At 39.2% G+C, this 288,358-nt stretch overlaps 4 protein-coding genes and 1 long non-coding RNA gene across 9 annotated transcripts; 3 read left to right on the top strand and 2 right to left on the bottom strand.

Annotated features, from left to right (window-relative positions):
• Nucleotides 1–102,453: 102,453 nt before the first annotated feature.
• Nucleotides 102,454–134,809, bottom strand: LOC127620629 (MAM domain-containing protein 2-like). The gene is given in 15 exon segments (XM_052093817.1): nt 102,454–104,790; nt 105,247–105,331; nt 105,552–105,805; nt 105,928–105,951; nt 105,954–106,082; nt 116,202–116,298; nt 117,061–117,326; nt 117,788–117,934; nt 118,368–118,461; nt 120,537–120,793; nt 120,994–121,131; nt 125,999–126,083; nt 127,309–127,559; nt 134,269–134,388; nt 134,649–134,809. Coding segments are annotated over 15 exon segments (2,145 nt in total). The 5' UTR covers nt 134,785–134,809; the 3' UTR covers nt 102,454–104,728.
• A 12,235-nt stretch (nt 134,810–147,044) lies between these two features.
• LOC127628101 (protein prenyltransferase alpha subunit repeat-containing protein 1-like) lies at nt 147,045–163,479 on the top strand. Its single transcript, XM_052104788.1, has 7 exons — nt 147,045–147,139; nt 148,188–148,357; nt 148,499–148,565; nt 151,101–151,205; nt 152,415–152,649; nt 158,122–158,411; nt 159,265–163,479. The coding sequence occupies exons 1-7, from the start codon at nt 147,054–147,056 to the stop codon at nt 159,605–159,607; spliced, it is 1,296 nt and encodes a 431-aa protein (XP_051960748.1). The 5' UTR covers nt 147,045–147,053; the 3' UTR covers nt 159,608–163,479.
• A 1,266-nt stretch (nt 163,480–164,745) lies between these two features.
• On the top strand, nt 164,746–249,151 carry LOC127628507 (amyloid-beta A4 precursor protein-binding family A member 1-like). 3 transcript variants are annotated; one of them, XM_052105296.1, is made up of 14 exons: nt 164,746–164,844; nt 194,957–195,149; nt 219,532–221,217; nt 227,451–227,561; nt 228,982–229,021; nt 230,561–230,706; nt 235,969–236,001; nt 237,603–237,689; nt 237,993–238,178; nt 242,347–242,526; nt 244,625–244,837; nt 244,968–245,087; nt 245,223–245,363; nt 248,925–249,151. In XM_052105296.1, exons 3-14 carry the CDS (start codon nt 219,598–219,600, stop codon nt 248,994–248,996), a joined length of 2,949 nt encoding a protein of 982 aa, XP_051961256.1. In that variant the 5' UTR covers nt 164,746–164,844; nt 194,957–195,149; nt 219,532–219,597; the 3' UTR covers nt 248,997–249,151. The 3 variants fall into 3 exon arrangements, with proteins under 3 accessions (XP_051961256.1, XP_051961274.1, XP_051961265.1); XM_052105305.1 differs by lacking the exon at nt 164,746–164,844 and adding an exon at nt 165,613–165,675; XM_052105314.1 differs by lacking the exon at nt 235,969–236,001.
• Nucleotides 249,152–250,807: 1,656 nt separating this feature from the next.
• Nucleotides 250,808–275,302, bottom strand: fam189a2 (family with sequence similarity 189 member A2). Of its 3 annotated transcripts, none has more exons than XM_052103488.1 (11): nt 274,784–275,302; nt 270,857–270,913; nt 268,837–268,947; nt 266,335–266,454; nt 264,440–264,547; nt 264,138–264,271; nt 263,163–263,289; nt 262,517–262,604; nt 260,797–260,946; nt 258,792–259,105; nt 250,808–257,082 (listed from the first exon to the last, which is right to left on the bottom strand). In XM_052103488.1, exons 1-11 carry the CDS (start codon nt 275,084–275,086, stop codon nt 256,780–256,782), a joined length of 1,815 nt encoding a protein of 604 aa, XP_051959448.1. In that variant the 5' UTR covers nt 275,087–275,302; the 3' UTR covers nt 250,808–256,779. The 3 variants fall into 3 exon arrangements, with proteins under 3 accessions (XP_051959448.1, XP_051959457.1, XP_051959465.1); XM_052103497.1 differs by having other exon boundaries at nt 263,163–263,241; XM_052103505.1 differs by having other exon boundaries at nt 275,261–275,284.
• Nucleotides 274,885–284,811, top strand: LOC127627218 (uncharacterized). Its single transcript, XR_007968533.1, has 3 exons — nt 274,885–275,007; nt 284,458–284,541; nt 284,692–284,811. It is a non-coding gene; the product is annotated as an uncharacterized LOC127627218 (long non-coding RNA).
• Nucleotides 284,812–288,358: the final 3,547 nt, after the last annotated feature.

Below are 288,358 nucleotides of genomic sequence, written 5' to 3'. Positions count from 1 at the left end.
CTGAGCCTCTCAGGGCTCCGTCTCTCAAGTCTTCCAGGGCTCCTCCTCCTCTCAAGCCTTCCAGGGCTCCGTCTCTCGAGTCTTCCAGGGCTCCCCCTCCTCTCGAGCCTCCCAGGGCTCCGCCTCCCAGGGCTTCGCCTCTCAAGTCTCTCGAGCCTCCCATGGCTCCGCCCCTCAAATCACTCGAGCCTCCCAGGGCTCCGCTCCTCAAGTCACTCGAGTCTTCCAGAGCTCCGCCTCCAGAGCCTCTTGAGTCTTCCACGGCCTTTCTCCTCGAGCCTCCTACGGCTCCGCCTCCCGAGCCTCCTACGGCTCTGCTCCCAGAGACTCCAGAGGTTTCTAGGGCTCCGCCTCTCGAGCCTCCTACGGCTCCGCCTCCCGAGCCTCCTACGGCTCCACCTCCCGAGCCTCCCTACGGCTCTGCTCCCAGAGACTCCAGAGCTTTCTAGGGCTCCGCCTCTCGAGCCTCCTACGGCTCCGCCTCTCGGGCCTCCTACGGCTCCGCCTCCAGAGCCTCCTACGGCTCTGCTCCCAGAGACTCCAGAGCCTTCTAGAGCTCCGCCTCCCGAGCCTCCTGCGGCTCCGCCTCCCGAGCCTCCTACGGCTCTACCCCCAGAGACTACAGAGCCTGCTAGGTCTTCGCCTCAGAAACCTCCCACGGCGCCACCTCCCTTGGCTCCGCCTCCAGAGCCTTCCAGGTCTTCGCCCCAAAGCCTCCTTCGGCTCCACCTCCAGAGCCTTCCAGGCCTCCGCCTCTAGAGCCTCCCACGGCGCTACCGTCATTGGCTCCACCTCCTGAGCCTTCCAGGCCCCCGCCTCTAGAGCCTCCTACCGTGCCGCCTCCATCGGCTCCGCCGCCAGGGCCTTCCAGGTCTCCGCCTCTAGAGCCTTCTGCGGCACCACCTCCCTCTGCCCTGTCTCTTGGGCCCCCTATGGCGCCGCCTCCTGAGCCCCCCGAGCCTTCCTCGGCGCCGCCTCCTCAGTCTCTCAGTGCCCCGCCTGCCGAGTCTCCCACGGCTCCGCCTTCCAGGACTCCGTCTCCCAAGTCCTCCACGGCCCCGCCTTTCACGGCTCCGCCCCGAAACCCTTCCTCACTTGGTTCTGCCAGCTCCCCAGTAACCGTTCCTCTTCCCGGACTTCCTGACCCTCTTCCTGTCCTGTGGCCTTTTCCCTGGCCTCCTGACCCTCTTCCTGTCCTGTGGCCTCTTCCCTGGCCTCCTGACCCTGTCCGGTGGCCTCCTGACCCTGTCCTGGCCCTGTTGCCTCATCCCTGGCCTCCTGACCCTATTCCTGTCCCGTGGCCACCTCCCAGGTCTCCTAGTCTAGTCCCTGTCCTGTGGTCACCTTCCAGGCCCCGGACCCAGTCCCTGTCCTACAGTCGCCTTCCAGGCCCCCTGACCCTGTCTCTGCCCTATGGCTGCCCCCAGATCTCCCAGCCACCCGCCTTTCCGCTATGTTCCCCATGACCTTGCCTTGTACTGCCTAATTGGCCCCGTGGACTGTTTAATTTCCCTTTGTGCCCTCGTGGAACTTCTTATTGCCCCTCGTTGCCCCCTTGGACTGCCTGTCTGCCCCTCGTTGCCCTCTTGGACTTCCTGCCTACCCTCTGTGCCCCTTGGACTGCCCTCTCGTTCTTGTGCCCCCGGTCTGCCTGTCTGCCCCTGGTGCCCTCATTTTGTTTTTGGGTTTTTGTGGGTTTTCTGTCCTGGGTTTTTGTTCGTTGGGATCGTCTGGTATCCGATCCCTTGAGGGGGCTCTGTAACATTTACCTTGTCTCGTTTTGCCCTTACCTCTTCTTTGCCCATTTTGTCCCTTTTCGGTCTTCCGTAAGTTTTACTTTTGTCCCTTGTTTAGCTCCACAGTCCCCTTGTTAGCGTTCATGTTCTCTGTTATTAGTTTCACCACGTTTCGTTCCAATCACTAAATTATTAGTCTCACCTGCACTGTTCGTTTTCCCCTATATATACGCTGCCCTTTCCCTTCACTCTTGTTGATTATTGTTTAGTTTACCCCTTAGCTTTGCCAGCTCTAGTGTTCCCCTAGCTTTCCCTGTCTTTTCCTCTCGCTTGTTTCGTTTTGTCATACTCTGATTCCCGGCTTCGACCTTACGCTCCCTCGACTACTCTTCTCTGGATTTGCCCTTTTGTACTGTTGCCTGCTTTTTGAATAAAGCTGTTTTACCCCGACATTGTGACTGTCTCAACTTGTGTTCGTTACAGTAATATTAATTAACAAAATGTGCTTACTATAGGTTTAGGTTAAGGGTTTGGTTTAGGGTTAGTTGCTTGAAATGATGCATAATTTACTGTTATTATTATAGAAATTACATGCAATATGTGTAAAAAGGACACTGGAAAATAAAGTGTTACCCAATGAGGTTCCATTTGTTAACATTAGTTACCAATATTAGTTCATATAACATTACTAACATGAACTAACAATGTAGAGTTATTGTTATTGTTACGACTGTAGGTGAAGGCAGGCGAGGGCGAGGATCTATTTGCAGTGGTCTTTATTGCAACAAAAATGGAAACAGACAAAACAGGAACAAAGGAATTACCCGCAATGGGGAAAAGAAAGCAAAAACACGGAAGACACACGATGGGTTCACAGGTAGGATAAACATAGACGGAGAGCACGGAAACACGCATCCACAAACATTAACGATCGACAATGACTGAACAAAGAACCAGGGTTTAAATACTGAAAGGAACAAACAAGGGAATGAGGGACACCTGGGGAAACTATCAGGGAAGGAGAAACAATCAGGGGAACACCAATCATAAAAAGAAACTACAAAGGACTACAAAAACCAAACAGGAAACAGGAACTAAACTAAACTTCAACATAAAAGCACAAAAACAAAAGACAACAGTGAACATGACAGTTATATTTTTATTAGCTAGCATTAACAAAGATTAATAAATGTTGTAAAAAATATATTGTTTATTGTTAGTTCATGATACATAATGCGTTATAAATGTTAACAAATAGAAACTTTTTGTAAAGTGTTACCATGTAATTTACAGGTGGGATGGGTGGTACATGTCCCTATCACTTTTTGTGTTTGCCAAATTTGCTATTTGAAATAGTTTTCGTCAGGATTGTATCAGTGGCTTTGAGTGAAAATGGGTGGCGATATTCCCTAACCCTATAACCCTAACCTAACCCTAACCCCTAAACCTAAGGGTTATACTGAAAGCACCTCAATAAAACATATATTACATTATAACAAGATAATGTCTCAAACTTCATGTTGTGCCAGAATATTCTTCTGTTGGACTGTAAGCGATGGAGCTGGCCTTCGTTATCAGCCTTCTATTATTCAATTGTCCTTTACCAGCTGCCTCCATATGCCTGTGTTGGTGAGTGTGTCAGGAGACATGCAACTAAACCAGTTTATGTCTCATAGGGTACATACTGTAGATTATACTCATGGCTATGACTTACAGAAGTCACTGTCCTCTATCGATTGCCCTTTCGAAAGAAGGTTGTACACCAGGGTTATTTGGCAGGCCAATATTAAAGGAATAGTTCATCCATTATTTACTTACCCTCATGTGTTTCCAAACTAATCTGGCCTTCTTTCTTACATGCAACACAAAAGGAAGCTTTACCAAGTTTTGCTGGTGAACAGCAAAGCTATACTAGTCCTCCAGCTATACAGTATCAAGCACCATGCCGGAGCATGGAAACTCATCACGCACCAGTGTGTCTTGTGCCGCTTTTCTCCTGTTCTGTTGTGATGATGCACCACACGCAACAACAAACCCAGTGCGAGAGAGTCGTGAACAAATTATTATTTTGAACCGGGTCTTTTTCCATGAATCACCCAAAAAGAGAGTCACTTTCTCAGTGAATCAGCCATAGTGTCAGCGAGCTCACAACTGGGAGCGCAGACATTTCAAAATAAGAGTCCCATTTGTATTTCGGTCCTCTTTTAATTAAAAGTCCCGCAATATGCACCACTTTTTTTTTTTTTTTTGCCAATTATTGTTTGGTATTGGAGTAGCAAAATAAACTGCATCTGGGATTTCATTCAATTTGCAATCTTTAAGTCTCTGTGTCTGGTACTTCCGGTTACAGTAAAGAAAGACTAAGGTGATATTTTAAAACGATTTCATAGAGACAGCCATGTTCATCAGCCCCATATTACTGAGTCTGACCTTGAGATAATTAAGAATGCACCTGCATGTTCCCCTTATACACCGATAGGGATTGTAAGGAAAGTATGCTTTGACATTCAGCTATGTTTTGCACAGAGGTGGAGAGAAAAGCAAACCAGAACCTATCAAATGCACCTTTCACTGTCCAGCAAGACGATTAGAATTGTAATATGATGAACATCATCTAATATTGCTCCGCTGCTCAGCATGTCCTGCAAATTCCCACAACAGGGCTCCGCACATTCACGTGATTAATATGTATACACTGGTGGCACAAAAGTTTGGAATAATGTACAGATTTGCAGTTTCAGAAAGAAATTGGTACTTTAATTCAACAAAGTAGCATTCAACTGATCACAAAGTCTAGTCAGGACATTACTGTTGTAAAACGCACCATCACTATTTGAAAAAAGTCATTTTTGATCAAATCTAGACAGGCCCCATTTCCAGCAGCCATCACTCCAACACCTTATACTTGAGTAATCATGCTAAATTACTAATTTAGTACTATAAAATCACTTGCCATTATATAAAACACAGTTGAAAGCTATTTGGTTCATTAAATGAATATTAACTTTGTCTTTGTGTTTGCTTTTGAGTTGCCACAGTATGCAATAGACTGACATGTCTTAAGGTCAATATTAGGTCAAAAATGGCAATAAAAGGTAACAGTTTTCTCTGGAAACTCATCAGTCAATCATTTTTTTGAGGAACGAAGAATTTAATTGCTATACAATGCTTGAATTTGCCAAAAAACTGAAAATTTTATTCAAAGGTATAATCTACAGTCTTCAAAGACAAAGGACATGGCAGGTGGGGCCTCGCAGTGGGGCAGAGCCAGATGACTGAAGCGGTGCTGAGTCGTGAGACATCAAAACACTTACCTGACTCCTGGTGCATCGTCGTCCAGGTTTGAGAACCGTGCGAGGGTGCTCAGGGCACACCGGGGAGGGGGATCTGCTGCCGGGGCGCTGCACCTGCCAGAGAGGGAGAAAGGCCGGTGGTCGGGTGACAGCCGAACACACAGGTTATGGGACCGCAATGTTGCCATGGTCATTGCCTCGCAATGAGTATATGGCGCACCCACAAAAGATGTCTCAGCGTGGGCAGCACCCAGGCACGAAATACAGTGATCATGGCCATCAGAAGGCGAGAGGTATCGACCGCAACCAGGAATAACACACAACCGAAAGGCATCTTTAAAAAGACGGCGTCTTGAAAAAGATGTTCGATGTATGCCGCTCTTTGGGAATATATTCTCTTTTACGAGGAAAATGCTCTTTCAGAATATATTCTGTGCAGTGAAGGCAGAAAGCTGTAATGCGCTGTAAGGATCCAGCAGAGGTGAGGGATGGAAATCGCTTGCTCAGCTTGAACCATCGACCGTTTGGCTCGAAGAGAAAATCTAATGAGCGGTATGCACGTCCCTCCTTTTATACCTGTATGTCCGGGGAGGGCATGCAAATACCACTCGCCAATTCCCATTGGTCTCTTATCAAAGATCAGAGGTGTTTCCGGGCTGTCAAAAGTGACCCCTAGTGTCACTACATCGACACAACGTTGAGTGAATGACAGATAGGGAACACCACTTGCCTAATCACAATGTGGCTTGTGCAACACACATGATACCAGGCTTCAGTTGCACCATGCAGATGCATGTTTCAGATGAGAAACATAGTTCAGGCCTGTAAAACGCATAACGCAAAATGAATATTATTAAATAAGCTTTGACATCCTTAATTAACACTTTGACGGCTGCCAAAAAATTTTTATGTTGGAATGTGATGGAAAACATTTGAATTTCCCATCAATATATTTTAAATTCACTAAAACTATTTTCAGTTACCGCAGCCTCAGTTTTGATATAGTACATGAGTAGTGTTTCCATTTTGCACAGTTAAACTCTATCCAATCACAGTGGAGACACATTTGACAGCAATTCACTTCTGGGTCAGTTATTGTTTGTGTAGCGTCAAGTCATGTCTAGTCCATGCTACAGTGCCACTGTAATTAAACTGCACTTGGGTTATTCACATCATCATGGGAGTGGCTGAGGTGGAACTGTGCACTCTTACAATAACTGCCATGTCAAAGCCGTCCACTATCATGGCCGCCAAGCCAGGGTCCCACGTCATGGTCGCAGAGGTTGCACCACCTTCTGCCCTGAATCCTGAGTCTACTCCATGCCATATCACACCCAAACGTCAGTCTGGTCCATGCCATTTCACAGCCATGCCTCAGCCAGCTCCATGCCATGTCACAGCCACAGTCGTCCAGGTTGCAAGCCTCAGTGGCCAAATAATATCATGCTGCTATTCCTACCTCATCATGCCATGTTACCTTGTCTGTCACGTCAAGTGATCCTATCTTGGTCCTCAAAGACTCCTGCTCCATACTGGCCCTTCGAGTCTTCGGCTACTTTCCGGTTTCCCAGTTCTCCAGTTTCATCCCTCGAGCCTCTCATGGCCCCACCTTCCACTGGATCAGCCCTGGTCTCATGCTCCACACCCTGTCTCGCCAGGCCACGCCCCCACACCCTGTCTCGCAAGGCCCCGCCCCACACCCTGTCTCGCAAGTCCACGCCCCATGCCCTGTCTCGCCAGATCACGCCTGGAAGCATACTTTCCTTAGAAGACCTATCGGTGTATAAGGGGAAATTGCAGTTGCATTCTTGATTATCTCCATGTTGGACTCAGTAATATGGGGCTGATGAACAGGACTGTCTCTTCTGCTTTTTCCCCTGTTTTATAGTTGATGTAAAGACTGCATTGCATAACTTGATGCGATGGTTAATCACAGCTCTGACTCATCAGAGTCTCTCATGCATAGACTCTTGCAATGTCTGTATAATGTAACATTACAATGGAACTTTTTCTAGGGCTGCTGATTTAACATGTTAATTTAGCAAAATTAATTATATGTAAAATTGCCAATAAAACAATTTACACAATTTATCATGCCCCTGATATGTATGCAAATTAATCAAATCAATCAAATCAAATCACTTTATTGTCACACTACCATGTACACAAGTGCAACAGTAGGTGAAATTCTTGTGTGCAGTTCCGAGCAACATAGCAGTCATGACAGTGACTGAGACATATACCAATTACAATAAACAACATACTTACACAAAACAATTTACATATCAAATGTACACATACTTACACAAAACAATTTACAAATCAGATGTACACATACTTACACAACACAATAATTATATACAATGCAGAATATAGAACAGAATATACAATACAATACAATAAGTGGGAGTATATGAAATATATATGTGTATATATATATATATAGCAGTTGTATTGAGGAGAATATGTTGACAGTCCAGTGTGAGATTATAGATTAATAAAGTGCAGTGCTAATTATTGATCCTGATAGATCAAGAGTTCAACAGTCTGATTGCTTGGGGAAAAAGCTATCATGTAGTCGGCTGGTGCGGGTCCTGATGCTGCGATACCGCCTGCCTGATGGTAGCAGTGAGAACAGCCCATGACTTGGGTGACTGGAGTCTCTGATGATCCTCCGAGCTTTTTTCACACACCGCCTGGTGTATATGTCCTGGAGGGAGGGAAGCTCACCTCCGATGATGTTCCTGGCAGTTCGCACCACCCTTTGCAGGGCTTTGCAGTTGTACGCGGTGCTATTGCCGTACCAGGCGGTGATGCAGCCAGTCAGGATGCTCTCTACAGTGCTGGTGTAGAACCGTGTGAGGATGTGGTGGTTCATTCCAAATTATGTAATAAAACAATGTATTTTCCTACCATCAGAGCATTTATAAACTTTAAGTAAATGTAACTTGTGTTTTTATGAGCTGCTTCAGCAAGGGATAGTCGGTGCAGCTCTAGCAAGTTTTTAACATTTTCATACTACTTTTAACTTGACACATCATCCTAAAAACAGTTTTTATGATGCTGAAAGCCACTTCATCACCCCAAAAGTGATGAATACTGTAGACAAACAATTAAAAATAGCACAGACAGAACGGAACAGAAGATTGACAAACTCAGTCGCAAAATGTTTTGCTGTTAATAAATAAAACAAACAATATGTTGACTTCAAATGCAAATTTTTATATTGTCTAATCAATGTGATCCACAACAAATCTCAATTGCGTTTTGAAAAATAGAAAACACATACTTTAACAGTGCAATGGTGATCAGACCCCGCTCCCCACTACTTAGGTGATCCAAAAGAGGCCTAAAACCTGGGATTTATAGCATTCCAAACAAATGGCATTCGACATCAGAACACTCTTCATTTATCATACGTTCATTTCACACTCCCATCTTCAGAGGCCCATGCACTCTCTCCCTCCTCAAGCTCTCGACAATAACAGGGTAAAATTCACTCTGCATCAACTTCAATGTAAACCATCTAGTCCAGTTATCTGTCTGACAAACATAAACATTACTGGAGGCTTGCACGCACGTATAACTGCTTATTATGGCAGTTAATGCCCCTCTGTGATTTAAAAGCTGTTCTTGAAATTGAATGTTTAACTTTAGCCCATAAAACTGTGAGAATCAGCCCATGACTCACCTTTGCTGACTTGATGTGCAAATGTGTGTTTTGAATACTTTTGGTTTACATAGCTAAAACCACAAGCACATAACGAGATTTTTCAATACTAAAACTATTTCAGAGTTTTTTTTTTTTTGCATGTTTCAGAAAGATAGCTACAGCATATAGCAACACATGGTATGTTGTGTCTTGTATTTTTATTGCTGTGGTTTTGCCCCTGCAGTGATGGACTAAATAAAGGTTTGTTTTGTTCATATGTGTCGCTTAGGGGCAGTGTTATCGTGAGACATACAATATAGGCCCCATTTACACCTGGCATTAAAAGGCACTTTCAGTGATCAGATCACAGTCAGATAGCTCTTGACCACATTTAATGCAAGGTGTAAATCCACCTAAGACACATTGTGATTGGATTGAGATCAGATCACTTCCTCACTAAAAACAAATCTGGAGGTGGTCAGGGACGAATTCTAACCACATTCAAAGTAGGTGTAAATGCAAATGAACTGAAAAAAAAAACAACTTCAATTTTGTCAGATCAAGTAAATTTTAAAAGTTGATTGATCTATCTATAATGTAGAAAATGTTGAGATTACATAAATCAATCAATTAAGTCAACTTTTATACAATTTAAGTCAGAGCAACTTACATTTTAAGCAATGAGCACATACAATGTTAAGTTTGTTGGTGAAGGTAGGACTTACAGGTTTTTGAGCATGCTCAGTTTTTGAGTTTGATCACTGATGCTTGACTTTTAGATTAGATTAGATTCAACGTTATTGTCATTGTGCAGAGTACAAGTACAAAGACAACGAAATGCAGTTTGCGTCCAACCAGAAGTGCAAAAAAGCAGAAAAGTGCAATGTGATAATCAAGTATATAGGCAGGTGGTGCATAGGCAGGTACAGAAATATATTGCAGTGTTATAGTGCAGAATAAATATGGCTATGTAATATGAGCAGTGTATGAACAACATGTACAGATATGTGGAATGTAGTAGCAGTGACATTTGAAATAGTAGTAGAATAATATAGATATATGCAGTGTATTAATAATATAGATATATGCAGTGTATTAGTCAGTTGTCACCGGGATGCAGAGCTAGAGTTCAGTAGGGTGACAGCTGCAGGAAAGATGCTTCCTCTGAACCTGCTGTTACGGGTGCGGAGAGACCGGAAACGCCTGCCGGAGGAGAGTGGGGTGAACAGTCTGTGGTTGGGTGGGAACAGTCTTTGATGATGCTGCGCGCCTTACGCAAACATCGCTTATCCTGGATTGCCTCGATGGAGGGAGCGAGGAACCGGTGATGCATTGGGCAGTTTTCACCACCCTCTTCAGTGCTTTCCGGTCATGGGCAGAGCAGTTGCTGTACCAAACTGTGACACAGTTGGTGAGGATGCTCTCGATGGTGCAGCGGTAGAAGTTCGCCAGGATCTAATGAGACAGATCCTGGTGACAGGAGACACTTGACTTGTTAAGTTGGCACAACTCATTTGCCTCAAGTTGAGTAAACTCAAATGTTTTGCAGCTGGTTGCCTTAATTTAAGTTTACTCCATTTTTCAGTTTATGTAATAAGACTAATCAATTATACCGTTGTCAGGGTTTGAGTAGTGATGTGGCAAGAGAGAGGACCCAGATGCAGCTCTTTTAACGATAAACAAACTGAAGAAGATACAACTCAACAAAGAAGGTAAAAATAAATTCCACAAACAAGATCTGACAAAGCAGTAGAGAAACATTAAGACTAAATATACACCAGCACTGATAGTCTAAACAAGACACAGCTGAAAACAATGAGGAAGGGAACCAGGAAACCAGACATGAAGAATAATCATTTCAAAATAAGAGTCCGCTGAGAAAAACAATAATAATTTGACAACAGTATAATGATGTTATGCTTTCTATTTTTTCCTGATTTAATTAACAATGTCCCATGAATTATTCCACTGGATTGCAATATGTCATCTCTCTCCTCAAATCACCTCTTGCCTGTTTCTCCCTCTCTGTTTTCTAATCACAATGTGGCTTGTGCAGCACACATGATTCCAGGCTTCAGTTGCACCATGTAGATTCAAACAGCATTTTAATTTTCCATCAATATTTTTTAAATTCACTAAAACAATTTTCAGTTACTGCAGCCTCATTTCTGATATAGTACAGAAGTAGTGTTTCCATTTAGCACAGTTAAGTTCTCGATCCAATTACAGTGGAGTCGCATTTGACTGCAAGGTTTAAATGCAATCCAGCTAAAGAATATCCAGATACTATCTGGACATGAAAAACATATTAATGCCAGGGTGTAAAGGGGGCCTTAATGTAATATACCATAACAATAGACTGGCATGGAAAACTATTTATTTAAATAATGGTGTGAAAGTCTCCACCAATGATTGTACAGAAAAGCCACAATTATAATATATGTGGTCTAGTCACATTAGCCTGGTATATATATATATATATATATATATATATACAGCCAATTAGATTAGAGCTTACTTAAACAAAAAATCCTTTCCAATTTTGTGTGTCATTTGCATCAGTCGGTCAGCATCAGACAAGACTTGTTAGGCCTATGGTATGGATGTCATTATGTCTGTCTCTCCACATGGTCCATCACAGCTGGCATGGGGTCAAAAAGTGGTCAGGCAAACAGCAGGGGGTGAAGAGTCTTCAAAGGTGCACACAAGGCGAGATCATGCCAGAATGGGCTAGACACTAGAAAGCAGGTGAAAGACCAGACTATGTTGCTTTGCTTTTGGACTCCAGCTTTGAGCAACCCCACTAAGAACTGGGTAATGTCGATAGAGAGAGAGAGAGAGAGAGGTGAGAGAGAGAGAGAGAGAGAGAGAGACGAGAGAGAGAGAGAGAGAGAGAGAGAGAGAGAGAATAGCTCATAGAAAAACTCTGGGTGCAAGCAGGTCCTAAAGGAAATTAAAGCACTTAAAGGGGATATCTTTGTCAGTGTCAGGCAAAGTCCATGTCTATTTTTATCATTCACTGCTGTTGTGCATCAAGTGTAAGAAAGATTTGGGAATGTATAGGCCGACCTGAGCAGACTTGCTGAAAACAGTCCCTAAAACAAGACCAGTTTAAAACAGAAGCACAATTGAGTTTGAGTTTATTTCTCTTTCCCTTACCCTTTCTTTTCTTACACAATTTTGCTTCTTAAGTACATTTTTATTGTTTTAAGGATGTCTACTTTTAAGAAACCAGATATTTTCTTGATTATTAAGAACATATTGTTGTAGTGTTGAATGCTGAGTGTCAGTAAATTATGTAATTTATGTAAATAAATAAAAATATTTGTGTCAAGAAGAAAATGAATAAATTCATGTTTATTTGGGAAGATGTATGTAACAAGCTCAGTTTGCATGCAGAACATGTTTTCCTCATCATTCTGTTGTTTGTTTGCTCAGTATGTAGAAGTAGGACATCAGGCTCATTGAATATTTATGCTACTTAAATGTTTATAATTGACACCACTGGCATATTTCCTTAGGTAGAGCTCACACTCACAGCCTTTTTTTTTTTTCCAACTCCCACACCCACATTTTTGGATTAAAAAAAATGGAGCATCTGTAGCTTTGGGACAAAATTTTATTTTCCACTCTCCTCTCCTCTCTTTTTCCTTTTCTCTCCGCTGACAAAAGTAGTTTCAGGATGCATTAGTCCCTCTCTGCATCTGTCTTCCTCCGACAGTTTAAGAGTGAAAACAAAAGAAAGAATGAAAGAGAAGATGAGATAAGACAAGCCAAGAAGCAAGTGAAGTCACTCTTTTCTCTGTGCCTGCAGCTTTTAGTTAGAAAATCCTTTATTCCCCAAATTCTTACGTTATGCATTATGCATGAGCTGAACGCTTTCTGCAGACGCTTCTTGCCCCCTTTCACTTTTTTTCTGTATTTCGTTGCTCTTTCTGGCTCTTTGTATCTAACGTCCTTCTTTCTCGCTTACTCTCTCCCTTTGTGTCTTAGCACATATTGTCAACTGTCTTTCTCTGTGCGTCCCTGCTCTCTTACCCCCCTCTCTCTCTCTCCTGTCTCTCCCCCTCTCTTGTGTTGCCTTGTTGAAACACTAATGGCTTAGTACAAGCCATTTCCTCCCAAACGCTAACGTGATTACTCTGTTTTTGTACTCTGTTTCTGTATGACAAATTTGTTTATGGGAAGAAAAGGCGTAAGAGAGAGAAAAACAATCATCTAATGACCCCACTGAAAAGGCCTCCAGCACAAAAACGCTCTAAACATAAAGCTACATGCAACAAAAGTCAATCTGTGTAATTACACAGTTCTAGTCAAAGGCTTTGAACATTATGCACGTCATCTGAAACTAATGTGTCTCATACGTACATGAATACAAGTGAAGCTAAATATTAAACCAGTGATGTGGAAACTGCTGATGAGCTTCAGGAAAATACTCAGAACCAGAACCAGACAACAGAGTAATGGATTTAAAATGACCATTGCATTCTTAAAAGCTTACTTAATATCCCAAATCTTCTGAAGTGAACTCTAAATTGTATCTGCAAGTGTAGATAATGTTATACAAAAAAATGGTCTTACATTGCTGCTTTGTCTACTTCTTAAATCAATACATGGCAGCTTACAGTAAACAAGTAGTTCTCAACTGATTTTTCTATAAAATGTTATGTGGCAACCCAACACACTACTAAATGTGTTTCACTAGTTTGCCCGCTCGTCCAGCCATCAGCTTTTACTGGTAAACTGATTTGGCTTGGTGTCTCAGAAGGAGGGACTCGAGATCAAGACTTGACACACACCAAGGAATGGAGTAAGAAAGGTTAAAATACTGGAGAATAAGATGGTGTTGGGAAGGAGGCAGGATGCCAGAAGAATTGTCCAGGGACTACGGTATGTGGCTGCTTATATATGCTAATGATGTAATTGACAGGTCTGAATGATCGGTCTCATCCTGAACTTTCATTTAGAACATAATTATTGTATAAAATTAACTAACAAATCCTTAAAAATTTATTGAAGGGATAGTTCACCCAAATATGATCATTCTCATCATTTACTCACCCTTGTGCCATCTCAAACTTGTATGATGTTCTTTCTTCTGTGGAACACAAACCAAGATCTTTTGAAGTATAGCCTACGTGATGTGTTTTTCTAGATACAGTGCAAGTCAATGGAGTCCAATGCATGGGCAGAGTACATTTACATGCACAGAGCATGTGTACAGCACTCTGAGCATGTGTCAAGCATGAGAAAGTGTAATCGAATCATGATTGCACCAAATAGACTGCAGATGTCAATATTTATAGTGAAGTTACAGCACTGTGCAAAAGTTTTAGGCACTTGGAAAAAATGTTGCATAGTGAGGATGTCTTCTAAAAATAATGCCATAAATAGTTTTCATTTATCAATTAATGTCATGCAAAGTCCAGTAAGCATAAAAAAAAAAAGCTAAATCAAGATTTGGTGTGACCACCTTTGCCTTCAAAACATCACCAATTCTCCTAGGTACACTTGGACACCTAGGAGAAGTGGTTTTGACCTAGGAGAAGCTTGGTTTTTCTTGATTGTTGGCAGATAGAATGTTCCAAGCTTCTTGGAGAATTCACCACAGTTCTTCTATCTATTTTGGGTGACTCAATTGCTTCTGTCTCTTCTTGTAATCCCAGACTGACTCAATATTCAGTGGGGGCTCTAAGGGGACCATGCCATCTGTTGCAGGGCTTCATGTTCTTCTATTCTATTCTATTAGCAAAAGAATGTTTGGGAGTCTAAAATGTAAATTTCCTATTGACACACTAAAGATGAAAATATAAATAACCATCTTAAGACAATATTATTTGAAGCATGTCCTTTTTTGGGCTTGAAAATTTTGGAACCAAATTGTTGAAACACATCATATAGGATAGCCGTTTTGTTCTGCAGAAGACAGAAAGTCATATGTTTGGGTGAAATTTGATATAACATTATGATGAAAGAATTATACATTTTGGGTGAACTATTCCTTTGATAGTAACAGGGCCGGGGGGGCAATCAAATGCTTATGTATACAGTACTGCACTTGCAAATTAAGAACAAATATATTCAATTGAGGGAGCTCTAATGATTGTTTGAGGGTGCTTAGCCGGCGTTGTAGTCAAGTGCACTTTTAGCGAGATAAAGAGAGGATTCAGGTGTCTGGATCACAGTAGTAAGTAATGCTGTTCAGTGCCGGTGTTTTGCTGAAATCTGACTCCCTGCTAGATTTTTACTCCCCATTACCTGATTGGTCCCTATCCCTAAAGGCAACTCATACTTCTAACCATGACCATACTAGGGAGACACCAGCACTTTTTTACCAGGTGTAATTAATTCTTAGTGAATTCACCCTATTGTAATCCAGAACATATGCTTTGCATGAAAACAGCTTCTTCTCTCATTGTCTCCACAGGTATTGAAGCTCGAGTGTGGTAAATTAGCTTTATCAGCTTGGCCTGACAGTAGGCTAGCATTTCTCTTACTGTAACCACATTCACAGAAGAGATTCAGACTAGGTTGAATAGAAAGCTGGAAGCATTCAGAATATGTATTGAAATACTGCAGAGCCCCAGCGGTTTGAATGTTGTCTGAGATGTATTCAAATGGGATTTGCACTTTAATGAAGTGAATGGGGAGGAGGGAGGAGCAGTAGGAGCGAGAGCAGATAATGAAGGTCAGGTGTATGTGTGTGTGTGTGTTTGTGTGTGTGTGTGTGTGTGTGTGTGTGTGTGTGTGTGTGTGTGTGTAGAGAGAGAGAGAGAGAGAGAGAGAGAGAGAGAGAGAGAGAGAGAGAGAGAGTATTTATATCCAGAGAGGGCATGCCACAGAGACCCTTAAGAATATGCTTTTCAGGTAGCATCAGATGCCTATAAGGTGCATAAATCATATAATGCTAGTTTCCATTGGCATTGGGAGCAGTCAGAACTAACTAAGGCATAGTTCCAACTAGATTTTTACATTTTCCTTAAAAAATAAGAGTACTGCTTTCCCATGCATACTTTAACTCACTACCACAATAGGGTATTGAGGGTGGTTGCCAGAGCATTGCTATGCTGCTGCTAGGGTGCTATGAGTGGTTGCTTGGGCTCTATGACATTCTGGTCCCTACAAAGGGTTTAGGTCACCCTTCAGTATTAGTCTACAGTATTTGTTCCACCTCATACTGTATATAATCTCTTAGAAAAGTAATAGCAAAATTCCTCAACAAGCCACATTATTTCATATATCATTCATCTCAAATGGTAACACAAATGGTGTGGGACAAAGTGGGACTGAAGTGTAATACTTAAGCTTAGGGGTTTGTTTAAATCCCTAAACCTATGTATAAGCAATAGTAAAAGTGATAGTCACATTAGCAAGTACCACAAACAACCCAGCCACCACACCATTCCTTGTCAAGTGTATGCTTTATAAAATAAAAAGCGTCTTTCAAAATGTTCTTTGTGAACCTACATTTTGAAGGTGCCTTAATGGATAGTAAAGCGCTAGTAATCATTTATCCACAAACTTTGATGTGTGTTAGATCCCAATTTTGCCCTTATTATGCAGCAGTTAATTAGCTGTTCAGATTAGTTGCTTTAGGGCTTTTGGTACCTCCCAATATGCATTTGCTCTGTTCATTTACATATATATCAACATTGCAATACACCTTAAAAATTATTAATTCTGTTGAATAATAACAGACCATAATGCAATCTTGCATTAGCCTATGGATAAGAGGTACTGATAAAATAAGGTGCCCTTGTGTGTGTGTGTGTGTGTGTGTGTGAGCGTGTATTTAGCACTTTGTGGGGACCAAATGTCCCCATAAGGATAGTAAAACCTGAAATTTTTGACCTTGTGGGGACATTTTGTCGGTCCCCATGAGGAAAACAGCTTATAAATCATACTAAATTATGTTTTTTGAAAATGTAAAAATGCAGAAAGTTTTCTGTGAGGGTTAGGTTTAGGGGTAGGGTTAGGTTTAGGGGATAGAATATAAAGTTTGTACAGTATAAAAACCATTATGTCTATGGAAAGTCCCCATAAAACATGGAAACACAACGTGTGTGTGTGTGTGTGTGTGTGTGTGTGTGTGTGTGTGTGTGTGTGTGTGTGTGTGTGTGTGAGTGTGTATTTATCACTTTGTGGGGACCAAATGTCCCCATAAGGATAGTAAAACCCAAAATTTTTGACCTTGTGGGGACATTTTGTCGGTCCCCATGAGGAAAACAGCTTATAAATCATACTAAATTATGTTTTCTGAAAATGTAAAAATGCAGAAAGTTTTCTGTGAGGTTTAGGTTTAGGGGTAGGGTTAGGTTTAGGGGATAGAATATAAAGTTTGTACAGTATAAAAACCATTATGTCTATGGAAAGTCCCCATAAAACATGGAAACACAACATGTGTGTGTGTGTGTGTGTGTGTGTGTGTGTGTGAGCGGAAATGGTTTTATCCATTCTGTTATTGACACATTGATGAAGCGCTGATTATTTATTTATTTACTATAGTGTGAATAAGGTGGGGGGTGCCTAAGGTCTGATGTGTAGATTACTTGATACACCACAGGCAAATCTATGTTGACATTACCATATTCTAGCTGTGTTGTCATGTAATAAAGTCTTATTTATTGGTCTGAAATGTTAGGGTGACAATCCAACATGAAACCAGGAAGTGATTACTCTAAGGGTGTGTTCACACTTGTAGTTCGGTTCTCTTGGTTCTCTTGGTCCAGACCAAAAAAAGAAAATGATATATTTAGTCCAGGTTAGCATTTACATTGGGTTCTCCCTTTTTCTCCCAATTTGGAATGCCCAATTCCCAATGTCCTTTAAGTCCTTGTGGTGGTGTAGTGACTTGCCTCAATTGTTGATGTTGGTGTTGGAGGACGAATCCCAGCTGCCTCCGCATCTGAGACGTCAATCCATGCATTATATCACGTGGCTTGTTGAGCGCGTAACCGCGGAGGCATCAACGCTCAACTCACCACGTGCCACACCGGGAGCAAACCACATTAGAGTGCTCACGAGGAGGTTACTCCATGTGACTCTACCCTCCCCAGCAACCGGGACAATTTGGTTCCTTAGGAGACCTGGCTGGAGTCACTCAGCATGCTATGGGATTCGAACTAGCAAACTCCAGGGGTGGTAGCCAGCATCTTTACCACTGAGCTACCCAGGCCCCCACGCTAGCATTTTTAACACCGAACCTAAAGATACAAAACAAAAGGCATCAAGAAAAATTCACATTTCATGATGACAATTTATGATGTATATTTTGCGATGGAACTTGCCGAACATCCAAAACAATGCTGGCTGCTGGGCTAAATGTGCTTGTTGGATTTATATATGTATATATTATGGTATTTTTACAAGCTGAGGACAAATAAATAGCTAATAAAATGTGCAAAGGAGTCAAAACAGCGCCAGGAATTCCTCCGTTGCACACACAAATGAAGATATGCTGCAAGGGCGGCTGACGGCGGTTCTGACGCCTGTACTGAACTATAATGGGCAAACATAGCTCCTATGATGAGAAGAAACAGGTATGCTTGAGGTCAGTATTAGGCAAATTGCTTCCTGTTTTTGGTCCGTTTAGACGTTTTTGGAAGCGGAACGAGATCCACTATTCAGGGGGTCTCGGTCTGCTTATTTGGTGCAACAAGGTTTGGATGGTAGTGTTCACACATGTTCAAATTAAACTGCACTAACAGAGTTTGTTTTAATCAAACCAAACCTGCCAAGTGTGAACACGCTCTTAGATTACATTTTTAGTCCACTGATGGTAAGGTTTAGGGTTAGGGTTTGGGAGTAGAATAAAACATACATTCCTCTTCACTGTACTACATCATTTACAGCTAACACAACTCACACTGGATACTGGAGCTCACACATGCCCTTACGTTCAAAATCACTGTCCCATTTGGCCACTGGGGGCAGTGCTTTGAATTTTGGTAAGCAAAGGTTAAGCTCAAAAAATGCCAAACTACTGTTTCTAAATGTGAAATCATTCTGGACAATCACTGAAAATCAAAGTGGAATGTGCCAAAGAATGCACATTCATGTCTCTAAACCTACAATAATTATATTTATTAATATATTTCATTATATTAAAATATATCCTTATGAATCATTACAAAAAGATTTGTGGGTAGCTGATGCATAACATGAGCTTTTTTTATTTTAATTTTTTATCAGCAGGTTAAAATTTATATAAATATAGAAGGGAAACTGTATTTTTAAGTTGTTAGGTAACAATTTGTATTCACTGTTTGCCTACACTTGATCAACTTATATGATCCTGCAGTGTGACAGGGACATTTTTAACATGCAAATATTTCATGTAGTCTCTCATTTAATCTAGATCATTAAATTGAATGCGTAATAATTCTGAAAGAATTTCGTCATTAGCACAGTTGAAGGAAAAAGATTGCCAAACACTGAGCTAAATTATATAAAAGTAACAGCCTATATTAAAGGCAGTAGTCAATATATTTGCATTCCAAAGTGTTCTCTTCCGAAATGTGGATTATTTTACCTTACAACAGAAGCCCTCATGCAGGCTAACTGTCAAGAACAAATGCATCAGTTTTCAACATGCCAAGCCTCAGAACCACTACAGTCAAAAGCTTTAGAAGCACAATGAGGCTACTCCTGATGGATGTGTTTCTTTTTTATTGACACTGCATAGACCCATGAATCTGTAAGAGAGGTAATATTCACCCAGAGCACTGAGGGTAAGATGAGGCACAAGGTCAGTAGATCAAAGCAGCATTGGTGTCCAGAACAAAGGTCAATCTGGTTCAACAGCTGAGTCTCTTCTCTGTGAATCCCAATCAAGGACTTAGACAAGGCTGAAGGTCTGCTTCATCCTGTGCAGGTGTTTGAACAGCTGGCTGAGTCTGGACACTAGAGTGCTCTACAGGATGTCAAAGAAGAAGAAAACAACCATAAGCAACAAGCAGAGAGGTGCGGTGCAGGTAATGGACGAAAGAAGGCTGCAAAGATCCTCACACCTGCTTGTTACAGAAAGATTATGCTGGTCTAAGCAAAACATTATGGCGGGCCTCTGTTTTTGAAATACCTCAGAACAGCTTGAGGTAAATGGAATAATAACAAAGTCTATGAGGTACACCCATCAGACTAAGACCACAGAGCAACCAAGTTCTCCACACCAACCAAGAAATCTAGCTTTTTGCTATGAAAACATGATTTAACAACAGCATCTGGCTAAAACAGGATCTGCCTCTGAGCCCTGTGTATTGTGGTAAGGTTAATATGTTCCTTTGGATACCACTGGATATCCAAAAATACATTTTCGTAGCCTCTAATCCAGGGGTGTCAAATTCATTTTGGTTTGACTGGACCAAGCGACATTGCTTGGGGGCCGAAGTTTATATTTATAAATTATATATACTGTGTATGTGTGTGTATATATATATATATATATATATATATATATATATATATATATATATATAGATAGATAGATAGATAGATAGATAGATAGATAGATAGATAGATAGATAGATAGATAGATAGATATTCTTTAACTTTGTTTAAATAACTTTTAAAATTATGCATTAACATAATTAATTATCTTTAACAAAATCATATCATATATTATCATGTTTTATCAACTTTGTACACAAAACAGTTCAACATGACTAAGAGCAACTTGCAGAAAATCACATATTCATTAAGCCCCTCTGAGTAATTCAGAAAGTTCATTCACTGAAGGATTTGTCAAACTGATTCAAACGAGAACTCGTGTGTTGTTGAATCACTATTTTAGAAGTACCCTCTCATAAGAGTAATTTAGTCATGAATTGGACTAAACCAGTCACTGTGACTGTTGTTGAGAACAGCCAACGAACATTACAATGCAATAGACATGCACGCTGTTTTGGTGTCATTTCACGGTGCACACTTTTTTATGTCACCACATTCAATTCAGACTGCAAATTCAGACTGCTCATAACTTGGGTAAAATATCATTTCGGTGGAACAAAGGAAAATGGGAGCAGGAAAATACAAAGATGCTATTTTCATAGCTAACATTGGGGTAAAAGGAAAAAAAACATAATTTGCCCACATGCCACAGTGACTGTAAAATGCCCTATTTCACCAGCCAATTTGTTTTTATTACCAGCTCCTTTGGCTATTCATAAAGGTAAATAAAACACCACTTCTGAAGCTTTAGTGAATTATGATGACACATATGACAAGTCAATAATGTTGTTGCGTTTGCTTTGTATGGTTATGTATTCAGCCACAAATGTTTGGAATTAATACATTTTGCATTCACAATGTGTGTAAATGTGAACTGCTCCGTGGAAATCAAGCAAAGAAATCTTAGAGCACCTCCTGAGATGGTCTGCTCTTCAAAATATAATCAAGAGTGTTTCTTCAAACTCGTGTCTTTGTGTCTGACAGCATTTCTTGTCAAATGTAACTCCAAGACTTTTATATGTCGCCCGCCACAGAACTAACTCATCACTGCGCATAAAATATAAACATTTGGCAGGTTGGTGGGTGCTAATTTTAAACTCTGAACAAAAGGAAAAACCCACAATTTACTCATTTAAATAAGCAGAGGTTACATCAAAATACAGACACAATTATCTGAAGAGAATCAAGCAATAATATTTACAGGAAAAAGAGAGAACCGCTAACTCTTTGGCTGGAGATTTAGCCTCAATAAACCATCTAAAATCAAACATAAACGCCAAGACACTGAAACCTGCTTAAAATTAATAATAGTTCAATGGCATGGAAACAATGCAACAGTTATTACTTCTAATATTTATCCTTGGACCTGTCCATGTTGTCATTATTTCTGTGAGAGAAACTTCACTGTGGGAATGTGTGGCCATGAAACTTGTGTCACTCTCAGACATGTGTGCTGTTCGCTGATACACGTGACTCTGTGATTGCTGAATGTCCCGTGCGATTAAAAGAAATTCCACTAATCATGCAAACTATAACACAGCTACAGTACATGCAACACCACAAATTTAAATGTTTATCTGTTCTGCTGTTGCTAATAAAATAATAGTATGAATATATCTTAGCCAAGTTACAGGCTAAATCAACGTGAATGTTTTCACATATTACTATAATTTTTTCCACAAATCATCCCGCGGGCCAGAGAAGACTCCTTGGCGGGCCAGATCTGGTCATATGTTTGACACCCCTGCTATAATCCCTTAATTCGTTAGAGCAGATACCCCATAAATTTGCAATAGTCACACTGTCATTCGAATTTCAGTTACAATTATTAGGTACAAAGACAATTTGTTTTTCTTTTTATGCTTGAATAAAGTATTAATCAATGTTGAATTAGTAAGACCATTGTTGCTGAGGGACAGATGATGGAAAGATGAATTTAAAGATCAAATTTTCAGATAGAAATTTCATAGAAATATTTCAATGATGTAATGACAAGACTAAATATGTGACTGGGGTAGTGCGCAATAACCTGAATAGGCCTTTCAGACAACCCATTAGACTGCACTCCTGTTGTGAACCACTTTGGTACCAATGCATTCTGTCATTTTATTCCCCTACTATTCGTTTTGGCAAGGTCACAGAAGGGGCAGTTTGAAGAATGCCAAGGGACTTTACACTTCACATGGTCTCTATTAGAGTGGACTTATTTGTAATTTGTAGCGTGGGCAGCCAAAGAATTGATTTAGTGGGCACACATGGTGCTCTGCCGTGGCTGGGATACGTTTAAGTGTGAAATTATTCCAGATGACATACCTGGCTTCCACCGTATCTACAGTAACTGCCTTATAAGTGTTCATAGCCTTAAGTATGGAAGAGTGAGCTAGAAGTGGACAAAGGTAGGCCAAGTATGATTGTTCATGGTCCAATTGTCCCACTAGAGAATTTCCAGCAGGATAAAGAGAAGCAAATGTTATCATGTTCTAATCCTGCACCTCCAGAAGACTTTTTCAGCATGCTAAACATGAGAGCTTAGTATAACTCAATTTCCCGCCTGGTTTCATTCACCAAACACAGACGTTAATTATACATACAACATTTGGGAAAGCTTTTCCATTCCTTTAGCATTGAAAACCTATAACAGAATATTACAGCCATGTTGACAAATCTCCTTGCACATGACAGAAATTGAACAATGTTGGATTCAGAATTGCAGAGTAACCAACTAAAAGTAGTGACGCTCAGTAGCATGACAGTAGCTCAGCTGTTTTCATAAGGTTTTCCAGAAACAATTTTTCCCAACTTTTCCTACTACTGTACCCTAACTGAGATTCATTTATTAGAAAAACTAAGTCAGTTAGTCACTGCTTTAATTACATTCTAAATGACATAACCAGTCTTCTTTAAATACCAGAACAATAAGCTGATATTAGGATGTTGATATCAAAAGTGGGAAATCCACATCCACAGCTTTAGTCTGCTCTAGCCATAGCATATACACAGCCATCCCAGCCATGTGGGTGAAGGGTAAGGCTGGAGATGTGGGTTAGGTAGAGAGAACTAGAGAAGGAGAGATATTTTTATTTCTTCAGACTATGTGTAAAGATGGAAAGACCATCACAGAACTCAAGCCTGTCCATCCACATGTGTTTCCCATCTGTCCAGCCATGCAAAAGAAATCACTGCCTGCTTTCAACTCCTCACTTTTCTATGTGCAAAAGGGATCGTCCTGGAAATCACTAGAAACTTTGTCTGTTCAGACAGTGGAGCTGAAAAGGCAAATAAATAAATAAAATAAAATAGTAGACTGTAATGACATTTAAGGTGATAACATTTAAAGTAATATTCTAGGTTCAATACAAGTTAAGCTTAGTTAACAGCTTTTGTGGCCTAATGTTGATTATCTCTAAAAAATATAATTTTGACGTGTCCCTACTTTTCTTTAAAACAAAAACAAAAACCTACATTACTACGTTAAAATGGAAGTGAAGGGGGCCAGTCCATAAACATTGAAGCTGTTTCAAAAGTATAGCCACAAGACTTAAAAAATATGTTAACTGGATTTTAGTGTGATAAAATCACTTATTAACTGTTTCTGTGTAAAGTTATTTCCAATTTTACAACTTTGTTGCCATGATAACCTAATGCCTTAAACCAGGGCTCTTCAACAACTTTTTTGCGTGGGCCTGATTATCCAGATGAAAACTTGGCAGGGGCCAATTTTTTTTCCATATTCATCTTAGCTAGCACTTTAATTGCAAGTAATATGCTACTTAAAAAACACCCTTAATACTGTGGGTTTATTTATATTAAAATAGTCACATGCAGAGGTGGGTAGAGTAGCCAAAAACTGTACTCATGTAAAAGTACAATTACTTAAAAATGTATTACTCCAGTTGAAGTAAAAGTACTAATATAAATAATTACTTGAGTTAGAGTAAGTGTGGAGGGCATGGTCGAGCGCCCATCTGGGAAGAGAGAAAGCGATAAGGATGTCCACCTGAGATTGTTACTAATTATTGTTTATATGTGCACTGTGAGATTCGATAGAAATAGAAGACGGCTCAGTCCACAGAGGTGGGAGAGAGAGAGCTGCACGGAGCAATGTGTTCCAGAATGCGTTTTGTGTTGATGAAAAGTATTAATTAGTGTGTACCCACTGACATCTTTTGTGTTCCATACTGGGAGTTTAAAACTTAAACATTCTTAAAAGAGTTTCTCAGCTCTTTTGATCTATTCAATGCAATTGAATGGGTGCCGACATTTTAAAGCTCAAAAAATCACATAGGTCAGCATAAAAGTAATCCATAAGATGTCAGTAGTTAAAAACATATCTTCAGAAGTGATATGATAGGTGTTGGTGAGAAACAGATCAATATTTGTCATTTTGTGAATCACCAAAAACACAAGAATAAAAATGGGAAAGTGATCTGTTTCTCGTCCACAACTTTCACATCACTTCTGAAGATACTGATTTAACCACTGGAATCTTATGGATTACTTGTGTGCTGACTTGTTTTATTTTATGAGCTTAAAAATATTGGTACCCATTCATTTGCATTGTATGGACCAAATGAGCTGAGAAATTATTTTAAAAATATTCATTTGAGTTCAGCAGATGAAAGAAAGTCATAAACAATCTGTGATTGAATGAGGGTGAGTAAATGATGAGAGAATTTACATTTCTGGGTGAACTATTCCTTTAAGGGCTCTTGTCAGATCTGGATGAATTTGTCAATAAGAAGAGAGGTTTGGAAATGTTTCTAGTAATTATTACAGCGAAAGAGTGAAAATGTCCCACAAGGGAATTATACTGTATATAATGCTGAAATATAAACCAAAGCAAGATCATGCTTTATTAATGTCTACTTTTGCTATTTCATGGCTTTTAAAGTCCTGTGTGGATTCTTATTTCAGTGTAGTTACAGTTTTCAGTGTCGAAAGAATTTAGAACATTAGTTCTATACAGCAGTACCGCCACTCTCTAAATGCATAGAAGGCAGCCTGCGTAGGGCACAAACCTCAGTTGCGGAAAACTCGCTGTACATAATAAATTGCTCATACGAGCCCAGTTACAGAATCACCCTGAAAATGACCATCTCAGAAAAGCCTGAGTTAGCATTAGAGCCACAACTTACCTAACTTACCTAAGGCGTGCTGCCTTAAATTGGAGCTGCAATTTTAATCTTGAAATATCAGCTTGTCTTGGTGTTTCATCAATAATCTCTCAATAAATTACATATTAACTAAAATTAAACCCAGTAATGTAACGACAGAAACGCCGCCCATTGTAACGAAGTAAAAGTAAATTTTTAAATTACAAATTTACTTGTATGAGAGTAAAAAGTTTCCACTTTTAAACCAACTCTAAAAGTATTTTAGTTTTTTTCAAAAAAGTTACTCAAGTAAATGTAATGGAGTAAATGTGCAACATTACTACCCACCTCTGGTCACAGGGTATACTGTATTGAGTTGTCATGTTTTAAGGTCTGTCCATAAATTCCTTCATAAGAATTGGCTGTTAACTAACAAATTATTTTTGATCAACTTCACTTTGAAAAATAAAAACAAAACATAATAATAATTTTTACATTTTAGGGCTATTTTGTTTTTCTTTTACAAATGATGAAAAATTGAGGATGAGCATTTAGATCTGCTAAAGCAATATCAACCCACATGAAAACAATGGCCATATAGAAATGTCATGTTTACTTAAGAATACGTTTAAATGTAATTTTCTTTTTGGAAAAAAAAAGCTAAAATGTTCTTCCATTTTCTCTATAAAGTGTCATCCTATTCAGTGAGGGGAAAATTAGTCTTGCAGATAATCATAGGGAAAAGAAGAACAAACTGAGTTGATGCTGTTCATGATTGAATTGGCTGACTAACAGCTGTATGTAGAACCTAATATAATTAGGATATTTGCAGGATCAGTTCCACATTATCACTTTTTGACGAGACCTTGCACAGATGAGACACACCCGTTTAACACTTCAAGAATAGTGACTAAAAGCAAACTATTCAGTGCATTTATTTTGAACGTTCAGTTTGCATAATCAATTTATCTTTTGTTGGCTGAGATGTGCTGACTTTTTTGTAACAGCTGTGGTGATAATCTGTATATTTGACTGCACTCTACACAATTAAGCATAAAATGAATACATTTGATTAAAAAAGACACAATCGAATGCGCACCTAAATGGTGTTATCCATGTTTAGCAAGGCAGTGTAACTAAACTACTGCCAGAAAAGCTTAAACACACACTCAAGTCTGGACAATTGATGATGGCTGAACCCTGTTGTATGCGCCATTAGGCGTTGATAATAGTTCACTCAGTAATTCTAATCCAACTCACTTTTTGTCAAATTCTGCAACTATATCCTCACAGTCTGCGAGCTGTCCATTCTGTGGGTGGGCTGAAAAATAATCTAGCATTTGTACACAGCCTTGCACGTGCACAGGATGGGGGGTAGGGGCAGAGCGAGAGGGAAATTCATTAGAAAAGAAATGGCAAATCTAACTGATGCGAACTGTCTAAACTCCTGATTAAAGATCAGATGAATATAAACTAAAAAAGAAGGATTATGATAAATTGAGGGCTAGGAGCCATGCCAACATCGGCAAGGCTTTTCAGTGGTGGAGACATCTCAGAGAGGTAAAAGGCTTGAAGACGGTTGCAGAAGTTGCTCTTTTTCTTCTCGATAGGAGGGTAACATAAATTTTGCTATGTTTCACAGAACCCATATATGCTGTTGTTGTGATGTTAGATTAAGTAGCAGTCCAGACTGTCTGGAGCTAGTGTGCGTAAAACCGTCTCGTCTTCTCTGCAAGTTATCTTAGCAGCAGCAACTTACTGATGCTTCCAAAGGAGCACTGAAGGGAGGGGTGTGTTTTGGCAGTTGAGTTTGAATATCAACAGGAATTACTGAGTGCACCTTTAAGTCTTTCTAGCAAGTCAGTCCACAGTCGGCCATGTTTGGAACGCTCTAGGGAGGCTATTTCCAGTCATGAAAGTGAAGCTGCTATCTACTTGAATTGTGGAGTGGTGGTGGTGTAGTGGGCTAAAGCACTGAACTGATAAGCAGAAGGTTGTAGGCTCGATCCCCACAGTCACCACCATTGTGTCTTTGAGCAAGGTACTTAACTCCAGGTTGCTCTGGGGGATTGTCCCTGTAATAAGTGCACTGTAAGTTGCTTTGGATAAAAGCGTCTGCCAAATGCATAAATGGAAATGGATATGGATAATGGATATCTCCAAAACTGTTGGTAAAGATTACAATCAAAGAACAGATTTCAAATTAGCAGTAAAATCTGACAATACTGATATCATAAATTGTGCTTCTTTACCTCAGATTAAAGTAAAAAATGCAGATAATGTACAGATAATGTGCACATTTTAGAGTTGATTGATAGGCGATGTGTTATTGGCTTTTTACCTGTAAGGCGGGACTTCCTTTCTACATCGATGACCATTCCAATTTCTCCCATTCATTTTAATAGAAGTGGCCCATCTCTGCTAAATTTTATAAAAAATCAGTTGAAGGGCCAGAAAAAGATCAAATAATACAGTACATTAGTTTTAAAAGAAGAATTAATGTAAAGAGCTTTCTATGAAATTGTAACCAAAACATTTCTGCCTTTAAACCCACCAAAAATTAGCCCCATTCACTTACATGATAAGTGCCTCGCTATAACCTCCATTTCTTGCCAGGAGGGACAAGTCTAGAATTCTCATTGATGTTTTAATTAAATAATGTGGCTGATGAATAAAGGTGAAAAATTCATTCTGAGACTTCAAAATCCCATTTAAGACTCAGACTATAGGTGATTCATGATTCAGATCATGATGAGAAAATTGTCTAAATAGGCCTCAAATGGAAATCTGGGCAAATGCTCACTTAAAGAAAAATAATATTTTGGATAGACGTTCTTTCTTGGTGAGATTAAAGACTTTCCCTCAATTACATCAAGAATTCAACTGTAAGGTGCTCAGTCTACTTCTATTCAATACCAGCCACATCTCTCCAGGGAAGGCAGCTGAGGGAAAATTCACTTTAAATTCAAATTGGGTCATGGGATTCCCTGTTGTTATTGTGGCCACGGTGGGAATGAAGCTGAAATAGCTTTAAAATGGGAAATGAACTGGAGGGTTAAGATTAAATATTTTGTCAACCCCCAGCAAGTCATAAGAAAAAAGGGTCAACCCACTTGACAAACAATTATCCAGAGACTCGCAACATGCACATCAACAGAAAATTCCATCACCTCACCTCCATTCCATGTCAGAGCTGTGAATGATACAACAAAGCTTCACAAACTGAATACAAATGTGTGTAGATAATGCTCCATTCTATGCATACAATAATAAATCAGCTAATGGCTTGTAAGTCTCTTTGGATAAAATAGCAAATGTAAATTTATGACATGCAAGAAAGATCAGCTTAAATGTACAGGCTTGGAATGGGTAACAGAGTAATTTATTGGCGGCATTAAAGTAATATTTGTGTAGCTGTTGCTTTACAATTTTTATGCATCCTTTTACCAAATTATTAAGCAGTGAGTAGCAACATAGTTCAAAAGATTGTGGTACAAAAAGATGGAGATGCATTGATAGAGTGAGGCAATTAATATCTTAGAAACCTTCAAACTTACATGATATTTTACTGCAATGGTACTTTTGCAATTACCATATTGATAATTCTACTCATTCTAAAATTAGCTAAGTTAAAGAGCAAAAGAGTGGCAATAAGACAACTGGTCAAACAAACAAGTTTTATACTTACTGCCCATTTACAGTAGCACTTACAATGTCATGTTCTTTGTTAAAGCTTTCTTTTTCAGTAGTATTTTCTTACTTTCTCCTGTAGTGTAAAAAGTTGAAGAGCTGCATTTGTGATGCAAAACTGCTAAATAAATGCTGCAGAGAATTGTGCAGTGAACTTTTAAAATGCTACCCCAAAAGCACTCATTATAATAATAATAATAATAATAATAATAACAACAACAATAAAATAAACTAGTGTCTCTTTAATAAAACATGAATATAAATTTATTCCTGATACTGTCTGTACCAAATGTGAACAATGGAGTGGTCATGTCAGTTGGCATTGGCCAAAGCATATGGCCACAAATGCATGCAAGCCATGTACAGAATTTTAATGACTTTATGTTGGGAAATGTGTTGTTGTGTGTTTTGTATTTTACTGCAATTAAGAGTAATATTCAACCAAACAAGGGCACTTTCTTTTATTTTCAAACACAGTGCTCAAACATTGTGTATGTCTATATCAAGATTTAAGTTTGCCAATCAATGACTGGTTTACCGGTAATTCCAGACACATTTATTTTGTGTTCCAGATGGTAAACAATTATGCAGTGGAGAGCAATCTAAAGATTAAAAGATGCTCAAAACAAATGACCACATAACGTTGATCATCTCCTAACAAGCCCACATGTCAAGGTCTGGGTAGAGATGGTAAGTGAATAATAGTTCTCATAGTCAACATGTAGAATGCAGGAGAAATGGGCAAGATTAAAGACCTGAGCAACTTTGACAAGGTTCCAAATTGTTATGGCCAGATGACTGGGTCAGAGAATTTCTAAAACGGCAAGGCATATGTGGTGCTTCCGGTCAGCAGTAGTGAATACCTACTGACAGTGGTCCAAGGAGGGGCAAACCACAAACCGTCGACAGGGTGTTGGGCGCCCAAGAATCATTAATGCGAAGGCTATCCCATCTGGTCCAAACCGACAGCAGGCCTACTGTGGTACAAGTCACAGAAAATGTTAATGATGGTCACGGGAGGAATGTGTCAAAACACAGTGCATCATACCCTGCTGCATATGGGGCTTCATAGCAGCAGACCAGTCAGAGTGCCCAAGATGGCCCGTTGAAAGAGCCTACAATGGGCATGCGAGCATCGGAACTGGACCTTGGAGCAGTGAAAGAAGGTTGCTTGGTCCGATGAGTCCAGTTTTCTTTTAGATCGCATGGACGGCCATGTATGTGTGTGCCATTTACCTGGGAGATTGATGGCACCAGGATGCACTGTGGGAAGGGAGTGTGCTTTGTGGGGAGGGAGTGTGATGCTCTGGAAATGTTCTGCTGGGAATCCCAGGGTCTGGTCATTCATGTGGACATCATTTTTTTACATGTGTTGACATGTGCCACCTACCTAAGCACCATTGAAGACCAGGTACACCCCTTCATGGCAATTGTATTCCATGATGACAGTGGCCTCTTTCAACAGGATGAGCCCACACACATTGTTTGGGAATGGTTTGAGGAAAATGATGAAGAATTCAAAGTGTTTCCATGGCCTCCAAATTCCCCAGATCTCAATCCGATTGAGCATCTGTGGGATGTGCTGGATCAACAAGTCTGATCCACAGCAGCTCCACCTCACAATTTACAGGACTTGAAGGATCTATTGCTAATTTCTTGGTGCCAGATACAACAGGATATCTTCAGGGGTCTTGCAGAGTCCATGCCTTGGTGAGCCAGCACTGTTTTGGTGGCATGCTGAGGATCAACAGCATATTAGTCAGGTGGTCATAATGTTTTGGCTCATCCATGTACAGAGTTTACTGTTCAACCCAGAAGACAACATTTTCCCCTGAAAATCTGGCAGGCCAACAGATTGTCTCAAGATGATTCAAGTTACTGACTGCCTGAAGCCTTTTAACCATCAATGTGGGGGTTTGAGGTAGGCCCCAATAGAGCCAAAGCAAGTGTGCCTCTTTAATATGCCATTACATTTCAGGAGAAATATTTTGCCTTCTTTGAGAAGCAAAGCAGGGAGTATTTTCTCAGTTATACATATACTGTACATATTCATCTTACGTAAAACTCTCTAATTATGGAAAAATACTATAGCAAGGGCAATGACAATGAACAAAATAATAATAATAAAAATGCAGAATCACCACAGTTTAATACAGTGAAGTGCTCTGGAAACCTACAAAATATCTAAGGATGTTACAAAAAGATTTAGATAATAGTTCATTTTGGTGCACTAATTTGATTGAACAAGTAAATTGGACAAAACATGACTTATGTGCACAGCTTTCAACATTAAATTACAAATATTTGTTCCAAATTACAGTATTAAATTCTTTGTATTTAAACCAAAAGGCAGACAATATTTACACTTTAGCCGCCCTCCATTAAAATGACTGCCAACAATCACACGCGAAGATTTTCCAAAAGAGAAATATTACTCCAGAAGCTTTATTCTAATGGACCACTTGTTGAAGGTTCAAGTTATTTGTCTTGCCACAGCACAGGCCCAGTGATGCTTGACTACATTTGACCTAGTCAGCAGCTGGGGCTGCAGCACTCCTCATTAGTCAGCTATGTATTAGCTGACTATGTATTAGCTTTTGTCTCCTCTTTGTTAACTTCATGTTTTAAGATCTTAAAACCTCCCTTGTATACAGTCCAATTACTAGGACAATGTGCTGTTTTACCTCTAGAATAGAAGTGGACTTTAAGTGATGGAGAGGACAGAGTTGCTGCTTGTAACATGTATCAATGTGAATAAGCCATTGGGAGCTGAACACATATTCAAGTAGTCCACCAATATTTAATATCATGAAAATAATGTACAGTACATATTGAAATTGTTTTTATTTACTATGGATTATGATCTATTAATATTAATAATGAGAAATAACTTAAAGGTGCACTATTTTTTTATACTCATTCAAAATTTGAACTCATAAAGATATGAATTGTAATTTTGCAATATATGTAGGAAATCATGATCACTCACATTAAAATTAAGATACCAGTCATATCAGTAACCAGCCAAATACTACTCACTTAATCTCAGTAACTGTCCCATTATTTGACACTTTCACTCATTGATTAAAGTAATCATGTCTGAATGTGAATACTACATTTCTACAATGACATCTGAACCTGAAAACTATTGATTTTAAATGATGCTGCATCCAAGCCACTAGATGTCAGTGTCCAAGATGACACAAAGACAAAAGTTACGGAGTGCCCTTTAAAGGCGAAGTGTGTAATTTCTGGATCATTAGTATTACCAAAAGGAATTGCAATTTTTCTTTTCAAAGAGGTTTTCTGAACACTTTTCAATTCTGCCATTTGTGGGGAAAACAGATAGTCCTACCCTAAACCCAAGCCATTGGTTAAGCCAATGTTGTGTTTCGGGCTGAATTTTTTTTTTTTGATAGCACCACTTTGTTTACAATATTGTGTACTATGTAAGAACTAATAAAAAAACTGTTAGGTGAACAGTATAATGACAAGAACATGGGACTTCTGGGGTTGAGTTCCACTGTGACAGATGAACAGACAAAGGCTGCAAAAACGTATACATGAACAATTCTATATTTCAGTTACTTTTTGTTTTGACAACACTTCACAATAAGGTTCCATTTGTTAACATTAGTTAATGCATTAGGAATCATGAAGAAACAATTAACAATGTATTTTTTACATAATTTATTAATCTTTGTTAATGTTAGTTAATAAAAATACAATTGTTCATTGTTAGTTCATAGTGCATTAACTAATGTTAACGTATACAACTTTTTATTTTAAAAATGTATAAATATATGTTGAAATGAACATAAACTAAGATTAATTATTGCTTAAATTGAGCTCCCAAGTAGTCTCTGGCAGTGCACTGACATGAGCACAACTGCTACAGCAATGAATATACATAGATACTGTACCTATGAAACACTGACAGGCCAACTGCGCTCAAACGCACTCCAGACCGAAATACATCTGTTGGCACTGTCACACTATTCTAGTATACTGTATATTGGTCAACACACACTCATGGCAAATGTCAAAAAAACTACTTTTTGCCTGAACCACCAAAAAGTCACCATTGGTCTGTATGTTAAATTTCACTCTGATGCCGTGTTCAACTCATTTTGGAACATTCCATTACTTTACCAAAGGCACATGTTTTTAATTCAAGATTTTACAATGCAGTCATTATTTACTCATTGCTTTATCATTTAATTGTTATTTTGTGGGCCGTGAGACACAAAGAGAGTTTTTTAGATTTACAGATCAAAAAATTAGAAAAACACCATAAAAATTATCATAAAAGTAATCCTCTATTTGGACGCTATATTCCAGATCTTCTGATGCAGTATGATTGCTCTGTGTGAGGAACAGATCAAAATGTAAGCCCGTGACATCAGCAGGGGCGTTACTAGACAGGGGCGTTGCTACTGGGGCACAGGCCCCCGATTACTCATAATGCTTTTTTTTTTCCTGCTGCATGCAAGAAGTGTGCAACCCAATGCACTATACAAACTTTCCTTTCTTAACCCTCTGGGGTCGACGGAAGCGCTGGCGTGTCCTGCTGGATATTTTCATCATTCAGCGGAAACAACATTAAAATCTCCGTCATTTTTGGGCATACAGAGAAGTGTAAGACATCATTAGAGACTATAAAGGGTCTACTTTTATTTGTGTACACTCACAATAACAACAAAACCTAGTGCTTTTGTAAAATAAAGAAAATATAAACGGTGAGCTGTAAGTAGTCACTGGGTTTGTGAGCACATATCTGTAACACGTCACAAAAATTAACTGAAACTCTGCAAATACTTATCACACAAACATGAAACATATGTCTAAAGAAAGTGCTATTCATATGGTAATGTAATGAGGTGATCAATGCAAATGGTAAACGCCCCCGACTGTGCCTTAAAAACATCTAGTTCATTCACTTTTCTGCACGTTTGGAAGATTGCACGATACACAGGCGAGGAAACTCCTGGATAGTGACGAAGAGTTAACATTTTTCTCAGAAGAAGAGCGGGACTCTGATGAACGTTTGCATTTTGAAGAGAAACTTGATCCAGCCCAGGATACAATTTCGGATGTGTAAGTCATTTAGTTTTACTTACACATTAGTTGACATGCTATTTTATATAAACATGTACATATTTTACTAATGGGACTGTTTCCAGACTTGCCAGCCAGGATTCAGAGTATTGAAATTTGAAATATGTCCTAATAGACAAGTTTTAGTTACATTTTAAATGCTGTTTCAGCTAAAGCAGGTATTTAAATTGTATGCTGTATGATATAAATATGATATGTAATATGATATAAAAATAATATGAATGTTTAGGTTATATTTTATCTAGTGTTTATTAATTATTTATCTAGTGTTTATCTAGTGTCTTACACTTATACACCAAAAATGACGGAGATTTTAATGTTGTTGCCGCTGAATGATGAAAATATCCAGCAGGACACGCCAGCGCTTCCGTCGACCCCAGAGGGTTAAGAAAGGAAAGTTTGTATAGTGCATTGGGTTGCACACTTCTTGCATGCAGCAGGAAAAAAAAAGCATTATGAGTAATCGGGGGCCTGTGCCCCAGTAGCAACGCCCCTGTCTAGTAACGCCCCTGCTGATGTCACGGGCTTAAATTTTGATAATGCCTCATTATTTTGATGATGCCTCATTATCATCAGCAAAGCTTGAGCTTGCAAATATGTGTTCAGGTTAAATGAGTAAAATGCACTTTAAAGATGCCCATATTAGAAAATCTGCATATTATAATGATTTCTGAAGGATCATTTAACACTGAAGACTGCAGTAATGATGCTGAAAATTCAGCTTTGATTACAAATTGCATTTTACAATATATTCAAATAGAAAACTGTTCTTTTAAATTGTAAAAATAGTTCAAAATATCAGTGTTTTACTGTATTTTGGATCAAATAAATGCAGTCTTGGTGAGCATAAAGACTTCTTGTAAACGGTAGTGTAGGTCTAAAATTAAGTAAAGTCTTTATGTAAAGAACATGTATAGTCAGATTACTTCTTTTAACTTAAAATTTGATTTGGATCATTAAGTCTCCTCACATTCATTCTCTTTCTGTAATATTCCTAATTGATAGGCCCAGGGGAGGGGTCTTTTGTCTCCACAGATGTGAATTACAATCAATATTCATTACAGTTCACGCCTCCTCGCATATGACCTTTCTAACACTAAATGTGTCTTACAAAAGTTAAATTACTATATTGTTTTGTATGAATGAGTGATCAGGATGGTTTTCACATAATTTGTAGCAAAAACTCTAGGCTACAAGATCCAGTTCTCAAAAGTATTGTGGGCAAATGTTTAGTATGTGTTATATTGCCTTATTTCAATGACTTAAAATTTAGTTTTTTCAAAAACCACACATAAACATTATTTTCTCAAAAATACAAACATGTACACATATGTAGCTCACATATTATTGTTGCCCAGTTTGTGCTGAATACAGTGTTATCAGACTTTAGCCATTAATATGTTTTTAAGCAACTGAAAAAAGCACAAATGTCAAGACATGTCAAAATTTCTCCAGGACCAAAACACCCTCAGACCCCAGAGGGTTAACCCACTATTCCTACACTGCAACAAGTACTGGGAAAGGTAAACATTTAGAGATATTAATCTTTATGAAAATACTTATTTAAGTATCTACAACATACTGTACATGAACATTCTCAACATGTTTTACAGTATAAAATGCATACACTATATATGCAAATAACAAAACCGTAGAAAACGTTCTTGCACATTTGCATTCTTCTATATTACACATCAGGAAAACCTCAGTCAAGTAAGTCTGGAATTGCATTATCCAACGTCAGGCAAAACGGTCTCAGACGAAACATCTTTAGACAAAAAGGTAGTGTTGGTCGCTAGGCAGAGTTTGTTGCTAAACCAGCTGAGTTTGGTTGCTAGCTTGCGAAATTAGCTGAGCTATCTGTAACTTAAAAAGAAGCAGAAGTGTTTCTATAAATTAATAGCCTGCAAACATAATTGGTGTAAGTTTAAACTGACGTTTCAATCTCATTAAGTTTACTTGCAACAACTCAAAACAAGCCAAACTATAGTCCTTTTTAGTCGCTATGTAATTAGCACACAGCAGCCATAGTTATTGCCAACTGTTTAAGTAGTGTCCTAAACTAGCCCTAGCTAATTAAATGATTAATTTCATATCCAAAAGACTGATTCATTGTTATCATTCACAATCAACGTCAGTACTACAGAACAAAAAAATGTGTTTATTTTCTCTGCAATTCCATAGACTTGACAGAGGTTTTCCTGAGACTTGATGCTTTTCATCTGATGTCTGAAACCTGACTGAGGGTATTAGTTCATATGTAGGGTTATGTTCTACCTAAGTTTAATGGTGCAACGCTGAAATATTTAGTAGTGCATAAATTCTGACTTAGTGCCCATTTATTCCACAACTAGGCTAAGTTGTAATGTAACGTACGTATAGCTGATACAACCGGCCCCTGGACTTGTGTGTGTGGCTGTGTGCGCTGCAGTGGCTTTGGTTGTAGCAAGCGCACAGGCGCACACCGCACGGACCTGGATTTCTGTTAAACTGTGTTGCTTTTACAAGTGTTGATTGGGTGGGTTACTGCGTTGTATTTAGATAGATCCATTCCTATTTTCTGGGATTATCAATCTAAATAAATGCACTGACAAATAAAGTAAATTGTTAAAACTCAAACTTGAGATTTTACTGAGGCACAGCTGATATATACTAGGGCACGTGCTCCAATAAAAGAAGCAATATTTATGTTACCATTCTTGTCAGATTTTATTGCTGATTTAAAATAGGTCATTTGATCATAGTCTTGACCAACCGTTTTGGAGATTTCAGTCTTTCCCCCATTCAAGTAGATAGGAGCTATTTGTGTTTGTGTGTGTTTGTGTGTTTTGTCCATTGAAACTAGCAGGCAACTGAGTGGAGTGGACTGACTTGCCTTGAAATGGACTTTGAAAACACAAATAACATGCTAGAAGTAATATCAGACCTATTCGTCATGTCTCATAAAGAGCAAACAGCCATGTTTAGGCAAGTTTGACTCTGAATCAATATTCTCTGAATGTAGCTTTCTAGTTATACTTGCAAAGCAGGAGTTGTTGCCAGCAGGGATATAAGAAAAGAACAAACATATATATATATCTCGTAGCGCTTACTCCCTTGTGGAGGCCAGTTGCTGTCTGTAAACTCACCACTTGCAAAAGGTCAGAATTCATAGTAAACAACTCCCTCTGAATGCTGATAATAAGACTCACGGCCAATGATCTGCATTCCAAGAATATTTACACACAAACCACAAAAACAGCCCATTCTTCCCATTAAGCATGCAGCTTAAAATCTTCAGCTTAAATGTACAGCTCAGGGTGAAATATCTGTTCTGCCCTGATGGTGGGTAGTTTCAAGTCTTGTCAATCAAGCAAACAAGACAAAAATAATTGCCAGGATATTTCAGATTAATTGGGTTTAAACAAAATGAGTGTGTATCTTATAACGTGAGGTTTCATGTTTACAGTTTAATGCTCTTTATAAAATATATTGAATGACTGTGATTGTTAACACACTGTGCACACATCTACTCATTATTTAAACAATATTGAAGTTCCTTCCTTCTGAATGCTGGGCACTTGTTGGCAGTCTTTTCCTTCATTATCTGGTCCGATTGGTATTTATAAAATAATAAAAAATTGTCATTTTGCAAAGATATTTTGTAGAAAAATGTTTGCCTACTTATTTTAAACATTTTAACATGAGCCTTTTTAATATCTTAAGAATCTTAAGTTGATTGTGTCCAAACTTTTGACTGGTAGTGTATTTCAATATGATACCTAACACATTTTCCCACCTATTAAATTCTCTCACATACAATGGTCAGGGCAGAAGTAAAACACACTGTCCCTGGCAGGCACTTCCAGAGACCAATGATGGGCAGCAGACCATTTTGAAGTAAAGGCCCACCATTCCCTTACACCCTGGCAGTGCCAAGTCCACCATCTGGTGCATTCCTCTGATCCATTTAGGAGTACTCACGGCTGGGGAGAGAGCCCCTTTTCCTGGCCCCATGTCTCCCTTCTCCAGGCTCCAGGGCAACCATCAAGCTTTCAATCAGCCATCACAGAGATGGCATCCCCACCGGCTGCCTTTGAGACCACCTGGCAGCAGACATCACTGGAACACTGGATTTGCATAAAGCTGGAAAAACTATCAAAACCAGTGAGGATTTAAATGAAGATGTGATAACAAAGGAAAGAGTTTGTAAAGCACAGGTGATTTATTTTTTAGGTCACATTTTTGTCAAGTGAAATACAGCATTAAAAAAAATTAGTTGGTCACCTTGAATGCAAATTATAAGACACACTGAAAAAAGTGTAACCCGCAGTTGTTACCTTAAGGAGCGATTTCCACCTGACCTAAACCTTCAACATTTATTTTGTTAGTGTAACCTAATGTACTCAATTTTATTCAGTGATAAATATTAAAATATTGATATTAAAATCTGTGCGACACACTTTGCAAAAGGCGTGAGCATTGTCGATATGGCTTTGAGATATTAAATAAAATTCTTCTATCGAGCTCTTGTTAAATTTACATGTATATTTAGTTTTTTTCGCCGGAGCACCACCTGAGTCATCTCCTCCCATCTACCATTGATGTTCCCCTTCTGTCGCTCTCTCCACGTTGTGTCAGAGAAGCGACACTAGGGGTCTCTCTTGAGCGCCGATATTCACCTCTGAACTATGAAAAAAGGCCAATGAGAGTTGGCAACCAGTATTTGCATGTCCCGCCCCCGGACATACGGGTATTTAAGCGGCGCAAATACGGGAGTTCATTCAGGAAAATTTCTTCGGAGCCGATGGTCGTGTTTGCAGACTGCTGCGTTTTACACACCGAGTTCCTGCTATCCTCTGCTGCATGCTGTTGGATTCTACGGCGCACAACAGCGGCTTTCTCCTGTTTGCCGCTGTGCACTTCCTGCCCTGCGCATCGACAGTTGCAGATAAGAAAGATCTCTCACGAGTTCTTTCATTCATAAAAGAGTGATTTTATTTAAAAGAGTAATTTCCTCTAAAGAGCAAAAACACAGCGGCGTTGAGCGTCCTCTTAAGGGCGCGTCTTTATAAAGATGACTTTCTGCCCCGTGTTGTTCCTGGATCGCGGTAGAGTACTCTCCGCTTCCGGCGGCCACAGGCGTTGTCTCGTGTGTCTGGGCAGCGATCACACTGAGGCTGTGTTTGTGGATGGTTCATGTTCTCATTGCGAGAACATGACCATGACAACGTTAGCGATCGCGGCTTGCTTACAACCGTAAGCAGGCCACTCCAGCCGCCTCCCACGCGTCGCTCCTTCTTCCCACAGGATTGAGGGCGATCACGGCTGGCGATGGAGGCGATTCGGGGATGGCAGCGGGTGCAGCTCCGCTGGGTATGCCCCCTCGGACCACCAGCGCCCGGCACGCTCGTTGACTCCCGTCCCGCTCGAGGTGGCGGCGACTCGCCTCACAGCCAGTCTGCCTACCCTCTTGCGATGGAAGCAGATGAGTTCGCCGCGACATCGGAGGCGTGGGCTCTGATGCTGAGGGCTCCTCTGGGCTGCCGCCCGGGCTTGCACGCCCAGGAGGAGGCCAACGCACAGATGTCCGATATGCTTTCCGGGCAGCCAACAGCGTGGGTCTGGATTGGAACCCTCCATCCTCCCCACAGCCATCACGGCTGGGCGATTGGTTCTTGGGCGTTGAGCTGCTCACAGCCTCATCCCCGGTTCCTTTCTTCCCGGAGGTGCATGATGAGCTGGCGTCTTCGTGGAGAGCACCCCTCTCCACTCGTCGCACTGCCACCTGCTCATCCGCCCTCGCCACCCTCGGCGGCGAGCGCGCCATGGGTACACGGAGATCCCCAGGTGGATAGAGCTGTTGCGCTCCACTTATGTCTCGGAAGCACTACCACCTGGCGGGGCCACCCTGTACTCCCTTCCGGTCCTGTAGAGCAACATCCTCAGCTCACCGCGAGGCCTACAGCGCTACGGATCGCCGCTTCGCCCTGCATGCCATGGCTCTCCTGCAGGTCCACCAAGCCAAGGCGCTTCGCCAACATGCACGGGGTGGCCCTGATCCCAACTGCGCTGCAGGAACTGCGCTCAGCGACCGACCTCGCCCTGAGAGCGACGAAGGTCACAGCGCAGAACACTCGGGCAGGCGATGGCCACTCTGGTGGTCCAGGAGCGTCAGCAATGGCTGGACTTGGTTGAGATGCGTGAAGCTGACAAGACTTGCTTCCTCAACGCCCCTGTCTCCCAGTTCGGCCTCTTCGGCGACACCGTTGAGGACTTTGCCCAGCAGTTCTCCCTGGTGAAGAAGCAGGCGGAGGCCATTTCAGCACATCATGCCGCTCCGCAAGCTTGCCGCCACGGCCCAGGCCCCACCTGCTTCGCCGAGGCGTCCTCCCGTGACCAGAAGACCTTCTGCTCCACCCCAACCTGGGCCCAGCTCTCAGCCCGGTCGAGCAAACCGCAGGAAGCGTCGCCCCCTGCCTCACGGACCCCTTCGAGGACCGGAAGGCTCCCAAGCGTCCCTGAGACAGCGGACCCAGAGGACAAGAAGTTAGCTCCGAGGTGGTAAGACCACTCAGTCCCCGGTGGAGGGCGGGAGGAGAATCTTTTGTTTTTTATTTGCCGCACCCCTGGCGGGGGCTCGCGGTACCCAAATTCTCAATAAAAGAGCTATTTCCTTTACCTCTGGGTCACATGGCCCGCAAATGCCGTTCTCCACGGCACTGTGCTTTCAGGCCTCAACAGTCTCGGTGCCCAGGATGCGGTGCTGCCGCCCTCAGCCCCAGAGTCCAGAGGGCGCCAGCATCGAGACCTCCTCCTCAGTCACGAACCCGCCCCTGCGGGTGCATGGAACAAGGTAAGTGCTTTGAGTTTATTCTCAGCACCAGAGCCTCGGGACGCCACAGCGCCTCCCGACGCCGCGTTACCTGTTCCGCACCGCTCGCAAGCCCGCCCGGGTGCGTCCAAAATACACGTCCACTTGGTGCCCCTAGCACGGAGCTTAGAGGCATGGCTTTCACTGCCCAGCTCGTCCACGGTGGCTGCACGGACCATCCGACTTCGATTACGCAATTCAGTTTGCCAGGTCTCCGCCCCCTTCGTGGGCGTTCGTTCCTCCGCAGTGCACGGCAAACATGCCCACTCCCTGCGTGAGGAAATCGCCTCCCTTCTAATCAAGGACGCGATAGAGCCTGTCCCTCCGACCCGAAGCGAAGAAGGGTTTCTACAGCCCTTGCCGTTGTACCCAAGAAAGCGGCGGCATACGACCGATCTTGGACCTGCGAGTTTTCAATCGGACCTTGTCCAAACTCCCGTTCAAAATGCTTACCCAGAAACAAATTTTATCTGGCGTCCGGCATCTAGATTGGTTCGCAGCGGTAGACCTGAAGGATGCGTACTTCCACGTCTCAATTTGCCCTCGACATCGACCCTTTCTACGGTTTGCGTTCGACGGCCAGGCGTATCAGTACAAGGTCCTCCCCTTCGGACTGTCTCTGTCCCCTCGCGTCTTCACGAAGGTTGCAGAGGCGGCTCTTGCCCCGCTACGAGGAGCGGGCATATGCATACTCAATTACCTCGACGATTGGCTCATTTTGGCCTCCTCGCAGGAATTACTATGCGCACACAGAGACCAGGTGCTCGAGCACCTCGGCCGTTTGTGATGTGCCATTTCGCATGATGTGCCATTTCGCACATCATGCCGCTCCGCAAGCTTGCCGCCACGGCCCAGGCCCCACCTGCTCGCCGAGGGCGTCCTCCCGCGGCCAGAAGACCTTCTGCTCCACCCCAACCCCGGCGTCAAGCAAACTGCAGGAAGCGTACGCCCCCCTGCCTCACGGACCCCTTCGAGGACCCGGAAGGCTCCCAAGCGTCCCTGAGACAGCGGACCCAGAGGACAAGAAGTTAGCTCCGGAGGTGGTAAGACCACTCAGTACCCCGGTGGAGGGCCGGGAGGAGAATCTTTTGTTTTTTTATTTGCCGCACCCCCTGACGGGGGCTGCGGTACCCAAATTCTCAATAAAAGAGCTATTTCCTTTACCTCTGGGTCACATGGCCCGCAAATGCCGTTCTCACGGCACTGTGCTCTCAGGCCTCAACAGTCTCGGTGCCCAGGATGCAGTGCTGCCGCCCTCAGCCCCAGAGTCCAGAGGACGCCAGCATCAGACCTCCTCCTCAGTCACGAACCCGCCCCCTGCCGGGTGCATGGAACAAGGTAAGTGCTTTGAGTTTATTCTCAGCACCAGAGCCTCGGGACGCCACAGCGCCTCCCGACACCGCGTTACCTGTTCCGCACCGCTGCGAAGCCCCGCCGGGTACGTCCAAAATACACGTCCACTTGGTGCCCCTAGCACGGAGCTTAGAGGCATGGCTTTCACTGCCCAGCTCGTCACGGTGGCTGCACCGGACCATCCGACTCGGTTACGCAATTCAGTTTGCCAGGTCTCCGCCCCCCTTCGTGGGCGTTCGTTCCTCCACAGTGCACGGCAAACATGCCCACTCCCTGCGTGAGGAAATCGCCTCCCTTCTAATCAAGGACGCGATAGAGCCTGTCCCTCCGACCGAAACGAAGAAGGGTTTCTACAGCCCTTACTTCGTTGTACCCAAGAAAGGCGGCGGCATACGACCGATCTTGGACCTGCGAGTTTTCAATCGGACCTTGTCCAAACTCCCGTTCAAAATGCTTACCCAGAAACAAATTTTATCTGGCGTCTGGCATCTAGATTGGTTCGCAGCGGTAGACCTGAAGGATGCGTACTTCCACGTCTCAATTTGCCCTCGACATCGACCCTTTCTACGGTTCGCGTTCGACGGCCAGGCGTATCAGTACAAGGTCCTCCCCTTCGGACTGTCTCTGTCCCCTCGCGTCTTCACGAAGGTTGCAGAGGCGGCTCTTGCCCCGCTACGAGGAGCGGGCATATGCATACTCAATTACCTCGACGATTGGCTCATTTTGGCCTCCTCGCAGGAATTACTATGCGCACACAGAGACCAGGTGCTCGAGCACCTCGGCCGTTTAGGGTTTCAGGTCAACTGGGAAAAGAGCAAGCTCACTTTTCTCGGTTTGGAGTTAGACTCAGTCTCAATGACAGCACGTCTCTCCAACGAGCGTGCTCAGTCGCTTCTTTCGAACCAGGCACCGTGGTCCCTTTGAAACGTTTCCAACGGCTCCTGGGGCATATGGCATCCTCCGCGGCGGCCGCGCCACTGGGGTTGATGCATATGAGACCACTTCAGCATTGGCTCCAGACTTGAGTCCGAGACGAGCATGGTGCCACGGCACGCACGGCGTGGAAGTTACCCCTGCCTGCCGCCAAACCTTCAAACCCTGGACAGACCTCTGCTTTCTACGGGCAGGAGTACCCTTGCAGCAGGTGTCCCGTCACGTTCTGGTTACAACCGACGCCTCCAAATTGGGTTGGGGCGCCGTGTGCAACGGGCACGCAGCCGCAGGCCGGTGGAACCGAGGCCCGCTGCGCTGGCACATAAACTGCCTAGAGCTGCTGGCTGTTTTTCTTGCCCTGAAGAAATTTCTTCCGTTGATTCGTGGCAAGCACGGCCTAGTCAGGACAGACAGCACCACGGTGGTGGCCTACATAAACCGCCAAGGCGGAGTACGCTCCCTCCACATGTCACAGCTCGCCCGTCGTCTCCTCCTTTGGAGTCAGCAGCGACTGGGGTCACTGCGCGCCACTCACATCCCCGGCAACCTCAATGTGATAGCGGACGCGCTGTCAAGACAAAACTTGCCCGGCGGAGAGTGGAGGCTCCACCCCCCATCGGTCCAGCTGATTTGGGACAGGTTTGGCAAGGCCCAGGTAGACCTGTTTGCCTCCCAGGAAACCTCCCACTGTCCGCTCTGGTATGCCCTCACAGAGGCTCCCCTTGGGACAGATGCTCTGGCGCACAGCTGCAGGCTGCGCAAGTACGCTTTTCCCCCAGTGAGCCTTCTTGCACAGGTGCTATGCAAGGTCAGGGAGGACAAGGAGCAAGTCACTCTGGTGGCCCCCTATTGGTCCAACCGGTCGTGGTTTTCGGATCTCACGCTCCTCATGACAGCCCCTCCCTGGCAAATTCCCCTGAGGAAGGACCTTCTTTCTCAGGGACGGGGCACGCTCTGGCATCCGCATCCAGACCTCTGGAATCTCCACGTTTGGTCCCTGGACGGGACACGGAGGATCTAGCCAGCCTACCTTCGGCCGTCATAGACACTATTAACCAAGCCAGAGCCCCTTCGACCAGGCATCTTTACGCCCTGAAGTGGCGTCTGTTCCTGGACTGGTGTTCTTCCCGAGCTGAAGACCCGCAGATGTGCGCAGTTAGGTCAGTGCTCATGTTTCTTCAGGAGAGGCTGGAGAGGAGGCTGTCCCCCTCCACCCTCAAGGTGTATGTTGCCGCTATCGCGGCCCACCACGACACGGTAGACGGCAAGTCTCTTGGTAAGCACGACTTAATCGTCAGGTTCCTAAAAGGTGCCCGGAGGATGACTCCCTCCCGGCCTAACCTGTTTCCCTCCTGGGATCTCTCGGTCGTCCTTATGGGACTCCAGAGACCCCCCTTCGAGCCGCTTGACTCAGTTGGACTCAGGGCCCTCTCTCTCAAGACCGCCCTGCTGATCGCGCTCGCTTCCATCAAGAGGGTCGGGTTACACTTGTTAGCGATGCTTGCCTGGAGTTCGGTCCGGCGGACACTTTCGTGATCCTAAGACTGCGACCGGGCTACGTGCCCAAGGTTCCTACCACACCCTTCAGGGATCAGGTGGTGAACCTGCAAGCGCTGCCCCGGGAGGAGGCAGACCCAGCCCTTTCACTGCTGTGTCCAGTACGTGCCTTACATATTTACCTGGACCGCACACAGAGCACCAGACGCTCTGAGCAGCTCTTCGTCTGCTTTGGGGACAGCAGAAAGGGAATGCTGTCTCCAAGCAGAGACTCACCCACTGGGTTGGCGACGCCATTTCCCTGGCTTATCACACCCAGGCCGTGCCCCCCCCCTTTGCGGGTCCGAGCCCACTCCACCAGGAGTGTTGCGTCCTCATGGGCACTGGCTAGGGGCACTGCCCTAGCAGACATTTGTAGAGCAGCGGGCTGGGCAACACCTAACACTTTTGCGAGATTCTACAATCTCCGAGTTGAGTCAGTATCTTCCCGTGTTCTCTCAGGTACCGAGCCCGTAGAACTCGGTGGCACGTCCACGATCTGACCGGGTGAATCGCTTGCACCCAGCGCCCTTCCCCTAACCAGGGAAACAGTGCGCCTTCATTCCCAGGAGATCCCAGGTTTGGGACACTGGTTGACTCCTCCCTAGCCCTCGTGGGTCGCAGTTCTCGTGGAGGAACTTCGCCGACCGAAACCACTGCAGGTACCGCAAGCTACCCTGTACTGGTATAGGTGCCCCACAGGTAAGGCCTCCTGTTCGGACTCCCCCTGTGTGTAAAACCACGGTTCTGTCCCCTCACGAGTTGACTCCGTGTTTCCCTTAGGCAGTTACAGCTGCCTCGGTTGCCGTGCTGTATGCTTCCCCCTTCTGCGAGGCTGGATCTACCACCGCACTACTTTTCCGCATAAGACCTAAGTATAGGCCATGCAATGTATTTGCCACTCAAAATTTGCCTCCCCTCCCGGGTAGGTGTGGCCTCCGCAGGGTCTTCTCCGCCCTAATAAGGGCTAAGACCCCCTTCCCTCAATGCGTGTAAGGGCCCCGGCCGTAGTTGCTCTATGCGAGAAACATGGAGAGAAAAGAGGCCCAGCCAGGCTGGCCCGTTCCCATGTTGGCGGCCATCACCTTGTTCCCCCCTCCAGGGTAACAATAAGGAATCCTGATGGCTTAAATTGGGCATTGGGGAAGGGTACGTGCAGCCTGATACAGTTGGTTGTTCTGCACGTAGGAATACCTGCTCGCTCCTGTATCAGCAGATCACGTACACGGCTCAGCGCATGGCTCTTTTTAAGTGGACCCCTAGTGTCGCTTCTCTGACACAACGTGGAGAGAGCGACAGAAGAGAACGTCTAGGTTACGTATGTAACCTCCGTTCCCCGATGGAGGAGCGAGGCGTTGTGTCTCCCCTGCCACGTCGCTGAGCCGAGCCCCTGTTGTGGCCGGACCATTTCCGGCTCCTCAGAAAAATCCTGAATGAACTCCCGTATTTGCACCGCTTAAATACCCGTATGTCCGGGGGCGGGACATGCAAATACTGGTTGCCAACTCTCATTGGCCTTTTTTCATAGTTCAGAGGTGAATATCGGCGCTCAAGAGAGACCCCTAGTGTCGCTTCTCTGACACAACGTCTCGTTCCCTCCATCGGGGAACGGAGGTTACATACGTAACCTAGACATTTGATTCAACTTCCCACATCTACTACCTGCACAGATATCAACAGCGCAACTGGGTTGTAGGTTGCCAGGTTGAGGTCACAAATGGGTTGAAATGTGTATGATGTGTCGATTGTGTGAGTAGGATGCGTTTCATACAAGATCTGGCAACTGGACAACCTTGTAATAATATATTTATGTGATTATTCATATAATGATGTTTGGGCCATACAGATTACGGGAGTTTCCTGGTAGAATTAACAAAACGGGAGGGGGGGGGAGATTGGGGTGAAATACGGGAGACTCCCAGGAAAAACACGAGTGTTGACAGGTATGGTGCACATAAAAATGTGTCAAAAGCACAGGGTGGAATCTAAACCTGTTGCTTGTGGTGTTATTATTGTCATGTTCTCTGTTGTCTTTTGTTTTTGTGCTGTTATTTTGAAGTTTAGTTTAGTTCCAGTTTCCTGTTTGGTTTTTGTAGTCCTTTGTAGTTTCTTTTTATGATTGGTTTTCCCCTGATTAGTTCTCTTTCCCTGATTATTTCCCCAGGTGTTCCTTATTCCCTTGTCTGTTCCATTTGTGTATTTAAGCCCTTTAGTTTCCTTGTTTCCCTGGTTAGTTCTTGCATGTTTTTGATGCTCTGTGCCAGGTCTCCCTTGTTTTGCTTGTTTCTGAGTTTTTATTTATGTTTCTGAATAAACTGCTGCGCCTAGATCCTCATTCTCCGCCTGCTTCATCACAGTTATTGACACACCCACCTTTTTCATAGACATAAACCAGGTGTCATGGTAGTAGTGTAGACTACAGTTTAGTAAATTAAGAGTACCAAAAAAAGTGCAAAGTTTTTTTTCCCTTAACAAACAAGTTTATCTCAGGTCTTTCAGAGATTCATTACCATTAACCAGACTGTCCATGTGAGTGGGCATATAAAGGAAGTTATTTAGATTTGTCTCCGATTTCACTGCTCTTATGATCATGAAAATAATTCCAGATTTTGTATTAATATTTATCAGCATTGGGTCTTGAAAAACACACACCAGATAATCAAAAAAGCTTTTGAAATACTGAAAGCTGACATAGCTAAAACAGAACTGCAACATGCCAACCAAACAGAGAAACACAAAGAACAACAGTTCTAGTTCAAATGGAGCTAAGAGGCAATGAGGGAGAGGAAGATGAGTGACCTCTCAAGCCAGAGAGCAAATTGGGTTTGATATACGCCCCTGACATTCCCTAAACTAATAACCAGCCATGCCTGGCCCAGTAATTACAGTGATGCATGTTCCTGGGGATGAGTTTTGGTCCAGCTACTGCAGCAACAGAAATTTTCCTAAGTCAATAGCAAGCCCTACTTGCACTGATCACTTCCAGAAACAAGGGCCTCTGCTCGGCCATGCTTACTGCCAGTACCCAACACACTCTGCATCTTATTTCTAAATATTACACATTCACTGCAGTGCTTAAGAAAGCTGTCCTGCTCTCTCTAGCTGTGAAGATATACAACATTACACATTACGTCTATGGTAACATTTCAAAATTGCCAAAAGTGGAGAAACATGTTTTTCATCGTACAGTGACAATATTAAAGGTGAATAACACAGTGGATCATGCTTATATTATGACCCAGGATAATCAAATCCAACCCTTAGTGTCATTAAGCAGGAAACAGTCTTGTTGTTTCTGTCTTTTGAACTACCCATTAAACAAAGAGCAGAAGCTAAAAAGTATCCTTACAATATTACATATAACACAATGCATCGCAACTGATTGGTTGAGGTGAATATATTTTCATTAGAGATCTAAATGAAAAAAGGGCAAGAATCTGCTATTTCACTCACTAGAAGATGCTTTTTGAGAAAAATATTTAAATAAGTATATGTAGTTACAGTAAAAGATTGACAGGCTGAAATGCTTTAATAAAGTAAAATAGATAATTAAAGGAATAGTTCACCCAAAAATGACATTTCTGTAATTCTTACACCCTAATATTATTCCAAACCTTTCTTTCTTCCGTTTCTTTCTTCCGTTGAATTTTTAAAAAGTCAGAGTTTATTTGCCATATACAGAAAGTGAATAATGAACCTGATCTGTCAAGCTCAATAAAGGGGAACACACACACACACACACACACACACACACACACACACAAACACACACCATGAAACCACATCAAAAGTAATTTTAAATAGTTGCTTACAAGAATCACTGATGTGTGGTGTTAACAATGTATTTGATTAGAGTAAGATAACAACTGAGAATGAATAACAACTTACATTTTGTTCCATTCATCACACAAAGTGAATATATGGCTTCAGAAGACTTGGAATCTAGAGCATGAGTCGTATCGATTGTGTTTACTGTCGTTTTATGGTGTTTCTCTATTCTTTTGGAGCTTGACAGGCCGACGTCACTATTCCCTTTCGGGGACAAATAAACACTGTGAAGACATTTTCCTCCTTTTGTGTTCCACAGAAGAAAGAAAGTCATATGGGTTTGGAGCAACATTAGGGTGAGTAAAGTATGACAGAATTTTCCTATTTTGGGTGAAATATTCCTTTAAATTATGGACCATTGCAGAATGAGGACTGATATTGCTGCACTGGGCCTGTTAGTGTGTCAAGGCAATTTCATCAAAGCTCTCTTTTCACTTTTTAGATCCATTTGAAAAGTAGCTGGGCTTTTCTATTTCAAAGTTCCAAGTAATCAGTCATAAATTTGTCATGATCAAACAGAGGATCACAAAGATGATTGCCTATGGTCATCTGTTGTGTTTTATTCAACATCAATGAAGTCCGTTGTGTGATTACATTTACAAAAGGCACAAATACAGTGTCTGTGTGTCAGATAAGTGCTCACAGCCCATAAAAACACCAGTATGAGAATCACGCCACATAGACCAGGTCAAATTAAATTTTCACCCTCTCTGATATAAAATACAGAGTTATCATTATTTTTAGAAATATAAGAAAGTTCTCTGTCCCAGTTTCTTCTTCTAATTCAAATCAGTAATCTGGTGGTGGCAGTGTGTGACTTTAACAAGCTGCAACATTAATCTGATAGAATCCAGATGCAAAATAGATGAGAGTCCCAGCTGCAGTCATCCGAGAAAGCCACACACCAAATATGGCCTTGTACAGAGCAATATGAAACATATTTCCTTTAAATCCCCATGACAAGTCCAACAAACTGCTTTAATTAAGCAACAAAACTTGTTATGATACAATTTCTTCCATCAGATAAGGGCAAAGCAATTGGAAAATAACTTTGATGTTCTGATTAGAGAAAGACACTGGGAAAATAAAGTGGTTTGCTATGACTTAATATTTCCCTTTGGCTTGTTTATTTGCAAAATGGCACTAAACAAAATACTTTTGGCAGTATGGCAAAAAAGCTTGACAATACAGAAAAGTGCAAGAACCCTGTAGATTATGGAAGGTGCAGAGTGCCAATTAAAAAATATTTAAATAAATTATCAATCTATTAATTTGAAAATAATAACGTGATAAATGTATAACTGGACAAATAAATAGACACATTTAAATGTTTATTTAATTAATGTTTAAAAAAGTAATTATATTTAACAATTAAATTGTGCATTATTAAATCTTGTATTTAATTCATGTTTAAAATGAATGTCAGAAGTTAATGGTCACTTGTCGCTGCTGCAGTTAAATACAGAGTGCAATCCTGCCTAAAAGTCTACATTGGTACATGTCCATTAAGGGAACTGGTAACCATAATGCTGTCAACAGAACCAATCTATGGCGTCCCTTTAGGCTCTAAAATATGACTTTGCGTCAAGCACTCATCTCACTGAACGTGTCACTCAACATCTTGATTTTTAAAGTTTCTACCATTTACTCCATTAAATTCAAGATGCAGACGAGACATTGGCATGACACAAACATCACGTAAACCACGTGTGTCAGTGAAGCGTTTAGTCAGGTGTCACACGTCATTCATGTGTTGCAATGGAGTGATTTGTGTTCAATTTTGCTAACATGTATTGCAACACGATATCTAACATTGTTCAGTGAAGCGTCTTCCCTAATTACTTCCCTTCACTAACTCGTCTTAATGAACGTGCCATCTGCGTCTGCCATTTTTAAAGCACAACTATGGCTCCTGTTATCCCCCTATATTGTTATGAGTTTCCAACTTGTTAAAATAACATATACATATATACAAATAAAATAAGAATTTATTGCATCACACATGTTTGTTTATCTACTGCATGGCAAAATTAAATTGTTATATTGTCAGTATAATGCATAACTACAATGAGAAAAGGGATGATTAAATTTAAAAACTACCAAATATAACATAAATAAAACCTTAATAGCAAAATATAAATGTGATCAAAGATAGAAAATAAATCAAATTATTATCATTTATATTAAATCTACATACTAATTTGTTTTGCATAATATATTATTAAAATAAAAATACACTTAAAATTACAGTCATTTGGTTTGATGCAAGCAACTTTACTTAGGTTTACATGCATTTTATCCAAAAAAAAACGTACAAATGAGTAAAACAATATAAACAACCAAGATCTAAAAAGTGGGCACTGGCAGCTGCAAGGGAGCGACCTCCGTGGTCATAAACACAGGCAGTGACAGGGGAACGACCTCCGTGGTCATGAAGACAGGCAGTGACAGTGGAACGACCTCTTTGCCCGTGAACACAGGCAGTGACAGTGGAACAACCTCTGTGGCCGTGAACACAGACAGTGACAGTGGAACAACCTCTGTGGCTGTGAACACAGGCCGTGACAGGGGAACGACCTCCGTGGTCATGAACACAGGCAGTGACAGGTGAATGACCTCCGTGGTCATGAACACAGGCAGTGACAGAGTAATGTCCTCCGTGGTCGTGAACACAGGCAGTGACAGTGGAACAACCTCTGTGGCCGTGAACACAGGCCGTGACAGTGGAACAACCTCTGTGGCTGTGAACACAGGCAGTGACAGTGGAACAACCTCTGTGGCTGTGAACACAGACAGTGACAGTGGAACAACCTCTGTGGCTGTGAACAAAGGCAGTGACAGGGGAACAACCTCTGTGGCCGTGAACACAGGCAGTGACAGTGGAACGACCTCCGTGGCCGTGAACAAAGGCAGTGACAGTGGAACAACCTCCGTGGCCGTGAACACAGGCAGTGACAGTGGAACGACCTCCGTGGTCGTGAACACAGACAGTGACAGTGGAACAACCTCTGTGGCCGTGAACACAGGCCGTGACAGCGGAACAACCTCTGTGGCCGTGAACACAGACAGTGACAGTGGAACAACCTCTGTGGCTGTGAACACAGGCAGTGACAGCGGAACAACCTCTGTGGCCGTGAACACAGACAGTGACAGTGGAACGACCTCTGTGGCCGTGAACACAGGCAGTGACAGGGGAATGACCTCCATGGTTGTAAACACAGGCAGTGACAGGTGAATGACCTCCATGGTCATGAACACAGGCCGTGACAGGGGAACGACCTCTGTGGCCGTGAACACAGGCAGTGACAGAGGAACGACCTCCATGGTCGTGAACACAGGCCGTGACAGTGGAACGACCTCCGTGGCCGTGAACACAGGCAGTGACAGTGGAACAACCTCTGTGGCCGTGAACACAGGCAGTGACAGGGGAACGACCTCTGTGGCCGTGAACACAGGCAGTGACAGTGGAACAACCTCTGTGGCTGTGAACACAGGCAGTGACAGTGGAACAACCTCTGTGGCTGTGAACACAGGCAGTGACAGGGGAACGACCTCCGTGGCCGTGAACACAGGCAGTGACAGTGGAACGACCTCCGTGGCCGTGGACACAGGCAGTGACAGTGGAACAACCTCTGTGGCCGTGAACACAGGCAGTGACAGGGGAACGACCTCTGTGGCCGTGAACACAGGCAGTGACAGTGGAACAACCTCTGTGGCTGTGAACACAGGCAGTGACAGTGGAACATCCTCCGTGGCCGTGAACACAGGCAGTGACAGTGGAACGACCTCCATGGCCGTGAACACAGGCAGTGACAGTGGAACGACCTCCGTGGTCGTGAACACAGACAGTGACAGGGGAACATCCACTGTGGCTGTGAACACAGGTTATGTAGGACATTTATAACCTGATGAGACGGTGAAGCATTGGACTTGAAGGGAACTGTTTTGTATACTTATCATCTTATCTTATCTGGCCTTTGACATTGAAAATAAAGTGTACATTTTTGAAACAAGGGACTTTAATTACACCTATAAAAAGACCAAGAACAACAATAAATATTTTTATCTTAAAACATATGACTTGTTTGACATTCTTGGCTTTCTGTTTTTATCCCTGTCATGTTCTAATGTTATATTAACATTTTAGCCCCCAATAGCACCCATTAAGAAATTAAAGTAATAAATATTTTACTGGGCTGAAAAAATTATGAGCTATTTTACAGACTTTAGGTGTAGGTTCGTAATAACACATTAAATACATTTGTACAATATCAGCAACACACTTAATTCAGTCTGATTTTACAAGAACTAGAGTTATTATAGTTATCAATATGTTTAATGTGATATAGAACTATCTATTTCAACCATTTAATACACATCTTATAAAACAATCTTACAGTGAAGTACACACTTATAGCTCTATCAGATTTGGTGTCATTTCTTTTAAAAGTTTGTATTTTAATTTGTAACCCTATGTCTTATTAAACAATGTTTTTTTTTTTTTTTTTTACTACAAACAACATTTTAACACTTATGTTATGTCCCTTTATGTGTATGGCGATATTTTAACACTGAACATTCAGTACTTTTAATAAGGGCATTTTTGCAAACAGTTTCACTCGTGTGCTCATTTTGCTAGGAGCCCACAAGGTGGCGTTATTGCATTCATTTCTATTCCAGGAACATTGCAACAGTTTGTTTCCAGAAGTGAAAATTCCAATTAATTTATCTCATAGACAAATTGATTTTCAACAATAACTTATAAAACTTCAATGTCCGTTTAATCTATCCGTCTGCGTTATCTCAACTACATTGTTTAAAAATATATGGACTGTGCGGAATACATGGTAAACAACTACATTACCCATGAACATCAGAGAAATTGTCAAGGTGCAAGATGCAGATGTCATGTTCATTCAGAGGAGCTAGTGAAGCGATGTGAAGGCACATGCAGATGTAACTTTAAAGAGATGCAGTCCTTAAGTTCAGTGAGATGAGTGCATGATGCAAAGTCATAATTTTGACCCTAAAGGCTTGCCATACCGATCCGTGCCACTGACTGAAAGCATGCGGCTACCATGCTCGCGCCCCACCGCCGTGAGGTACCGAGCAGCTGAGGACCTCCGGGCTGCAGCGGCCGCAAGATCCTACCTGAACCGAACGCTTCTCTGTGCTGCCTGACCTTCCAGTTATTCATCTATTTTATATGACTTTACTCCATGACCGCTCTCTCTGCCATATTTGTGAACAAAACCCCATATACTGTACCTGAATCATTCACAGCCACTGGGATTCGATAAAACTTTACTAAACTGTTTCTATTCATGTAGCTTGATAAAGTGATACTGCTGTTCGCTTACACAACCAGACAAGTTTTATTTTTTATTATAATTAACGTTATACCTTTTAAGTGACATTACACACAATTCAATCAGTAAATGGGAAGAACGGGGGTAAAACACTTGCTGATTTTTTATCATTTTTATTCAGAAAATGTTTAGCCCAAACCTTTGACAGTTTACCTGAAACATCTATGACATGTTAGTTGCCATTAGGTGTCATTTAAATATAAAACACAGTCGAGTGTGATACAATTAAACTGTAAACGTTAAATCCACTGCACCAAGACTTCAATGCAAGAGATGAATGTGACAAAAGTAGCAATACTACACAAAGCACTTTAATGCCAATTTACAGTGTGTTTAATGTGGGTATACTGTATAGCTACTGTTACAGTCAATAAACATCTTTATGAGGATGTGCACAACACAAGATTAAGAAGCACAGACTTTATTTTCAACATTATAAATAATCATGTACACAGCAGGTAGATATTATACAGTGTTTTTAAATTACTATTCCAAAGAGAGCGTTTTAAATGCTTGACAACAAGTAAAACACAACAGTAGTTTAAAGGAAGTGCACCCAAAAATGAAAATCTGCTGATAATTTACTCACTCTCAAAACAGAATTTAAGATTTTTAGGATTTCATTTCAGGCCTCCTCCTTTAATGCAAGTGAATGTACTCCATTTTTTTGATGGTCCAAAATGCATATTTAGGCTGAATCAAAATAATCCACAGGACTCCAGTCGACAAATAAAGTTCTTCTGAACCCAAACGATTTATTATTTTTAGAAACAAAACAATACTTATGTACTTTTTAACTACAAATGTATGCTTCCGTACTCATGACGCAAGCTCATGAGAGGGATGACGTAAGCTCGTTGGTAAGGTCACGCATCACGTGGAGGATGCAGGAAGCCTATCATTGTTTACAAGAGAAACTTGCACACACCACAGACCAAGCACCGTTCGCAGACCAAAACAGTCTTAAACAATTTCAAGACAATATAATAATACTAATAGGCGTAATGAAAAAAAAATAAAAAATTACTGCAGTAAAATAAACATCCTTTGTCAGGGAGCAATGCCGTTGCGTTATCTACTTGTGCTTTTTCTTTAGCAGAAATAAGCTATATGACTGTCAGGAATTCAAGCCACACAAGTTGAAGTTAGTGAAACCAAGTGCGAGAGCTTTTACTGAGATTCACAGGATTTACACAGTGAGATCAATGGTACAGGTGATATCGAAGAAGAGAAGCTTCACAAACTGAAGAAGTGGTAACAGGCGAAATAGCAGGATAAGCACTCAAAATATATTGACAAAGATCAAGAGCAAATACAGACATGCAAATAAGCAGCATGGTCAAACTACAGTCCTTTGTGTGAGACTTAACAATGAAGTGGCGTGAAGATGAGTTATTTATGCAGGCAGTGATGAGCGAGTGAATTGGGTGGAGGCTGGGCTGGACTGGTAATCTGGCATACCGGGCAATTTCCCGATGGGCCGACACACTTTGGGGCCTATCAGGGGCGGACTGGGCATTGGGCGAACCGAGCGGGCCAGTGGGTCAGCCGCAAAATGTGCCGAATGGGCCAGTTGCCATGTAAAATCCCGGGCCGATTTATCACCTGAGTGCAGGTGTGGTGAACTAGAAATCGGGTGATGAGAAGACGAGCGCTGATGGAGTTGCAGAGACCGAGGGAGGTGTGACAATGACAAAATTTCCACACATACCTGAGTTAGCTGGAAAAACAGCACAGAAACAGCTGATGAATTTAGATATCGACCCTTTATTTCTTTCGATGGTCTGAAATCCTCAGGAGTAAAATGGATTATATTGATGCACCCTAAATATGCATCAAAATAATTATAATTAAATTGTGACAGGGCGGAGAGCGGTGCCGGGTCATGATTATACACACCAAATCCCTTATCAGGCTAATTAAGCATCCGAGAGGGATAAAGGCTGACGGTGGTGCGACGAGAGAGAGATTGTTTACGGACATGTCCGTCGTGTGTGTGTTTGTCTTTTGTTTAAGTTAGTCATTAAAATATTGTTTATATCGCCAGGCCGATTCTCGCCTCCTTTCCATTGAACTGCTTTACACTGGTGGAGGGATACGCCGTAGTAGAATTCTCGCCACTACCATCCACCCCAACGGAGCGGCCGCCCGCGAGGGGAGAAGGGGCTCCTAACCGACCGCCTGGAGCGGTCAGGGCCGCTGCCAGGGGCGGAGGAGTCCCCCACCGGCCGCTGAAATGCGGCGGGGTCTGAGACCGCCGACCGCAAGCGGGGAGGGGCTCGCTGCCGACTGCCTGGAACGGGAGAACCGCTGCCAGGGGCGGGGGAGACCCCTTCTGTTCCCCGAGAATGCAGCGGGGAGTTCCGTCTGCTGGGGCTGGAGGACTGCCTCCAATCCGCCCAGAGGGGCGTGGCTGTCATCCGTTAGAGGGTGGAGGAGTGGCCAAGGAACAAGCTATGGCGTATCAGCGAACTGGCGAGTAAGTGTTTTTTTTTCATCTCTCTCTCACTGCCGATCCGTGTTGGCCTTTTCCATCTCGTTTAAATTTTACAGTGTTTTTTTGGGGTGTACTACACTATTACAGGGCGTTTTCAAATCATTGAGATACCCTACTTTCATTGGATAGTTTAGAAATGCCCATCCTGGTTTGAATACAGCCACAGATTTGAAAACACCCACTACTGTACTTGCCAGCTGCTCTGTACCTCACGGTGGTGGAAGCGCGAGCATGAACGCCATGTGCTTTGGCAGTGGCATGGTTTAGTTCTGTTGACGACATCACGGTTACCATCTCCCATCCTGGAGACGTACCACCTTGCCTTATCGGGGAGGACCTCACTCGGCATTTAACTGCAGCAGCGACAAGTGACCATTAACTTCTGACGCGTTTCTTCTGTGCGAGCTTCATAGACCGTAAACCTCTATCAATAGCCATCCAATGACAGACCATCTTACATCTCTTTCCAGTGGGATGTGGGAGAGGGGGTGTGTCTTAAAACTGAGTCAAAAGTTAATTGGTTGCTCCCACGAGGATTTAAACTCGATTGTCAAATGGAAAAAGGAAAACCAAAGTAAAACGAAAAAGAAAAGCCATTGGCAAATGAACGAAGAAAAGCAACTGCCAAATGCTTTTTAAAACACAATTTAAAAGGTGCATTTAAAAATAAGTGCTATTTTATTGTTACATTTAATTACATTTTAAACATGAATTAAATACATGATTAATTAATTTAATTTAATTGTTAAATATAATTACATTTTTAAACATGAATTAAATAAATATTTAAATGTGTATTTATTTGTCCATTTATAAATTGGTTTATCCATGTTTTTATTGTCAAATGAATAGATTGATAATTCATTTTTTCAATCTTTTTTAATCAGCACTCTGCAGCTTCCATAGTAGATAGGGCCTACGGACCACAGATTTTATAGTTGAGGCTCCGATACAATCGAGGTTCTTCTTCGTTTTTGCTCCATGCTAAAAAGTCAGTCGACACAGTCGAGCAATGGTGTACTGTTTGCAATCTTTTGGACTAGAGGTTGACTGATGTATCGGCACGATTAATCGGCACGATAACAGATTTCAGTTTTTTCCTTTTGTGTCCGGTGCTGGAGTGGCTGGGAAGGATCCATTGTCGTTGTACAGTATGAGAGCGGCACTTAAACTGATACCGTGTGGTGTTTATTTTGAAATGTGAGACTACACTCTGCATGGAGCAGAACACTTCAGATTTGGATTTAAAACATCAACAGCGAAAAGGTATGTACACTACAGTACACATTGTCATATCATTAAGTAATTAATTTGTCGACAAGACTGAGAGTGTGCTAACATTAATGCTAACCTCAAGTGATTAGAAAAATGTGACAAAAATACAAATGTCCTCCCCATGTTGAAATGTCCCGATTTTTACCATCTTTTACCATCTATTTGCATTAGTTTATATCTAGCTGGTCATGTTTATGCATGAGTTAGCCAGCTAAGTTGCATATTTAAAGCTAGTGATGTGAGAAAGCAAATTAATATCTTCATGCATATAAACAAATCAGAACCGCATCTGATTTCAATTAAATATTTGTATCCTCACCGTTATACGATGACTTCAGATCGATCACATTCTTGCTCTAAAAAGGCTAGATACAGTGCAACAAATACAGTTTAACAGAAAGCTGTTACAAACAATATGCTTTTAAAGTTGCACTAGACTCTAAAAAACAAAGAAAAACGAAGACGTTCGTCTATCGCACGTTTACATAGAAAAACGAATGGATATATAGTTGCAAAAGCGTTCGGTGTGAACAGCCCCTTACAGTTGGTGGAGGTCTTTGGCAGTTGCATCTTGCTCTTTTATAAGCGTTTCTCAGATTAAGCATTGAGTTGTTTAAATTCTTTGTCAGGAAATATTTTCAACTTGGAAATGTGTGTCTTGAGATCCTTTCGTTCGGTTCCAGTCTGTTGTGTTCCATCTGTTTGAACAGCCCCTGGCCTGGGCTCATAGGGCTGCTGGTTGCACAAAAGTGTTTGTCTTTTCAGACATAGGCTATTTCTCAACACAACTTTGGTAAAGTATGGCAGGGTAAATTAAAGGTGGTAAAAAACAAGGATTATTTACTCTAGCCTTCACTGGAGGATATATATTGTGGATATGTATCTTTAATATAGCCTGTAATGTATTTTCAGTGTATTTTAAGATAAGTAATTTTGATATTTTAATGAGACGTAAGACAAGAGTAAGATGTTAGGCTCAAGAATACATTATAATATTCAGAATTTAAATAGTGGTCACCGTGGTTGAGATGCATAGTGTGTGGTGGAGCTATAGATAAGATGTAGCTCATATATGTTGACTATCGTTTGCCTTAATTAATTGATATCTCTTATCACTATGGAATAGCAGATGTGGTACATTTACCAGTAAAAAAAGTTTTTATTTTTTGCAATTTACCAGGTTTCATGTGTGAAAGTGGCTACTGACTATGATATCGTTTTTAAGTAGATATTTTACTGATTTACGATCAGAGAACAAAAGATCCTCACCTCATTTAATTCAGTAGACGGATCTCTTGCAAGCCATAATAGCATGTAGTCCAGAGTCGAAGATTTGTCCTCTCTTGAGTGATCAAGAATCTGTTTGTCATTCTTTATCTATCATCTTGCTTTTTATTTCAGCATTACCATCATTGTTTTGTTGAAGCAGGAATGATATAAAGCCCACCTCTGCCCCGGATAATAACACGTCACAATGATAGAACGTTCAGTTAAATAATAGGTAAGGTGTTATTACAAGCTCTATCATCTGCCTTCTCAGAAGGAATTTTGTACACCTATCAGGAAATAATGGGGTTGTTTTGAGAGATGGTGTTTTCCTACACAGGTGTCATCCTGTGCCAGTGTAGAGTACTTGTCTCATATGAGACAGGGCTCATTTCAGCTCCTTGTCCAGTGTTTCATTTTCTGTCTTCCATTTGCCACTCCAGCAAGACCACTCTGAAATCAAAAAGAACGAAGAGCGAGAGAGCTTTTGATCAATCATTTTCAAGCTTCAAGGAGGCTGCTTCTTACTCTGACTTTTTCATGTCTATGTAGCGGCTGTTAGCTTCATCTAAAGAACATCTGCCTTTGTCCCTCTTCTCCCCACAGTGAAGAGAATTTTGACTACACATCGCTTTGACAAGCACATATGGCTTACTGCAGGTTTTTGTCTAGAGATATGTGCCTTATTGCACTTCTGGTGTGGTTTCTTTTAATCACCATCAATGAGTGAGTTTGCAGTGTTATAGAAGTCAGATAAGAAAAGGAAATAATGAGTTAACATATTCACTATATGTGAGATTATCAAATGGGTTATGGCACTAGTGTTGCAAAAATTACATTGTTCAGTAGTTATCTGTTTTACTCTGTAGTCACTTGAAACATGTTCCAAATGATATGTAAATGATGGCAAGAATATTTGGTGGGTTTTCCATGTTTGCTATTGTATACTGTAAGGCATCTTTGTCATGCCATAGCTGGACAATTTGCATTTGGCAAGAAACCTTGAGGAGGGATGTGCTTATGAAAAATTATTACTACTACCTAATTATTACCTAATACTAATTATTACAAACTACCTTTGAGTAGGCTGAAATTGTCTACAATTTGGCTAATTCGAATGACTTCTGTGTCAATATGTTAAAGAAAATTGTGCCTTGATTAAGAATTTGCTCAAGAAATGTATAACACTGTGCTTAAAATGCTTAATTTAGAGATGTTCTCATTTGTTTCAACTAAATATTGCTTGAATATTGCTTGAAAAAATGTTTATTATTTATTTGATGAAGTACTTTGTCCTCCGGTCACATTAAATCTGCCAGTATACTTTTAGCGGAAATACACACGTGTGAACAAGTGTGATTTTGAATTAAATCTGGTCAAAAAGAAGGTGTTCTTGAGTTTGGTGCTGGAGTTTGGTGAGTTTGGAACTTTGTACCGGCTGTCAAACACCTTTATACTACCATTGGTTCATTTAATCGGTGGGTGCTCCACCTACTGTGACCCTAACATCTTTTTCTGGTTGAAAGAGAGAAAGAGAAAGGAGATAATAGTGTGATAAAGAAGATACCAATAATCTGTAATTAGCTGGATTAATGTCGTAATTTTCTTATCCGAAATATAGCTTCATTTGAAAATTACAGTTTGTGAAAATTTCAGTGTAAGGGGACACCCCAAGAGCTCTGGCTCAGTTTGAACATTGGAGGATCACTTTGGCTGTCAAGTCGATCTGATCACAAACTCATGTCGAAACGCACACCTCAGTTCTTGGAGATGCATGACAGATGTAAACAAACCTGGATGTTCGGGGTGCTGCCATTGATATTGCTGCTACTCTGTTCCGGGTAGCGAAAGAAACAGGCCGAGTGCATTTGGGTACGGTTTTGATTGGAAAGATGGAGACTACGACGCATGTTTGAGGCGAGTGGCGTTAAATGTTTTCTCCACTTTGAGCGCTTCTCGTTTTCTCCATTTCTCTAGTGTCACTCTCTAGTGACATGGCCACACATCATCGATTTCCATTGGCTGCTCATCATATGACTTCAGACTTGAGTCATGGAGAATCATATACTATGAGATTTCCTCCATAGTAGGCTCTAAAATATATATTTTTTAATTATTTGGAAACAAATGGGAAAATTTCACTATCTGTTCAGTTTGATCAACTTTTTTGACTCCAGAGTAACTGAATCATCTTTGTCTTACATAGTGCAACCTGACCTCGTACATGCTCAAACCATTAATCTAACGATCTTATGTTCACACATAGCATCGAAACTAAAATTTTTATGTAACGTTACAACTTCTCTTTCAGGGAAAAATCCAGTGTTCAATTTATCTGTATTTTTGAACATGTCATGTTAACACATGAAACTGAAAATTGTAGTTCATTTTTAGGAAAAGGCTTTGATAATAAAAGACCTCATGAAATCACTTGACAAGTACAATTTTCTTACCAGTGTTGACATATTTCTTACTGAAACAGGAACTTTGGGCAGGACATACAGTATGGAAGGACTCCCTTTTTATGTATAGCCAATAAGCTCTTGTTATGTCAAAGCTATGATTTGCTAGTCTGATGCAGGTAATAGAGGGAGGCAATTTAGCATTCACTAAAGATTTTTGCATTTAAATTTCATAACAAACTTTCATTAAATTGTGTAACCTTTGAGTTACCTTTAAGAAAAAAAAAGAAAAAAAAGATATTTTATATATAGATGTTTTATTATTAATTTAAAGATAACATTATTTAATTTGATGGAAATTTGTTATGCAACTGAAATGCGTAAATCTTTAAAATAAAATTAAATATATATTTTTTAAAGATCTAGAGAGCATGTGATTGTTCATGTATAGTGCATTTTGAATGTGTGTGTTAAAAATAAGTTTTGTTTACATTTAGGTGTTCTCTTGGAATTAGATGGCCTCAAAGCTAACACACATGGAGTAAACTCATGATAACTCCTATTTCAATTTCATTGGGTTTTTAAGACACATATGTCTGAAAGATAAATTCTTCTTTATTATTTTGCATAGTCAGTGAACATGGGGAAATGGGAACTGGGGTCAAACTTTTTTTGTGGGCTAAATTCAATTCAATCAAATTTAAACTCAGAGCTAAGTGCTATAATCCTGCTGATTATTGGACCAGCTGCAAAATAACAGGCACTTAGAGCTGGTGTAATTGCGGGGGATTACCTGCACCATATCACTTCTACTTATTACACTGATGTATGTAGCTGAAGCCCCCGTGAGGACCTGACATGGCCTGGAGATGCCGGTTGGATGGCAATGGTGTTTCTGAGCTGATTTGAGGCTAGTTTTCTTGTTTCATTCATAACAGCCACCATTACAATGGAGGAAAAGAAAACTGATCTCATAAGGGAGTCTAGGGAAGGCAGACCTGGATATTGTCATGCCTCTGACTTCTTTCACCACAGTTCCCTCAAAACAGCTGACACTGAGCAGGTGTTTTTGTCTCTGTGTGTAAGTCAGGTCCTAAAGCAAAGTGGGAAAAACACTGGATGAGTCGCACCTTAAACTTTGAATAAATGCATATGCTTAGGTCAATCTCAAGGTTTTTATAGAGCTAATTTCTTGCAATTATAATGTACAATTCTGAAACTGATGCAATGCAATAGATTTCTGAAATCAAATTATACTTTGCATTCTTTGATTTTAGTTTACTCTGTAAGGGTAGTGGCTTATTTTTCTCTTCTGGTTTACTAGAACTTTTACTTAGAAGAAGTAAATAAAAACTGCATTTGTATTCAGGTACGGCATTGCACAAACAGTACTAGTGGAGCATACATCAGTCCCTGCATGAGAAGATCAAGGGCTTTCTCCACATCCTGACAGCAGCAAAGCTACAGAATACTTTGCCTTCAGACAGCAAAACAACCTGGAAAAGAAACAATACGCATCTTTAATTAATACAGGCTGGATAGTGAATTGTAAGTAAACAAAAATTCTCCTGCAGTCACAAACAACAACAATTTCTGCAATGGTAGGGTTAATGCATTAATAAGTATGGCCCTGAAGACAGAAGCAAGTAACGGACACTTATTGATGGAAACAATGTCCAGTGGCGTCATTGGCTGTTGTGAAGTGCAGTTGTACGATATCATACAAATTAGCCAAATTTAGAAAGATCATATGAATACTTACGATTTCGCTGTGAGAGTGTGTAGCATGAACAAACAATGAACAATATATTTGGCACAGCATGTATTATTCTTTGTTAATGCTAGTTAATACACTCCAAAAAACATTGGGTTATTTATTTTACCCAATAGCTGGGTTAAACATATTGGGTCGTTCTGTTGGATTATTCGTAACGTTTATTGGGTTGTTTCTATAATAACGCACCCAGTTGGGTTAAAATTGGTCTTGCGAGGACATTTTAAATTTCAACGGTCGAACAGTGACACTGCCAACATAAGATACAGAGGTAAGTTAATAATATCATGTTATATGAACACTTTTCGTTTTCTTTATCAACATACAATAATAGCTGATTAATTAAATAATTAAATAATTTAAATATTGTCGTTTATACAGTGTAACATTAAAATACTTCAAAGCGGAAATATGAAACTAGAAAGTTATATCTGTAAGGCACAAAATTATATAATACACAAATTGGACTCAACGAGATATTGCACCAGGAACCTTTTTGACACAGAGTGTCATTTATTATTTTCCTAGTCAATGGCTGTGCCGATTACATTTATTAATATACTCATATTCTGTAACAGCCTAATGTAACGTTGTGTTTTGTTTTCATACACTTAATTTATGTAGCCCAGGCTAAAATGGGACCAACCGACGAGACGTGTGAAAGTTGTAAAATCTGCCGGAGTGTAATTATGCCAATTAAGAGTTTCACCAATGGGTAATTGTAACCCTGGTTGAATAAAGGAAGATAAGTTTAATTTATTTGCAAGTTATTAACATCTAATTTCCCTAATAAAGGTAATATAATGATGTGTAAAAGCGATTTAAGAAAAACAGTGGGCGATTTAAGAAAAGAAGTTATTATTAGTTGAATTTTGATTGACCAATGAGAACGCTTCAACATCATGCGCTGTGCGTGTAGACGCGCCTGCGTAACGAGAAAAAAAAAAGAGAGTTGAGCATAGAGGAGAGGAGACGTGAGTCGATCTTCGCAATAAAAGTTAAAAGTATATATTTGAAAGAAAAGTAGAAAAAACGTTAATCTAGTTCATTTCATACCGTGCAGTGTAAGGAGAAGCTGAGTGAGTGTTGAGTTGCATTTTACTCCGAGATTATAGTGAATCGTTTGGATATTCCTCGTTCACCAACGCCATTGCTGGCCATGCGGGCCTGTGAGACACGCCTGGGTGAAAGCAAAAGACGATTACTATAGAGGCCAGGGTTTTTTTGTTTTCTTTTTCTTTTTCTTCTTTGTATTTCTCTTTTGTCTTTGGTGCTGCAGATTGTGATGATCTGTGATATCCTGTGAGAAATTTCAAGTTTGATGGCGAGCCACCCGAATCTACTACAGTGAAAGAATCTACTACGGTGAAAGAATCTACTACGGTGAAAGGGCAACAACTCGTGGCGAAGAGGACAATATCCTTTCCTTCCTTCTCCAGTCTTGCTGTAGCGAGACAATTCAAATTTAGAGACTATTGAGTTTTTTTCTTTTCATCAAGATTGACAGAGACTGATAAGAAACTGATATGTGCTTTGAAAAGCATTGAACACTCGTGATGGTGTATGGTTATCCATAGCCAAAATGTATTGGTACATTTTTGATTAATATTGAGGTTCTTGTTCAATCAAACGATTGACAGTTGTGATATTTTGAGAAAAGAGTGTTTAAGAAAACACACCACTCCATTATTTATTATTTTATTTATTTATTTTATTTTGTCATTGCAATTATCTGTGTATGTTTTGGGGTAAAAGAAGAGTGCACTCTAGGGGAAATTTTCATGGTTGAACTGTGTATAATTGACTGACATAACCTTTTTTGATTCTATTTATTTTCATTGGAAACCAAATTACATACCAGTTCATATCTAACTTGTGTTGTCTGTTTCTCACCACAACCCGCTACCTCCTTTACGAACTTAAAAATCTTCTGCTAAATCTATCTGCACCCACAGCAATTCATTTAATTAATTGTTAAATTCTTAGACACCCGTTACATAAAGTTTGGCGAGCCAGCCAGGAGGTGGCGCTGTTGCTGAGAACTAACAGCTACACATTTACACAGGAACATTTTAGGGTTCTTTTCTTTTGCTCTCAAACAAGCGTCGATAATGGAGATTATTGAGGCTGAAGGGATTATTATCCCAAACGCAGTGATAGTCAGTGGTTTAACCAACACAGAGAGCGATGGCGAATTGTTTGATGCTCTAAAACGACACTGGTCGTTTGCCAAATCCGTGCGGATTGACGACAAAGAATCTGAGTTCTACCAAAACGTGATCATTGAGTACAACAGTAATCAAGCGTTGCAATCACTTGGACTAAAATTGCCGTATACTCACCAGCTGTCAACCGGTGCTATGTGCCATGTGAGAGCCTTAGCCAGTGTATTTACTCAGCAACTGGGTAGTAGCATAACAAAGTCCTACCTAGACCGTTTAAAAGAAATAGCGGAAATGAGCGGAAGCAACTTTGAGTCTATACTTAGTGAAATGCTGTCGCAAATGAGTGCTGACCTTCCACCAGAGCCCGCTGTTTCTGGTAGTACTGGTGAGAAAGCCTGTGAGAAACCCTATTGGGCATCTCCAGATGGGAATTTTGACCAAATTTGTAATCCACCGAGTCAGATAGATGATGTACCGTCCCAACCTACTCCTATCAATTTGATTGATCCGACCCTTCGCACGTCGTCCAAATTTCTCAACCCGCCTGAGGTCCAAAGACTAGTAGTTGAGCATGTTGTGCGGAGCAGTGAAGTGGTTGCTCAAGGGCAGGCACAGCCCAGGCTCAGGGTGTTTTCAGGAAAATTCCCCAGGCCTGGCAACGAGGTAGATTATGACATTTGGCGTGCTAGTGTCGAATTCATTCTGAAAGATCCTTCTTTGTCCAATTTGCATGCGTCTAGGCGAATACTAGATAGCCTTTTACCGCCCGCGGCAGATGTTACAAAGCATCTGGATCCCGAATCTCCTCCTTCCGCTTATCTACAGCTGTTGGATACCGCTTTCGGAGCTGTGGAGGATGGGGCTGAATTGTTAGCGAAATTCATGAACACGTTGCAAGATGCGGGTGAAAGGCCGTCTACTTACCTGTATAGGCTACAGTCAGCTTTAAGTGCAACTATCAAAAGAGACGGTATTATTCCAGCAGAGGCAGATAGGCATCTCTTAAAGCAGTTTTGCAGGGGCTGCTGGGATAATGACTTAATCGCCGAATTACAACTAGAGCAAAAGCGAAAAAATCCTCCTTCCTTTGCACAGCTTCTGCTTATGCTTCGTACGGAAGAGGATAAACACACTGCGAAAGCAACTCGAATGAAGCAACACCTTGGGTTTTCCAAGCAGAGAGCATTTATGCATTCTCAGAAAGCGTGGGTTTCTGCTGAATTAGAGCAAGACGAAGGTCCTAGAGTGAGCCCTCTTGAAACTGAAACACGTGAGTTAAAGAAGCAGATTGTCAAGCTTCAGAGTCAGTTAGCTAACCTTGCAGTCTGACCAAAACATCCCAAGAAAACTCTGTCACAAGAGGTAGTCAAAAAGCCTGCACCGCCTGGCCAAAGGAAGTCAGGGGCTGCTGTGAGTGTTGCTCCGGTCAACAAGAAGCCAACTGATAGACCTAGGCCGTGGTACTGTTTCACGTGTGGTGAGGATGGCCACATCGCATCGTCCTGTAGTTCTGAGCCAAATCCCGAGCTTGTCACTACTAAACGTAGGCTATTAAGGGAGAAACAGTTACAGTGGGAGTCACAAAATCTGTCCACTAGCTCTGATTTAAACTAGAGACAGTTCCTGTCGTGGGACATACAGGAACTGTGTCTAAGTCGAATGGTCCCATTGTAAATAAATCATGTCTTCAAGAAATGCCAAACTCTTAGGAGGCGGAGTGCAAACCTACCTAAGGGCTTAGTTGGTGCTAGATGTGTTGCTGAAGTCAGCATAGCTGGTAAGAAATGTCATTGTCTGCTCGACACTGGATCCCAGGTCACGACTGTGCCTAAGTCTTTTTATGAACAACACCTATCAGAGCACCCGATTAACCCTCTTGACGATATATTAGAAGTAGAAGGCGCAAATGGGTTGTCCGTTCCGTACGAGGGTTACGTAAAGGTAGAAATCACGTTCCCTGAAGAGTTTTTGGGTGTGACTATTGAAGTGGCCACGGTAGCTTTAGTTGTTCCAGATGTGAAGTCTCATGCTCAGCCGTTGATCTTAATAGGTACCAACACTCTTGACATCCTTTATGAGCAGCAGTTACAGGCAGAATCCCCGAAGCACCAGCCATCTCTATTTGGGTATAGAGTGGTTTTGAAAACCCTTGAAACAAGGCGAAAGCAGAACACAAGTGGCATTCCGGGTCATGTGAGATTAAGAGGCAACGTACCGGAGGTCATGTCCTCTGGTCAAACTGTCGTAGTGAAGGGCTCTGTTGCAGTAACAGGTGGGATAGATAAGTGTGTAGTGGTAGAACAACCGTCTGAATCCTCCTTGCCTGGTGGTGTGTTTGTGAAGCGCTGCTTACATACCCCTTCTAGTAGTCAGTCTGTCTGGTTGCCTGTGGTACTAAAAAACGAAACCGAGCATGATATAGCCATTCCCCCATGATGCATAATAGCAGAGCTGCATGCAGTTGAGTCCGTGCTTCCTCAGCCGAGTGTTCCACTGGTTAGTAAGCATTCACCTACTCAGGAATCCAATTTCGCCGTGAATTTTGGTGAGTCCCCATTGTCACAAGAATGGCGGGATCGCATCTCAGAAAAACTCAGAGAAATGTCTGATGTTTTCAGTCAGCACGATCTAGATTTTGGGCATACACAAAAAGTGAAACATCGTATACAACTTAACGATGAAACTCCCTTTAAACAGAGGGCGCGACCGATCCATCCGCAAGACCTGGAAGCCGTCCGCAAACATCTGCGCAATCTTCTTGCGAGTAACGTTATTCGAGAGTCGGAGTCATCCTTTTCTTCGCCTATCGTAGTAGTGCGGAAGAAAAATGGAGATGTACGGTTGTGCATAGACTATAGGAAGTTAAACCTACAAACCATTAAAGACGCATATGCATTACCCAATCTCGAGGAGACGTTTTCTGCCTTAACCGGATCAAAATGGTTTTCGGTACTCGACTTGAAATCTGGGTATTACCAGGACAAACCTAAAAGTTTGGAAGAAGCAGACAAACCTAAAACCGCCTTTGTCTGTCCCCTGGGGTTTTGGGAGTTTAATCGTATGCCTCAGGGGGTCACTAATGCCCCAAGTACTTTTCAGAGATTGATGGAGAAGTGTATGGAGGATATCAATCTCAGGGATGTACTTGTCTTCCTGGATGATCTGATCATATTTTCGGAAACTTTGGAAGAGCACGGGAAACGGCTGTTAAAAGTTATTTCTCGGCTCAGAGAGTATGGACTAAAACTAGCCCCTGAGAAATGTAAATTCTTTCAGACGTCCGTTCGCTATTTAGGGCACATTGTGTCTGAGCGGCGTTGAGACTGATCCGGAGAAAATACAAGCCTTAAAAACCTGGCCGAGTCCCAAAAACCTTAAGGAGTTAAGGTCGTTTTTGGGCTTTTCAGGCTATTACCGCCGGTTTATTAAGGATTACTCTAGGGTCGTGAAACCACTCACCAACTTGACCGTAGGGTATCCGCCGACTAGGAAAAGTGTTAAACGGAGTGAGAGTAAGGGTCCATACCATAACCCTAAAGAGTCGTTCGGAGACCGTTGGATGCCACTTTGTGAGGAAGCGTTTCGGTCTGTTATCGACAACCTAACTACTGCGCCTGTGTTGGGCTTTGCTAACCCTAAACTTACCTACTCCCTGCATACAGATGCCAGCACCAAGGGTTTAGGAGCAGCCCTGTATCAGGAACAGGAAGGGAGGATGCGAGTCATTGCATATGCAAGTAGAGGATTGTCCCGCAGTGAGTCCCATTACCCGGCGCATAAGCTTGAGTTTCTTGCCCTTAAATGGGCAGTAACTGAAAAGTTTAGGGATTATCTGTATGGTAGCCAATTCACCGTCGTTACAGACAGCAACCCTCTAACGTATATTCTAACCACGGCGAGACTAGATGCGACTAGCTACCGGTGGCTTGCTGCCCTTTCCACTTTTTCATTTAAATTACAGTACAGAGCAGGCAAGTTAAATGCTGATGCTGATGGTCTATCAAGGCGACCGCAGGAACAATTGCCTGAAAATCCTCTATCTCAAAAAGAGTACGAACGAATTCAACAGTTTATGCAGAATCATCTCACGGAAGCTGCATATTCTTGTGACACCGCAATTGATGTAGTTCAGGCTATATGTGAGAAGCATCTGGTCAGACAGCCAAAAGACGTTGGGTCTTGTGCTGCTTTTGTTGAATCTCTTGCACTTTACCCTGATGCTGTACCTGATAGTTACGAACAAGAAGGTGATTTAGAGGGGTTACCTGTTGTATCTTACCTGACAGAGAATCTCTGTGACGAGCAAAGGTCAGATCCAGTCATTCGGGAAGTAGTGTCTTTCTTAGGGTCGGGAGAAAAGCCTCCACCGACAGTCAGGAGGGAACTCCCAGATCTTCCTTTCTTTTTAAGAGAGTGGAACCGTCTTGTGTTAAAAGATGGGGTGCTTTATCGGAAGCGGCAGGTAGAGTAATTAGTTACTTACCAACTCGTGCTACCTGAGAAATTGAGGCCCCCTGTATTGAGCAGTTTGCATGACCGTATGGGCCATATGGGGGTAGAGAGAACTCTAGATTTGGTTAGGTCTCGTTTCTATTGGCCGAAGATGGCTGCGGAAGTGGAACAAAAGATCCGGACATGCGGTCGTTGTGTGAGGAGGAAATCATTGCATCAAAAACTGCACCACTGGTTAATATCCAAGCCACAAGACCTTTAGAGTTGGTCTGTATGGATTTTCTCTCATTAGAGCCAGACAAGAGTAATATGAGGGACATCTTGGTAATCACTGATTTCTTTACTAAATATGTTGTGGCAGTCCCACACCCAACCAAAAGGCAAGAACAGTGGCGAAATGTCTTTGGGACAATTTTGTTGTACACTATGGGTTCCCTGAGCGTCTTCACAGCGACCAGGGCCCAGATTTTGAATCACGTACCATAAAAGAGCTCTGTGAAATGGCAGGTATTAAGAAAACCCGAACAACCCCTTATCATCCCAGGGGAAATCCTGTCGAACGCTTCAATAGGACCTTGCTCAGTATGTTAGGTACCTTAGAAGAAAAAGATAAGGTTCGTTGGAAAGATTTTGTAAAACCTTTAGCTCATGCATACAATTGCACGAAACATGAGGTCACTGGGTTCACCCCTTACGAATTGATGTTTGGACGTCAACCCAGGTTACCAGTCGACCTTGCTTTTGGGTTGCCGTATCCAGATGGTCCGCGACAGTCTCATTCAGAGTATGTCAAGCATTTGAAAACCAATCTGAATGAGAGCTATTCGCTTGCGTCACTTGGTATGTCAAAAAGTGCAGAAAGAAACAAAGCTAGGTTTGACAAATCCGTAACTCAGTGTTCTATGGAGGTTGGTGATCGAGTTTTGGTAAGGAACGTTAGGTTACGTGGGAAGCATAAGTTAGCAGACAAGTGGGAGTCTGAGGTGTATGTTGTGGTGAGTCAGGCAGCTGAATTGCCAGTTTATACTGTTCGTCCAGAGAGAAAGGACTGCCCTCTGCGTACTCTTCACAGAGATCTGTTGCTCCCGTGTGGGTTTTTACTGTCTTCTGAAGATGAACCACCTAGTCTAAACAAACCCATCTCCAAACCTCAAACACAACAGAGTCCTAAGGTTCCGTTAATTGATGACACCTTCCTTTCTGATTCCGAAGAAGGAAATTTGTATTGCGAGTACAGTCATACTCCGATGAAAGAGACAGTATGTTTCTCTACGGTTCATGATATCGGTACGGTAAGTTTAATTTATTTGCAAGTTATTAACATCTAATTTTCCTAATAAAGGTAAAATAATGATGTGTAAAAGCGATTTAAGAAAAATAGTGGGCGATTTAAGAAAAGCAGTTATTATTAGTTGAATTTTGATTGACCAATGAGAACGCTTCAACATCCTGCGCTGTGCGTGTGGACGCGCCTGCGTAACGAGAAAAAAAAAAGAGAGTTGAGCATAGAGGAGAGGAGACGTGAGTCGATCTTCGCGATAAAAGTTAAAAGTATATATTTGAAAGAAAAGTAGAAAAAACGTTAATCTATTTCATTTCATACCGTGCAGTGTAAGGAGAAGCTGAGTGAGTGTTGAGTTTCATTTTACTCAGAGATTATAGTGAATCGTGTGGATATTCCTCGTTCACCGACGCCATTGCTGGCCATGCGGGCCTGTGAGACGCGCCTGGGTGAAAGCAAAAGACGATTACTATAGAGGCCAGGTTTTTTTTGTTTTCTTTTTCTTTTTCTTCTTTGTATTTCTATTTTGTCTTTGGTGCTGCAGATTGTGATGATCTGTGATATCCTGTGAGAAATTTCAAGTTTGATGGCGAGCCACCCGAATCTACTACAGTGAAAGAATCTACTACGGTGAAAGGGCAACAACTCGTGGCGAAGAGGACAATATCCTTTCCTTCCTTCTCCAGTCTTGCTGTAGCGAGACAATTCAAATTTAGAGACTATTGAGTTTTTTTCTTTTCATCAAGATTGACAGACGAATACAGAGACTGATAGGAAACTGATATGTGCTTTGAAAAGCATTGAACACTCGTGATGGTGTATGGCAGAGCCATATAAAGAGAGAGTTGCGACAACGGAAGTTCTAAATGCTTGATCGTCACGTGATTCACGTAGACTTCAGATAGTTCCAGGAAGTGCTTTTGCGGTCATTCCAAACTGTTAGAGTAGAGTGACAGAACTGCGATTTCGGGTAATTAGTAGTCAATAAATGCATTTATTTTATATATTTATGTAACACACCGACATATGTATGTAGCATGAGTATGTTGTTACAGCGATGTTGTTTTTACAGATCAAATCAGCTAATATTTGAGGATTAGTGTTCAGCTTACCGTTATTTGCCTCAACTTATTTCAGGCTAGGGTTTCTGTTGCCTTTTATGTTACCTCATGTTCATTGTTTTCACTAATCTCATGGTAACTAATGTCATATTTATGACTTTTCAGATAGTACAGAGACAGGCTGGTGACAGGTGATTTCCAGCTCGCACCGCACAATGGGTCAATGAACTATTAACTATTAGCAGCAGTTACGTAAATGTAAAATTTAGTGAAATGAAGCTTATTGTTTACAATTCTTACAATTCTATATATAGTAATATAATTATTTATGTATTATAAATATTATATATCTAATGTATAATTCTTACAATACTTATTCATATGCACAATATATTCAGCTTTAAAACAACTTAAGCATACTTGTATATAAACTGCCGTTCAAAAGTAATGAGGCTGAAAATTTAGCTTGGCATCACAGGAGTAAATTACATTTTAAAATACATTAAAATAGAAAACAGTTATTTTAAATTGTAATAATATATTAAGATATTACTTTTTTTGTATTTTTATTCAAATAAATGCAATAACTATTTACAGCAATTCATGAATACATTTCTAATAAATTAAATAGCATGCCAAGCATTTTGTATGTGTCCTTTTTTTCATGTTGTCATTGCATAGTCTTCACCATGGTTTGCTGTGCTGCATGGGGATGCTCCAATCAGCTCAGAGAAAGGTGTGCTGAATGTATGGCTTCCCCACTGACATGGAGAGGAGAAAAAAATGGTTGGCTCAAGTCAGCAGGAGCAATCTATATATAAATAAAAATTACAACAACAAAAAAATGTGTGAGGTATTTGCAAAGGTTTTACAATTAATAGGGTGTTCAGATTACTAACTTTATCCAGCTCCAATCCTTGCCTAATCTGTTAGTTATCCGATAACATCCCTTATCTCCTAATTTAATGAGTAATACTCAACTATAAGGTTTTAATTTACAAGTTATTTTTATTTAGATGTACTGATAATATACAGAATAAGATAATATTATTCTTTAAGCGTCTCACCTTTTAAAAGTGCGTGCATAAGCGGTTTGTTCTGATGCATCTCTACGGTGTTTGCTGCTACTTCCGGGAACTATTGAGAGGCTCCACGAGCCGCCATTGCTGTAAAAAAAACGTTCCATTGGAGTCAATGGAGTTGTCGCAACTCTCTCTTTATATGGCTCTGGTGTATGGTTATCCATAGCCAAAATGTATTGGTAAAGTTTTGATTAATATTGAGGTTCTTGTTCAATCAAACGATTGACAGTTGTGATATTTTGAGAAAAGAGTGTTTAAGAAAACACACCACTCCATTATTTATTATTTTATTTATTTATTTTATTTTGTCATTGCAATTATCTGTGTATGTTTTGGGGTAAAAGAAGAGTGCACTCTAGGGGAAATTTTCATGGTTGAACTGTGTATAATTGACTGACATAACCTTTTTTGATTCTATTTATTTTCATTGGAAACCAAATTACATACCAGTTCATATCTAACTTGTGTTGTCTGTTTCTCACCACAACTCGCTACCTCCTTTACGAACTTAAAAATCTTCTGCTAAATCTATCTGCACCCACAGCAATTCATTTAATTAATTGTTAAATTCTTAGACACCCGTTACATAAAGGACATAGCACAACCCGCAGAAGGTAAATAACTCTTTATGTATATATTTACTTCTTCATCAAGATGTCGTGTGTTAAAATGAGATGCTAATTGAGATATTAGTACATATTTCAATGTAGTAGCCAGCGTCGAATGTGTTAATATTGTCAGCTACTTTAAAGTTTAAACAAACTCGTACTGTACTTCACACAGCAAATGACTACAGCAGTGCATCACCTGTGAGATTATGAGAAGGCTGAAGAACCAGGAGTGACAAGACATCACCGTATGGTGGGGTACAGAATTGAACCCAGGGACAGGTAAGCAAACAGAGGCAAGACAGAGATTGGATTTGTTCTTACTCCATGCCATGTCACAGCCAAACTTCAGTCTGCTCCACGCCATGTTTCAGTCGAACCCCAGACTGCTCCATGCCATGTCACAAGCAAACCTCTGCTCAACGGTCCAGTCTGCCTCTGCTCCATGGTCCAGGCCCACCTCCATCCCTATGACTCCACCTTGGCTCCACCCCTCGAGCCTCTCATGCTCGCCCCCTGGTCCCCACCTTGATCCCATGCCCCACACCCTATCTCGCCACACACCACGCCTCAAGACACCCCCCCATCTCCCTACAGAACACTGGACTTTTGTCATGTTTATTCTGTATTTGTTCATGTGTTGGGGCATCGGGAGCCGCCCCTTAGAGGGGATATGTCATGCTTATTCTGTTGGTTCCTGTTTTTCGTGTCTTTTATTTTGAAAAGTTAGTCCTGTTCATGTCTTCAGGTTCTTCGTTTTGAAATTTGTTCACTTCCTTGTCTAGTCATGTGATTATCCTGTTCCCGCCATGTTTCATGTGTTTTTTCTCAATGGTTTCTTTGTTTCTTAGTCTTGTCTTGTTATTGGTTCATGTTTCATATTGTCTTGTAATATTGTTTTCAGTCTTGTATTTTCATTGGTGGTCTTGTTAACTTGTTACCCATGTCAATGTATTTTAGCCCTCATGTTTGCCATTGTTCTTTGTGGAGTATTGTTAATGTAACTTTGTTGTTATTTTGTTTAAGTCAAGCCAAACCAAGATTTAGTCAAGTCATGTTTTGTTTGTGTCAAGTCTAGTTTAGTCATTTTCATGTTTCCAGTTAGGGTTTGTGGATCTCACTTTTGTTTAATAAACTGCACTTGGGTTCGTCACTCCATCACCATCGTCCTTGCCAGCAAAATTACATCATTGACTACTTATTTATTACTTATTTATTTGTGGTGGTTTTTGTAAATTGAAACATGATTGTAAGTAACTTAATGATAAAAAGGAAGTGAATTGATAACACAATTGCAGCAATTTACTTAATTAATGAAAATGTTTGCAACTTTTAATTTAATGGAAATAAAGCTTTTTCAAGATATATGTAACTTGTGCATTATAATTTATTTATACAGCAATAATAATAATAATGCCAACAATAATAATAGTACCAATAATACTAGGATGGTTAAAGCAACATTTTGCTTTAAAAAAATAAAACCCCAACAAATTAGTTCTTTTATAGACCAATTTATTGGGTAAAACTTGCTACCCAATGCATTTTGTTAAAATAACCCAGCAATGGGTCGGTGCTATATCAACCCACCATTGGGCTATGTGTTGGGTCATTTTTATCCCAACTGATTTTAGTGAGTAAAAATACAATCGTTCATTGTTAGTTCATGTTAGTTAATAGTGCTTTAACTAATGTTAACATATACAACATTTGATTTAAAAAATGTATAACTATATGTTGAAATTAACAAAGATCTATAAATGCTGTATAAGCAAAACTTGAAATGGAAGAAGAAATTTGCAGGTACTCTCCTTGTTACTATTAAACTCTGAGACTGTTTTTGTTTGCATCATGTTTTTATTTAAAAATAAGTAAATAATCTTGGGGATTTTAAACTGAACTGGGGCCAAATTTTTATCACACAACACTTTTATTGTAACTAACTTATTAACGTGTAAATACAAAACCGTTAATAATGTGTTTATTAAAATAGTATTTAATTACATTAAAAGAGGTATTTAAATCAAATTTACAAGGTCTGGCCGTAAATTCCTTCCTAAGATCTGGCTGAAGAACAAATATAACCTTACACCCTCAACTAACAAATAGGTTTTGATTAGCTTTACTTTGAAAATAAATCATACAAAGTAGGGTTGTTTATGAAAATTAATGAATTAATATTTAGATATTTAAGTATATCTTTGTCAATATCAACACAAATGAGAGAACAATGGCAATATAATGTTGAAATGTATTTTTACACAAAATAAAGCCTAAAACTGAAAAAGAAAATTATGTCTGTTTTTCCTTTTTAAAATGTTTATTATCCTCCCATTCAATGAGGGCAAAATGTGCCTTCCTTAACCTGCACACATTAATTTACACAAAGGAGCCAGATACTTGTGCATATAATAATCATTAGAAATAGTAAACAAACTGATTTGATGATGTTAAGGATTGAGAATGATGTTGAACCAAACACTGTCATGACATATGCATAGGTAGTTTCATTGATAATTCACATATTTTTTTACGAGCATTACAGAAAAGAATGGATAATTAAAGCAAATTTTCTTTGAAATTTCGATTATCAACATAATTTTGCCTCTTGTGAGAAAATGTTGTGTATATGAGCTGATATTACTTCAGTAACAGCTTTTTTTTAAGTCTGTAGTTTTGACTCCCTAACACTGTTTGTGATGCAGACACACTAGCTTAGTTTAAGTCTAGACTAAAGGCTCATGTATTTAGCCAGGCATACACCTTATTTAACAATCAACTCACAATTAGGCTGCTTTAGTTAGGTCTGCCAGAACCAGAAACATCCATCATGATCTATAACTCTGCATAAAATGTAATGCCATCTATGCTAATATTATTCTATTTGTTTCCATGGATTCATATCCCGAGGTTACCAGAGCCGGCCAGATCCAGCTGCGTTCCTGCTTGGTGTCAGACTCCACTGCAATGCTGAGTTATGACGACAAACTACAGCCAGTGCCAACCAGACATCACTTCAGTCTTTTGACTTCAGAAGATGAAATGATGCCAACTCCAACTGTAAGACATCGGATACTTCATATGCCACTGCCTGAACCTTGGACTTCGGATGGACCTCACTGAACCTCATCGAAATGACCTGCCAGTTGAACTGTGATGCACCTCATTGATCTCTGCCTGTTTCACCTTTGTCTATTGATGGACTACACTCTTGAAATGGAATACATAGACTAAGGGTGTGTTCACACTTGTAGTTCAGTTCTCTTTGTTCTCTTGGTCCGAACAAAAAAGAAAATTATACATTTAGAACTGGTTCGCTTAGTGTTCACACTGGCATTTTTAACACCGAACCTAAAGATACAAAACAAAAGCCATAAGGATAAGCTCACAACCTGATTGGACAGCTTTTATGATGTATATTGTGGGACGGAACTTGCGAAACAATGCTGGTCGCTGGGCTAAATGCGCTTGTTGGATTTATATATGAATATATGATAGAACAAACAAAGCTGAGAACAAACAAAGAGCTAATAAAATGTGTAAAGGAGTCCAAACATTGCCAGGAATTCATCTGTTGCACACACAAATTAAGATATGCTGCAAGGATGGATGATGGTGGTTCCGACGCCTGTACTGAACTATAATGGGCAACATAGCTCCTATAGATGAGAAGAACCAGGTATGCTTGAGGTCAGTATTAGGTAAATTACTTCCTGTTATTGGTCCGTTTAGACATCCATGCTGCATTCATATATCAGTCTAACTGCACCAGAGTTCGTATGGAAGTGGACCGAAACTCACTATTCAGGGGGTCTCGCTCCACTTGTTTGGTGCGCACCAACGTTCGGATGGCAGCGTTCACACTTGTTCAAATGAACAGCACTAACAGAGCAATCACACCTGCCATGTGTGAACACACCCTAACATCTAATTGCCAACAAAAGCCTTCATCAGCCAAATATCAAGGACAATAAGCTATGTGATCTTCTGCAGTTAATCCAGGATGGACTTCAAAGACATTAGTCATTAATCTTACAGTTCATAAAAAAATCTTTGTTTAAACACTGGCCTTTAATGCTTGCTTAATTTACAAATTTATAACCATGACTTGCAATGCACATATATAACTAATATTGGCATTATATTCATGATGTTATTCAGAGGAGAACTGGCCCTCACAGTGATTCTGGTTTCTCCCAAGGTTATTTTCTCCATTAATCAACATCTTATGGAGTTTTGTGTTCTTTGCCTTCAGCTTGTTCACTGGGGTTTTAAATACAATTATTATTTAATTTATATACACAGTTTACAATCATATTTAATCAAACTACACAATGATCACTCTAAGACTTTATAGAGTTTACAGGTTCAATTTTTTTTATTTATTTTGTTAATGCATTATTTTCTGTAAAGCTGCTTTGAAATGATGTTGTTGAAAGGTGTTGTGAAAAGCGCTATAGGCCTACGAATAAATATGACTTGACGGCACCCAGCAACTAAGCAACTTGCATAAATACTTGAGTGAATAAGACGCGTTAAAATGTGCTCACACAAAAGTTGCTGGTTCATGTTTTGGGACAGACTAATGTCCAGACAACGGATCGCTTGACTAGCGCCGATGCGTTTGCATGTGTTTACAGTTGTTAAACTCACCGCTGAGTTTTGCGAGGAGAGCGTTCGGATGTTTACCGCGATTTTATCAAAATAATTTGGAAGGTCAGACATCAAATGACTGACTTACATTAAATACATTATATCGTACCGGAGACTCTGAGAAGTGGTGGTAGGCAAGAAAAACTGCCGGTACTCTGTAGACTAAATTAGAGAAGTGCAGGTAATGCGTCCCGCTTTAACTAATGTTAACCTTATTGTAAAGTGTTAACAAATATTTATGAAATATTTAATAATTTATTTATATAAGCGATTTAATATTCCATAAGTTTTTTGTTTGTTTGTTGTTGTTGTTGTCTTCAAATTTTCCAATCAAACATTTGCCTATAGATCTAATAGCCTTTTTTCCCCTCTGAAGTTAATTATATTATGAATTATAAAATACTAAATAAAACTAAAGGGGTATTTTCGTAAAAACATTATTTTATCCAAACTTCAAAAACTATAAAAGAATATTATAAAAATAAGAATAACTAATATATATATATATATATATATATATATATATATATATATATATATATATATATATATATATATATATATATATAATGAATAACAAAAAATACACATATGTTAAACCTTTCTTTATGAATTTTCAATTTGCCATTTTGAGAATTTTCTTTCAGGTATTGTTCAGTGTCTCAAGCTGACTGCTGAATGATATTGACAGCTGCTCAGCTAAGCTGTCCTCCAACTGAGACCCACCTGAAATGACATCAGGGGAACACAGTAATCCATGATTGTAGGGGATCAGTTATTCATGGAAATGTCTGTGCATTTGTCATTTGCAACAAGGTGGTCTCAATGAAAAAAAGTGTTCAGTCTTAAAAACACAAGCAGCACAGCAAGCTTTCAAATATCCGAAGGGGCCTATAGCAGCATCAACATATTACAAACCATTTGGCTGATGCTGGTTCATCGTTTAAGAAAAATAAATCAATGTATTTGGTTTGTTTAGAGGTAACTTTACTTGCTTAGCAAGGACAACATACTCATCTACCAAAAATAGTTTGCAGGACGTTTCTAAGCCCAGCATAGGCCTATAGCACAAAAACAAAAATGGGGAAAAATGAATAAACATTGGCTTGATTTCAATTTCCTATTTTAGAGTTTTCATTTGTATATATATATATATATATATATATATATATATATATATATATACATTGATTTACATTTTCTTTAACAAAATCAAGAATGATAGAAGTAACAAGGTTGATTTATACACACTGGAAGCATTTGCATCTGTTAACTTCATTTGAACTGTAAGGAGGGAGAAGCACCTCAGCTAAAGCATAACAGACAATCACATATTTGTTTTATTTGGTGCAACACATTGCAGATAATTATTTAATTTAGGTCTCAAAATGCATCTGATAAATATAGAATAAATAAGCCTAGAGCTCCAGAACTCTGTTAAATTTGTTTCACAAACCATGCTGCAATCCCAGGGAAGGCCAAGAGATGAGAAAGCAACACAGAAAGACACATTAGGGGTGGAGTCTGTTGGAGATAGTGATTAATGGTAATTTATGGGCTGAACATCCTGCAATGACTTCAGACCTCTGCCCTCTGCACTTCTCCTCTCAGCACCCATCCCCCAACCCCAATTCCAAACCTCAATCCCATTTTCAAGGGATTAATTGCCGATCAGGCCCACAAAGCTCAACATTTTTCAACATTGCCGCCAAAACAGAGATAATTTTGGAAGGACGCCCAGTCCTTTTCTTCTTATAGATTCCCTCCAAACAAAAAGATAAAACAGCTGAAAATGAGAGCACAAAGTGAGATGAATTATTTTCACAGACACATCTGGTCAGAGCTGAGCACGGCATGTGAGCTGTGGGAAAGACTGTTTCAGCTAATCCATGCAAAGTCACGGTGCTGTCAGAGAAAAAGTTGTGAGTCTGGTAGTGGGCCAGAATGGCAGACACAGCTGTCTTGGTCAACAACGGTTTTCCTGGTTTCGCTTGAAAAATACCTGACTCTAGAGTGGAGAAGTACTTACAAAGAGACTGGCATTAAGGTCTTTGCTAACTTCGGTGAACTGTCTTTTTCATAATAGGGGGCAAGAAAAAATACTGAGAGAGAATTGAGACAGAGATGTAGGAGTTATTCAGTGCCAAATGTCTAATATGTGGAGGAAAACACAATTTTTTGCAGAATCAAAATAAGAGACTTTTTTCTTTGTTTAATTTTTTTACCAAATATTTATTACACTCTTATAAACGCTATTAGGTTAACAAGACCCTCTTCTGTTTTATCAGTGTAGATACATAGGGGAGTCGGTGCAACATGATCACTAATTATATAATGAGAGAAATGGGAATATAAAACCATGAGAACACAAGGTCATGACTAATACAGCCTCAAGCCTTAACCTTGCTAGAAATAGATATCACGGGGTAACATCTCGAGGGAGAGTCTCTAAAATATTAGGAAAATGTCAAACAAATTACATGATTTAATTCATGATGAAAGTTGGCTGAGATTCATTGTTGAAAATTATAATAAAACATATAAAAATGAAAATATAATAATAATAACCATCATCATCATCACAATAATAATTAACATTATTATTATTATTGTTATTATAAAGATTAGACTAATGATGAGAGATGCAGTGAGTTAGGCATCCTGTCTGGCTTACATGAAAAGATGCTGCATCTGGCTTTCGAGAAATTATACTAAACTAACTTTTGTATAGTTTTGACTTGAACTAAATTTGAAAATGGACTGGAAACAAAAGGCCAATTTACTGTTATGGACAATCTAGGGGAAGAGTGCCATCTAGGCACCAAATGGCACAACAGCATGCATCAATCTAAAACATTGCTTGTTTAAAAAAAAAAAAAAATGTTAACAACTGAGGCATATCAAATACCACAGCCAATTACATGCTCTCATAGTCTTCATGCTCTCATAGATGTTTTGGACGCATTAAAAAAAAAATTAATACATAAATCACAAGGCCTGCTGTTAGAGATTACTTAAGGCTTGTTTTTTGGTTATCATTTGTCTCCTCACATTTCAATACTTGAACATTAATCCAGAAACACAATTTATTCTTTGTGTCACACATCATCTATGAAACAAACCAGTTTTTCAATAACTGCATTATATCCATTAAAGCTTCAAAACTGTACATCTCAGAAATGAAAAACTTGGAACAAGCACAGGTTAATGCTTTTGTGAGATTTAATGACAGTTTGGCCTGTATTGGATGTCTGTTCACCATTGGTAACATTTTTTACATTATGTTATAATCACAGACCGCGAACATTTGGGGATTTCTTTAATCATGTCTTCACAGTTGCTATCTGTTCTTATCTGTCAATTAAGGGGAGCTCAGAAGCCTTGGGTCTGTCGTCATTTGAGGCCACATCAATGAAGTGGAATGCACAGCTCAACGGTCCATTTCCGGCAGATGACACTGGGGGTGGGTATTATGGGCTGTTTGCTTTAGTGCTTTAAATCTCTGTGTTTTGCATTCAGTCGCAGTATGATGTAAACACAGAGAGGGTGTGCAATGATAAACATATCCGTGTAGCGTATGATCATCGAGTGAAAACGTTCCGCTCAATCTACCTCACAAACATAATGCAAAAAGTCAAACTTAATGAAGACTCATAAATATATCATATAATATAAACTCCACTTACAATGTGTGCTTAAAAGAATGATTGTCCTTTGTTTTTGTTTTCTGCAGCGCATTTTACGTAATGCTGCCAATCAAGAATGATATGCCGATAAATAACTCTCATTTGATTGTTTCTTATCTCTAGATTATTAATTTAGATCAATATCAATGCCTATAAAAACATGGATAAATGAACATTGTTGAAAGCAACTTTGTAGAAATTAACAGAGCCGAGTTGTTTAGACTGTCTGACTGACGGCCTATTATGCCAGGGTTGTTTCGGCTCATAAAACTCACCTGTGATTGGATGGATGACCTCTCAATCATCCCAAAGTAACAAAACACAAAGGATACAATATACAAATCCACCATTTGGACTCGATATGGGTTTAGCTTTAAAAACTGTGGGGGACCAAATTACCTTTTTGAAGAGTGTGCCCACCACGTCCCCCGAGGCTGCTACGCCCTTGAATGAAAGTGAATGGTGACTGAGGCATTCTTTCCAACATCTCCTTTTTGTGTTCCACAAAAGAAAAAAACATGATCACACTGGAAGTCAGCATGTTAAAAGAAAGTCATATTGGTTTGGAACAACATGAGGGTAAATTAATTTTCATTTTTGAGTGAACTATCTACTATTAAAACTACTTTAATAACCAATATGATGTAATGTGATCAAAGATATAGTGTTCGTAATATAGCAGTCTGGACTATACTCTATAGTATAAAAAAATTCACTAAAATTGATTCTTTAGTCGACTTGTGCAAATGCAAAAGCTCTGTAACTTGCACTGTACTAACGAGGCCAAGAGTCTGGGCCAACTTAAGTGGCCTGTCTCTCTTGCACACAGATGCAGGGAAAGAGATGTAATCAATACATTCCAGATGACAGGGGATTCAGGGGGCACTTCTCACCAGTGTGAACTCAAACATGAGTAAAATATCTTCTGCCTCATGTTTTTCTTTGTGTGCAGCAGAGAATCTTCAACAGACACTACAAACACTGATCTTTTTAGCATGACCACATTTAAACTAACTGACACCTAGTCCTTCAGACTCAATAGTTGAAAACAATAGTTCAAGAGGCTTGAGGTTTCACTCTTGTGGAGAGAGGGAATGTTAAGGGGAGGAGGCCCTGGTCAAAATCTGCCCTACTGCCCACTTAAGAAAAGTGAACATGAGCAGCCTTAATCCAAATAAAACGTTTTACAGACATGACACATCCAGTGCCAAAACAGCGTGCTTAATTAGTGGGCAAGTTCCGGTCTGATGGGCAGGGCCGTGACCTTCCTAGGCGAATAATGAGCCAGGCAATGTTTGGGGCCTCGAGCTGTGGCATCCACACAGAAGCGAGGTGCTGATTGCTGCTTTAGACGTGCTAAACTGACAGATTCATGTGACCGGACAGTGAACCATACACTTGGCACAGGGAAGCTGAAATATTTGCTGCTGTGTTGGGGTTGGTCAAAGCTCTTGTTTTGTGTCCTTTTGTTTCCACTTTGTGAAGCTAGATGAGATTGGTCAGCTTTCTCTTTGTCCTTGGGCAAGAGGAAAGCTTTTGAAAAACACAGAGCGGGGCCATAAAATCCTAGATGTTTTATCAGCATGGGTTAAGAGAAGCTATCTAAATTATATGTATGAAATCTGTGCGGCGGTATTTGTGAAGGAAGTTAAGTTCAAGTTTTTGCATGGTACACTATTTGTTTTTGATGTAAAATTAGGAGTTGCAAGTTCACAGAAAATTGGCAGAGAGAGAGAAAAAAGGGTGGAAATAATGAGATGAGGAAAAAAGAATAAACATTTCCATTATATGAGTCTGTCATATTGGCATGTTTTAGTTTCACACATTTGAATGAAAGTGTTAGGTAGATTCTATTATTTAATGACAACTAATAATTTATTTGGAACAGTTTAATAGTGACAAAGATACTCAAAGAAAAGATTAGGGAGGAAAATATCTTAGAATATCCATGCTAATTCATAGACAGAGGAGGGGCTTGAAGTGGGACTGTCCATATAAATCATGAAGGACTAGTTTATTCTACCTGGGAACCTGCTTCATCTGCCATATGAATAAAAAATGTCCTCATCATGGACTAACTCTCCTCCATACTTTAAAAAATCTGCTGTCCTTACATGGAATAGACCTAAGCCATGACAACTTTACCACCTAAAAACGTGTTTAGCAACACACAACTTAAAGAATATCAACACCAACAAAAGACAGTTATTACTGCAGGCTATATAACCTGCAGTGTAGAAACAACATACCTAACGAGTTTGGGCAATCACATTAAATACTACTCCACATGACGCCACGAAATATCGTGTGTTGCGATGTGGCAGAAGTGCCATCTGCTGGTAGTTCAATTTAATTGCATCCTCCTGGGCCTTCAGTACAATAGTGAACTGGTGCCTGTGCTGGTGCGTTTGCGTGTGTCAGTCAGCACCAGTAGTGGTTTACACCACCACGCAATTGCGTGGCGCCCCGGACGTCGGGAGGCCACCCGCCCAGGTAGGAAAGCTCTGCAAAAATGCATGAGGGATGACATGTTGTTCTAGGCACATGCACAAATATGCTGTTGTCAGCGCTCTTAGAGCGGTTTACTGGGTTCAGGTCAGTTTATCAAGTAGAAGTTCGGTGTGTAATTTATGAAAAAATATACAGGCCTTCCGAACTTGTTTCGCCCACATGTATTCACTCACAGTGATACGCGCGAACGGTTAAGACGGAGTTAAGAGCTGTTCACACTGAAATAGTTTTTGTGTGGTTCTGCTCTGTTTTCTATTGTTTTCCTATGTAAACACACGCCTGACGAACATCCTTGACAACAGCACCGCATCTCGCTGTTTTTTCAGTGTCTCACGCAGGACTGGCCCATTTTTAGACAATGTGTCAAGTTAAAAAGAACTTCAGGTCTCAAAAATGCATATCGAGACACCTGCATTCTGTTTCATTCGTTGCGCTGTGTCTAGATTGTTTTTAGCGCATGTGTCACAAATATTTAACGTGCTAAACAAGTTCAGGTTGCAAAGAGGGGACTGTTACAATGTTTAACATTATTCCAGATTGTTCTGCATCAAGCAAAGTTTCAGAGCTTGATAAAAAGCAATGTTTTTTCCTTCTGCTATAGTGTGCTGAGAGGCTGTTTACTCTTAGTTACAAATGTTGCCTACACTGCTTACATAAAAGCCTTTAGCAATATGGTGAACAATACACTGCAGCATTAGTATAAAGTAAAGTAAATAAGACTCACTTAATATAAGAATATATTACTATTTTGTACAACAAGTAATCAAAGTGATGATAATAATAATAATACTGTATCATGTCAAACTGGACAACACAAAATTATTATTGGGCTATAATATTAATATATACTGTAATAACGAAATTCCTAAATGTTACTGGGTGAAGTAGTTTTGTCTCCATTTTCACAAAAGAGGAGAAAAAAAGTGTTACGTAAAAATATATGTACGTAGGTAAACATTGCTTTTTTTATCACTGTATTGTGAAAAAAATTGAAATTATTTATCTTTACCTAGATTTGTATTTCCTTAAACATTTTGAATGTATTTGGCAAAAACAGCGGATAGGATGAATTTTAAATTATAATTAAATATTAGTGCTGCATGATTAATCATTTCGCAATCACAATCGCGATGTCAGCATGTGCGATTATATGACGGCAAATGCTGCGATTTTATTAAATAAATAAGTGCATGTGTGGACGTGACAGCCCATTCTCTCTGAGAGCTGTTTGCCCATTTTCTACACCGCCAATAAAGATGACCAGTCAGTCTCAGTTTAGGGAGTGACACGTGTGGTCATGCCATGTGAGTTTCCGGTGTTCAGCGTGGAAATCAGGTGAAGATGGACGCCGAGAGGACCGACACTGAACTGGTGGCCAGAAAAAATAACACAATCACGGCTTGGTGATATTTATTTCTGATGCTTGGCGTCTTTATTTCATCAATAATTAAAGTTAATATAATATGGGATTTAATATAATACATATTTAAAATACATGTTATGTAATTTTTAAGCAACATTTTTCAAAATGGGGTCGGTTGCTTGGGGCCTTAGAAAACATAAACCCATCCCTGTTCCTGATATCATCAATTGAAATACAACTAGTGAAAAAGCACATTTTATACACTGGCGCCCAAAAGTTTGGAATAATGTACAGATTTTGCTCTTATGGAAAGAAATTACTTCTTTTATTCACCAAAGTGGCATTCCACTGATCACAATGTATAATCATGACATTAATAACGTGAAAAATTACAAAAATGTCAGAACGTCTTAAACTACTTCAAAGTGTTCTCTTCAAAAAAATCCTCCACATGCAGCAATGACAGCTTTGCAGATCCTTGGCATTCTAGCTATCAGTTTGTCCTGATACTCAGGTGACATTTCACCCCACGCTTCCTGTAGCACTTGCCATAGATGCGACTGTCTTGTCGTGCATTTCTCACACACCTTACAGTCTATCTGATCCCACAAAAGCTCAATGGGGTTAAGATCCATAACACTCTTTTCCAATTATCTGTTGTCCAATGTCTGTTTCTTTGTCCAGTCTAACCTTTTCTTTTTGTTTTGCAACTCTTCCCATAAGGCCTGCACCCCTGAGTCTTCTCTTTACTGTTGTACATGAAACTGGTGTTGAGCGGGTAGATGAAGCTGTCAGCTGAGGATATGTGAGGTGTCTATTTCTCAAACTAGAGACTGATGTGCTTATCTTCTTGTTTAGTTTTACATCTGGCCTTCCACATCTCTTGCTGTCCTTGTTAGAGTCAGTTGTGCTTTGTCTTTGAAGACTGTAGTGTACACCTTTGTATGAAATCTTCAGTTTTTTGGCAATTTCAAGCAGTGCATAGCAATTCAATTCTTCATTCCTCAAAACAATGATTGACTGACAACTTTCTAGAGAAAGCTGTTTCTGTCTCATATTCCCTGTTTTTTGTCTTGTCTTTTATGTTGAAATTCCTTTTTAGTTCCTGTTTCCTGTTAGTTTTGTAGTCCTTTGTAGTTTAATTTAATGATTGGTTTTCCCCTGATTCTTTCCACAGGTGTTACTCATTCCCTTGTTTGCCCCCTGTGTATTTAAGCCCTTGTTTTCCCTCTTTCCTTTGTCAGTCATTGCTTGTTTTGTTGGATGCTATGTGCTTGGTTCCCTGTGTTTTGGGTTTCTTTATATTCTGAGTTGGTGTGCTTATTCTTTGTTAATAAAGCTGCGTTTAGATCCTCATTCCTCGCCTGCCTTGTCAGTTTCTTTTTTGTCATTTTTGACCTAATATTGACTTTAAGACATGCCAGTCTACTGCATATTGTGGCAAATCAAAAGCAAATGCAAAAACAATGTTAAGCTTCATTTAATGAACCAAATAGGTTTCAACTGTGTTTGATATAATCTGAGTCGGATAATGCTCGTGTGCAGTGAGCACTTCGTCAAAGGTAAGTTAATACAACTTATGTTGCTATGTTTATGTAACGTTAGCTGTTTCTGTACTTTGTAAAGTTAAAGAAATAGTCTTTTCCTTGTTTGTTTGAGTTTGTACCCCTGTAACTGAACAAAAATACGTAACGATAGCAAAGCGAATTACAAAGCCTTTACAGGCGAACGTAAATAACTTACCCTGCCTTGAAATTGCAATGAGCTGCAATTATTTCTCCGTCTTGTTTCATGATAATCCATGTCTTTAGTGGCATTTAGGCAGACCTTTGAGAGTGGTTAACCTAATCGAGAGGCGCCGAGGTGTTTAATGTTTGTTGCTAGGTTAATCCACAGGACAAAAAAGTTGTATGCCTCCGTACTTTGGTATGCTTTAATTTGTGTTCTGGAGTAGAAGGATGTCTGGAGGACAAGGTAGTTGCTTATATCTAATGCCTCGATGGCAGTGTTGCCACAGTTACTTTGAAAAAGTAACTTAGTTACTTTACAGATTACTTTATTTTAAAAGTAACTATGTTGGATTACTTTTTAAGTTACTTTATTAGAAACATTCAGCAGCTGCCAACAACACCCCGCCGCCTCAACATAAAAATGACAACCTGTTTTGCCAACACTTTATTGGAAGTGCATTTTTAACAGTAACATCAACAATGTATCTCCTGACATTGTAAGTTGAACTTAAAAACTATTTCCTGAAAAAATACATGTTTAGAAAAAATTTAATAAAAACAGTCTTTCTTGACCTGATATATTTATCTGTTAACACTGTAATGGCAAAACTTACTATTTATAATCTACATTGTTTATAAATGTAACCATTAAATTCTTTTTAACATGTTTTATGAACACTGAACCTGTTGTTCACAGCATTAGAGCAGCAAGGAGTGGTTTTACAAAACACCACATGTAGGCTGATATTATGTCTACTTTTGTTACTTTGGCCTAATCTTATGTTGTAATCACATGTTATGAGTAAAACAGTGGAGTGGGGCGAGTAAACCAGTGGTTGTACCTCATTAACAGAAGCTTCTCAAACCTCTTGTCAGAAAGTCTATTTCTTCTAGGCGTGAGCACCAAACCTCCCAGACTGAAAAGCTGCTCCACAGGAGCACTTGATGGGGTTGGAGTGTTAAACTTCAAGAAAATGTTCTTTATGTTTGAAAACTGATGCAGAATCTGAAGGTCATAGGCTGACCTCAGGTGGTCTATGACTTCATTTTCTGCAGAGTAGGTCTCCTTTGGCTCTGCCTCAAAAGTGAAAAAGTCCATCTCACCTTGACTGGCAGATGTGGTGGGCACACTGGCAGGGCTCTGTGCTGCAGGAGCAATTGTGTGGCGGCACTCTGCTGTCAGAAGCTCTTTTACTTGCTCCCTCCTACCTGCATCTCTCAGCCATCGGAGTTTGAATTTTGGACAACTGACAGCTGTGAGAAGGGCATCTTTGTCGTTCAGCAAAACGAGTCTGGATAGCCTGAAAAATATAATTGATATGTTTATGCCTACAAGGCCTACTATTTATTATGTCATTGAATTACTTGCAAACCCTGCTTAATGGGGGATCAATATTATGGATTTAATTTTGTTATAGTTACTTACTGACATTTGTATTTGTTTTAATCTTCTTTTGCAATAATGAATATTCTGTTTCATGTTCATGAATAGTGTGATGCAAGAAATTTTAACTAGCTTAAAAGATGGAACATACCTGCACTATGGCACATCTGGAAGGCCTTCAGTCATCCTGGAGAGGGCATCTTTCACAGCCAGGGTCTTCTGCATCAGAACTTCAACTGTTCCATATGGACAGTCGCCTTGTAAAATGTCCAGTGCTGCAGTCAGAGGCTTTGTGGTGGTGCAGTACTCATGCAGGAACTGGTACTCTTTGTCTTTGAAGCACTTAACTCCCAGCTTGGTGCACAAAGTATTCAGTTCACTCATGGGGATTTCTGAAATTCTCTTTACAGCATCAAAAAGGGAATTCCACCTTGTGGATGTTGGTACCAGGAGCTTTCTTTTGCTGACTTCCTCCACTGTTTCTGATGCAAGGGTAGATCTACTTGATTTGGTCCAAAGAGCTGTGCATTTTGCTGTGCTACTCCTATACACAGCCTTGGTCTCTGCATTGGAAGTTAAATATTTCTCCACATCATTTGTGGAAATGAGGTTGATGGTGTGTGAAGCACACCTGTGGTGCGGGGGAAGAGACAGCTGGCCATCACTTTCATCCTCAGCTGAGAGGATTTCTGACAGATCTAAAAAAAGTGACATCATCATCATCATTTGTGGGGGTGGACTCTCCTCCGTCTCATCATCAGACTCTGTGACAGGCTGATAAACTTTAAACGCCTTGACAAAGTTGGATCCATTATCAGTCACTGTTGCAACTACTTTGTTGAGTAGTCCATATGAATAGTGAATGTTTTCGATTTCTGCACCAATAACATCATACGTGTGTCTACCGCGAATTCTCCTACATGCCAATGCATTGTTGCGCTCTAATGTGGATCTACTGATCCAGTGGAGCGTTACTCCCATATAACTTCTGTTGTTAGCAGTCCAAATATCCGCGGTAGCTGACACAAAGTCGATCTCATTCAGCGTGGCCTTGAGATTTCTCTCCATCACTGCATACTCCTCCATGTAAGAAGAAAAGCTGTTCTGTGAGACAGCTCGGCATTGACAGTAGTAGGGATCTTGTTTATTATTGCACGAAACGAGAGCAAGTCAACCGTGTTTAAGGGCAGCATTTCCTCTACAACATACTGCCCGACCAACTTCTTCAACTCTCCCCCACTTACTGGTTTTGCACTGAAGTCCAGCTTTTGGTGTTTGGGTGGTGGGGGACCTCCTGCTCTCTGCTTCGCACCACATGGTGGGACTTGTTCTGTAAGTTTTACTGTACACTTCTGCGACTCCAAATGTTTCTTCAAATTTGATGTAGTATTTTTGTAACTAGATAGCACTTTGTTGCCACCAGCACAGAGTGTACAACGAACCTTAATATTTCTAACTTAAGCTGTCACAAAATCAAAATATTGACTGTATTTCCAGCTAGAAAACGCGCATCTCTCTCCTCCCTCCATTGTTGTTTACGTTTGTGTCGCTGCGATGTACACATGAACTGTCCTCATGCTGAAAATGTGACTTGTCGCATATGTGACTGCACTCACGTCTCATGTCGTCTCGGGAGACGCAAGAAGCAAAAATATATATTTTTACTACGGAAAATGACAAAAATAATAACGCACAGTGACTTGGATAAGTAACTTTAATCTGATTACTGGTTTGGAAATAGTAACACGTTAGATTACTCGTTACTGAAAAAAGTGGTCAGATTAGAGTAACGCATTACTAAGTAATGTGTTACCGGCATCACTGCTCGATGGCAGGCAAGTATTCAGTTGAAAAATCGCTCCTTTTCAAAACATAAGGATCAAGTCACACATGTGTTGTGATTTTCTGTTTATTCCTTTCTCGCGTAATATCGTCTAAACTAGTAATGTATGGACTTTCCTCCATCTCGTCCATTGTGCTTTTCACTTCCTGCCCTCCATCTGAATTTTGCACGTCATATGAATCACATGACTGCAAACAAGCTAAGTAGTAAACCATATTTAACTTGACATGGTGGCCTGAGCATTTTATGTTTATGATGCTACACAAGCAGATGTAGATGTAAATTGATGGTGCTTAAACAAGCCCTCATAATAAATCTCCAACTGATTGACAAATTCACTTGTGAAATGGATTGCTGTAAACTGTATGCCAATGATTGATTTATGATCAATAATAGTAAACAATACATTGTATTCTAAAGCCGCTTTTTGTATTGTCTTATCAATGATTAACTCTTAACTTAACTGCCACAAGAATGTAATGCATTTATTTATCTGAATATTTTTTTCATTTTTATATATATATATGTGTGTGTGTGTGTGTGTGTGTGTGTGTTTTAATATTTAAAGATAACTGTATAATTATTTCATCATTATATACTGAATTATTGTTATATGAGGGGCTTTCTCAGCAAATATTTGTATATGCGATTTAAATGCGATTAATCGTAATTAATTAATCGGGACACCATGTAATTCATTCGAAATTTTAATCGATTGACAGCCCTAATATATATATATATATATATATATATATATATATATATATATATATAAAATATTCAGATTATTAAAATGCATTACATTCTTGTGGCAGAAGAGTTAATCATTAATGAGCCAATACAAAAAGCGGCTTTAGCATACAATGTATTGTTTACTACCATATTATTGATCATAAGTCAATCATTGGCACACAGTTCACAGCAATCCATTACACAAGTGAATTTGTCAATCAGTTCAGGATTTATTATGAGGGCTTGTTTAAGAGACTGTCAATTTACATCTGCGTCAGACAGATGCTTGTGTAGCGTCTCGGGTGTGTTGCATCATAAACATAAAATGTTTAGGTCACTGTGTCAATTAAATATAGTTTAATACTTAGAGCACAACTTGAGATCTCTTAGTTCGGATTTGCGCTCCATCAAGTGTTTTGAACACAAGAATGTTACGCATGTTTGTGTTGTTCTGTCTGCTGATGGGTTGATTTCCTCATTGTATAAACTGTGTTGCTCACACAGCTGATATTTCACTTACTGCCCTCTGGAGTAGACAGGTGGTACTACAAGCTTGCATTTCTCAGGAAGGAATCTTCCTTATTACGGTCCGGGGGCGATTAATTGCGTACATTTTTTTAACGTGTTATTGTTTATCAAATGAATCGCACTGAATTAAGGCGTTAAATCGACAGCCCTTATGTATGTATGTATGTGTGTGTGTGTATATATATATATATAATATTCACTAACGTGTTCACGTCTTTTTAAAAATGTTGTTCCATAAGTGTTCCTTGTGCGAGTGGCACATCCCGCCATCAGATCAGCATGAGAGCTGCATTCTCTGTCTGGGCCGCGACCATGTAGAGTCAGCTCTCATGGACACAGACTGCCCACACTACGTTCGGATTACAATTCACTTTCAATTACATTCCCCTCCATTTAATTTGGATGAGGAACAATCCTTATATTTGTTATGCCCTGTGCGGGCTCTACACGCATACGTTGTGCGCATCCGCCAGTTCAGACTGTCTGATCAGCTATTTGTGTGCTTTGGAGGATGCACGAAAGGAACGTCTCAAAGCAAAAACCTTTTCACGGGATCGTTGATGCAACTCCCCTGGCTTACGAGTCACAGGGTAATATTTGCCCAGTTGGTGTAAAATAGGGCTGGGACAACGCGTCGATGACGTCGACGCAAAAAATACGTTGACGCAAAATATGCGCGTCAATTCGTCAGACCCAAAACAAAGATGGCGGCGCCCAAGAGTAGTAGCAACACGAGTAGCTCCTCAGACTATCAGAAGTGCAAGGCACTCGTTCCTCTAAAGTATGGGAATTCTTTTACATTAAAGGAAACAATTCCGTGATGTCGTCTTTGCAAAATGGAGATGGCCTTCCATTCTAGCACCACGGCAATGCACCAGCACCTGAAGAGGCGCCGCGCGCATGCACAGTATTCTTAAGGTGAAAGGAAAGTGTCAGAGTGTAAGTTGTTATTTGCATGTGAATGAAGATGCTTTTTTCAGTATGTTCAACATAAATGTTGAATTCTGAATGTTTATTTTCATTATTTATTTTTTGTTGGAAAAGCACTTTCTGTATTAGCTTAAAGCCCCCAAGTTTACAATAGTTACTGTATTCTTTCAATAGCTTTAAGAAAGGGTGGCTGGGTGACCTTTTTATTTTTTTATTGAATGCTAGACATCAGAATGCATTATTTTGCTGTTGTACACTTTTACTTGAATTTTATTTTTGAGTTTAAGAAAAAGGTGAGTGGCAGAGTGTATTACTACTATATGTTGTTGTTATTTTTATGTGAATGAAGACTATGTGGACTATGTGTTTTCAACATAAATGTTCAATTCTGTTGGTTCAGGAAGGACGCCATGACAGGCTGCTGGCTCCCACTGTCGCTGTTAATTTTTATTAATTCTTTGTTGGAAAAGCACTTCTGTATTAGCTTAAAGCCCTCAAGTTTACATTGGTTACTGTATTCTTTCAATTGCTCTAAACAAGTATTTTGGGTGACCTTTTTATTTTTTTATTGAATGCTAGACATCAAGTTGTTGTTATTTTAATCTGAAAGAAGAATTACAAGATGCACTTTTTTCAGTAAGCTAGGCCTATGTGTTTTCAAGACTTCAAGGTTTTATTGAATGCTAACTCTGACTAAGAATGCATTACTTTGCACTTGTATAGTCTTTTATTTTGGAATTTTAAGAGCAATAAACATATTGCAATGTTAAGGAATTCATTTTTTTTCATTGAGATATGTAAATCAACATGTATAAATTGCTATTAGTCAATTAATGGGGAGATAATCGAATCGAAATCGAATCGGACTGGAAAAATGAATCGTTAGATTAATCGATGCATCGAAAAAATAATCGCTAGATTAATCGTTTAAAAAATAATAGTTTATCCCAGCCCTAGTGTAAAAGCACACTCAACTAGAGGCATGGCCTCGTCATGGCTATGGATGAACGGTGTGTCTTTACAAGAAAATGATGGGGCTCCCCATCATTTTACACAACCACCTGCATTCAGTTCAATGTAATTTACCATAGAGTCACAAGCACTTTCATTAGAAATAAACTCCCTCCCCGACTTGGTATACATACTATATGACTACAGTTCATATATTCATTCTGAGTGCTCCCCTCCTGGCCCAACATGAGTCACTCACTTGCAGCATACTCATGTCGGTCGCGGTCCCGTGGGACGGCAGCATCATGTTTCCCCTCTGGAAGTTATGTTGTGTTGTATGGCGTGATGGGATTCTGTTCCCCATATGCATTAGCATGCAATGTCAAGTGTACTGAGTCGTAAGAGAACGTACGTAACCTCGGTTCCATGAAACAAAGGGTACGAGACCTTGTGAACGCTGGCCACACTACAATACTCTGAGTTCTTTTGAGGTGTGAGCAATTCACTCCTTGATCCTCACTCCTTGATCCTCACTCCTTGATCTTCACTCATTGATCCTCAGTCCTTGATCCTCATTCAGGAAATTCTGAGGAATGGTGTTTGCATGCCTGCTTTTACAGCTTTGTGCCTAAAAGGGCAGTGCTCAAACAAACACCATAGCCAATATAACAATATTGGCATTATTGTAGAGAAGTTTCAACTAGGTCATGTGGAAGGACACTCCCATATGCATTAGCACGCAATGTCTTGTTCCCTTCGTCTCATGGAACCAAGTTTACATACGTAACCGAGACGTTTTTCAACAAAATGCCATATTTACTTTACTATTATTTATCCTTTAAATAGTCACATCCTCTTACCCCATTTAAAATATACAATATATTAGGTATCTTATCTTTACTCCCCTTGCTGGTGACTTTTTTAAGTGTTGATGAGAAGAGTTATGTAAATAAAAAATAGATATTTGTTTTTCTTCTCTTCAATTTTAGTTATGAGGAAGGAGAATGAGAAATCAAAAATAGAAAAAGGCTAGAATTCTCCTTTTTATGTATGTTTGTTTTTACTTGAGCAGAAAAATTAAAAAGTTTTTTCATTATCAAAAACAAATAAAGATTTTATTTCAAAACGGAAATGGATTGACATGGTTTCGATAAAGATATAGATGCAGATGACCGTGCAATGAGTGCTAATGAGAAATAGGACAAAAGATGCACATTTTAGAATAGCGTTTTTGCTATGATTTATTGCAGATTTGGCATAATATTGAACTGTATGCTTGCAAGAGTTTTGAAGATTTCTTTTATTACCCTGTCATTTAAATATGAGTTGTAATTGCATGACTGGAAATAGGTTTACATGGAATGTTGAGCTCCAGAACTTCATGAGGTTTGTGTTCAACTTGCAGAAGAGAGTAGAGAGCTCAATGTGTCTTGTTGGAAGATCTGAAGGTCTTTGGTCTGATCCCAGTTTTTTGGCAACGACTCTATCAGCTGCTTTTTATTCGATTACTGACCTCAGCCGACATCATGCCCATTTGTTCAGAGCAATTACGGTCTCCACCGTCAGGGGGGCAACTCAGAGAAATGCTTGGTTCCATGGTATAATGGTTAGCACTCTGGAGTTTGAATCTGTTGGTCTGAGAAGGGGGCCTTCTTACCTTCTCTTGCACAAAAAACAGAGAATTTGGCTGTTCTTATGCCTCTAAAGAGACTGACCATCAGCCTTATTCTTGCCTATTTTCACCAAGTAATTATGTTCTCCACATCCAGAGAAATGCTTTTGAAAATTAATCGGTTATAGTGTAATGGTTAACACTCTGAATTCAGCGATCCAAGTTCAAGAGGGGCTTTTCAAAAGCAGTTAACCTCAGAATCTTCTGTAGGGAAAGCATTCATACTCTAATGGCCAGTGACCTCATTTATAAAGAAGTTTGTAAAATGATCTTAAACATTATGTACAACAATTTCCTAAATTTATACAAAGGATTTTTAGAACGTCCCTAAGCATGAACATTTTCGTTAATGCATCCCACTTTATTCATTTAATGCATACACTTTATAATTCACAACTCCCAAAAAGGGAATGCTGGCATCATCGATCCCACTACATCTCGCAACGTGCCTTGCTTTCATTGTTTTTGGTTCCTTGGTTGTGCATCCCAGAGTTACCAACCACTCTTGTTTTATTCTATTTGGATTGGGCCATGGGCCAGAATACCTTGCAATAGTCAAAGACAACATCCAAGTAGTATCATGAGGTAGTGATCCGCTATCAAAAGTGAGTTTTGTGGTAAAGTAGGTTTGCTCCTAATGAAACTTTAGTACACATGAAGGACTTTCAGGCTGAAGAGAACTAAGAGAAATTGAACAATTATACAGAGTCTTTCTCCTGAGCTAAAAACAAATTTGGACTGGTGCCAGGAAGTCCGAGTATGTTGCATCTGGCAAACCTTAACTGCAGGGGAAAGCACAACAAAATCTCTCTCCTCTTTGTTCTTAATCAGATAAACCCCCACCTTAACTCATCACATGACAAGTTGAGGGACTGTTCTATGACCCCATGGAAACCTCCATTGTCCTTCAATATAACCAACTCTCTACACTTAAAATTATTATACTAATCATGAGGCATGTTTCTGGCATTCCATCTCACATGAAGCTTAATTCAAAAACATTTGACATGGACTTTGGACTTTTCTTATTTCACTACTATCCAAATACACAGCCGTGTGTAGGATTTTACTTGGATTTAAATGCATCTTATGCAGATAATAACACCAACAATTATGTTTCTCATAACGTGTAATGTATTATCCATGTTTAGAAGTAACAAACTAAATATTAGGAAGTTATATTATTGATTATAACTGAATTATAACTGTAATAAGAAAGTACAAGTGTTTGGTAAGGTAATTATTGTCTTTAAATCCCAGAGTGATGGTGTGAAGTATTTTGGGTTATTAAAATTAATTATTAAATGTTCACTTTTTGAGCGGGAAACTTACAAACCTTAGAACAATAGGTTGTGAATGTAATATCTTGAGGGGTGGACAGAAATGACCATGTGTCCTAGCAAAAGACACATCTGATTGGCTCAAGACACTTTTGGGGTGCGGCCACCTCAACTCAACAAAACTTCACTGCCTTGGACAAGCACCCTCTCTGTTCTTCATTGTTCTTCTTGCCCACACAGTTCTTCATGTCTGTTAGCTCAGTTGGTTAGTGTGTGATGCTAATAACATCAAGGTCTCAGGTTTGCTCCCTGTATTTTTACCTAAATGTATCTAAGCCATTAGGCTGAAATAGCTCAGATGGGAGAGTGTTAGACTGAAAATCTAAAGGTCACTGTTTTGATCCAGGTTTTGAAAACCAAATCTATTGGCTGATTTAAGTCCATGACTGTACCCCTTCCCACAAAGCAATTATGGTCTTCACCCCCAGTGGGGGCTATGCAGAGAGAGGCTGGGTTCTGTGGTGTAATGGTTAGCACTCTGGATCATTGAATCCAGTGAACCATCTTCAAATCTCAGTGGAATCATCTTACATTATTGATCCACTGATTATTTTCACATGCAAATGAGCTTTGTGGCAAATTGCCCATTGTTGCCAATGGTTTTCTGCAGGTTCACCACTACTGGTGAAGAGCTGCAAACGTCTGTCAAACATTTGCAGTGAATCACAAGCTCATTTGCATGTGAAACTATTCAGTGGTAAATTTGCAGCAAGGTTGCAATGAACTCTTGATTTTTGTAAGGGAGTGCATCTAAAATGCAAGTATCGTACTTGGAGAATGCCAGCATCAATCCCACTACCTATCATATGCTAAGCGAATGCCCTACAGCTTGAGCTAATTCCTCTCTCTGCAATCCAAAAACGTGCAATGCTTTGGATTGTTTTCTTTTGTATTATTGTTTTTGATTTTGGTTTTGCAACTGATTTCTGCTGGTTACCAAACCACTTTTAATTGTTTACTATTTGATTTGGCCATGGCCCAGTAAAATATTCTGTCTACACTTGGAAAATGTTCTCAGACCAAGCCCTGGATAAGATTCCAGTAGTCAGAAAGGCAATGTTTGAGGAGTAGTTTTGTGGTGAATGCTCCAAAGTATCCTTCAATACACATTAAACTGCTGCTGTTTTGAGAGAGATAGGTGCAGATGACTGTGCAGTGAATGCTTCATGAGAAAGGGGACAAAATAAGCTAAATGTTATTCAACTGTTTGCTTGCCAAGAGACATGGTATTCTAAGCATCAGAAATTCGTTAGGGTTGTGTTGACTTTGCAGTGCTGAGCATGCAGAGCATGGTGGCTTGTTGTTCTAGGGGTATGGTTCTCCCTTAATTTGCGAGAGGTCCCTGCTTCAAATCAGTGCCTGTGCATTGTGTGAGGTGTTTGTCTGTGTTCAGCGACTGCTATCGGGTTGTTGAATAATGTATAACATGAGAGGAAGGGCAGCTGGTGGAGTTTCTGGTGCCCTGCTAGTGAGTTGGTGCCCTATGCAAACAGTGTAATACATGAATAGGGAGCAGCAGAACTTCACTGAACATTAAACAAATAGACAAAACAAGGAAACTAACATCAGTGGACAATACAGTCAATTTCATGTTACAACACACAAAAAAGGCTACAAAAACAAATCTATAATAATTGATGGTATTTGTGCCGGTATTTTGATTTTGTGCATGGCTGATGCATGGCTGATGGTGGAAACGTGCACATGCATCTTCTCTGTCCCTTCAAATTAAAGGTTCTAGGTCACAGTTAGTCCCACCGTTCACCACAAGGACACCATGTTTTCAGCTGTACCACATTACTCTTAGACACTTTAGTAAACGTCAGAGTTTCCACAAAAATATTTTTATAAATACATAGGAAAATACCAAAATACAACCAGGCCAAATTACAACGTTTGTTGGGCGTTCCCCTTCTGTCACTCACTTGACGTTGTGTCGATGTAGTGACACTAGGGGTATTTCTTGAGAGCCCCAGTTATCTCTTATCTTTGAGAAAAGGCCAATGAGAATTGGTGAACAGAATTTGAATGCCCCTCCCCCAGACATACGGGTATAAAAGAAGGGGAAGCATTCGTCTGTTCAGACAGATTTTTTTCTTCGGAGCAGAGCGGTTGTGTTTCAGCGAGCTGAGTAAACCCACTGCTGTTTCACTCACCTCTATAAGAGCATATGCTGTTGGAGATATGGCGCATCCTTTTTGTGTCATTCCTGGATGCGGTCGTTACCTCTCTGCTTCTGACGGCCATGGGCGCTGCCTCACGTGTCTGGGCAGCGTTCACACCGAGGCAGCGTCTGTGGATGATTCATGTTCTCACTGCGAGAACATGACCATGGCAACGTTGCCACTCACAGCCACGCATGACGAAGTTGTGGAGGGCACCATTCACTGCCCGAAACCGACTTCCTCACTCGTTCGCTCTCACTAACCTTGACGGTGGGGTGGTCCATGGGTACACGGAGCTCCCCCAGGTAGATAAGGCAGTTGCAGTGCACCTGTGCCCCTAAAACGTCGCCACCTGGCAGGATCGACTGTCACTCCCCTCCAAGGCCTGTAGGTCTAAGTCGTCTCTGGCGACCAAGGCCTACAGTGCCGCTGGACAGGCCGCCTCCACCCTGCACGCCATGGCCCTCCTGCAAGTCCACCAGGCCAAGGCGTTAAAAGACCTGCAGCTGGATAGTCCTGATCCTGATGTGCTGCAGGAACTGCAGGACTTCGACAAGGCTCGTTTTCTCAACGCTCCCAGATTGGCCTACTCGGCGACACCGTTGAGGACTTCACCCATGTGTTGCTCTCGTCGCATGTCGCAACTCGCCCGCCATCTCCTCATATGGAGTCAGCAGTGGCTGAGGTCGCTGTGCCACACTCATGTCATGAGCAACCGCAACGCCACAGCGGACGCACTGTCATGGCAAGTAATGCTCAGTGGAGCGTGGAGACTCCACCCTCAGGTGGTGCAGCTGATTTGGGGTCGATTCGGCAGAGCACAGGTAGATCTGTTTGCCTCCCAAGAATCCACCCACTGCCCGCTCTGGTACACTCTGACGGAAGCCCCCCTCAGCAACAGACGCGCTGGCACACAGCTGGCCCTGGGGGCTGCGCAAGTACGCATTTCCCCCAGTGAGCCTGGTCATGGAGGACGAGGAACAAGTCGCTCTTGTGGCCCCTTACTGGCCCGCTCGGACTTGTTCTCGGATCTCACGCTCCACGCGACTGCACCTCCCTGGCGGATTCCCCTGAGGAATTCTTTCTTTCTCAGGGACGGGGCACCCTCTGGCATCCGCGCCCAGACCTCTGGAACCTCCACGTTTGGCCCTTGGACGTTATGCGGAAGATCTAAGCGGTCTACCACCAGCCATTGTAGATACGATCACTCAAGCCAGAGCTTTATGCCCTAAAGTGGCACTTATTCGCAAATTGGTGTTCTTCATTATCTGAAGACCCACAGAGGTGTGCGGTCAGGTCAGTGCTCATTCCTGCCGGAGAGGCTGGAGGGGCGGCTGTCCCCCTCCACCTTGATGGTTTATGTAGCTGCCATCTGTGTGAACATGCCTTAGGCAAGCTGCATGGAGGCATGATGACTGCAGATGTGGCCAGGGCAATACATTGCAATGTCCATACTGTGAGACACCTAAGACAGCGCTACAGGGAGACAGGGAGGACAGCTGATCGTCCTCGTAGTGGCAGACCACATGTAACCATACCAGGGGTGAAGGTTGGACTTGCGATTATCGTCGAAAGAATAAGCGTTAAAACGAGGCCTGTACTCTGGAGCATCATGTGGAGCGGTGTGTCACAGCGTCAGCGGACTGAGCGTGTCGTCATTGCAGGCAATCTCAACACTATTATAATAACACTAATTATAATAACACTATTAATTACAAGGAAGATTTCCTTCTCCCTCATGTGGTACACTTCCTGCAGGCTGATCCTGACATGACCCTCCAGCATGACAATGGCACCAGCCGTACTGCTCATTCTGTGCATGATTTCCTGCAAAACAGGAAAGCCAGTGGTCTGCCATGGCCAGCAAAGAGCCCAGATCTCAGTCCCATTGAGCACGTCTGGGACCTGTTGAATCGGAGGGTGAGGGCTAGGGCCATTCACCCCAGAAAAGTCAAGGAACTTGCAAGTGCCTTGGTGGAAGAGTGGGGTAACATCTCACAGCAAGAACTGGCAAATCTTGTGCAGTCCATGAGGAGGAGATGCACTGCAGTACTTCATGCAGCTGGTGGCCACACCAGATACTGACTGTTACTTTTGTTACTTCTTAATTTTGACCCTCCCTTTGTTCAGTGACACATTATTCCATTTCTGTTTGTCACACGTTTGTGAAACTTGTTCAGTTTATGTCTTTAGTTGTTGAATCTTTTTATGTTCATACAATTATTTACACAGGTTAAGTTTGCTGAAAATAAAAGCAGTTGAAAGTGAGAGGATGTTTCTTTTTTGCTGAGTTTATGATCAAACAATCTCAACATCAGATGGGAGGTTAAAGGTGCTATATGTAATATTTTTACTGTTATAAATCATACATAGGCCTACTAATGTTAGTAATATTAGAGAATTAGGATACATAATTTCAAACATAAAGTTGAAATACTGGCTTCTCTGATAACAATGCTACAGCCAGTATATTCTGTTTTTAAGTTTCCATTCTGGGACCGAATTTCTGTTTATGTTTTGGCCTGTGTGATCCCGCCCACTGCCCACTCACAATTGTATTTCGACACTGCCGGGTTGCCAGATTTGAATAAGCTTGCAGGCAACAACACTGCGTGCTGTAGCCATAGAAGCTACCAAATGAACTGGATCAGAGATAACAGATTCCATCCGACCTAAAAAGCCTCACCATCCGTCTAAACACTACCATGACCAGAGGCATACAAGGATAAATATTGGAGATGCTTTCGGAAGATGGAGACAGCTTAAAGCCCAGAAATCCTTTAAAATGGATGCTGAGTTGGCTGATTTGCATGTCAACATTGTGGCAACCCACATTAACTTCGAGTCTGGGGCAGGGCAGACAACTCTCCAATATTTTGAATTTGGACTGCAGTACCCATTTCAAATGCATGTTGTTTATCTTACATATTGCACCTTTAATGTCATGTTTTATGGAACTCCATATGCTTTCATAGCTGACCTCAATCTCAGGTAAAGAAAGAATGAGGAGCCAGGGAGGTCAAACATACACTGTAAATCCTGAAATGAGTGTAAACCATATTGTTGTATAGGTTCCCTATTTTATAAATATATTTTGAGACCCAAAGTGGAGATGTGAAACGTTTGTCCCCTGTCAATACACTGGGATTAAAAACTATTTATTTTAATAAAAACACATGAATGTAAAAAACACGTTCCCCACACACTTTAAGAAGGTGATTTTTGTCCCCCGCACTTTTTCAAGCTAAACACACACAGAGTATAAATGGTGTATTTTTATACAGTATTATTTGTGTTTGGTTACTTTGGGATGATTGAGAGACCATTCATCCAATCACAGGTAAGTTTCATGAGCCGAAACAACCCTTGCGTTATAGGCCATGAGTCAGACAGTTTAATCAACTCGGTTCCATTCATTTTTACAAAGTTTCCACAATGCTAATTTATCCATGTTTTTTATTGGCATTGATGTTAAATTAATTAGATGAGGAACAATCAAATGAGAGTTATTTATTGGCATATCGTTCTTGAATGGCAGCATTACGTGAAATGCACCGCAGAAAACAAAGGACAATCCTACTTTTAAGCATACATTGTAAGTGGAGTTTATGTCAGCGCTTGAGCCTTCAATATGTTTGTGAGGTAAAAGTTTGATTGGTTGTTTTTGCCAATTTAAGCAGATTACTAGATCTGTGTTAAATATATATATAGCTATTTTTAATATCTCCTGTTTTGTTTTTTTACTCTATGTTGGTGTGCAGTTGACAAACTGTAGGTAAAAAGATAGATCTGCTTTGTCTTAGAACACTTTTATACATGAAAACTTATGGATGTTATTGAAACATAATTATTATAAGACTATTATTGTTTTCTTTTGATAAAAGTCATGCTCAGCAACTCAAAAACTTTAGGGAAAAGATATATTTGCTTTTTGTTCTTATAATGCTTAAAACCTCTACAAAGTCTCTTTGTAGGTCAGCAGACATACAAATAGTTAAGGATTAAAAAAAATCGTTAATTAAGTGATTAACTAATTTCACACAAGACACTTATTTGTAACCCCCTTCTGGCATCACCAGAAATGGTCACTGAATCATTAAGTGTATCTGAACAAATTTTGGTGAACATAGTCAGAACACTCAAGCCACTTGTATGCATTTAAAACCCACAATGCAAAAGCACAGAGTAAAAAATAAAAATAGTTTTTCATTATTGTAATTGATTAAATAATTTATTCAGGACCAGTTTATGCTCATTATTTTATTGTCATGTGTGAAACCGAAGCAAGTGCTCCACAAGATGCCTTTTATTTTTGCAGCTAATTTAGCTAAATTTTGCAATTATTTTGCAATACTTGAATCTTTAAAATACAACAAAAATTTTAAGTAAATAATACGTATATATTAATATAATACTTATACTTCCATATGAATATATACTGTAAAATATTAATACTGAACTGTAAGTGTTGGGTCTGTGTGAGCCACCTACTCACAGCTGTGTCCCCACCTTTTTTTAAATGTCTGCAACGCCCCTGGTTATAGCATTTAGCTATGGAGATTATATACTAACAATTATAAAGCTAGATTGATTTTACTACACATTAATCTCCTGCAAAATTATTGTATTTTATCCAGAAAATGGCAGCATGACAGTATCATCACCTGAGTCCTGTAATACACAAGCATCCTGCTGTCTGGACCTCCCCTGTATCTGCAGTAATTACATAATCTCAGTACAACAAACTCTTCAGGTTCTGACTAGACTCAATGTATGCTTTAAAATAAACATAATTATCTACAGTTCTCAAATCATGTCCAACTTTACAGCTGTGAAGGCGCTAATAGGCTACATAGCTTTTCAGGTTAGTCTGCTCAGTTTCTTCTATCAATGGATAAAGACTCTACAAAATAACTAAAATGCTTCTATTTGCGATATTTGGCCATCATCCTGAAATTCATATTCATTAACAGTAGGTGGGGAAGAACAATATCGCCTCGCTATATTTCTGTGATCATTTGTTCTCAAGTTTCTGTCATTTTTAATGCTGCGTTTGTACATAACATTACGATTGTGTATGCTTAACCGTAAGTTTCGCCCACATCACCTGCAAAGTGTCATGGGACATGGGAATATTGTGGATATGGTTTATTACTAAACCTGACAAAGCCTTTTCAATTAAAAACAAATGTTTTTAGTAAATGTAACACTGTAAGTGAGAATGTATACAACTGGAAACTGATCAGTGTAAAAAGAAACAAAACGTTCACATCAGCAAAAAGTTTTAACAACAACATATGTATGCTACCCAGCAGCATGCTGCTAAGCAATGTCAACACATTACAAAAATGTTAAGTAATTTCTGATATTCTATAAACAAAGTACACAAAACTAAAATGGTTCCCAAGATGTCTCAATGCCTGTTCCCAGTGAATCACAAATAAAAACAAACACACATCAGCATTCCAAGGCCTTGCTTAGTACTCAATCTCATTAAAATTCTCAGAGAAGCCTGAGTATGGGATGCTGTCTGCAGGATCTATAGAAATATAGAGAGAGAGAAAGAAAAAGTAAAAAAAAAAATTATAATAATAAAAAAAAACAATATGTAATCCCTTCCACAAACCACTTATATGGGAAATGCAGTAAAAAAAAAAAAAAAAAACTGCTTCCCCCTCTTGCTGTTACTGCACTGCATCAGTGCAGCCAACTGACCTCACACAGGATGCCTCAATACATAAAGTAAAAGAAACCACTGTACGACACAAATGAGCTGTGAGATAATTAGGTGATGTCTGAACCACTGACACTTCCAGTTCAACATTCTGGTTATGCATTTGAATTCACAGACTACAGCTCAGAAGAAGTCATTAATGTTGACATTAATTTTAATTTGTAAAAGTAGAGCAGGAAATTGTATTACACCCAAGGATGTCACATTTGAGCAACACTGTATTCTTGTTTTGGTACCAAACCAAGTGTTTTGTTCACTCACCTTTGCAAGGTCCCTTTTTAAACACAATATCATCAATAGCAATGTCACTCCTTATTGAAGATCCTCTGATGGCTTCAAATATAATCTGAAAACAATAAGGGAGACATTAAAACTTTCAGAGACTTTAATATGCAAAAAATACAACGTGATGTTATGTGATCCTGTGATACTCCATCATTTGCCTGGCATGCAAGTGCCTTTGTTTTAGTGATCATTCTGCCTTTTAAAGGTTAATAAACAGTTTTGATGTGGACATTATCAAAGACCGTTTTCAACAAGAAAGGGAGTATGTGTGTGTCTCTAACCCAATGCCTTGTGTAACACTCATAATCCACTGTGGCCTTCATCCAGGACACACTTTGTTCCCCTTGTCTCATCCAAAGCAACCTCTCTCTGTCCCCCTTATGCAGAAGAATGCTCAGGGTCCCTGTGCCCGAGCCATACATGTGGTAAAAGAAGATCAGACATTGTGGTCCGGTAGAACCCCTGAGCTCAGTGGACATCAGCCGGGCAGACTGACCAGGTAACATGTCAGATGCCTCAATGTACATGAAGTAACCTTGAAGTCAGACCAGGACAAGACTTAGTGTGCACTGTCTGGTAAAATCAACAATTTCACAAATGTTTTTGTGTTAAATCGTAATATCTCTGCATTTGCACTGAGAAATAGAGTTGACTCACCTACCCCTAAGGTGTGGTCCCCTTCGGCCCTGTGTAGGAGGTGGGTGTCTGTCCCCTAATCCTTAACCAATGTCCCTTCTTAATTTTCTTTTTCTGGGTGTAGCCACAGTCACCAGTTTCAAAGTTACAATGTCCAGGAGGTGGATTCAATGGTCCTAAAGAGAGCACAAATCTATGATAATGGCTAAGAGTAATCCTATGCAAGGACTAAAAACGGTTCAAGGAACAAAATCCGAAAACTAACTAAAGTTTTAGCAGAACGTAACCAAAAACAGGAACAAAGTGATTTTCAATTGTTCCGGAGTGAAATTTGTATTTTGATATGCTGGTAACTGGTTATAAATGGTTAATTTTGTTTCAATAATGTTTTTCTTGAAACTTAAGGCCAAAGGGTGTATCACAGTAAATGTTTGGAAATACACCACTTCGTGTTCCCTGAAAAAAATTAAACGTGCTTTGATCCTGAAGAAAACTGCTGCATCACACATTTCTTTACCTAATTGCCCATTTCGAATGTCGCATTCTCTGAATGAAGGCCTGTAGAACTATGTATAAATAGTCAGCAGTTTACATACACCTTAAGCAAATACATTCTAACTCAGTTTTTCACAAGTCCTGACATTTAATCATAGAGTACATTGCCTTTGTCTTTGGTCAGTTAGGATCACTACTTTATTTTAAGAATGAGAAATGTCAGAATAATAGAAGAGAGAATTATTTAGCTCAGCTTTTATTTATTTAATCACATTCCTAGTGGGTAACATGTTTACATACACTTTGTTAGTATTTGGTAGAATTGACTTTACATTTTTTAACTTGGTTCAAATATTTTGGGTAGCTTTCCACAAGCTTCTCACAATACGTTGCTGAGATTTTGGCCCATTCCTCCAAACAGAACTGCTGTAACTGAGTCAGGTTTGTAGGCCTCATTGCTTGCACACGATTTTTCAGTTCTGCCCACAAATATTCTATCGGATTGAGGTCTGGGTTTTGTCATGGCCACTCCAATACCTTGACTTTTTGTCCTTAAGCCATTTTGCCACAACTTTGGAGGTATGCTTTGTCCATTTAGAAGACCCATTTGTGAAGAGCTTAACCTGAAAGGCTGCTCATCAGTCAATATAGGACTTGTTTTACTGTGGATATAGATTCTTGTCTTCCTGTTTCCTCCAGCATCTTCACAAGGTCCTTTGCTGTTGGGATTGATTTGCACTTTTTGCACCAAACTACGTTAATCTCTAGGAGACAGAATGCATCTCTTCTGAGTGTTATGTTGGCTGTGTGGTCCCATGGGGTTTATACTCGCGTACTATTGTTTGTACAGATGAATGTGGTACCTTCAGGTTTTTGGAAATTGCTCCCAAGGATGAACCAAACTTGTGGAGGTCCAAATTTTTTTTCTGAGGTCTTTGCTAATTTCTTTTGATTTTCACATGATGTCAAGCAAAGAGGCACTGAGTTTTGAAGGTAGGCCTTAAAATACATCTACAGGTACACCTCCTATCAGAAGCTAACTGGCTAATTGTCTTAAGGCTTGACATCATTTTCTAGAATTTTCCAAGCTGCTTAAAGGCACAGTTAACTTCCACTAGAATTGTGATATAGTCAATTAAAAGTGAAACAATCTGTCTGTTAACAACTGTTGGAAAAAATACATGTGTCATGCACAAAATAGTAGTCTTTAATAACCTAAGTGTATGGAAACTTCTGACTTCAACTGTACATGCATAGTTAATCAGGATACAAGGAAAACATTATTAGAGGTAAAAATTTTATTTCCCAGTTGTTTCCAATACTTCACTGAATTGTTGTTAGATATGATGCGTTAAAACAGATTTGATGCTGGCGGCTTTTTACTCAGAAGCAGATCTGTAAATAAAACTATATTTAACTGTTAACAAACTGCTTGTTATGATTTCTATGCCAATAAATCCACCACACCGGAAAAATGTATTGCTTATTTTGGTGACAATGGAACCTTATTGTGAATAAGGTTCCATTTCTTAACATTAATTAACAACTTTAGTTAACATGAACTAACAATGATCATTAATTTTTAAGCATTTATTAATTTTTGTAGATGTTAATTTTAACATATACATTTTTAAAATCAAAAGTTGTATTAGTTAACATTAGTTAATGCACTATGAACTAACATGAACTGTCATATTTATTCTGTTGGTTCATGTTTTCATGTCTTTTATTTTAAAAAATCTAGTTCCTGTTGTCATGTCAGGTGTTTCCTCTGTTCACGTGTTCATGTTTTCATTGGTTCATCATTTGATTACTTAGTTATTAGTCTTGTCTTTTCATTGGTTGTAGTTAATTTAGTCTTATTATCTTGTTTATAGTTTAGTCTTGTCATTGGTTGTCATGTGTTCTCCCATGTCCAAGCATTTAAGCCCTCATGTTTTCCATTGTCCTTGGTCAGGTTTTGTTTGTGTAATCTTGTGTTCCCTATCTGTCACTCACTCGATGTTGTGTCGATGAAGTGAAACTAGGGGTTGCTCTTGGGAGCCCGAGACACCTCTGATCTTTGATAAAAGGCCAATGGGAATTGGGTGGATGTCCTGGGTCACATATCTGGTGTGCATGGCCGTTATTACGACCACCATTCCATTTTGGCAGGTCTGGCGCTCTAGCGGCGGCTCCCCCACCCCTGCGTGCCCAGCGGCCACACCCAGATGGTTTCAATGGACTGCAGGGACAATGTACCTCCTCCCCCCTCCCTGACCAATCCTCTTGTGGGTATCAGGAGCCAGGTAAGTGCTTCGATGTCCCTCGACTCAGCACGACCACAGGGTTCAAGCCCCTTCAAAGTGGCGCCTCAGGTTCTGCCCCACCGTGAGGCCCCACCTGCCGGTATGTCCGACGAGATTGTCCCCTTGGTCCCCCTCACCCGGAGCTTGGACGCGTGGCTTGCGCTCTTAAACCCGTCGCACTGTCCGACTTGGCTACGCGATTCAGTTCGCCAGGTTTTACAGCCCCTACTTCATTGTACAGAAGAAAGGCGGTGTGTTGCGGCCAATCTTGTACCTGCGAGTACTGAACCAGTCTTTACTGATTTAGTAAAGATTGTCGCGTACTTCCACATCTCGAGTCTAACTCGGCACAGACGCTTTCTGCGGTTTGCATTCGAGTTTCGGGCGTACCAGTGCAAGGCCCTCATTTTCGCCCAGTCCCTGTCCCCTCGCGTCTTCACGAAGTCCCCCAAACGTGTCGTGGTTACGACAGATGCCTCCAAGATGGCTGCGGCACTGTATGCAACAGGCACGCAGCCGTCAGCTCCTGGACGGGCCCATCACATCAACTGCCTAGAGTTGTTGGCAGTACTGCTTGCCCTGCGGAGGTTCCGGCCGTTGATCCAGGGCAAGCACGTGTTGGTTCGGGCAGACCGGCAACAGTGGCATACATCAACCGTCAAGGCAGTTTACACTCCCGTTGTATGTCACAACTCGCCCGCTGTCTCTTCCTCTGGAGTCAGCAGCACCTCAAGTCGCTGCGAGCCACTCACATCCCGGGCGACCTCAACACTACAGCGGACGCACTGTCATGACAGGTTACCCGCAAGGGAGAGTGGAGACTGGTTCAGCTGATTAGGATTCGATTCGGGCAGGCACAGGTAGACCTGTTCGCTTCCCCAGAATCCTCCCACTGTCTGCTTAGGTACGCCCTGACCTCGGTATAGACGCGCTGGCCCCCTGGACTACGCAAATTTGCATTTCCCCCAGGGAGTCTACTTGCACAGACCCTGCACAGGTCAGGGAGGACGAGGAGCAGGTCATCCTAGTAGCACCCTACTGGCCCACCCAGACTTGGTTCTCGGACCTCACGCTCCTCACGTCAGCCAAACCCCCCCGGCGAATTCCCCTGAGGAAGGACCATCTTTCACCATCTGGCACCCGTGACCAGACCTCTGGAATCTCCATGTGACGGGATGTGAAAGACCTAAGTGGCCTACCACCCACCGTGTTAGACACGATCACTCAGGCTAGGGCTCCCTCTACGAGGCGCCTGTATGCCTTGAAGTGACGTCTGTTCGCTAAGCGCTGTTCTTCCTGATGCGAAGACCCCCAGGGATGCGCAGTTGGATCGGTGCTTTCATTCCTGCAGGAGAGGTCATAGGGATGGCTGTCCCCTCCACCTTGAATGTGTATGTAGTCGCTATAGCAGCACACCACGACACAGTGGACGGTAAGTCCTTAGGGAAGCACGCTCCCGGCCCAGTACATATGTTAACTTAGCCCTGTACTGGGGTAGGTGCTCCGCATGTGGTGGTCCCCACCGGTGACCCCCATGCAATGTATATCTTCCACTTAGATTGTTTCCCTGTTGGTAAACTGCATCTTCCCTGGGCCGTGGTGTCTTCCCCTTGGGAGTGAGAAAAATAAAAAAATAGGAAAAAAATGCATGGCTGGGCTAGCCTGTCCCTAATTTTGAGCAGTCGACTTATCTCCGAAGGGCAGTTCGATGCTCATAACAGCGTTGGGGGAGGTTATATGTCAACAGTAGTCTGCCCGTCCCGCACCGCCAGTTCACAAAACACAGTTCAGCTAGTTGTGGCATTTTTTATAGGGATCCCTAGTGTCACTTCATCGGCACAATGTCGAGTGACAGATAGGGAACGTCCTGGTTACTTCCATACCCTCCGTTCCCTGATGGAGGAAATGAGATGTTGTGTCCCTCCTGCCACAACGCTGGACTACCCACTGAAATGGCCATGACCTTCTCTCTCGTCTCCTCAGCACAAAACCTGAATGAGCGGTTCGCACGCCAGCTCCTCTATACCTGTATGTTCGGGGGAGTGGCATGCAAATTCCACTCGATAATTCCCATTGGCCTTTTATCAAAGATAAGAGGTGTCTCGGGCTCCCAAGAGTGACCCCTAGTGTCACTTCATTGATACAACGTATCGTTCCCTCCATTAGGGAATGGAGGTTACGGAAGTAACCAGGACGTTCTTGCCCATGCCAAGTTCATAGTCAAGTCATGTCAAGTTCATGTATATGATTTGTTCAAGTCAAGTTTAGTCAAGTTCATGGTTATGTTTTGTTTTGATAAAAAAATTTTGTCAGGGTTTTTGGATATCGTGCCAGCATAGTTACACTAACAATGAACAACTGTATTTTTATTATTAATGAACAACATTAACAAAGATGAATAAATGATGTAACAAATATATTGTAAATTGTTTATTCATGAAAACTAATGCAATGTTAAAGAATGGAAACTTATTGTAAAGTATTACCCTTATTTTTACTTATTTTGTTGAGGCAAGTTACTTATTTTGGGCTTGATTTTCCAGACCATGTTGCTTCTTTCTCTTGAGAGATCTGGCAACACTGCAATAGGTATTTCATCCAGCCCTTTGCGTAGAGTACTGTCATTTTTAAAATAACTTTTTTAACTGTTCTGTTATTTTGTTCTAACTGGTCACCTTTTGGAAAGGAGGCTGCGGAAATTCTGAACCGGAAACAAAAAAATACAGTTTTTGCTCAGAACGATCCAAAATGAAAAACACTACTGTTTTTACTCCCTGGTCCTATGCGTTATAAAAATGAGCAGCAATTATAAACCTGTCATTAGACCATTCTGTATTTTCATGTCTGTAAACACTACACATGAGTGAAATGGTTAAAGCATGTCTATTTCTGGGCCGCAACCCCAAACAACATTGCCAGCGGTTCCGCTCCATTACGCTGAGTGAAGTCGGCCGCCCGTTTGCATTTGCCCAGCAGCTCCGGTATGCCTGCCGAAAATGGGTGCTAGCCAGGGAATGGTGTGCTGTGGAGCACATAATAGAGCTGATGGTGCTGGAGTAGCTGACCGATCTGTCCAAGAAAACTGTGGGATGGGTCCAGTGCCATCGGCCCATGTCGGTGGATGACGCTGTCTAGCTGGCTGAAGCCCACATGGTGGTCTACCCCGAAGCCGGCGAGCAGTCCAAGTCTCTCTTTCTCCCTCTCAATTCTACTTCCCCTTTTGCCCCTTCCTCTCCACCCTCTCGACCTGTTCCTGAACCGGTGCCACACTTCCACGGGCTGCACTATGCACCGACCCCCTCCCCTACACCTCTCGATTGGCCTTCTCAGGGTGATGTCTCCGCCGCCGCAGTTGCAGCCGGGGAGTCTGGACCGGTCTAATGGAGTTGCAGGGAGCTGGGACACGGCCAGGACTGGTGTCCGGTAATAGAAGTGGGGACGCTAATCCAGGTCCCAGACACGCCACATGGCAACCCAATCGACTTGGGATATATCGCATACCAGTAAGGATTAAGGGGTGTACATACCAAGTCCTGGTGGATTCGGGTTGCAATCAAACCTCGACCCACCATGGCTTGGTTCATGACGGAGCTTTGGGTAAAAATCACAAGGTGTTGGTGAGGTGTGTGCACAGGGAATGTTTACAAATATCCCGTAGTGACCACCATTATTCAATTTCGGGGAGTAAAACATAGAGTGGAAGCCACGGTTAATTCCTGCCTCACCCATCTGCTGATTTTGGGAACAAATTGGCCGGGGTTTAAAAGATTATTGAAAGCATTGTGTGCGGATGGGTCCTGCAAACCGAAAACACTCTTTGTGACACGATTGCTGGGGAGGCGGAGCCAAGGCCGTCCACGTCTGCTCAGTATCAGAATGACGCAGGACACTCAAACCCATGAAAATACAACCCAGCTATTAGTCCCGAGGAGCCGTCGGGAAACACTTTTCCAGTCGGCTTACCACAATCCTATGGGGTGGGTACCTTAGGACCAGAGAGAACACTACACCATTTAATGGCCTGCCTTTATTGGCTGGGCATTCAGAGGAATGTACGCAGATGGTGTGCATTAGTGATGGGTATTCCAGGTCTTTTCAGTGAGCTGGCTCCTTCGGCTCAGCTCACCAAATAGAGCTGGCTCTTTTGGCTCACAAGTGGCTCTTTAAAAAAATATGTTTTGTATTTTTTCAAGTCAAACAGTTTGCGATAGTTTGACTATAATTGGTGTTAAAACAATAATTAAACTAATCAAATTATTCAATGAAATCATACTCTACCTACCTTAACCAAAATGTATTTAAAAATGCATTAGTTTGTTATGAAAAACATTTGCATATAAAGTATAACTTTTTTAATGTATATAAACAAAGTGCATATAAATGTAACTATTCAAAACGAATACGATCTGAACAACATAATAAATTGGCTCCGCCCTCCCTCACACATCTTTGGTTCATTGGTTGACACTGAGTGTCTGATTGACAGGAACAACAGGTGAGGCTGTTAGTCTGGGCAGACAGTCAGAACGAATGTGTGTGCGCTTGAGCATTTAGGCCTATAATATTTTATAATCGTTCTTTAAATTAGTTAATTCTATTCATTTAAATATTTTGATTATTTATATCGTATTTTTTTATATTTTTATAAATTGATTCGGCTCTTCTGATATGCGAGCCAGCTCCCAACACTCACCTACAAGAGCCGGCACTTTGAGCCGACGCGTTCGCAAACGACCCATCACTAGTGTGCTTGCTGCATGCCATGAATGTCAGCTGGTGAATCCACAGAGCGCCATTGCGCCCATTACCGTTAATCGAGGCCCCCTTCAAAAGACTTGGAATGGACCTCGTCAGGCCATTAGAACAGTCAGCACGCTGATACTATTTTGTATTAGACCTGGTGGATTATGCAACACGATATCCGAAATAAATCCTCACCGACCAAGGCACAATGTTTGTCACAAACACTACACGAAATGTATGAATTGCTGGGGATTAAATCGATTCACACCAGCATTTATCACACACAAACTGATGGGCTGGTGGAGCGATTTAATAAAAAATTGGGACAAATGGCTTGACCCCCTATTATTTACAGTCAGGGAGGTCCCGCAAGCCTCCACAGGGTTTTCCCTCTTCGAGCTCCTGTATGGATGCCGGCCCCGTGGGGTGCTTGATATCATATGGGAGGCGTGGGAGGAAGGACCTTTCCAGAGCAAACATTTTATTCAGTACATCCTTGATCTTCAAGCAAAGCTACACACACTGGGTCAGTTGTCACAACAGAATTTGCTCCAAGCTCAAGAGACACAAAGCCAGCTGTATAATAGGGGTGCCCAGCTACAGGAATTTGCACCGGGAGACAAAGTACTTGTATTACTCCCCATGTCGAGCTCCAAGTTACTCGGCAAGTGGCAAGGACCCTTTGAGGTTACACGGCGAGTCTGGAATCTCAATTATGAAATTAAATGAATGGAAAGAGGTAGGGCACGTCAAATTTACCACCTCAACCTCCTTAAATTGTGGAGAGAGGCGGACCCCATGTCCATGGTAGTTCTGGAGTGGGCGTAGCTTGGGCCAGAGGTGAAGTTCGAAGCCGATCCTTTCACCCCGGTCCCTTGTGGAGGCCACCTCTCACCGTCCCACCTCAGGGACGTGGCCAGGTTGCAAAAAGAATTTGCAGATGTGTTCTGTCCTCTTCCCGTTCGGACTAACCTCATACAACACCATATCGAGACCCCATCGGGTGTGGTAGAGCATAGTCGGCCATATCACCTACCCAAACACAAGAAAAAAGTGATTCGGGAAGAATTAGAGGCAATGCTCAAGATGGGAGTAATAGAAGAATTGCACAGCGATTGGGCGAGCCCGTTATGTTTTGTACCTAAGAGTGACGGGTCAGTCTGGTTCGGTGTTGATTACCGGAAAGTCAACGCGGTGTCTAAATTTCATGCGTACCCAATACCCTGAATTGACAAACTGCTCGATTGGTTGGGTGCGGCTCAATCGACATTGGATTTAACTAAGGGATAATTGCAGATCCCCTTAACTCCATTATCCCAAGAAAAAAACGGCTTTTCCACACCGTTCGGATAACATCAATTCATCATTCTTCTGTTCGGTTTGTTTGGGGCACCCGCCACATTCCAGCGCCTCATGGATAAGATTCTCCGGCCACATGCTGTGTATACCGCTGCCTACTTAGATGATATCATTATATACAGTAATGTTTGACAGAGGCATATGCAGAATCTGAGAGCCATCTTGAGGTTGTAGAGGCAGGTGGGGCTCATGACAAACCCCAAAAAGTGCCCAATCGGGCGGGTGGAAGTACGGTACCTGGGCTTCCACTTGGGTCATGGGCAGGTGCGTCCCCAAATTGATAAGACTGCAGCGATAGTGGCCTGCCCAAGTCCCAAGTCCAAAAAGGAGTTGAGACAGTTCATGAGGCTGGCTGGCTATTACAGAAGGTTTGTTCATAATTTTTCTGATATCACCAGCCACTTGTCTGATCTCACTAAAAAGGGAAACCAGATCCGGTCCTGTGGATGGAGGCGTGCCAACAGGCTTTCACGAGAGTGAAATCTGCACTCTGTGGCGGGCCGCTTTTACATGCTCCTAACTTCTCTCTCCCCGTTATTTTACAGATGGATGCATCAGAGAGGGGGTTTGGGGCCATGCTCTCGAAGGAGGTGGAGGGTGTGGAGCGCCCCGTGCTGTACATTAGTCGTAAGCTCACTTTGAGAGAGACTAAGTACAGCAATATCAAGAAAGAGTGTCTTTCCATCAAATGGGCAGTCCTAACCCTCCGTTACTACCTGCTTGGGCAGGCCTTCATCTTCCACTCGGATCACCCCGCTTCAGTGGCTCCACCGCATGAAGGATACCAATGCGCGGACCACGCGTTGGTACTTTGCACTTCAGCCCTTCAAATTTAAGGTGGTCCACAAGTCAGGGCCACAGATGGTTTGGCTGATTTCCTCTCCAGGAATAGGGGGGAGTTGGCAGGCCAGATGTTGCCCGGGTCCGAGTCGGGTATGTGGAGTGGGACGTGGTCGTGTGTCACACTGGGGAGAGAGGAAGCGGTAAGGGCCATCACCTGGTGATTAATGATGCATAACACCTGTTTCTCGTTACAGTGATGACGGAGGTGGGCTTGAAAAGGCCGACATGAACGCCAGTGAGGGAGAGAGAGTTGCGTGAAGCTGAAAAGCCACGTCTGTATCTGAAAGCCTGTTTATTGTTGCGTGAAGCAGAAAAACCTACACATTGTTTAGGAAGCTGAAAAGCAGTATCTTTGTTTATGAAGCAGTAAAGCCTATACATTGTCTGTGAAGCTGTACGCTTGAATAAAAGCTGATTTACCTGGACTGCCAACCTGCTTCCTTCCTGTTTGAACCTTTACAGGGATTTAAGACTTTTCCTTCATTTCAGTGAGGAAAATGGCAGTGTGGACGAAGAGCTTGTATTGATTAATGCGGACATAGTCTTACTCTATCAAGAGAGACATACCTGTAGTGACCTGACAGTCTCCAAGGGCCACTGAGATGTCATCAAGAGATACAAGTCCACAATCCCAGAAGTTTCTGCAGATGCTGACAAATGCTATCTTAAAGGGAAGATAATAAAAAGGTAAAAATACAAATATTTAGACTGATAAATTGAACAATAAGTATTGTTCAACTATTCAAACATCATTATCGTTATGATAGGTTTATGTCCCAGGCCATTGTAACTGAACTTTTATCGAAAAAACTATTTATTCACTATTGACAGAGTAAATAAATTCAAAAGTTATTTTCAAATATAAGTTTAAAAGATACACACATAATCAGTGTCTACAGTTATAAGTCTTTAGAACATTTGCAAAACTCAATTTAAAACATAACTTTTGATTTTACGGTAATACGGTTTGAAATTACTTTGACATTATGAGGACGCAAAACGTATTCCACAAATGGGAGAGCTATAAATGTGGTTTTGATGTGCTATGCCAGTAGCCAGACACTGCATTAATAAGAGTTTTTATTATTAAATTACACTCACTTAAAAGCAGAATCCTTGAGCTTACTACAAGAATTTAATTTAAGTCCTTTTAAATTAATTTACAGGGTGAGCTGAAGTGCAGTTAAAGATTTGTGGCAGCTTAAAAAAAACTGTGTTGTTCCATCATCTCCAATCTTAAGAACACTTAAACCTTCAAGTTATTTATCATCAGACCGATTTATTATATTATTATATTTTACTCCCCTAAACACTGAAATAAATTAAAATCAGCCTCGATCATGAATAGAATTCTGCTTTTAAGTATAATATCTAAAAAACTCTCTCATTTATTGGCCAACAATCCATCAATCCATTTTCGACTTACTTTAGTAGACATTGGCTTCTGGTAGGTGACTTCCACCTCTGTCCAAACATCTTTAGACCTCTCAAACACTGTCCAGATTTTTTCTTGAGCGATATTGTTTTCATCATATACGTACAGTGCCAGAGCATTATCTATTTTCATGAAGCCATGTAGGGCATAGTAGAATCTAAGGCAGTATTTGTGGTTCCCTGGTAGGAAGGGTCCAAAAAGGCGACTCACATACCCTGGACGAGAGGTAAAACGAGTATTGGCCAGAAGAAAAGACCCTGCGGATGTAAAAGACAGAATAAAGTTGTTAGCGTTTGAGAGATCACTCTCACTGCATCCAGTTGTCACACCTTGATATTTCATATTACCATTTAGACAGGTTCTCTCTGTCTTACTGCTAAATAAATCTTTGAGTAATTCAGAGAGAAGTTTATGATATTTTTGGTATCTTTGGTCATTTCATTTAATAAAGGAAAATTTAAAATGCATGAGGTAGATTCTGTTCTAGGAGTATCACACCTTTAAAAATGTGCATAGGCTATTCTACATGGGATATGAGAATAAAAAATGACTAAATATTTTACATGCAGGAAAACCATTTTAAAGTTATAGTTTTTAATCACCCCAGATAAACAATATAACTTTTTTTTTATGTTTATACTTTATTAAGATACTATTTTTGGATGTCACACTCCACAAATTTGGAGAAATAAGGGATAGAATATTCTCACATCCGCACCAGTGCCTGTGGTGTGATCCCCATTGCGGTAAGCGTTTGGTTTCACAGAGACCCTGTTCCACACTGCACCACCAATCTGTTCCTGATAGTACTGACACAGTCCTTCTTCAAAGTCACAGTTTGCAACAGAAGGGTCAAAAGATGAAACTGAAACATGAGTCACATGAAACAAAATCACCAACTGAACATCTGTCATTGCTGACTGAAGGGAATTTCACACTATGATTGCAAAATAACAAGATAACAACAAGAAAATCCCCTTCTATACAGCACTTCCAGGGTTGTTTGTAGGTTGTAAGCACAAAATAATTGAAAACTACAGACATTTTGATTCTTCATATACACAGATAGGTATGGTAAAAAAAACTACTAAAGAAAAAGACTCTATGTCTCCAGATTCCCAACCAAAAACACATATCTAAAAAAGATTTAACAGATGTTACACAGGTTACATTGACCCTTGAAGTGAGGCCATAAAAAACTTGCTAGTGCTTTAGACCTCCACAGACAGACAGCTGTATTGTGATGCTTAGTTGCATAAGGCATGTTATTGCTTATTATGCAACGGCACTTTACTGACCTGTCTCTGTGTGGCAGAACTCTGAGGAAAAAGAGATGTCATCCAGAGCAACATAGCCACTACTAGCACTGTTAAATGCCACCTCAAACACCACCTAGTAAACCGAATAGAACAATCTTAATTAGACACTATGAATTTCCCAACACAAAGTGAACAACAGTACCCAAAATGCTTCGATTCAGAATAGAACGAGGAATGGGAGGGTTTATATTTGATTTAGGAGAGCTTTAGAGAGTAAAATCATCTGTAGGAGAGGATCTCCAGACTCTATTCACACTTTCATTATTTACATTGTCTGCCACAGTTGGCTACTCGCAGTCAAACATGGCAGCCACAGCACTTGTTTTTCACTTCGTGTTTATATTATTCCTACAGATGGAAAACAAACAATCCTTTGTCCTCAAAAAAGAGATTACATTATGTATGGCCTGAAATAGACCACACTTTGAGCTTCATTTGGAATTTTCTTCTCATCCTCAGTTCAGAACTGTGGTTATGATAAAACATTATGTGTCTATACAAAGCTGTTTTAGTTTTCAGTGGAATTATCCATATTTAATTTATTTTAATAAGAAATTTTGCTCTACGCTGCAGAGGATAGTTCAAGATTGGCAAACTCTGACCTGCGAATCTGGATGGCAAGAAGGAGTGTGACCAATAGAAGGAAACGTCACAAACTGATCTCTTGGCTCTTTTCAAAGATACATATTTCAAAGATATGTGTTTTTATTGTAGCTGGAATGTTAGTTGACTGTATAGAATGCACTTTATAAGGTACACCTGTAAACATACATATTCATTTGATTATCTAAACAGCCGATCATGTGGCAGCAGCGCAATGCAGAAAATCATACAGATATGGGTCAGGAGCTTCAGTTAATGTTCACATCAACCATCAGAATGGGAAAAAATGTGATCTCAGTGATTTTGACTGTGGCATGATTGTTGGTGCCTGACGGGCTGGTTTGAGTATTTCTGTATCTGCTGATCTACTGGGATTTTCACGCACAACAGTCTCTATATAGTTTACTCAGTTTGGTGCCAAAAACAAAAAGCATCCAGTGAGCAGCAGTTCTGCAGAGAGAACTAATAATGTTCTAAGCATTATCTAATGTAATAATGTTTGCAAATGTTATTAATGAAAATATTTCAAAAGTGTTACCCATTTATCAACTATCCACTGCAGTAGTAAATATATTAATAAAGAACACTTCACTGAATATTAATTCATATCTGTTTGACTATAACTTGGCATCTATATTATGACATCCATCTGCACAACGTCTTATATATGTTTAGGGTTACTATGTAATAAAAGAAGGCCCCTTTTATAAATATGTGGTAAGTCTTGTTAGAATGGAGTTCTGGTGTGTAAATATGGGAACTATTTCTATTAAATCATGAAGTGTATTTGCAGATGGCGTTTGTATATCATGGTAGTTCAAACTTAAAATGATATACTAACTGGACATACCATCTGTCCTAAACATGAGATTACTTATATGGATAGTTTCAACATGTGAATGTCTCTTGTGTATACATGTGGTATATGGCCTGCAACCTGTAGCATAGCAAATGAGCGCATAACAGAAAGATGCTAAAAGGTCTCCTAGGCACTTAGAATTATACATGTATAAGGCTAAAATGTTTGTTGTATTCAATTTTACTTGATTAGATATGATTTCAAATTCACTGTAATCATTAATTTATATTAAAATGAATTCATATTTCCAGATGCAAACCCAACTAAATAAATAAATTCCAAATAATCTTATGATAAATAAATGTTAATTTTATAGCAGACTTTGTAAAACTACACGACAGGCTGTGAGTAAATAAGAGTCTGTTCTCCCTCACTTCTAGTGTGTTTCCATGTGCTAAAGGGTGATTTATAGCCATGTTCTGCTGTCCTGCTCCCCTGCATATTAGTAACTACTGTGGCAGGATTTACTTAATTATTAGAAACGTATTTAAAAAACAAAAGTACAAAGGAATGTTTCAGATATTTAATACATCACAAATACGGAGTGTTTTTATCAGCTTATATTAACACCTGCACCTATACAGGTGAATGTTAGTTCTTAAACCTTCTCTATGAAGAAATATATTTTAGAAAATCTTGATCATCTTTGGGATATACAGTACAATTTTTCTAAAAACCTCACTGACCTCTAAAGAATTTGGTGCCTTAATATCCACTTGCACTAACTTCCAACTTGATGTTGCATACACATCAGGCCTCCATATTTCTTCATAGTGGCCCAGCTGATCCTTAGTGAAGATGGAGAAGAAATTCCCAATGGCTTGGTCCCTTTGATAGTAAAATGACAAGCATCCTGCCATTGGAGTGGTAGTCATTGGCGACACCAACTTGGCCACCTCCTGGAACCTTTTCGCATAAACTGAGTCCACATACATGTAATGACCTAGTTCAGAGTGGAAAAATAAAACAAAGGATAGATTCACACAGTACATTCCTTGGGGTAGGAGAGTAAGCAACTTCCAAACTAAGAGAATTGGGGGTTGGGAAGATGCTAAAAAAAACTATGGTTGTAAAGCCTAGGTCAGTATGATACATGACAGAACTTGAGTTATTGTGTAAAGCTGTTCTGTTAGCCATTATTACCTCTTTCATTGTTCATGGTGTGGTCATTTGGAAGTTTTGACTGAGGGTCCCGGGCCAAGCTACCTCCCACATACCAGTTCACATTGGGATTCCATTGATTACTATAGCCACACAAATGGTGCTCTTCAAAGTTGCATTCTGAAATAGACAGAGCATTAAAGGAATAGTTCACCCAAAAAATATGAATTATCTCATCATATACTCACCCTTGCCATACTGGATGTGTTTGACTTTCTTCAGAAATGAAGATTTTTAGAAAATGTTCTGCTCTTTTGGTCCAAGTGAATGGGTGAAAAAAATGTTAAGCTCTAAAAATCACATAGGTCAGCATAAAAGTAATCCATATGACTCCAGTGGTTAAATCAATGTCTTCAGAAGCAATTTGATAGGTATTGGTGAGAAACAGATACATATTTAAGTACTTTTTTTCTATAAATTCTCTTCCCTGCTCAATATCCACTTTAACATTCTTCTTGTGTTTTTGGTTATTCGTATTCTTCATGCATATACCCCCTACTGGGCAAAGAGAAGAATTTCTATGAAAAACAAACTTAAATATTGATCTGTTTCTCACCCACATCTATCATATCACTGAAGATATTGATTTAACCACTGGAGTCTTATGGATTACTTTTATGCTGCCTTTATGACTGGGAAGAGAATTTACTGGTGAAACTCGAAAAATTTGAATATCGTGCAAAAGTTCATTAATTTCAGTAATTCAACTTAAAAGGTGAAACTAATATATTATATAGACTCATTACAAGCAAAGTAAGATATTTCAAGCCTTTATTTGATATAATTTTGATGATTATGGCTTACAGCTTATGAAAACCCCAAATTCAGAATCTCAGAAAATTAGAATATTGTGAAAAGGTTCAGTATTGTAGGCTCAAAGTGTCACACTCTAATCAGCTAAACACCTGCAAAGGGTTCCTGAGCCTTTAAATGGTCTCTCAGTCTGGTTCAGTTGAATTCACAATCATGGGGAAGACTGCTGACCAGACAGTTGTGCAGAAAACCATCATTGACACCCTCCACAAGGAGGGAAAGCCTCAAAAGGTAATTGCAAAAGAAGTTGGATGTTCTCAAAGTGCTGTATCAAAGCACATTAATAGAAAGTTAAGTGGAAGGGAAAAGTGTGGAAGAAAAAGGTGCACAAGCAGCAGGGATGACCGTAGCCTGGAGAGGATTGTCAGGAAAAGGCCATTCAAATGTGTGGGGGAGCTTCACAAGGAGTGGACTGAGGCTGGAGTTACTGCATCAAGAGCCACCACACACAGACGGGTCCTGGACATGGGCTTAAAATGTCAAACGTCTTACCTGGGCTAAAGAAAAAAAGAACTGAAAAGAAATTTTGCATCTCATTTGGAAACCAAGGTCCCAGAGTCTGGAGGAAGAATGGAGAGGCACACAATCCAAGATGCTTGAAGTCCAGTGTGAAGTTTCCACAGTCTGTGTTGGTTTGGGGAGCCATGTCATCGGCTGGTGTTGGTCCACTGTGCTTTATTAAGTCCAGAGGCAACGCAGCCGTCTACCGGGGCATTTTAGAGTACTTCATGCTTCCAACAGCAGACAAGCTTTATGGAGATGCTGACTTCATTTTCCAGCAGGACTTGGCACCTGCCCACACTGCCAAAAGTACCAAAACCTGGTTCAATGACCATGGTATTACTGTGCTTGATTGGCCAGCAAACTCGCCTGACCTGAACCCCATAGAGAATCTATGGGGCATTGCCAAGAGAAAAGTGAGAGACATGAGACCAAACAATGCAGAAGAGCTGAAGGCCGCTATTGAAGCATCTTGGTCTTCCATAACACCTCAGCAGTGCCACAGGATGATAGCATCCATGCCACACCGCATTGAGGCAGTAATTAATGCAAAAGGGGCCCAAACCACTACTGAGTACATATGCATGATTATACTTTTCAGAGGGCCGACATTTCTGTATTTAAAATCCTTTTTTTTTTATTGATTTCATGTAATATTCTGATTTTCTGAGATTCTGAATTTGGGGTTTTCATAAGCTGTAAGCCATAATCATCAAAATTATATCAAATAAAGGCTTGAAATATCTTACTTTGCTTGTAATGAGTCTATATAATATATTAGTTTCACCTTTTAAGTTGAATTACTGAAATTAATGAACTTTTGCACGATATTCAAATTTTTCGAGTTTCACCTGTAAGTAAAGAAAGTACTAAAATATTTATCTGTTTCTCTTATGGAGCACCAACATTTTGACACCCATACACTTGCATTGTATGGACCTACAGAAGTAAGATTTTCTTCTAAAAAACTTAATTTGTGTTCTGCAGAAGAAAGAAAGTCATACACATCTGGTATGACATGAGGGTGAGTAAATGATGAGATACTTTTCATTTTGGGGTGAACTATCCCTGTAAGCAGAACACAAAAAGAAGATAAAAAGTATTATACAAGTAGTCCATGTGACTCATACATCATATCCCAAGTCTTTTGAAGGCATATGATAGGCTTTGGTGAGAAACAATTCAAAATTTAACAAAATTTTCAGTGAAAATCTTTCTCACCCGAACATGTGCCACTGTGAACCAACTCTTCTCAAAGCGCTAATGAACGCACAACAGACATCAACGAATGGGCCGTGATATTCATTAAAACATAACATTTTGTATTTCGCACAAGAAAAAAAGTAATACAGGTTTGGAACGACATGAGAGAGTGAGTGATAAATTATGACAGAATTTTTATTTTTGGGATAACTATTGCTTAAAACATTCAAATATAAAAGAGTACAACACAAACTTTCCATAGTGCAGGAGCATTATTGTTACTGAGTGGAAAGTATCATTGCATTAGCATACTGTAACACTGTTTCCCTACCTGTCACTCACTCGACATTGTGTCAATGAGTTGACACTAGGGGTCGCTTCTTGGGAGCCCAGACATCTCTGATCTTGAGAAAAGGCCAATGAAAATTGGCGTGTGGAATTTGCATGCCACTACCCCGGACATACGGGTATAAAAGGAGTGACGCTGCAAGTGCACATCAGATATCTTCTTCGGAGTTCACAGAGCTGACTGCCGTCTCCATTCATCTCTGGAACACAGCGACAGTGGCGTATATCAACCACCAAGGCGGCCTACGCTCTCGCCGCATGTTGCAACTCGCCCGCCGTCTTCTCCTTTGGATGGAGTGACTCAAGTTACTGCGAGCCACTCATATCCCAGGACACCTCAACCGCACAGCGGACGTGCTGTCGCGGCAGGTTATGCCCAGGGGAGAGTGGAGACTCCACCCTCAGGTGGTCCAGCTGATCTGGAGTCGATTCGGCCAAGCACAGGTAGACCTGTTCGCTTCCCCAGAATCCTCCCATTGCCCACTGTGGTACGCTCTGACTGAGGCTCCCCTCGGCACAGATGCCTTTGCACACAGCTGGCCCCTGGGGCTGCGCAAGTATTCGTTTCCCCCAGTGAGCTTAATTGCACAGATGTTGTGCAAGGTCAGGGAGGACGGGGAGCAGATCCTCCTAGTGGCCCATTATTGGCCCTCCCAGATTTGGTTCTCGGACCTCATACTCATCGCAACAGCCCCCCCTGACAAATTCCCCTGAGGAAGGACCTTCTTTCTCAGGGACAGGGCACCATCTGGAACCCGCGACCGGTCCTCTGGAATCTCCATGTCTGGCCCTTGGATGGGATGCGGAAGACCTAAGTGGCCCACGGTGGTAGACACGATCACTCAGGCGAGGGCCCCCTCAACGAGGTGCCTTTGCAGCCTGAAGTGGCGTCTGTTCGCTCAATGGTGCTCTTCCCGAGGTGAAGACCCCCAGAGATGCTTGTTGGATCAGTGCTTTCCTTTCTGCAGGAAATGTTGGAGGGATATCGGCACATCACGATGCAGTGGACGTGGTATTTAGGGAAGCACGATTTGATCACCACGTTCCTGAGAGGCGCGAGGAGGTTAAACCCCCCCCAGGTTGCGCCTCGTTCCCTCGTGGGACCTCTCCGTGGTCCTTCGGGGCCTTCAGGGAGCTCCCTTTGAGCCCCTTGAGTCAGCAGAGCTAAAGGCGCTCTCTCTGAAGACCGCCCTCCTGACGGCGCTCACCTCCATCAAGAGTGTAGGGGAACTGCAGGCGTTCTCTGTCAATGAACTGTGCCTAGAATTCGGTCCGGCTTTCTCTCACGTCATCCTGAAACCCCGACCGGGCTACATGACCAAGGTTCCCATGACCCCTTTCAGGGATCAGGTGGTTAACCTGCAAGTGCTGCCCCAGGAGGAGGCAGACCCAGCCTTGGCATTGCTGTGTCCGGTGCGCTCTCTTCGCATCTACTTGGATCACACGCAGAGCTTTAGAAGCTCTGAGCAGCTCTTTGTCTGCTTCGGTCGTCCAAACAGAGGATCGCCCACTGGGTCATCGATGCCATCATTATGGCATACCACGCCCAGCACGTGCCGCCCCCTGCTGGCTTACGAGCCCATTCTACCAGGGGTGTTGCGGAGTGGTCTCCGCGAGTGTCCTACTCTTTGGAGGGACACCTCCCAGCTTGGACCAGATATTTGGCCCCCAGCCGAACTATTTCGTTCCTTTTTTGGGGAGAACAATAGAAAGAATTCCCTGATGGAAGGAACGAGACGTTGTGTCCCTCCAGCCACAACACTGAGCCAACCGCTGAAATGGCCGGGTCTTTGGCTTGGCTCCTCAGTGCGATACCTGATGTGCACTTGCAGTGTCACTCCTTTTATACCCGCATGTCCGGGGGAGTGGCATGCAAATTCCACACTGCAATTTTCATTGGCCTTTTCTCAAGATCAGAGATGTCTGGGCTCCCAAGAAGCAACCCCTAATGTCAACTCATCAACACAACATCTCGTTCCTTCAATCAGGGAACAGAGGTTACATCAGTAACCGAGACGCTTTCTACACATCTTTGTCGTTTTTGTAAAGCATCAGAGATGCTGTGCTCCATAATACATACATTGTGCCAGTTAACAGTAGGGTATAAAATTAGAAGACCTACCTATACAGTACCCAGGGATGATGCTTATTTCAAAAACAGCAATGCTATTTCCTTTTCCTCTCCTGTGTTTACCCTCAAATAGTAGCTGAATGTAAAAAAAAAACAATAACAAATAGAAGTGAAATAGAGCTGTTGAACAGCATGAGTTTACACACTCTCTCATATTAGAGTAAATATAAAATCAGAACATTAATTCAAAACTAGAATAATGGATTCCTTTTCTTTCCAGTCATACTTCATAGCACTTGTTAGTAAACAAAAAGTAAATTTCTATTCCTTTCTTTACAATGAATGAGCATTTCACTCAATCTGTCTTCTAAATTCCTACAAACATAGCACAAGTATTAGTGTAGTAATATAGTACAAGTGGATTGTTTGATCAAAGCAGAGGCATGTCCACGGTAGTATTTACAAAGGCTCTTTTCTTCAGCTCTACTCAAACCATCTTTAGGCTTGGAAAACTATGAATAATCTGAATACATTATATCATCAGGGTTGGGAGAAACAAAATACATGTAATGGGATTATTAGTAATTAGAATACAGTTACATTAAAAATATATATATTACTGAAGAGACTACTTTGCATTTTATTGTCATTTGTTTCATTTAATATTTAGTCTTTTCAGATTAAAACATTTATACATATAAATGATGAGATCTAAAGTGCGTTTGAACAATGGTGAAACACTTTCTTATGATGTGTTACATTCATACGAGCAGACAGAGAAGTACGTTTTAAGTAAGTTTGGAGCAAAAGAAACAGAAATAAACCTAAGCGAAAAGGCTATTTCTAGCCATTTTACATGTGCCTGTTACCAGACACGATCATATATATTTATCAAGAAAATTCACGTTGGGTCACAATTTATTTTTTCTAGTAAGAGCTTTGATATTAGGGCAAAAATCGTATTCTTGATAATAATTTTTCTATTGTTCTCCTGTAAAAATATCTAAAAATCCTTAAAACAAGATAAATTTGATTTATCTTGTTTTACAAGCAACACTGAATAAGATATTTAGCTTTTTGTGTATTTTGTCTTACTGAACTGGCAGAGTTTTTATATTCAATCAAGTGAAAAAATCTATTGCTGAAGAAGTAATCCATAGACATTGCTGAAGAAGTAATCCATAGTATTTAGAGTATGTTACTGACCTTGAGTAATCTAATGGAATATGTTACAAATGACATTTTACAGCATGTATTCTGTAATCTGTAGTGGAATACATTTCAAAAGTAACCCTCCCAACCATGTATATCACATACACAACCCCTCTGTTTCCTGCCTTGGTGCCATGTCAAGCAGATACCTGGTAAGCCCCAGACATATTGCGGAGGTCCACACTGGCAATGAGCCAACTGTCTGAGGGTTTCTCCGCTGTCCATAAAGTGTAGTCAAAGTTCTCACCCTCAGGTCGTAAGTGAAGTTGAAGAGATCCTGAGCCAGTGATTTGATAGACTAACCGCACACAGCTCCAGTCACGGAGCTCCAACTCTGGGCTGACCAGAACATACTTTTCTTTTTCACCAACAGACATGTTGTCTGCTGTGATGAAGCGACCTAAAGGAAGAGGAATAATTTCAATTACATAAACATAACTTACACTATATGGGGATTTTACTCATTGTGCCATCATAGTGGGGTGCAGCTAGAAATGTTGTTCAGGACCCTGTCACCAGGGGGCTTCTTGCATAAAAAAACAATTGTCCTGGGTCCCCTACATTTCTGTGTGTGTGTGCATGTTTTAATGACTGATGTCATAAGTTTAGGTCTAAGGACAGAGTAAAATAAAAAACATTTGTTTGAGAAAGAAGTTTATGATTGTTTCAAACACGCATCTGTTATTTTTATTGGAGGATTGACAGCTATAACAATGGATTTTTATGTTCAAAAGACAAATCAATCAAATAATCCTTATATACAGGTATCTGGGTCACACGGTGTAAGCAATAATGAACAGAAACTTCTTAACAGATAAAGTAAATTAAATGAATGGGTGGTCCCTGTAGCACTAGGTTAAACTGTGTGTCAAAAGGCAGGTGTGATCCATATCAGGTTCTCAAAAATGTAAAACAAAGACTCACTTAGCAGTCCCTTTATTGTCTCCAGTTTAATGGACTGACTGTTTAGAGCAAAGAAATAGACTCCCTTCACATTTAATCAGTTTAATTAAAAGTTTGAGGATAAATATAAACTGTCAGAAATAAAGCAATCACAGATGTTGAGCATTTATCCGATTTTCACTTGTTTAATAGGCATCAAACTTCCACATGCATTTAGCTTTAATGATCTTCTCTGATACCTCCAGATGTTCCCATGGTGATTCATTCCATGTGCCAGAGGAGAACTATGTCTCATTTTTTCTTTTCACCTCATGCCTTCTTGCAAAAACACCCAAATTTCCTACACTTTGGTTTGGCTCATTTTATTATATTTTTCATGCATTTAGTCAATGAGCAAAATACAAGCCACTTCTCAGGCCAAGATTTACATGAGCTGAGCTTATTGTTTAAAATGGTGAAGTCATGTCTTTTGTAAGGTCCATTAACATTAATCCTCATTTTGGGTGTCTGGGATTGATGAAGTTCAGTTACCACAAAGCAGTGGTAACAACCCCTCTCATGATTAGCATCTTCAAAAGGTTAACTGACAGTTTACTTAAAGATTAGTTCACCCCAAAATAAATATTATCTTATCATTTACTCACCCTCATGCCATCCCAGCTGTGTATGACATTCTTTCATCTGCAGAACACAAACAAAGCTTTTTTTTCAGCTCTGTTCATGTTCAAGTGAACGGTGGCCAGAACATGGAATCTCCAAAAAGGAGATAAAGGCAGCATAAAAGTAATCTTAAGGATCCAGTGGTTTAATCAATGTCTTCTGAAGCAATCCAGATGTTTTAGGTGAGAACAGACCAAAATTGAACTCCCTTTTTAATGTACATATTGACTTAAAACTTGATTACACTTCCTAGTGCTTAAAGCATAATAGGAAGTGTAATTTTGTATCTTTTGGAGTTCTAGTCACCATTCACTTGCATTGTATGGACCTACAGAGCTGAAATATTCTTCTTAAAATATTTGTTTGTGTTCAGCAGAGGAAAGAAAGTCATACACATCTGCAATGGCATGTGGGTGAGTAAATGATGAGAGAATTTTATATTTGGGGTGAACTAACCCTTTAAACTTTTTAAAACAAGCACTGGCACAACAAATTTCATGCCACAAATTTAGGAGGGAAAGGACTGATGCCCACATATTCAAATATTTGCTGATACAGTTTACCTCATGTATACAGGCCTTCTGAGCTTTTCAAGACAAACATTCACAGCCCCAAGGAACAGTGATTGCACATTGTGGTGTTTTACGTAGCCCACTTCTTTGTCTCCATAGAAAGGGTTAGAAATCTGTGAATGTATGCTGTACATCTCCAGATGCCTACAATGATTTCTACAGCTGTCTAAATATGCTTCCAGGTATATCCACTTTCTCTTTCACCCCATACTTGTGAGAACATTTGGCCAAATTTCCAAGTTTTTAGCTGGCTTAACATTCAATCAATAAATTGAATAAACACTCTAAATGATACAAAGATAGACAGCCGTCATCACAGACAGCCATAGTGACATTTTTATTATATAACAAAAATGTATATGGTGGGGAAAAAGAAAACAAAAAGAATTTGAATCTGACCAAATGCATTAACAAAACATTTATAAGCCCTCTATTGCTCCCACTTTCTTCAAACTAAAAGGTCTGACTCTACTTTGTTTCCACCACAAAGTCTGTGTTGTCTAGGAAACCAAATAGAGGCACACATTTGTAGCCCAGTCTTGTTTTATAGCTATACTTATTGACATGTGGGGAAAAAACTAGCACACACAATCCATGCCCAAAAGGTTAAGACAAGGCGACATCTTGCCAGTTAAACTGCCCAATGTATGTTCACAGGATTATACTTCTTTCATTACACTTCAGTTCACAGTCAGTCAAATACTTTTTTTTCACAACAGCTGAGCCCACCCAGTTGTACACCAGACACATATTGTTTTGGCAGAGGGTAGTAACAAAAGTAAAGCAATGATAACAAGGCTTATTTTTAGAACAGAACACAATTAAGCCAGAAAGGTTATGCAAAATGCTTATCCTGCTGAATTCACTATTAAGGGTAATTTAAAAGACAAGAAACAACAACAAACAGGACAGCTATCATTTAAAATGTGTCTCTAACAAGATGGTAGAGGGGGATATTGAGTGTGCATAATTCATTACAATTATACAATCTATCGCAGACCTTAGCAGTGGTTAGAATGAGGACATCAGAGATCAGATAAATTACTGTCATGTACCCAATAAAGTATATTGGTGAAACCAGTAGTTCTAAATACTGAAGAAACAAACACTTTCCATGAGGCCTGTATATACGTATAATGTATTATAAATGTATTCTTAATGGATTAAAATGCATTCATAATGCCTTATAATAAACCTTATTATTAGATGTCTGTTGCAAATTTAGTTATAATACAATATTATACGTACCTACCTCTTCATATTTTATTTTTAAAAAGTATAATGTATTGAAACACATGGTCAACACCAAATTTCATGCACTGAAAAAAATGTATTCCCTAAAAACTGCTTCATGAGGTAACTTGGTATTTAACTGGTTTCATTCAAGTAAAAAATATTATTTAAAATCACTGAAGCAACCTGAAAAAATTAAGTTACACCAACAAAACTATTTTTAGGGTTAGATCAGGTAGAAATAACTCTTTAAGGTAATAATTGCAGGTTACCTTTTACAATGTGTGTTATCATGTTATTTAACATATTATATACACTTAAAGATGCATGGATTGGTAAGTATCTGTGGATACTATTAATTATAAAAAAAGACTGTAGTTTACATTGTGAATTATAATTGATTATGATTAACATTATAAATGCACCACATAGATTATGGGGTGCCAAGTGTAAAATGCCTAATTTTGTGGACTAAATGAATTACGTGACATGGAATGCAGGATTTCATGGTGTAATGCAATTACAATGAAAGAGGACAGAAGCCAGTTGCATTATGTCTGCAAAAATGTAAAGTCAACTCTAACAGAAAACACCTTTTGTGGACATTAAGTTACTTTATAGACACCCTGTAGCAGCGGTACAAGCGAGTTGATTAATTTCTGATTATTTTACTCTGAATAGGGGCACTCGACAGGGTTGCCCTCTTTCCCCATTATTGTTATGTCTTGTCCTGGAACCTTTAGCAGCCGTGATAAGAAAGGAGGATGATTTACCAGGGGTGGTTGTGGGAGGTGTGGCGCATAAGCTTTTGCTTTACGCAGATGATATTTTATAATTGGTCTCTGACCCCACTAAATCTATGGCTTGCCTCCACAGAATTATTCATTTCTTTTCCAAGTTCTCAGGATATAAAGTCAATTGGTCTAAATCCGAAGCTTTGGCTCTGACAGCGTTCTGTCCAGTAATGGCCTTCCAGTCAGGTGCCTTCCAGTGGCCAAAACAGGGCATTAAGTATTAGGGGATTTTATTCCAGGCAAATTTGTCTGACCTAGTTGGAGTTAATTTTGACCCTTTAATAAAAAGCTTTTCGAGTGATGTGTGCAGGTGGGCTTCATTACATTTATCGATGATTGGGACGGTTAATGTTATAAAATGAATTGTATTCCAAAATGTAACTGCCTGCTACAATCTCTCCCTGTAGATGTCCCCCTCTCTTATTTCAAGCAATTTGATAGCAAAGCGAAGTCCTTCATTTGGAATGGTAAACATCCCAGATTGCATTTTAATAAGTTATGTAGGCAGATAGACAAATGTGGGCTAGGCCTTCCCAAGATTTTGTTTTATTACTATGCGTTCAGTCTCAGACAGTTGGTTCATTGGTCATTTCCACCTGAGAGAGCCCCTCCCTGGTTTTGTATTGAACAGGCAATTATTGCCCCTATTTCGCCATTACAAAGCCTCTCTATCAAACTAATCGAAAAAGTTAAGTTACACCCCGTTATTTCGCATGTACACTCAGTATGGACAAGAGTGTCCAGATTGTTTAAATCGTACACTTATTTAAATGTTGCCTCGAGCATATGGCAGAACACAAGATTGTGTATTGGCAAGTCCCCTTTCTGCTGGCTAGAGTGGATTGTGAGGGAAGTTGCTACAATCGGTGACCTATATGAAAGTGGAGTGTTGAAATAGTTTGAAAATTTGGTCCAACATTTTGGGAACCCCAGACCTCAGTTTTATAGGTATTTACAACTGCACCACCTGCTTTGTACTATGTTTGGGAGTAGCACCAAAAATGTGTGTGTGTGTGTGTATGTGTGTGTGTGTGTGTGTGTGTGTGTGTGTGTGTGTGTGTGTGTGTGTGTGTGTGTGTGTGTGTGTGTGTGTGTGTGTGTGTTTTGCGGTTCTTTTCTTTTTATTATAAGATTTTATAAAAAATTTAATTGCAAAGAAAAAAAAATCCCTGATATTTTCAGGTTTTCCATGATAGTGAAAACCCTAAAAAGAGCAATGAGTGTGTGCTCCCTTTTGATTTATCCCAAAATCCATTATTAAAGCATTATAGAGTTAATTCGGGACTTTATTAACTCCAGAAGAACATGTGCATTTGCTCTCTGGGGAAAAAACAAGGCTTAACAATAAATTATCTGCTCGTATAATGTGATGTTTAGTTTAAACCGGCTACTTATTGCTGTTCTATGCTGGCATATAGCATATAATCTTGCAATCTCTCACATGTCATCCATTGAAGGCAACACCTCGCAACAGCACCAGTTATGTGCCCAGCAATGAGTTTAGGACAATATTCCATTAAAATTTAGAAAAAATGTGCAAAGTGGTCCCAACTCTATTTCTGGCAGATAGGATTAAAGCAGTACAGAAGAGGGGGCAGGTTGACCAGTCAGATGAAAGGGGTGTGGCCCCCAATCGGGCTAATCAGCCGAGGAGAGAGATATGTGCAGCGGGATGTGGCAGTTCGAGAGAGAGAGCCACATGTAGCTGCAGTGTGTGCATTTATGTTTAGTGCCTTTTTGTTTAAGTTAACAAAAAAAAAAGACACAAAGCATAAACACAGCTGCACGTGGCTCTCACAAACTGCTGCATTCCTCTGCACTTATCCCTCTCCTCAACTGATTAGCCAGATTGGGGGAAGGGCGTGCATAGTCACGGCCAGCTCAGCCCTCCTCCTCGTCACAACACCATAGGGAGCTAGACTGATTGAGATGTACCCATACTGAATCACAAAATGGAATTTAACCAAACTATTTTTGTAGACAAAATGCATTTTCTGATCCAAACCACCCCTTTCGTGGACGAAATACATAATCAGTCACAGAATGAGCATTTGAGACACGCTGGATGCATTTTTTTATAGATTTTTTAGCAAAAGGTGTTTTTTCTGATAGCTCACTTGCATCAACAAGACCCAGACATCTATTTGATGTGTGTGTGTTTACATCTGGAAGATGTGTCGATGAGAAGTTTTCTCTCATTCAGCAGATGTCTTCAAGACGTTTATAATGTAGAATGTTTGTATATTTACATTTATGCATTTGGCAGATACTTATATCCAAAGCGACTTACAGAGCTTACAATCCCCCTGGAGCAACCTGGAGTTGCTTTGCTCAAGGACACAATGGTGGTGACGGTGGGGCTTGAACCAACAACCTTCTGATTACCAGTTATGTGCTTAGACCACTACACCACCACCACCACTCTATTAAGATGTTTAGCAGATTTGTATTAGATCGTGATGTGAGATGAAAAGATCTAAAACAGACATCTCGGAGATATAAGTGTTCTTATCTGGGTTTATCCACAAAATAAAAATCATGCTAATGTCCGCTTGTCTCAGTCTCGTGCACAAAATCCAGTTTGGGTTTAGAATTTTGTGCAATAAAACAAAGTACTAACTTTACATTTTCGTATAGACAAAATACAACTGGCTTTTGTCTTCCAGTGCACGAAATGCATTTAAGTGTAACTATATTTAGTCACGAATTACTGTAATTAATTTATTCTACGGAATTAGGAATTTTAGCTGCACTTGTAGTAAACACATAGTAAAGGCTTTTCAACTCTTTCAAAAACAAATAGTTTCCCACTAATAAACTCCAAAGGTTCCTGTGTTGGTATTGACATTTTTGTAACTCTTGCAATTTAAGCTTCATGGAAAAGATCAAATGCATTCGCAACTGACCAAACTGTGAACTCCACAATAAGAACCGTAGGTTTGCATACCTTCTTCGTTAATGGTCCAGGCAGCGTAAGCGGGATCAGACGTGTAGCCGCAGCTGTCCAGGTCGAAACTGCAGGAGCCGCGCAAGAGCTGTGTCTGAGCTCTCACTACAAGTGCGGCAGCTGAAGGGGGGTAACATATCACAGTATATAAAACATCTAAGAGGCACCTCAAGAATATTAAACTCTCATTAAGTGTGGTCTACGCGCTGACACAAACGTGAATAAAAGTTATCCATTCCGCACCGATGGGTCCACATTGTAGTAAATTCATCTTGCTCAAAGGTATAGAAAGTCGCAAGCAAATCGGTTATCGAGCCAGATATTCAGATCAATCGAGAGCTTATTTATCAAGACCTTAAGGAAAAACAATTATGACTTACCCAGGAGGGTTGATAGGTAAAGCAAACTCATGGCAAAACTTGCAGAGTGATGCTGAGTGGAAGAGTTAATGTCCACTAACGCATATTGCGTACTACAGCGTGATTTTACTGCGTACCGTTGCTGTTGCTGTTGCATTGACTTGAACTCTCCATACTTCTACTTTGGCAATGCTGAACAGACAGTGGGAGGAGGGAGGGGTTGGTTGTTGAGGCTTCTATCTCAGAGCAGGCAATCATTTCAGTAAGCAATCCTTCAGTAAAGAGATCATTGATTATGTGATGTTTAACAACTGAGTTTCTCTTGCAATAAACGATTCATAAATGAATTAAACCAAAGCAATTGCAGAATTTAACTACTCTCAGTTAAACAGTGTCTGTATTTATGGCATGGATATTTAATGACTAGATGTGGAGTCTTCAACGTAACTGTAGACCTACAGACAGTTCTGTATATACTGTAAAAAATGAAAAGATTCTTGTGGGGTTCCTTAGATGCCACATTGGCTTAATCTTCTGGAGAATCTCTAAGTACTTATTAAAGGAGTCTTTGTAGTACAAAGCTCATTTTGTGGACAAAATAAATTTTGTGACATGGTGAATCGTGAAATGATATTTACATGCATTTTCCATGATCCAAACATCCCCATTTCTGAACAAAACATACAGTATATCTGGACGTTTCCACAGAATGAGCATTTCGTCTACAAAATGCATTTTCCCAGATAGCACAAGTACATTTCCGAGATGTTTGTTTTCAATCTTTTCATCTGGAAAGCATCAAATTTACATCTGCTAAACATCTTAAAAATCAGATTTACTAACATTCTACATCACAAACGTCTCAAAGACATTGGATAAATGTCTTATTGACATCCAAGACATAATACTTGACAAACATTTCATAGACGTATACATTTGAAGACAAAATTATGTCTTCCTGATTTAAACACACACATCAAATAGACATCTGTGTGATGTACGTGTGCTTACAGAGATGTGACCTGCTGGGTGCTACACTGGCTTAACCTTCTGCAGAACCAAGGGGTCTTAAATTAGTCTTAAATATCCTGTTTATGTAGGGGAACTTCAATATTTATATTAGTGCCTTAACCTTTTAACCTTGAGTAGGGTCTAAATTCTCCTGCAGTGCCCCCTGAAGTGAGATATTTTTGAATGTGACACTACACAGTACTCGTCTGTAGAGTGTAGACAAGTTTTTTTATTTTTATTTAAGTTTTTATTTCAATTCTTGTCATTAAAAAATAAAAATATTGTATATAATATAGTAAATGTGAACAAATCAGTTTTGTCTGCTGTATTTGTTTTATTTATTTTGTTTATATATAGCTATAAAAACAAAAACAAATGAACAAACAATATCAGCAATCCGGTTTGACTATACACTGTTTGACATCTCTGACATTTTGTGTGTGTGTGTGTGTGTACAGGTTTATACTACATTGTGGGGACCAAATATCCCCAAAAGGATAATAAAACCTTAGATCACCTACATTCTGGTCCCCACGAGGGAAATGACTTAGTAAACATACTAAACAATGTTTTTTGAAAATGTAAAAATGCAAAAAAAAAAAAACGTTTCTGTGAGGGCTAGGTTTAGGGGTAGGGGATAGAAATTATTGTTAGATCTGTATAAAATTCATAAAATGCATGGAAGTCTATGGAGAGTCCCCACAATGATATAAAATCAAGTTTATTTGACAAGCACTAATGTAAACAGACGTAATTGCGTGCATCCGATAATCACGCTCAGCATGTGTTCATTGTGAGTATACAAGTTTTAAACTGTTATCGTGGTGCTTTTGTGATTGATTGGCTGTCTGTTTCAGAAAAAAACATATTATATGTCTGAAAAGGTATGTCAGTGTCTTGCCCAAGGACACTTCGGCATGTGGAGTCCTGTGGGCAGGAAATCGAACCGCCAACCCTTTGATTAGTGGCCAACCCACTCTACCACCTGAGCTACAGCCGCCTCAATATAATGTAATACAGTTGGCATTAATTTATTGTCTATGTATACAATTTTAAGAGAATGTAGTCCATCCTATGACCAAGATGATGCAAAGAGTTTGTGAGGTGTGCCTTGCAGTCCAGTTGGAAGCTTAATTTCCAGTGAACTCCATCCTAAGTCTGAAGTGTAGGCAGCAGCCAATTAGGTATACCTTTTTGTATGGTTGAAGTTGGCAGCAGTTCATCCTCTGTTAAGTCCATCAAAATAGATTTAAGTGATGCAGACAATGATCATCGAAGCACCCCTTACTGTCTGGTTGGCACAGGATGCAGTTAGTAGTCATCGCTCAGCGACACATAGCGGTGGGAGTCAAACATCTGGCTGGACCGGAGCAAGATCTTGCAGGCTCTAGTAACCTCAGGATACGTCATTCATTTTTACCAGAGTAAATAACAATTAGGATGAGATCATGGAACAAAAACAGACATTCAGCTTTTATTGGTGTAAACTAAACCAAACCACTGGCACAGTAAGAGTGTACCAGCACAGGAGAGACAAACCCTAAGTGATTTCATAAAGTGGTCTGGTGGAGGTAAAGGCACAAAACAGATACTTTGTTTAAAACAATGTACAACAGATACTGATCAAATGGGATTTGATGATAGGTACACTGTCTGGAACATTTAAAAACAGAGATCCTGCAGCTGGATTTAAACAAATCTATCATTCAATAGTTTATTTGTCTTATTATCCTTGCAGGCACAACTGTTGTCTCAGAACAACAAATCCACTGCATTTGCACATGCACTCCATTAAGATTGTGTTCATTTTCATCAGCTTCATAACTCACCAGGATGGCCCCAAAGTGTTTGTGCTGCTATTAATATAACATGGAGTCTCCAAAACATTGTTGGGGAAAGACAGAAAGAAAAAAATAAATATCTGATTTGTGCAGCTAGGGTGCATGACTACTGATGTTTAATTGTCGATCAGTCAAGCCCATTAGTCGAATTCAACTAGTCACGACGTCAATGTTTTTAAATGATTTTGCATAGTACTAGTTCTGTTATATTTGAAGGTTTTTTGCATATATTGGAGGTTACTGTTTCATCTGTGTTCTCTTTATCAAAGTACATTTGAGCAACTTTGCTCTTTCAGTGCAGAGCCATCAGCTTCCAAACTGGCAAGTTTCTGAAATGTAGAATGCCCCCTTGAAAATTTGCTGAGCCCCCAATGGGTTACAATTGATGGTCTCAACAAAGCACATTAATGATGTAATTATAGATTGCTGGTAGATGGTCAGGGATGATCCATATTTAAATGATCTGATTTGTTCAATTTTAGTTGTTCAAGCACTATTATCCAAGACTTATTGCTACTACATGAATCTTTTTGATTATTCAGAATAAAAATGTTGACACAGTCACAACAGACTACTGTGCACAAAGTGCATTGAACACAAACAGCTTTATTATTTATTATAAACAGCTATCAGGGATCATGTGTAATTTTTCTCTCTCTACTTGATTCTTGCCACGCACCAAGTGAGCTTGGACAGTGTTCTGTAAATTTCCCCTTCGTTCAGGAAGCCTGCTCTCAGGCAGTCCTGTGCAAAAATCCTGGGTTTTTACTAACCATGTGTTTAGCTTGGAGGACTGCACTTTTCCACACACAGCCCGGAGAAAAGGAATGATGGGATTGGTGAAGGATGAATTCTCCACCAACCATAAAAACCCACACATCCTAGTTCAACCAAATAACACTAAACAGGATATGAAAAAAATAAACTTCAAATAATAGAAAGTATTGTTTTAAAGCTCTAAAGGTTTGAACAAAACAACTTATTCAGTCTTTGGACTGTGGAAAGGCACTCTTGATTTAAATGTATTACATAAACTACATCTTTATGTTTTTAAATGGGCAGATCAGCAATGATAATAATCTTATCTCTTCTTAAATCATTTGAAAATAAAACAGATGTCTGTCTTCATGATTATTGTCTTTTCACTGGCAGGTCTTCACATCAGTAAAGAATTGCAGGTGGTTAGGATATTCAGTCCAGTGGTACTGACTACTGTAATTAACTTCATATCTCACATGCAGCAAACAAACATTTCAAGGTTTGTTTTGTTTTTTCAGTTTCCAGTGCAATTCCAAAATCTCATTTGAGACAAAAAGCTGTTTTGACACAAGAGAGCAAGGAGATGTACAGTTCAGTGGTGGCAAACCATTTTATGAAACAATTAAATTATGACACAAAAATTCTATGGCCACTGTAGAATATGAACTCAACATTTCAGATTCTGTATGTTTATGCCCAAATGTATGGTTGGCTCTATGTAGTCTATCCACATTGAGTGTCTCGACACTCCTTTAACACTGCTGTGACCTTATTTCAAATATGCACTGAGATAACTGTCTAGACTTCATAGATGGATCCCATGCAAGACAGAAATAATAAAATCTTCCTCAAGGATAAATTTAGGTTAAAGACATAGAGCTGCATACACCCATATCTGTATGTTACCTTACATAACTACATAATTGTCACCCTGTGGCTTCCTGCATGGAAAACTTCTCACTCAAAGAGCAGTTGGTAGTAGAGGCACATCAGCTAAAATTGCTGGAGGCTAGATGCCTAGTCATTTCTTGTTGCCAAAGCATTTAATGCACATGGATTACTGAGTATATTTGATGCAGCTGCTAAGCTCACCAACCGTAGCACCTTTCCTGTTCCAAAACCACCATGACATCATCAGACACATATTCTCCCTATGATTTGTCAAATGTACAGAGGTGTGAGACAGATGAGGGCACTTAAACATAATGTTTGCTTGTTGGCCTGTATTGAGACTTGTCTCTTGGTTTATAGCCTACTGTAAAAATCAATAGATGCATGTATGTCATTGTTTTTGAAACCTAAATTGATGGTAATTAAATGACATATAAATATATATTTACAAACAACACAATCTTTGCATCACTAAATGTAAGTCAATTTGACCTTCTAATACCTGTGACCAAAAACTTTAGCATGCATGTGTTCCATAGATGCCAAAAAAAGTGCTGAATTTTGTTTAGTTAGCAGCTTGTGTTAGTCAGTGTACAAGAGCAAGAAGAATATGTTTTATTGGAGTGTGTGTGACAGTGTAAACTACTGTATCTGCTTGCTGAATAATAAAAGAAAAAAAGATCTAAATGAACAGCAGCTCTAAATACATGGGTGCGAGTCATTGAATTGCATAAACACAAAAGGGTGTTGTGCATAAATGTCTTTGTTGATTCATACAATCATAGCAAGAAGAAAAATATTTAATGGAAAAATTATAGCAGACATCACTGGTAATAAGTACATTTAGGTTCCTTTTTTTTCCACAATTCTGTCAGACACACACACACACACACACACACACACACACAGGTTTTGTTTTATATCATCGAGGGGACTTTCCATAGACTTCTATGAATTTTATATGGATCTAACAATAATTTCTATCCCCTAAACCTCACAGAAACCTATTTGCATTTTTTAATTTTCAAAAAAACATTGTTTAGTTTGATTAATAAGCCATTTCCCTTGTGGTTTCCCACAATCTCAGATTTAACTGTAGAGGTTTAACCTGTACAGACAAACACACTCACACACTTTAATGGGCACAAACTGTCTATTATTGCTTAGAACTGTCTAACATCTCTACCTCTCTGGTGATAAAAAAAAGTTGATATTACTTCAACTAAATGGACATAGATTTTTATAGGATAACTGTTTACTGCCTAAAGTTTTACTCCTTGAAACAGTAATAGCACATGGTGCTTCAAAACACCAGACCCACTTGCTTTATATGGGTCACTCAGAGGGAGTCAGTCAGGATGCTGTGGTTTCCTCCACTATAATATTGTCTTTCCCTGAAAAGAAAAAAAAACTTACCGTGAAATGCAGTGGAAAATGATGCCATGGTTCCTTGTAAGTATATAAACAAATAAATCATAGCAACAAAAAAGTCAAAAAACAAAAATACAATTGAGATGGAGATTGTTAGCTACTGACAGCTATAGGACATGTGCAGTAAAAGTTTTGCATTTGTCTGGGAAGAGAACAAGATCCACCTTGAATGAAAATCATTCAGCAGGCCCATGTAAATGAACATGACAGAAGCAGCACAATGTCGGAACATTTTGAGAGCATGCCGAGGCATTAATTTATTAAACCGATGCAGAGTTTTGATCCCAAAGGAAAGATGAACTGTGCTATAATTTAACAAGGCATCTGTGTCTGCTGTTTGTAAGGATATGTGCAGGATATTGAAGTCTGATTTGAACAAATATCAGAGTATTATATTACAGATGTTATAAATGAAAATAAAACATATTTTCTTTTTCTATTTTCTAAAATATAGGGGAGTCTGTGGCTAGTTGTTAAATAGGGGAGATGTAACAAGGGCTTTGTCCCAGTATTGAGGTATTGAGTCAAAGACAGCAGTGGTTTTGCACGTGTAGGTTTCGATCACATTCTGCCAATAAACTGTCAGGCCAGTCAGCTGAGAGTTATTCTCTCTGAATTCAGGTTGGCTGTCAGTCATAGACGACGATGGATAACAGAAGGCTGGATGCAATCTACATTCACTACATGAACAAAAACTTTAATTTATAGTTACATGATGCTGACAAGTGAATAGCCTACAAATGCACACAGGAAATTCCCTGTCCAGTTCTCTAAATCTCTACTTCATGTCCAGAATTAGAAAAAGCATTGAAAAACACTGTTTTAACATGAAGCGTATGCCATCCCTTGGAGTTTTTTTTTTGGTTCTATTAAAGCTGAAGAATGTAGTTTCTGCAACACTAGCGCCACCGAATGGAATTGCAAAAATAAGCATTGTTTTCAAACAGCTTTCTGAATACACCCCTCTCAACTGTTGATCCAACAAACAGATAGTCCTGCCCCCAACTCACACTATTGGTTGAGTCAATGTTGTTGTGTTGGGCTGGATGGTTTGCTCAAACAAACAGAGGAGTTTTCAAGAAACTGTATCTATTAATGACTTTCTTATAGTTGCTGGGAAACGAGAAAGTATTTATATACAAAATAATTATAAAAATAATCACACTTTAAGGGAATGAAGGAGTTACACATATGGTAGCATTTTTAAGGATAAGAAACCCAAAGATACATTTAAAAAGAATACAGCAGTATAAAGTTACTATAATGACTGACCCTCAGTTGCATCATCTGTGAACACAATAAATTAGGGACGTTTGTGAACACAGACTGCAAATGACAAGCATCACCTTGAAATTACATGTTTGTTTGAACCTGCTTGTGATTTAACACTCTGGTAATTTCTACTCTGTTTGGAAATATTATAAACTAATTTCAGTACTTGCAATACACTGTAAAAAAAATATATTTCTTTTTACAGAGAAAATACAGTATAATTAAACATTAATTGCAAATTCTTTAATAAAAGTGTTAAATTCCCCATAAAATCCATTTATTCACACAAAATGTTATTTTTCAGCAAATATTGTTAATGGAAAAATTATTTCACTTGAACTTTTCTTAATTTGACGCTACATATGCGGGCTAAAGATATTGAGATCATGCTGTACTAATATGAAGTGTCAAAATTAATCTGGAGTTTAGAAAACTAATTTCAGGTATTTTACATGACTGAAATTGAAGGGGGATTTCTATAACTGTATGTCATATTGCAATTTTTACAAAAAAATTATATAAAAAGCTACAATAAAAAACTTTAATTAACAGGTAGTTACCTTAACATATACAGTAAAAAAATATAATAAATATATAAAATTTGTATTTAAATGTAATGTTTATTTAATATATATATATATATATATATATATATATATATATATATATATATATATATATATATATATATATATATATATATTGTAAAATATAATATTGTAAAACAAAGAACTGTTTTTAGATTTAAAATGTGTGTGTGTTGGTATGTGTTTGTGTGTGTGTGTGTTTGTGCATGTTTGTGTGTGTGTGTGTGGGCATGTTTATGTGATTTACAAGGACAATTCTTTAGATTACAAACAGGTAATTACAAGGGTATTATATATTGTATTATATAATGATAGGTAGACCAACATGTGTGTGTGTGTGTGTGTGTGTGTGTGTGTGTGTGTGTGTGTGTGTGTGTGTGTGTGTGTGTGTGTGTGTGTTTTTAATAAGATAATGCATGTCATTTTATAGTCAAATATTGTAAAACAAAGAAAAGTTTTTAGGTTTATAAGTATGAATTAACCAAATAATTAACAGTAAAAATATATATTATGTTTAACAAGACAATACATTAACTTTTACGTTAAACTATTGTTAAAATTACAGGGAAATACAATAATTGGGTGTTTCCAGAAGTCCCTGTGTGACTGTTCACATTTCAATATATTTTATGAAAATAGTTGTTTCTTCTTATTTTTTATATCAGTTATGTTCATTGGTGTGATGATCTATGTAATATTTTATGTAGTTTATTTTATGTTTATTGGATTATTTTAGTCATATTGATGGTGTTTTGTGTGAGTTAAAAATGTAAATTGCGGAGTGGTGGTGTAGTGGTCTAAAGCACATAACTGGTAATCTGTTAATCAGAAGGTCGCTGGTTCGATCCCCACAGCCACCACCATTGTGTCCTTGAGCAAGGCACTTAACTCCAGGGATTTTCCCTGCAATAAGGGCTCTTTAAGTCGCTTTGGATAAAAGTGTCTGCTAAATGCATAAATGTTAATGTATTTGTTGGCAAGGCACAATAATTACCAAAAAAAAAAAAAAAACAGCCACAACAGTATAATTTCATTTTATATTTGAAATATGTTTTTTCAAATGACATTTTAAACATGTAATTTCACTCTTTAAAATTACTATTCAAACATGTTATTTCAGTTTATGGTAAACATTTGGCACCCTGTACCTTCATGCATTTACCTTTATTTTATGTAGTTTTAGTTTTTGGTTTTGGTTTTGTTTTTTGTGTTGGTGACCGCATGAGATGTTTGAAGTGCATGAGACTGTTTTAACTGCTAAAGGAATTGCAGTGGGCACAACTAAAGTCCTTTTTAGCAATACCTGATGCAATAATGCAACAGAATATATTTGTGCTTTGGCGAACATACAGTAGTTCAGCACATATGTACAAATTCCCTGAAAACTGATAGCCACAAGTGGATCTGCACCCAATACATCAAGCTTATTTACTGTAACGCTCCCGAAAGAGAAGATCCAAATCAGTCAAATCTATTAAGTTTAAGATAAAAGAAAATATTTTCAGACAAAGTTGCTGTTCTCTTGAGATGATTCAGTACTGCTGTATTAAGATGCTTTATCCTTCCCAATCCCATATAAATGATTAGTCTAAACTAATAACATTTTTCAGACTAAGTTCTTAAACTCCGAGATTACGTTCCATAATTTATCATGCAACAACTTTTGCAAATACTGTTGACCCAAAAGCACAGCCAAAAGAACTGTCGCCTGAGCTGCATCTTCTGGATCTCCCCTGTAACCTTTTGTGACCTATCATGCATGAGTGGAACATGTTTAAATGAGAGTGTCAAAATATGAGCAGTGAAATGATAAACGCTTTTCTACATATTGATCTTTGAGAATTATATTCCTACAAAAAAAAAAAAAAAAAAGCTATGTAAAACTACTGTATTTAAATACACTAAACTGTTCAACAATTTAGGTGGAAAAAAAATATAAAGTCAAGTAGATTTTATAGAATTATATTTTTGCATAAATGTTTTCCATCTGAAAGGACTAAATATTATATGAAACAAATTACAATATAATGCAAAGTAATCTCTTCAGTAATCAAAATACTTTTTGAATGTAACTGTATTCTAATTACCAATGATTTAAATTGTAACTGTAGTGGAATAGAGTTACTTATATTTAGTATTTTATATACGTAATCTCGTTACATGTATTCCGTTACTCCCCAAACCTGAGTATAACAGATATATGATCTATATTATACCACAGAACTTTTTTATCATGTCTTGTCAAATATTGAGATTCACTCAACTGCTGAACACAAACTGGCATGATAATTTTCATTTCAATGCCATCAAGAGTTGCCTACTGTTCCAGATTACCATCTCAACACATCAGACCCAAATCAAAAACCACATGTCTCCCTCTACTGGTAGTCACAGCAAGAACAATCCGGACCCCACTAAAAACCACACAGATGCATCGTTCAGTGGTTGGAATAATTCTAGGTACATGAGGATTAGCTCACGTCCACTGAAGCAAGTGCAGAGCAGTACAAAAGAAAAAAACACATCCCCTTCCATTCTATTGTATGGTGGTTGATGCTATGCTGAGAAAATTGCAAATAGCAAGTTGTCCTGTTTATAAGCATTACAAATACTATGGTAAAATGTTAACAAATAACTAGCTAAGGAATGCAAATAATTATGGTAACACTTTACAATAAAGTTCCATTTGTTAACATTTGTTAATGTATTAGGTATTATGAACAAACAATTATCAATATACATTTTTAATAATGTATTACTCTTTGTTAATGCTGTTAGTTAATAATAAAAATACAAATGTTAATTGTTAGTTCATAGTGCATTAACTAATGTTAATATATACAACTTTTGATTTTAAAATGTATAACTATATGTTGAAATGAACATTAGCCAAGATTAATAAATTCTGTAGAAGTATTGTTCATTGTTAGTTCATGGTTACTAATGTTGTTAACTAATGAAATCAAATGGAACCTTATTGTAAAGTGTTTCCAGAATTATTAACCACTGATTTTAGAATATTACATCCCTTTTTGACAAGTTAAATGGAAAGTATGAGTATGAATAATACTGTATATGGTATAGCCAGAGTGGGGTTACTCACAGTGATGGAGAACAGTCTGATGATGGCTGGGTTGCAGAAGTGAATGCTATCTCATGGTGTTGCCAGGATCGTCCATAATTACCATTTATACCAGCAGTCATGTCACCCTGTAGCTCTAGACTGGTTGCCCACTGAAGCATGGTTGAGCCTGGTCAGTAGTAGTACCTCGATGGGAGACGTACGGGGAACACCAAGGCTGCTGCTAGAAGAGGTTTTAGGTTTTAGTGAGGCCAGTAGGGGGTGCTCGGCCTGCAATCTGTGTGAGTCCTAAACCTCCAGTATAGTGATTGTGAAACTGTACTGTAAAAAGACACAGTCCTTCGTGTGAAACGTTAAACTGAGTTCATTACTCTCTGTAGCCATTAAAATCCCAGGTCACTTCTCAAAAAGAGCTGGGGTATTGGACAAATTCCAGCATTGGCCCTTATGAATCGTGGCCTCCTAATAATAATCCATATCCATAAAATTTCTCTATAACTCTATTCTCACCTCTCCACCAACAGCTGGTGTGTGGCGAGTGTATTGTCGCACTATGGCTGCCATAGCATTATCCAGGTGGTGGTTGAGGAGAGTCTAGAAATGCATCTTCTTGTCGACTTCAAACTTTTCAGACATGATTTACAAGTTCTGTTCTTTGGTTTGTGTGCAACTGTGTTGTGTGTGTGTGTGTGTGTGTGTGTGTGTGTGTGTGTGTGTGTGTGTGTGTGTATGTGTTTATATATAGGCCTATTGCCTGTGGTCTGATTGAAGCGAAACAAAGGTGCTTCGCTTGAATGCTCAATTTCGCAAGTGGGGTCTGCGTGAACTGCTGCTCTCGTACACTCTCATGAAAATAAAATCAACCGTGTCTTTTACCCTGTTGTAGCCTACATTAAATGAATATTCTGGGTTCAATACAAGTTGAGCTCGACAGCATTTGTATAATATTATCACAAAAATAATTTAGAATCATCCCTCCTTTAATTCTGGGTTCCAGTAAGGCACAATTGACGTGAACGGGGCAATATTTGGAGGGTTTAAAGGCAGAAATGCATAGTTTATAATTTCATTCACCTCATGCGCAAAAGAACCTAGCGCCCAGCCATCCTGAAATTTTGTCTATGATCTTCTGTTTTAGCGGTTCTAGGTATCTATAGTGTTGATGTCTAAGTATAGCTTTACGGGTTATAGAGTTGCCAAAAATTATCATGAGTATTTTAAAGTGTTCAGAGGTTGTCATAACAACTGGAAGCAGACCAGGGGCCAGTTGCACCAGCTATACAAGTTACAACTTAGCCTATAGTTGTGGCGTAAATGGGCACTATGTCAAACGAAAGTCCAATATTAAACTAACTTTACCGCACTAGTTTAATGGTGCAACGCTAGAATATTTAGCAAGTGCGAAATTGTGACTTAGTGCCCATTTACGCCACAACTAGGCTAAGATTTAACTTACGCACAGCCTGTGCAACCTGCCCCTGAAACACAACACACTGTAAAATGTCCCGGATGAGGTTGAATCACCCACGTTGACGTCACTCGTGCTCTGAAAATGGCTGAGTCGGAAGAGGAGGTGGATGTCTTGGTCCAGAGAGTTGTGAAAGATATCAATAACGCCTTCAAAAGAAACCCAAGCATGTACGTATGTGCACTCGCATTGCTGTTTATAATGCAGTCGTGCCGCGATTTAGATTCGTGCTTTCAGACGCAGAGATAACATGGTGCAGCAGCCTTGGTAACTTGCATTGGTTGGCTGGCTAACTGGCTACTTTATTTGAGCTAACCGGCCATAACCCGCTGGCGCACGGTACAGGCCAACAGCAGGCACAGCTCACCAGCCTCGCTGGTCTAATGGCTCTGGGATGCATTGAGTTGTGTCTGGACTGGCTGTTAAACTTTAGGTTGATTGCTGCTCCGAGCAGCCGCTGAAAGTTTCTTGAGTGAAACGCTTGGCGAAGATGAAGTCTTGGGTCACTGTGTATGCTTGTGCTTTAATTGTGCATGACTGTGAATGTTACAATCGTTGGTCAGTGAAGGGCGATGCGAGCTCCTATTTCAAACACTAATGTTATATTACTTACTGTCACATTTCTGTGTAATTGTCCATGACCGTTTTACCCGGCTTTTGCTGTGTGCATGTTAAGGCTGAGAGATTCAGTGGTTGCAACATTTCAACTTTGCAACATCCAAATATGTCACTTCGATTGGTTGTTTACTCCACAAACGAAACATCTCATAGGCTTTGCATATCATTGTCTGCTGAGCATTTAAAGGGATAGTACACCCAAAAATGAAAACTCTCGTCATTTTCTCAAGTCGTTCCAAACCTGTATGACTTACTAACTTACAGGTTAAGTTACAGGGTTGGAACATCATGAGGCTGAGTAAATAATGACATAATTTTCATTTTTGGGTGAACTACCACTCCACAGTGGAATTGTTATTGTCTCGTCTACCTAGACTCCAATTGCGTGATCCATGAAGGTCTGTGCCCTGTCCCAAAAATGTTTCACCTAACGCTTCTCTTATGTCAGTCTTGCATCTCTGCCAAAGAGGGATGTCAATAGTGAGTCAGTGTCAGCAGAGATGTTTGGGAGTTTGTTTTTTGTCATTTGCCTTGTCTGGTTTCTCAGAATTGTCTTGTGACTTTTTCTTTTTGTCTGTGCTTTTCCAATGTTGTTCACAGTGATGAAATCGGACTCATTCCATGTCCAGAGGCCCGATATAACAGAAGCCCCATCGTCCTAGTGGAGAACAAGCTGGGAGTGGAGAGTTGGTGTGTCAAGTTTCTGCTACCATATGTCCATAATAAACTCCTGCTCTACAGGCAGAGAAAGCAGTGGCTAGACCGGGAAGGTAGTACAAATGTTTATTGGGTTATCTCGTTCACCCAGCTCGCATTTTTATGACTTGTACATACAACAGCTCATACCAGTGGTGCTGGAAAAAGGTGAATTATTGAGAAAACTGATCTGTCTTTCTCTCTCTTTCTCCCAGCACTGGTAGATATAACCTGCACTTTGCTTCTCTTAAATCCAGACTTAACCACAGCTTGGAATGTCAGGTACCATTTGTTTTTAATACTTGCATTACCTGAACAAAGAAGCTAAAACAAACAAAAAGATCTTTATTTCTTCTGACAATTTTTCCATATCAGATTTCATGGCTCTGATGTTGGTTGATCATTTTTATGTGTCATTGCTGCTGTTTTTAGAAAGTTGTTTCTAATTTTGGAAAAAGGACATCAAAATACTTCTTCTGTATGAAATACTCCTTTTTATCATTTCAAATAGAGAGTTATAATTTCCACATTCATACAACGGGGCTTAAGGCCCACACCTGGGGTAAAAGGCCCTCAGGGGGAGTTCAAATTATATCCTGTAAATATAGGGACAATAGTTAGAGGGCAAAATTGCTCAACGTATCCAAATATATTTGAGACATTTAAGATGCTTTTTTTAAAATAAAAAGTTAAGATAATTTATTAAAAGATTATTTAAAATAACCACTTTAGTAAAGAGTTAAACATTTTATGTTCATTTTAATCACATTTGGCATTTCATATCATCGCAAGTATTTTATAAACGAATTAATTCCCATTGTGATTATATCAGTCAATGTGAGCCCACTTTGAACATTTTTCAGAACAAATCTATTCACCCCACGTACAGTTGAAGTCAGAAATGTACATACACCTTAGACATATACATTTAAACTCAGTTTTTCACAATTCCTGACATTTAATCGTAGAAAACATTCCCCATTAGCTCAGTTAGGATCACTATTTTATTTTAATAATGAGAAATGTCAGAATAATAGTAGAGAGAATTATTTATTTCAGCTTTTATTTCTTTCATCACATTCCCAGTGGGTCAGAAGTTTACATACACTTTGTTAGTTTTTGGTAGCATTGCCTTTAAATTGTTTAACTTGGGTCAAATGTTTTGGGTAGCCTTCCACAAGCTTCTCACAGTAAGTTGCTGGAAATGTGGCCCATTCCTCCATACAGAACTGGTGTAACTAAGTCAGGTTTGTAGGCCTTCTTGCTCGCACACGCTTTTTCAGTTCTGCCCACAAATGTTCTTTCAGATTGAGGTCAGGGCTTTGTGATGGCCACTCCAATACCTGGACTTTGTTGTCCTTAAGCCATTTTGCCACAACTTTGGAGGTATGCTTGGGGTCATTGTCCATTTGGAAGACCCATTTGTGACTGAACTTCCTGGCTGATATCTTGAGAATTTGCTTCAATATATACACATCTTTTTCCTTCCTAATGATGTCATATGTTTTGTGAATTGCACCAGTCCCTCCTGCAGCAAAGCATCCCCACAACATAATGCTGCCACCCCCATGCTTCATGGTTGGGATGGTGTTCTTTGGCTTGCAAGACTCACCCTTTTTCCTCCAAACATAACAATGGTCATTATTGCCAAAGAGTTAAATTTTTGTTTCAGTAGACCAGAGGAAGTAAGATCTTTGCCCCCATGTGCACTTGCAAACTGTAGTCTGGCTTTTTTATGGCAGTTTTGGAGCAGTGGATTCTTCATTGCTGAGCAGCCTTTCAGGTTATGTTGATATTGGACTTGTTTTACTGTGGATATAGATACTTGTCTACCTGTTTCCTCCAGCATCTTCACATGGTCCTTTGCTGTTGCACTTTTCACACCAAACTGCGTTCATCTCTAGTATACAGAATGCATCTCCTTCCTGAGCGGTATGATGGCTGCGTGGTCCCATGGTGTATTTGTGTGCGTGCTATTGTTTGTATAGATGAACATGGTACTTTCAGGTGTATGGAAATAGCTCCCAAGGATGAACCAGACTTGTGGAGTTCCACATTTTTATTTTACTGAGGTCTTTGTTGATTTCTTTTGATTTTCCCATGATGTCAATCTAACAGGCACTGAGTTTGCAGATGTCAGAACACCTCCTAATAGAATCTAATTGTCTAAAGACTTGACATCGTTTTCTGGAATTTTTCAAGCTGCTTAAAGGTACAGTTAACTTAGTGTATGTAAACTTCTGACCCACTGGAATTGTGATATAGTCAATTAAATGTGAAACAATCTGTCTGTAAACAATCGTTTAATTACACGTGTCATGCACAAAATAGATGTCCTAAATGACTTGCCAAAACTATAGTCTGCTAATATCAAATCTGTGGAGTGGTTCAAAAAGTTTTAATAACTTAAACCTAAGTGTATGTAAACTTCTGACTTGAACTGTAAGAAAAACAATGTGTTTAACGGGGGCCTTTAGCAGGTGTTAAAGAAAGTGCTTTGGTAGATTTGGTTGCTGTTTAGTGTTTACAAAAATTGCCTTTTACCCTGGTGGCCTTTAGCCCAGTTGTACCCTACTATCTAGTTTCACAAGGCAGCCTTAGCAGTCATTACTGTTCTGTTTACTAGACTGAGCAAAAACTTTATTTGGCAAGAATTTGTTAACTATTTTTCAGTTGCAATCAGAATTTCACAAAAAATCTTGGTTTGATGATCTTTAAAATAATGTTGTATGATTGTCCAGTAGGTGGTGCTGTACTGTTTCTTTATGGTTGTTTTGATAAGTGAATTTCTTTTATATAAATATCTTTGTTTTGTAGGAAAGAGCTTCTGCAGTGTGGTGTGTTGACCCCTGAGAAGGACCTGTACTTGGGCAAACTAGCTCTAACCAAGCATCCAAAAAGCCCAGAAACCTGGATACACCGGTTGGTCACCTTTCAATTATACTATACTTTAAATATACAAATGTATTTAAGCATAAATAAGGTGAGAAGCAAGATGACATGTTTACCGAATCATTGGTAACTATAATAATGTGCATGCATGCAAACCCCAATGAAATCAGTTGCTACAGTGCATTTTTAGACATTGTGTAAGCCTGAAGACTTCTGCTTTGAGTATACAGTTAAATGAGGTGTCTTTAAATACTAAAGATCAAAAACACATAATTAAAGTCTGCATTGCTGCACCCCCTGAAAGTGTTGTTTTTCAAGAGCACCTTTAGTATGCATCATTTTCCATTAGAGTATGGGTCTGAATTTTTAAATGTTGGGAAAAATTCTAGTAATTAATTAATCCTTTTAAATAAAAACAATGCAATGATGACATGGTTATATGTCCAGTACTTGCTTTTATGTTTAGGAAGTGTATTGGAACAGACCTTGCTCTGCTTTGAACTAACTAAATGAATGGAAGGAGTGGCTAGGAGACCACAAAATGAAACATGTCTTGCAACATGTAACCAATGGCTTTGGCTGAAGCAGAATTTCATTACTACTGCAAGGACAAGGGCAAAACACTTGACATGGATCACTTGGATTTGGATATGAGCTGTCATATAGTTTGTGAATAAGAACTTGATTTCTTTTCTTTTTTTTTTTAAACCATGGCTGTTTGCCATGTCACTTTGGATCGGAGTATCATCGTTAGTGATGACTGCAGATAATAGTGTCCTTGGATCCCCCAGAATGATAAGTAGGCACAGTGTACTGAGATGAACTGGATCTGCTCAGAACTGTTTAGAGGATTTTAGGGAAGAGGAATCTTGGTCTTAAATACACATAAATAATATTTTATTTTGGATTTCTTTACAAAACTTCATTTATTAAAAAGAGTGAAGGCAAAGTAGCCAACACGTGCTCCATATACATGGGAACTCTTTCCACCCTTTCATGAAGTTGCTTGAGAGAATGCCCAGTGTGTGCAGAACTGTAATCTAGACAAAGTGTGTTGGTCACTTTTATTCACACAATTCCTATGCTCATTTTCCCAATGTGTTAAATTTTTTTGATAACCTTACTATTATTTTAAAACATAAGTATGTGGAAAATGGTTAAAATAAAGAACGAGTAGGTGTTTCCAAGCTTTTGACTGGTAGAGTATATTTATGATCACTGTTTGTGTTTTGGACACAGGCGGTGGGTGCTGCAGTGGTTGCAGAAGGAGTGCTCTCCCTCTGGGTCAGAACTAAAGGAGCAGGTTGAACCCAGGGGTGATGCTGAGAGGAGAAGGCAGTGTGAGCGCCTGCAGAGAGCCTTGCAGGAGGAAATGAGGGTCTGTGCAGATGCAGCTGGCCGTTACCCCAGCAACTACAATGCCTGGTCCCATCGCATATGGGTGCTGCAAAACATGGCCAAAGGCAATCTGAAGGTATGCTGACTCGGTCAGTTCACTGTGAGTTTCTGCTGTAATTTGTTATAATTTATCATAATAAATGAAAATATGTCTCCTAAGCATCGTTTGGCTTGCATACATTTCATATATTACAACTGCAGGGCTTAAAGTATTCCGGCCGGGGGCCGGATTTCCGGCTTGAGGGCAGGTCCGGCCTCCGGCGCAGGCAAAATTTATTAATCAGGCTGCAAATTACAGTCGGACGCACTTTCGGCGCGGACGCGCTTGGAAAAAACGAGTGCGCCGCTTCCATTATGAGCGCGCATACCGCGCGGCTGCATTTGAAACTGGGAACATGAATGCGGTTTAATATTTTCGAGTCAATTGATTTCACCTACCAATCATATGAGAGGAGCGCAGCTCTAACTAACGTCACAAGCCTATCAGAAGCAGAGCAGGGCGGGTCCTGGCAACAGTGTGTTTGAGATCCATACCTCACGTTAGCGTCGTCGGTGAAAGCATGGAGCGCAGAACTCCAGAAACAACATTAGGTGACTTAATGTCATCATGGATGAAAAGAAAGGAGATGTGAGTTGGTTGATTTCAGTAAATTAGCTCAGGTCAGCATAATCATATTTTCTGTCTACACCTTTTGATGTTAGCCTTACGCTTGACTGAGCTAACATTAACATACACTGCTGCTAGGTAACTTCAGACTGTTAGTTAAATATTTAATGTAGAACATTCTGTGTAGCTTACTATAAAAAACATTATGTGTAGGCCTACCATGAAAACAAGTCCACTTTAAACCGCTTTATTTTCTGTCAGCAATGTATGACAAGTAACGTTGCAGTGTGTACGCACCTTTAGTGCTGTCAACGTTAACGTATGCGATTTCTTTTTTTTTTTTTGTCCAGCTTTAATGTTTTAAAATATTTAACACAATTAACGCTGCATCCATTCTTTGTCATTCTTTAGCTCTTATTAGTTTGTCCACCAAATGCTTTAAACCATTAATGTGCTACAAGACAAAAGAGAACGCACTTCAGTAAATGTCCTCCACACACACACACACACACACACACACACACACACACACACGAGGCACAAAAAGTCGCGAACCAGTATCGAATTCTCTTTCGCGCTTGAACGAACAATAACACACACATTTATGCCAAAATGTCCGTTTTGTCGAGTATCCTCACAAGAATCAATCATTATTAACTTTAAATTAGTTAAATTAAATCTTAAATGGAAGTAAAGAGTAGTGAGAGAATGAGACGCGTGAGATCCTGTCACCAGCTGTAGATCTTAAAGTGGCAGTAGCCACTAATTCTGTCTGTCAGTAAAGTTAACCAAAGAACAAAGGGAACAGAGAAAACTACTAACTACTCTTTGACTAAAGAACGCTTGTAGCTTTAATAAGGATTAATCGAATTTAATTTATAATTTATGCATTGCGGACTATTTTATAACCCTAAAATTTAGTATACTAAATAAAATATCAGTGATACTGGCCTTCATTAATAAAAAGATGCCATTAAGATACAGCCGTAATACTTAAAAATAAATGGTTCCATTTGAAGATAAGTCAGTCTCTGCAAAACAACCCCCCCCCCCAGGCTCAGCAACTGTCATTTTGATTACTGCGAGCAGTGATGTATCACACTATAGATGTAACACTATTAATTATCAGTGTTTTTATAGTGGAAGCAACCTGACACATTTATTATGAGGCTGATAAATATTGATGATAAATTGTTTTGTTGCAATACAAATTTGTTGGTAAGTCAGTCATAATTGGTCATTGCAAATATGGTCCAGTATTGACCCTCCCCTCGAAATCCAAACGCAAATGGTCACAGGAAATGCATTTGAGACGCATGTTACTACCAGGTGTAAATGACGACCTGTCTCACCCGATCACTTGTGATCAGAGAACATGCGAAACGGGCATTAATATCTTTTTTCACTTGTTCATACATCGGCCAGTGCAGTAAAGAAAAAATATTCTCAATACATATTCAAGATATATTCTCTGAAAGCAACTTCAAATATCTTATGTTGCTTCTCAGGTAAATGTTTTGGTAAAAAGATTTTTAGATATTTCAAAATATTTAAATATTGTATTCAACATTCTCGGATAACAATTTTTTCTTCTGCAGTTTAGCTTCTGAAGTAAATGTTAGTTGTTTTAAAGGAGTTTTAGATATTATTTTGGAAAACAAGCCAAAAAAGATCAATCAAAAACATATTTTGCTCCAGTGTTTACTACACTCTCTCACCTTTTATGTTTACTTTGATCCATCTTTAACTCACAAAAAACCCCCACTCTCACAGAGCTGCATATCGCTGATTTTCTTCACTATAAGATACAACGTGACACATAAAGTATATTATGATTCAATGTGTTGCAAGCCATCACATTATAGTTTAGATGCAGCAAATGCGCACGAGGGACAAGTGTCCCCGTGCCAGGGTCCTCGGAGCATCTTAATCGTGTCACAAACATTACTGATCATAAACAATAACACAACCGCTAGCTGTTAGTTACTAGCTCATTGTGCTGCATAAAGCAGTTGTTGCATGGTGATTTTACACAAGATAAATTGGCCTGGTTGTTTTAGAAACAAGCTTCCAGTAGCTGGTCAACTAAATAAATGAAGCTTTCAAGCAGAGTATAGAGTTAACGTAACAAAACATATCATCCTGCATCGTGGACTCCATTAACACCGTGGCTGAGTCCCGGGCACTCTCCCTTCCATTGCTCGATCTATTGCCACAGATAGCTTCCATAGGTAGCTTTGGTTGAACCACTTCCACTTTCTTCTGTTTGAACCACTCTGGCTGTTGTGGTCCTAACTTTTCCCTACACTGTTGGTAGGTCCAGTGGTAACCGTGTGCTGCCAACAGCTGAGGTATATATAGGTATTTTATATACTTATTTTATTTAGTTGTGTTGTCTCATGTGGTCCTGTGTTTGTCCTATGTTGTTTTTATGTAGCACCATGGTCCTGTTTCGCTGTGTACTGTACTAACTGTATATGGTTGAAACGACAATTAAAAACCACTTGACTTGAAAAACGTTTTCGTTTCACGTTGTTTCATTCGCTGCTAACGAGAGGAACGTCTGCACCTTGTTTATTGACCACCGCGTGGTTTTGCACACAGCCATCTCTTTTTACAATTCAAAAGTCACGTGAACATATTATACTGCTATCGCTGTTGCTAACTTTTAAACTAGCGGGCTGATGTCCCGTGTCACAAATCCATTGATGCTGGTAGTGATGATTCTCTGACCAATCAGTGATCTGCAGGGTTTTGACGTCACATTTAGTATCTGTGTGTTGTTGGTCAGGAGAGCGTATGAAGTCGCTAAGTGCAAGACCTTTGATGTATGCTTATCCTTTCTTAATTGGATGCAAAATTAGGTAAATGTTATAGGGCTAAATCTAAGCTTAAGGCCCTCAAATTAAAAGAATGAGCCTGTAGATTTAATGATCCAGGACAAAACAGACTTAAACCTAATCTGAGCTATTCAAAGGCTACTTTAGGATTAATTATGTTGCAGAAAAGGCAGTAATGCTGCTGTCATTTTGCTTCTATGGAGTGGTAAAGTCTTGTTTTGTAGAATATTTTCCTCAGTCTGAATTTCCATTTTTAGATCTCTGTAGTACTTGATTGAAACTGAGGTCACATGGCCATGTACATACTACAAAGTTTCTGGAGTATCAACCGCTACCGCAATTGAATCTCCTAAATTATCATTCCAGGTGTTTATGGAATATAGGAGATACTCCTGAAATTGGGATGATTATCAAGTGATAACCATACCAATATTGCTGCATCTTGCACCTTTGAAAAAGAAACTTGAATGCCACCAGTTTAATTTGTTTTGTGTTTGCTATTTTTGAGAAAAGAGATTATCCAGCAGATATGATTTATTATCTTAATTGCTGTGGACAGAGTTGCCATGTTTTGTTTATGCTGGAATATATGAATGAATGAACACATATATCTGTTTGATATGTGGAGGAGAAAACAAACGCTATTAATCACATAAGTAACCACTAGTTGTTCATTTTGGTTTTATACACACAGTGTGGAATTTATGAAAAGGCAGTTGTCACTCCTGTAAATTGCTGAACTGTGTGTGTACAGAACAGTATTTAGCACTCAAAGCTGAACTGACAACTGTATTTAGCTACAGTGCAGCATTTTCGTAATTGTTATTAAAATGAATGATCAAATAATCAATATATGGCTAATGTTAATACCTCAGAATGCATGTGAAAATACCATGTGCACGTAATTTACTATTTGAATAAATATGGATGCAGATTTTTGTTGTGGACATGATATGCAGTGTTCTCTCAAGCTTCGGATAACTATATAGGCAGTGTTTTGATATCTTCTTGCATGATTACTGAAAGCATTTGTGCTGAAATTGTTAATCGACAAGCTTAATCTATTAAATGAACAACAATTAAATCAGTCATTGGCAGGCCCAGAAAGAATCTACGGACTTTGTTCATATTTTCTGCACTTATTTTAGGGAAAATCTGCGGAATTCTGGGCAAGGTATTTAAACATGGTAAAATACACTTAAACATTTGTATTTAATAAACAAACATTGCCGTTGTGTGGAGATCTGCAGAGCTTTCTGCACGGGCAGATTCTGTGTGGTCCTAATCATTGACAACTAATCCGAACCATCATTTGCAACATACTGAAAAACATGACCATGTTTACATGCACTTAAGAAAGCGGTTTATTACAGGGTTCTTGCAGAAGGCGGCATTCAGAAACGTCATATAAATGAGATTGTCGATTTGCTAATGCAGTTTAAGGGATTAAAAGAAAGTGGTTTAACACACGAGGTTTCTTCCAGAGAAAGCTGTGTATGTGGCCATGTAAACAAATACGTGGTGGTTACAACAGGTTTTTGAAGATTGCGCAGGTGCGTGGAACAGACCGAATAACAAATGGCATAGGATGGAACCCACTAAGTCGACAAAACATTTCTGGGAGTACAGTTGGGAAAGCACAAACACTACATAAACTACACCCATTTATTAATACCACTGTAAAATGTTGACGCTCCATCACGTTTGTGTATATGCTCGTACACTGAGGGAATCCCGGAGTTTTACGGAAAGGGAAACCCCATTGTTCAAGTGCAATTCTGCTGCAGGTCACGATAGAGCGTTAAGGAAGCAAACACAGCAACAACTCTGAAATATCTGGAAATAAAGCGAATCAACAGAGAATAAAATGGTGAAGTCTTCCTCTGATATCATGATTGTTATTTATAAAAGCATCATAGGGAAATTATGTTGCTTTGGAGAAAGCTTCTTACTGACAAAGCCACATGTATACTGGGGTAAAGAGTATGCTTCTTATATAGTGCATGTAAAAGGGAACACTGCTTTCTTGCAGTAACCCACCTTCTGGTGTCCATGTAAACGCAGTATTTGGCACCACTTTGACTTTAATTTTGTACTCCAGGTTCTGCATGATGAGATGTCCTCCACCAGGCTCTGGGTGTCCATGCACGTGTCTGATCACAGCGGCTTCCACTGCCGTCAGTACCTTCTTAAAGCTCTGGCCAGTGAGCTCGGCCAGGCCGGAGAAAGGGAACTTTGCCCCACACAGCAGTCCAATGGAGAGGTCACGGCAGGCACATCTGATGACGTTCACCATAATGATGTCATTCCTCAGCTCTTCCATGAGGAGATGGAGCTCTGTACTGACCTCATCGAGGCATATCCTGGGCATGAAACGCTCTGGAGCCACAGGTGAGAGTGATTGGCCATATGGGGTGGTGGAGTGTTTGAAGCCATTAAAATCTCTCCAGGTCTTGCAATGTTGATGTTGGCCATACAGTCATTGAACATCAAGTTCTGGTTTCACAGGTCTCAGGGTGAATACAGTGACTTTGTTTGCTAGAAGCCTGTCCTTGGCCCTCAGCTGGGCCGGCCTGATGTGTTTATGGCTTAGTTTGCTCATTCAGCTCTCCCCCTTCCCAGCCCTGTCCCCTGTGGTTGTAGCAAGGAGCAGCTGCTCAGTGAATGGTGTTTATATATTTTCCTCATAAAGTTAGTCATGGCATCAGATCTATTTAATTTGCAGTTATGCTGTTTGTTTGTAGAGACATGAAATTCTTGTTTGTGCAACATTATGTGGCACTTAATGCAAATTACTATGAAACAAGAACATGAGGAATTAATAGTAAATGCTTTACAGTTTCTATCACTCCCCCTGTGTTCGGGACGGGCCCTTCCACACTCAAAATCATGCTGTTGTTTCGTATGCACTCTTTCTTGTGTGATATTGCTTAATTACAGTACTTTTTTTGGTTGGGGGGGAGGCTTTACTAGTAAAAATGTGTCACCTCAACAATTATCTGAAAAAATATGACTTTGTGCTTGATGGATATCTTGATCTCCTGCTTTTATATTTACCGTTTTATTGTTTGTGTGTATTATGTTGTAGTATTGTGCTTTGTATGTTTTTCTCTGTCATAAATCAATACAATATAAATTACAAACTATTATTAACATAAAGATTTTTTTTAATCTGTTTTTGAATGCATGAGATGTTTTTTTTTTTTTGTAACGCAGCACAATAAATCCTTAATTTTTCTAACAGGCGACATGTCTTTTACCTGTGGCACCTGTGGCGGCGGGAGCACTTTCTGGAGTCGGGGTCTCAGTGTCCACCTCTCACCCACACTGACGTCCTCCTCAGTGAGGAGCCCTGTGATGACAGCTGTTCTTCCCAGGCCATGGACATAGACTGCGTTCTAGACGGGAGCAAACATGGAAGTTACACGCAGGACACCAAGAGATTAAAGCGGGGACCCTTGCCCCACCACGGACTTTCCTCTGAGCACACATTTGTCTCTAGAATTCTTGCAGGGAGCCGGAGCCCCGAGCAAAGCCGCTTTGCCATCGCCTACAGGAAGTGGCTGGACTCTGTTATAGGTCAGTAGCATTAGAAACACACCGCCCACCATGAGGTGGGAGAGCTGTGATAGGTCAACTTATTTCTGGCTTCAAACCACCCACATCCTGTTCTATAAATTGGCTGGACTCAGTGGCTGGTTTGTCAGAGATGCTCTGCAGGAGCAAATTCCCCCTCATGATGAAAACCCATGACCGGTCGTGACAGTGTAAGCTTTGTCTGTTTCAGCTGCTTTAGTTCAGGTACTGGAAATCTCAGGTCTGTTTTTCAGTGTATTATCTTATTTACAATCATTTTATTTTAATCAATTGTCATTTTCTTTCATATAAATTTTGTTGGTTTTATGTTTTTTTAAAGTCTTCCACCAAAAATCAATTACAGCTTGTTCTCATCATGCTGACTGCAGTTTTATGATTCCTGTCAGGAGTCTTAAATGCACCCTGCAGTGCATAATGAAGGGAACACTTAGAGCGATTCTGACCCAGTTTCTCTGTTTTGTTTAACTGAGGGCTGTACGACGCTGAATCCTGTCTACTTCTCTTTTGTAATAAAGCATGACAATTTTACAATTTATGTTTGCAACAATCAGTAATGTGAGCACAATCATTGAATTTAAAGGGATAGGTCACCCAAAAATTTACTCACTTTCATGCCATCCCAGATGTGTGACTTAATTTCTTCTGCTGAACAAAAATGCAAGTGACTTTTCAAGCCCCAAATATCACATAAAGGCAGCATAAAAGTAATCCATAGTTTTAATACAGTAGTTCCCAAACCTGTTCCTGGAGGCCCCCAACACTACACATTTTGTTGTAGTAGATACATTTTGGATATCTCCGTAAACAAACTCGCATGATTCAACTCATCAGCTCGTTAGTTGAGACTCCAAGACCTGAACTGGGTGTGTCAGAAAAGGAGATATACAAAATGTACTGTGTTGTGGGGGCCACCAGGAACAGGGTTGCAAACCTCTGATTTAATGTTTTGTGAAGTCAAGCAATCACTTTGAGTGAGAAACAGATTCATATTTCAATCCTTTTTCCAGAGCTCAAATATTCATCTAAAATGATTTGTGTTCAGTAGAAGTAAGTCAGTCATACACATCTGGGATGGCTTGAGAATGAGCATATGATGAGAGAATTAAAATATTTTGGGGAACTATCCCTTTAAAGATTCTTGGTGCCATTTTATATGAAATATTAGTGCTAAAGGCAGACATTTGCATAAGACTAATGTTTATAGTAAAAATAATATTAAATCTGTAAAACTGTTTAATGCACATTAACTTGAACAGGAACACTGCCCTCATTCAGGTAAGCATTTGATATTATGACATACTAGTATAACATATCAATGTTTTAATGGTTCATAGTACAGATAATTCTTAGACTTCAAGAATAAATGCTCCTGAAATACATTTACCACTTTTTAGGACAATGTTGTTATAGTCAAGTTAAGCAAGTCTCAGCATTTAACCACAAGTTTTGGGTTATAGTTCATCCATGTGGTCTCACAGGTGTATGGGTTTTCATGATGAAAGGGAATTTCATAGTAGGAGTAGTTTTTCTCAGCTTGGCCCAAACGTTGGCTGTAAAAATAATCAGCTGCCACGTTCAAGTCCATCTGGTGCAGAATGGTGCTGATTCTCTGCTCTGGGGAGTGTGGCCCCTGAAGGGCCTGGGTTTACAAATGCTGCTTTTTGTTTAACACTATTTTAAATGTGAAGTATATTTATGCAAATATAAATAAGTGAAATGTTGTTAGCTTCACTTATGTCATGATTTATTATAGCTAATAAGCTATTAGACAGTTGACTCACTGTTACTCTGTAATTATTAACTTGTAATAAAGTTTCACAGGCTCAGTCTTGCACTGACAACTTGATTTCATCACAGCTTAATTAAGAGTAGGTTGTGAACATTTGAATAGACTATATATCTGGACAATGCCTGTTCCACAGATGCATAAGTATTCTGGTTAGATTAATTCATTTTAACAGCCTACGAAAGGTTATACAAATCCATGTCTTTGAGCATATCTGTAAGATTATTACAGTTCGATCTTAAAGGGATAGTTCACCCAAAAATAACATTTCTCTCATAATTTACTCACTCTCATGCCATCCCAGATGTGTTTGACTTACTTTCTTTAGCCAAACACAAATTAAGACTTTTAGAAGAATACTTCAGTTCTTTTTGGTCCATACAATGCAAGTTAATGTGCGCCAAACTTTTGAAGCACCAAAAATCACATAAAGACAGCATAAAAGTAATCCATATAACTTCAGTGGTTAAATCAATGTCTTCAGAAGCTATATGATAGGTGTGTGTGAGAAGAAGATCATTTTTTTTTTTAGTCGATTTTTAAATAAATTCTCTTCCCTGCTCACTTTCACATTCTTCTTCTTGTGTTTTTGGTGATTCACCCACCCCCTACTGGGAAGGGAGAAGAATTTCTAGCAAAAATTGACTTTAATATTGATCTGGTTTTGACCAACATTTATCATACCACTTCTTAAGATATGGATTTAACCATTGGAGTCTTAAGAATTATTATTATGCTACCTTTAAGTGCTTTTTGGAGCATCAAAATGTTGGCACCCGTTCACTCACATTATATGTACCTACAGAGCTGAAATATTCAATATTTTGGAACAATTGAAATATTGTGTGAACTATTCCTTAAAGTTTCAACTCATAAAAGTGTATTGCACAAGAACTAGATTTATGAAATATAGTTATATAATTTCTAGACACTATCCAGGGCGATTTTAGAGAGACTTTATCGGTTACTGGATGCCTTGGCTGTCCCTATGCTTATGTTTTTAGGTGAAACAGCAAAATTGGTGGTGGGTGTTTTTTTTTTTTTTTTTCCTGTTATTGGATATCTTAGGTTTACCTCAAAAATAAAGCCATCTTTTCTCCCATACCATTCCTTAATATTATTAAATGTTTTGCTACTCTGACAGCTTATGATCATTGACTACTCAACATACGAACAAGTATGTGCACAGGTTCTTTGTTTTAGTAAGATTTTAGCATCTTTCTCCTCCCGCACCTGCTGTTAGACAAACAGATCTACATTTTCAGCAAAAAATGCCTTTAAAATGGGTCTTTTAAAGACACTGCCATATGCTGCTTGCATACATGGATCAAATCAGTTGCTAATGTTATTATCTAAATCCTGTGCTCATGTTTTTGCATGGATGTTGCATATGTGCTGTTTTACTGGGATCAAAATCATGTTATTGCATTTGATTTACTTTTTACTTTTATGAACCATAGAAAGGAGAAAACATTTACAGTTTAGTTTTTATTTATTTTTTATTCCCAAAAATGAACTATTTGGTGTAATTATGGTAACAATTATTGCCCACTGTATTACATGTTAATTACCCTAAACTGCCCACCCTTGGCAATCTTAAGTTCAAGATTGATTAACATTTAGGCTACAACATTGTTTGTCTTGTCTGTACTACGCTTCTTTCAAAGCGGTCTCAGAAATAGGTAGGCCAATATAACCTTATAGGTTTAGAATGTGTAGATTTATCTGAATTGCATTGAGAAAGCAGATAGTATTTCCAGTTGTGTCCGTTTCCATGGTTGAAAATGTTATTTATTTTGTGAATACCGAAATTTTTAACACTAGTATTATTGTAAAGTATGAAAAAGGATCTTAAATTACTGGTACATCTATGCAGAAGCATTCTCACTAAGTTAATTTAGCTTTAGAAAGAACAAATGTAGCCTTGGACTTTATATTTTCTTCATGTACAGTATTGTATGATTAGGTACCCTAGGTTTTTACAGCAACAATAACCAACATTTATAGCATGTCAACATTATGTATTTTATATTTATTTGTAAAAAAAAAAAAAAAAGTATTAAATAGTTTTGTCAGTTGCCTACCATGTGAAATAAAGCTTCTCTGAAAAAGGTTAATCTCATGTTTTCTTTCCTATTTTTTTGCATTCATGATGAGAGTTTTGTTAATTGTTTTCCTTAACCATGTCATGTGTCTTAATGTGTTAGGTACAAGATCTTTGCATTGGTGTGGTCATCTTAAGTGTAAATTCACATTGAGACACAAGGAAAAGTTTAAAAGATACAGTAGTTTTACTATCACTTCTTACTTCCTCTTTTGATTCTTTAAATCAAAACTATCTTGAGTGGTAGGGCTGGGCAATTATATGTAACAAAAAAACTTGTTTCAGTTCATGCCATTGTGCATTTCACTCTCGATTTATTGAAAGGGCTCCAACAAATTAAAGGGATAGGTCACCCAAAAAATTGGGAAAATGTTCTCATCATTTACTCCCCTACATGCCATCCCAGATGTGTTTGACTTTCTTTCTTCTGCTGAACACAAAGATTTTTAGAAGAATATTTCAGCTCCGTACAGCCATACAATGCAAGTGAATGGTGGCCACAACTTTGAAGCTCAAAAAAGCACTCAAAGGCAGCATAAAAGTAATCCATACAAGTGGTTTAATCCATATTTTAGGTAATCCAATCGGTTTTGGGTGAGAACTCACCAAACTATAACACATTTTTTACTATAAACCTTGAAATCAGCAGTCTCCTTGGCGATCATGATTTTAAGCTCGATTACACTTCCTATAGCGACATCTAGCGCTCTGCATATGAGCCAATCACTAGGAAGTGTAAGCTTGAAATCATGATCGCGCATAGAGACTGTAATGACAAGATGTACAGTGAATGAGTTAGATTTTGGTCTGTTCTCACCCAAAACAGAGTAGATCACTTGAGAAGATATGGATTAAACCACCGGAGTCGTATGGATTACATTTATGCTGCGTTTATGGGGTTTTTGGAGCTTTAAAGTTCTGGCCACCATTCACTTGCATTGTATGGACTTACAGAGGTGAAATTTTTTCTAAAAATCTTTCTTTGTGTTCAGCAGAAGAAAGAAAGTCAAACACATCTGGGGTGGCATATAGATGAGTAAATGATGGGAGAGTTTTCATTTTTGGGAGAACTATTATTTTAATTGGAACTAGATTCGACTCTCGAACTTGACTGCATTACAAACATACAAGCTTCATTTGCTGCTAGTTTTAATGTTGCAGCGTGTTCAATGAGAAAATTGGCCAGCGTTTGGTGTTGTTTGATTAGGGAATCTCTGATGGGAGGAGTCGGGGTTGCTCACAGACTGAGTGAAAGGCAGGCGGGCGATGAAGATGGTGGATCCAGACACGCAAACATCGGGTGGACCGTTAGATTGGCAACTGCAGTGAACGCCCAGGTGAGAGAAATCAGACAATGCTCCACATGATTTCATTTTGCGCGCTTGGAGTTGGCAATCGTCGCTGAAGCTGCCTTTAAAGAAAAATGCTGCAAAAGAGAAACCATCTGGTGATGGAAATCATTGCACTTTAATTTAGTGGTGCGGTTCATTCGAATTGACTGTTGTGATGTCGCGCGCGCTCTCTGTATATCAGTAGTTTATACAAAGGATAAAGAGATGTTTTCATTCCAGTTCAAATCACCGGATCACACCCAGTTACCAGAAGCAATACAGGCGAAATGTGAGGGCCCAAACTGCAAACTTCAGCAACTGTGCAACAGTTCTCAAATACAACATTGACGCAAATTGCAATGCAAATAAAATGTCGTCTTCGGTAGCTAGAGGAAAATTAACAACTCCCAACTTTATGCGTGCGTCTACGCGTATGCTTATCGTTATTGTGTAGGAGGGTGTGACAATGTAGCAGCCTCGAATCAAAGCTGCTGAACCTCAGATTTCACTTCTATCTAATCGTCTTTACAGACGTTGAAGTGTCACAATTGACGACTCACTGTTGTGTACCGCCGTGATTGTAAACGCATCCACTGTGCCTCTCTATTTGTCTCTCTCTGGTCCACTGGGGTTCGGTCAGTGTTTTTGCAAAATAGTGCTCTGCTGGTGAATGGCGTCTTCAGAATACGCTTGTGCTTTAGGCATCGCTAACCTGCTTTCCTGCCAAATACATCCCCTTGATGCAGACGCACTCACTGCGCGGTGTCGGATGCTGTGCAGGTGGGAGAAGACAGCTCTCGCTAGATAACTGACTTGAAAGAAGGCGAAATGACAAGGGTGAGTCTTGCAGATCGTTGATACAGAAAAGCCTTCGTAAGATTTTGCTTAACCGTTTAGAGCTTTTCAGGTTAGATGCCACATCCATCCGCAATATCACACCTTTACTCTCTCCGAGTGATGCTGCTGTATATGCAGGTAGGGCTGCGAAAACACTTCAGTCATCGCATTGTTTTGATTGGTGGGGACTGAGAGTATTTTTTCAACTTGATCACGAATGTAAACTTTTAAAATCCTTGTGTTTAGCTCCGATAAATTAGTTCACTTTTGAATCCCTTTATTTAAATAATAATAAAAAAAAAAGGGGGGGGGGGCGGCATGTGTTTATGTCGCAGTATGCTACTATAAGGACGTCACTTGATACAGGGAATAGGTAACAGTTTGACCCGCCCATTGCAAATTTTGCAGAAAGTCGTATTAAATCTAGCGGAGAAGCTGGGTATAAGGGAGGGCTCCCAGAAGACTTGTATAGTCCTCTAACGTATCAAGCCATGACTGAGCAAATAACGCTGATAACATCAGAAGATAGGTTTGGCATGTGTGCATTAGCCCAGGTCTCCTAGAGATAATAATAATAAGCAGTGAAAAAAAAGAAGCATAATGGTTGTTGGTTAAACATATATGTCATGAATGTGACTGCATTTGTGCTGTGGTGTCCTGCACAGATTTCCTGAGCATTGCTCTCCTGGCACATTTAATATGCACACATTTTGATCTTTTTACTAACTGTAGTATTATAGCATATATGGTTATTAAAGAATTGTTCCTGCCCTGATTAAATTGCTCCTGCATTGTCACACACTAATTGAGTAGCCTCTGAGTGTGTCAAAGGCTGGTGATTTGCACTTGTTTAAAGGGATAGTACACCCACATTTTTAAATGTTCATATCATTTACTCACCCTCATATCATCCCAGATGTGTATGACTTTCTTCTGCAGAAATTAATATTTTTAGAAGAATATCTCCGCTTTATAGGTCCATACAATACAAGTGAATGGTGACCAGACCTTTAAAGCTCCAAAAATCACATAAAGGCAGCATAAAAGTAATCCACACATCTCCAGTGGTTAAATTCATGCCTTCAGAAGTGATATGATAGGTGTGGGTGAGAATCAGATCAATATTTCAAACCTTTTTTTACTATAAATCTCCACGTTCACATTCACTTTAAGAATGTCAAATAAGGTCTCACCATTCACTTGCATTGTATGGACCTACAGAGCTGAAATATTCTTCTAATTTGTGTTCTGCTGAAGAATGAAAGTCATACACATCTGGGATGGCATGAGGTTGAGTAAAGGATGACAATTGTCATTTTTGGGTGACTATCCCTTTAATATGATTCCAATAAAATATTTCATGAACAGGTTATTTGCGGTATACTACAGAATATTTACATATTTCTAAAATTTCTTACTCACAAAAAATCCACTCCATATGCAGAATTAGAGTTTCGCTTGACTACACGGCCAAACCTGAATCAATAAATTGATCTAGAGAATGGGTAAATGGATAAAGTACAATTATCATTTATCTCGGCTAAAGACAGTGTGGCACACACTATGTTGGAGCACTTGCACTAGCAGAATATTAGTTTTAGAGTTATGTTTACTTTTAGAGTATTCTCATAAGAATAAAAAAAAAATAATAATTTTCCTGTATAATAGTATTTAAATAATCTTTTTATTAGGATAATTTTTTATTTTTATAAAGTATCCTGAGGAGGGGTGCATTTTGATCGTTTAGCTGTCCGACCGTGGTGTGCCAGAAGTTTCTGGAAAAGAGAAAATCAAGGAAAATCTAGGGTTAGACCCCAGTAGATCTGGCCACTTCTGAGCACAGTGAGTAACAGTTAAATGGTTCGGTCATTTTTTTTTTACAATCCATTCCTGCCCAAATTTCTCTGCAAAGCCTTGCCCAAAGGCATGTGACAGTAACAAATTTTCACTTCATGATAATTGCTAAAGCTTTTATCCATTATTGTCAATTTATTGAATAATCGATGGAAGCACAAATGTAACTGTGTTCACAACTTACAACATGAGAGTGAGAGTGTGAATACTCAGACATCAGGTTTTACATTCACAGCACATTTATTTTCAAGTGCTCTGGGTTTTAACCAAAGTAGAACCAGAATAACAATGTTTGAATTGAGTTCTGTTAAAATCTAAAACATAAATGTAATGCAAAGTAAAATTACTCCACTTCAGACATTAATGCTTTATAATATGAGCACATATTATGGCAAGTTATTTGTACTTGCCATACAGTGTCAAACAAAAGCAAAGGTGGCAATACACCAGTAAACAAGAAAAAACAAATACCCACAGAGCTGCTAGTGAAAACTCACAATGGCACAAGCACATAACAGCCATTATTAATTCCATGATTTTGAAATAACTGATTACAATTGTGTTTTAGTTGTTACTGCAAGTGTAAGCATTACTGTGTAGCTAGCAGAGTTTTAGCATATTACTCTTCGGCCACTTGAAGGCAAGATACACATTATCTGCATATGGCAATAACAGTTTGCTTTCCATGTCATCTTAGTGGTCACATAGCTAGTTTTCTCTTAGAGTGTTGTCTCTCAGTTTTCAAAAACTGCTTTGAAAAACGAGCAGAACTGTCACAACTTGACTTATCTCGCTGAATTGTACGGGATGATTATGAGCTGCTATTTTGGAGGTTTTCATGTTTTGCTGTCACTTTTCAGCCACATGTTTTACACAAAGGGAAACCATCTTTGACCAACAATCCTTCTGCATTTTTATGGAACCCAAAATACTTCAGACTTCACCCTTTTAGATGGCAGATAAAGGGTCAGCTGCGTTCCTCCTTCAGACATGCTTCTCGTCCAATTTGGTTTTACTTACATCAGAGTGCGCATGTGTAATTAATACATGCAGTAATCTTAATTAGTTAATGGAAAACTATTGTGTGATCAGAAACAATTTGGCTGAAAGTTTATCAAAGGATATAAGGTTACAATTATTTACGGTATTTTGAAGTGCCCACGATAACAATATCGTGGGAAGACATCCCACTCAATGTTTATGATGGATATGGTCATGGATCTGAAGGAAAAACAGACATCAGTTTTTGTATCAATGGTGGGCCTAGCCTTGCACTCATAAACATTGATTCATCGACACAGGTCACAAAGGACAAATGCAACATTAGCCGAGTAGAAGGAAGAGAATGGGTGTGTTTAATATCTCCACCTCAACAATAAACATAGGGTCTGAGATACCAAATCATTCAATTCATGCAAGACTAGTATACTGTTAGAAAAGAATTAGAATGATTGACAGTTTCCCAATCAATGTTCATCTTAAATTCTGTTGCTGAGATTTTAACTTGCAGTATACTAAAAGCATTTGTAAACATTGCACAGTGACTGAAATGGAGAGACGGTAAACCTATCCCTGGCCATATTTGTCTTTCACTCTGTACACCTTGTCAATTATTTCTCTGTGCTTATCTGTCATGCCAACCTGCAGTAAGATGTCTAGTTGCTAGCTGATAGTGGGTGTTTTAAAAGACATACATTTTAGTGGTTATTTGCAAATAGACACATCCAAGCACTCATGGATATTTGTCCCAATACATGGAGAGAGATCAAAGGTAATCCTAAACTGAATTTCCCTAAAGGCACTCAGTGATTTTTGGTTTCTAGTATTTTTCTGTCTGTTGTTGCACATGTTTTTAAAAAAGCTCTTGTTTGTGATTGGAGTCAAGCCTCTGGTCCCAGTGGAATGTCTTTCTAGGCAAATTATTGGAAAAGCTGGAATGGGAATTGTCCCTCCCAGAAGGGCTCTTTGACCGGCAGTATTATGGGCTTATTCTGATTACTGTTCTATCTAGCTATATGGACATCAGGGTTTTGCTAGGCAGCTTCCCAAATGTGTGTTGTATATATAAAACACACAGGAAAAGCTTTGAACACAATGTTTTTCCTGTGTTGATGTATTTCCTGAAACAGGAAGTTGGGGCAAGTCATATCGAAAGGTCTTTATTTAAACTTAGCCAATAGCGTTCGATTTAGCCATCAAACCATAAGTGTTTATTTTCTAGACAGGCTTACTGTCTATGATAGTTTGGAGGATATTTCCATTTTTCATGTGTTAATCAAAGCCACCTTGGACACCCAGTTCTTTATATTGTCTCTGCATATATGCATTGACGGATAGTATTTTCACACATTCATTACCAATGTAAAGTTGCACCTGCTCTCAACAGAACACACATTTAGGATAAAATTTACGCTGCACTCCTTTGAAATAAAATGATGAAAGAATAATGTTTGCTTCAGATAAAACTGAAAATGGGATTTTTGTACATTAAATATTTATTTTACAATTGCCTTCTTTTATGTTTATAAATCCAATATATTCAGTCACATTCCTATATTACATGTTCATACATACATTAGATTTTATGTGGTCAAGTTGTTTATTGAGATAAAGCAAATCTCTTACCATACTTGCATTTAAGCAGTATGTTTTTTAAAATATAGAGCTGTCCCTTGCATGGGATGTAGCTGTATTCATTTTTAAGCAGTGAGTGTTTAGTTTTGTCTGGTGGTCTCATATGAAATCTTGAAAGTAAAACAGCTGCGCTTCACCAATACCGAGAGGCCGGTATGGCCATGGGCTGGTTTTGCTCATGTATTATTTGTCTTGTGTGTCCTTTCAAGTAAGCAGATATCTGTCAATATAGTGAGAGAAATTATTAAACTGCTTTCAGAGTCTGTTTTTCAACTTAGTAAAGATTTTTTCATTAATATTCTCAGGGCCAACATAGAGGAATTCTGCACCAAGGTAGCATCCAAATGCTTTTAAACAAATATGATTTAATATCTGTGTGGATAGAATAATGACTTTGGGTGTGATGAGGACCTTGAGGCATGGAATGACATCACAGTATGTAAACAGTATGTAAACAATGGTGTCACCGAAAATTTTTAAATGTTAAAATGGTTCACCCAAAAATGTAAATCTTTCATCATTTACTCAGCCTCATGTCATTCCGTGTATTACTTTTTTCTTCTGCTGAACACAAAGAAGAATATTTTTAGCTCTGTAGGTCCATACAATGCAAGTGAATAGTGGCCAGAACATTGTAGGATTTTACCATAAATTCAGCTTCCTGCCCAGTAGGTGGCGATACAGACAAAGAATGCAAATTGGCAAAACAAAAGTAGAAGAATGTGAAAGTGGAGATTTAAAGTAAAAAAAGTACTTAAATAATTATCTGTTTCTCGGTCCAGCTTGACCTTAAAATATCCTGCGATTTCAGAATCTAATGACACGTCTCTGTCCATGGTGTCAGCATCCTCCCATTCCGCAAATTCTTGAAAAGCAGCCTTTTTTGCTGGTGGCGGTTTTTGGTTTTCCTCTGTGTTTACTTCATCAAAGCCCAACTAATCAACTAGCACTTTGCGGCATGAATCACAGATTGTCTTGCATTTTCATAAATCATCTTTAACTGACGCTGATTGGGAGTGAGGAATATAGCTATTATGTAGAACAAGTGAATTCCATTTGCTGCCAAAATGTTCAGCAACATCCAACGTCCAGATGTTGTACACAAGGCAATGCAATTTCAGTGAGAATGCAGTCAGCCCTGGCGGCTTTGCTGTTGTTTCTTAGTCTTATGGACCACGGCAGAACTAGAGACGCACTTAAGGCCGTATTGTCTGACTCTAAGTCACCAGGGTTTTAAGAGTATTCTTGTTGATGCACCCTACTTTTTTCAGACTGTTTCCAACAAGATTGTTGCAATGTCATCATAAGGTTGAGCCTCAGAATTTAGCATTTCAAAATTAGAATTCCATCTTGTATCCACGGACTGTTTTAGAGACTTACACAGCTTGACTTGCAGACCAGAATGTTTGAAGCAGGTGACTAGTTTTTCACGTCTTTCAGAAAACTTCGGGTGCTTTATCCATCACAGTGGATGAGAATGCATGTGAAAGAACGATGTTGAGTATGTGAGCACATCTTGTGAAGCCACGTTGAGCTGCCATTATGTTCATATTGCGGCTGATAGGAAGGAGGTCTTCCAATAGTTTTCGGTCCAGAAGTCAGTTGTCACAGCGCATCCATTTTCACAATTGTATTGGTCATGTCATCGACAACAGCTCTTCTTCTGGTTTGTGCCCTTTTATTCAGATGGTGTGACACTGTCGCTGGATGAGGCAACATCTCCATCACATAACATTTTCCAATCTTGTCTGCTGTGTCAAAGAGGTACTGCGTTAGTTTAAAGAAACCCTGGCCAGAGATGGTGTCATAAGGTCTTAGGTCGGCACAAAGTCAACACATTTTTCTGTCGTTTCATCTTTTAGTGCACTTTACATTTTCGATTGGCTTGCCATAAATGTCAGGGAAGTTTGGCCTTTCAAAACTGTACATGCATGAAGCTTCAGGCCTGAAGTTCCGGACTTGTGCCTGTTGTATGTGAGTATCTTGCTACATTTGTTGCAGCACGCAAAAGGAAGGTGCTTTCCCTCGCTGTCGCATACAATCGAAAAACATCTCCAAATATCAGATTTTCTTTTGTTTGGTTTTGTAGGTTCCTTTCTTTAATAAAGAATTAACATCTGTAGCACTAAGGGATCCATCTGTGTCATGCTCAGACATTTTGCCTCAGTGTGGTAGGCTACTTTCCTCCGCATGGACCATGTGAGAAAGAGTTAGCCACCGACCTTGCAAATCATTTTATTCTACTGCAACCCGTTCACACATGAGTTTTCTCCCACCCGAACACACCCATCAAATCTTGTCCCGTGCCGCACTCCGTGTTGCGTCGGGTCACGCAGTAGTCCAGCAGGTTCAAAGTTCTTGTCACCTTTCACTTGCATTGAATGCACTTACAGAGCTGAAATATTCTTCTTCAAATCTTTGTTTGTGTTCTGCAGAAAATCTGGGATGTTTGAGGGAAGGTAAATAATGAGAGAATTTTCAATTTGGGATTAACTATCCCTTTAAATGAATTATGGGCATAAAGTAACTTTACAGCATTGGAACTAATTTAGTTCTCTGATGTGATTTAAATGTCAGTGTTGATATTGTAATATTCAGAGATGGGAGGACAAGGAAGATACAGTTGCCCTTTGCGGCTGATGTGAAATGTTTTATTTTTAAACATTTAAAGGAATAGTTCACTTAAAATTAAAACTGTCATGCTGTTCCAAACTTGTATAGGTTATTTTCATCGTAAGGAAATGTTTAGTAGAATGGTTCAGGCAGTGCTTAACCATACAGTTGGGGATTAGGGCTGTCAAGCTCCAAAAATAACAAAAAGACAATACATAAAAGCAGCATAAAAATGGTACATAATCTCTTGCACAATATTCTAAGTCTTCTGAAGCCAAAGCTGTGTCAATATAAATTTCTGAATAAAATCTAGTTTGCTCTTGTGCACATTCAAACAATAGCTTACAAGACATGCAGTAATTAATTTTGACGTCAATCTTGGTATGACACTCGGTAAATAATGAAAATTCTGTGAAAATGAGTAATCCATTTTCATTTTAGGGTAATCTACACTGTGTACACAATTATTAGGCAAATTGTATTCCTCAGGATTCATTGTATTGTTGGACAAACACAATGCTCTCAGTCAATCCAAAATGTTAATGAACCTCAAACCTGAATGTTTAACAAAGAAAAAGTGAGTTTTGTCTTTCTCAGGGGAATATATTAGTGTGCACAATTATTAGGCAACTAAATAAAAAAAAAATGATTTCTCCCAACTCAATTGTTTATCCTCAATTTTTAGAGTACCCGTAGGTGCAATTAAGTAACACAAAATTATAATTATATAACATTTTTGGCGTTTAAAAAATATTCTGTGACCAATATAGCCACCATTCTTTTTAATAACTGCCAACTTCCATCCATGGAGTCGGTCAGTTTATTGATCTGTTCATGTTCAACGTTCGCTGAAACAGCAACCACAGCCTCCCAAATGCTGTTCAAAGAGGTGTATTGTCTTCCCTCACTGTAAATCTCACGTTTGAGAAGGGCCCACAAGTTCTCAGTAGGATTTAAGTCAGGTGAGGAAGGGGGCCACAAGTCACTAATTGGACATCTTTGAGGCCCTTACTGGCTAGCCAAGCAGTGGAGAACTTGGATGCATGTGATGGAGCATTGTCCTGCATAAAGATCTTGGCCTTCTTGAATGCTGAGGACTTCTTCCTGTTCTACTGCTTGAAGAAAGTACTTTCCAGAAACTGGCAGTAGGTTTGAGAGTTAGAAAAGGACCAACTACCTCATCCTTAATGATAGAAGCCCATACCAGTACCCCTTCTCCACCTTGCTGGCACCTGACTCAATTGGTGCCCTGTGTTCATTAGTGATCCATCAATAGTCATCAATAGTCACTCTCATTTCATCTGTCCATAAAACCTTTGAAAAATCTGTCTTCATATATTTCTTTGTCCAATCTTGATGCTTCAACTTGTGAATATATTCAGTGGTGGTCGTGTTTCAGCCTTCTTGACTTCAACTTGTGAATCGTTTTTTTTGTCGCGCATTTTTTGTGCCCCATTTGACTATTCGCAACAAAACGTTTGATTGTCCGGTGGTCACACTTCAATAGTTTAGCTATTTCAATAGTTTTGACTTTTCAGTGTCAGTTAAATCTCTTTTTTGGAGGTAATGAAGCTGCCTAATAATTATTCACACCTTGATATAAGGTGGTAGTCAATTTCGGCACACCCTCCCTCATTTCACACATACATACCACCTGAAAATTATTGAATCCAATAAGAATTCAAGTTTATATGGTTTTGAGTTGGAAGATGTCCATGGAAATAATGATAAGATCATAATACTCACTTGCCAAATAATTGTGCATGCAGTGTATTCCTATAAATAGTTGCTTATTTCTGTAACTATCTAGGAACACCTACCTCTAATGAATGGTGATGATTGATGAATTTCATACAGCTAGGAAGATTCAGTTTGAAAATAAATCTAGGGTCTGCTGATTACTGTGAAATTTCAAAGTGTTAATGGTCAGGATGAAAGTTTTTAGTTTTCCAATTTGTGATTTATTTTAATTACAAGAGATAAAAGTTTTCTTTTATCAAGCCAAAACATCCCTTGCACATGTTTTGCACCATCTGGCAATGATCTGTTTGTTCCCTTTGTTGTTTATCAAGGAGTCTGTAACTTATGGAGGCTACTGCAAAAAGAGGTTTGTCCATAATTAGATTCACATTTTCTTGCATAGAATTATAATTAATTTTATATAAGAGAATAATGGCACTGCAGCTAAATTAATTGGAATAATTTTGACTGAAAGAGAAGTGCTTCATTTTTGGTTCGTTTAATCTGTTTTTTTCAGCTTGGCAAATTTATATTTAGACGTGTCATTATTATTTTTTTAATAATCTGCAAGAAGGCACGACTAGGTCATGTTTCTAGTATGAGACATAATTCCTCTGAATAATAATTTCAAGCTGTATTGCTGGTGAAAAAGCAAAGATGACAGAATATTAATTAAGACAACAGACAGCAGTGATTTAAACCGACCGCGTATAATTGGCTTTTCTAAACAAATGTATTAACAATGATTAATATCACAATCTCCCATATAATTTCAGCAAAGCTGGTGATTTATGTGTTGAGATTGCATTATTTGTTCTCTCAAATTAGGGAGACTAGAGCTAGTTCTCACTTTTTACTCCAATGAATATTTTCAAGGTTGATTTAAATTTTGAATGTCAGTGTGTATTTAGTATGTGCACACACCTTCTTATCCTGGCTACAAAAGTCTATTGAACAGTTCTAATGTTATTGCTCAGGAAAAAGATATTGTTCATTGAATAATGAATGGTCCTTTTGTGTTCGAATTGCAGGGCATGTTGTCATACTATTTGTGGTAAGTTGTCATAATGAGAACCTTCTCTTTGTTGACACTGATTTGAGAACATCAGCTTTAAAAAAATATCCTATACATATTTAAAGCTTAGCTTTTTAATTGCTTTTCTGCAAATATTAAACAGTAAACAGTTATGTAACACAAAACAATGTAACTGCAAAATGTAACAACTTGGCCCAACCTGACATTTATGAAAAATACTTTGCTGAGATCCCAGCTCCTTTTGGTTAAAATCTACTTCATAGCTGACTCATGCCTTAATATGCCAATGTGGTTTTGGGTTTACTTGTTTACCCAATAGCTATTACAAAAATGTAATCATATTGGAATTATATGTTTGTAAGAGAGAATTCACAAATGTCATATAATATGACAAAGTTGTTTGAAACAAACACATAAAACTCACTGCTTGAGAAAACAAGCATTTGTGCAATTTTATTTTTGACAACCTGATAAAGCCCTTGTGACAAATTCCCCATATGACAGTTAGCCCTGGTCTCTCCTTTAGCATCTAACACATTGTAAAAATTCAGTCCCATTCTTGTACTATTAATGTTAGCTACCAATGTTGTTCTTATGTAAATACACAAATGCACTTTATTAGGAACACTATGGTCCTAATAAAGTGCCCAATGTTGTTTTCTGCTGTTGTAGCACATCAAGGTTTGACGTGTTGTGCATTCTGAGATTCTATTCTGCTCATTACAATTGTACAGAGTGGTTATCTGAGTTAGCCTTTCTGTCAGCTCGAACCAGCCTTGCCATTATCCATTGACCTCTCTCATCTACAAGGCATTTCTGTCCACAGAACTGCCACTCACTGGATGTTTTTTGTTTTTGGCACCATTATGAGTAAACTCTTGAGATTGTTGTGCATGAAAATCCCAGTAGATCAGCAGTTACAGAAATACTCAAACCAACCCGCCTGGCACCAACAATCATGCCACTCAAAATCACTGAGATCACATTTTTTCCCCATTCTGATGGTTGATGTGAACATTAACTGAAGCTCCTGACCTGTATCTCAATTAGTTTATGCATTGCATTGCTGCCACGCTATTGGCTGATTAGATAATCGCATGAATAAGTAGGTGTACAGGTGTTCCTAATAAAGTGCTCAGTGAGTGTAAACTTAATATAGAGGTGAGTATAAAATGTCTGCTGGTGACATTATTTCATTATTAGCAGTGCAGCAATCACACACCATATTATAAAGCTATGAGCCCTGTGGGAGGACAGGTGTCCTGATTTATTCTACTTCACTTTTTCTCTCTTTCTCTCTAGCAGCTCATAGCTAATGGGGAAAAATCAGTTTATGAGATCTGCAATGTGAATGATCTATTTGCTGTTTACTTTGATTATATATTTAGCACATTTTCTGGTTGTCATTCTCATCTCATGAGAAATTTACTCTGATGTTTGGCAAACTGATCTCAGTTTAGGCCGTCTAACAGACACGGTGTTGAATGTGTTTTGTCCTAGACATATAAAAGCCTGGAGATTAACAGTGTTGGATTGTATGAAATACACAAAAGATGGAGTTTTCTTTGTTGTGATGCTGCCCAACCCCTCCAAGTTCTCACGATCCACAATTCATTGTCTTAGCAAAGACCGTGAAGCTTCAGTTATGGTGTGTGTATCAATTTGTGTCTGTGTTTGTGTTCAGAGCCTGCTGTGTTAATTCATGAGCACTTGAAGGTCGCACCATATGAGAGCTGCTCTGTCTGGTATTCAGAGACCGTGCTCAGTAGATTTTGGTGTGCGGTGGCTAAACCAGCTTCTAGTAGAGATTATCCCAACATAATGTAATGCTGGGAGTCTTTAGACGATAACCCCTACTGCTTAAAAACAAAACAGACATGTTGAGTAGCTCTATTGCAAAATATCCAGCAAAAAGATTATTTCGTGTTTAGACAGTGATACGTGTTGGTTGGAGTTGATATTCAGTCATCAGAATGTGTTTTTATTTACGCTTCATGCAGTCATTAAGTTCTTTACAAATCATATAGGGAAAAATTGAAGTAACAGTTGCATGTCTTTTGCATGCAGCATTTCAGCGCAAAAACCTTAAACCATTTGCAGTCAAGAGTCAAGTTGAAATGGTGATGCACAGTAAGTATTTAAATTAAGTCAGTAGCTATGATTCCATTCCAAGTTGCAAATTAATTTTATGTGAAAAACCATAATATTGCAAAAACAATGTGCGAATAAAGCTGCGTTTCCATCCCTTGTGTTCCAAACAACAAAACGGCCACTTCTGGAGAAATTGTAGACTCTGTGTGTCTTTAATTAATAAAATACTTGTGGTTTAAAGCACACAGACAAAAAACACTGTAAAGAACTTTGTCTCATTTCTGGGAGCGACAGCGCATCACACATCTGGGAGCACTAAGTGTGTGCGTTCCTCCTTTTCAGTGCAAAAATTCCTTCTTTCTTTTTAAATTAGGTTTATTTTGTGCTAAATTCACAAAACTCTGCACTATTTGGCTGCCGGATTTAACACTGCACTATTACCGCCCACAAAAGCCGGCGATGAACAGTATTTTATTTAAAAGAGATGTTTGTGTTCCTTTTCTAGCGATCAATGCAGCAGAAATGTGTAAAACAATGAATAAATAATGGAGAAGACTATTATAACTAGGCATATATCGAGACTGCCTTTGCCGTTATATTTCAGTTGCCTTGGTGTTTGTTTTAAAGAGCCGATTCATGTGCCTATATTGCAGTAGTGGAGTGATGCTGAACAGTCTCAGTAAAGAAGACCTCTACAAACTAGCACTCAGAATTGGCTGGCAAAATGATTCATTGCTTCATGCAAATTGTGTTCACCACAGATTTTTTTGGCTATATTTGGAAGTTACCTGATTTGAATAACTCCTTTTATAAATCGTGTGCTAAAACAATGAAGATAGCATGCACTAATAAATGAGGCTATCAGCAGCCAAAATTCATTCTTCGTGAATTCCCCCCACTGATTATTTTGATTTTACCTGCTCATTGTTAGATATTTCACGTGATACCCCAGACTTCTGCATGAGCTGTCAGGTGATGTGTGTGTGTGTGTGTGTGTGTTGTGCTTTATAGCTTGCGGAAAGGTCATCTCTCTTCACCTGCAGCTCCAGAGGGAGTAATTACAGACCGATGTGGCCACCCACGTCTCTTTTCTCGCCCCTCTCTCTAATAACACACTACAGAATTCACCATCAGCTGGGACACATGGGTCCCTGATGCTGTTTCAACACATTTGATTTTAATCTGACATTTTCTAAATTGTACCAGTAATTTCTCTCACTCTGCAGTGGCTCCTTGTTCTGCAGAAAGAAGAATTACTCTGAAACAGGGGAAGATCTGTATGATCACTGCTCTGTTTTTAAATCAATTGACCAGATTTTTATTAGTCATTTATATTTGCACATTTTGGCAGAAGGTTTAATCCTGTATAAATTTGCAGTGCATTTTATTTTTATCAGTATGTGTGTTCCCTGAGAATCCAACCCATGACATTGCTGGCATCATGCTCTGCTGTACTATTTAACATACAGGAACACTTTTGTGTCATGCATGTTTGTTTCTTAAAGTCGACTGTTTTTGAATGATTACAAAGCCTATGAAAGTGGCATGATCAGGTTGATCTGGAGTTCCGTAAAGCTACTGAAACATAATGCAGACTGCATGCAGGCTTTAATTCCCCACCTGCTTGTAATGATTGGAAGGGTAGGGGGGAAAATTTGCCTTTTCTATATATTACAGAATAGGGCTGCACGATTTGGGAAAAAAGTCATATTGCAATTATTTATTATTTATTTAGGTTAATATTGTGATATGCAATTGCGATATAATAAACAAATGGTATCATGAGTCAATTTGCTTGGTTATCAAGGAAAATGCACAGAGATTACTGATAATGCTGAAATGTGTATTTCTCAACTCAAACATACAAACTAGCAACAACAACAACTATAAATGCACAGTGTTTTCAAATTAAAATATTTTTAAAAATTTAATAATATTTTTGCATTATTGCAGACTTGTTATTTTCTCAATATTACACCTAAATAAAATATAACAATAAATAAGAACATACGAAATTTCACGAAAATGAGATTGTCCAAACAAACAGGGACATTTAAGCAGGATGTAGCATATTATATGAACTTTAATTAAGGATAAAATAAAGATATATCGCAAAGCTGTGATCTGTGTTTCTATAAGACACTCGAGCTGCAGACAGCGGGAGTGAGAGACGAGTGTCTCCTATTAGAGGGCGCATCGCCCGGCGGAACTTTACATGTCACGTCACGCTCCCGTATTATATGAACTTTAATTATTGATGAAATAAAGATATATCGCCAAGCTGTGATCTGTATTTCTGTGTTATTTTTTCTGGCCACCAGTTCAGTGTCAGTCTGCTCGGCGTCCATCTTCAACTGATTTCCACGCTGAACACCGGAAACTCACATGGCATTACCACACGTGCCAGTTCCTAAACTGAGACTGACTGGTCATCTTTATTGGCGGTGTAGAAAATGGGCAAACAGCTCTCAGAGAGAATGGGCTGTCACGTCCACACATGCACTTATTTATTTAATAAAATCGCAGCATTTGCCGTCATATAATCGCACATGCTGACATCGTTGTTGTGATATGATTAATCGTGCAGCACTATTACAGAATATTAATCTAGATCAGAAGCACTCAAAACGAGCCATCTTTTGTGACCCACGTTATTTCATCATCAAATGTTTATTTATCAATAGATTATCAAATGTGTTTTAGGTTTCCATTTTCAAGTGTATTTATGGTAGTTCTCTGTCTCACTGAATCACAGTTTGGTTAGAGAGTGAAATAAACTAAAAACATTGAAATAAAGAAACAAGAATATTTAAGCATAGCTGATGTTACATAAGAATGGCAGTCAGTCAATTAAACATGCATGCTTTCGATCTCATTTGAGTCACCCCTTTGAATACCTCAACAGTCATAACAGGAATAAAATAAGACCGTATATATATCTCTTGTTTTTTAACACATCGCTGGTGAGTGATACTCCTGGTGTTTGAATGTTGATGGTGTCTTTTACATTGACAAGAGAACTGATCATATCTATTTTCTATAATGCTCTAAATGTGGTAGAAAGTGGCTCTTTGAAAAATTTAAACCAAACAATAATAAAATTTAACTGTTAGACTCCGAATTTAAAGGCTATGTGTAATGTATACAAATTTGAATTAACTATGAAATTTATAAGTTTTTCCTATTAAACAAATCTATAATTTTAGTATAAATAGTACAATAATAGATTTTTCTAGTAAATAACTTTGTTTCAGAGTTTAAGCAACTCTCCCACTAAAAGTTAAGGGACCCACCATAAGGCCAAAACAATTTAAGTTTCAAATGATTGTGGTGACACAACTTAACATTATTAATGTCAACTGGTAAAGACAATAGACAATCAAAATTAGATTTGTTTACATCATAAAATTTTAAACACGCCCAAGTGTGCCACGTGCTGTTTTCTGGAGGAATTTACAGACAGTGATTGAGTGACACTGTCAGAGTGATATAATTTTTCTTTCATTTATTATTGTTGGTTACCTAAATTACTAATATTAAAGCTGCACTATGCAACTTTTTGCTCATATGGTCTGAGCACTGACAGGCTGACCCCCCACCCCTTCATTGCCTGTATGTGATCATGAGGGGAAGATTCAAAGCCGGAGTCATAACGTGCTATTTTATTGTTGATATAATGTTTTACGATTAAACATTTAAAAAAACTGGTAATTTTTGTATTGTACTACACATCAATTTTAAGAGGTGAAACTTGTGATTGTCGCTGATACGAGTTCAATGGAAGACTTTTATTTTTAGATTATATTATTGTACCGCCTAGTTAATAATGCAAGTGAACTGTAGCTGTAAGGCGCACAATAACACTGTAAACTAAAAACATAAAAAGAGAATTCAATAATGATGGGGATAAAATATACTTTATTAAACATGAAAATAATATATTTAAATACGCAATATAATAATTATAAGAAGTCAATTTCAAAAGTCATAAATATTAGTAAACATTAGTGATGCACCGAAATGAAAATTCTGGGCCTAAACCGAAAATTCATGATGCGCTTTGCCGAAAACCGAAAATTAGTTGTTTTTTTTTAATACCCATTTTAAAAGAGTTTTTTTTTTATATAAGTATAATTGTATTAATATTATACTTTTTAATTAATATCATGAATTTAATTAATCTGAATTGAAAAACTACAAATCAATAAATTGATCACACTTTTATTGAAAGTAACACCAAAATTAGACAGAAAATACACTCACCTAAAGGATTATTAGGAACACCTGTTCAATTTCTCATTATTGCAATTATCTAATCAACCAATCACATGGCAGTTGCTTCAATGCATTTAGTGGTGTGGTCCTGGTCAAGACAATCTCCTGAACTCCAAACTGAATGTCAGAATGGGAAAGAAAGGTGATTTAAGCAATTTTGGCATGGTTGTTGGGGCCAGACTGGCCGGTCTGAGTATTTCACAATCTGCTCAGTTACTGGGATTTTCACGCACAACCATTTCTAGGGTTTACAAAGAATGGTGTGAAAAGGGACAAACATCCCTTTGTGGTGGTGGTGTAGGGAGTGGTGGTGGTGTAGTGGTCTAAGCACATAACTGGTAATCCGGTGATCAGAAGGACGCTGGTTCGAGCCCCACAGCCACCACCATGTACCCGTCCTTGAGCAAGGCACTGAACTCCAGGTTGCTTTGGGGGGATTGTCCCTGTAATAAGTGCACTGTAAGTCGCTTTGGATAAAAGCGTCTGCCAAATGCATAAATGTAAATGTAAATATAGAGGTCAGAGGAGAATGGGCCGACTGATTCAAGCTGATAGAAGAGCAACTTTGCCTGAAATAACAACTCGTTACAACCGAGGTATGCAGCAAAGCATTTGTGAAGCCACAACACGCACAACCTTGAAGCTACAACAGCAGAAGACCCCACCGGGTACCACTCATCTCCACTACAAATAGGAAAAAGAGGCTACAATTTGCAAGAGCTCACCAAAATTGGATAGTTGAAGACTGGAAAAATGTTGCCTGGTCTGATGAGTCTCGATTTCTGTTGAGACATTCAGATGGTAGAGTCAGAATTTGGCGTAAACAGAATGAGAACATGGATCCATCATGCCTTGTTACCACAGGCTGGTGGTGGTGGTGTAATGGTGTGGGGGATGTTTTCTTGGCACACTTTAGGCCCCTTAGTGCCAATTGGGCATCGTTTAAATGCCACGGCCTACCTGAGCATTGTTTCTGACCATGTCCATCCCTTTATGGCCACCATGTACCCATCCTCTGATGGCTACTTCCAGCAGGATAATGCACCATGTCACAAAGCTCGAATCATTTCAAATTGGTTTCTTGAACATGACAATGAGTTCACTGTACTAAAATGACCCCCACAGTCACCAGATCTCAACCCAATAGAGCATCTTTGGGATGTGGTGGAACGGGAGCTTCGTGCCCTGGATGTGCATCCCACAAATCTCCATCAACTGCAAGATGCTATCCTATCAATATGGGCCAACATTTCTAAAGAATGCTTTCAGCACCTTGTTGAATCAATGCCACGTAGAATTAAGGCAGTTCTGAAGGCGAAAGGGGGTCAAACACAGTATTAGTATGTGTTCCTAATAATCCTTTAGGTGAGTGTATATTATAACAATATTAAATATATTATTCTTTATTCAGTTCTTTAACAATCAAATTTAACAGTTTTTTTTAATTATATTTATCAATTATCCAATAAATGTAACATTCTAGAAAACTCTAATGATATGCAAAACAGAAGTCAAGTAATGAAGTTAGCAGCTCTAGGCTAGCATCTTGCAAATACAAAAAGTTTAAATATGCTACACAGTAATTTTAATGATAATAACAAGCAGAACACAGAACGGCAGAGGGCCTCTATTCTGTTTATGTAAACGTATTTATACTTTAATATAAAATGATTGTGCAAAACAGCAGTAATAGAACTAAATCCAAACTCAGCTGTAAATGTCAGATGTAGCCTCAAGTGAAGAACAAATTGGACTGCTTTCTATTTAAGTAAAAGTGTAAGGTTTCTCTTCAAGAACAAAAGTTGCTCCGCTTTCTGGCAACTCCAAAACATGAGCCAGTAGTCAAGAAGATTGTCGCGTTCGCAATATGAGCGTGAAACGATCGACTGTGTTCCGCAACTGCTTTCGGGTCCTAGAATAACGTACAACGTGCGAGTAAGTGCACCCAGTGGACTTTCTGGTGCCCTCCTAGGGAAAGTTGGTGCCCTACGCAGACTACGTAGTATGCGTATAGGTTGCATGCAGACCAATTTGATGCAGTGTGCGGCGTATGGTCTGAGCACTGACAGGCTGACCCCCCACCCCTTCAACCTCTGCAACAATGTTGGCAGCACTCATACGTCTATTTCCCAAAGACAACCTCTGGATATGACGCTGAGCACATGCACTCAACTTCTTTGGTCGACCATGGCGAGGCCTGTTCTGAGTGGAACCTGTCCTGTTAAACCGCTGTATGGTCTTGGCCACCATGCTGCAGCTCAGTGTCAGGGTCTTGGCAATCTTTATGTAGAGCAACAATTCTTTTTTTCAGATCCTCAGAGAGTTCTTTGCCATGAGGTGCCATGTTGAACTTCCAGTGACCAGTATGAGGGAGTGTGAGAGCGATGACACCAAATTTAACACACCTGCTCCCCATTCACACCTGAGACCTTGTAACACTAACGAGTCACATGACACAGAGGAGGGAAAATGGCTAATTGGGCCCAATTTGGACATTTTCACTCAGGGGTGTACTCACTTTTGTTGCCAGCGGTTTAGACATTAATGGCTGTGTGTTCAGTTATTTTGAGGGGACAGCAAATGTACACTGTTATACAAGCTGTACACTCACTGCAACTCACATTGTAGCAAAGTGTCATTTCTTCAGTGTTGTTACATGAAAAGATATAATCAAATTATATTTACAAAAATGTGAGGGGTGTACTGTGTGTCTGTGTATGTGTGTGTGTGTGTGTATATATATATATGTGTGTGTATATATATATATATATATATATATATATATATATATATACACACACACACACCAGAGTCTATTCAAATATAAATTAATTATTGGTTAATTATGGTTCCCAACATTGGATTTTTTATGTTGTGATATTGCTTAATGGTTAAATCTTAAACATGAATAAACAGAAACAATCACCATAAAAGTGAGATTTTATTTCAAATAGCCTACACTTAATGTTGTACTTCCAACAATGTAGAGTGTCTCAAAGCAGTTTTTACAAAATTGTGCATCTAAACCCTCAAGATGACAGTCTGTTGGAATAAATACTTAGAATACAGTCTCTTCAAAAGGACCAGCTCTCTTAAATCACCACTAATTCCAAACATTTGCAGGTATGTACATTGAAAAATGCCTTTTTATCATAAGCATGTGGGATGGAAACCCTTTTAGTCATAAATTGAATCACAGCTCCCTTGTTCAGTAGATAAGTGATAAAATGAAGAGAAACTACAATTTCCATCCCACATGTGCCATGTTATGTTTTGGAATAATGTTTGCTCTGGAAGCAAGAAGGCTTGATGGCCTGTGAAGTGAAGAGTGAAGTGACTGAGTAGAATTCCCAAAATCACAGCACTGGACATGAACAGATAGTGAAAGGGAGCATAAATGCATCCATCACTCACGCGCACACATGCATACACGCATACAAGTGCATGCACATAACACACCCCGGGGTAGGAGTGCTGTTAACTGGTGAATGAAAAGGCCTGGGAGAGGCTTAGACAAAACACAAATTTAACTGCCACTGTCAGCTGAGGACAGATATGATGGACCCTGTGGCCTAGATACTGGCAGGAGCCTAGAAGAAGCATTGTAACCTACATGAATGTGTGTAAGATTCAGCAGGAGAAGGATTGTTTATGAATGTACAGTGGGCTCAAAAATCTGAGAGCACTGGTCAAAGCACTTATATTTAGCTAATTTTCATTATAAATGATACTTTTTATATACATTCTTTTTAAAATTACATATTAAATAATGAGCATAATTAGTTGAATTGAAATATTAACATGAATTTCAATAGATCTTAGTTTCCCCCTTTTGCTTTAATGACTACTCTCCACTTGGCATGGACTCCATAAGTTTGAACAAAACCTCATGATCCATTTTATCCAGCATGAATTCAGAATGTTCCAAAGAATGTCTTTTGTGCTTCAATAGAAGCAAGGACATTCCTTGTGTACAAAGGAATTGACATGGTACATGTCAAATTTGCTCATAGTGACCTAGAAATTGTGAAGAATTTTTCTTCTTCATTCTACTTCATAATGTTTTTTTTTTTTTTTTAATTCCTTAAAAAAAATTTTTTTTATTTAGTTAGATTTTTAATAACAGATTTTTGGACCCCAAAGTATAGATAACATATTGTACATTAGTCTCTCCCTTAGCCTTTAAGATGTAATTTCCTGAATATTGGAGGAAATATTTTATATTTCTATTTTATATCTCTTTTCTATCTCTTTTTCCCCCAAAGCGACTCCCAGTGTACTTTTTATATATGGACTATTCCCCTGGAGCAACCTGATGTTAAGTGCATTGCTCAAGGGCCAATGATGATGGCTCATGGCTTGTTCCTTGCAGAGTTGAATTATCAGCCCTGAGCTTGACGACGGCAAAAATAACTATACATCATTAAAACAAGAAACATTTACTTAAGAAACAAAATTGTGTAGGATCATGAGACTTGTTTTTGAGATTTTATTGGCAATTAGTGGCTTGTTTGTTTGTTTTAAGCATAAATATAACATTTAATGAGGTTTATGCTTAAATAATAGTTAAATATTTGATTTAAAATATATGTACTGAAAACAAGTCCTATCTTACACAATTTGACTTCTCAAATCTAGTCATCTTCACATATAATCTTGTTTCAAGCTACTACTACAACTACTCAAGATATTTTTTCTGGAAAACAAGACATAAGTGACTGGATAAGAAAGTGATTTTTTTTTTACCCCACTGTGATAAGGAAAAATGGGATTTAATGACTATTCCATGTTCAATGCAATTAAGCTCAATCAACAGTATTTGTGGTATAATGTTGATTACCACAAAAAAAATAATAAAACATTTACGTCCCTTTTCTTTTAATAAAAAGCTCAAATCAAAGTTGCAGTGAAGCACTTTCAATGGAAGTGAATGTCTTGTGGCTATACTTTTGAAACAGTGAGTATTTTAACGTTTACTGATTGTCCCCATTCACTTCCATTGAAGTGCCTCACTGTAACCCAGATTTTTGCTTTTTTAAAGAAAAGGAGATAAGTCAAAATAATTTTTTGTGGTAATAAATATTATGCCACAACTACTTTAAATTGAGCTTAACTTGTATTGAACCTGGAATATTCCTTTTAAAACTAGAGTTTTAGAAAACAGTGGGACAATCAGTGTTAATATTTACTTTTTTTTTACTTTTTTCCCCAATTTGGAATGCCCAATTCCCACTACTTAGTAGGTCCTCGTGGTGGCATGGTTACTCACCTCAATCAGGGTGGCAGAGGACAAGTATCAGTTGCCTCCGTGTAGAGTATCCAGGTCAGGTTTGGGGAATGTACAATTAATTTTAAATGATCGTAATCAATGATTAATCATACGGTTTGAACCAGATACAATACATACAAAAACGCCCCAAAAAGGGCTTATGTAGTCCAAGAGTCTGCTTCAAATATATATAGATAATTAAACACAATGAATTATAATTAATTAGGAATATACATTATATGCAGACAGGCTATATTAATTTGAATAACACCTTAATGGAATTGACCCGTAGGCTACCGCAATCAGTCAGTTCGTCCAGCGAACTGCTTTGCTAAATACTCCTGATCAATTCTCTTAAAGGTTTATTCTTAGTTATAAGCTTGCTCATCAAAGCACGTTAACTTACTTTGATAATATCAGCTCGTAGCTTTAGATCGCACATTAAAGAGGCTTTGTTTTATGACCAACAAACACAGACAGTCACGCGTATAATGGGTTTAATACAAGGAACTAGGATATATCACTACATATAACATAGAATAAACATAAGAGTAAACACAGTAAGGGAAAATAAAGAATTATTAGAAGTATGGCAAACTTATTTCAACAATTAACCCTTTGGAGCCAGCACGGAAATTACACACTGTAACGTCTTTGAATGTCAATGAAATAATACTTGCACAATGGACCTTTGTGTGTCTGAGCAAGACTGCGCTTATGTCGTGTCCTCGTGGCGTCCTTGAGATGGCTTTCTGTCGGTGTTTCCAGAGCGTGGGTGGTTCGCGGAAAGTTTGAAGCGTCTTAGAGGGTAACTGTTGAAGAGTCGACGGGTGTTCCGGAGGGTTGCAGAAGATCGGGGGAAGAGGGCAGAAGTGTAAGATGGCTTGAAGAGATCCAGAAGAAGTCCAAGGGGAAGAGGTAAGAGAGTGATTCCAATGCCGGGCCTGACTTTTAACGGTAGGGAGGTCACACCTCCCTTGGGAGGGCTGACCCAATGAGATGCCTCCATTTTGGGCACGAGATGATTCCTTTGTCCGTCAAGGCTCATTTGCATGTTTTATTGACTGGGTCCGGCTTTGGCTTGAATAACCCAAAAGATGGTAAAAACATAGCAGAATGCAATTCTAAGGTGATCTTATATTTATATTCAGCTAGGACAAATCGTAAGGTTTAATTTGATACCAAGAAACGTGTATTTGGTACACTTAAAAGGGGATATACACTCTTAGGCTATTAAATATAAGGCCTCAGAGTTTTACTACACAACAAAACAGTCCTACTAGTTTGATCTAACATCAGAAACACAAACATATGGGGATTAAAACATATTCCCTTAGAAATAAACATTTCTAGGTTTCAAATGAAAAACACACACACACACTCTGTTGCCAACTTTCCACGTGCCTTTCTCACATGGTACAGCACGGGTTTGGAGTGTCACATGGGAAAGGAGGTTTGTCAATAGTTCATTGTACTTCACAGACTAGTGGGCGCCATTTCAGTGATCTTACAAGGGGTTCTTTGAATTCAGAATCGATGAGTTAATGATTATCCCTCATACTCTACATCCGCTTCTGAGACAGTCAGTCCTTCTCACATGGTTCGTTGTGCATGACACCGCGGAGACTCGCAGCATGTGGTGGCTCATGCTACTTTCCGCGATCCACACACGATTTACCATGCTCCCCATTGAGAGCGAGAACCACTAATTGCGACCACAAGGAGGTTACCCCATGTGACTCTACCCTCCCTAGCAACTGGACCAAATTGTTTGCTTAGGAGGCCTGGCTGGAGTCACTCAGTACAACCTGGATTCGAACTCATGACTCCAAGGGTGGTAGTCAGCATCAATACTCGCTGAGCTACACAGGCCCCGAATTATGGACATTTTTAACAAACTATCAAATGGCTGGACGGAAAGAAAAAATAGAAAGAATATGTAATCGCACAGTAAACAATAGGAGTGCACTGAAATGTCAGCCGCCAAAAATGCTATTATTGGTTTTAGGCCGAAAGAGGAAAAAAAAGCCCAAAATCTGAACAAAACCTGTAACATTAAAATCAAGTAACAAGAGACACTGACATGAAGAAAATGCTGCATTTTCTGCAAAAAGATGTAAACGGCAGCTAATGTTTAATTGATGTTATCAAGATTGTGCTTATAATTGAGATGCGCATCTGTACAGTGCGTGTATGTGTGTGTCCACGTGAACAAGCGCAACAGCACAAAAACACTCAAAGGAGTTTATGAAAGCACGCTGTAGTGAAATTGTAAATGCAAATGCACATTCTGTTGGTATTTGACCTAAAGTCTACATTCTCAAAAGTAATAAATAACAGTGCATTAATAAAGAGTGTTTTTCCATGTGTATTTAGAGGCTGTGAGGCCGTTTAACTTGAGCCATCATCACATATCATTGATAAATATCCCAACCTACTGCTCAAGCTGAGCCTCACTCTAAATCAGCAGTGTCAAACACAAGTCCAAATCAACTTGCTTTGCATCTGCGGCTCGCGGTCTCACGCAAATGTTCATCTGAAACTGGACCAGAGATTGATACGGTCACAGATAAACTTTTTTTTAACTTTTTTTTTTATTTTTCACCACTCACAACAATACTGTCAATATGGACAGATAATAGAAAGTCATGGAGTCCTCGCAATTGTTGTCTGTCCAAAGGAGCAGCCACTGCTGACAGAGGAGTCGCTGCCGGCCGCTTGGATGTGTAGGACCAGCCACCGTCCGCGAGGGCAGGAGGGGCTCCCTGTCGGCCGCCTGGAGCAGCGAAGCCACTGCCTTGGGCAAAGGGGCTCGCTACCAGCTGCCAGAACACTGAGGTGGTTGGAGGACTCGCTCCGGTCCGCCCAGGGAGGAGCAGCTGTCATCCGCCAGAGGGTGGAGGAGTGGTCGAGGACCAGATGACGGCGTGTCTGGGAACCGGCGAGCAATTTTTATTCTCTCTCTCTCACAAGGCCTTTCCCTCTCCTCTTTTATTTTCCCTCCCCTTGTCCCCCTCTCCTGCTCTAAAGAGGTGGGACAAAGCCTGCCGGCAGGCGCAACCAGAAAGAGAGAGGGTTTGGTACGTCATGCCAGGTTCCCCGGCCTGAAGCAAAAGGAGGAGGAGTGTGATGCCGTGACTACTCATGCCCGGCCCCCAATCGAGGATGCGGCAGTTCGGGAGTGAGAGAGCCACGCGCAGCTGCCATGTGTGTTTATGTTTATGTCTTTTTAATTTTTCATTAAATATTACTTTGACTGTTCAGCAGATTCCCGCCTTCTCCTTTCCAATTCTTAAACTTGTTAAAGTGTAATAGTAGAAAGAATCATTTATTTCAGATTTTATTTCTTTAATCACGTTCCTAGTGGGTCAGTAATGTACATAGAATTTGTTAGTATTTGGTGCATTGCCTTTAAATTGTTTAATTTGGGTAAAATATTTTGGGTAGCCTTCCACAATCTTCTCACGATAATTTACTGGAATTTTGGCCCATTCCTAAAGACAGTACTGGTGTAACTGAGTAAGGTTTGTAGGCCTCCTTTCTTGCACATGCTTTTCCAGTTCTGCCCACAAATTTTCTATCGGAAAGGGAGGTCAGGGCTTTGTGAAGGCAACTCCAATACCTTGACTTCGTTGTCCTGAAGCCATTTTGTCGCAACTTTGGAGGTATGCTTGTCCATTTGGAAGACCCATTTGTGACCGAGCTTTAACTTCCTGGCTTGTGTCTGTAGAATTTGCTTCAATATTTCCACATAATTTTCCTTCCTTATGATGCTATCTATTTTGTGAAGTGCACCAGTCCCTCCTGCAGCAAAGCACCCCCACGACATGATTCTGCCACCCCCATGCTCCATGGTTGGGATGGTGTTCAAGCCTCACCCTTTTTCCTCCAAACATAACCATGGTCATTTCTTTTCATCAGACCAGAGGACATTTCTCCAAAAAGTACCCATGTGCACTTGCAAACTATAGTCTGGCTTTATATGGTAGTTTTGGAGCAGTTGCTTCTCCCTTGCTGAGCATCCTTTTAGGTTATGTTGATATAGGACTTGTTTTACTGTGGATATAGATACTTTTGTACCTGTTTCCTCCAGCATCTTCACAAGGTTATTTGCTGTTGTTTTGGGATTGATTTGCACTTTTCACACCAAACTGAGTTCATCTCAGGGAGACAGAATGAGTCTCCTTCCTGAGCGGTATGATGGCTGCGTGGTCCCATGGTGTTTATATTTGCATACTATTGTTTGTGTAGATGAACATAGTACCTTCAGGTGTTTGAAAATTGCTCTGAAGGATGAACCAGACTTGTGGAGGTCCACAATTTGTTTTCTTAGGTCTTGGCTGATTTATTTTGATTTTCCCATGATGTCAAGCAAAGAGGCACTGAGTTTGAAGGTAGGCCTTAAAATACATCCACAGGTACACCTCCAATTCAGTACACTACCTATTAAAGCTAATTGTCTAAAGGCTTGACATAATTTTCTGGAATTTTCCAAGCTGCTTAAAGGCACAGTTGACTTACTGTTTGTAAACTTCTGACCCACTGGAATTGTGATATATAGCCGTGGCCAAAAGTATTGGCAGTTACATAAATTTTGTGTTTCGCAAAGTTTTCTGCTTCAGTTGTTTTGTGTTTCTTCACATTGTTTCTTGATTATTGTTCAGAGTGATCAGATGCATTTTAAATCATTGCAAAAAGCTTCATAGGCCAAAAAAATTAACTTCTCATTCAGAATCACATCTATCACCTCTATCACAAAAACTCAAATTTCACCGTTTTTTGGCCCTGGCACAAAATGACCAGATAACATTTCACTAATCGTATCAGTAGCACCTGGGAAAGTGTGAACTATTACTAGTCAGGTGAAATCACTCTATCATTCTGATTGGATTATAAGCGCAGATAAATAAAAGGAGGTAAGAAGTGCTTCCAATCATTGTGTTCTTGTTAGCAATGGTTACCTCTAAAGAAAGACATGCAGCCATCATCACTTTGCATCAAAATGGCCTCACATACAAGGAAATTGCTGCAAAGAATATTGCACCTGAAAGAACCATTTATTGGATCATCAAGAACTTCAAGGAGAGAGGTTCAACTGCAGTGAAGAACGCTTCAGGACATCCCAGAGGGTCCAGCAAGTGCCAGGACCATCTCCTCCTGAGTAGTCAGCAACGAAATTGTGTCACCACCAGTGCAATATTGGCAGCAGGTTGGTGTGAGTGCATCTGCATGCACAGTGAGGTGAAGACTTTTGGACAATGGCCTGGTGTCAAGAAGGGCAAGCAAAGAAGCCACTTCTCTCCAAGAAAAACATCAAGGACAGACTGAAATTCTGCAGGAAGTACAAGGATTGGACAGCAGAAGACTGGTGCAAAGTTATTTTCTCTGATGAAGCCCCCTTCTGACCTTTGGAACATCTGGAAAATCGATAGTGCGGAGAAGAAAAGGTGAATGCTACCATGATTCCTGTGTCATGCCAACAGTGAAGCATCCTGAGACCATAACTCTCACAATTCTGCCCAAAAACACTGCCATGAATAAAGAATGGTATCAAAATGTCCTGCAAGAGCAACATCTCCCAACGATCCAGGCGCAATTTGGTGATGATCTGTGCATTTTCCAGCATGATGGAGCACCATTTCACAAGGCAAGAGTGATAATGAAGTGGCTCGGAGATCATTACATTTAAATTTTGGATCCGTGGCCAGACAACTCCCCGGATCTTAATCCCATAGAGAACCTGTGGTCAACTCTGAGCACAAATAAAGCAAGAATGGATCACCATCAGTCAGGATTTGGCCCAGCATAAATATCTTTGCATAAATTGAATGCGTTTGCCAATAAAAGCCTTTAAAACTTATGAAACGCTTATCATTGTTTTCCAGTATACCATAGAAACATGTGGAAAAAGAATCTACAAATACTGAAGGAGCAAACTTTGCAAAACACAAAATTTAAGTTACTGCCAATTCTTTTAGCCACGTCTGTAGTCAGTTTAAAGTGAACACCATCCCAACTGTGAAGCATGGGGGTGGCAGCATCATGTTGTGGGGGTGCTTTGCTGCAGGAGTGACTGGTGCACTTCACAAAATATATGACATCATGAGGAAGGAAATTGATGTGGATATATTTAAGCAATATCTCAAAACATCAGCCAGGATGTTAAAGCTCGGCCACAAATTGGTCTTCCAGTTAGACAGTGACCCCAAGCATACCTCCAAAATGGTGGCAAAATGGCTTCAGGACAATAAAGTCAAGGTATTTGAGTGGCCATCACAAAGCCCTGACCTCATTCCGATAGGAAATTTGTGCGCAGGACTGAAAAAGCATGTGAGCAAGGAGGCCCACAAACCTGACTCATTTACACCAGTTCTGTCTGGAGGAATGGGCCAAAATTCCAGCAAATTATTGTGAGAAGCTTGTGGAAGGCTTCCCAAAATGTTACCCCAATTGAACAATTTAAAGGCAATGCTACCAAATACTAACAAAGTGTATGTAAACTTCTGACCCAATGGGAATGTGATGAAAGAAATAAAAGCTGAAGTAAATAATTCTCTCTACTATTATTCAGGAATTGTGTTTAAATGTATTTGGCTAAGGTGTATGTGTTAACTTCTGACTTTGATTGTATATAATTTATGTAAAGCATTTTCTGTTTTGGTTTTTGGCCCTGTATCTCCAGGATTTTCGGTTTTGGACAAAAATGTTCATTTTGGAAATTGGCAGTGGTGGGTAACCACTTCAACCTTACTAGCCACTTCGGCAGGTGGGCGCAGCTGGAGCAAATTTAATTGTATTCATCTTGTGTTTAAAGCACTATTTGGAGGAAGCCGAACCTCTCAAACTGCTAGACAGACCTGACATTATAATCAGCACTAGTTAGTTTTATCGCTTTTAAGTTACTAGTGACTTTGTAACACCACTAGCCATAGTGGCCTGTGAGCCAAAAAGATAATATCAAGCTCTGCTTTTCAAAGCTACCTAAAAGTGATGCTGACCAATGTTAAATTTAAAATGTATTTAAAAGAACTATCTTTTAAATAGTTTAGTGTCTTTAATAATAAATTAATAATTTAGCTCAAACTACCATAAACTAAGTGATGCTTCAGTATTCGTGATGTTTACCTTGTGTCAGGCAAACAAAAAAAAGCTGTCTTAAGGATTCTGGCAGTGGATTTAAATGCATATTCTGCCTGTCCATTCTGCTTGGCAGTTTGCAAGATTGAGCTGCATCGGAGGAGCTTCATGTTTTTGTTTTTTTAAACAGCTTTTGTTTATCATTTATTACCATTTGTTGTAACACTTGTTACAAACGTGAATCATCCCTGAAATCACACGACTTGCTGAGCAGAGATGTGCTATTACTTTTCTAAGTGATCAGACTTAAAATATTTGCCTGGCAAACAATAAAACAGGCACATTTTGCGGTGGGCTCTTTTATGTCCAGCAAGTAGCTAAAATTTTCGCAACCAATCAGAATACCCTACCACATACCAACACTCTAACAACATCTCAGAACAATGTAACAACCACATAACAATGCCCTAAAAACTACCAGGAACACTCTGGCATTGTAGGGCCATGTTTTGTACAGGCATGCACCAAACACATTTTCAAACACAAAAATCTTGTATTCTATTTAGGTTTTTACTCAAACTTTCTGACAAACCCTAAGAGTCGTTTTGGTCATCGTTGATATAACTTAAAAATGAACCCAAGCATGAATATTATGCAATTTATTGTGTGTCTCTCTATTTCTGTGTTTGCAGTGAAATGTTTGGCTCTATCTGACTACATCAACCTGAAGCTGAGCTGCTTTTTCCTTCATTTCCTGCCTCCTGATCATGAACCCTGACACTACTTATTGCAGAAAAATTGCAAACCCTTAACTCATCTACCTTTACATCCCTCTACCCTGCTACTGGCACTCCTTCAACCACAGAAAATAGATGAGCCTGGGAGGTGAGTGCCTGTCTCTTACTGTCAGGTATTAGACCGAGATCAGATTTCTCAATCTCTCATTCTCTCTAAAACTCTTACATTCTATTTGGATGTTCTCATATCTCACTCATTCCTTATATGAAAACTCAAGGGCTTACCACGCAAAGTGAACAGATGGACTAGAAAGAGTGTGTGAGTGAGAGAGAACTATATAGAGAGAGAAAGTTTCAATATATCATCATCAAAGTTTATGGAATTACCTCTAAATGATGGACTCCTATCCACTGGCTGAGTGAAATATGTCCATCGAAAAGGGGTAGTGTGGGGTAGAATTGCAAAAATTACTAGATCTGAAGAAAATGTGAGTGGTGCTTGCCCATGCAAAAGTTCCTGCCACCATGCTAGGGTGTTGTGACTGGCCCAATCTAGAGAGTCTCTGTGATATTCTGTTCCCTAGATATGGTTCAGGTCCCTCCTTTGTGGTAAACCTATGGGATATCTTTTACCCATTTTCCTCATTTGCCAGGCAAAAATCACAATTCCAATTGCTTAGAAAAGTAATAGCACACCTCTCTTCAATTAGCCATACAATTTGAAGTATCCATTTCACAAACAGTGCGGAACAAGCTATGTGCCAAAGTTCAACACACATGGCACTTTTCCACAGCACGTTACGATTCAACTCGCCTCAACTCTACTCGCTTTACTTTTCTGAGCTTGCATTTCCACTGCAGTTTAGTGCCACCTCAACCTGGGTGGGATTATGGGCTGATCGTAATAGTTGCGCCGCCTCTACTGCAGTGACATCAACTTAAACACGACACAAACTGACCAAAACAATAACACAACCGCTAGCTGTTAGCTACTAGCTCATTGTGCTGCATAAAGCAGTTGTTGCATGGTGATTTTACACAAGTTAAATTGGCCTGGTTGTTTTAGAAACAAGCTTCCAGTAGCTGGTCAACTTAATAAATGATGCTTTCAAGCAGAGTATAGAGTGATCTTAACAAAATTGACCATCCTCCATCGTGTCCAGGGCACTCTCCCCCCCCCCATTGCTTGCCGGTTTATATAGCGTCCATTTGGTCGAACCACTTCCACTTTTCCTTAATGGTTCTGTAGTTACTTAAGTTTTTTTTTACTTTTCCCTACACTTTTGGTAGGTCTGGTGATAGCTGTGTGCAGCCAACAGCTGATAAACTTCCTGAGCTTTATCGTTTAGCTCATCGCTAACGAGTGGACCATCTGAACCTCGTTTATTGACCACGGCGTGGTTTTGCGCACAGCCATTTATTTTTTCACAATTTGAAAGACGTGTGACAAATGATACTGCTATCGCTGTTGGTAACTTTAAAACTAGCGGGTTGATGTTGCGTGTCGGAAATCCGGTTTGTTCAAATCTTTAACCCTGAATATGAGCAATAGTAATAGAACTAATGCTTGCATTTACAAGCACCACTAAACATTGTTTTCAAACAGGTTTTCCGAACTGTGATTCTGATTCGCCACTGCATGCAATACATTCAGCACTTTTACCTGAGCAATAAAAGCCTGTGATAGATTCCAGTACAGACATGATGTTAATATTCTTGCTGTTTTAAAAAATCTGCTCTTTCAGATTGTAGCTGGATTTGACTCTTATCCTTTGACAGTCCTTGTGATATTCACTCTGCTTAGAGAGCAGATCTCGTATCAGCAACGATTTTAGCCATTACAATAGCTGTGCATTGTGTGGTATAAATAGTGACTATACAAAGCAGCAGTAGGCACGGAACATACCATTTTCATAATGGGGGGTATTGTCACCATGTGAAAACCGCTTGCATTAGTTCTCTTGTGGCAATCCATTTGCTTTTTACTGCAGGATATTTATTTATTTATTTGTTTATTTTCCCCTGTGAAACTTTGCCTGAATTCTTAAGTGGGAAATTAAAAATGTAAGAGGGGCACCATCCTAGGCAAAGTTTTGATGTGTGTAGAGATCATGACAGGTTTGATTTTCAGAAATATAAAGAGGTATATACACTGAAAGAGTGTATTTTTTATTTTATTTTATTCAGTGAAAGGTTTAATGGCGAAAGGTTTAATATCCAGAAGGGAAATTTGAGAATATCATTCCTTTTTTAAGGGCACCATGGTGGATTCTGATGCTTGATATTGACAATTAGGTAACTGGAGTCATATGAGATTCCACTGTATTAAGTAGACAAGGAGAGAGTATGAAAAAGCAGTGAAGTTGTCACTGTTTGTTTGGTGTTGGATTAGCATTGTGACATATAACACCAATTTGACCATACATGCAAACCTGCTTTTATTAGTGATGTTCTTTTTCACATGTAAATGTATTCTTGCAAGTCAGGACTTGGTTTTAATTTGGTGCAGTTTCACAATTTGGCTTTGATATCTTGAGCAGTGATTCTCAACTGGTTTTGCTTCTGGAACCCAGACATCAAGAGGCAACCCAACACCGTAAAAAAGTAACTTGTATTAAATGTAGCCTGGGTTGCATTTTCTTTAACTTTCATATTTTTGTTGATGGGTTTCAAGTAAAAGGGCATGTGACATAATTTTTTGTCAACAACAAAAGATAAAGGGAGTTTTCGCTCCCAAAAGTCGATGACCCCTATTTATGAATCTGTGATATTTATTATCCAGTTTATTTCCTATTATTAAATATCATTACAAATAGAACATATTTTAAACATGAGGAAAACTTTGTCCATGCACACCTAAATATTAATGGGATTCTCTAATCAGCCAATTGTGATTTCGACAGTGGCATGATTGTTGGAGCCAGACGGGCTGGATTGAGTATTTCTGTAACTGCTGATTTTAGAATTTACTCAGAATGGCGGCAAAACAACAAAAAAAAAACATCCAGCGTGTGGAATTTCTGCAGATGGAAAAACTTGTTGATGAGAGAGGTCAACAGAGAATGGCCAGACTGGTTCTGTACAATTGTAGTGAGCAGATTAGCATCAATGCCATATGAGGTAAGACCATGGATGGCTCCTCATTACTGTGGTTTGTTCAATACAGCTTGTCTTTCTAAAAATAATGATATTAACAATAACACTAATAAATGGTAGTATTTGTTAAGAAAAAATTGTAGCCTAAACACATTTAGAAACTTCAACCAACTGCCACAGTTGTAATACAGATGAGGTCCAGTAGATTATGCCTAATAGATTATTTAATATGAAACTATAACATTTTTGTCAAAATATCACAGTTACTGATACTGCTGTTAAACCGTGATACATTTTAATAAGGGTTATGATGTTTAGTTTGCATAACAGGGCTGTCTACTGCTTGAGAGGTTTGACTTCCTCCATAACACGTTAACTTTGAATTCTAGTAAGAATTTTCTATGGTTCGCATTAGTTTTGTGGTCTGCTGCCGCAATATTGATGGAAGCCGGTTGATGCACGTGCACTCCAGATATACTGTAGATTAGAGATGAGCAGATCATTGGTTGCGTGATGCCTTGCGTGAAATTCAGGCTTCAATCGCCCTGTGAAAATCTAGTTTTGCAGATGAGAACTTATTTATCGCATATAATATGGCAAACGCTTGCAAGATTATGATTAAGTTTGCTTCAGCGGCTTGAAATTTTGGTTGGGCTGTCGTCAAAATGATTTCAACGGAGGAAGAACACTGGCATTGTTCTTTCCCTGCTGTCAGAACAGACATGTGACCCACTTTCAGGTCGCAACCCACCTGAGAAACCCCGGTGTAGAGGAAGTGATGTAAAGTTTATTTAAAAGAAAGCACAACCACATAAGGACAGCAGCCAGGCTTCTGTTGGAGGAAGATTACAACAGAATGACTTTTAGTTTTGCAATTGTTCCAGTTAAAAAAGTATAACAGTACTGGATTCTAGCTCCATACATTCTAGAGGCAGATTATTTTTAGAATGAGGGGTGAGTTAACAAGGTCTAACAGCTCGCCTCTCTAAAAAAGATGAAATAATTAGAGATGCGTGACAGAAGCTATTTTCCTTTTTCTCTTTTTTTTTATATATATTCTCAGCACTGATTAAGCAAATTAATCCAATATCAAGCGATTGTTAGGATGAAAAAGTATTTAAAAAAAAAAAAAACAGCTGTAGCCAGTTATCTTGAAATTCTGCAGTAGAAGTTCAGTAAAAGCCATCATGGCTAGTCTGCATGTCGTTGACCTACTGCGTGACATTGTAACATAATTTCTCATTATTCTGGCAAATATAATTATTTCAGTTGCTATGAGGTTTTTATTGGCTGATCCAGATGCAGTGAGTCACAGTTCAAATTTGATTTGCCGAAGGCAAATGTGAGTGGGTGGGGGGTGGGTAGATCTATACCATTGATTGACCAAATTAGTGAGGTATGCTAATGTATCTTCATTTATGTCTTTTCTTAAAGCTCCCCAAGACACCATTTGAAATGGTGGAGAACCACGTCGTTTTAATAGAACACCCCTTAGGGAAATCTGAGTGAAATAATATACAATTCACTAACATAACTCTGCTTATTAAAATGTATTTACAGAGAAATTGTATGTGACATTGTAGATTGATGGCATGTATGAGCAATATTACAGTAGGTTATGTTTTTATTCATTTTGCATACTAAATACATAGTATTATTAATTCAGCTGACTCTGGTATCTGTCATAGTGTGGCACCAGCTGTCAATGTAATTGTAGTATGCTTTTAATAAGCCTGAACCAGTAAATCAGTGGGTGGAGTTTGGCATATTTTAATAGTCCTATTTCACTAGACACAAACCCTTATGGCACATCCCACCAAAAAACTGCACAACATTGACACCAGCACTAAGAGTACTATTGTGCATTATTCAGTCTCTCTCTCTCTCTCTCTCTCTCTCTCTCACCCTCATATCAATTCTATCCTATATGACTTTATTTCTCCCATGGAACAAAAAAGGAGAATTATACTGGTTCTCTTTTACAAACAATTAGGCCCATTGGTGTTTAGGCTTTCAAGCTTCAAAAAAGGATGCAACAAATCATCTTCTTGTCAGCTTGACTCGTAAGCCAGGTCTTCTAAAACCGTAAATGTAAGTCATTATTCATTTACATTTACATTTACGCATTTTGCAGACGCTTTTATCCAAAGCGACTTACAGTGCACTTATTACAGGGACAGTCCCCCCAGAGCAACCTGGAGTTAAGTGTCTTGCTCAAGGACACAATGGTGGTGGCTGTGGGGATCGAACCTACAACCTTCTGATTACCAGATTACCAGTTATGTGCTTTAGACCACTACACCACCACCCCTCCAGATAAGTCTTAGTTTTTGAATTTCAAAAATGATCCAACTCAGAAAAACGATTGGTTCATAAATCGGACATCACCACTTTTCTCATGAATGCACCAAAGATTACTTTCTGTTCCTCACTTAAAGCTATCGGATGACTCTAGAAGTATTGGAATATACGTTTTGAAATGTTACACTGTAAATTACACTGTAGTTTTTTAAACTTTTTGTTCTCCGTTTGAAAGCAGCAGGACAATTTAAACTACTCATTTACCAGTGTTTATGAAATAGCAAATTTTTATCAAAATGGTTGAGCTTTTTCTGTTGTAATTGGTTTGATTGACATGAATGTATGCATGCTCCCTTGCTCAGTGAAGTTTATTTTACTTGTGGTAAAGCCAAACAGTTTTGCAAGAATGAAAATACACCCCTGATTTTGAAGTTAACATTTATACATTATAGAAAACAGACAATATCAATAAAATGTATGTTATGCCTGGAGAGAAACAACTCTCAAGCGTAACAAACAGCACAAGCACTCTGTCAATGTACCTAACGTGGCAACTGGCCCACAATAAATGGTATGCTTATGATCTATTAAGTGTTGAACATAAACTGCTCCCATGTGCTGGACAACTTGGGTTGTATTTTTTCCACTTCAACTTTCTTTGTCATTTTTCAAACGAGTTTAATCATGCATATTCATTCATTCACTTCACTACTGCAGAGTGAAAGAGCTTTTCTGTGCAGGTTGCACAAATCCAACTAATTGATAGTGAAATGTACTAATCGCAGGGTTGGTGGTTTGATTCTCGGCCCACACGAATCCGCATGCTGATGTGTCCTTTGGCAAGACACTGAACCTCAAGTTGCTCCCAATGGCAGGCTAGCGCCTTGCATGGCAGCTCTGCTGTCATTGGTGTGTGTGAATGGGTGAATGAGATGCAGTGTAAAGTGCTTTGAATACCGTTAAGGTTAAAAAAGCGCTATATAAGTACAGACCATTTACCATTGTCGATTATTTTCTTTATCGATTAGTTAATTGCGCTATATAGCACAAAACATTTTAATGGAACATTTTTTATGATGCATTTTCATCCTTTTTGAAACGTAAAAAAAGCCTTAGTCCACATTCATTGCAATTGCATGCAAAAAGCAACCAGTACAATTCTTCAAAACTTTTCCTTTAGTGTTCTATGAAAGAAAGTAAGTCATATGGGTTTAGAACGACTAATTAAATAATTTTTCTTTATTTGGGTGAACATGCCTATTTCTTTAAAATGTGGTTGTGGTAATCCTGTTAGAGGAAAAAATCTAATTTCAACAACTTTATTTGTGTGTGTGTGTGTGTGTGTGTGTGTGTGTGTGTGTGTGTGTCCACAAGGATAGTAAAACCTGAGATCACCTACCTTGCAAAAATGTTTCTGTGAGGGTTAAGTTTAGGGCTACGGTATAGAAATTATCTTTAGATCTGTATAAATCCATAAAATGTATGGAAGTCTATGAAGTGCCCCACAATGATATAAAAACTATTTGTGTGTGTGTGTGTGTGTGTGTGTGTGTGTGTGTGTGTGTGTGTGTGTGTGTGTGTGTGTGTGTGTGTGTGTGTAATTAGACAATTGGAGTAAAATTACTTCTTAATCATAAGCAACTGGCATTCAGAATTGCAATGGAGTTAAATTTGTGCTCGAGTTGACATGAACTCATTGTGTGTATGATGATACACCACCCTGATTCAGAGTAACACTTGTTTCATATTGGTTTGAATTACTGTGCTAATTCACTTTCAGCCTTGAGGACCCCACTCAGCAACTCTGTTTTGGCGGTTTCTATTTAGCTGTTAATGCTTATAATTCAGCTCTACTGTTTGAGTCACTGTCAATGTGTCTGAAGAGAAGGCAGTTTTAGCTGTGACTCATTCTCATGAGATCACACACTGTGTGTTTTTGCACGGTTAGCCTCAAAAAGGTAAAAAATAATAATAATAAATCGATTGCAGATGTCAAATATTGCCACATAAAAAAAGTTGAATTTGACATGCGTGACCAAATTCACTGTTTGTGTAACTTTCTGTCTTATCAAAGTCTTCCATCTGGTCAGTTTTTTAAGTCAGCATAGATTTATCCTTTGCTGCATATGATATGTCACAATTCTGCACGTGCTGTTCGGTAGTTTATCAAGAAAATTAATTTGTAAATGTAGAAAATTCACCCTATCTATTTTCTAAATGCATGTGATATGTCTTATTGTGAATGATTCATCCATGCATATGTTTTTATTTATTTATTATTAATCTTTAATCAAATTGTAATAACTCGATTTTCACCAGACTTCTTTCTGGTGGCGTATGCTGGACCTCTCCAATCATTTAACCCGCTTAAACCATGCCCCTTTCTTATAAAAATCACAACCTTGCGTAGAGCTGAACAAAGAATCATGTCATCAATCGCTTGTTGGTGATGACGGCAAGGTGTATTTCCTTCAAAATGTCCTTGATTACTTGTCAGCTGGCTTGAATTTACATTTCGAATGAGGAGGATTAGTGGCAAATTCGTGGTTGTGTTCGAGACTTTGAATTGCTGAGGTGATCACTAATGAATACAATGCTTCGGATGCCTCTGGATTTTATTTATGTTTAAATGCAGTTATCTTGTGATGCACAGCATGATACCAATAACTGGTATTCAAGCAGCATGGCAGTATGGGTTAGAGGTCTGCAACCCGACCTGGGCCCAATGGGACCCGAGAACCCGACGGGAACTGGGCCGGGTTCTGGTCAGTTTGTCGAGTTGGACTTTGGGTTCGGGTTTGTAGTTAATGAAAAAATAAACAATATCGTTTTCTCTCTCTCACAGACACGTGTGAATTGATGAGTTAGGGGCTGTTCACACTGAATATGTTTTTGCACGCGTCTGTTTTCCATTGTTTAAACACATGCTGGACGAATGTCTTTGACATGTGCACCGCATCTCACTTTTTCTTCAGCGTCTTGTGCAGGACTGTTTGAACAGTGTCAAGTTAAGAAGAACTTCAAATTTTCAAAACGCATGTTGAGACACCTGCAATCTTTTACATTCTTTGTTCTTTGTCTGGATTGTTTTTAGTGCAGTTGTCTCAAGATTCAATGTTCTGAACGAGTTCAGGCTGAATAGAGGGGACTGTTGCAGTGTTTCAAATTATTCCGGATTGTTCTACACCAAGTGAAGTTTCAGCAAATAAACAGTGAGGCAATGGGTTTTTTTTTTCCTTCTGCTCTAGTGTACTGAGGGACTGCCATGTCTTGTAAAAACAGTGTATGTTTTTCAATACTGTTATGAATGTTGCCTATATTCTTAGCTACATAAAATACAGCCTATTGCAACAGTACCTGCTAGGAGAAGAAATTAGCTAGTGAGCGATATCGGGTTCAGGTTGGGTTTCGGCTTAAAATCTGACAGTATTGTTTGGGTCGAGAGGGGTCGGGCCACATGGTCTCAGGTATGGGTCAGGTTCGGGTTTCATTTTATGGCCCTTGCAGACCTCTAGTAGGGGTGTGCGTGTCCACAGCAAACTCTCATTCAGATCTGCCTCTGTTCCGCTATGCAATGCCCATATTTTCACAATTCAACCAACAACCAATAGATAAACTCAAATCCACACCTTACATTTGTTTCTTGTTTGATAAGCTGTATCCCTCTGAAATATGTCTCAATATGGAGGTTAAGTCAGTCGCAACTTCCGTTTCATGCCGATTTTTTTAAAATAATTTTCTCCCCAATTTGGAATGCCTAATTCCCAATGCACTCAAAGTCCTCATGGTGGTTTAGTGACTCGCCTCAGTCCGGGTGACGGAGTACGAATCCCAGTTGCCTCCCAAGTCTGAGACCGTCAACCCATGCATCTAAACACATGGCTTGTTGAGTGCATTACCGCGGAGACATGGCGCGTGTGGAGACTTCACACTGTTCTCTGTGGCATCCACGCACAACTGACCACACGCCCCACCGAGAGCTAACTACATTATAGCAACCAAGAGGAGGTTACCCCGTGTGACTCTACCCTCCTTAGCAACCGGGCCTGTTTGGTTGCTTAGGAGACCTGGCATGCCCTGGAATCAAACTCGTGACTCCAGGGGTGGTAGTCAGTGTCTTTACTTTAAACAACCAACCAACTAGTCAATTATGAAAATTGGTTGTTTTGCACATCCCTACTTCATTGGCATACTGTTTTTGGCATATTATATAGTAGTTAAGTAAGCATATTTGAACACAGCTAATGTCTTTATCGAGTCATCAACAAGATTTGATTGGAGGATTTGTCTTTAAGCAGGTGATGCATATAGCATTAATCTTGAGGGGACTGTTCTTTCACGCCCTTTCCACTTCAGGATTGTAGGCTCCAATGAATTGCCATGTTTGTTTGCAACCAAGAAGCAGAATGTCTTTAAAGCTGCATGAACTCTCACACCCTGCCAGCCTTGCAGACCAGAGAGTATCCACTTCGCTGTGGTTGTGTATGAGTGAGTGTGTCTACTAAGTTTGGCCTACCAATCACAGACAGGTCTGCACACAATAATCCTTTCAAAACGGAGGGTGCTACTCTTTAGTTTCTTCCTATTTTTTAAACAAAGAGGAAAAGCCAAATGCATGCTGCAGAATTGTTTCATATGCACACAGTTTGTTCACTGCAAATCCTGTTCTTAGTATCTCTGTCTTGTTTTCCAGTAAAAATACGTTTCCAGAGAATACACTTCTTGGCTAATTATGTGGACACCTGAACATCAAACCTATATGTGCTTGTTGAGCATTCAAATTCACAACCATGTGCATTAATAGGTAGTAGGTTAGTGTTCTAATTCACCCCAGATGTGTTCAGTTGGGTTCAGGTTTGGGCTTCAGATTTACAAACATTCTAATCATAAACGTCTCAAAGACATCTGCTGAATGTCTTATTGACATCAAAGAGGAAACGTATCATAGATGTTTGCAGATGAGCAAGCAAAAAAATACGTCTTTCAGATGTAAACACACTCAGACGTCTGGATAATTTATGTGTGCTATCAGGAAATGCCTTGAAATGTTTGCCTAAGGAGATTGTATGGTTGTATGCTTAATTTTTGTAAATGTTAGTGATGGGTGTAGCTGAAATAGCCAAACCCATTAATTAGAAGAGTTGTCCACATACATTTTGCCATGTAGTCTTGAAAATGTGCAAGTATATGGTTGCACTTTTTGCATTGATGGTGTTCAAACAAGATTTCTTGACTATCATAACCAGCAAGACTTCATTGGTTAACCAGTAATACACGAAAAAAACATACTGGTCAACCGGCTGGTCAGCTTAGTTTTGCAGTTTTAGCTTTTGGTGGCGCTGGTCTTTTCAGCAGAGATTGGCAGATTTTATCACTTGTTTTAAGCAAAATTATGTGAGGTTTATGTTTAAAACAAGTGGTAAAAAAGATGTAGATACTTTACTATTTATGAATACAATTCTTTGTAGTGTTGTAGGATCGCTTAAATCTCAACACATGGCTCATCATATCCTTCATCATCCTGCTTTCTGCTTGCAGCAGTAGACAGCATGCTGATTTGTCCTTGTGGGGAAGCCATTGACTGAGACCTCCGCTGGGAACTGCGTGGGAGAGAGAGCTGTGAACACACCCTCTGATTAAACCTGCTCCTCACACATAGTTAACACTGAATGTGTGAGATCCTTTGTGTGTGTGTGTGTGTGTGTGTGTGTGTGTGAGTGTGTGAGTGAGTGAGTGAGTGAGAGAGAGAAACTGATGTTTGAGAACAACATGGTTTTCTTTTGCATCAGTAGTCCTTTTTTTATTTCAACCATTGCCAGCTACCTACCTTCATCGATGACCTTCATCATGTTTTTAGACTGACCACCTCATGGTCAGATCCAAACTACTCATGAGCATTCAACCCCGTGGCCCGAGGACAGCTCCAAACAAGAAACTCAACTGTACAGCGCTGAATAGCCTCACCACCAAAGACAACCTCCGACGGCTGTTTGCTGAAAACCTCAAAAAGATCCCGGAGGAATTAACCGACTGGCCAGCACTGCGCCAGGCTATTCATAGCGCAACCTCAGAGGCACTCGGCCAATCAAGGAAACACCATCAGGACTGGTTTGACTGTAACTCAGCTGAGATACAGTCACTTCTAAAAATCAAGCATGAGGCCCACAAAGCTCTCCTGTCCTGCCCAGGATCTCCCACCCTTAAAACTACCTTCCTTGCTGCAAGAACAGCAACCCAGCGAGCCCTCAGAATTATGGAGGACACCTGGTGGGTGCAAAAGGCGCGAGAAGTCCAGAACATGGCAGACTGCAATAACATTCAAGGCTTTTACGATGCCATAAAAGCATTGTATGGCCCCAGGAAGCAGGTGATTGCCCCAGTCCAATCAGCTGATGGCGCCATCCTTTTCAAGGACCACCACGAGATTCTTGCCTGTTGGGCAAATCATTTTGAGAGTCTCCTCAACCACATCAACCCTGTCGACACACATATTCTGGATAATCTCCCAGACCTGCCACCTACCATGCACCTGGACACCCAACCACTTTACTCAGAACTCCGGCAAGCCATTGCAGGGCTGAAGAACAACAAAAGCACTGGACCCAATGGAATCCCTGCAGAGGTTTTCAAACACGGAGGTTACATCCTCACGCGTCGCCTGCACCTCCTGATCCAAAACATCTGGGAACATGGGACCCTCCCACAGGACTGGAAGGATGCTAGCATCGTGGTCATTTACAAACAGAAAGGATACCGAGCAGCCTGTGGCAACAGCCGCGGGATATCTCTTCTCTCCATCGCAGGGAAAGTCCTGGCCAAGATCATGCTCAACAGACTGGTTGAGCACATCTCGGAAGCTGTGCTCAACCACACAGCTGGTTTTTGTCTTGAGGCAGCTGATGGAGAAGAGCCGAGAACACCACAAAGACCTTTACGTTGCCTTCATCAACCTCAGCAAAGCTTTTGATACCATCAACCGTGAACTGCTCTGGAAACACCTCTCCAAACTTGGGGTACCTCCCAAGTTTCTCTGCATCCTACAGCAGCTGCATGACGGGATGCAAGCCAGAGTGCTCACGGGAGAACTCCAATCAGAGTCCTTCGAGGTAAAAGCTGGAGTGAAGCAAGGCTGTGTCTTGGCTCCGGTGATCTTTAACATCCTTCTCTCTGCCATCACCTGCCTTTTCCACCGTGTCATGGGACATGAAGTCGGTGTCCATGTGGAATACCGACTTGACGGAAGCCTCTTCAACATACGTCGGCTCCAGGCCCACACAAAGACAAAGACCCGCCAAATCTGCGAGCTTCAGTATGCTGATGACTGTGCCGTCTTAGCTCACAGCCCGGACTCAATGCAGCACGCCCTTAACACAATATCCAGTCTGTACCAATCCTTTGGCCTACAGGTCAACATTCAAAAAACCAAGGTCATGTCTCATCTCACTACCCCTGCCCCCACACCCCCCAGTTTTCATATAAACGGTGTTCCACTTAAAACAGTGGACCACTTCACCTATCTTGGCTCCATTTTGTCCTCATTCTGCTCCCTTGACAAAGAAATAAGCCTCATCATCTTTTGGACGCCTACGCAGCAGGGTTTTTGAAAACCGTAACCTGAAGGTCGTACTAAGGTCGCTGTTTATAACGCGGTATGTGTCTCTACTCTGCTTTATGGGGCAGAGTCATGGACCCCATACCGCCGGCACATCATCAACCTAGAGGCCTTCCATATCCGCTGCTTACAGAAGATCCTCAGTTTGTCCTGGGAAGATCGAATTCCCCATACAGTCATCCTCAGCAACACTGACTCAATCTGTATGGAAGCAGCTGTGGCCAAAAAACATCTGCGCTGGATAGGGCACACCATACGCATGCCTGAACACCGCCTGCCCAGCCAAGTCCTCTACAGTCAACTAATGGGCGCAAAACGGTCTGCTGGAGGGCAAAAGTGGTGCTTCAAGGACTACACCAGGGACATCCTAAAGCGAGCGAACATCCCCCTCACACAGCTTGAATCACTGGCACTCGACAGATCTGCCTGGCAGGTCACCTGTGCCACTGCAGTCTCTCAAATGCACCAAACCAACCAAGATCGACGATCCGAGAGGCGCATCAAGAGACACCAGTGGGCGGCTGGTACCCCCCTGGCATCTGGGTTCCCCTGCTCCATCTGCAGACGAGTGTGCGGCTCAAGGATCGGACTCCACGCCCACGAGAAGTGGCACCAGCGACAAGATCGCTGAACCCACCCCCCTCCCACCCCCACCCCCGGAGCAAGCGTCATCATCGTACACGATGGACAGCTAAGTAGTGTGTGTGTGTGTGTGTGAGTGAGTGAGAGAGAGAGAGAGAGAGAGAGAGAGAGAAACTGATGGTTGAGAACAACATGGTTTTCTTTTGCATCAGTAGTCCTTTTTTATTTCAACCATTGCCAGCTACCTACCTTCATCGATGACCTTCATCATGTTTTTAGACTGTTTTCTTTTTCCTTGTCTTTGTAGCTCAGGTGAGGTTTCACATTCATGCTGATTTCAAACCATGAATCATGAAGGGCTAGTATTACCTTCTCAAAGAGTTATTTTCAAATACTTATTTGCATAATATCTATAGGTCTTGGCATAGCATATGTTAGCTGTCTAAAGCTCTGTATGTTTTTTCATTGATGGAAATATGTTGACGTTTCTTTTTCTTAAGCAGGCATGAAGGAGTTGAGAGTTCTTGCACCAGGAGCTATTTATTTGTCTTGCTATACTGGATGTTCATTCATTGGAGCTCATGACCAGCTATCTTTATTTTTGTGTTCATTAATCTATTAGCAATGTTGGTTTGGAATACTCAGATTGAAGCACATGTGTCTGATTTTTGGGTATTGCTCATACCAATTTCTGCAAGTCACTTTCTAAAGACCCAGTGAAATGGTTTGTTGAACAAAATTATCTTATTTGTGGACATAGTCGTGGTGAGACATATTGAAAGCCTTTTTTTAAAAAAAAGCCTGTAGACTTTCATTTAAGACATAATACCAAACCATTATTTGCTAATTGGCAGTGCTGATCAGTTGCATTACACTATTCTGCAGGCAATAATTAACCCAAGAGTTCTGATGAAATATTTATTTTACAAGCAACATATAAATGGCAAATATTTCATTATAGTTTAGTATGTGTACTTTATCCATGCCTGATATTTTTGGAGGGCTTATAAAAGTATAAAAAATGCTGCCTTTGTTGTCACTGCTCATGCAAGTCAATACATTTTTATTTATATAGCGATTTTCACAATACACCTTTTACAATTTCACATTTTAAAACAGCTTTACAAAAATTCCTACTAATGTCTTAAAACCCCTAGTGAACAGCTTTATAGAAAGTCACATCTTCCTTCATATTTTTGTCTTTAAGCCATAGTGAGCAAGCCAAAGTTGACCGTGGCAATGAAAAAAAACAAAATTAGATGTTAGTATGCGGGAGGGAATCCCTGGAGAAACCAGACTCAGCTGGGGAAGCTCACCCTCCTCTGGTTCTACAGCATGAACATATGCCAATATTAGTTAGCTAAATACTGTAGTATGTGTAATGCAAGTCATGTATTAATTGAGCCGATTTATTGATTGATTAAAGATTGTTTAAAACTGCAAAGGCTAGAAGTCATCAGCGAAGGGCTTCGGGCTGTGTGTGTGTTCTTGTAGTGCCATCAGGTAAATAGTGTTGTCAGGTTGGCATTTTCTAACAGCTCCAGTGTGATCACAAATGTGCCCAGAACCCAGTGCCAATAAGAATAAAATGGCAGAATCCAGGTTGCATACTTCTAAGGGAGCATGCCGAGAATACTAACTGATAGCTCTTGCCAGGTACTGTGTTATAGACATTCTTGGTGGTGGTGGATTCTCTTTTTAGAAAGCATTTTATTGTCCAATGAAAGTACATGCCCCTGAACTGATGCTGTCATAAATATTTTTTGCTAATTTCCCAGAAGAGAAATACAGCACATTGTGATGCAAGTCAGGTTTTATTTGACTTTTTGGGCTTCTATTGTTTTGGATAAGTCTCAGCTTTCATATGATGTCAAAGTTATCATGAAATTCAAACTAAATGTTTTCTTTAATGTGGTATGTCTAATCGCTTCAACTGCTGTCAGTTCAGACAGGAATGCTGGACTGTGTCTGTTCTCATATCTTCTCCTCTTCACAGCAAGTTACAGCAAGAATATAACATTTGACTGAACATCAGAAGAGATGTTGAATGATTCATCTTTAATGTAATCCGCAAATCAGTGTTTCAACCGCAGGGAAGACCAACTGTAAATTTTTACCTCAGGCAAGTTATCCGATGTCCATAGTTAGTTAACTTAAATTAATGAACTGTAATGAAGAGCTTTTTGCTCAAATGTTTAATGCCATCACTGTCAGAGATGCAACAACAGATGTAGGTACATGTTATGCGTGTGTAGGAAGCAGGAGAAGGCAGACAGGGGGTGCGGATCCAAACGCGGTTTTATTAACAAACAAATAATAATAATACAAACACAGGAACAAAGGAAAAGTCCACGATGGGAAAAAGTTAACTCAAACACAAAAGAACACACAGCGGGTAGAACAGACAGTGAACATAAACGAAGGGCAGGGTAAACCTCGAATGAACCAGGGGAACAGCGAGAGAACAACGGCATGAACAAGAAACATAACATGCAACGATAACGAACCACAAAGGAAAGGGAAAACAACAGGGTTTAAGTAGACAGACACGGTACTAACAAAATCACGAACAGGTGCGGACAATAACACAGTGCAGGCAGTGATGAGGGCCGGGAGACATGGGAAATGTAGTTTCTTACACGGACAGTGAAACACGGGGCGGACAACAAGGAAAACGTGACATGGAGCGTGATCAGTGACGAGTGAAACAGAAAACATGGGGCAGACAACACAGGATCGTAACAGTATAACTCATTTCATAGTATTTTACTTATAAAGGTATTAAATCATTATTTGTAAACATTTATAAACATTTACAATGCATGAATAAATGCATGAATAGTTTCAACTTTAGATTGGTAACTGCAAAATTATGTACAAATAATTTATAAATGATTTTGAATAATGTGTAAATAGTAAAAGCATGCATTCAAACCACAACGAACAAGCAATAAATGAGTGGCCTTTACAGAGCCTGGTTACTAAATAGTTGGTCATAATTGAATAATTTGTAAACATTGTGTGAAATTGTGAAAAATGTACATTAAATAATGATCTGTTAAGCATTATGTCATTTTAGTTAAATTAATTAGTAAACATTAACAAGCATATCATCTTATATTTCTAACTATTTGAATATACATTAACTAATGATATGTTAAGCATTATATAATTTATGTTTGATAATGATTTATTAATGAAAGTTATTATAAAGTGTTACCACAATATTATTGTTACTCGAGATAGAAGACAATGAGAATATTAATGTTTTTCATTTTAAAATAATTGTTAATCAGGAAATTAGGAATATGGATTGGACTTTTTATTATCCAACTTTGAAAGCAATAGTGAGATAATGACTTTAAATTGGAAATTTACAATTTGTACCTCATAATTATTCATGAGAAGGTGTGGCCTTAACCTAAAACAGGTGCTTTTTTTCCATCCTGAAGCATGAGCTGAAATGCATTTAATAATTTAAAATCTATGAACAAAGTTATATATACATATGACCGAAACCTCAGAAATGTTTGTTTTATGGAAGAGTGTCTAAAATTATGGTCAGGTGGGCTTGTTTCAAATACATTATTTACAATGCAGGGTGCACATACAGTTTGTCATTTATTTGTGCATTAATTTAGAAACTACATTTAAAACAGAATACAAATGCTTTGTGTTTATTTGTGTATTGTCCTCAGTTTATGTAGTTCTACATGGTTAGGCCTATAACACATGTTTTTTTGGCTCTGGCTCAGACCACCCTTATAAAATTTAGAAGCATAATTACTAAATGATGCACTAGTTATTGCCTTTGGCTGATTCATCATGTTATCAAGGATGCAATCATGTAATTTATAAAGATGTAACTAATCTGATTACACATTAAATGCAGTGAAATCCAATTACAAGTACTTTATTTTTGTAATCTGATTACATAATGCAAATTACATGTATTCTGTTACTTCCCAGCATTGTATTTATATTACTTAATTATTAATGTATGCTTCAATAAATCTTCCAGTTCTGATAAATAATGTCTGAAAATTGTTTGGAATCTTTAGAGGACGTTTTCTCCAAAAAAAAAAAAAAGAAATCATTATTTAAATGATTACATATCAGCACCAGTTTTGGCTAGAAACATAAAAATGTATTTCTCTGATAGCACACATATATCACCCAGACATCTATTTGATGTGTGCGTTTACAGTACATCTAGAAGACGTACTGTTTATGTTGTTTGCTTCCTGTAATACATCTATAAGAAAGAAGTATGTCTCTGATGTCAAGACATTCATCAGATGTTTTTGAGAAGTTTATGATTTGAACTTTTGTAATTCTTTTTTTTTTAAGATGTTTAACAGATGTTAATTAGAATATAATGCTTTCTAGATTAAAAGATCAAAAACAGACATCTCAGTGATGTAGTGTATGTGTGCTGTCTGGGACTGTAACACTTTGTTGTAAGGTAACATTAGTTTCCTACATTAGTTAACATGAACTAACAATGAATAATACTTTCACAACATTTACTAATCTTGGCTAATTTAAATTTCAACATATACTATGGTAATAAAGTTTTTAAAGTGTATAAAAAACTTTTAAGCATTATATATTAACATTAGTTCATGCACTATGAACTAACAATGAACAATTCAATTTTTGTAAACTAACATTAAACAAGATTAATAATTGCTGGAAAAAATATATTCAATGTTAACGAATGGAACCTTATTATGAAGTGTCACCTAAAAATTTTAATGTATCATAAGAAAGCACAAGGCCTTTTATTTTCCTTTAGTGCATACAAATTCACAATGTGTTTCTGGGTCAATACCACTCAAATTGATACAGCAGGTCACATTTGACCTTTTTTGTCAACTTTTAGTTGTACACTAGCATACACAAAAAAAAAATAGCACTTTGACTGAACATGATTCAGTCATAGACAGTGGTTCCACATGATTGAAAGTTCTCTTAAAAAGTGAAATCAATTGAAACCCCATAAAATGGACCTTGTAAAACTAACTTGAATGAATGGGTTAGTTTAAAGAGGGCCTATTATGCTTTTGGGGATTTTAACTTTCCTTTAGTGTGTAACATAGCTCTTTGTGCCTGTAAAAGGTCTGCAAAATTACAATGCACAAAGTCCATGCAAAAGGGAGTTATTCTCTCCCACAGACAACGCTGCTCAAGAACTACCAGAAATGGCTGGATTGTAGTCCAGCCTTTTCTTCCGTAAAGTATCTACACTATGTAACACATTTGCATAAGGCCCACCTAAGGGCTACTTTGGCCCGCCCTCAAACAAACATAGTTATAGCCGAGGCCAGGATGAGTTGGATTAGTGTTGTCGCCATGTCGAGAAGACGCTGTTTTCTTCACTGCGAAAGCAAAACCTCTTTGTTTGGACTTCCAAAGGGCAGACGAATTGAAGTAGCAGTGGTTAAAATTAATTTTTACCACTATTCCTCAGCAGTACAGCCACAACTGATGCCGGATTTTCAAGACGGTTACTCCTGAAAGATGCAGTTCCCACTTTGTTGGGACAGTCTGGTGCTTCAGGATCACAACCTGTAAGTATGCTTGATTATTTGTGGATTTATTTGCTACCGAGAGTTCAAATGCAGAGTTTTGTGTTGTAGCTACGGTGTAAACCCAGTGCACAACTGTAGGCCTCTGCTAACCTGCTAGCTAATGTTATTGTGTTTAATTAGTTTTGCTAATCAGCTAATTGTGTAGAATAATGCAGATTGTTTTTCGTTCTTACTATCATGAATCAAGTGTGGAGATGGATTTATTTTTACAAACGGTGATTTTACATCTGCAATCCACGGTAGTGCTCGGCTAACTTGCTATGTAATGTTATTGTTTTGGTAAGAGTTTACTATTCAGCAGTGGGCCAGCTTTTACCTAAAACAAAATGGTTGATCTCAAGAGTCTAATATAATTATATAATTACAATCTGCAATGTAACAGCTGCTGTCAATGGTAGTCCACGGCTAACTTGCTCACTAACCAGAAGTCAGCCTCTGTTCTCGAAAAAAGTTTGGCTACACCCATTCAAGCAAAAGATGACTAATTTAGATGCACTATGTGTCTTTTACATGAAGCTTTGTTAGGTTCACAACAGTGTACTTGTAAGAAAGCTATTAATTAAAACTTAGCACTGTGAAACGTCCTGCTCAAGTCGTGCTTGCGAAGGTGGTTTGGGTCAATCAGCTTGTTCTTCCAAACTTTCATTATTTTTTTCATTATCAGACTCTGGCTTAAACTGGTACGGCAAAAACCGATGCCACTGTTACCATAGTTACAGTAGTGTTTACAGCTGCTCAGAAGGATTCGGGAGCTGAAACTCTTTTATGGTAAGGGACGTTACATTTCCGACACATGCTCTACGCAGTTAAACAATCACATCAGAATAAGCCAGCTGACCAATCAGAGCAGACTGGGCTTTTCGGAAAGGGGGGCATTAAAGAGACTTCGGCCAGAGGATGAAGAGCGGTGAAAAGAAATGTACAGTATGAGAAAAATAATGTGTTTTTTGAACATTAAAGCATGTAAACCTATTCTAGTAGACCCCCCAAAATAAAATTATGAACCTGTAAATTAGCATAATATGGGCTCTTTAACTTAAATAAATGGTGTTGTTTTAACATGAATGAATGGTGTTCATTTAATTTGAATGAATGGTGTTTGTTTAACTTGAATGACTGGTGTTTGTTTAACTTGAATGACTGGTGTTTGTTTAACTTGAATGAATGGTGTTCGTTTAACTTGAATGACTGGTGTTCGTTTAACTTGAATGAATGGAGTTCTTTTAACTTGAATGAATGGTGTTCGTTTAACTTGAATGACTGGTGTTCGTTTAACTTGAATGACTGGTGTTCGTTTAACTTGAATGACTGGTGTTCGTTTAACTTGAATGAATGGTGTTCGTTTAACTTGAATGAATGGTGTTCGTTTAACTTGAATGAATGGTGTTCGCTTTAACTTGAATGAATGGTGTTCGTTTAACTTTAATAAATGGTGTTCATTTAATATAAATGAATGTTTTTCATTTAACGTAAATCAGTGATGTTCACCTACATTTAAGCTTTCTTGTCTTGTTTAGCCTTCATGTTTATATCACGTTAGATTAAGTTGATTATGCCAAGTTACTAGAACTAGGTATAATGCCAGTTCCCTATCTGTCACTCACTCAACGTTGTGTATCGATGTAGTGAAACTAGGGGTCGCTCTTGGAAGCCCCAAACAACTTTGAGAATAGGCCAATGGGATTTGGTGAGTGGAATTTGTATGCCACTTCCCCGGACATACGGGTATAAACGGAGCTGGCTCGCAACCACTCATTCAGATTTTTTCTTCTGAGCCGAGCGGTGTTGAGCAGCGAGTTCCACTGCCATTCCATTCACCTCGCAAAAAGTTTATGCTGTTGGATATATGCTGCATTTCAGTGGCTTTCTCCCTCTTGTGCACGCCTAGTGCAGAGTATATCCCTGGGCGCTTTGACAGCTAAGAGAGTATATATTCTGATAAAAGAATATATATTTTCCTCAAAGAGTGCGCCTTTTTAAAGATGCCTGTCCATCTGTGTAGTTCCTGAATGCAGTCGCTATCTCTCCTCTTCTGATGACCACAATTGTTGTCTCACTTGTCTGGGCCATAGTCACGTTGAGGCAGCATTTGTGGATGGTTCATGTTCTCATTGCGAGAACATGACCATGGCAACGTTGCAGTCATGGCTTTCCATCTTACGGGGGAAAGCCACTCCAGCCGTTACCCACCCCGGTCCTTCTACCTACGAGGACGAGGCTGGGACAGTTAGCACTGGGGATGATTTGGGGACCCCAATGGGAGTGGTTCTGCTGGGTAATCCCCCACGGACCTCCCATTCCCCAGTTTCACCCAGTCGAGTTTTGGGATGAGATAGGCAGCTTTGCGATGAGACAGGCAGCAGGACGAGCTCTCTATCGCAGCATCGGAGAGCAGGTTGGTGCAGTCAGACGCGGTGGACACAACTGGATTCCCACCTTCGTGTGTGGTCACCCAGTCTGAGGTCTGAAGGACCTACTCCTGAAGGACGCATACTTTCATGTCTCGGTTTTACCTTGGCACAGACCCTTTCTGTTGTTCGCTTTCGAGGGCTGGGCATATCAGTACAAGGTCCTCCCCTTCAGTCTGTCCCTGTTGCCTCACATCTTTACGAAAGTCGTAGAGGCAGCCCTTGCCCCACTAAGGGAATTGGGCGTTCATGACTGGCTAATTCTAGCTCACTCTCAAGACCTGTTGTGTCCACACAGGGACCTGGTGCTCAGGTACCTCAATCAGTTGGGGCTTCGGGTCAACTGGGAAAAGAGCAAGCTCTCCCCTCTTCAGTGCATCTCTTTTCCTGGGATGGAGTTAGACTCGGTCACTATGAAAGCGCAAGTATGCGTTCCCCCCAGTGTGCCTGCTTGTCCAGTCTTTGCTGTTCACCTCTCTCTGCTTCTCTCTGTTGCCTCTCCCGCTGTCTCTGTCAGGCTGCTGGTGGCAACGTTCTGGCAGGTTCCCCTGAGGGAGGGTCTCTCAGAGACCTCTGGAATCTCCACGTCTGGCCCCTGGACAGGATGCGGAAGATCTAAGTGGACAACCACCGGCGGTGGTAGACATGATCACTCAGGCCAGGGCTCCCTCTGCGAGGCAGTTGTATGCCTTGAAGTGGCGTTTGATCACAAATTGGTGTTCGTTTTGACCCCTCACTCAAATCAGCAAGGAAGTTTTAAGCCCTTGTTTTAATACGTAGAAAGGAGAGGAGTCACTCACCTTTGTTTTAATTTCCTTTCTCACGTCTAGGCCAATTACTGCAGCCTTCTGATGCATTCTGTATTCGCACCGTCACTTTTGATCATACCTCGCTGTACTTTCTGACATGATATCTCTAACAACATGCCAAAAATCATCATGCATGGACAGACATCACATTTCCTTAAGTGACTCATGTTTTAGTAGGCTGTATATTTGCTTTTGTGTTCTCCTATCACCTCTATCCTCTCCCCATCACTTGAGATGTGGTGCTTAGACACTGATGTTCTATCCAGGTAAGCTGTCAGGCACTGAATGAAAATGAGGCTAATTGTTTATGTTGATTAAAATAAGATCACAGCTCGTCTCAAGCGATGTCTCATTTCAAATGGAAGTGTAACACAAAATATCAACCGTCGTGAGACAACATGCTTAAAACAATTCTGAAATTTGTTATTTATTGAAGACATTTATACTGTTGAATATGCAAAAATATAAGGGTCTTTGTGTGTGTTCATACAGTATGTGTCAATGTAAATGTTGATTTATAACAGTGGTTCTCAACCGGTTTCACTTCCAGAGCCAGATGTTACATTGGACATTAAGTGGTGACCTAACACGGTACTAAACTGATTATCGTACAAGAGTAAATACAAATGTACTTAAAAATCAAACATTAAAATTTAATATTACCATGAACGGCATTAGACCAATAATATGAAAATGTATCAAAATAGAATAGGAAAATTAATATATTTGGTTTCTAAACATCCCACAAAACATTATGGTCGGCACAAACCATGTTTATTGTCCTGAATCTGTATTTAATGAAGTCAGTCATATTTTTCAGTTCCTTACATAATTTTGTTCATGGTGTTTTAGTGCCTTGACACAACCTGTCCATGTATCCATCTGTCTAATTTGGCTAGCTTTTACCACATGACAGATATATTTGCTGCAAAATAATGTAAATTTTGATTGGACGCGAAGGATTTTGACATCAACAAAAAAAAATATTGCAAACGTTTTCTCTTTTTTTGGGGTTGCAGCCCACCAATTAAGAACCACAGATGTATACAAATGTGTGTGTTGCTGTGGATGTGTTGAGATCCACTTTTTGTGTTCGTGACACTCGATCACTCCTCTGGCAAGAATTGTAGAAGTAGGACACATTTACAGTCTAGTCTAGATCATAGTGCTACCTTTTTTGCTTGTATACCTAATGTACAGGAATTCCCTCAGGATCTCATTGAGACAAGAAAATAAGTAAAGAGATTAATGTGTAAATGTGGCAGGTCAGATAGTATGACATTTTAATATGTCATGCTATATTTCATATTAAATATCTTATTAAAATAATTGCATAATCTTATTCAAAATGTTTTGTGGTGCTTCCCTACTCATAGCTGATGTCGGCAGTAGGGCTTGTCAGTTAATGTTATTGTATCATAGCCTTTGATGCTAAAGGATATCCTCCTTTTATTGACTATTATGAAGTCACAAAAGGTCTGCTGGCAAAGCTTGACACCTCTTTGTGATTTATAGTTACTGTATTGCGTAGTGAGTTGTGGTGAACTCTTAATGCAGACAGGTAGAGATACTTCAATTGTGCTTCCATACATAACTCTCAGTTTCATACATTTAGACTGGAGTATGGATGAATGTTGTTTAACCAAATATGCTGATGTCTTTTTACATTAACTACAAAGGCAGCTGCTCTTGATCTGAGACTATTTCTGTGCCTGTTTCTATGGCACCATAGTAAATATCACTCTGTGCAAACATCTGCGGTGGTTGTTTTTCACCCTGGTAATTTGAAAACTGTCAAAGAAAATTTGACTGTAAGTGAACTAGTCTTAATTAGTGGTGATAACTAAGGCATGCATTACTTTTCTTATTGCTCTTTCTTAAAATTATGGGTTTCACCACTCCATTTTCTTCAGAATGAATGAAGCCCAGGCACTTTTTGTAGTCCTATGGACCCCAAGCATGCTCTAATGCATTGCTGTAACCTTTATATTAATTATATGTTTAATGTTTTTATTTTGACTATTAGCTTCACATATATTTACTAATGTACTTTAATTACACAGTTTCAATAATCTTTCTCAATGAGCTGTTTTAAGGTTTATATCTGTTTTGTTTTGGATTTCTGCAGGTTTGAGTTGAGGTTAAAAAGTGGGAAAAGATATGTTCTGTGTGTAGTCTCTGTCCTGTTCCAAGCATGAGCCACCAGGAGGCGCTGCACAGCCAGGAGTTGAGAGAGGTGGCAGAGGCAGACCAGGAGCGCAGGGGACCAGAGGGCCAGCAGCCCCCTTCATCCCACCGTAGACGCCATGAAAATGGAGATGGCAGCTCTCGTTCTGGTCGCTCCCGTAACCACCACAGCAGCCATGGTACAGAGAACAATCACCACCAGTCCCAACAGCAGGGGGCCCTGCGCTACCGCAGGTACGAAGGATCCAATGGAGGGACGAACCGCTCACATGCTCCAAGGAGACCAGTTGAAGAGGGTGAAACAGAGCAGCAGCCTGTTCAGCAGCCCATACCGCGACCTGCAGTGACACGTTACCGCAGACAGGGGGACAACGAGGCCCGACTGCGGGCGCAGCAGCAGAGACAGAGACAGCGGGAGAGGCAACAGAGAGAAGCAGAGAGAGCTGAACAGCAAAGACTGGAGCATCAACAACAACAACAACAACTTAGTTCCCCAACACAGACTATGCCTTCTACCAGAGAGCCAGAGGAAGCCGAAGAGGACGAGGGAGAAGGAGGCAGTGCTTTGGCCCGATCCGCCAGCACTGAGAGTGGCTTCCACAACCACACGGACCGGGCAGAAGGGGATGCGGTCATGTCTCTGGAAGCTGAACCGGAGGATGAAACTGCATATGGCATCCCGTTGCGTCCCGAAGCTGAAGAGTACACAGAGAGTGCCGAGTCAGAGCAACAGCACGGTGGTCCAGCTTACCCCCAGCCCCAATACCCCCCTCAGCCACCACCGCTACCTCGAGAGCCCCTGCCCAATGCTGAGAGGCCCCAGAGCCGTGATGCAGAGACGCTAAACCCCAACTACTCCAATTATGTTTACACTCAGCCCATGTACCGCAGTCCTACTGGGTCAGGAGAGACCTGTGAGGGTGGACCCTCAGAAGACGAGCCCTACACTGAGCCTTATGCTGAATACACCCTCCAGGAGCACGTTTATGAAGAGATATCAGACGCCCCCTTGACCAAAGCTGAGGGACAGACTCCACAGCAGTGTAGGGCAGAATTCAGACTCCTAGAGCATGACTTGTACCAGCAGCAAGAGGCCGTTGGTTCTAGGCTCCACCACTATGACGAGCGATCTGATGGGGAGTCGGACAGTCCAGAAAAGGAAGCCGAGTTTGCCCCTTACCCCCGTGCCGACAGCTGCGAGCAGGACGAGGACATTGACCAGATTGTGGCTGAGGTGAAGGAGAGTCTTAGCTCGCAGAGCCTGGATCATGTTGCGATGGGCATGGACAAGGATGGGGAAGAGGAAGAAGAGTGGCCCGAGTCTGAGCACCAGGCCCACGGCCAAACGGAAGAGATCAAACCCCCAGAGCTAGAGAGTGAAGTAGAGAGTGGAGAGCAGTCCCTCAGAAGCCCCTCAGAAGAGCCAGCTTCAGTGAAGAGCAACCGTGAAAAGAGAGACGCAATCTCACTGGCTATTAAGGACATCAAAGAGGCAATAGAGGAGGTAAAGACAAGGACAGTTCGCTCACCCTACACGCCTGATGAGCCCAAAGAACCCATCTGGGTAATGAGGCAGGACCTTAGCCCTACAGCAGAATCTGACCTGCAGCCATCTCTGGGGGGTGATGTGAGTATAAGCTGAATCATGTATGATGTCTGGCTTTATAAATGTTTCTGCTTTTACTTTCTAGTTTATGTTTTATTCTATCGTCACTGCTCTGTCTTTCACTGTTTGTAAAGCATAGTTGGATATCCCTCAAACATTCTGGTTAGGTGTTTGATCTAAAACCCCAACGTATACAATTAATTCAGCCATACAGACTTACAAACGTTGCTCTATAGATTATTTCAGCTCTAGTTGTTATCGTTTTTTCTCTAAAACATAATACTTTATGAAATTTAAGAATTACATGTATATTCAAAAGTCTCCCATTGACTTGACTGACTGTTCAACATTCAAAATGTAACAGACAACAATGACATTATGGTAACATTTGTATATTAAATTGTGATTGGTCTTATTATTACATCTATTTACCTACTGAATTGTGATTAAACTTCCTTGCATATATTTCATCTTCCTTAAATATATTTAATAATATATAACCATATTTGCTCTGCACAAAGACTACAGTATGATTTTTGTGTGTAACCAATTGAAAACAAGAGTTTCATGACTGCTGCAATGTGGCTCAGATGTGACATTTAATTTACACTGAACCAAAGCATAGAACTTAAACACAAATTAAACTTTAACACTATTCTTTGCTTATCTGTTTTGTTATCACTAAATTTGATCATATATCAATATTATATCACCCATCAGCCATTTAAAAACCCATATTAGCCAACCACTTATAGATTGATTATTTTCAGAGAACTATTGTTAAAATTATTATAGTGATATATATAGCTTTTATTTGCAATAATATAGTGCATTGTTATGTCTTTGTAGCAGATGCACAAAATACTAATATATATATATATATATATATATATATATATATATATATATATATATATATATATATATATGTATATATGAGCAAAAAGTGTACAATGCGTTGTTGTTTTCCTCGGCTGTCTCACTGGGTGAATCGCGTCATTGAACTGGTCATAACTTAAAAGAGAACAGTGGCACATGCTTGGCTCATTCTCATGAGTGGTGCCTGTCACTCCGGCAAGCAAATTGTATGTCCTAGAAAATGAAGACTGCTCGCACTCATAGAATGGCACTCCTTATCCATAGCCTGGAGAGCTCATCGGTATTCTGTGAGTGCTTCACATGACCAGCGCGTGCAAATGGAGCTGTCCTGTTTCTCAACCACAACAGGCATTGTCTAAAAATACCAGAGACAGAGAAAAATGAGCACTTGGTATAAGAAAGGCAGCAAAATTATCATGTCATTACTTGATTTACTTAAAAATCAGATCGGCCCACCTCCCTCTCTCTTCATTCTCTTTATAACATCTCTTTTTTTCTCCCTATTAGCTGAGATAAGTATTACCCTTTTTATTAACATAATGAGTAAATGCCATTCAATTGTGCCCACGGTTAGTATTATAACTTAATTGTATCATTTCATGCTGTGTACATGTCTTTTTTAAATCTTTTTTCTTATGTTTTCCATTTACATAATTAATAGATTCAGTGCAGCATAATTGTAATCAATCTCAGTTGAATCTGTCAAATTGTTGATTACCAACACATTACAAAAATACACATAATCTGTCTCACTGAACAAACATATCATTTTTTAAGAGACACAAAAAGCTAAATTCCTCTGTTGCCTATTTTGGCATTGTTAATTAATCACCAGTTTATCTGAGTTGTATTCACGAGCACAAGATGTCATTTAGTGGCAGTTCTTTGGGAAAGAGTTGATTTGGCTCTCTGTCGAGAGTGAACACATTTTCTTTGGCATTCTGAGAAAAAGAAAGAGTTGCACTTAATTAAAAAAACCCAGTGGCTTTTTAAAAAGACACAAGCCACCACACACTGCAATTTTAGCTGAAGTAGTAAATGATTGTAAAGATGATAGAGATATACACACACTGAGCACTTTATTTGGAAAACTATACCAATACTGAACAGCCTCAATTCTTTGGCATGGATTCCACAAGATGTTAGAAACATTCCTTTGAGATTCTGGACCATTTCTGCAGATTTGTCACTTGTACATGCTGTGAATCTCCCGTTCTACCACATACCAAAGGTGTTCTATTGGATTCAGATCCGGTGACTGGGAAGGCCACTGAAGAGCAATGAACTCATCGTCGTGTTCATGAAACCAGTTTGAGATGACTTTTACTTTGTGACATGGTAGCCATTAGAAGATGGGTAATTTGTGGCCATGAAGTGATGCCCAGTCGCCTACAGCTTGCTCACTGGGGTTATTAATACAATTATAATTTAATTATTTATAAACACTATTAAAATTTGTATTTTATCTAAATTACACAATGATGATTAATCGACTTTATAGACATTACAGTTCTTATCGTCTGTTAATGCTAATATTCTGTAAAGCTGCTTTGAAATGATGTGTGTTGTGAAAGGCGCTATACAAATAAAATTGACTTGACTTGATGCACATGGTCTGCAACAATACTCAAATAGGCTGTGGTCAATAATTGGTGTTAACAGGCCAAAGTGTGCCAAGAAAACATTCCCCATATTATTACACCACCGCCAGCAGCCTGGACTGTTGACACAAGGCAGGTTGGGTCCATGGATTCATACTGTTGGTGCCAAATTCTAACCTTACCATCTGTGTGCCTCAGCAGAAATTGAGATTATTCAGACCAGGGTATGGTTTTCCAATCTTCAACTGTCCAGTGGTGAGCATGTGCCATCTGCAGCCTCAGCTTTCTGTTCTTAGCTGACAGAAGTGGAAGCTGACATGGTCTTCTGCTGTTGTAGCCCATTTGCCTTAAGGTTTGACGTGTTTTGCATTCTGAAATGCTGTTCTGCCACCACAACAGTACAGAGTGGTTATCTGAGTTACCGTAGCCTTCTGTCAGCTCGAACCAATGTGGCCATTCTCCGTTGACCTCTCTCATCAACAAGGAGTTTCTGTTCACTCACTGGATGTTGATCTAACTAGTTGGCTTTCCATCCAACTTTTTTATGCTTATTTTAAAATTCTGCATAAGAAATCCTGAATTGAAACATTTCACATGTGAATAAACTCTCTAAATAGGCTTACAATTTAATGCACTAGGAGGAGGTGGATTTTTGTATTCATTAAAATGCGCATTAAGGTGATGAAAGCAGTTTATTGGCAAATTCTGACATGTTTTGACCATTCGTGCACATATTATATGTGTGCTATAGATGGATGTGACTGGCCCAACAAAAGGTCAGACTTTAGGCAAAACTTGCATAAGCTGATTTCCTGGTTTTCCAGCCTGGTCAGGCTGGTCTGGTTTGCTGGTTTAGTGGGGGTTGGGGCACTTGTAGGAACCCAACTAGCTAAACCAGCTGAAAAGCTGCTCTGCCAGACTGGGAGACCAAGTCCAGCAAAACATCTTAGGCTTGTTAAAGCTGTTTTCAGCATCATAAACAGTAGCTGGCATGGAGTTTGTCTTTTTAGAGTTTTAAACATCCCCAGAAGGAGTTTCAGACACCCTGGAATTGCTATTAAAGTGTTATGCTGAACGTAGATCAGTGGTATCCTGCCCACTGCCATTCTCTGTTGTTTTCATTGGAAGCCCCTCCACAATATGATTTATTTAGTGCAGTCAAGAGACACAGAAAGAGACGGCCTGTAAATAATTCAGGAAGGTTCATGTAACACCAGAGAAGAGAAACAGCTTTTTCCCTTGCCCTGTATTAATGCTTAAAGTGCTTCACACTGCTACTTATTTATACGTATTTTAATCTGTTGTACAAGATCAATGTATGGGGAACGTGTTTAGAATATTTAAGTATGTGATAAATGAAGAGAGTCAAATAGAAAGTCAAAAGCAATTAAATTAATAACAGTGACTTCAAGTACTATTAGCCAAGTTAATTAGTGCTGCTTATTCCACCTGCTAACATGATGGAGACTTTAACAGTAATGTCTGAGTGATTTTAAACAGGATGACACTGTATTGTTGTGGTTTCTGTAAATAATTCTTATGGGGAGCTGTTCCATGAACCATTTTCCCAGGTAGGGCTTTGGATTTTGCCAAATAAATGTTATTTGTCCTTTGCAGTAAGAAAAAAATGCATGTAGAAGTTTAAATAATATTATGGTAATAAATGGTCAGGGCTAAATATTCAGTATACAGTATGTACTGTATATTTCAGATTCTTCAGTTAGGAATGGTTCTGTTCCCTAGAATGATCTTAACTCATACATTTTTAGTCCATTTTGTAGTTATGAGTAAACAGTTTTTATTTTTTGAAGAATGAATCTCTGATCTCAATACTGCTGTCATCACCATCATGCCAACCATTTTACAGAACAATTGAGTATTTTATTATCATGGAAATGAGTGGTCAGGTGATCTTGAATATGAACTTTGAGTGCAGCTGCTCCCGGAACAGTTTTCCCAGGTAGTGCTGTAATTGAAGCTGTGTTCTCCCCTTTGTCTGGTGTCATTATGAGCTCATCTGTTTGAGTTTGATGAGAGAGAAAGAGCCTCTTGAGTTGTTTTTATATCTTGTACCCTATCCAAAGAGCAACATCTGCTGTAGCACTTGACTTACTCAGTATATCTTGAGAAAAGGCATTTTTCCCCCACTGGAGCTTTCAGAATTGTGTATTGACATGGAAAATGTCTGGATGTATCAGGTAGATCGTCACCATGGTGATGAGGTGAGGAGCTAAATGTGTAAATATTCTCAGGGGTTATCTTTGAAGGTTTTCATACTTTAAAAGTGTTACATTAATGTGTAAGATAAAATACATATTTATTTATTTATAGGATTAAGTAAGAAAAGCTTTTCCATTTTGCATATCTGACTGTTGTAATGGAGCTACGATGTGGGACTGTAGTATTTGTACTACATTATGATGACAAACCATTAACAATAATAGGTTTTAATATTAATTCTTACCTGGTTATTAAGGGTATGAACAATTTGTTCTCTAGCTCAGTATTTCACAGTTCTATCTCAGATATGCCCTTTTCCGAGAGGGAAGGCTCAGTTTAGATAGAGCTATACATCTACTCAAGATTGCAGTGAGAAATGTAGACAAATCTGCCATGAGCTGGAAAATAGCCTATTTTTGTTCTTTGTGGAGATTGTTGGCTGCTGTCTAAATCTACTGCCAACAACAGTACCTCTGACAGTACTTGGCAGTTTCAAACTGTATCAAATTGGTGCACAATTTTTTATCATTGTATCACTCCCTTTTGTTTTAACCTACCTCAGTGCTTTGCCTTTAAATTCAAATGATTTTCTTTTATACATTTATTCAACAAGATAAATTGTTGTGAATAATTTTCTTGTGATGATAACACAATGTTCTCATAATGTCTCTGCATATCTACATAATGTTTAGTATCTTTTTAAAACAATATTTTATTTTTATTATTATTTCACAATGTATTTTGATTTTCAATTTCAGTTTAGTTTTATTTTGTTCATAAATATTTTTTATTTTGTTGGGAAAATTAATTGTTCTTCCATAATAACACAACAGCACAAATTGTTCCATCTTGCCTATGATAACACTACTACAAGCTGTCCGAAAATGCAATAAGCAAACTGTGGTTGGTTGTATTGGATCAAATGCTTCTTGTCTATTTGAATATTTCTTTTTGACAGAATATAATGATAGTCTATATTCAGGCTTGAGAGCTTAATTATATCCGACCATCTAACATTGATTGTAGTGCAAAAGCAAAAGTTATTTTGTCTGTAATTGTATCTGGAGTTTTCATTCATTTTTAGTTCACATTTATAGTAACTCACATTTTAAACAAAAAAGTTTTTTCACTTCCAGTTAAATCTTTTGAATAGTTTCATTGAGAATAATAATAAAAGCCTTGCTATATACATCCATGTATGCAGGGCCGGACCTAGGGGTTTGGGGGACCTAAACAAAAATAGTGTATGGGGCCCTACAGGTGTCTAGAAAATTCTAGTTAATTTAGAAAAAATATACGAAATGAAACATACTACGTTTCATTGATACGGTTGTGTGTTTTGTTGATTAGAGTAATTGATTGGCAACAAATAAAATAAATGGGGGTGGTGGGTGGGGCCCCGAACCAATCACGGGGCCCTAAACAAATGTTTAGTTTGTTTATTGGGTCGGGCCGGCCCTGCATGTATGTACTATTTGTATTTCTTCAGACATTGTGTCCAAATTAATAGGCTGTAAAGCATGCATGCAATATTAATGTCTCTCTGTTCTCCAGTCTCCAGGCTCAGGCTCCACCTCCCCACAGGGGGCGGAGTCATCCACCTGTCACCTGCCATCACATGAGGGGAGTGATAGCTTTGAGTCTCCATCTCCAGCTATTAAAGAGGTAGGCGGCTGTCAATAAACCTCTGAAAGTCTTTAATTGCATTGGCAATAATTAGACATGTATTACAGGACATATATTACTGACTCTGTGTTTGCCAGTGTGATTTAGGTTTTTAAGTTTAAAACGGTTTATTCTCCTTTGCCTTAATATTTATGTAAAAATAATTTAGCCATATTACTTTTGTTCTTTGGAAGAGAGGAAAGATGAAGCAACTTTTAAATGTTACATAATTTGTACTCATAACATTTTGAATATGCTTCAGTATGTTTGACACTAAAAATGTGGCATGACTAAATACATTATTACCCTTTCAAAAAATATATATTTTTGTGATTGCGTGGTGCCGTATTGCTAATGGCACAAAAAAATGATTTAAATTATTTTGTTTTCTTGTCTTGAAATAGAAGTTGAATACCTTAAAGTGAAATTGAGTGCACCACATTTTAAAAGAAAAAAATATGTGTTTTGAGGCAAATTCAAAATTTGAGAGTAAAGGAATATTTCAGCCAAAAATGAAAATTCTCTCATCATTTTCTCACCCTCATCCCATCCCAGAAGTGTATGACTTTGTTGTTTATCTGCAGAACACAAATTAAGACTTTTAGAAGAATATTTCAGCTCTGTAGGTTCATACAATGAAAGTGAATGGGTGCCAAAATGTTGATGCTCCAAAACCACATAAAGCCAGCATAAAAATAATCCATAAAACTCCAGTGGTTAAATCAATATCTTCAGGAGTGATATGATAGATGTGGGTGAGAAACAGATCAATATTTAAGTACATTTTTGCATTTTTACATTTTTTTAAGTACTTACTGCCCAGCAGGGGGCAATATGCATGAAGAATGTGAATCACCAAAAACACAAGAAGAAGAATGTGAAAGATAAAGTGTAGATTGACTGGGCAGGGAGGAGAATTTATAGTACAAATTTACAAAAATCTTGGTCTGTTTCTCACGCACACATATTAAGTCACATCTGAAGATACTGATTTAACCACAGGAGTCTTATGGATTACTTTATGCTGACCTATGTGATGTTTGGAGCTTCAGAATTTTGGCTCCCTTTCACTTGCATTGTATGGATGAAAAGAGCTGAAATATTCTTCTAAAAAATTTTATTTGTACTCTGCTGAAGAAAGATAGTCATACACATCTGGGATGACATAGGGGTGAGTAAATTAAATGTACATTTTCATTTTTGGGCGAACTATTTCTTTAATAATGTTAACACCGAAAAACATTCTGAACTCAATCTAAACTCATTTGTAAGAATAAATTGAATATTTAGCAAGATATATGAAATATACACAAAAGATATAAAATGTATGCAACTAGTGCCAGCACAGTGCAGTATACAGTGACATACACATCCCATCCCTAAATATAACTGCTTGTTTTCCTTGTTCTTTTATGTCCAGTCAATGAGAAGTCTTGCTTCATTCCCCACATATGTAGAAGGTAAAGTGGTCTCTGATATCTTTTAGGTTCTGTTAGTTTTCCTCAGTGCTGCTATGAAATACTGTAGAAGTCTGTTAGTGTTTCCTTTAAAGGTGAAGTGTGTAATTTCTGTGGCAATAGCATCACCATATTCAAAGAATAGAAGAGTGTACAAACTGGATTCCCGAACGCTCTCCCTGTCTTCCATTGGTCATGCAAAAAGATATATAGTCCCGCCACAAACTCACTATGTCGGGCCACTCAAACAGAGTAATGTTTTATTTCTGCCACATATCCATAGTGTTTACATTTTTCTGGGGAATCAAATACAAATGACTTATAGCTGTCTCTGCACAATAAGCTAGGATAAAAGAACTACAAGGACCTTGTAAAGCATATCAAAGAATTGTAAGAAAATTCAAATTTTTTGACATTGAACTGTTATTAGACAAACTATAAAAATAAATTCTGCACAACTTTTTTAATGTGTCGGACATTTGTTATATATGTTTATCTTAGTTCATATAGGCTCAGTGGTAAATCTTGGGGTCTCCCTGGACTTTTCAGAGATACCAAATGTTTGAGAGTTCGTCATGACAACTTCCTCTTCTTGGTCTATAAATATGGATTGAAATATATCATAGTAATCAAATATAATATGAATCTTTTTTTTTTTTTATATATATATATATATATTTTCAGATATATTTTATGCACCAAACGCTATAGTAACATTTAAAAAATGGAAATTGTCAAACTTATTTTGCTAAGTATCAGAAACTTAGTAAGAGGACATTGTAATAACTTATAATGTAAAATAATGAGATCTTTATAATGACAGAGCTGGCTGCATATATGAAAATACACAGAAATATTAGTTGACACTTTAAATATATCTTATAAAATCAGAAGTTTCAAAGCTCTGAGATTTGTATTTTTATTTATTTATGTGGTCTGCATGAATGTAATGTAATGTAATGGTGAATGAGAGATATACCTCACAAACCTGTTGTATCACATTTGAAACATGGATTTTTCGAAGGGGGGTTTCAATAATATAATAAAATATAATAATAAAACAATTACCAAACACAAGTTGCTTATATTCAGCAAATACTCATTTTAAAATATCAGTAATAATGTAATCATTACTGACCATTTTAATTGAAGAAACTGATTATGTCATATTACTGTACTCCAACATAAGAGTCACTTTTCGCATAAATCCGCCACCATTTTAAATAGATCAATATAAACTTTGAAACCACTTTTTCCACAAATAAACACTAGATGATGCCATAAACTTGTGAAACTTAAATACCATACAGGTTTGGCGCGTCAGCTTGAACAGAGAGTAAAACAGGAGCCGTCAAATTTTGTGTATCATATTTGATACAAACGGCTTTATAGTGTCAACATAAACATTTTATACACATCACATTTAAATGTTATATTTAATTTTCAAGTTCAGGTCCTCAGATAATGTACTATACAAAATTCTTATAGCACAACCAAAGCACGTTTTTACAATTATCTGGAATGTTCTCTTCTCTCACTCAGTACCAGGTCCATGTGACCCAGAGGACCTCATCGATGGTATTATCTTTGCTGCTAACTACCTGGGCTCCACCCAGCTGCTCTCCGACAAGACTCCCTCCAAAAATGTCCGCATGATGCAGGCTCAGGAGGCTGTGAATCGCATTAAGGTGAGGCGAAACAGCTCTGACTGCACTTTATTATAAGTAAACTTATCTGAACCTTCTTAAGGACACTTCCTAAGCAATACGTACTTCAGGATCAGCATAAATGCTCTAAGAAACCAAAAGTGACATTTCTAGGACAAAAGAATGGGGTATTCATAAGAAATTCAGAGCTGTGCTCTGACTTTTACGATACATACTGTGTATTTATTGCACAAGCATTTTATTCCTCGGATGCAAAATGATGAAGGTGCATCTTTCCAGGGCAGAAAGTCTTATTTTGTTATTCAAATTGAAATGCCAGGCCACATCACGAGAGAAAATAAGAATTTGTGAACCTCCTGTGACAATGAAATTACTCTGTTGTCAAATGCTGACATAGGGACCTATACCATGATTCTTGTTCCTATAGGATCAGAGACATTTCCCACCTTCATCCTCCTGCAACATGAATCAGCCATTCTCTGTGTCAGCTGCATTACTTCAGCATTTTTTACCTCCACCTTAAAAAATGCAGTGAGCCCAGCACCTGTACCATATAGTGTTTTTTTTAGCAGTGGCGTGTAGTGCATTAATCGTGTTGTTCTTCAGCAACATTGTTTTGATTGGCTGCCATGGACCACTTACACTCTGTCAAACAAGAGAATCTATGCAAAGTTATTTGAGCTTTTTTTTTAAGTGTTTACTTATTAAACGCATATGCACAAAAAAAAAAAATGGGGGAAAAACTTTTAAGAATTTAAATAATTTTTCCATCTCCATTTATATCACCCCTTCTCTGAATGGTTTGAAGGTGCCGACTGCACGTCACTGTTCTTCAGCATGTGCTTGTGTCACCAGAGAACACATTTTGTGTGAATATAACTTATAATGTCAATTTCTGTTACAGAATGTTATAGGTAGTTACATAGGGAATTGGTTGATTGTAGATTAGAGTAATTGTTGGTTTGGTGCTGGTGTAGCCTGTGGACCAGCATATCTATGCTGTTCACCATCACAATTTAGCTTGTGATGCTGGTTGACCTAATGTAGTCTTGAAATGGGTTAACCTATGTAGTCTTGCTGGTTAAACTAGTAAAGCAGCATGGTGGGGATACCAGGACACCAGCATCCCATTTTGGGGATCAGGGGCCCTATTATAGAAACTTCTTAAAGGAATTGTTCACCCAAAAATGGATATTCTCTCATTTACTCACCCTCATGCCATCCCAGATGTGTGCGACTTTCTTTCTTCTGCAGAACACAAATTTAGATTTTTAAATTTCAGTTCTCTAGGTCCATACAATGCAAGTTAATGGATGTCAAAATTGTGATGCTCCAAAAAACACATGAAGACAGCATAAAAGTAATCCATAAGACACTGGTTAAATCTATATCTTCAGAAGTGATGTGATAGGTGTGGGTGAAAACAGATCAATATTTAAATAATTTTTGCTAGAAGTTCTTCTCCCGGGGCGATATGCATGAATAATGTGAATCACCAGGAACACAAGAAGAAGATAGAAGAAGTTAAAGTGCAGATTACTCAGCAGGGAGGAGAATTTATTAAAAACAAAATTACAAAAATATTGATCTGTTTCTCACCCACACCTATCAAATCACTTTTGGAGACATTGATTTAACAACTGGAGTCATATGGATTACTTTTATGCTGACATATGTGATTTTTGGAGCTTCAAAATTCACATGCATTGTATGGACAAAAAGACCTGAGAAATTCTTCTTAAAATCTTGATTTGTGTTCTGCTGAAGAAATGAAGTCAAACACATCCAGGATGGCATAAGTGTGAGTAAATGATGAGAAAATATTTTGGAATGAACTATTCCTTTAACCTGTTGATACACAATTCCCCTTCACGTGGTAGAGACGTCACTCTGCTTACATTTAATATAATTAATGTTAACAAATTATACATCTTTTCATAGCTCTAAGGGTTCAACATTGATATCTGATCTCTGTTTCACGATAGCAATGCTCCAGAAACAGCAATTTAGTTATTTGTGCCAGGAATACAAATGAAAACATGCAATATCAAAACAGGACTTCATACCTTTGTTATGAAAACACGATCACCAGATGAATCCAGTTCACCACACTTGGGTCAATTGTCCATGAAAAGCGTTCATTGGAAAACATTCAATAGCACTTTTTGTCCATAAAAGTGATCAATCTGAGAAATATTTATATATTCTCCATTGTTTACATGAGATTTCGCATGGAAGAATTACCCTCCGTCATCGTTCTTCAACAAACTATGCAAACTGAGCAGCATTCAAGTTGTAAAACTGTATATTTATTATCTAATATATTAAGAGTCCCGTAAACAAAATGAGCCTGTCTCCAAAGTCTATTTTTAAAAATAGAGCATAGTTTTATTCATAATAGTCAAGCAGTGCAGTCCGATTTTGTGACGTCTTGAAAGGCGGAACCTTAATTTTACTCTGTACACCGGCAGTGATTTTACAGAGAAAAAAGCTTGCAGGAAAAAAAGTTTTTGTTAGATTATCTTCAAATTTGAAACATATGTGGCTTTGAGAACATTATATTTCTGGGTTGTCTTGGTACTTTTGAGACCGTCAACCCGCGCATGTTATCACGTGGCTTGTTGAGCACATTACTGCAGAGACGTAGTGCATGTGTAGGCTTCACACCATCCACCGTGGCAACCACGCACAACTCACAACGCGCCCCACCGACAAACCACATTATAGCGACCACGATGAGGTTACCCCATGTTACTTTACCCTCCCTAGCAACCGGGCCAATTTGGTTGCTTAGGAGACCAGGCTGGAGTCACTCAGCACACCATGGATTCGAACTCGTGAATCCATGGGTGGTTGTCAGCATCTTGACTCGCTGAGCTACCCAGGCCCCCAACTTGCGTACTCTTAGTAACCGCCCTTTTATTGGACATAGTCGTGAATTGTGAATAGTACATTTCTACAATGGTAGTGGTACCTGTAAACTATTGCATTTGAATGATGCTGAATTCATGACCCTAGATGTCAAGTCCAAAACAACTGCCATATTGACTAACGTAAAATACTGAGTGCACCTTTACATTTCAGAGAGTGGAATTTTTCACATTTTCAGGAATGTAACGTATGAAAAATATTTAAGAACATAAATTGGCTTTCTGGGAGGGACGTTCTCACATTTTCACATCAGAAACAAAACAATCACATCATCCTAAAAAGTGCATTAGATCTTTATTAGTCAAAGTGAGCAGCAAAGAATGTCAAATCGTATTAGGTCTCTTTCAGTTGCATCGTGGTGGGACAAGTAGTCTACCAGATCTTTAATGATGTATAGTTTTTCCAGTTCTCTTGTAATGGAGAGAGCTCCCCCTTAGAATAGCGAAATCTCTACTTAGGCCAAACAGTTGTCAGATTTTCTGATTTAAGGACTTGACCCTCAACTGTCCCTTTGCAAAAAAATATAAATTCTGGCATTGGTTTACGATTACCACCACATTTTATATTGCTTACAGATTTTGGTCCTCAGTATTTTATCTCCTTTGTTAAAGACGATTTAAAGTGGCTTTAAGTTATGAATTCTTTGTTTTAGTTGCTCACAACTCATCTCAGTGTTTGAGACTCTACCTTCTCCCTTACTGAACTGAGTGGCAATACATTAACACAGTTATTTGAAATAGATTTTCATCTTCCATGTAGTGTGCCAATCAAAGTTCAGATTCCATACAGAGAGAGTGAGAAATCTGAAACAATATGCCCAGACGCAGCGGCCATTGACGTAGGTCTTCCTTTGATGGCCAGTTTGATCCATTTTCACTACTCAATGGCATTTCTAAACTTGCTCTTAATCTAATTCTATCCTCTCTGCTTTTTATAGTTTTATGAACAGGATGTTCTCTAATATAACATCAATTTTCAACATATGAAATTAAAAGCACAAATGGGCCACCTGGTGGATGGTAATGCAAATTACCATGAAATAAAACAGCCTAGTGTATTAGGTCAACATATTGTAGGGTGGTGTCTTGTAAGCTTTACTACGGTCCTCCCCATGTGGATAAATATCCCAGGAGTCATTTTTCAGACACACTACATGGCCAAAAGGATGTGGACTAAAATTAACCCATTACTAACAGCTGCAAAACATCAAGCATACACCCGTATAATCTTCCTAGACAAACATTTTCAGTAGAATGGGGCATACCAACGAGCTCAGTGGCTTTCAACACAGCACTGTCATAAAATAGTTTACCTAGTCTGGTGTGGAAGCCCAGACTTGAGCACCATTCAACATCTTTAGGAAGAATTGAAACACAGTCAGGCTTCAGCCTTTCCAGAAGAGTGGAAGCTTTTGTAACAAAGGGAGGGATTAATGTGTATGGTTATTAAATTAACTGGGTGCAGTGTTCGGGTGTCCACATAATTTTGGCTATGTAGTGTTCACGGTGCAGCTTGAGCAGAAAGACTCTCCAAGAGATGGTCTCATTAAGACCCTGTTTCCACCTGGTATTAAGATGTGGTTTGGGTGATCCGATCACATGTGGTGATAACCCTAAACGCAGGTCTAAACGGGTCTAAAACGTTTGTGATTGGTCATAAATGACATATAGGAATGTGGTGAAAAATGCATGTGTCCACTTCGCAATTGAGGTGTAAACGCTAATCCGTCCTGTATGCATCCCGGCAGCAGTGAAGCATCACCCCTCACCTGTCAATCAACTGCTGCGCTAAAACAAAGAGTTTAAACTTTGCCTGTTATGAGCACTTTCAAAGAAAATAATTGTCCGATCAGAAAATTTAGAACAGCAGATACATACACAATCACAAGATTTTCACCCAGATATCAATACAGATGACAAGCAAGAACACCTGAAGCTCCTTAAATACAGGTAATTCACTAAAATAACGGACAATTCTGCTTGACATGTTGCGTTTCTGCTTAGATTCAATTTCAACCGCATCTGGGAGAAACAGAGCACCGTTGTTTTTTTTGTTGCTTTAAATCATGCAGTAACACACTTATGTGTGTATGTTGTCATGTAACAGAGACCCTCCCCTTCCAAATCCGAACTCAATGTTACAGGAGACGCAATTAAATGACCAGGTGTAAACAGCCATCTGTCTCATTTGACACATGTGATCAGATCACCTAAATGCATCTTAATACCAGGTGTGAACTAAGAATCACTGTGGTGTTCTTTCAACTGACAACTTCACCCCAAATGTGACCAAGTTGCTCAGTTCTGCTTAATCTAACAATGTTCCTGTCTCTGTTTGTTCCATGCTAAGCAGACGGCCCAGAAATTAGCCAAAAACAGGAAGAAGGTGCAGTAATTGATAATCAGTTTGGTGTTTTGTTTTTCTTTTCGTTCTTTGTCGTCTTTTGTACTTGGTTTCAAATCTTTTGATGTTTTCAAATTTCTTGTCGTTCTTCAATTTGCCATTTTTCTGAATCTAGCAACAAGTCATGTACCTGTGTTTGTCTGCTCAGTCTGTTAGCCATTGTTCATCCCACACCAAACATTGCCTCAGTTTTATCTCCAGATCTTACTTGGAAAACATTGGAACAGCTTAAAGGGATAGTTCACCCAAAAATGAAAACTCTGTCATCATTTACCCTCAGTCACCATTCACTTTCATTGTAAGGAAAAAATATACAATAAAAGTGAATGGTGATTGTGGCTAATACTCTGCCTAACATCTCCTTTTGTGCTCCATGGAAGAACGAAAGGGTGAGAGTGAGTGAAGGATGAAAGAATTTACATTTTTGGATGAACTGTACCTTTAAAGTTCAGAAAGTGTAATTTGCTGGATACAGAAAATGCTAATGTTCTTTACTTTCTTATTCTTTGTATCTTATCCTTTCCATTCTAAGATACTATGCTGTGTTTGTGGCTGTTTTTGAAGGTGTATCTCTGGCACAGCATGTTACGCACTTCTTTTGTTCTTTTAAATTCAGTTTTTCAGCACTCAGGGGTTCTCTCTCTTCTCTCTTTCTTTCTCACTTACTACTCAGTCTTTTTAAATGAAGAACAAAAGAACAAAACTAACCAAACTAACCACATGTCAGCTTGCCATACAAGCTGGCTTATGAACAAATTCACAGGTAATCAGAGTTCTTAATGAAGGAGATCATGCAAAAGTGTTTCCCAACCAGGGGTATACGTATGTAGGTTCCAGAGTTTTGATTTTGCTTTATTCAAACTAAAGAGCAAACATTTCGACTTTAAAATTAAAATAATAGGGCTGTCAAAAGGTAAAAATAATGGGGGAAAAAATATCTTTTTTTTTTTTTTTTTTCAATAAGTGAATGACACTTAGAAGCACATATATATATATATATATATATATATATATATATGTATATATATATATATATATATATATATATGTATGTATATGTATATGTGTGTGTGTGTGTGTGTGTGTGTGTGTGTGTGTGTGTTTCACAAAAGCATTTTTCTTTAGATGGTTATTTATATCTTCAGCTTTAGTGTGTCTATAGGAAATAAAACATTCCTTTTGCAAATAGAATAGAATAGAAGAACAGGGAGCCCTGCAACAGGTGACATGAAGCCCCCCACTGAACCTCGAGTCGCTTTTATCCACAACAATACAACACTATTTCCTAACTAAATGCAGTCATAATATAATAGATAAAATAACTGCTTCAGTTTAAGAAATATCGATGACTAAAAATGGTTGGGAAACGCTTATGTAAAAGATTTTTTTGGCCTTTGAGATGGCAGTGTTTGTTAATCAATGCAATGTTCTTGAGTTTCATCTTAAAGCACAAGAAACGTTGCTTGCACACTCCTTCATGGCATCTCTGGGCTTTGTCATCTGTCTCTTTCTCTATCTATTACTGACTATCTCTTTTTCTCTGCCTCAGTGACTAATGGTCATGGTCCTCTCTCTCTCTTCAGGCTCCAGAAGGTGAAGCTCAGCCCATGACGGAGGTGGACCTCTTCATCTCAACTCAGAGAATCAAAGTGCTTAATGCAGACTCACAGGTACCTCACCATCACATCTGCAAATTTTTTGGGGTGAAAAATACTTAGACTTTTTACTGATTTACAAATGTGCTCTATATTTTAACGAGTGCCTCATATTATTGATGGACCACTAGTCTAATGGCTTGTGTCAGTGAGAAGCTACTCTAAAACTGTAACTTCTCAAGCTACAAGCTACTCATCATTTAAAGTAGTTAAAAGTCAAACTACAACAAAGTTGTATATAATCATATTGAATATAATATAATTTTTATTTAATTATTTATCAGTAATCTTACCATTCCATCTACTCTTGATTCATAGGAGACCATGATGGACCATCCTTTAAGGACCATCTCCTACATTGCCGACATTGGGAACATTGTGGTGTTAATGGCCAGAAGGAGAATGCCTCGCTCTGACTCTCAGGAGAACATGGATGCATCTGACCCTGCCCAGGATGAGAAGCGCCAGTACAAGATGATCTGTCACGTATTTGAGTCAGAAGATGTGAGTTCTTTATTCTAACTACTGTAAGATTCAGTGTGAACTTATCAAAAATTGGCAAAAGAAGGCTTGTCAGAGTGGCTGGCATTTAGATAAACCTCACTGTATCTCAACCAGAAAAAGGCTTTGATAAAACACTGAAACAAATTCCATCACTTTGAAGACAGTCTTTTGCTGTTTGAACTAGCTTGTGTTTAAACTCTTTCAGTAACCTAATTCAGATTATTGCTTCAACATTGCAGTATTGTAAAATGATGTAATGTAAAATGAAGGGATGCACTGATATGCAAATGTTTGGCAGGTACGATACGGATTTTAACAGTGTTTTATTTAGGAATGCTGAAAAATTTACAAAGAGGTACAAAAGCTTTTTCACTGTTCTAACAATACATAATTTTATTTGAACATTGGATCTGTTGAACACATGACTGGCCAAAATATTTAAGAGAGCCACAGTGAAAGATACATATAAGAAAAAAAGATTAAAAAGCTACAAAAATAAGTAAAAATGACAACATGATGATTGATATTAAAAAAGGCTATTTAAAATGCAGCCTTTAAGGTTTAGTAATCGCACAAAGCCATATTGTAGTTTCAATATTAATTCAATCAATAATGCGGCATTAATGGATTTCATACCGACATGTCAGAAGTCAAAGCATTTTGTATGGTTTTCATGGACAATTTGAAACTGAACAACCCTTATCCATGAAAACATCATTTTAACGCAAGTCTTTCGTAGCTTATTGCTTTAATAGTCCACCTTTATCACACATAATCCTCCATTCACCAGGTTAATTTATTTTTAGTCTCCTCACATTGTTTTCCAGCATGCTCAGTATTGCAGTCACTGGCCATTGTGGTGACCTCTAATAACATTAATCCAGATGGTGTTCTTGGCGTCTCACTGTTTGGGTGGAATCGGTAGACAATGGAGTGACCTTTTCTCTGTTCAGCTGCAGTGAAACTGGATGAATTTAAAGAGGCCATAAATGTCACAGCATTTAGTCCATCTGTGAAATGAGAGCAAATGGCGTGTTTGTGACCGTCCTGAGGGGCCCCACCCTTGTGATCTCTTGTGTGTAGCTGTCATGTTGTTTTTGTATACAAACAAGTGCTGTTCTCTAAGTATGGTTTGATGAATCAATTTGCATTCAGACAATGTCATATATTAGTTATACAATATCATATCTGGTGATTGGTAACACTTGGAAACCACAGTGGCAAGAAAAGGTTTATGAACCCTTTGGAATTACCTGCATTTATGGATAATTTGTCATAAAATCTGTTTTGATCTTCATCTAAGTTATTTGAACAAATGCAATCTGTTTAAACACAAATTATTGTATTGTTCTTGTACATGTTGAATACATCATTCAAACATTCACAGTGTAGGCTGGAAAAAGTATGTGAACCCCTAGACAAATGATGTCAACAAAAGATAATTAGAGACAGGAGTTGGCAAACCTGGCATTCAGTTAATGAAATGAGATTGGAGGTGTGGGTTCGAGCTACTTTGACTTATAAAAAGCACTCAAACATTTGGAGTTTGCTTTTCACAAGTAGCATCTGCTGAATTGGACCATGCCTTACAAAAAAGAGATCTCAGAAGCCTTATGATCAAGAATTGTTGTTTTGCATAAACCTGGAAAAGGTACAAAGTTATCTTGAAATGCTTAGATATTCACCTGTCACCAGTTAGACAAATTGTCTGTAAATTGATATGATTTAGTACTGTAGCTACTCTCCCTAGAAGTGCCCGTTTAGCCAAGAGGAATCAAAGGTCACACTGCAGAATGCTCAGTGAGGTAAAAAAAGAACCCTAAAGTGACAGCTAAAGACTTGAAGGAATCATAGAAACTTTTTAACATCTCTGTTGATGAGTCCACTATACGGAAAACATTAAACAGACATGGTGTCAGTGGCAGGACACCACGAAGGAAGCTGCTACTTTCCAACAAAAACATTGCTGCATGCCCGAAGTTTGCCAAAGGCCACCTTCCGCAAGGATATTGGGAAAATGTTTTTTGGAATGATGAAACTAAGGTAAAAATTATTTGGGAAGAACATGCAGCGCTACGTATGATGTAAAAAGGGCACCGCGTTCCAACATGAAAACATCATCCTAACGGTGAATAACGGTGGATGGAGCATCATGAATTGGGCCTGCTTTGCTGCTTCGGGGTCTGGACCGCTTGCCATCATTGAGGGAATTTTTTTTCGAAAGGTAATCAAGATATCCTACAGGATAATGTCAGGGTGGCTGTGTGCCAGCTGAAGCTCAGTAGAAGTGAGTGATGCAGCAAGACAATGACCCTAAACATCAAAGTAATTCCACTATGGAATGACTTAAAAAAATAAAGAAAATCCACCTTTTGGAGTGACTTAGTCAGAGCCCAGACCTTAAACCAGACATGGGCAACATACAGCCCATGGGCCAGATCAGGCCCTCCACATGGTATAATGTGGCCCGTGACTCATTTATTGTAAAATATATATATTTTTTTTCATTGGATATTTCAGTTAACTTGCATTGGGACCTAACGTGTCTCCACAAGCGTTAAACAATAGGTTGCCAAATAAGAGACACAACACCCTCAGTTTGAGATTTATACTTAATCAAATTGGAAATAGTCTGCCTAATGTTAAACGTATTTTGTGCAATCTGGCAACCATGCACGCAAGTGTGCTTTTTCCGTCTCGATTTCCCCTTTGAACAAACTTAGCGATCTGTAGTGCAATATTCTGCTTAATGAAAAGTGTTATATGGCTACTCGGTGTCCATTCTTGTGGCTGCTTGTGATGTTTGGTGCTACTTTGCAGGTGAACCTTCTCAGTGATTAAATTATATATAAAAGTAGATCTCTGCCTCATTGACATGCGAACAAAAGGAATCCAGAGACGAATATGTATGTATTTTTTATTAGTGCAATTTAGGAATGCTGAAGTCCCTTCGCACCTGTATGTTAATCTAACTCTTGCAGTAATCATTTATCATAGTCATGCAGTCTGTGTTATTCAGTTGTGTGCTGAAAGTCAAACCAGAGAGGAGACCTGCATCATGACGCTTTTAGCATGTAAACCGGTAATGTTTTAGAAAAAAATAAGTAAACTCGCCCACTTTGCGAACAAACATTAATAGTTCGATAAATACTAAAAAATAATAATAATAAAAAAGACCCCTGATGTAGAGATTGTTAAATTGAATAATACATTAACAGATGGTAAAATACATTTTATAAGATCAGCCTTTATTCAGTTTTTTAATGCCTGATAGAAAAGTATCTATCTTTGTAGAGCAATACAGTACTTAAGGCAAATGCAGAATAGTCCCATTAGTCACAGATACACTTCAGAAAATTGAGTACACAACTATTTCTGGGCTAAAAAGATACAAAAACCAACATTGTAACACAGAACATTGTATCTCAAAAGGAATCAAATGTGGCCCCCCCATGCACTACATAAAGCCCGATGTGGCCCCTTTACCTAAAATAGTTGCCCACCCCTGCCTTAAACCAATAGAGATGCTGTGGAATGACCTAACCGGACATCCTTAGAAAATGCAGTTCTGTAACAAGGAATGGTCCTAAATTCCTTCTGAACGTTGTGCAGGTCTAATCCACATCTACTGTAAATGCTTGGCTGAGGTTATTGGTGCCAAAGGATGATCAACCAGTTATTAAATCCAAGGGTTTACATACAGTACTTGTTCCACAGCACTGTTAATGTTTAATGGGAGAAAAAAATACATGAAAGATAATAATTGTTTGTGTGTTGTTAGCTTAAGCATTGTGTGTCTATACTTGTGAAGATAAGATCACATTTTATGACTAAATTATAAATGTATAAAACCTAAAACTTTAATAGTTGAATTAAAATTAATTACCAATACATTTACAGCATTAAATTAATTTTGGGTTGTGTTAATTTCTACATATAATGACACTAAAAGATATTTTACATTAAATGTTTTACACGCTAACATTAATGCATTATGAACTTGAATTTGAAATATTTATCAATTCACATTAACCAAGATTAATAAATGCTTTAGAAATATTCTTCATTGTTAGTTCATGATGCCTAATGCATTGACAGTTGTAAACATATAGAACCTTTTTGTTGAGTTTTAGCAGTTGAATTTTAACTTGATTTTCTTTTTCATTAGGCTCAGCTCATAGCACAATCCATCGGCCAGGCTTTCAGTGTAGCATACCAAGAGTTCCTGCGTGCCAATGGCATCAACCCAGAGGATTTGAGCCAGAAAGAGTACAGCGACCTCCTCAACACACAAGACATGTACAATGATGACCTCATTCACTTTTCCAAGTCTGAAAACTGCAAAGATGTAAGTGGAAAATGCATGACTTGAATTTAAGTGTGATAACACAGAAATATTGAAGACCCCTTGAAATTGCTTGTTGAGCACAGTTTTCTTTCATATTTCTTTCTATTGAAACAAAGTTGGTGATGGTTTTACGGTGGTAATAAGGAGAGGGGACATTCTCATTCTAGATTGTATTTGATTGGACAAAAATATGCCACAGGTTCAAGATGAGTCAAATCAGTATCAAAGAAAGTAAATATACATTTTATATGCATGTACAGTGCATCCGGAAAGTATTCACAGCGCTTCACTTTTTCCACATTTTGTTATGTTACAGCCTTATTCCAAAATGGATTCAATTCATTATTTTCCTCAAAATTCTTCAAACAATACCCCATAATGACAACGTGAAAGAAGTTTGTTGGAAATCTTTGCAAATGTATTAAAAATAAAAAATAAAAAAAAATCACATGTACATAGTATTCACAGCCTTTGCCCAGACACTCAAAATTGAGCTCAGGTGCCTCCTGTTTCCTCTGATCATCCTTTAGATGTTTCTACAACTTGTTTGGAGTCCACCTGTGGTAAATTCAGTTGATTTGGCATGATTTGGAAAGGTACACACCTGTTTATACAAGGTCCCACAGTTATCAGTGCATGTCAGAGCACAAACCAAGCCATGGAGTCCAAGCAATTGTCTGTAGACCTCTGAGACAGGATTATATCGAGGCACAGATCTGGGGAAGGGTACAGAAACATTTCTGCAGCATTGAAGGTCCCAATGAGCACAGTGGCCTCCATTGTCTATAAATAGAAGAAGTTTGTAACCACCAGGACTCTTCCTAGAGCTGGCCGCTCCGCCAAACTGAGCGATCAGGGGAGAAGGGCCTTAGTCAGGGAGGTGACCAAGAACCCGATGGTCACACTGACAGAGCTGCAGCGTTTCTCTGTGGAGAGAGGAGAACCTTCCAGAAGAACAACCATCTCTGCAGCACTCCACCAATCAGGCCTGTATGATAGAGTGGCCGGACAGAAACCACTCCTCAGTAAAAGGCACACGACAGCCCGCCTGGTGTTTGCCAAAAGGCACCTGAAGAACTTTCAGACCATGAGAAACTAAAGATTGAAAGTTTTGGCCTGAATGGCAAGCGTCATGTCTGGAGGAAACCAGGCACCGCTCATCACCTGGCGAATACCATCCCTACAGTGAAGCATGGTGGTGGCAGCATCATGCTGTGGGGATGTTTTTCAGCGGCAGGAACTGGGTGACTAGTCAGGATTGAGGGAAAGATGAATACAGCAATGTACAGAGACATCCTTGATGAAAACCTGCTCCAGAGCGCTCTGGACCTCAGACTGGGGTGAAGGTTCATCTTCCAACAGGACAACGACCCTAAACACACAGCCAAGATAACAAAGGAGTGGCTACGGGACAACTCTGTGAATGTCCTTGAGTGGCCCAGCCAGAGCCCGACGCTCCCCATACAACCTGATGGAGCTTGAGAGGTCCTGCAAAGAAGAATGGGAGAAACTGCCCAAAAATAGGTGTGCCAAGCTTGTAGCATCATACACAAAAAGACTTGAGGCTGTAATTGGTGCTAAAGGTGCTTCAACAAAGTATTGAGCAAAGGCTGTGAATACTTATGTTCATGTGTTATTTTTATTTATCGTTTTTTATTTTTAATAGATTTTTTCAAATATTTCAATCAAACTTCTTTCACATTGTCATTATGGGGGTATTGTTTGTAGAATTTTGAGGAAAATAATGAATTTAATCAATTTTGGAATAAGGCTGTAACATAACAAAATGTGGAAAAAGTGAAGTGCTGTGAATAATTTCCGGATGCACTGTATATGCTAAAAGTTCATTTTGGCAGCTTTTAGGAGTACACTAGCATATAGATGGCCCCAAAGCTAACGTACATGATCCAAAAGCCACAAAACAATCAATTTCATGGGAAATTTAAGAACATGCCTTGATAGCAAAAACAAAACTGTAATGTGAAGAAAATGTGTACCATATATAGTATGCCTTCATCTGGCAGCTGTAGTGTTTGAACAGTGATAAAAGTGGTGTGTGACTTTTTGTATGTGGGTGTGTTCACTTTACTGTGTGCAGGTTTACATAGAGAAGCAGAAGGGAGAGATTCTTGGGGTGGTGATTGTGGAATCAGGCTGGGGCTCCATCCTGCCCACAGTTATTATAGCAAACATGATGCATGGTGGCCCTGCTGAGAAGTCTGGAAGACTGAACATTGGAGACCAGATTATGTCACTCAATGGTACCAGCCTGGTCGGATTACCCCTCTCCACCTGCCAGAGTATTATCAAGGTACAGTAGGTCCCAGATTAAGTGGACTTCAATATTATTGTGATTAAGGTTATTTTATTAACAAGAGTTCATAGCAATGGGTGTTCATCGCATTTCAATCATTTTAAATAAAAATAATATTGTCTTTTAGGCATTGAAGAACCAATCCAGAATAAAGCTAAACATTGTGAGATGCCCACCTGTGACCACTGTTCTCATCAGAAGACCAGACTTGAGATATCAGCTTGGCTTTAGTGTGCAAAATGGCATTGTGAGTATTTTAAAAGTCTTGCAGTGCTGTGAGATTTGTATTTAGTGTTGCAAAGTCTTTTTAATAGTGTCTGAATTTGAATGTAAGTCACAAGTAAAGTTTAACAAAAATTAAATTTTATTTTTTGCTCTCCAGATCTGTAGTCTTATGAGAGGAGGGATAGCAGAGCGCGGCGGGGTCCGTGTCGGCCACCGGATCATTGAAATCAATAGCCAGAGTGTTGTGGCTACTCCTCATGAGAAGATTGTACACATTCTGTCAAGTGCAGTTGGTGAGGTAAGTCTGAGTAACGTGGTCAAGCGGATACTCACACACTTGGCAAATAACGCTGCATTCACATAATGTCGGAAGTACGAGATGACAATTCTGTGATTCTATTCAGAGCTGTTTACATCCTTGTATTGAGAAAAAAAAAAATCCTATGACAACACTCATGAAGTCAGAATGGATCCTTGTGTGGCTTTGTTCTTGATGACAGCAAAATACTGAATCTCTGCTTTAATTCAATATTGGGATAGTTCACCCAAAAATGCTCATCATTTACCCACCCCCATGCCATCAGAAATGTGTATGATTTTCTTTCTTCTGCAAAAAACAAACGAAGATTTTTAGAAAAATATCTCAGCTCTGTAGGTTCATACAAAGCAAGTAAATGGTGAACAGAAGCTCCAAAAATCACATAAAGGCGGCATAAAAGTAATCTGTACACTCCAATGGTTTAATTTACCATATGTCTCCTGAATCGATGAAATCACTGTGGCAGGGTGGGGCCGGGTCGTGATCGTACACACCCGGTCCCGTATTAGGCTAATCAAGCCTCCCGAGAGGGATAAAGGTCGACTGCAGGGGATCGTGCGGGAGAGAGAGATAGTTTACGGACATGTCCGTCGTGTGTGTGTGTTTGTCTTTTGTTTAAGTTTTATATTAAACTATTGTTTATATTGACAAGCCGGTTCTCGCCTCCTCCTTCCCGGGTTTTGGCACCAGTGTAAAGGGATCCATGGAAAGGAGGAGGCGAGAACCGGCTTGTCAATATAAATAATAGTTTAATATAAAACTTAAACAAAAGACAAACACACACATGACGGACATGTCCGTAAACTATCTCTCTCTACCGCACGATCCCCTGCAGTCCATCTTTATCCCTCTGGGAGGCTTGATTAGCCTAATACGGGACCGGGTGTGTACGATCACGACCCGGCCCTGCACTCCGCCCTGCCACAATCACTTTGGGTGAGAAACAGATCAATATGTCAGTCCTTTTTTACTATAAATCTTCACCTTCACATTCAGAATGTGAAAGTGGAGATTTATATAATAAAAAGGACTTAAATATTGATCTGTTTCTCACCTACACTTATCATATCACTTCAGAAGTCATGGATTAAACCACTGGAGTCATTACTTTTATGCTGCCTTTATGTGATATTTGGAACTTCAAAGTTCTAGCCACCATTCACTTGCATTAAAAGGACCTACAGAGCTGAAATATTCTTCTAAAAATCTTCGTTTGTCTTCAGCAGAAGAAAGAAAATCATACACATCTGGGATGTCATGAGGGTGAGTAAATGATGAGAGAATTTTTATGTTTGGTTGAACTATAGCTTTAATTCTCCTCAAAATGTTCTTGCAAAATAAAGAACAAAGCAAGCATGCCTGGTAACAGTGGCTATAATAAGTTGGCATATCAAACAGAAGTATATGTAAATCTTTAAAGGAATTGTTATCCCAAAAAATGAAAATTCTGTCATAATTTACTCATGATCATACTCATGATCATACAACAACATCACGTTGTTCAAAACCCATATGACTTTGTCTCATGCAAAACACAAAAGGAGAAATATTAATCAATATGGCAGTGGATTGTGCCTCACTTTAAAGCTTAACTAAGACCCAAAAGTATCATAAAATTAGTCCATTCTACTAGTGCATCATATTCTAAGGTACATGTTAGGTTTTTTGGGTAAAAGTCATTTTTCTGTGAAAATCTCCATGTCCATAGTAGATTGTATTGTTTTTTTTTAGCACTTAATAGCGCAAGTTCTCGCATGACCACACGTGACTCTATGAATGATCTTTTCACATGCTCTCATGAACATGGAACGAACATCAAGATTTTCACAGAAAAGTTACTTTTAGAGGTTGTTTCTCACCAAACTTATACAGTACATTCCCTTCAGAAGACTCGTAATATGATGCATGATCTGCACGTCTGCTATATCTATTGAAAAAATCTTACAAATAAGACATAATGCCAATAAAACTAAGATTTCATTCTAATTTGAGGAGGAATCCATTTTCTTGTCCCTGAAAATACACTCTCTGTAAGGGAGAGTGTTTTTATATGAACTGCAGCAAAGCTCATTGCATCATATCATTAATAATATGAACAATCTATCAATGTACAAATCAAACTCACTCAGACTGCCGACAATTTCTTATCAACACATAATTTTTTATTATATCCATGGATGTGGTTACAGAAAAATCATAAAGAACAGTTATAGTAAATTGCTCACAGAAACTTCTCTTTTTTTTGCCTGCACTCGACATTATCTCAAAGGAGACGGATGATGTGACCTCCACTGACACCCTCTTCACTCCTATTGGTTGTCACTCCCGAAAGTCACTCCTCAGTTGCATAAAGTTAAACTCTTCTGAACTTTCCTATGTCGCTAGACACGCCCACATCTGGTTGCCAAATGTCACTGTATCTTGTGTTGCCAGAAGTCGGCAGATCTAATTGAAAATGAATGAGATCTAGTCGCTTTGATGCTGGAAGTCGCTGCATGTGTATATGGGGCTTAAATGTGCACTCAGTGATTCCTGTAAAACACTGTTGATATTCAAACTCAACTGCCAAAACAAACACACCCCTCCCTTCAGTGCTCCTTTGGAAGCTCCACCCCCACCCCCATATTCATGCACACGAGACTGTCTGGAGCACGTAAAACTTTCACAACTCTCCTGCTACTAAATCTAACATCACAGCAACAGCATATATGGGTTCAGTGAAACATAGCAAAATTTATGTTACCCACCTTTCGATCAAAAAAAAGAGCAACTTCTGCAAACGTCTTCAAGCTTTTACCTTTATCTTATGTCTCTCCAACACTGAAAAGCCTCGCCGATGTTGGCACGGCTCCTAGCCCTCGACTTATCATAATCCTTCTTTTTTAGTTAATATTCATCTGATCTTTTTCTCTTGGTCTGTTTCTCAGCCATTTGTCCTCCTTGGAGTTTAGAAAGTTTGCATCAGCCAGATTTGCCGTTGTTCTTCTAATTAATTTCCCTTGCGCTCTGCCCCCACCCCCCATCCTGTGAACGCACAAGAATCACCCCCTGTTGCTGATTGGCTGGAGTGGTCTTTCCGATTTGGGGGTGTGTCGATTTAAGAGTCATGGCGGAAGTAAATTGGTTTTGGTAATAATTCAGTTTTACTTGAGGATTTTGAATGTGCACTTTAATTTGTATGCACTTACTTTTTGTACTGTTAATAAAGAATAACAATAAAAATTTCACGAAAATTTAGCTGGTTAATTCAGCAGCAAGCAACAAAACTATGTTTCCCATCATTATATGTGGCCGCACAAAAATGATCAAATAGGTAGATAAATCATTAAATACACTACTGATGTGTGGCTTTGCTCTTTATTTTGTTGCATTTGTTTTTAAAAAAAAAAGCTCCCTGCCTTTTAGTCAGAAAACCACTTATCGTATTTAAGATTTATGACCTCATAAGAACAAACTTCCCTGGATGACTTGAATCCACCAATAGCTTCTACGAAGACTTGAATTGCTTTAAAAAATTTGATTCTGATTCTCTCTGAACAGATTCACATGAAGACTATGCCGGCTGCCATGTACCGCTTGTTAACAGCCCAGGAGCAACCCGTTTACATCTAAAGATTCAACGCTTTCTCAAGCCCCCGGCACTGCTGTCACCAGATATAACCTTAATGTTGATGTGAAACTCTCAGCCCTGTGGACTGCTGTGATTGAATCCACTGAAGCTCTGCTAAACATGACTCTCCATGAAGCTTCAGTTCTTCTTCACTCCAACCCCCCATGATCTCATCACCTCTTTTCTGTTACTGTGAGTGAGTACACTGTGCTGTGTAATACCTCTCTCTGTGTGCCCTCAGCTTGGTTGGTAAAAGTGAAAGACAGGGTGGAAGGAAACGGAGAGAGAGCGCGAGGAAGATTTTAAAAGACCTACCGCTGGAAATGGTGTCCTTCAAAATACATATTAAAACCAAATTCCTACTCATCCTCTATTCAAAACACAACAGTTTTATGGGTGACAAAAAGTACAGCTGTGAGATAGTGAGGTGTGACCATTAGATGTGTAAAATGTTTGCCTTACCATACATTTTTGCTGTTATTTATTTGAATACATCAGGTGTGTTAGATTCAGCTGCCATTTTTAAGGGCAGATGTTGAGAAATATGGAGAATGAAAATATGTTTATGGAGATTCTCAATCATCCAGGAATGTACTCAGGAGCATCATGACGTGTTTTTCAGTTTTCGAGGACTATGTGTCAATTCATTATTTGATGGAGGGTGCCGATTCCCTGGTATTTAAATTAATCAAGTACACTGAAACATTAAAAAATATTTACATTTTTGGTTACAATTGCAGTTTACCACTTTTTACTGTGTACTGCGTTGTCATTCCCCTGTGGATCTGATCATTTTAATCATGAATTGGGGTGAACAATTTTGAGGTACATTTCACATTTCACAGACAACTTGTTAAATGCTGGGCAACAACAACTGGATGGATGTCAAAATTTAAATGGTAAATGGTCTGCACTTATATAGCGCCTTTTTAACCTTAACAGTATTTAAAGTGCTTTACACTGTTGACTCATTCACCCATTCACACACACATTCATACACCAATGGCGGCAGAGCTGCTATGTAAGGCACTAGCCTGCCATTGGGAGCAACTTGGGGTTCAGTGTCTTGCCCAAGGACACTTCGGCATGTGGAGTCGTGTGGGCCGGGATTCGAACCACCAATCCTGCGACCACAGCCGCCCCATATAAACAAGTATATATGCATCTGAATATATTTCTTGAAGACAGTAGTAAAGAAAGTGACCAAACAAGTTTTAATCTTTGTCCTGTGAAAATCCATTCTTAAGGACAGTTACAAACTTTTCCATGCAAATACACATAATTACAATATTCATATAGTTTATCTGATAGTATATGAATACTATAGTACATATACAAAGTGGATGAAATGCCTCACAGAATGATGATGCCATATTTTGGAAATTTCATTCTTTAAAGTGCTGAACTGAAATAACATTTTAGAGTGTGTGAAGATCTCTGAATAATTTACTCTCCTTGTGTGGAACACTGTTAAGAACATTTTGTGCATAACAAGTGAACCTCTTTAAATAATAATAAAAAAAACACACTTATTACGGTCAGTTAAAGGAATAGGTCACCCAAAAATGAAACTTCTCTCATCATTTACTCTCCCTCATGCCATCCCCAATGTGTGACTTTCTTCTGCAGAACACAAACAAAGATGTTTAGAAGAAAATCTCTCAGCTCTGTAGGTCAATCCAATGCAAATTAATGGGTACCAAAATGTTGAAGCCCCAAAAACCACACAAAGGCTGCTTAAAAATAATCCATATGACTCCAGTGGTTAAATCTATATATCTATAGAAGCGATATGATCAGTGTGGGTGAGAAACAGATCAATATTTAAGTATTTTTTTTTACTATAAATTCTCCTCCCTGCCAAGTAGGTGGGGATATGCATAAATAATGTGAAATTAAAAGTGGTATATTGATCTGTTTCTCACCCACACCTATCATATTGCTTCTAAAGATATGGATTTAACCACTGGAGTCGTATGGATTCATTTTATGGTGCCTTTATGTGATTTTGGAGTTTCAAATTTCTGGTCACCATTCACTTGCATTGTATGGACCTACAGAGCTGAGATACTCTTCAAAAAATCTTTGTTTGTGATCAGAAGAAAAAAACGTCATACACATCTAGGATGGCAATGAGGGTGAGTAAATGATGAAAGAATTTACATTTTTGGGTGAACTATCCCTTTAATAGGTAGAATGCATTCTTAAAAAATTAATCATAATATTTGTTGTTTTTACTGCTTTTTAAAAAAAAAAGTTTATTGTTTGACATTAATGTGCAATATTTGTTGTTGTTGTTGTAAATTATTGCATTCCATTTTATATGCACAGAAAACCTCCTTCATTATCATCTGTATGTAAAATAATATTACAGAAAATTAAATATGTTCATATTGGCAGAATTGTATTTTAAACTATTTATACTTGATTACCATCATGTAAAGAAACACAAGGGGATATATATCTTTTGTTAACATTTTCAGGATGGTCATTTATCTTTTGTTTTCTTTATTTTTTTATACCTCATCATACATTATGAATTTGAGTCTTTTTTTTTATCAACTTAATGATTAATTCATGTGTGCTACTTTTCCACGAATTACTTAAGAACAGAATGTGTCTTCACAAAACTGTATTAACTCTCAGTCTGCTGCATTTTGAGGTGGATTTTCCAGGGGATTTAGTATGTTTAACTCTGCTTTAGATACAGATCCAGTATACTACTTTAAAGAGAGTATCTCAACGTGAACCAATGCAACACAGATTTCATTATAGAGTCTGCAGCCAGGCACGAACCTTTTCCATATTTGTGGCATAATTTGTGCAAGAACTGACCAGTGTTTGACCCAGAGCATTCTTTGGCGCATCCCCATTACTACCTATTAGAGACAGACTGTAAGTCTGGTACATATTATACTATAAATGTGATTTTATATCTAAAGAGATCTGAGTAACAGAACATGTCTAACGAGAAGCTGAATGCAAAAGCAAAGGAAAAATCTTCCTTCCCCCTTTTTCTTGCTTGCATATGTGTGTGCTACCTGGAATTCCTCATACACACTAATGAAACTCTTATTTGCGAAGGTAACTTTTGTCATCAAACGAATGATATAGCAATATAGATGGTCACAATATGTTGACATTAACGCAGTGTTAAATCTGTACTGATAAAATAAATATTGTGATCAATGTTATTACTATGTAGTGGCTGTATTGATGGGATTATGGCTCTTTAAATGATGCCACCTTGCCTCTGTATTGGTCACAAGCTTCCTGTAGTTGAAATAAGAGGTACTTCTTGAATACATATTGCATAAACTGTTGAGTTTCACCCTAAAAACACATTCTGACCTCGTTAACTCTGTATTATTTTAACACAGAGAGGGACTCGTGTTTCATTTTGTTTTTGCTTAATGTGAAGCATGGTCTTTTTTTGTCATTTGGTATGCATTGCTATTTATTCTTGTAGTGAGTGTGAAGTGTGATTACATTTGATTCCATTATAAAATAAAAACCTGCTAGACCAGAGGTCTTCAACTCGGTTTCTGAGGACCCACAACACCGCACATTGTGTTAGTCTCCCTTACCTGGCAAACTCCGTTTAGGTCATGGAGCCTCTGCTAATTAGCTGATGTTTTGAACCAGGTGTGTTACATAAGGGCGACGTCCAAAATATGCAGTGCTGTAGGTCTCCAGGAAGACCTCTGAGCTAGACATTTTCATCATATATATTTATTTACATATAGCATAATATATACTGTATATCCATTGAGTATATACCATGTGTACAATAATGAAAGTGAATTGTGCAAAAGTCTTTGACACCTGTTATACTATCTTAAGGGGCATCATGTATTCCTGAATGACTTGTGCAGGCTGATAATACTGCAATTTTTGCCATAATGTTTTGGTTCACTATAGCCATGGAGTTTCCCATATGCTAAAAAATCTCAGTAAACAATAAATCAAATTTACTAATCACACGTGAACAGTTAAGACATCGAAAGTTTTTTGAGCTGTAAGAGCAATGTGTCAATTCTACGCCCTAATATAACTAAAGTGTCCCAGACTTCTGCACTATAAAGTACAGGGCAGTCTCTGCCCAACTCTGAATCAATTGGAAGCTTTAATGAGTGATGGATGTGTACTGTTGGAGAAACAAAACAAGTGGCTTAATGTGTTAATGAAATAACACCAAGTACGAATTATCAATGTAAATATGTAAAACAGGGTGTGCAGAGTATAGAATGGGTTAAATGGAGATTGCCACCTCAAGACTGTAGAATACAAGGCCTCAGCAAATTGTGGTTCGCTTTGAAGTAGGAAAGAAATTGTGGGTTTGATTAATATTTATACTGTATAATGCACTTGCTCTGAATGTAATTACAATTATATGTTTGTCAATGTCTGAAGTAAAAATACAAACTTTCTGTAAAGCAATAGCAATGTTTATTTATTTGCTAGCTTTTCTGTGATATAGACATATAGCAGGGATGTTTGTAACAGTATTTACAACATTAAATGAACTACTGAGAGCGTATAACCCTAGATTGTCTCTTTAATCCCTCTCACAGCAAATATCAGCATGAATCTCTTTTAAAAAGGTTCATTACATAATTTCTTTCAAAATGGTTGTTGTTGTGTACAACAGACAATATGCCAATCCTCTTGCCAACGGATTGGTACAAAATGCATTCAAATCTTTCAAACTTTCTCTCACTCAAACTCAACCATTTGATAAACTCTGTGAATCTATGGCTAATTTTGCAAAGTTCTACATACTGTTTTGAAAACGGCTACATTTGTGTTTAAAACAGAAAAAGAAACTGAATTAGACTGCAATATCTGTTATTTCTACCATAATTTCATATTGAAGAATATTCAAAATTAAAACAATTAGTTAAACGAGATAAAACCAGATGCCTTCTCTTTTACCTGATGACTTATCAATGATGTGACCACCTGTATACTGTAAAAAAGGGGTCAACTTTGTAATGATTGTGTTATGCTAACGTGGCTGACAGAGCAGATATATTGGTAGTGCATGGAAGGAAAAGAGGAGTGCATATTCCAGGTGCAAGGCAAATGAGAGGGGTGACAACTAGACTCAGTGGGTTGCACTGTCGCCTCACAGCAAGGTCACTGGTTCGAGTCCTGGCTAAACCTGGACCTTTCTGTTTGGAGTTTGTATGTTCTCCCCTTGTTCACGCAGGTGTCCTCTGGGTGCTCCGGTGTCCCCCACAGTCTAAAGACATGCAGGTGGTTTCCCACCTTGGACCCAGGGCAGCTGGTATAGACTCCAGCACTACCCTAAATAGGCTTAGTGGTTATAGAAAATGGATGGATGACAAATGAGAGGAAGACCCAAGGCGAGGAGTCTTCCCAAGGTTTATTGCCATAGAAAACATTTGATGTGATGTAGATGATAAATTGTGGCTAAAAGCAGAGGACCACTTTGACTAGCACTTCAAGTAATTACACTTTTGAATTGAGTATTTAGGCTTTGTGTGTGTGTGTTGACAGTGTTGGCCAACTCTATTCAGAAAAGACCATACTGAATCATCACATTTGTATTTTGTTTATATAACTTCGACTGCAGTGCATCCTGAATCATCCCGTGTATGTTAGTAAATGTTTGTTAAAGGTGCACTCAGTAACTTCTGTCTTTGTGTCATCTTGGACTTACACTGAGCGTCTTGGATGCAGCATCATTTAAAATCAATATTTTCAAGTTTCAGATGGCATTGTAGACATTTTGTATTCATAGTCAGCCATGATTAATTGAATCAATGAGTGAAAGTGTCAAATAACAGGACAGTTACTGAGATTAAGCGAGTAATATTCGGCTGGTCATGTGATTCTAACATGGCAGCCCCCATGTGCAGACCCTCTCCATGTAGAATAAAACAGCTTTTATAAGGTTACTAATGTAAATGAGTCTTCATTTTAATGTGAGTGGTCATGATTCCCTACATATATTGCAAAACTACAATTAATGTCTTTAGAACAAATTACTTATTTAGAGTGTAGCTTTAAATTCCAAGTTGTTTGGCCAAAAAATTACAAATTAAATTACACATCATATGTTACCAGTATTAAATGTTGTGAATGACAAACTGTGTTTGCTGGGTGAGGATGTTTGCTGTGTTATGGTAGAATAGGCTGATTGTGAGACATGTATGAAGTGTTTTGTTTTTAGTGAATTTTGAAAGAGAAATTAACAGATGTGTCAAGGAAGATGCATGTTGCAAACGGGTACCCAATATTAAGAAAAGAATGTAACCAATTGAAAAAAAAAACACATTAAAAACAATATTAAATCTTGGGTGAGTTGCATTTGCAGATAAGCCATCTCAAATTCAGTAATAATGCATAGCAGACATTTAAAGGACACAATTGGAAGAACAGTCAAATGAAAATAAAAAAATACATAAAATTCTCACAATATGCTGATTTAATCAGCGATCAATATTTCTCCATAGCACATTAAGGTAAATAAGGCCATACATACAGTGAGTTATTTTTGCATGTGACTGCACAGCCGGTAGATGTGGGCAGAGTGTAGAGGAATATTTTTATTTTCTTGTCATAAACTAAAATACTGTATATAATATAGTAAACGTGAACAAATCGTTTTGTCTGATGTACTGTATTTGTTCTATTTATTTAATTTTTTTAGCTGTAAAAAACAAATGAACAAATAATATCAGCAGTCTGGTTTGCCAATGCACTTTTTGACATCTCAGACATTGTGTGTGCCTGTGTGTGAGAAGCGCTAATGTAAACAGACTTGACTGCATGCATCGAATAATCACGCTCGATCAGCATGTTTTCACTGGGAGTATATGAGTTTTAAACTGTTATCGTAGTACTTTGGTGACAATTAGGCTGTTTGTTACATAAAATAAACATATTATGTGCTTGAAACGACTCTTTGAGTAGCTGTTTGTTTGACGAATGGCAACTGCTACTAATGTAAACAAATGGCAGCACGCATCGGAGGACGATTGCTTTTGATGTATTGACTGAGCTGTAAACTTTTTATTGTGGCACTTTAGTGATGAGTTGGACGTATGTACAGTATATGAAGTAAACTTATTATGTGGTTTAAAAGACTGTATGAGGAAATTATTGAGCGAATATAAATGACAGAATCTTGACCAGCACAGCCTGTGACAGCATGAAAGCCAATTTGAATCTGGCAGCTTGTAACGTAACTGGCTGTTGCAGAAACACTCATGTGTGACGCTACACTGCAGGGGCCCTATAAATGTAAATGTCACTATAATTTTTAAATAAGTAACATAGAAATTTAGTAAATAACCCCCCCCCAAAAAACAACAACACATATTTAATGTGTGAATACATCCCAAACAGCCACGTTTTAAAAATTAAAGGGCCAGTTTCCTCAAAAATTATAATTTATCATATATCATAATAAATCATTTATGCACCCTCATGTCGTTCCAAACCTGAACAACATGACTTTTTTTCTTCTGTGGGACACAAAGGGAATTGTAAGGTTCAGTGTATCTTTTTTTCCATACATGAAAGTGAATGGTGACTGAGGTCAGCTAATTTTGTATTCCACAGAACATTAAAATTATTGCGGGTTTGAAAGAACATGAGGGTGATTAAATTATTAATAATTAATTTTTGTGTAAAATCACTTGTACTGTATACAAAGCTTAGCTTCCTTCATGTTGTGGTGTTCTCTATACTTGCATCAAGATGTGCTAGTGTCTATTTCCTCCTCCTAATTCAGTCTGTGAGACATTCCTTATCTCAAAGGACAGTTTCTCTGAAGATTCCTATAAGGCTGTGTGGCCGCTCATGTTCCTGGCGGCGGGATCCTGCCCTAGATCCCATCCTGGAGTTTGTTCTAGAATGGGAGGCCGTGTGGGTTCCGGCTTTGCGTTCTGGCCCAGCTTGCAGCTCTGCCCATGCAAATGAACTGAGATCCCCACAGCTGCGCAGGTGAAGGATGCCTGGCCGCTTCCGCAGAGGCAGAGTGTTGGAAGTAAGCTCCGTCTGCACCTGCACTCGAGGAGTGGGTTGCGCTGGTGTGACCTCTGAAACTATTATAGCCTGGAGAAAATAGAAAATGAGTTCATCATAATTTTCATATCGATGCTTGAAGCGATCCAATCGGTTTTGGGTCAGAATAGAGTAGACCAAAATATGTAATAAATCTTGACGTCAGCAGTCTCCTTGGTCGATCATGATTTTAAGCTTGATTACACTTCCTAGCACCATCTAGCGATCTGCTAATGCGTCAAGCACTAGATAGAGTATTTAAGCTTGAAATCATGATTGCGCCAGGAGACTTTAATCCCAAGATGTACAGTGAAAAATGAGTTATATTTTGGCCAGTTCTCACCCAAAACTGATTGGATTTCTTCATAAGACATGGATTAAACCACTGGAGTCTTTTTGATTACTTTTAGGCTGCCTTTATGTGCTTTTTGGAGCTTCAACATTTTGGACCCCATTCACTTGCATTAGATCAACAGAGCTGAGATATCTTAAAAAAAATGTGTTTGTGTTATAGATAGATAGACAGACAGACAGACAGATAGATAGACAGATGACTGTCATTTTTTTCTGTCTGAATGTTTATTTCTTTCTTCCTGTCTCACTGTTTGCCCAGTAAAACTTTCAAACTTTAAGCTTTTAAAACTAGTGTACGTTACACTGGAATGTAGAATGTACAGTAACAGTAGCCTACAGTAAAATTATTAAAAAATATATATATTTACTGTAATAGCTAAGGGAATAAAACAACTGGTATACTGTAAAGAAAGTATTATTTATTGTTCCTGAGAATCTTGCTGCTGGGCTTTGTCATGACAAAGATCTTCATCAACATCACATGCAATGTGTTAACCCTGTCCAGGCAGTGGTGCAAATACACCCTGGTATGCCTTATCCACCCCTAAAACTGTCCTAAGGCAATGTCCTCACAAGTCTGCTCCATTCCTTATAGAAGGTTTTCTCACTGGTAGAGATTTCTATGACATACTTTCCACTGCCATGCTGAGAAGAACTCAGGGTTTGAGGAATGGGGAATATGGTAATAGAAAAAGATCTACCTCTGCCCCCTGCACTGTCACCTCTTCGAACACCAACTCTCCTATTCCCTCTCTGTCTTACTCTAACCTGACATCTCTCTGAATTGTTGGGATCCATTTTTTTCCAAAGACAATATACTCACTAATGATCCTTGTTTTTTTTGCTCTGTTTTGTTTTTACATCTGATTGGTGTGTGAACAACTTTGCCTACTAGTGTTCGCATGGTGAGAATTAAGTGATAATTGAGTTCAGGTTGTGATGACATTGTGAAGGTTTTTGAATATTAATGATTTCTACATGGTGCAAAATGCTGAATTTGTGGTAACAGATTTATAGTGTTTATAGTTTTGAGAAATATATCTATCTTTTGGAAAATAACATAATGGTTTATGGTATCTGGCTCATGGAATGGATTATAGTGTAAAGGCAATTGAGAAAAACTGAAATACGCCCTTTGTATGTTACAATAATTTCCCAAAAAGTGTAAACACTTTGGCTGTGTGGTATTACCAACATGGCTCAGTTTGTTTGAACAACCAACCCAACACAGCAACATTGGCTCAACCAATGGTGTGCATTTACAGTGGGACTATTTGTTTGAACAACCAATGGCAGACAGAGGGAGTATCATTAATTTTTGCATGTCCATTTGGTGACAGTAGTGACACTTCATCTATAAAACTCACAATCTTCAGTAATTCTGCATGTTTTCGCCCATGACTTGCCTGGTCAATGAAGCTGGCACAGCGAACCGCCTCCTCCATGTGTTCCTCATCAGAGCGCAGCACAGTTTTAATGTTGTTGACCAGCTCCTGCACCTCAGGAGTCAAGCTGCAGGAGGACTGCTCCAGAAAACGTGACACCAGCAGTTTTGTGTCTCTGTAGCTCTGGTAGTCCACCAGGGAGTTTGGCCGCGGCTTCCGTTTGCCACACCCTCGTCGTAACGTTACCTTTTTTTGCTCTGTTCCAGTCACTGAACCGGAATCAGGAGTCGGGCCAGGGCCTAACTCTGTCTGTGTAGCTGCTTCACAACTCATTACTGTAAGGGAGAGGGAAAACAATATAAAAATAAGATGTAGCAGTTTTATTTTAAATTGTAGTTAGTAATTTTTGTAACACCTAAATCAATGAATAGTACTTAAGACAAATGAGACTGACAAGACCCAGTCATATCAGTTGCTTAGAAAAAGCTATTTAATTCTGCATAAAGTGGGTCGCATCCTCACGATTACAATTTTACAGATTTAAAGGGTTAATTTACACCTAAAATGATTGAAGATGTGTGTGTGTGTGTGTGAGTGTGAGAGAGAGAGAGAGAGAGAGAGAGAGAGAGAGAGAGAGAGAGACAGCATTTTCTGAGTGAAAATATTGAATGTATGGCAGTTTAAGATCCCTGTAAACTGACCTTCACTGCAGATGTCTGCCTGAAAACCAAACTGTGCTGATCCCATAACAGTAACCATGAGAGAGAGACCTATATTTAAAATGTGCTTAAAGTAGCCACTGACAGAAAGGGTCTCTATAGATTTACAATGAGAAGTGTCAAACCCGGCCCTCTGCCCTGGAGACACAAACCAAGAAGCCAAAAAACCCTCCTCCATCTGTCTTTAGAGAGGTGCCATAGTTCACAAACTAATTATAAAGGAATTGTGTCAGTATCTGCTCTTTCTACCTTGTATGGCAAAAATAATTAAAAAAAAGTATAATTAATCTTCATGTAGAATACATAGCACTTTAATAGGGGAATTGCATATTTTTTATTTGCATGTCTACATTGTTTTAGCACCCGATTTAAGGAATTACACCCAACGGGTAATGGCGCAAACAAAACGCACGATGCAAATCCAGTTTTAAATGCTAGGTTGTGGAGAATGTAGCAGACTACCACAACGTGGCTCTTTCACCTCCTGAGATCTGAGCATGACTGCTGTGTGCATTTTCCATTCCTCTTTTTTTTTTAACTAGTAGCCCCTAATAAACATGCAAAAAAATATTTTTTTAGACCAAATAGTTTTCCTAAAAATGTATGTTCACATATGTGCAAAGTAGGACTATTTTGTGACATTTTAAATAATACCAAGCTATAGATTTTGCTATATATAAAAATAAAAAAAAGCTATAAAAAATTTTCTTATGTTTCCAGGAGTGTTGGTTATTCATGTTTTCAAATACAGCCTCTGAAAGCAACATTTCCAGCTTTTGGATGCATCCATTGATTCTTAGTGTGATAATGCACAGTGAATATTTTATGTAAAATGAGCCTAACAGTGTGCCGTATTGCAATAAATCGATTATATTTTTAAATGGCATATCGGATGAAACAAGAGACTTTACTTTCAAACAGGTTTTAATGTGAAAATGTTATGAGGTTTCTTACCAGATGTAGATTTGTTGCCGTTTCTCCCAAAGGCAAACTCCACTGTGATCTGTACCGTGTTGTTTTGTCACATGACTCAGTGGGTCAAAAGTTTAACCCTTTAATGAACTGAGATCAGTCAATTTAAATGAAAGTAAATTATGCATAGCCTATAGCTAAGCCAAAATGTAATGTCCACACATGTGGATGCAGAGTCACAGGAGGTTAAAATGATGAGTTTCGTGAATAAGGGGCAATTCATAATAAGTCTGTTTTACAAAGAAAGGTCATGTGTTTGCGACGTCAATGACTTTTGCATGACTGAAATTAATTCAGCCCTAAGTCTAAACAAAATTTAAAATACCTTCCATTACCTTTGGCATTCAGATCCAGTAGGACAGGATCGCTGTTAGACCTGCGGAGACAGAGTCTTTGGGGTCTTCTGCTGGAGGGAATTGCAGTGTGAGGCTGTCTGGATTGTATCGGCGGTGTGGGGCTCAATATAGCCATCTGACAGCACCTGTCTGAGTAAAACATGCATTTAAACTAGTTCAAATCAAGTGTCAACAACATCCTAAATCAACAGATGCACCTTTATTTTAAAAACACAGCATTCCTAATATCATCTAATATCATCTGTTAAAAATTATATTAGCAGTATACCAACTTAAGTTAAAAGTTAAATGTACATGAAAAATATATTTTAATTTTAGAATTGTTTTTCAGAAGAGAAGTTCTCATTTAGCTTTTATAGCCCCATTTACACATGCAACCAGGTAAATTACGGGGACATTTTTGGGTTGCATTTACTGGTAATGTACCACATGTGATGTTCAAACATACCATCAATATGGAAATTTATGATACAACTTCTCATTAAGGGAAATTGCCAAGGTGTTCTAAAAAGGTTTTGTTCACACACAATCTGTAACCTGAAAAATACAGTAGATTGTCTGGAAAAGGCTGTATGTGTGAAAGGGGCTAATGACAGCATGCACTTTAGCTAACATGGACTTCAACAATTTGTGCAAAACCTGATGCTCGATGTTATCCAGTATGATTTGAGAATGTTCAAAAGAGCATCTTCAATGCAAAAAATATATTTTACTGAATTAGTATTGTTGTCTTGTTTTAAAGTAAAAATATTCTTAAACAAGATATATTTACATCACAAGCAAAATGGCATAAAATATTAAGTTTTGTTTTCAGAGAATTCTGAAAAAATCAGCTAATGGGATAATAAAAATAAACTTGTTTATTTGTTCTTCTAAGCATAACCTCGCTTAATTTAAATACATTTCTCTGAAAACTATCTTTAGCCATTTTGCTTGTCAAGTAAATGTATCTTGTTTACATATTGTAACTAGAAAATATTGTAACTAGAAAACCAGACAAAAATACTAATTAAGATTATGATTCTTTGCATTTTTGTGCACTACAATGGAAGCGAGCAAATGTGACTTTTTGTACAAAGGAATTCACATAATCAATGTTATATTTGTCAATTGTCAATTTGATTAATGACATAGAAATATAATTTTTTTTTAAAATGTCTTCATTTTTACGTCATTGCATATTTTTGTTTTCAATTAACAAAATCCTAGAACTTTATTTCCAGGTTTAAAAAGAAAATTCAATGTAGTCTTAGACTTTGAGTGGACCACACTGTAAATAATTTGGCCTTGAGAATTCATTTAGTCAACTACAGGACCTAAACATCTTTCCTTTGCTAGGATCAAATTTGGAAAGGATCATTCTTATAAATGTGCAGGACTATGCCGTATTTGAATGTGTTTGAGAGTACAGACAGCTCTAAATATAAATTCCCCACTGGTGAACACTGGACAAGAAACTGACACCACTAAAATGCACTTCTTTTAATACACAGATGACATCATTATGCCTGTGAGCATCTTGATTAAATATATCAGAGTATATTTATAAGTGTACCAGAGGCCACTGAACTTAAAAAGAGGAGCCAAGGAAATGTATAACTTAAATTTACAAGGTAAATGCAACCCACATTTTTTTGGATAGACTTCTTGTTGCTCTTTTTTTTACAAGCCCATACGTGAGAATTCAACTGGTTTATACCTTGGTTGATAAGTGTCTCTGTCTCTGTTTCTGTGTGCTCTGTGAGAACCTCTATCAGATCAGTCATTTGCACCTCAGTGTTCTGGGCCTGATATGAATATACAAAGGTCTTTATTTGAGTTGTTGCCAATGTAATCCTCAGAATGTCATAGTATCACAATGTCAATTCATGAGTGTTCAGCGAGGTATTATTCAGAATAAGAGCAGAAATGCTATCATGAAAAACTCTTTAATAACAGAGAAAAAAGATAAGCGTGATAATTGATAGATGGCATTCTGTACATCAATTAATAATCATATGAATGTTGTGTATCAGTCACATGAATATGACCATTGCATAAATCAAATGAGATATCTTTAGTGTCTTAATCGTTTCTCTCAGAATAAGTCTGCAATCAAAATGAACTAATTTCTCATCAAATTCTTCCAAGACCAAATTTTCCGAGCTATGCCATCCACATTAATTGTATAGTTCTATAATTCTACTGTATGTCAATAATTAACTCTATTTTGTTTGCCTCAAAGGAATTTTAGTAGAAACACCTGAGACATGCTTGAATAAAGCATAACTAAGAACTCCATGTAGTCTCCTGAGCTATGAAAGACAAACCTTTGAGCAATAAATTCTTCCTCTGGGTCTTCATACCTGTGCTGTTGGCTGTGAAGCTAAAGCTTCATAAGGTGGAGGGGGATCTAGAGGACAGAACACCTCCACTCCTTTAATCCTGGCACCATATATATGAGGAAGAGAAATCATAATGTCAGCAAACATCCTGCCAAAACACACACATTTACACTGTAAAAGTAGATACAACTCAAACGCAATAAACAATTTGATAAAGGAACAACAACAATTAATTCTAAATAAACTCATTATAGCTTGACCAGAACATCTAATGAAACAACAGCAACATGTGCATTCCCACAGGCATTTCAAGGAAAACTTCAAAAACTTTTTGGCTGCCACCCAAAAATGAAGCCAGTCACCAACAAATCTGTTAAATAATTTGTTAAAGTCGAAGTAACTTTTTTTCTCTATGCTGAAGGATCTAAGGATCTAATTAAAGTTTTTAAAAGCAACCGTGTGTGTGTGTGTGTGTGTATGTGTGTGGGCATGTTTATATGGTTTACGAGGACAATTTTTTAGGTTACAAACTGGTAATTACAAGGGTATTATGCTATAAATGTGGTTTATGAGGACATTTCTAGTGCCCCCATAATTTAAATAGCTTAAAAAAACATACTAAACAATGTTTTAATGAAAATGTAAAAATGCAGAAAGTTTTCTGTGAGGGTTAGGTTTAGGGGTTGTGTTAGGTTTAGAGGATAGAATCTATAGTTTGTACAGTATAAAAATAATTATGTCTATGGAAAGTCCTCATAATGATAGGTAGACCAACGTGTGTGTATGTGTGCGTGTGTGTGTGTGTGTGTGCAGTTTCAAGAGAGCAAAAATACATCTGTGTTGTAGCCTACTTCACTCTCTAAAAGTGTGTAACACTAGTTCTTTAAGCAAGATATGGGTCTGGTGAGTTTAGACCAAGGAGATCTGATCGAGTTGATCATCATTTCATGGAATTATGTGTTGGTCCTGAAAGAATGAGGGCTGTTTGTATGCTACCTGCGAGCTAGGCGTGGGGTGTAAGAGTAGAAGGTGGAGAAATATGAAGGAGGAGGTGCAGGGGCGACAAACTCGTCAGGGTCAGGAAGATGAGTCTGCTCCTCTACATCCTCTTGAACTGGCTGAGCCTCTTCCTACCAAAGAAGATCATAATCAATCGCTGAGAGACAGCAGACACCTCTGAACATCTCACAACATGTCTAAACAGTCTTTATAAACTACGTTGCAAATTGATAAATAATTAAATCTTTGTAAATAAAAAAAAAGGTGTGTTTGTTTGTGTGCAATATAATTCATCTCACCATGCAGGGCCGTCTGGTTGAGAAGATCTGGAGATATCTGAGCGCAGCAGCTACCAGACACACTGCTGTGGCCAGAACATTAAGTGCACACAATGCAAAGAGCACTTTCTGAAAGAGAGAAAACTGTATGACATCCAAATCTACCGATCTCAAACTAAATTAATTTTAACATTAATATAAGTATGCATATACTTATCTCACTCTAAACGGAATAAACAAGGGAAATTGACCAGGAATTGAGGCTGTCTATACTGGAAGTGTTCAAGTGAACATTTTTATTATAGAATTATTAATTATCGCTATTAACGCATTGACCATTAATAAAGTATAAACCAGCATAAACACTGGTCTGAAAAGGGTGGAACCTTTGCAATGTATCGATGTGTTCGCCGGAGTCATTACACTGATGCACACCCCATAAACACACAGCAGCTGTGTCAGTGATTAAATTGTGGGGAAAGGACCACTTTGTAATCTGCACACGCAATCTGTTGTGCAAAACAAGCCCAGGTGGGCCTGTGATAGAAATCAAATACTCTGCAGCTTGTGTAAGGTGCATTTTAATTATCACAGAAGCACATCAAGCCTTAATTACCATGAAAATACAGAATGAGACGTTGTTCGCAAGTGCTTTTCATGCTGCATTTACATTTATGCATTTGGCAGCGTTTTTATCCAAAGCGACTTACAGTGCAATTATTACAGGGACAATACCCCCCAGAGCAACCTGGAGTTAAGTGCCTTGCTCAAAGACACAATGGTGGTGGCCATGGGGATCGAACCAGCGACCTTCTGAACAGTTATGTGCTTTAGTCCACTACACCACCACCAATCCATGCTGAGTTCAAAGCGGTGCTTGACGCTGACATTGACGCTAGGATGCAAATCATGAATGCGGCTTCACGATTGCTGCAGCATAGCGGAATAGCCATAGTCTGTGAAGGATAAGTGTTTAAGAGATTTATTGCCCATTGCACTGAATATGCAACCTATGGTGCGAATAGTTCTTTCAATTAGTCAACGTCCCACTTTAAATTTGCTAAATGCTATGTGTTACTTAAATTGGTGCTATTTTAGTGCATTTCTATCTTTATACTGTGGAGGGCTTTGCTTGAAAAATGTTAATAAAGCATTATTAAAAAAAATATATATTTTGTTTTACTAAAAAGGAAATAAATGCATTTTGACAGGAAAATAAGTGTATATATAGAGTAAAATATCAGCACTTTCAAAAGTTGCGGTTAATTGATTAACTATAAAAACTTTTGCGATTAATCGTGATAAAACAGTTTTAATCAACTGACAGTACAAATAAACCAAATTCATGGCTAAAAAGTTCACACAAATGGTATTTGCCAAGTAAACCATTTTATTTTTAACGGACGGGATAATAATGTTGCTGGAGAACCTCTGCAGAGCATTATTAATAGAAAGGCTTTTGTCAACTTAAGGTGCAACACAACAGATGCTTCCAATGTAGACAGCATCACTGACTATAATGGGAGAGATTTGCTTGTTGAAATCCAGTAAAGCCTAAGCCTCCCCAAATAGTTCAAATGTGGGGGGGGGGGGGGGAAATACCCCATATAAAATGTTTTTCATTTGTTATCTATCATTTGGTGTAGGCAGTTTCATAATATTCCTTTATAGGCCAATCTAGTTATGGGTCTAAACATTGTAATAACTATTTCAATTAATTGGTTCAATTGAACTATTTGATTTAAATAGACAACATGCTGTGTGTTACATAGTAGAAACAAATATGCCCTCGTTAAGTTTAAAAATGCCCCCAAAAACCAATCCCATGGGGCAAATATCACCACTCAATAGCAAAACTGTAATATACTATATACTGCAATAAATTTGGGAGCATGCATACACACACACACACACACCTTGAGCAGGATTCTCATTGTGCTACATGCATGGCCAGCATAGATCTTTACCAACTTCTCTTCTTGGCACTGACTGCTTGGAGTCTCAGCACAACAGTAACAGAGGTCACCATGTTCACTCTGAAACAAACAAACAAACATACAGTATACACTGCATGCCCAATTATTAGGCAAATTGTATTCCTCGGGATTTATGGTTGAACAAACACAATGCTCTCAGTCAATACAAAATGTTAATGAACCTCAAACCTGAACGTTTAACAAAGAAAGAAGTTTTGGAATATTAAGTGTGGACAATTATTTGGCAAAGAATTTCTCACAACTCAATTGTTTATTCTCAATTTTTAGTGTAGGTGCAACAAATAAGTAACACAAAATGACCATTAAATAAAATTTTTGGCCTTAAAATATTCTGTGACCAATATAGCCACCCTTCTTTTCAATAACTGCCAACTTCCATCCATGGAGTCGGTCAGTTTATTGATCTGTTCATGTTCAACGTTCGCTGAAACAGCAACCACAGCCTCCCAAATACTGTTCAAAGAGGTGTATTGTCTTCCCTCACTGTAAATCTCATGTTTGAGAAGGGCCAACAGGATCTCAGTAGGATTTAAGTCAGGTGAGGAAGGGGGCCCCAAGTCATTATTTGGGTATCTTTGAGGCCCTTGCTGGCTAGCCAAGCAGTGGAGAACTTGGATGCATGTGATGGAGCATTGCCCTGCATAAAGATCTTGGCCTTCTTGAATGCTGAGGACTTCTTCCTGTTCCACTGCTTGAAGAAAGTAATTTCCAGAAACTGGCAGTAGGTTTGAGAGTTAGAAAAGGACCAAATACCTCATCCTTAATGATAGAAGCCCATACCATTACCCCTTCTCCACCTTGCTGGCACCTGACTCAATTGGTGCCCTGTGTCCATTATTGATCCATCAATAGTCATCAATAGTCACTCTCATTTCATCTGTCCATAAAACCTTTGAAAAATCTGTCTTCAGGTATTTCTTTGCCCAATCTTGACGCTTGAACTTGTGAATATATTCAGTGGTGGTCGTGTTTCAGCCTTCTTGACCTTGGCCATGTCTCTGAGCACTTGGCACCTTGTACTTCTGGACACTCAAGTTAGGTTGCAGTTCTGGAATATGGTGGCACTGGAGGATAATGGGTTCCTGGTAGCTACACGTTTAATTCTTCAAGTCTTTTGCAGCTAATTTGCGCCTTTTCTTCTCCATGCGTTTTTTTTTGCGCCCCAGTTGACTATTCGCAACAAAACATTTGATTGTCTTGTGGTCACGCTTCAATGGTTTAGCTATTTCATGAGTGTTGCATCTGTCTGAAATGCATTTTACAATATTTGATTTTTCAGAGGTAATGAAGCTGCCTAATAATTATGCACACCTTTATATAAGGTGTTAGTCACTTTCGTCACATCCTCCCTCATTACACAAATACATACCACCTGAAAATTATTTAATCCAACAAGCATTCAAGTTTATATGGTTTGGAGTTGGAAAATGTGCATGGAAATAATGATAAGATCAGAATACTCACTTGCCAAATAAATGGGCATGCAGTGTATTCATTTGCACTCATTTCTCAATAAAACAATGATGATATGATCCATTTAAGCTGAAGTGAGTAACCGTTTCTGTTAAAATAGTTATCCTATACCAGCTTAATATGCAGAAACAACTATATGCCATTTGTAGGTTGATTCCCAAGAGAATTGTCAATATTGTGTGTCTCTGGCACTATTCAAATTTTGCTGTTTGTTTGAGCACCTGACCAGTGACCACCCAACATGGCACTAGATTTTCAGCTTCATCTCATGCCAAAACCCTTACCTCTGGCAAAACCCTGTGGCTTATTGCTATATTAAAGATAATTCAAATCAGTAGATAGAGGAAGGAGTTTCCAGGAACTGTCTATATTTGACACAGTGTTTTGAGAAGTCTGGCACTGTATGTGATAACAGCTCAAATATCACAGATCACCAATATGGCATTTTCATAAGAAGTGGAGATGATGAAAGAGCTTCAGACACTGGAAATGTCAGTAAGCCCAAAACATAACACAAATCCAAGAAAAGCTGGAACCTGACTTTTTCAAACTCTGCATTTCACAGATAGGGCTTCATGCTATATTTCACTGCTCTCTTTGACTTGGACAAACTTTTCAATATCACTTCGCTATGCAGATGGTCTGTACAGATGCGCCTTTTCCATTATGTGTTGATAATCAGTACACCAAGTCATATCAACCTTTGCTAGTTTGTTGATTCATACAATAATTTACATTAACATTTACTCATTTTAATGTATGGTGTTGTAGGTGATTGCCAGGGTGTTAATATGCAGTTACAAAGGTGTTATGATAATGAGCTGTTCTGTGTGAAAGATTGCAATGCATTACCAGTTATTTGACATCTTGATGTTATAAGCTCAATTCTTCTGAAAACAAGTATATAGAAATATGCACAGCACATGTCTAAGTGCACAGATTTCTCACCAGTTGACAGTTAATGGTACTGGAAACCAACTGAGCACCCTGACAGCATAGGATGAATCCTGCCATGTTTAGCAGGATACAGACCACTGACAGCAATACAAACAGATTTACCTGTGTGAGAGATATTATGAGAGTAAATAAGAAAGATGTATACTATTTAGTATTTATATTTCAAAACCATAATATTTAATAATTGACACTGAATGGCAATAGAACGGAGCAGAACGGTCAATAAGGTTGTTTTCATACTGGACATAATTGCTCCCGGCATGTACATGATGGAGAATTAGGAAAATCTGGTGTCATTATGCACACCAGAGTGAAAGACACTTGTGCCTCTGTGCATCGCATGCACTGATAGCCACCGGAAGCCACAATGGTATTCCTCAACTGCCATAGAGCCTCAACGACTGATTGCAGATCCCGCTGCCATTTCACTGTCTCCGACCTCCTTAAGCAACAGTCTCATTTCACACACCTGTGACAATCGTGATTTACTTTTAATTTGCTCGTTATGGATAATACTCGCTCAAAGGGAAAATATATTATGTGAATTGTAACAAATTGTAATGTTCGTAGGAAAAGTTGCAAAATCTGCTTGTTATATGGCTCTCAAGTCTCTGTGAGATGAAACAATTTACGCAAAAGTAACTCAGAACGAACACTTCGATGTTTGCAATAAATATGTCTGAAAATGTCAGAATCTTACCTCAGTTTCAGTTTACCTGTTTACATTCACGTTGATCTGTTCGCCACTGTAGTTTGTTAAAGCTACTTTATTATATAGATATACTCGCTCTGGCTTTCAAGACGCATGAACATTTCCTGACTCTATATAAATAAAAAATTACATGGGTAGGAAGTTTGCTTTGTAGGGCTTTACAGGCAGATTTCAGACATACAAGTGGTGGCTGAATGACTAATGTTTACTTTTTGAAATGAGATATTTTCCTATTAAGTCAATAGGCACACTGGAATGTTTGAGCATACAATATGGTGGCGAATTGGTTTCAATGTAATGACATCATCAGCAATCCAGTTCTATATTTTATAGTAGCTCAGTGGTCACATGTCATAATTCAGCAGATATGCATGTCCGGGAAAAGGCAACTATATCTGATGCGCGCAAACTGTCTATTTTCATGAGACAGCTGGTTGCCAGAACGGTATTTACAGCACTCCTGCCACTCATGGTGCATGTGTGTGTTTTTATGCAACTGATGATGCTGTCATACTTCAATTGGCAAAAACGAATGCGCAATTTATTTTACTTCCTGTGACTCGAGCACAGATTGCTTTCTCAGGGAGCTTTCGCACTGGCAGTTTATTCCAAAACAGAGCACAGTTAGCATGAACAAATGGAAATATGATGCTGTTTTGCGGACCGTGGAACCGAACCTGATACTATCTGTAGGAGGTGGTCTGAGCAAACGGGCCCAGTATGAAAACCACCTCACTCATGCGAACTGTGCCACAGTTCCATTGCAACTGAGCTCAGATCAACTCCTCCAGGTAGTCTTGTGTTCTGTACCATGGTCCACTCCCCAGCCTGCAAAACAGCTTTCATATTACCAATTTTTCAAGGGAACCGTGCTCTGTTTTGGACTAAACTGCCAGTGTGAAACCCCCCACTAAATAAATTAGTCCTAAACTGAATGACTGGTGTGCACATATCCTGTATGAGGGGTCATTTAAAGGTCCCCAAAACCTAATTACTGCTTCTAAACCTACATTGGTAGCCATAGAACGGATTATAGATTATCCTCATTTGTTTGCGGCAATAGAGGATTGCTTTTGTGAACGAGTTAACTAGCTGCGAATTGAACTCAATTGATTGACACTGTAAAATTTAACTATCTACTACAGTTAATTTCAAAGACAAAACTCACATCATATGGTTTGTGTGTATTAAAATAATTACAAATCTCCACTCTCAATATGTACAAGATCTGCCACAAGGTCTACCTTAAAGTAAACAGCCTTAATGACTAGAAATTTAAGATAGTCCTGAGATGCATACCAGCAGCAGCATTGGTCGTTTCCATGTGGTTAGCCCTATAATTCCAGATAGGATGACCTGCAAAAAACAAACACAGCCCATTCAGCAAAGAGGCAAACCCTCACAGACAGATTAACCCATTATTACCCATCAGATGCTGCACACTCTCAAAATGGCCTTCAGCACTTTTAAATCCTGTTTTAATGACTCATCTCACTCAATATGTTGTAGGCAGAGCTGTCTACTGCAAACTCATTCAAATACCAATGTCCATACTTGGCTCTCTTGCATTTCCTCTAAACACTGCCACATCCTGTCAATTACACTGAATGCTGTGAGGCAGCTATAGCATTTTGATAGGAGTTCTTATGTTTAGCAAATTTTTTCAGAGCTGTGAGTGTGGCGAATACCATATTACCATTGAAAAACTTCCATTCTACATTGTTAACTACAGCTGAACTTCCACCCCTGGAAAACAAATACTTGCAGCATGGATACACATGCAATGCTATTGTTTAAAAATCAAAAGTTTAAGTATACTTAACCATGTTTTTTAGTGATTTACTGTATATGCATAACATGGCAGCTAAGATACCATATGTGCCATTTATTTGTAAACAGTATTTTACTAAAGAGTTTTAAAGAGTACTAAAGTGTACAAGACACACACACTTGGCTTAGCTGCAAATAACCCCATACATGAATTTGGAAAATATTAATGAAAATTGCACTTTTGAGGATAACTTGGGCCAGATTATACACAGCAATGAGAGGGTAGTTTCTGAAGATCTGAAAATGTAACGTTTCCCCTTAAAGTTTATTAATATAAAAAGTACAGAAACAGCAAGTTAAAACATCTGAGCTCTTTCCAAGTGGTGACGTGTCCAGGTCAAATATAACAAGAGATTACTGTTAAAAATTAAGTCATTTATGTCACATATTCGCTGTTGTCTTTTTTTGTGCTTTTATGTTGAAGTTCTTGTTTAGTTCCTGTTTCTGTAGTTCTTTGTAGTTTCATTTTATGATTGGTTTTCCCCTGATTGTTTCTCATTCCCTGATGGTTTCCCCAGGTGTTCCTTGTTTTCCCTTGTGTATTTAAGCCCTTGTTTCCCCCAGTCTATTTGTCAGTTCTTGCATGTTTTGTTATGCTCTGTGCTAGGTTCCCTGTGTTTTTCTTTACTCTGAATTGTCTTGTTTATTTTATTAAAGCTGCACTTAGATCCTCATTCTTTGCCTGCCTCCTCACAATTTAAGGGCATCTTGATCCACATATTCCCATGTAATTTGGACAAACATCTGACCTGTAATGGTCAATCATAATTAATATTATAATAATAATGAATTATGTTATAAGACGAGATTCAGATTATGTGATCAAATGGCTATTTGCTGATATTTGTTCACTGGATTTGGTATCAAACCATTTACTAACTGTATATTAATAGTTTACAACCTATTGACAGAACTGATCTTTCATCATAGTGCATTATGGTAACCTACAGTGTCTAATAAATTAGTTGGGAATCTCACTGAATCTCAAATATCTGAGGATTGGAATAGTAGAGGATAATTTAATGTTACATTTTAAGGAAATAGATGAGACAACCGCTAATAAAATCATTTTATCATTAACAAACTCAAAGGCAAAAGATAGTTGGGGAATAAATAGCGAGGTCATTAAAGGATAGTTTAATTACTCCTATAACTTATATTATAAACCAGTCAGTGAAAGAGAGTGTATTCCCTAGAGTTTTAAAACAGCTGTGGTAACTCCATTATTTAAAGCAGGTGATGGATCAGAAGTATGTAATTATAGACCTATCAGTATTCACGCGATAATCTCAAAAGTGTTGGAAAAATTGATTGCTGGGCAGCTTGTAGAGCATCTAAAAAAATGCTAAATTTTTACATCCAATGCAATTTGGTTTTTGCGTGAATTATTCTACAGAAACTGCTTGTTGTTACTTAATAGAAAAAATTAACATTATATTAGATAAAGGCGGGACAGTGGGAGCAGTGTTTTTAGATCTTTGATACAGTTAACCATTCAATACTTCTTACTAAATTATTGAATAACGAAATTACCTTCTAGTGTGTTAAATTGGATAGAATATATTCTGATGGAACGTACTCAGTGTGTTAAGGTTAACAATACATTATCTCAACTCAAATCGTGTAATTTGGGAGTCCCTCAAGGATCAATACTGGGGCCACTGTTATTTAGCCTGTATATAAATGATCTTCCTTCTGTGTGTGATGATGTAGGTATTTTGATGTATGCAGATGATACTGTCATATGCACATGGTAGTAATGCTGATCAAGTAGCAACAATGCTTCACGCAAAAGTTACACTTTGGCTTAAGTCTTCAGATATTACACTGAATACTCAAAAAACTGTAACCATATATTTTAATAAGACGTGTAACCAAGAGCTTTTCCGTATGTTTATGTTGATGGTCAGAAGTTAAACAATGTACAAGAAGTGAAATATTTAGGGGTTATTCTGGTTTGAAATCTTTCTTTTAAAAAACATGTTAAAAAAATGACTAATACATTGAAATATAATATAGCGACGTTTAGACACATTAGAAACTCTCTTACTTATGAGGCATCATGGGTTTATTTGAATGCAATGATATTTTCTCATATTAAATACTGTATTTCTTGTTGGTTGCAAGCAAACAAGATAAATTTAAAGCCCATTATATCACTTTATGAACAGGTTAAAAGTATTAGATAGGAGATCTTTGCAGTATCATCACTGCGGAAAATTAAATGAATACAGGTTATTAAGCTTTGAAAGATTGTTTTTAGTTCATAACATTGCTCCACCCCCTTCAGAACAGATGACAAGGGTTTCTAGATCTACTGCACGGAAAGATTGCAGAATTCCTAAAAGAAATTCAGAATTTGCACAATCTGCCTTTTCATACAAAGCAATTAAAGAATGGAATAAACTACCTGATGATCTTAAAATTTGTTTAGATTTTTATACGTTCTCCAGAAATGTTAAAAATTGGATTTTAGGACTTCAAACTTGTCATCATTAGTTTTGTACAATGTTAGAATTTTTAACATTGTATGTGTGTGTATTTATGTGCATATATTTGCATGTTTTTTGTTTATATTGTTTTATTTACCTGCCCAGGGACTGTAGATGGAAATTAGCTAGTAGCTAAATATGATTAAAGTTTTTGTGCATGATCCCTGACAAATAAATGAATACAATTAAAAATAATGTGCTCATACTTAAAATACACTGAGTGAAAGGTTCAGTGCCACATTGAAAAATATTTTAACCTATCACCTATCAATCATATGTGATGAAGAATCCAGTCATACCTTATAAACGTTTTATTTTACATGGAGAGGGTCCACACATAGGAGCCTCCATGTTAGAATCACATGACCAGCCGAATACTGCTCGCTTTAATCTCAGTAACCGTTATTTGACACTTTCAGTCATAATACTAGCATTTAAAAATAATGTTTTCACTCCGTAGCAACTGAAAGGGATTTCGTTCCAGTTTTCGGTAACATTCTGCTAAATATTTAGTTTGTTTTGTTTTCGTTCTTTGAACCATTTTTAGTCCCTGGTCTGGATCAGTCTGACAGCATTAGGTTACACCAACAAAACTAATTTTAAGGGTTAGATCCTGCAGTTTCTTAAATGATCAATTTCAGGTTACCACTTTTTAAACTCTACATTGGAATCACATCAAGACAATTGCATGGCACTGTATCTTAAGAATAAAGTGTAGATCACAAAACAATTCTCAACTGTACCTGTTGATTTGGAATGGGTGAATAAGAAACTGTTAGATTGATACACTGAGATATCAATTAGATAGACCGATGCCATCAGGCTACTATTGCAGGCCTGTTCTAGCAAACTAAAGTAACTCTGATTATGGCCGATCAGTAATCTCGAGTAATATAATACTCACAGAAGATCCGGCCCAAAACGGACAGGAGTTTCTAATAGGGGGCGAGTTGCTAAGGGACAGAGCCCCGAAAGAGAGCGCCACCATGGAGCAGCCGAGAACCAGCTGCAGCAAGCCGAGCGAGAGCAGAGGGCGAGCGGGCAGCAGCGCCGGGATGATCCGCGTCTGAGATCCAGACATACGGGATGATGGCAGGACGGACACACAGCGGCCACGACTTCTGTAAGGTGCGTCCCCAAACTGATGGGCCAACGCCGCCCCCGATAAACGACAACAAGATCCAGGCAGAACTACGGGCAGAGACATTAGAGACGCACAAGCAGCCAAACAACAATATTAAACGAGCATAGTGGCGTTCCCTCATTTTACTCAGTATCTTTCAAAGCGACGAGTATTTCTTTCAACTGTCCGTTTGCTGCTACTTCCATGTTCCTGTCGAGTTAGTTGACTATTGGTTTTAAAATAACTGGATTCTGTTACCTGCTGCTCGGGTTTGGTTTCACATTTTTTGGGGCAGAGAGGCGGGGGAGGGTGTGCGTGGGAATAGGCCACACACCCGGGACTCTGTACCGCTAATGTGAAGAAGTGTGAAATCTTAACGTAATAGTGCATTTGTGGTAAACAGTATTATTATTCACAGTGAATTGTGGTAAGAGGAGATATTATATCGAGTAGTATGTAATGCTGAATGTATCGTATTGCTGGATATTAGAAAAAGCTCTTTTAGCAGATAGCCTATTAAATTTTTTTCCCTGCCGATTGAAGAACCCCCCTCCCTCATCTAACATTACCAGGCTGGGTGACCAGGGACGACCTAACCTGGTTGGCTGTTAGCCCAGCCTGGTCAGATAGCTGGTTTGAGAGAGTTTTGGTGCACTTTTTAGACTTTAAACCACCTTAGACTGTCGTCGAAAATGTTGAATATTCTTTCACTCTTTGCAAGAATCAGGGTCAGGGGTTCCAGATGCCAAAAGTTAAAGTTTATTGAGCAACCAATAAACCTGAGAAGACAGCTGTCCGTTCTGGCTTCACTGTTCCACGCTTCCAGCTTTATACACTTCTGCTATCTCTTCTGAGTCCATAAATCGCTCAACCTGGTTATCTGCAACCAATAGATTTGCCTCTTACATCATTTCAGCTCCACCATTATTTCTTAGACCAGCTGACTTCTTTCTAATGGTGGAAACCTAGCAACCTATCTAATTTTTAAAAATAACATTTATTTTTAGAAAGTGTACATTTCAAACAAACAAAATAATGTAATAATAACACAATTAGTCGTCTTGTCTTTAACCATAATGAGCTTCTTGCTCAATGACTATGCTGCGCATCATGAGTGTCTGCTTTTGCTCTGTATGTTGGCTGAGCATGTTCCACACATGTGCTTTTCTCATTACATTTGGTTATGTCACATGTACCAATCTCTATTATTTCTGTGATTAATATTGAAAATATACCATAAGACCAGACCTGCCAACCATTTTAGGCTGTATTTTATTGTATTTTTTTTACTAAGGAATAAAATGTAACACATTTTAGCATATGACATCTCAGTCATTAGCATATGACATCTCAGTTAAGTATGTAACCTTGGTTCCTTGAGATGAGGGGAACGAGACATTGCGTCACTAAGCTGATGCATGTGGGAAGTGCCCTTTAACACGACCAAGTTGAAACCTCTCTTCAATAAAGGCAATTGTAATATTGGCTATGGTGTTTAAGCCCCACCCTTTTAGGCATGAATCTGTCCGCTATAAAAGCGGGTACGCAAACACCATTCCTCAGAATTATCTGACTGAGTGACAACGAGTGGATCACTCGCACCTCAAAGAACTCTGAGTCTTGTAGTGCAGCCAGTTTACGCAATCTCGTTCCCCTCGTCTCAGGGAACCGAGCTTATGTACATAACCGAGATGTTCTCTTATGACTCAGTACACTTGACATTGTGTCACTAAGCTGACACATATGGGTAACAGAGTCCCATCACAGCGCAATACACAACATAAACATCCTGTGAGGAAACATGACACCGCAGTCCCACGTGATGTGGTCAATGACCCTCATGGTATATATATATATATATATATATATATATATATATATATATATATATATATATACAGTATATATATATATTATAAGTTTATTTATAATGAAGTGCCTGTAACTTTGGGAACACAATGGTCCAAATGAAAGTGACTGTGTAAAGTGACAGGGAGCCTGTGCTTAATAAGAGGGGCATAAGTATATATTTGGCCAATAAAATAACAAGCGCTCTAGACAGAGAGGACTTGTTTTGAGAGAGACGTTATATCTAGGTTGTAAAACCTTGCAAATCTGTTTTGAGAATACCATCCTGCTACAAAACATATGTCTTGTAAGGACACACAGTTCGTCCATGCCCATGAAGAGGCCACGCCTCTAATTGAGTGTACTTTAGCGCCAATTGGGCAATTTGCACCCTGCGACTGGTAAACCAAGGTTATTGTATCAATGATCCAGTGAGAAATTCTTTGCTTGGATATGGACATTCCTTTCGTGCTTTCTCTATAGTACACAAAGAGTTGGTCAGACAGTCTGTACCAGCATGTGCGCTCAATGTATGTGTGTAGCACTCGCAAAAGACATATCAAATATTCCTCATCTAAATTAAATGGAGGAGGGAAAAAGACTTGAAGGTGAATCACCTGCGCTCTGAAGGGTGTGGTTATAACCTTAGGCACATAGCATTTTCCGGGTTTGACAGTGGTTTTGAAAGACCCAAACCAAACTCCAGACATTAATTGTCAACTAACAGTGCTTGAAAATCACCAACCCATGTTACTAAGGCCAAAGACACGCAAGTCAAAATAGTCCAGAGGCTCGAAGGGAGGCCAGTAAAGGCATCTTGTGGATGGAGCTCTAGCCTGCAATATGGTGTTCATAACTGACCGAGCCAATTCTGGCTCATCCGCTGTGCTCCGTTCAAAGGCCACGCGTGTAGGCTTTGCAGCTCTGTGCCTTGTGCTTGAGAGAGAAGATCTTTCTTCTGCAGTATTTCCCATGGAGGCCTGGCCAGTTTTTCTACCATTTCCAGAAACCACTGGTTTCAAGAACTGATTGGGCCATTTCAGCTCAATTAACAGAACTGTTTCCATGTCCACTCGGACTTTGCTGATGACAGAATGAAGGAGGCACAACGGGGGAAAAGAATACTTGCGTTTCGCTGGCCATACATGGGCCAGTGTGTCATGGCGACATAAACTCAGCAAAAAAAGAAACCTCCTCTCATTTTCAACTGCTTTTATTTTCAGCAAACTTAACATGTGTAAATATTTGTATGAACATAAAAATATTCAACAACTAAGACATAAACTGAACAAGTTTCACAAACGTGTGACTAACAGAAATGGAATAATGTGTCCCTGAACAAAGGGGTGTCAAAATCAAAAGTAACAGTCAGTATCTGGTGTGGCCACCAGCTGGATTAAGTACTGCAGTGCATCTCCTTGCAGATGTTACTCCACTCATCCACCAAGGCACTTGCAAGTTCCTGGACATTTTTGGGGGGAATGGCCCTAGCCCTCACCCTCCGATCCAACAGGTCCAAGATGTGCTCAATGGGATTGAGATCCGAGCTCTTCGCTGGCCTTGGCAGAACACAGACACTCCTGTCTTGCAGGAAATCACTCACATAACGAGCAGTATGGCATTGTCATGCTGGAGGGTCATTTCAGGATGAGCCTGCAGGAAGGGTACCACATGAGGGAGGAGGATGTCTTCCCTGTAACGCACAGCGTTGGAATTGCCTGCTCAGTCCGATGATGCTGTGACACACCGCCCCAAACCATGACGGACCCTCTACCTCCAACTCGATCCGGCTCCAGAGTAAAGGCCTCAGTGTAATCATCACCCCTGGTGAGACAAATCTGTGACTCATCAGTGAAGAGCACTTTTTGCCAGTCCTTTCTAGTCCAGCGAAGGTGGGTTTGTGCCCATAGGCGACGTTGATGCCAGTGATGTCTGGTAAGGACCTGACTTACAACAGGCCCACAAGCCCTCAGTCCAGCCTCTCTCAGCCTATTGCAGACAGTCTGAGCACTGATGGAGGGATTGTGTGTTCCTGGTGTAACTTGGGCAGTTGTTGTTGCCATCCTGTACCCTTCCCGCAGGTCTGATATTCGGATGTACGGATCCTGTGCAGGTGTTGTTACATGTGGTCTGCCATTGCTAGGATGATTAGCTGTCCTTCCTGTCTACCTGTAGCACTGTCTTAGGTCTCACAGTATGGACATTGCAATTTATTGCCCTGGCCACATCTGTAGTCCTCATGCCTCCATGCAGCATGCCTAAGGTACGTTCACACGGATGAGCAGAGACCCTGGGCATCATTTTTTGGTGTTTTTCAGAGTCAGTAGAAAGGTCTCTTTAGTGTCCTAAGTTTTTATGACTGTGACATGAATTGCCTACCATCTGTATGCTGTTAGTGTCTTAACGACCATTCCACAGGTGCATGTTCATTAATTGTTTATTGTTCAATGAACAAGCATGGAAAACTTTGTTTAAACCCTTTACAACAAAGATCTGTAAAGTTATTAGGATTTTTACAAAATTATCTTTAAAATACAGTGTCCTGAAAAAGGGTAGTTTCTTTTTTTTTTGCTGAGGTATATATGCCACTACTGTTGTGTTGTCCGAACGAATCAGAATGTGGTAATTCACAAAATTGGAATGAAAAGCTCTCAAAGCTAGAAAGAGAGCCAGAAGCTCTAGGTGGTTGACATGTCGTTTCGCACCTGTCCTGGTGTCGAAAGTTGGGTGTCCATTACGCACCAACCTGTCCAACCTGTGTTGGATGCATTTGTGGTCAGCACTTTCCTTCTTAAAACTTGACCCAACATAACACCCTGTTGGTAGAAGGCTGGCGCTGTCCATGGTGGTAGAGCAGGCAGACAGTGGTGAATCACTGCAATGTGCATGAAAATGAAATGACATCAGTGCTAATGTTTTTTCTGTTTGAACTGAAACAGACACAGAAGACTGGTCTGTATGTGCTTGTTCATGAGGTGCGCACGCATGAACTACTAAAAGGAGATTTACTGGCTGGGAAAAAGTGTGCTTTTGCCCAATTGACATTAGACCATATATTCCTTATGGCAAAGCAGCAAGTCTCTGTGTTCGCTCAGAAGTGCCTCCGATTGGCTAGTAATAAACAATCGCTGAGTTAATTCAAAACAATGGGGCGATGACACATCGATACATTTCATGAATGTGTGGGGAGCCAGAGACAGACTGAAATGAAGGACTTTAAATTGATACGCAGTTCCCTCAAATACAAATCTAAAACACTGTCTTTAACATGGTGTAATTGGTACATGAAGTACGCGTCCTTCAGATTTATTGACGCAAATCAGTCCTGAGGATGGATGTGCGATAAGATCTGTTTCTGAGTTAACATTTTTAAATAATGGCTGTAAATCCCTCTGTGTGTGTCTCAGTCAGTGGGACAGCAGGCTTATTAATTCATAAGAAAAAACCTCTATTGTATTCTTTGCGATAAGATTATGTATTTCGGCTCGTAACACTGGCGTATCTTTGGGTGGAACCGTGGAAGACAGAAAACGGGGCAGCCGACATGCATATTGGATCGTATAACCATGTTTGATCATTTTTAGCACCCACTCGAATGCCAGTAAGAGATTGCCATGCGTCTGCATGATGGGAGAGAGGGTGGTATTTCATAACATAATATAATGTGCTGCTCACCATTGGGAAGCGGTTGCGCATAATGTGTTTTGTGTCAGGAGCACTTTTGCTGTGTGGGTTTTTTCCCATCTGGGTGGGGCTTGTGCTGAGGCAGCTGGTGTGGGGTTTTTAGCTAGGCGCTGGCCCAAGACCGAGTGGGAGCGAGCCAGTTGCGATGAAGTACTGCACCGTTTTGGTATAAAATGTCTCATAGCCTGTGAGTTTGCTGAGTCGTGACATAGCACTCAGCAAATCTATCCAAAGAGCCTACGAAAAGGCCGGCTGGAGACACCGGAGCATCAAATAGAGCGGCTTTTCCGGTGTCACGCATTTCCGTGAGGGTCAGCCAGATGAAACGATCCAAAAATACCAGGATCCTCAATGACTTGCCAATGGCCTGTTCAGTGACATTCGTTGCTTGCAGCGCTATTTCTGTAGCGGTGTGGAGCTCTTTGAACATCTCTGGATTGTAGCCTTTCTCATCCATTTGTTTGAGGAGCTTAGCTTGGAAAACTTGGAGCACCGTCATCAAGTGCTGAACCAGTTTGGCCTGCTGCTGAGTATGTTTTCCAGCCAGTGCGGACATTGGTCGATATATATAACAGTTAGTTCCGGTCCTCTAATCTGATTGGACGAGAGATGTTCCATGAGCACTGATGGTCTGACACCATCAGCACTCCGATGCTTCACTGTGTGTGTATCACTCCGCTTGTGTTCATGCTGTTCTAAACTAAAGTGTAAGAGTAGTGCATATGTGTTAAGAGTTACTGTATGAGTCTCTTACATGTATTTTTTTATTTTTTGACATTACATATGCTAGCCAGCAGGTGGTGGCAAAAGATAGTTTTTGTGTGTAATATGAGCATTTGGTGATGTGAAGTGAATCCGTCAGTCATTGTTTATATACAACAGTGCTCCGTGATCACTCGTGTTATTACTACACGACTACAGCTAGAAAATAGCTTTAAACTGCTTTAAACGAACTTCTTCAGCATTACGGCTCATCACAGCTGAGAGACACAACAGACAGATTAATTATTCAACTCAAGGAGCGTACCTCTTACTGGAGTTTCCACATTGGAGAAAAAGTACTGTTCAAAATGGCAGAGGACATTGTGGTTTCTATAGTGAAAGACACTTGCGCACCGGCTACCGCAAAATTGGGAGAATTACCCCTGCTTGGACGCTATTTTTCCACAGAGAAAGCTGATCTCCAGAAAGCTGACAGCATCTCTGATTGGGCGTGGCAACAGGTGATCACACACGGTTGTGTGTCTCTCTCTCTCTCATACTCACTCACACACACACACACACAAACACACTCACATCCATCCTTGTTTATCCAGTAACTTGGTAGAAACAGCACAAGCCATGATACTATTCCTGAAATGACATTTTTTTATAACTAACGAATGCTTGGACGCATCATTTGGTTTGATTACCTATGATACTCTTCTTGCGGCCTTGTGCCTGCGGCCGAATCACAGCAGTATTGATGTAGGGCCATATCGCACTCTTGCTCATGTGATATTGCTTAAATTGTGTATACATACACATACACAATAACACAATAGCTTATTAGGATACAAAACTCCTGCCGATGCGCTGCGGGGAATCAGGAAGCTGAAGCTGAAGACACTCTGCATATGCATCAGCTTAGTGACGCAATGTCAAGTGTACTGAGTCGTAAGGGAATTGTAGTTTTGTACAATTCATGCATAAACAAACTCTTTATGTTCATTGGGGATGAATACAAATATACAATAATACAATAAATACAAATTATAATCTTTGATTTTAGATGTCACATTTGCCAAAGACAATATATGAGCACCATTTCTGAATGAACCATTAATATAAAAAGATTTCTTTATATACTCACCCATATACTCAATGAATCTTCTCTCATCATTTACTCACACTCATGCCTTACCCAGGTGTGTATGACTTTCTTTCTTCTGCAGGACAGAAATTAAGATTTTTAGAAGAATATTTCAGCTCTGTAGGTCCATACAATGTACTGTAGTGAATGGTGACCAAAACTTTGAGGTTCCAAAAAGCAAATAAAGTCATCATAAAAGTAATCCATAATACTCTACTGGTCTACTCAAATGTCTTCTGAAGCGATCTAATCTATTTTGGGTGAGAACAGACCAGAATATAACTCCTTTTTCACTATACATCTTGCCATTGCAGTATTTAGGCATGATCATGATTTTTAAGATTGATTACACTTCCTAGTCCTTGACACATGTGCAGAGTGCTAGACTGCACAAGGAAGTGTAAGGAGAATACAGACGTCATTATATATAGTGAAAATGTAGTTACCTTTTGGTCCGTTCTCATCCAAAACCGACTGGATCACTTCAGAAGACATGGATTAAACCACTGGAGTCTAATGGATTACCTTTATGCTGCGTTTATATGCTCTTTGGAGCCTCAAAGTTCTGGTCACCATTCACTTGCATTATATGGACCTACAGAGCTGAGATATTCTGTTAAAACTCTTTGTTTGTGTTATGCATAAGAAAGACAAGGCAGAGGCTATCTGCAAGTGTGAAAAGCACCAAAAAGCATCTTCTTTGCAGTAAGCATATGCTATTTGCACCCTAGTGCAAATAGTGTCAGACACTCATACACCTGTTTAAATACTAACGTAAAGTATAGTGGCATCACGGCAGCATTTTTATTGTGTTTATTTGGAGTCCCACAGACACCCTACACTAACCGCTACCTTACAAAAAATTAACTATGTGTTTTCTACAGTAACCATATTATAAGTATATTTCTAGTAAAATCATAGTAACCACAAAATTAAGCATGGTTACTATTAACTACTATTAAAACATGTTACTTTAGTAACATCATGGTTTATGATTGTTATGATTTGGTGCAAAACACATGGTTACAATATTACTACAGTAAAACCATGGTTAATTTCTTCAACTCCCTGACCTTCACTGTGACAAAGTCACAAAGTAATATAGGAAATATTAAGAGTAGAAACAGGAAAAAAAGAACATCAAGTAGTGAGACCCGGAACTCTAGCATGACAACACAAACACATACCGGACTTCCTTTCTACATCCGCTGAATGTTGGCCGTTCCAATTTCTCATATTCATTTTAATAGAAGTGGCCCATCTCTGCTAAATGGCCTCTGGTCATACACATCTGGGATGGCATGAGGGTGAGTGAATTATGGGAGAAGTTTCATTTAATAATAAATATAGTAATATAATATATAATATTAACAACTTATAACCCAAATGGAAGTATGTTGAATTTGTGTTTCGTGCAAGTACTTTGTTAGTTCATTGTCATATACTGAAGTACGGTAATTATTACTAAAGGAAAAGAACGCGTGTAGCTGTAATTTTGTTATTGTTATACGGTTTACAGGAGTCCACATGATTATGATTGAAGCACTAATTAGAACTGCACATTTTAATGACATGTGTGAACGTAAACAGAGACTATTTAGCAGAGATGGGCCACTTCTATTAAAATGAATGGGAGAAATTGGAACGTCCAACAGTCAGTGGATGTAGAAAGGAAGTCCTGCCTTACATGTAAAAGAGCCAATCACCTTCTAGATACAGACATCGCCCGTCAATCATCTTGTGAATGCGTATGCACATTAGCTATACAAGCCGAGATTTTAGTTATTTATTTTTGCGTAATCTGAGGTATAGAAGCACAATTTATGATACCAGTATTTATATTTCTCAGCTTAACTCCACACACGTGAACTGGCCTCCATTCTTTAGCTGTTGCATACATTACACATTTCTTCTCATTTTAATTTGTATGTATTTGCAAGAGTGTGTGTATGACTGTGTGATTTTATTTTTTTTAAATTAAGTGATTTTTTTTTATAAAGGCTCTGTGTGTTTTTCTCTTGAAGTTCAAATTAGGTAATAAGTAAACCATTACTTCACATTATATGCCCAGAAAAGAACAACTCATTACCAGTCATGACCAGGAGATCCAGAAGAGTGCGCTGGAGTCAAAGAATCAACAGACATAAGAAACTAGGTAATGAGACCACAGACCAGTGTCCAACACTTTTTGGGTTTACACCAAAACTGTAGAATTTGGATTATTGGATCCTGGATGTAGCTGTTTGACTCTATAATGAGAGAAGTGTTTGTTGAAATGTAATTAAGTCCTTGTCTACTGGTCCAGGTCTGTTCTCTGTAGGAGGAGTTGGCTCATGTCTAGTCCAAGGCTGAGAAGGCAATGAGGGGGAGACCTCTCAGCCCAGCTGACGAAGAACTACAGAACGGAAAAAAATTACTTTTAATGTAGGTTTAAAAGTGTGTACTTTTTACTCTCACTCAGATATATTTTGAATAAAATTTTTGTACTTAATTATTTCTTTACGATGGGCGGTGTTCCTGTCGTTACATTACTGGGTTTAATGTGAATTCATGTGTAATTTATTGAGAGATTATTGAATGGGACTTTTACAAGAGCGGAAGTTCACACAGCTGCGTTTGCGCTGACACAGACTCAAGCGGTGTCCATCAGTGCTGCAGCATTATGCTTTTCAAACAAAGTGAAACACTTTCTTCGCTCTGCACAGTAAAATCAAAAAGAATAGTTTTGCAAGCTGATATTTCAAGATTAAAATTGCAGCTCCAACTGAAGGCAGCACGCTGATGTTAGTTTGGGCTCTAATGATAACACAGGCTTTTCTGTGACATGGTGATGGTCATTTTCAGGGTGATTCTATAAATATGGGCTCTTGTGACATTAGTTTTTGAGTGTACATTTTTAAATCAGTGCAGCAATATATCAGTACGCTTTGTCCCGTGTACTGCATGTCATTATTACAGTATTTACACATTTACCCCATGCCCTAGCGGGGGTACTGAAAACTATCGCAGCTACTTAAGGCAGATAAATTAATAAATCCATGTAAACTTCCAAGTTAGGTGTAAATGCCTTTTGCTCTGCCGATCGCTGGAGCACGAACAGAAAGTAATTCTGCACATGATGCCCTACGTAGGCTGCATACTCTGTGCTTAGGGAGTGGCGTACTGCTGCACTAATAATCAAAATTGTTTTCGAAAATGTTTATGATCCAAAAAGCAAATGCCTGTACCATATCCCATTTTAAAGGTGAACTACACCTTTAAAGTGATAGCTCAGCCATAATTTAATTAAAACTCTGTCATCATTTTGCTAACCTCATGTTATTCCTAACCTGTGTGACCTTCTGAACTCTGTGGTACCCAAAAGATGTTAGACAGACTGACAGTCTCAGTTACCATTCACTTTCAAAATATATAGAAAAAAACATTCACTGAAAGTAAATAGTAATTCAGGCAAATATTCTGTCTAAAAACTCCTTATTGTGGTGCATGGAAGAAAGAAAGTCATACTGGTTTGGAACAACATGATGGTGAATGATGACAGAATTTCCATTAATAATAATAATAATTCTGTAATACATGTATTATGCGCATTACGTAATGGAATAAAGGGGAGTTAATGTCTATTATGTCATTTGTGAAAGTAACAAGTTACTCACTACTTAAATACTCTTTTAATTGGATACTTTCTTACTCTTACTCAAGTAATTATTTATGTTACCACTTTTAATGTTACTTGATTCATTATTTTTTTAAAGTAATTGTACTTTTGCTTGAGTACAGTTTTTGGCTAATCTACCCACCTCTGGGGGTGAAACACTTTCTTACGTGTTACATTCATATGAGCAGACAGAGAAGTACGCTTGAAGTAAGTTTGGAGCAGAAGAAATACAATGAGGGACAACTTGAGGGTAGTAAATAATTTTGTGTATTTTATTTTTGCTATCCAGCTAACATAGTTGTAACGATGAGCAGGAAGGCAGACGAGGGGCAAGGATCCAAACGCAGGGTTTTTATTGAATTAATAAGACAACCAAAACAGGAACAAACAAAACATCCATGATGGGAAAAAAATAGAAACAAAACACGGAAGACATTAAATGGAACAAAACACGAGAGGCATAAACAGGGTTCACGAGCAAGCATCAATAAACATCAACGATAGACAAGGGAATGGAGAACAAACAGGGTATATATACACTGGATACAAGATGATGACAAACTACAATCAGGTGAGCACAATGACACAAGGCTGGCAGTGATGAGTGCTGGGGATCATGGGAAATGTAGTTTTAACACGAAGACAGTGAAACATGGGGCGGACAACAAGGAAAACGTGACATGGAATATGAACAGAGACGGGTGAAACAGAAAACACGGGACAGACAACAAGGGATCATAACAATAGTCATGTCATTCTACAGATACATCAGTGAAGAAAATAAATTCTCTTTTCAGAAGTATTTTCTTTGAGACAGCACAAAAAATAAAGAAATTGGATGACTGAAACAGGAAAATTGCTAGCAATGCAGACAGTGTTTATTTTTCAAAGCCAGAAATTATAAAATGTTGGGCTTTATCACAGTTAAAGCCTTTATTCAGAAAATGATTTCATTCAGCACCTTTACTATTTTGAAGGACCAAAGAGGACCATTATATTTGTGTCCTCAACACCTGCGATCCCCCACCCCCAAAATGGTTTGGTCCCCTCCAATGTCCAAGACATGGTTACGGCCTTGCTTGCTCTGCAGCAGCGTAGCAGACTTAGTCCACCAAGACCAATATCCTATCAATATGTCATACATACATTAACATGCTAAATATTTCAGAGAGTTCACATGACTTAACTGTGTTTTCTCTAATTCCTCAGAGGAGCAGGATGCTTTGAAAGAACTGCTCAGCACAGCAGTAGGACTGGGGAACTGGAACAACAGAACCTTCAGCTTGCGAATACTAGAAGAGGCTGATGGACTTGGTACATATAGTACATGCACACAAAATTACAAACTAACCATTTAGTTTTTCAATTTTTTTTAGTCAAAAGCATATTTTAAGGCCACATATAAGATAAAATACAAGAAGAACAAAATTATCTTTTCTTTTAGCTTAGCGAGTGCCGTATAAAAATTTGCACTCAGTAACCTCACAAGACAAAGGCCTAATTTTTACAGGTTTCAAAGCTTTGAAAAACATTTCAGGAAATCCTAATTACGTCAAATACATATATAGGCGTCCACGCCCTTCATAGCTCAGCTGGTATTTAAAGTTAGGATTTTTTTACATCCTCCACAGAGTTACCTCAGGAAAAAACTCAACTTAGCCAACTTTACGTATAAAATAATGGGCGGAAGACCACATACTTTGTTGCTGGATTCATTTACCTTCTTTAAGGAGAGCCAGTGTGTGGCCATCTTGTTGTTTTTCTGGATAATGGTAGGAAGACAACATACTGAGATTATAGATCTGGTCCAAGTTAATTTATAGCCCTCCTGCTGTCATCCCTCTATGTACTTTTCCATCACTTGCACTCCGCACAAAGTATGAATTTTAACATTTTACATTCGTGTTTTAATCTGTTTACCATCATTATCTAATGATATTGTTAAAGAACATTTGTTTTCACTGTGTGCAAGGGTTTTACCACGTTAGATAATATAACTATGAGTTCTTAGGTCAGAATCTCTATTGTTTTGTTTTTTCCTTTTCAGTTGTGAGAAGGGCAGAATGGGAAAGTGGTCCCATATGACGTAAGGTTCAGTTTACTGGTTCACCAAACAATGTGTCTTTTGAAAAGTAGGCAATACATTAACAATATACAGTAGCTCAAGTTATTCTCCTGTGACCATGTGATGCAGCTGACATAATAACTTATTCTTCCTAAGTTCATTTAAATGTCAGGCATTTCATAGATAGGGTGATACCTCAACAATGCATTGTGCTTTCTAAATATTCCTCTTTCAGCTAGGACAGTTGAT

This window comes from Xyrauchen texanus, chromosome 3 (genome assembly GCF_025860055.1).
Source record: "Xyrauchen texanus isolate HMW12.3.18 chromosome 3, RBS_HiC_50CHRs, whole genome shotgun sequence".
Classification (NCBI taxonomy): domain Eukaryota; kingdom Metazoa; phylum Chordata; class Actinopteri; order Cypriniformes; family Catostomidae; genus Xyrauchen; species Xyrauchen texanus.
This window is presented reverse-complemented; position numbering and strand designations above follow the sequence as displayed.

Coding starts and splice junctions, on each gene's coding strand:
- LOC127628101 (XM_052104788.1), top strand. CDS start 147,054: ATGGCTGAGTCGGAAGAGGAGGTGGATGTCTTGGTCCAGAGAGTTGTG. Junction 147,140..148,187: donor TTCAAAAGAAACCCAAGCAT/GTACGTATGTGC, acceptor TGTTGTTCACAG/TGATGAAATCGGACTCATTC. Junction 151,206..152,414: donor CCAGAAACCTGGATACACCG/GTTGGTCACCTT, acceptor TTTTGGACACAG/GCGGTGGGTGCTGCAGTGGT.
- LOC127628507 (XM_052105296.1), top strand. CDS start 219,598: ATGAGCCACCAGGAGGCGCTGCACAGCCAGGAGTTGAGAGAGGTGGCA. Junction 221,218..227,450: donor AGCCATCTCTGGGGGGTGAT/GTGAGTATAAGC, acceptor TCTGTTCTCCAG/TCTCCAGGCTCAGGCTCCAC. Junction 245,088..245,222: donor TTAGTGTGCAAAATGGCATT/GTGAGTATTTTA, acceptor TTTGCTCTCCAG/ATCTGTAGTCTTATGAGAGG.
- fam189a2 (XM_052103488.1), bottom strand. CDS start 275,086: ATGTCTCTGCCCGTAGTTCTGCCTGGATCTTGTTGTCGTTTATCGGGG. Junction 266,455..268,836: donor GTACCATTAACTGTCAACTG/GTGAGAAATCTG, acceptor TGTTTGTTTCAG/AGTGAACATGGTGACCTCTG. Junction 264,272..264,439: donor CAACCAGACGGCCCTGCATG/GTGAGATGAATT, acceptor CTTCTTTGGTAG/GAAGAGGCTCAGCCAGTTCA.